Raw genomic sequence first — 288,358 nt, 5'->3', positions numbered from 1 at the left:
CCACAGCTTGTTATATAATTGCAGCCACTGGGGCTGGATGCCTTCAACAATGCCCTTAGTTTTCTTCTCTCTGCTGTTTCTCTAATGATAATACACTTTCCCTTCAAAGTTTCCCAGCATACTGCTTTCTATAACTCACATCTTCCTATAAGAAGCAAGCGTGTTGGCTCATTAATACAAAACTTACAGAGAGGGTTCACTACATATTGATCTAATTAAACATTTTTTAGTCAGAACAACAATAATAATTGAATTAATTATTGTAATTTGTGCAGCCGAAGTATATACGCAAATAGGTAATCTTTATTTTTCAGTATTGCCGGTGGAAAATGAATTTCAGACATTAGGGCCTTGGAGCGCCGGGAGCTACAGCTGCTGAGTGAGTGCCCCTCCCGTGGTTCTGGCCAGCAGCCCCGACATCCTTGCACAAAGTAATCACAGATCACAGCATTTAATCACTGAAAACAAGCACTCCAGAGGACAGCAGTGTCAATATCCCACTCTCTCATTATCTGTTTGGATTGCACATCCACACTGTCAGATAAACAGAGTGGAAAATTAAGATTAAAAATATGGTAATTTCATTTCAGGCAGCAGGCACCACTCACTGCCCCTATTATGCTATTGATTACCTCTGAATTCAATTTTTCTTTCAATGCAAACTTTAATCTGTTTGCTACCCAGCAATTCAACTCCCCAAGGGCTATTTGAGAGTAAGTAACCATTTAATCTGATGCTAACTGAAAAATCACCGTCCTTAATGAATTGTGTAAATCATTCAGCTCTAAAGCACCTTTGACTTCTATTTCATTTTTTATTTTCTACTCAATATAAGGAAGGATCGGCGTGTGAATAATTACAAAGTAGCAAGTATTTTTACATAGAGCAAATATGATAAAAACCCTATTATAGCAGGGCATGTGTAATGAACAGTACTTTTTAATTTCAAAATAGCTATTCATTAAAAAAGAATGGAAGATTAAAAAGAGAGGCTCAAAGCTCAAGGTAAAAGTTGATAGACATTGTAATTACATGGTTAATTTCAAAGATTTATATGCTGTTATGATTTAAAAGGAATTTTTATGACCTGACATTTTCATTTGAGGAGATTTTTTATTTAAAATTAATCTTCGAGCTCCTATTCTTAATTATTTCTTGGCAAGCAATAAATGGGAATACAAAAAAAAAAAAAAAAGTCCTATATCGAATTTTATGCAGAATAAATGCATGCGAATTTTCGAACAGCAACAAAGTGGTTTTTACTTATTTGAATTGCTTTACACTGAAATCCTCGGTTGGAGGCATTTGTGGGAGAGCTGGAAATGACTGGCCCATTTACGGGCGCAGCCATCTAACTGCAGCGCAGCGTTTATGACATTTCAAAATACCAAACTGGAGAGGTGGTTTTGCTGCGGCGATCTGATTGTCTTCCAAGTTGGCGTTGCGCGTTTTCAACAGGTCTCTCTCCCTGCTCATCCCGGACCCCGAAGACATTCTCGGGAGGGCGGCGGGGGAAAGGGTGGTAGGCGCAGCTCGGCCTCCCTCTCCCACCCGCAGCGGGCGCGGAGCCGGAGCCGCGGGCGCCGCAGCCCGGCCGCAGCGCTCACCCAGCCCCGGGGCGCGCGCCGGGGCTGCGGGGCCGGGGCTGCGGGGCCCGGGCTGGGACGCGGGGGCGAGCGCGCTGCCCCTGGGCCGCTGCTCGCACACCGACGGCGTCGCGCTTCCCAGCGGCGAGCCCCGCAAAGTGTGGGGCCGCGGGGACAGCACGCGCGCCGCCTGATCGCCGGACCCAGTGGGCAGAAGGGAGGCGCACGGGGGCCCCGGGGGCAGCGCGCGAGCGGGGTCTCTGCCGCCTCCCCCGCGCTCCCCCCGCGCTCCCTCCGCGAGGCCGCGGCCCGGCTGCCTGCGCGCCCTCGACCTCCCCGCGCAGGGCCCTCGTAGCTGCAGTCCCAAAGTTTTGGGGGCGAAAGGAGACAAGCATTTCAAGCCCCCCCTTTCCTTCCAGGCTCCACGGGGACGGGAGAACTTTGCAGGCCCCGCCGCCCCATCTTCACCACCGCTTGTCTTCCTCTGTAGGGTTTGGGCACGGTCCCTGGCTCCCCCTTCTGCCCTCGTCCTAGCAGCGCGGGGGATCTCTCCCAACTATGGGGGTCCTGGGTTCTTTGGGGGGGGAGGACACGAAGGGGGGCCGCGATTGAAGAGCAGAGGGAAGCTAAGAGTAGGCATCGAGTTAAATTCTCGAGTCCCAGGAGGAACACGTTTTCCCCCTCCCCGGGCGCATGGGGGACCCCTGCGGAAACTCCGGGAGCCGGGCCCAGCAAGCACCGGGCGCGCGGGAGCGGGGCGCGGGCGGCGCCGGGGGCGCGCAGCTCTCTCGGATTCTGACCCCCACGCGGGGACTTTGGTGATTTCACTCGCGTCCCCCGCTCCGCAGCCCCGTGGCCTCTGCGCGGAGCGCACGCCGCCGCAGCCGCCTCCAGACGGCTCCCGTGGCGCCCTCCCCGCTCTCGGGGCGCCCGGAAGCGCCCGCGCCGCAGCCCGCGCACGGGCGTCTGCAAACCTCGGCTCTGCAGCTCCGCTCTCGCCAGCCCCACGTCTTCGCTCCGTTTCCTTCTGAGCATTTCGCTTCCCCGGGGGAGGAAGGCAGAGAGGCAGAAATGAAAGATGCCCTTTTGCTCTGAAGTCCCAGTAACTTAAGAAGAGTCTGCACAAAGCTTTGGGATCAGGGAGGAGTCCTGGGGTGGAATGTACAAAAGTCAGTTGTGCCGGCCAAAAACTGAGGCTGAAATTCTATCTTGCTCCCAGCCCTTGCTCTGAAATTCTGAACTTGACCTGGTGGGTGTGTTTTCAGGTCAGCCTCGGTTCGGAGAAGGCAGGAGGGCGAACTTCTTGCTTGGTGGTGTTTCATCTCTTCAACCTGAAGTACAAACCATTTTAGCCCACAGGACTGCCAGGGCCCCAGATCCAGATATTTTCACTTGCTCTGTGGATTTACCCTTGCTAGGAGGAGTAAAAACTCTGCAGGCTTGATTTTAATTTTCTTTTTTAAACCAAGGGTAGCATAAACTTATTCATTAGATATTTATTGAGCATCTGACACTATGCTAGGCAGAACCACCGGTCATGCTTCAGGCCGTTTTTAAACGCATTTTATTTTTGTTGAAAGCAATGAGTGGCTGCATAACGATACTTAATGTATTTTAAATACATGTATTACTTCTCCAACTGGCACAATAGCTTCCTTAGAACTCATCTGAAGTATTACACTGTCAATGACACTTTAAAGACTTTGAATTCTACAAATTATCAACCCTAGGTAGTGCCCTGGAGATGATGTCAGCTCAGTACTTGGAGCTATGACCTTGTAAATGTATTTAAAACTGTAACCCTTAATAGATCATTATGCTGGGGATTCTGACGAGTCTTTATGTAGAGCATATGTTGCCTACACTTTCATTCTTATATTACACACCTACATTTAAAGAAAAAGTTTTCTTTCATTTGCTTTTTCCAAAATTTCCAAAGGCCAGGATCTCCACGTGTCCATGAGGCAGCACAGTTTTCAATTTTAAAATATTGAATTATATGCAAACCTCAAAGGGAAAGAAAAGAAAAAGCAAAGTCTTCTCTGATCTTTGCTCTAAAAATGCCTGAGCCAATTTAATTTTTAGCTGTTGATTTTTAAAGTAACCCTTTCACCAAGAGGGAGGCGGAATGTCAAGAGGCTGAGCCCATTAAGTTTGCATTTTCTCAATCTGAAAGGGCACCCAAAGCAGCAACACTTATAAGTGCAGACCTATGACAGCATATGTAAGTGAAATACTGAATAAATACAAAACTCCTTTATAATATTAACAGACAATCCGACGTGTGTCATATAATATGATCAAAATGCACGTTTATGTTCTTCAGTCTCTCTTCTCTGACGTCTAGTGAATTGTATTAAAATCTCAAAATGATGAAGATATACTATTAGCACTGAAAAACTGAAGATTTCCTACCATCATTCTATATTTTCTTGATTATTTTGAAATTATGTTTTATTGTTTAAGTGGTCATTTTTTTCTGGTTTGGATATTGGGTGGCAGAAATCAGAGAATTGGTTGTTAGGAACACTAAAACAATAAAGAGGTTGCTAGGTATAAGGTATAATTCCTTTACTAGTGAAGTTTTTCCCCCTCTGTAACTCAAATATGGTTTAAAAACAGCAGTGAACATGAGTACATTTAACATACAAATATCACTTTCTCATTCATTTTAAAATATAACTTTGGGAAACAGGAAGTGACATTAAGGAGCTGTCACTTCCAGTGTAACTGTGAGAGTTAATTTGGAAAACAGGCCTAAATGTTCTCCTGGTGAAGCATTTTTGAATCAAAAGCTGGTCTGACCATTGATCCCACAGCTACTAACTACATTTTTTTTAAAATCACTTTCTGTAACTTTCAGAATAGTTAAGCATTATCTGAGTGTCAAGGAGTATCCTTGGGACAGGAAGGATCTTTGCAATGTAATTAACACGCTCTAGAAAAATACAAATGAATCTTTGGAACATGGGCAAATGATACTGATGTGGGAAGTTTTTCCACTGTGCACTGACTGGTGGAGCAGACAGTGTTGTCACAGCCTTCCCGGAATGAATGCTGAGCTCCTTAAAACTTACTCGGTTGTTGCCTTCTTTCTGAGGAAGTTGGAATCAACCAAACTGAAAGAATCAACTGTGGCCCGGCGGTCGTGGCTCAGAGGTTGAGCACCAACCTATGACCCAGGAGGTCAAGGTTCGATTCCTGGTCAGGGCACAGGCCTGGGCTGCGGGCTCGATCCCTAGTAGGGAGGGGCCGAGCAGGAGGCAGCCGATCAATGACTCTCTCATCATTGATGTTTCTATCTCTCTCTTTCCCTCTCCCTTCCTCTCTCTGAAATCAATAAAGATATATTTAAAAAAAAAATCAACTGTGATGTTCAGTTTATGTAGAATGAACCCTTTGCTAAGGGGAATCAAGTATCTCACAGGTAATTTGAACTTAAGGCAGATGCAATGTAGGATGATTCACATAAGTTTCTAAGACACTAAAGACATAAAGATGCCCTGGCCGGTGTGGCTCAGTTGGTTGGACATTGTCCCATGTACCGAAAGGTTGTTGGTTCAATTCCCGGTCAGGGCACATGCCTGGGTTGTAGGCTTGATCCCTGGCAGGCCGCTGATCAATGTTTCACTCACATCGATATCTCTCTCTCTTCCTCTCTCTCTAAAAATCAATAAAAAATCTTTTTAAAGAAGCGACATAAAGATAAGCGTTAAAAATATTTATTTTCTTCTAAAGCTTCCTTGCCACTTACATTTCCTTCCTGTGTACCTGCTGTATGCAGTTGTGTCCAGAGTGAAAGTGACTTTGCAGGTTGGTTTTTTTCTTTTTTTAATGTTTTAATTTATCTTTACTATTGAAAGTATTACCAATGCCCCCTCCCTCCATCCACCATGCACCCCCCACCCCCCTCCAGGTCTTCACCGCACTGTTGTCCATGAACTTATATATGCGTATAAGCTCTTAGGTTAATCTCTTCCCACCCACCCCGCAACTTCCCACTGAGATTCGCCAGTCATCACTGATGCAGACCTTCACTCGATGTATGCTTCCAAAACCAGTTTTTCTTTTTCAGCATCCATCTGAAGCTAAGAGTCTTCTGTCAACTTAACAGTATGTTTTCATGGAAGCCTTCATTTGTTCAGTGTTTTGCAACTGACCGAGTGCTTCCACAAATATCTAATTTTGGTCTTCATAACACCACTAGGAGGTGGGAAGGACTGCTGGTGTTTTCTTCATTTTGTAAATGGAGACAGAAGACAGCTGAGATGCAGAGAGATGCCCTGCACTCATTCATTCCAAAGCAAGGCAGCCGGGAGTGCTGGAGCCTGGCCCCCCCCCCCCCCCAATGCCACTAGTCTTTCTAACCACCTGCTCTGCCAGGAAACCACTTTGGGTTCCACACTGAGCTGTCAAATTCTCCATTTAAAAGTTCCAAGATCTGCTCTGACATAGAAATGGTAGCATTTTCAAGCTTTATTAACAGAAAGAGGAAAAGTTCAACTCTCCATTCCCCATGAGACCTTTTAAAGTGACCTTTAATTCTTCAAGTTATTTTTTTATTTCTGACCAGATGGCGTAATAGACAATCTGTGCCTGATGGAACCGTGTTTATTCTCAGTCAGCTTAAACTCCTGCTTCTACTCTCTGGGATATTTCAGGTTCATGTTCAAAAGCTGCTAAGCTGTCTGGCTATTGGTCTTTTGGTCAGTGCGGGTGAGTGTATTATGCTAAAATAGTGCCAGCTTAGCTGAATTTTAAGGAGTTATTCACAGGAACAAAATGTTTGGAGCTTGCATTCTACCAGGCATATGTATCTGATGCTAGGTGCTGATTTTTTTTTTTTTTTTTTTACAGTTACTTAAGGAGATTCTCTTTTTTCTTCCCTTAAATATGCATCTTTAGCTGGTCTGTCTCCATCAATTTAACACTTTTGAAGGATCTGCCACATCCCTGCCATAAGATGATGGACACTGCTGATCCTGTATCCAGCCGCATCTGTAGCATCTCGGCCTCCACCTGGGGTGTTAACCAGATTATTTTTCTATCACTCTTGCCCATACTGAATATGCTGAATACTGTATCTCTAAACTGGCTAGCCCACTCTCACAGCCTGAGTCTCTATTATCGGCAGCCGCAGCATGCATATTTTTATTTAGTTTGCAGTCCTTAGGGAATCCTCTCTCTGTGCCCTTCCTTGAGTAACAAAATCTTTGGATTTTCCCCTTTCTGTTACATCTCCGGAAATACTCATCTTTGAATGTGTATTTGGAATGGTCACAGACTGCTTTCCCACAATAGTAACGTGCCCCTGTCTGCTTTAAATTCTGGCGCACGGCGACAATGCGATTATTTTATGCATGCTTGCCTTGTGTCTTCTGGCTGGTTTCAGTCCCCGTGCACCTCGCTGCAGCTTCCATTAGCACAGCAGCTCCCAAGCTCTTCCCAAACGTGCACCCTTCTTCATTCCAGATCCTCGCCCGTTCACTTTGGGTGCACATTTCTACACCAAGCTCCTGGCTAAGGTGCTAGTTGGCTATTCCTAAGCTGCCAATATCGGGCAGTGCTGTAAACCATCCTATACGAGTAGCAGATTTATATTTGCATGCTGAGCCCTTCAGTATAGACAATAAGAGAGGAGCTAAAATGCCACTGAGAATGATGGCCTGGGTGTTGCAGGTGTGCAATAAACAGACTGGCTTTCTACAAACAGCCCACTTCATGGCAGAGACAAACTTGGGGTTAGGAAAGAAGGGAGGGAGTAGGGTTATCTTCCCCAAGCACCCCTAGAATGGCACATCTTTTCCTTCCAATTGAATCTGTAGAAAACAAGTTTATTCCAATGTTGTTCAAAAATAATTTCTTTATTCCTATTTGTTTTTCAGGCTACTATAAAATTGCTAAAGGCACACTCATAATCTATTCTATTTATCCTGATGATTTTTGAAAGAGAGTAGTTGATAAGGTAGGGATCTGATATATGATTTTGTGTACTTTCTAGATAAAGTTTCTGAGGCCCAAACCAGCCTTTTGCCAACTATGATGTACCCAGGAGAAGGCGCGACTAAAAGCATTGCAAGCATGAGCAGCTTTCTCCGCCTGAAAGTGGAAACAGGTTTGCCTTTTCCCCAGAGCAGGCTCACTGCAGTAGCCGGTTTATCGTTACTCTTAATCAGGTATAATTTGCACTTAGACTTGGGAAAGAAAGACGTCAAAGCCCTTAACAAATTATTACCAGGATTCATTCCCATTTTAGAGGCAGAGCAAAAGAGGCACAAAAAGGCCAAGCGATTTGCCCAAGGCCAGACAGGAAGCTATCTTTTTTTCGGAGTGTTCCCTCAGGGCCTGGTATTGCAGGGACGTCAATGTCCCTATTAGCAAAGGAGAGTGGGGAAAGAAGGGGTGTGCTTTAGGACACAGAGAAATTGCCAGGGCAACTTGATACCCAAAGAGGTACTGGTAGAGCCCGCCTTTAAGTGGACCAGTGACCAACCACTCACGTTAACTCATAGAAAGGGAGCAGCACAAATATGCATCCAATTACTGAATATGTTTTCACCATGGAGCCCCTGTGTAAATGGCATTGTCCCAGGCACCCTGTGGGAAAGTACAAAGAAATATTAAATTGATCTTCTAGGAGTTTTCCATATAACTAGGGAAACAGGGCATATAAGTGTAACTGAATACACGCCTAACACCCAGCCAGGAAGTCCCACTATGTAGCGTAATTACTGGAGCATAGTAGATGCTCAATAAATGTTTGTCACACTAATAGTTATTCACTCACTACCAAGCCCAAACTTATGCTCTGCCAGGGTGGTCGTGGGTGCGATCTGACTGCCTAAAGTTTATACAGCAGGTTTTAGGGAGGTAGGACTTAAATTGATTGCTAGAGTAAGTTTGAATAGTATGTTCAACCTCCGATTTTCAAACAAGTTCTGCCTGTCAAAAAAGTTGCAAATACAGTAAGAAAATTCCTGTACACCCTTCACATAGCCATAGAATAATCATCAAAACCAGAAAATTAATGTTGTTACAATACTATTAGCTGGCTAGAGACCTTACTCAAATTTCACCAGTTGTCCCACTAAGGGCCATTTTCTGATCTAGGATCCAATGCAGGATCACAGGTTGTATTTAGTTGACATGTTTCCTTACTCATTTCTAATTTGAATTAGCTCCTCAGTCTGTCTTTGTCTTTCATGACCTTGACACTTTTAAACAGTACTGGCAGTTATTTTGTAGAATATCCCTCAATTCGAATTTGATGTATCACCTTCATTGAATTTGTGTCTTTTTTGTCAAGAATTCAATGGAAGTGCTGTTGTGTCCTCAGGCACATGATGTTACTATGTCTCTCTATAGGATCATTTGCTGATTGTGGTATCCTACAGGTTTCTTCACTAGAAGGTTACTATTTCCCTTTGTGATTAATAACTTCCTTTTGGAAAGACACTTTGAGACTGTGCAAATATCCTATATTTCATACTTTTGCCCACTCATTTTATCATCCACCCATGATCTTTGCCTACAACCATTAATGCTGTAGTGTTTGCCAAATGGTAATTTTTTGTTTTCATCAGTCTCCCACATTTATGAATCAGAATTCTGCTATAAAGAAGAGCTCTTATTTATTTATTTATTTATTGAACTGTTTTTAAAAATAAAGAATCAGATTTCATAAAGGCAGCGTGCTAGGCACTAACTCATAGGGAGGCGTGAGTGAGCACTGCGTGAGAAATGATAACAAGGTTGAGTGAAATAAATACAGAAGCTGGGCCTGCTATCAGAAGCCTCATTGGCTGAGGGTAGAAAATGAAAGTCTTTTAACAGATTCTGAAAAGGCAAGGAAACAAACAAAGGGATAGTCAAAGGCGGATGTTTAGGTAAAACTGATGGCAGGAGGCTGGCAATGAGGCCTAAGGTATTTAAAGACAGGTGGGACCGGTAAGGATGAGTTAATTCATGAAAGGAGAACAGGATGATTCTGCAAACCTTAAGACAAATCAGTGCACGGAGGTGGTACTTCTGGTGGTGGCTGGACAGGTGAAAAGCACTGAGAAATTTTTAGAAAAATACAAACACCCCTTGAGGTAGAATCAGCTCCAACTATGAAGCATCCATAAGATGTCCTGCAATCTGAGAAAGGAAGGAGTGTGAGCAAGTGGTTGTGGAGGGCAGAGCATTCCCACAATCCATCTGGGGAGACACTGAACCTTATTTCTTGATGCCATTTCAGCCAGAGTGAATCACGGTCTCCTGACCAGGCCATGCTGGGTAGGACCAAACCACTCCTGAAAGTATTTAGCTTTTTTAAAATTTTTTTATTTTGACCTAATCACCTACGTTACTTTAAAAAGGGAACATCCAGGGTCTACTGTAATATCTGCTGCTCCCACCTCCCACCCCTAATGAGCCTAGAACACGGTTCTTTGAGATTGCAATCCTCCCCAGCTGTGAGCAGTGAACTTGGTGAGTTGGAGGGCACACAAAAGGTTATTTTCATTCCATCTTCTCCACCAGCCTCTCCCCAGAGAAATCTGGTTTGAGCACCACCTCAGGCCTTGACACTCTCATTGTATCTTGACAGGGCCAGTCCCAGTCCCTCATGTGAATATTTTTGAAATATAGTTTTGGGGACAATGGGGACTTGGACAAATTAAAACTACTTTGTTCTTTCTTTGGCTGGTGACGGCAGTGATCTCTCTGCAAATTCGTCCTTATAACAGCATCAGTCCATTTTCACCGTGAGCTCCTGTAGGGTGGCTAAGCCCGTCTGACAGGTAGCAGTGGCATGGAGTGGCATAGCTCTTTCTCTGTTCCTTAATTAAGGGCTGTCCTTAGCCAAGAGGCAATAGGAGAACCCGTCTTTCAGACTGGCATAGCAGCAGCAAAGAGATACTCTGGGAAAAACTACAGGACAACCTCCCAAACCTTCCTGTTGGGCCACAGAGCTTTGAGTCACTGGCTGTACTTCGTGTGGCAGGAAGGATCAGTGCCTCAGCCTGGGACGTGGAGTAGATGAGAGAGAGGGAGCCCCCGGCCCCCACCAGATCCCCAGCCTTCCAGAGACTGAATTTGCATTTACCTACCGAGGGAGCGTACAGTGCTGCTGGTTAACAGCAAAGCTGATGCAGGCCTTTCTGCGTTCACATCTCAGCTCCACCAGCTACTCTGTGACAAGTCACCTATTCTACACCTGTTTCCTCAACAACAAAATGGCACTTGGGTAGCACTCAATGAATGGCAGCCGTGATTAATATTATTGGTGAAACTGGATGTCCCATCGCCACATTCCCATGCTCCTTGGCTTGTAGTGCAATAATCTATTGTTTTTCCTCACGAGGACTCAGGTTGCCTTTTTCAGCACTGCCATCCGCTTTCATTCTGTTTTTCTTAAGAAACTGGATAATATCTATTAGCCAGCATGTTATGCACACGGGTACAAGATTATTAAGATCCATTTAAAATGTCATAACATTGCATTTAAGTATCAGTGAATGAAAATCAAAGCCACGTTCAACAAACCAAAACCCCTTCTTACAACAGGTGAGTGAAACTGCTCTTGTCAGCTCATTTGACTCATTTTACCCTTTCCTAATTCACAGCGGTGTCTGGAGGAATCATCCCACACACCCACACCACAATATGCACTTTGTTCCTTTATTTTTACAAGTGTAGTTTAGTTTCAATTATTGGTGATAATTTTTAATAGCATACAGTATATTATCCAAGTAATGATGACCTAGTATTATGAGACCTCACTGAAGATCGCTGTTATTAAGTCTTGCTGAGAAGTGGGGCATGACTCCCAAACTTTGTCTAAGAGTTACAAGGCTATGGGGCTCAAAGCAAGGTATGGCAGGACTTGGCACTTCAAGACAAATACATAAGACTGAGAGCCAGTGGAGGCCAGAGGCAGATCTGACTAAGGAGGGAAGTTAGTGGACGGCAAGTATTGTTAAAGGGGCCAGGTGCCAAGGATCTCGTAGAATGTCTGTGAAAGAAGCACTTGCATTCATTATGTACTGTGATCCCCTTACAAACTCTTTGCCTAATCCATATATACTTCTAGATTGAGTGAATGTGTGTGTGTGTGTTTCCTCTAATTACACATAGAAGATCAGAACAAAGATAGAAAGTCAGAGGCACTGAGCCTAAGAACTTGCACCAATAAGACGTGCTTTTAAAAGCCCAGCCATGTGTGTTTAGAATATTGCCCTGAATATTTGTCAGTATTCTATTGAAATGTCCTCATTGTCAGTGAATTTCTCTTACCACCCAGCGAAGGAATTTATAGGCACGGTTTTTAGGCCAGTTAATATCCAGAATGGCTCTGGGTGAAACATGGCATGTGCTCCTTTTTTTCAATTTCTCCCTAAAAAATAATTTGTGGCAATGTACTCCTGCTGAGCTTCTGAATATATGCCCACTAAGCCCTCGGAGAGGAACAACTTATGTCAGGCCAGTAGAAAACAATCTAGTTTTCATTATTTTATTACCTGTGAACCTCCTGGTGGGTGGCAGAGTGATTAAAACTTTCTGTGGCCTGATTTTTTTCTCATACTGATTTTCAAGGCTGCCTTAGCACTTCCACATTCCTTATAACTTGGGATTTATTACCTACTTTACAAGGCGCTTGTGTAATATGATATGAAACTTAAAAGTGGTATTGTATATACAGAAACTCTATTAATAAAAATTACTAAGTAGTGCTATTTGTTTATAGTAAAAAGAGCCTTGCTTATAAGCAAGATGGAAGATTCCTCTGTGCGTAGACTTAATTAGCAATTTGGAGGGTAGTTTTGCTTGTTTAACTCTCTGAGTGACTGATTTCTCAAAAATTCTTTAGATGGACTCATCTCAAGGATTAATCTGTCCCTCCCAAATCAAGGATCTTTTATTTGACTCACCTGCAGGACAGGTGAGTCTCTATATGAGTTTTACAAAATTTGCATTGATATGTTTTGAAATCAATGTCCTGCAGAATGTTGGCCTGGTCGGTGCAAATGTTGTGTTGCCCGTGAGAACCATATGGCAACTGTATCTCTCGCCGCATTGACAAACCGGAGGGATTAAGCTGAGTCTCAGTTGCCTCTCTAATACGGCGCATCCATCTCAAAGCCTCAGGCTCCATCAAAAAGTTTTAACATCCCTGCTGGACCCCAAATTCTGTAAAACAACTGGAACCTAAAGTGATTTCCTTGTTGGACTTTATACACAAGCAATCCCAGTTGCTGTCCTTACTTTCATCGCATTGCCTTTGCAGAAATAAAATTAGCAAGAAATGTTGAGTGGACCCTACAGGAGCCAGTGGAGTGACCAGGAACAGATACAACCTGGATATGAAGTCCAGAAATATTTACTTAGTGCACAGCTTCTCGTCAGCTTCACTGAGTCCTCTTTGCAAAGAAAGGGATCTAAAACAGTGGTTCTCAAAGTCTGGTTCTCAAACCAGCAGCTGCAGCATCATGTGTTAGAAATGCAGATTCCCAGACCCCGCTCAGACCCACAGAATCAGAATCCCTGGGGTTGGGGCCCCTAAGCATCTGTGTAATTCAAATTCACCTCGAAGTTGGAGAACCCCTGATTGAAAGAAATACTCCCCGTATGGTGGCTGGAAGCAAATTGGACGTTTTCTGATGGCTTCTCTTTTAGGGGGTATTTTGCCATCAAAATTTCTTTTTAACTGAAAACTAACCCTGTGTCCAAGAAAACTAAGATCCTAGGATTTTCAAAAAATTTATAAGAGATTTTGTTCACTTGTGCGTGTTTTTTTCTGATACTTGGCTAATTGTGCCTAATTCAAATCCAGAGTGAGTTCGGTTTGGCCAATTTCCATTTTTTTGAGTTTAAATTCCAGAGAAATCTTTACCTAACCTTTTTTTTCTTCTCAGACAATTAAACACTCACCCATTACTCCTCTGACTAATCTAACTCATTTTTCATCCTCAGAAGAAATAAAAGAACAAAATCAAAGAAAAAAAATGACAAGAAAACATCAGAGACCACATACATACTATGCTTAGGCTATGCACTACACAGCCTAAGTATCTGATAGATTTATCTGTGCTCCTCCCTGGGATTTCTTATCATCCTGTCAGTTGTTTTACATGTTTACATGTAATGTATAAAAATCAAGTCTTTAGACCTCACATGGGTCAGCCCTGATCAAAGCGTTAGGGTTATTTGAAGAAACAAAGAATCTCATAAATGAGTATCATAATCCCATTTCTCAGGTGAGGAAACTGAGGCACAGAAAGATTAATTAGATATAAACATTAGCCAAAATTCTATCTTGGTTAGCTCCAAGTGAAAATCTCTTTAAATCATATTTCCAAGTCGTTATAATACATTATATTTCCGTATACATTATAATCAAATAAATTGTACTAGAGAACCTATCTTTTGTATTTATGAATAAAATTCAGATTGCCCTGGCCGTTGTGGCTCAGCTGGTTGGAGCACTGTCCCATGCACTCAAAGGTTGTGGGTTCCATTCCTGGTCAGGGCACATACCTGGGTTTCGGGCTCCATCCCTAGTCGGGGAGGGTATGCGGGAGGCAACCGATCGATGTTTCTCTCTCAAATCAATGTTTCTCTCTCTCTCCCTCTCTCCCTTCCTTCCTCTCTCAAATCAATAAAAAACATGTATCATCAGATGAAGATAAAAAAATTCGGATTATTCACGTGCACAGCTTGAGATTTGAACATAATCATTCTTATCACCAGCACTTATTGAGCAGCTAGACAGGATAAAGCACTTACCTTTACTTTATGGGAGTGGCAAAGGAAGAGTTTTGGTCTGTGATACGGAAGAGACTGCCAGCCAGAGGGAGTGGGGGCAAAGGAAAATTGTATACACACTCACAAGTGATATGCAAAGAAACACATTCCCGAGCTCCCTTTCCGTTAGACTGGCAACACGATTAGTCCTAATGACCTCTGTGCAAAGTCCAAGGCAGTTAAGACCCAGGACGGCTCCTCCATCCCTTCCTTCCCTGCCATGGCAACCTTGGCCACCACATATTCCAAACAGTGTCGCTATAAGAGGAGGGAGGCCTGCCCAATCCACATCAGAGTTGACCCGACAGAGAAATAATGTATTATTGTATTGAGCCTTTGAGAAGTAGGGATATTTCTTTTGTAGCACCTTGTGTTAATTTCCCTGACTGATTCAACCTGGAAATGTGAAGCTCGGCCATGCCCCCGTGTGTCCCCTTCATTCCTCCTCAGGAATGCCCCCCACCTTGTCCATGTTATCGAATCCTCATATTTTACCACAAAAGTCAAGTGCCAAGTCCTTCACTCATTAGATGAATGCTTTTGCATACCTAGTACGTGTCAGGTAGGCATTTATTCTTGAGGATTCAACAAAGACAGGCACACCCATGCCCTAGTTTCATAGAGTTTATATCACAGCCGGGAAGAAAGGAAATCTGTAATTATAACCCAGCCCCCAAAGAGAAGGAATTTCTTCCTCCTCTGAGCTTTGGCAGGCCCTCTTACACACCAAACGCTTTCTGCCCCGCATTGCTCCTCATGTTAGTAACTTCGCCTTCCTTTCTCATCAGGCAGTGAACACTTTGATGGTGGGGAATTTGTCTTATATATCTATGAATCTTCTACAGCTTTTTGTACACAGGAAGCTCTGAGTAATCAATTATTGATGACATACATAGAAGAATATGTTACATGTCTGAAAGCAATTGCTAGAATTATTTCTGAAAATTAAAATTAGGAGGAGGGGGGTATCTAGGAAGGCCTTATGGTGACTTTTCTGGAGCACCAGATTGTGATCTAAGCATCCATAATTACACATTTTCCTCCTGTGTGCCGGCACCTAGGAAGAACTTCATACATATGCTGAGTGAATGAACTGAATGAATGGGTTTCCCACTTTCTTATTGATCAATGACTCTCCCGACTGAATGAATTCCTACCCTAAGGTACCCTCAGTAATTGAATGAGACATGTCATGCATTTTTGTGGCAAATAAAGACATTTCCAAGTCCACAGAGCAGCAGGAATATTTAAATTTCTTTGTCTTTTTTACATCTTGAAAAATCAATGGACTTACATTGTTTCTGGTCATTTAAACCAACTCAAATGTAATTTTCTTTATAAATTAGAACTCAGTTGGCAAAGTTAAGAGGGCTCTTGCCTAAAGTCTAGTGAACTTATATAAAATATGAATTAGTGATCTTTTTAAGATGCTGCCAACTTGAACATTTTTTGAGGGTTGAAAGAAAGTGTATAGACTGTCATAGTCATTTAGCGAGTTCAATTTCCCAAAGCTTCTACCTTTGATAAAAGCAAACTGAAGACTAAAAGAAAATAAGGTGATGGTATTTTTATACTAAATTTAATTCCGTTTTAGAAAGCAGTCTGCTAAAATGGTTCATTAAAAATTGTAAAACAATTGGAGAAAACATATTTTTACTTTGCTTCCCACCATCTCTCCATTTTTTTGTTTTTTTATTGAGGACCACTGAGGACTTGCCATCATTATGTATCTGTTACCTTAGATTCTTTTTTGTTCTGATTGTTCTAGCCACGAGGCGATGTTCTAGGAGGGTTTTAACCACTAGATAGCAACATCACTTTGGAGTATTGGTTAAATTGCCATTAGCATGTGTTGATTTTATATTTTGAAGCACTGAAGTTTTCGCTTTTGAAGCATTACTTACTCTGCATTTTGAATTTCTACAAGTAGTGATTAAATGATGAAGTTTGGATGCATTCTCATATAGAAATAAAGAGATTGCCCTTACTCTATAATATTACCCTTACTCTATTCAGTAGAGAATAGAAGCTGCTGGGTAGGGGGAAAGGGCTCAGAAGCAGCAGGGAGTTTAACCTGGCCTAATGAAGCAAATGTAAATTACATTAAAGAGAAGTACAGAGGAATGGTAGTAACATATGCTAATCGCTTGCACCTTTTAATTAATGGGGTTGTTTATCGGGCTCCAGACATCCAGGCAGGAGTGTCTCCTATTATTTTTGGAGGCGTACAGTCTTGCAAATTTAGAGTTGTTACATACGGAACAAATCCAGTGATCTCCGCGTAATTCAGAGGAGCCTCTCCAAGCCTGAACATTCCTTTTAGCAGCAAAGGTTAATAAGATGTGTATTTTTGTCTGTGTGCTTATCCATCTGGCCTTTTATGTTGCCCGATTTCTATGTCACTGTTGAAATTGAGACTTGTGGTATTGATTTGGGTCATTCTCAACGATCTGACATGAAATGACTTAGAACTATCCTGAGTGAACATGCAGGAAACAAGTCAGATCTTTCAAAACACTTATTTCTGTAAATGAAGGAATTACATTGTTTGTTCTTCCTATTGAGGTGTATTGAAGCGAAGGTCTATTAAAGGTCTGTTGAGCTCAATTGAACGTAAATGACTTTAATTCAATACAATATAAAATATTCACTTCAATTAAAATCAATGTAAAATAGCTCATTAGGCACCTACTATCCTGCAGGTGTACAAAAAATGAATGGATTGGTAAGGAGCCTGGATGGCCCAAACCAGACATTTTGGTTTAGTAGAGTAGATCATAGAATCCCAGAATTTTAAAGGAATCTTAAAAAGCTACATGAATGTATGAATTATGGATGAGCAAGCAAAATGAGGCCATAGTGAAGTAATGACACATGTTCAAAGTCACCAGCTAATCACTCAGCTTAAACCAAAATAAGATCTACTCCAGTCCCGGGATTTTTCACCCATCAAGCCTCCTCCTTCTGTATCTTCAGTGAAAATAAATGTCTTGTGTGAAATCACCATCTAATTATGTTTCACACTCTCTGCAAATAGGGCCATGGTTAACAATGGCATATCCGCTCAATGAAATATTGTGCATCCATTAGAGGCAATATTTATGAAGTCTGTGTAATAACATGGAAAAGTGGCCAGGAGATCATGATAAAGGAAGAAGCAGGAAATAAAGCTGTGTATATAGCATAACTACAATTGTTCTTTAAAAGTCTTTAAATAGAAAAAAGAGTGGAAAGAGTGGCAAGGTTTTTTTCTGGTTTTTTTGCATGTACATTTAAAAGGTGGGACTAGCAAGAAATGCTTTCCCTTATTCCCACTTTCCACTACTTTTCAACTTTCTCTATAAGCATATCCTCTTTTAAAGCAGAAAAGTGAAAACAACTGTTCTACTATGTTCAAAGGTAGCCAAGGCAAAGTCCTTTTGCAGTGAATCTAAAGATGTTTTCTGGAACAGAAGTCACACTCAATCACAGAAAAGAGCAAGCCATCCACTCAAGAAGTTGGAGTGAGGGCAACAGTAGTTCTCCTCCGGGCTTTCTTTCACAGGGAGACCCAGGCCAAAGAGACAGGAAAGCTCTTTGACCCCCTCGCTCAGGCTGAGCCCGGGAAGAGAGGAGTCACTGATAGAGCATGAGAGGGAGTCTCCCTGATAAGACAAACCATGAAGAAGCATCCTGTCTCACACCAGGGAGCAGACTTGAGCAATACCCAGGAAAGCTCCTAACTCTGAGAAGCTGAGAGCCTAACTGAAATGGGGAAAGCTCATGCTGCATCGCATTGCTCACTCATTTAAATCTTTATTATAAAACATGATGGAACATCAGCCTCCGCTATTTCTCTTTTTACACTGAACCAGAACACATTTCCTTTTATCTCTCCTTTCAGTCAATTCTAAATTCTCTCTCCTTTTGGATTCCCACTGGCCTTTCGGTTGGCCTTCTTGCTCTCTTAGAGGAAGGTACTAAATTTCTTTTGTACCAACTTTGCTGAGGCATAGTTTACAAGAAATGAACTGCAGAGTTTTAAAATATGCATTTTGAACAGTTTTGACAGATTTAAATCCCAATGAAATCACAACCACTAATAAGACACCAACATTTCCATTTCTGCAAGACTTTCATTGTGTACCTTTTGCATTTGATCCCTCCAGGCTCCCCCCAAACCCCTTCCCCTGACCCCAGGCAACCACTCATCTGCTTTCTGCCATTACAAAGTAGTTTTCATTTTCTAAAAATGTATATAAATGGGATAATCCAGTATATATTCTTTTGTATCTGATTTAACTCAGAATAATGCTTTGATATTCAAGTTGCCGAGGATATTAGCAGATGGTTCCTTTTTATTGATAATTAGTATTGTATTGTAGGAATGGACAACATTCTGTTTATCTGTTCACCTACTGATGGACATTGGGACTGTTTCCATTTGGGAGATATTCCAATAAAGCCTTGAATGAAAATTCAGTGCAAGTCTTTGTGTGGACATAGGTTTTCATTTCTTTTAGGAAAATACCTGGGAACAGAATGGCTATGTTACGTGTTAGATGTATGGTTACCTTTCTAAGAAAATACTGTTTTCCATTTTATGTACTCACAGCAGTGTATGCGAATCCAGCTGCTCCGCATCCTTGCCGTCACTTGGCAATTCAGTTCTCAGCCACTCTGCTGGTCACACCTCTGCAGACCCTCTGGTCTCCCTGTGAGAGAAAGCCTGGAGACTACTAACTAGTATCCTCACTACTCCAGCTCTTTGAGTGTATGGTTTGCTCTTGTGTATGTTTATTCTGCTCCAGAAACATGTTAGACCCACCATAAAAAAGGCTTGGTCTCTGCCTGAAAGTGATCTTGAGCACTCTCTTCCCAGAGCTCCCTGTTGTCCTGATCATCAGGCCAGCCAGCATTCATTAAATTCCACTGTATTCCTCTGCTGTGACTGACAGGAAGAAATTACTATAAATTTGGTGGCTTGAAACAACAGAAATTTATTGTCTCAGTTCTGGAGGTCCAAAGCCCCAAATCAAGGTGTTGGCAGGGTTGGTTCCTTCTGGAGGCTCTGAGGGAGAGTCTGTTTATTGCCCCTGTAGCTTCTGGTGGCTGCTGCAGTCGTTGGTTCTTGGGCTGTGGCTACATCACTCCAGTCCTGCCTCTGTGTTTACATGGCCCTCTCCTCTTTGGGTCTGTCCACCACCTCCCTCTGCCTTTCTTTTAAGGACACTTGTCGTAGGACTTAAGGTTTACTTGGATAATCCAGGATGATCTCCTCATCTCAAGATCCTGAGTCATATTGGCAAAGAGCCTTTTTTCAGATAAAGTAACAGTCACAGGTTCCAGAAATTTGACATGAATATCTTTTGGGGAGATCGTTTTTCAACTTCTCACACTTGCTAAGAACTAGGTACCATACTAGACACTATGTTGACTGTCTGACCTCCTCATAAAAACCCTGTGTGGTATTAGTCCTATTTTTTCAGGTAATACAGGTTTAAACGAGTATCTTGATGATGTCCAGCATCAGTTAGAGGTAGAATTATTCATCAAACCCATTATTCCTGTCTCCCATATTGCTCTTTTCCTCTCTGTCACAGAGATTTAGAAACTTCCAAAATTCTGAAAGTTCCACTTGAAACACATTCATTAACTGGATTCTTAGAGTTAGACCTACCAATTTCACTGTGTTAATGAATATCCGAAGTGATCTTGAGTCAGTGATTCTTAATCCTGGCTATACATCAGATTTTCTTGGAGAGCTTTTAAAACATGATTGATGCCCAGTTCACCCCTGAACTATTATTGAGCCATATTTGGAAAGGTGTCTAGCTTTTCAAAAAGATCTTCAAGTCATCCTTTTGTAGAGCTAGGATTGAGTAACTCTGGTATTCTCTACCAAACTTGTGGCTCTGTGCCGTTACCATTTTCCTTGGAAGTCCCCTGAAGTAGGTTAATTTCACTTAATAATCAGATCTTTAATTCAAGATCTTCCAGTGCTAAAGCCCAAGTCCCGTTTTATATTTACCCACCGAGACTCTGGAAACTACAAGGTGAGTGCTTTAGATTATCAGCTCACTTGCTCATCAACTTAAGTTTTATATATAGGAATGAATGAATGGATCAATGGACTGTTGGATGGATGAATGAATGAGCTGCTTCTACAGCTCTGCCTACTTTCTCTGGTCCTTTTGGTCACCCAGGTGATGACTGAAGAGACAGATCTTCTAGACTTTTATCTGTAGAAAGTAACATATCAAAAATACATCACCAAAAACTTCACACACAGAAACAAAATGAAGGGACATCATTTCCAATCAAAGGAACATGGAGTCAATTGTAATTTTCCTTCTTTGTATTAAGGCATATTATTCCCTTCCTTTGCATTATTAGAAGTGGATCTCATTTGATGGATTTAATTTTTTTCTCTAGATTCTGCCATAAGATTAAACACAAATGTGAAAAAAATTTATCCCCCAAGTATATACTTGGGAGATAGTTATGATGCCTTAGTGTTTGACCCTTTGAACATAGTAATTAAGGAATTTATATACCAATGCCGATATATTTCAAATGTTCATTTAGAATACCTTATTCAGTGTTTTGTATTTGTCAGTGCATTTCCTACAAACCACGTGCTTTTGAACATGAGTCTATTGGGTTTTCTTGTTCTTGATGTTTCATTATGATTTCTTTCACCTGATACAATTCATCCAAGAAATTCCCAGGTTTCAGGTTTGTCTATGAATAGCTTATTATGTGTAAAGTTTATTGTTTTACTCTCTTGTATTGTATTAGAGTCTGTTTGCATATTTCCTGTAGAGAACTAGAGGCTACTCAAGGCTGTTCTTGGGATTCAGTTTTAATCTGTGCAATATTTACTCTTTAGGAAGACACAGGAAGAGAAATTTGATGTGGTTGCCAAATAATCCCTAAATTTCTTCCAAATCAAAGTCTCTTTTGTAGAATACTCAACTGAATCAAAGGCCTAAGTTTTGGTCCTGCCAAAAGGAAAAAAGGGCCCCCGAGAGGTACTTTCTACAGAATCTGAAAATTTCCTGGGTTAAGAACGCGTCATGGGTCTGTTCTCTTGCCTAGATGCATGGGACAAGGGGTCAAGGGTCCTGCATGGTAATCATACAGCCTTATTCCCTGATGCAGCTCCAGGCAATCTGAGCAGTTTCCTGAAAATAATAGCTCCTTAAGGAACTATTTTCTGAAAGAATTGTGCAACTTCATATTTTCCGTAAAGGACTCAGCAGGGAAATTTTTAAAATTTCCCCTCTGAATGTTCTGAGCGAGGCCAGTCCTTACCTGTTTGAATGATTGGGAAAATAAGTTCCAGAAAGTTTGAATGGAGGCTTACCAAGAAAGTCTGCATTGTAACCCTGTCCTCAAATGCCCAGTGGGTAGAGGGTGTGGCCTAGAAAAAAGTTTACACATCATAATTTTCATTCAGTCATCAATATGTACTGTTCCCATAGTCAGTTGATTCAGGTTGCTTGGACCATTGCAGAACTGACTGGAATGCCACGTACTTGACCTAATTTAGTTATTAAGAAGGCCCAAAGCAGGGGAAACTAACATTTCAGAGAACAGTGATTTTGGCCAAATTTATGACTAAATCAATGTCTGTGAAGGGTTCCAAATGACTGTTAGGATCAGACTTTCTAATGACCAGAAGTCACTGATCAATGGAGCAAATTAGTATACAGTCTTAATTGATCAGAAACTATGACTATTTCTCTACTTTATTTGACTTTCAAGAGTGTTAGCCAACATCTATTGAATACCCATTTGGGGGAAACATGTTGCTTCCAGGGATCAATAAATATTTATAAAACCCGGCCTTTGCCTTTGGGAATTTCACAGTCTTTATGAAGGACACACTGTTAGCTTATTTATTTTTATAATTATTTAAAAATATATCTTATTGACTTCAGAGAGAGGAAGGGAGAGGAAGAGAGAGACAGAAACATCAATGATGAGAAGGTCGGCATTGATCGGCCGCCTCCTGCACGCCCCCGACTGGGGATCGAGCCCGCAACCCTTGCATGTGCCCTGACGGGGAATCAAACCTCGATCTTCTGGATCCTAGGTCGATGCTCAACCACTGAGCCACGCCCGGCCAGGCCACACTGTTACTTTATTGATGGAGCTCAAATATAGAACACATGTAGGACAGGAACATCCTCCTTTGGGGGTCCTGAAGGGAAGCAAAGCACCCGTGCAGAGCAAGCAGGGTGCCCCACTGCGGGGTGTCATTACCAGGTGAGGGGAGCCAGAGCCTCACAGAGGCTGAAAGCAGAAGGGGTAACAACGCGTGGTGGGTGCTAACTGCACGTTTGCCAAAATATCAAAATACTAAGCCACTGTAGTGTGACTCTTTCTGCAAGTGTCAAAATCACCACTCGAAGTTAATTAAACAGAAAAGGGGGGTGGGAACTTTATTAAGGTTCCTGAAAAATTCAGAGCCGTGCACAGGCTTTGCTGGGTACAGGTAGGCAAGCGACATTCTGTCTGCAATCTGTCTGTCCCCTTTGGAAGTCGAATGTGACTTTAATCAGCGTTGGCTGGGTATTCTGTAACATAAGTTCTCAGAGTCAAAAGAGACTTTAGAGTTTATTTGGTGACCACGCCAAATTCCTCTTCAGCCATTTCCCTAAAGAGCGTAAGCTAAGCGTGGCTCATTGAGTCAGCTTTCGGTCATGTCCCCGTTCCTGTTCCAATCATTGCGGCAGGAGAGATGAAACATTTTGATTGGCAGGCCTGATCACATGCTACTCCCCCGTACTCAGGATAGTTATGCATGGAAAATATGGTCTGCATCCAGAAGAAGAGGTAAGGAATGCAAGGCTGCAATAGAAAGTAAATCTCCACTGTAAGTACCGTGCAGCGTAGTTACTATGTGTTAGGAACTATGTGTGCAAACAGCTTCATAAATGGTAAATCATTTTATCTACCTAACAATCCCATGAAGGAGAAATGATAGTCAAAATATTTATACAGGCCCTGGCCAGTGTTGCTCAGTGGTTAAAACATCGGCCCTGCACCAAAGGGTTGCAGGTTCGATTTCCGGTCAAGGGCACATACCTGGGTTGTAGGTTCCATCCCCACTCTGGTCAGGGAGGCAACCAATAGATGTGTCTCTCTCACATTGATGTTTCTCTCTCTCTCTCCCTCTCCCTCCCTTCTTTCCACTCCCTCTGAAAAAAATCAATGGAAAAAATATCCTCAGGTAAGGATTAACAACAACAAAAAATTTTATACAGTTAGTTATGAATCAGAACAAATGTGGGAAGGTCCCTACAGACCTGCAGGATCCTGGAGGCCAGTATTGCACCAGGCATTAACCCCGTATTTACTGGGTCATGAAGACTTCTGGAGAAGGGCTGTATTATGGGAGAGACCAAGGCAACTGAGAGGTGGGCTTGAGGCAGGAGAGCCTTATTAACTGTTTTAGAAGTACTTCATTATTTCCTAACATCTGGCATAGCCATGTCAGTGCATACCAGATAGTTGATAGCCAAAGATACATATTCCATTTAGGGAGTATCTCTAGTTGACAAATGAGAAAACTGCACCTTATAGAGGTAAGTAACTTGGTCACAGTCACACTAGCAAACTGTAAAACTAAAATTCAAAGACAGTTCTATCTGATTCTAAATCCTATGCCCTCCAGAATTAGAGTAATCCAGAGAGCCTCAATAATTTTAATAAGTGTCTATGCAGACCCATATCTTGACCTTGAACGATAAAGAAGAGGCTACCCCAAAGACCTACATGGCCTCAGTACTGCTGGGCTGAATTTTGTCAGTAAGATAGATTCATGAAGATACCCAGGATTCCAAATCTCTACCTTCCCACCACTCACTCCATTACCATGGTTACTATTCCATCAAATGTCACTAGAGTATCTAGATGTCATGTCTGGTTCTGGGAATAACAAGACTTAAAATTAATGGTATAAGTACTGGTCATTTCTTTTCTTTCTTTTTTAATCCTCACTTGAGGATATGTTTTTATTGATTTTAGCAAGAGAGAGGATGGGACAGAGAGAGAAACATTCATAGGTTATCTCCCGTATGCTCCCAAACCAGGGATCAAGCCCATAACTTAGGTATGTGCCCTGATTAGAAATCCAACCTGCAACCTTTTGGTGTAAGGGACAATGCTCCAATCAACTGAGCCACCTGGCCAGGGCAGCACTGACCATTTCTTACATCATTTCATGCACAACCGTAGCTTTGCTGCAAAAATCCAAAGGAAGGAAAGTGTATTATCAGGAAAATTCAAAGTTCTTTGAGCATATTCTAGAAGCAACTGTAATTTTTTAAAAAGTTGATTCTGGAATGTAAGCCACTGCCCCCCCCCCCCCCCATCATTGTAAATTTCTCCTTAGCAAGTATAAGCATTAAGAATACGGAGTTGGCCCGGCCAGGTGTGTCTCAGCGGTTGAGAGTCGACCTAGGATGCAGGTGATCGGGGTTCGATTCCAAGTCAGGGCACATGCCCTGATTGTGGGCTCGATCAATGACTCTCTCATCATTGGTATTTCTATCTCTTTCTCTCCCTCTCCTTTCCTCTCTCTGAAATCAATAAAGATATATTAAAAAAAAAAAAAAAAAGAATACTGAGTTGGCCTTTCTGTGACTTTTGTGATTGAGAATGATTTCATTCCTTCCCAACAATTGTAGTAGTCACCAGAGAAACATGATGAGTAAAATAATGTCCTTAGATTATCGTTGTGTGGTGTAAACATGCACAAGAAACAAAAATTGCAGCAAATTGTTGGTGTTTGATAAATGCGAAGTGGTTTAACATGATGGTCTTAGAAGTCATATCACCTGGGTTAGAATCCCAGCTCCATTACTTAAACACCCTGAGGTTTAGTTTCCTAACCTGTGATATGGGGCTATAATAGTATCCCCCTCATATATTTTTTTGTGAGGATTCATAAAGCAATCCATGTAAAGCACTTACTATAGTACCTGGTATATTTTATACCAAGTGCTCTGAGAATAATCATAGAACAGGGAAATGAAAGCAGACCACAGAACCAGAGAAGGTTCCCTGGAGGAAAATTTTCTTGAATAAATTTTGAAGACTAAATAAGAATTGAATAGATGAAGGAGTGTGAGGTAAGATAGCATCAGTAAAATAAGGTAAGGAACATGAAGTTCAGAAGGCCACAGACTCCACGATGTTATCAGATGCTGGCTAGAAGGAAGGGAGGGATGAGGTAGAGAGACGGACAATGACAGGATGTGTTAGACATGCTTTGTCTTCCACAGGGTCTGTAGCAGTGCCTTGCACAATGTTGTATGTGTGAATCAGTGAGTGAATGGAATGAATGAAAATGTATCTTAGGTTTTCAGAGCTCTGTGGGTTGTGGTTCCAGAGAAATTCTTTGCTGCCAACCTACCCACATTTCCATGATTAAAAAAAAAAAAAAAAAGGCAGATTCAACAAAGATGCTGAAGTGTGGGTAACTCCATGACAGTGAGTCCTAGAGTAGCAACAAGGGAAAACTGTTACAAACTCAGTGCTGATGGGACAGGAGGAGAAGATAGTGTTTGGTGCCCAGTGAGAGTTGGAGTGGGAAGGAGGAGCTGTAGTCACGTGAGGACAAAACTACTACCAGAGATGTTTCCCTGAAGCAGGGAGGGAAAGGGAAGCTATACCTCCACCCCCCGCATTTTTGGCCCATCAGTCTCCTAATGATGCTTTCCATCCATCCAACCAACCAGAGGTCAGTCCTCGAAGTAGCCCAGGTGAGTTTCTTTCCCAGAAGAGAAAATAAGAGTAGGGAATGGATGAGAGCGAAAATGTCAAATGAAGAATAACCACCCAGATGTCAAGATCATTAACAGACCTTATAATGTCAGCCTATTTTGAAGACAGCTCACTGTTACTTACCTCCCTGTGATTTATGTTTCCTATGGCAAATTCAGAAGGTGTTGAGTTTTGGTGGCTGTGATGAGCAAACGGGGTTGCAGACAGCATATAATTGTAGTGGCATCAAAGTGTTTAACCATTGATAATCTGTCATTTATTGAGCAACTACTATAGGCTACCGATATAATCAACAACCTTAGAAATAAAGGTTATCATCCACTGTTAACAAAGGCTGAGTAACCTGCTCAAATTTACAGAATAGGTATGTCCGTGTTGAAAATCAAGCTTTAATTGAAGTCAAAGCTCATGTTCAATTCTCTACCATATTGCTTCCCACTTAAAAATGTTTCTACAAAGGGGTTTGTAGAGGTAAACAGCACTTCCTCCCCATAGTTCACTAGCCATTGGAAGCAGTTTCCTTTCCCACATTTTATGGCAATTTATTCTTTTCAGTGCTGAAAAGATGCACTGTATTCAGCTGCACATCCAAATCAAATTTTTCTAGACTTTGATAAATTTGCTATTAAAAGCTACTTAGTGGAGAGGAAGGAAAGCTAAAGCAAGAGAGAATAAAGAAGTTACATTATATAATTACAGTTTACATTTCACTTACTGTCATCCTAAAAGCAAGGCAAAATATGACATTTTTAGTTATGATTGAACTTGCAAAACTACAATATGGATTTTAAACCTTTTAAACAAATGTTTAGGAGGCAACAAATTTTGGTTTCAACTGATTCAAAAGTTTCTCATCTTCTAGTGAGGACTCTGTATGAAAACATGAACCTGAGGAGATCATGTGATTTACAGAAGGCCCTGAGGGCCATTTGTGCTGGGTAAAGGCATGGAACCCAGATCATCTCTCTCTCAGCTGGCTCGAGTCCAACTAGACCCCACGGTTTGTGCTTTGTATCCAGTGTCAGTGTGTAGGACATACTGTCACACTCTTTTAAAAAAATATATGTTTTTGATCTGTGAAACAAGACGGCGGCGTAGGTCACAGCTGCACCCGCCGCCTCCCGCAACCACATCAAAATCACAACTAAAATACAGAACCACCGTCACTCAGAGCCTCCTGAGATCTGGCTGCACAGAAGCCCCACAACCAGGGAGCTGAAGGAGCACCCAGACCGGGAGGAGGGGCGGGGACGCGGGCGGATCGGGGCTGAATCCCAGAGACGCGGCCGAGGGCCCACACCCGGTGCCTCGGGTTAAACCCGGGAGGGAATCTCAGCGGAGTTTTCCCGGAGGAGTGAGGGGTCCCAGCCCCACAGCAGGCCCCCAGCCCAGGGCTCCAGGGCCGGGAAGAGACGTCCCCACAACTCCGGGCTGTGAAACCAGCGGGGACTGTCCCTGAGGGTGGCAGAGGCTGCGGGAGCCCCAGCAGCTCCTCCTAAAGGGCCCGGCACGGACTCACTCGGACGCTCCCTCTGAGCCCAGCGCCGGGCAGCAGCCGGAAAGGACCTGGGACACTCGGGGAGGAACTAACCTGCCTGAGATCCGGGCGAGAGGCGGAAGGGCGGCTTCCTCCCAGGCAGAAGGGCTGGCGGAGGCCATGGCTCCTTTGGCGAGGCCTCCCCGCACACAGCCGGCAGGCAGGCGCCATATTTGAATCGCCAGCACCTGACTCACCTTTGGCCCCGCCCCGTGATTCCCAGAGGCCCCGCCCCTCCCCACCTGCAGCGCATCCAGGCCATTTCCAGGGGCTTTTCTGTGCAAGTGGCCTCTCGAGCTTCGTGCTTAGGACTTTCCTAAAATCTCTCAAATAAGCAACAGTGGGCCCCATAGGGATTGATAAGTGGCCCCAGGCCTGGCACTAGCGGCAGCTGCACTGGCTCATAGCTTGGCCTCTCCTGGACACCTCCAAGCCCAGCACAAGTAGCAGCCAACTACGGTTTGCTGTGTAGCTCATGCTGGGTGGCCCTGGGCAAGGCACTGGCACAGGCTGACTTTGCACCTCCCGGGAGGCCTCAGAGACAGTGCACCTGGTGGTCAGACTCAACCACACTGGATTACAACCCTACCACATCCACGAGTGACACACTCAAGGGGGAGACTTGGTGAACACCAAAGCCCCACTGAAGTAAATCCTGCTCCATAGGGGTGTCTCCAGCACAGCAGCTCTCTGGCTGTAGTTGCAGCTGGTCCTCACAACTGATTGCCTTGGGGGTCAGTTCCTCCCAGGGACACCAACAGCAACCAAGGCTCAACTACAACAGGACAGTGCATACAGCCCACACAGGGGAGTATCTAGAAGGCCCAGCTCAGGTGACTGGGGAGGCTGAGCCACTGGATCCTACAGGACACCTACTACACAAAGCCACTCTACAAATTCCAGGAGACATAGCAGCTCTACCTAATTCATAGAAACAAACACCTGGAAGCAGCCAAAATGTGGAGGCAAAGAAACATGTCACAAAGGAAAGAACAGAAGAAATCTCTAGAAGAGGAACTAAATGAAATAGATCCAAGCAAGCTAACAGATAGAGAGTTCAGAATTTTAGTTATAAGGATGTTTAAGCAAATGGATAGGGAAATAATTGAGAAAATCGATAACATAATAAAGTACCAATTTGAAATGAAGGCTACAGGAACTGAAATGAAGAATAATTTACAGGGAATCAACAGTAGAGGAGAGGACGCTGAGAATCAAATGAGCAATTTGGAACATGAGGAAACAAAAAACATCCAACCAGAAGAGCAAAAAGAAAAAAGAATCCAGAAATATGAAAATAGTATAAGGAGCCTCTGGGACAGCTTCAAGAGGCCCAACATTCATATTATTGGGGTGCCAGAAGAGGCAGAAAGAGACCAAGGAATTGAAAACCTATTTGAAAAAATAATTACAGAAAACTTCCCCTACCTGGGGAAAGAAATAGACTTACAAGTCCAGGAAGCACAGAGGGTCCCAAACAAGAGGAACCCAAAGAGGCCCACAGCAAGACACATCATAATTAAAATGCCAAAGGTTAAAGACAAAGAGAGAATCTTAAAAGCAGCAAGAGAAAAGCAGTTAGTTACCTACAAGGGAGCACCCATACGACTGTCAGCTGATTTCTCAAAAGAAACCTTGCAGGCCAGAAGGGAGTGGCAAGAAATATTCAAAGTGATGAAAAACATGGAACTACAACCAAGATTGCTCTACCCAGCAAAGCTATCATTTAGAATTGAAGGTCAAATAAAGAGCTTCACAGATAAAAAAAAAAGCTAAAGGAATTCATCACCATCCGACCAGCACTGCAGGAAAAGTTGAAGGATCTTCTTTAAGAAGAAGCTAATAAACAAAAGAATCTGATGAACTAAAGAGATCCAGAGACATTGACGCATGCAACAGACGATCATATTTCAGAGGGAAGAGGGAAGGGGGGTGGAGGGTGGGAAGAGATTAACCAAAGAAGTTATATGCATATATGCATAACCCACGGACACAGTTAATAATGGGGTGAAGGCCTAGGGAGGGGGTGGGAGCGAAGTGGAGGGGGTCAGTTGCGGGGGAAAATGGTATACCTATAATATTCTCAACAATAAAGATAAATTTAAAAAGTAAAAAATATATATATGTTTTTATTGATTTCAGAGGGAGGAAGGGAGAGGGAGAGAGAGAGAAAAACATCAGTGATGAGAGAGAGTCATTGATCGGCTGCCTCCTGCACGCCTCTCATTGGAAATCAAGCTGGCAACCGGGCATGTGCCCTGACCAGGAATTGAACCATAACCTCCAGGTTCATAGGTTGATGCTCAACCACTGGGCCATGCTGGCTAGGCCATACTGTCACACTCTTTAAAAAAAAAAAAAAAAAATGTTTTTTGCTACATAGTCCTTGAACTATGTCTTTTTTTTCTTGCTTGTTACTAGGCTATAGTTTTTAAATTTCCCTATCAGAAGAAAGCTCTATCAGAAAATTTAATAACTCTTGTTTGAGACAATTGAGGGCTGCATGCATTGTTTTTCAAATCCTAACAAACTTTTCAGAATTACGTGGGGAAGGCCCAGTGACGTGTGGCTCGGTGGTTGAGCATTGACCTAGGATCCAGGAGGTCCTGGTTCGATTCCTGGCCAGGTCACATGCCCGGGTTGCGGGCTCCATCCCCAGTCAAGGGCATGCAGGAGGCAGCCGATCAATGCCAACTCTCTCATCATTGATGTTTCTATCTCTCTTTCTCCCTCTCCCTTCCTCTCTGAAATCAATAAAGTTATATTTAAAAAAAAAAAAAAGAATTACATGGGGAGAATGGACAGGCCCTACTCAGATCAATGGAATCAGGACTCTAGTGGAGATTGGGACAGGAACCTGCATCGTAACAAGCCCCTTCCCCAGGTGACTATGACACATGCTAAAGTTTGGATTCAATTGATCTAGTGTTAAACAAAATTTAGTGAAATTCTAAGTGTGAATCTGCTCAGTACAGGTTTCTCAGGCTTTTTCATGACCTTAAGAGGCAATTCTTTTTTTAAAAAAAAGAAATCATATGCAAGGATATGTTGTCTAACATGTATTTTTAAAATATTAAATACATTTATACAGAGGTTTTTAGTTAAATAGGATAATTTCCCTTTTAAAAAGGTATAACACACCGGGGGAGGCCAGGAAGTAAGGTCGCCTGATGCACGAATGTGTGATGGCTATGGCAAGGACATTTGTCAATTCTCTGTGGTGTTTTCTATTCAGCGCTGTCTGTTCAATAACTACCAGCCTATTAGGACTCTTATAATCTCAGCCATGTTTGTGAGAGTATTCAATGTTCATTATACATGAAAACATTTGCTCCACTCAACTTTCCTCATTGCTGTTATCTAAAAGATGACAGTTTTAAACAAAAAGCCAATTTGTTACTCTGAAGAAACAAAAAATTGAAAAATTCAGAGTTAACATGAATAATTTCAGCCTCCAGATCCTGAAAAACTGGAAGTTGAGCTATCCAAGATGAAATAATTAATGATTTTTGGATGAGCCCATTGCAAAGATACCCAAATGTTGCAAAACATGGAACCTGTGTTTTTGTTCCCTTTGCTACAACACCCTCTGTGCTCCAACAAAAACAAAATAAATGAATAGACTTGATGTTGCACCTGATACGAAGTTCTGAGTCAGCCCCATTGTTCCAAATGCTAATACCTGATAAAGAGAGAGATGTAAAATAAAGTTCATTAAAAAACTCATTCAGTATATTGTGTTTCATAACATAAAATGTAAACCAAAAGACTTTATTTTAACTTTATTTTTATATAGTTATATAATTGTTTAATAAAATAGTTGCATTCTTATAAGTTATTGTCAGTTGCAGTGCATGTTAAAAGCATATAAATTATCATTATTAAAAGATTCAATATAAATTGAGTAAAAGATATGAACAGACCACTCATCAAAGAAAACCTACATGGCAAATAAACAGATGCAAAGATGTTCAACATCAATAGCCAGAGAGGACATGCAAATTAAAACCAAATGAGATACTACTACACATCCATTAGAATGGTTAAAAGTTTTAAAATGAACAATGCTAAGTGTTGGTAAGGATGTGGAGAAGCTGGAATTCTTATTTTTCTTAACACAACAGAATTTATTCTCTCACAGCTCTGGAGGCCAGTAGTCCAAAATTAAGGTGCAGGCACGTCAGCACTCCCTCTGGAGGCTCAATCAGAGAATCTTTCCTCTTCCAGCTTCTGGTGGCTGTTGGCATTCCTTGGCTTGTGGCTGCATCTCTGCTCTGCAGTCACATCACCTCTCCTCCAAGTATCTATCTCTAAGCTCCCTCTGCCTCTCCCTTAAGAGGATGCATGTGATAGCACTTAGGACACTTAGATAAGTCAAGATAAATTTCTCTTCTCGATCCTTAACCACATCTTTTGCCACATAAGGTAATTTTCGCAGGTTCCAGGGATTCTGATGCAGATGTATCATCTTCAGCCCACAACACAAGACAAATGTCCAACTGGTAAATGGATAAACAAATTGTGATAAATCCATCCAGTGGTATATCACCCCACCATAAGAAAGAACTAGCTACTGATAAATGCATTTGATGCATTTCAAAAGCACTTTGCTAAGTGAAAGAAACTAGATTCAAACGTTTTCAAGTTGTATGATTCCATTTATATGATATTCTAGAAAAGGCAACACTATAGGAATAGAAACCTGGTTACTGGTTGCCAAGAGCTGCAGGTGCAAGAAGAAAATTGACTTTGAAGGGACACCAGGGAAATTTTAGGGGTGATAGGAATGTTACATATATTGATATGGTATAGATTACATGACTATATATATTTCAAAACTCCTATCAAACTGCACGTTTAAAGTTGGTGAATTTTATTTTACAGAAAGTTTATTTCAATAAACCCACTTTTAAACAAGCACATCAATAAAATTTTGGTAATTTTGTGCATTTAATCTGAGATAAGTTTTTCTGAGCTTCTGATAATGTTCTGTCAATGCATTTTAATTGTTCTGTGGTTTTTAAAAGGTTTGGAGAATTTCCTTCCCTCCTTCTGTCTCTCCTCTTTAGAATACATTATCAGCCACTGTGAGGAAGGTAAAGGAGAATTCTATACCAAGACCACATTTGTCGGAGTGACATGGAAAGTCCTCTACGTTTCTGGAATGTCTTGCAATTCCCCAACCCTACAGAATTTCTTCCCCAGCCCATTGCATCCATCTCCTAATCAGTTTCTGGCCTTCATCTCTCTCCATAGTGACACCAAATTACCTTCCTCAAAACCGAATCTGATCATATACATTTTAGGCTTCAATATTATTTCTGTTCTTTTCCCCATAAGATAAAGTCATCCTCTGTGCCAGTTAGAACTCTTAATAATAAACTCTTAAACCTGTCTTGCAGCCTCATCTGGTGCCACCTTCCATAGTGTGCACTCTGTGTTTTTAGCTTCTGAGCATCTTGCTGTTTCTTAGGTACAGTGCATTTCATACGTTTGTGGTTTTGCTTAGAGTCTTTCTGGTTTCCCATGTCCCTTGCTGCCACTGACTTCACTCAGATGATGATCGGCTTAGCCCTTGGGCCACTGTGAATTTCCGAACCAGGACTGTGGCAAGGGGATGACAGTCCTCTGATAGTTGGACCAGGGATTTCTCAACCCCAGCTGCAGGTTGGAATCACTCCTCACTCCAGAAACCTCAATTCAATTGCCATAGAAGTGGCCCGGCATCAGGGAAGCTCCCCGGGTGATTCCAATGTGCTGTAGCCAGGTTTGTGAACTGTTGGCCGTGGCCAATCCAAGACAAGACAAGAGGTTGCCACTCTTTGGGGGATGGTGTGTAGAAGCTGAGAAGACAACCACACCCCCCTATCAGCACATTTACCGTTTCACTGTTGTGTTTTGTTGATAAGGCAAATGCCCTTTGAGGAGAGCTACCCTGAATTGAGTAACGGTCTAAAACGAAAAATTTTAAAAGTTAATCCTATCCCCTACATAAATTTTAAAAACATCACTACATGTTTGCTAGATATCCTATTTTGTTTAGTCTACAGGTAATGCTTGGTGAGCTTATGGATCCAGGGATTACCTCCCAAGGGTTCTTCGTGGCCTTTGCCCCCTGGATGGGAACCCCTGCATTCACACACCAGATGCCAATTTTCCAACGCCTCCTGCAAGGGTGCTAAGGGACCTGATGGTCATGGTGGGTACATGGGCCATTTAGAGCCGTGAAGTGTTAGGCGCTCCAGCTTCCTTGTGGGGCCCAGGGTCTCACAAGTTCCCTGTAATTGTGCGCGCGTGTGAGCGCCTGCGGTTAGCACGGGAAGGCGGCCCCGGCGCCCACCTACAGCGCGCAGGTGGCGTGGCGGCCAGGTGAGAACTGACTGGGCACCCTCACACCCACTTTTGTGGGCAGGATCGGATCCCTTTAAACTATATCCAAGCCAGCCTTGCCTATTCCACGTGCACTTTTCTTTCTTTTCTTGTGGCCAGGGAATAACATAGTGCAGATTCCTCAAAAAGAAACACACACAAGCGCTAGAAAAGCCCACCCTCGGCGCGCCCTCCTTAGGGATCCGCGCGCGGTGGCTCCCGCGTGCCTACCGCCGGGGCGCGTCTATCCGGGCCCTCCTGGGACCGCTCAGCGCGGGCCTCCCTTTCGGGAGGACTCCCCTCTGCTCCCCGCGCCACGTTCCCACCGGCGGAGGACACCCCGCGGGACGGCCGGGAGGAGCCCTCGCGCAGCCCGGACCTCCCCGTGGGAACGCGCCGGGAGGCTCCCCCGGCTCGCGGGCGCCCCTCCCCCGCCCCGGGCCCGGAGGCGCGGCTGTGATCGCGTTCCAGGGAGCAGGCGGCTCCCGGCCGCCCGGGCGCGCGGGCGCCTGTGATCTGCGGCCAGGGAGCGCGCGCGCCGAGCGTCCCGGGCGCCCGCCTCTGATCCCCCGCCAGCCGCCGCCCGCCCAGCGCCGCTCGCAGCCCGCGCGGGGCTCGCCCGCCGGAAGTGGCCCGGGACAAAGGGGGCGGGAAACCGGGTTCAAGCCAGTGGCCTTGGTCTAGTGCGCCCCCCTGCACCTCGCCAGGGATCCCTAATGTCCACTCGCTTCCGGATAGAGCCGGGGCCGGGGGGCACCCGGCCTAAGCCACAGGATGGGGCCTTGGGCGGCTGGTCATGTGCGTAAGAAAAGAGGCAAAGGTGGGCCCGCGCCTGGCTGAGCTTGCGCCCCGGTAGAGACAGCCCTGCCTGGATGTGGCATTTTAGTTTGACACCGGGTGGTTATCAGAACAGGTGTGAATAGTTTAGCAAGAAAGGAACGTTTCTCCCTCAAATGACTCCCTGTGCAATCTCAAAGCAGACAAAAGCCTCCCATTAGCATAGGTTGTGCAAAGCCACCTGTTCAAATAACTCAGGCAAATAGTGAAAAACAGCCTTGGAAAGAAGCAAAGAACTCGACGCCAGGGCAAATACTTGCGCACAAGGCGCAGGATTAGGCTTCATCGCAACAAGGGGCAGGGAGGGGGAGAGGTGTCTCCCGGTTCTCACACAGACCTGCAGGGGTTATTTTAAGCAGCCGGTGATTCCATGAGATGGTGAGATAGCAGCTTTCATAGCCTTGTCAAAGTAAAACTGTGGGAGAAAACTCCAGCTGGCTCCAACCTAGCAAGCATTTATGTTTGAAAGTCCTGGTTTCAGGTAATGAAAATGGGCGAGCAGATAGGATTTTGTTCACAAACAATAGCGAGGCCCTCGTGAGGCTTTATCTGTGATTGTTGTTACTAGGTGCTTTTACATTCCCAAGAAAACAAAAACACGGTTTCGTCAGCATTAATTTTCAATATTTTTGAAATGTTATTTTTACATTTGTTTTGTGGCGTAAGAAAAATGCGGAGGCAGGAGTGGGAATGACTGCAGAGAAAGGAGCCAAGAGAAACTTGACTTGGGGAGAGTGGGTGAGAGATCAAAGGCTGGCGGTGGCGGCGCTGGTGGGGGAGGACCTGGGCCCTGCAGTGTGGGAACAGAGCCCAATGCTGCAGTGGGGATATGGGCAAAGAAGGGGCCAGAACTGCCCTTAGACCAGGGCAAGGGTCCTCTGCCCTGAGCCTCATACTTTAGAGGACCCCACTCCACCCCTCTGATGTCCTGGCCAGTCCTCATGGGGTAAAAGCATCCGAGAGCCAAGGGGACACACCTATCCAGAGCCCATCTTTCAGGCTCTCACTATGCAAAGTGTGGTCCACGAGCTAACAGCGTCAGCATCACCCAGAGGCATGTTGGAAATGTAGGCACTCAGCCCAGCTCTCTGACCTGTTGCATGTTAACAAGAGACTGCATTTTAATAAGATCCCCAGGTGGTTTCTATGCATGTTAAAGATCCAGAAGCACTGATCTAGACCCCTGAGGGTGCCCTGTATTGGCTTGTCCAAATGTTTCAAGCCCACTTTGCTGGAGCCCATCCTCCTAAGGACGACAGTACCAGGCAACATCGCTGGTGTGAGCAGTCCTTGGCCTGGGAGGGCCCACTTAGGATGTAGGGAGGGGTGACTGAGCTCGCCTGTGCGACCTGGGATGTCCTTACTTGTGCACATGAGGCCCTTTCAGGTGTGGCTAGGGGCATGGGCCAGCTCTCCCCACACCTTCTCCTTTCATCCCAGAACTCCGAGAACCCAACAATTCTAAATTGGAACTAGGCCTTCCAGGTAGTTCTAAAGGATTATCAAGGTGCGAGTATAACACATTTTATTGAATACGTTGTTAGCTTCATTTACAGCTTTACCTACTTAGATATGTGGACCTCCATTTGTGCTCTCGTTGTGGGCCTGAACATATTAGTGGTGGGCTCTGCCCGTAGTAGGTACATTAAAGCTTCCTACATTAAAGCAGAGAGAGAAAAATTGGTATAACATAGCACACTTAGCACATAACTACACTGTCTCCAATCAGTTGCCTAAAAGTTTAAACTACGTCTGAATTTTTTGATGTAGAGATGAAGGTGACATTTGTTTGCCTGAAACAAGGATCAACTTGTTCAACTAATACTCAGTATGAAAGCCATTCATTCTTTCGACCGACACTGATTATTCTGCTATGGTTCAGATGCCATGTTTAGCCAGACTCTGATCAAAGAGACCTCCTGGCTGCCCTCAAAAAAGCCCCTGGCACCTTAAGCAGGCTAACCCTCTCTTTATTAAGCAGGCCTGGTTCTTCAAGTTCCTTCTCCCCAAAATGGTGAACACCAAGTCAAGTCCTACAAGATCCTTCAACCATCTCTGACCCAGAGTAGATCTGAGTGATAATTTGCTTAATAAGCAAGACTGGCAGCTGGGCGCTGCTCAGATTTGTGTATCTGGCTGCCCAAAGTGAAGCCAAATTCAACTGACTGTGTGTTATCAGGATACTGGTGATTTCCTTATTGTGATTTTATATTATTATGCAATCTGGTTGTTGAAATATCTTTACTGGTAAAGTTTCTGTCATGCTTACCAAGGGTGAGTTCTTTTAGATGGGTCACAAGCACCCTCTCCCCCAAATCATTGCTTTTATTAGAGAAAGAAATGTGGTAAGCGCAGCAGTGTTAAAGTGTTAGTGACTTAATGTTTTACACCTTCATACAAATACAGTATCTTGTTTTAAAAGGACCTCAAGGAAGGAGCACGGGGTGTCCACATGAATGAATCACCAGTGATAGCCCTTCAAGCATTAGTGAGGAACATATTTTATAGAGGATTTTCCCAGGGTTCCTTAAATCACAATACATGGGTGGCTACCTGGTCTACCTACTCAAAAACCTAGCCTTGAAAAGAGGCTCCTGGCACTGATGAAACCAAATAGTCGTATCTTTATCAGGCAGGGATAAATATTGCTGACTCCAATATAGAACTTGTTCTCAAAAAGGCTATATACAGTCTCCTTCCCAAAGACTAATAGTCAGTAAATCTTATAAGCTGAAGTCATGCTCTAATTAGGGGGAGAGGGAACAAAGGTGAGAAAGCAAGGAAAAGAACCAAAAGCTACCTACATGTTCAGCCACGGACATTAAGCTGGGCTGGCTTATTGATACCATCTACCTACCTCACCTCTGGAGCCCAGCTGCTTGAGAAAGACTTGAAATTCCAAATTCCATTGAAATAAATAATGTCTGAGGTTCCTAGCTGTCATCTGCATTTCTGCCCCCACATATGTAAATCAGAAGCTTGAACATTATAATAATATGAGGAAGCACTAAGTCTCTCAGGGAAATTTGCCTAAAAATTACCTTGCCCAATAACTGATTTTAGGCACCGCCCCGCAAAACACGTGGCGGCAAATCTAGACCCATTATGTCATTTGGAAGCCAAAGTTTCAGTAAAAACTAGATGTGATATAGAGATCAGTATTGCTGCTGTTTGGTAGGTGCATTGACAAAGCTGATTACGATCCTGTGTTAAGTTGGTTTTCCTTTTAACTCTTTGGCAATCATCTTTACATGTTTGTAAAAAAGATTTCAAAGCTTTAGAAATGACTGATTGCTTATCTGTCCTAAAAGTGTTGTTCAAAAATTGTTTCCAAATACACTTAGCTTTACTAAGTCAGGTATTCACATGGCCTGTATTTTAAGTGGGAATGCACTGGAATTTTCAAACTTGCCAGATATTGCTAGAGAATAGGAACACTGGAAAGATATGTAGCTATGATACAAAACCCTGAAGAACCATATGACTCATGAGTTAATGAGAGGATTTGATGTGAAGATATTGAAGCTAGGAGCTTCTGTGTGGGCAGGTAAGACATTATTTATAAATAAAATGTAAACCCACTAGTTTATCCTACCTGAAAGAGGCACTATGACTTCTCTTTACACATTTTGTGAACCTTAGGATTAACCCATGCTCATTGTAGGTAATTTGGAAAATTCAGAAAACTTATGAAAATAAAAAACAGTGATACTCAAACCAGTCAGAAATAACTATTGTTAACATTTTGATGCTTTAATCTCAGAATTTTAAAAATACAAATACACTTTACAAAATGTTAAAAAAATTTAGGTAATTTTTCTCAATATAAAATGAGTATTTACCCCACATCATTAAATTATCTTTGGAAAGATTATTTTATTGACGGCTTAATTTATGGTACATGCACACCAAATATGGACCCTTTTTGAAATTTAGCTTGTCTGTATTTTTGAATAATAAGTAATATTGCGACAAATATTGAATAAATTTTTTGTTATTATTGGAATTTATAGTTGTATCCTTTGGGTAGATGTGTAGAAGAGAAATTTTTGAGCCAAAATCTAGGGACTTTTTAAGGACCTTGACATGTTACCCTGTGACACTTTAGAAAGTTTGTACAGTTCACTCTTCCACCAGCATGTTTGCAAGTGCTTGGTTTGCTGTATCCTTGCCAACACTAAATATTGTCTGTTTTAACCCTCACAAATTGGAGAACACAATGTACCGTCATTATTTTCACTATATTCACTGTAAAACAACATGAAAGAAAAACTGAAAATATTTAATAAAAGAAATCAGCAAATTTCAGTGAAACTTTAAAGTGACCAGAGATCACTTTAATCTCTGTTTTACACAATCAGACATCTCTATTTCTCAACACTATTTCAAATTGTCAAGATGAACTTTCTTTTTTCTTCTTTTAAAAAAAATTATTTATTGGAGTGACATTGGTTAATAAAATTATATAGGTTTCAGGTGTACAATTCTATAACACATCATCTGTATATTGTATTGTGTGGTCATCATCCCAAGTCAAGTCTCCTTCCATCACCATTTATCCCCCTTTCCCCCACCCCCTTTCCCTCTGGTAATCACTACACTATTGTCTGTCTATAAGGCTTTTGTATTTTGCTTTTATTCCCTTCACTTTTTTAACCCAGCCCTCAACCCCCTCCCCTCTGACAGCTCTCAGCCTATTCTCTGTGTCTATGAGTCTTTTTCTATTTTGTTTGTTATTTTGTTCATTAGATTCCACATAAAAGTGAAATCATATGGTACTTGTCTTTCTCTGACTGGCTTATTTCACTTAGCATAAGCTAATGTCCATCCATGCTGTTGCAAAAGGTAAGATTTCCTTCTTTTTTACGGCTAAGTAGTATTCCACTGTATAAACATACCACAGCTTTTTCATCCACTCATCTACTGATGGGCACTTGGGCTGCTTCCAAATCTTGGCTATAGGGGTGCATATAGTCTTTTGAATTAGTGTTTTGGGTTTCTCCAGATATATTCGCAGAAGTGGAATTGCTGGGTCATAAGGCAGTTCCATTTTTAATTTTTTTTATCCTCACTTGAGGATATGTTTATTAATTTGAGACAGAGAGAGACACACACACAGAGAGAGAAACATTGATACGAGAGAGAAACATCAATCGGTTGCCTTCCTTATGCACCTGGAGCAGGGATCGAATCCAAAACCTAGGTATGTGGCCCTGACTGGGAATCAAACCCACAACCTTTTGGTGTTTGGGACAGTGCTCCAACCAACTGAGCCACCTGGCCAGGGCCAATTTTTAATTTTTTGAGGAAACTCCATACGGCTCTCCACAGTGGCTGCACCCGTCTGCATTCCCACCGACAGTGCACGTGGGCTCCCCTTTCTCCACACCCTCGCCAGCATTTGTTGTCTGCTGATTTGTTGATGGAGCCATTCTGACAGGCGTGAGATGATATCTCATTGTGGTTTTAATTTGCATCTCTATGATAAGTGACATTGAGTTTCTTTTCATATGTCTATTAGCCATCTGTATGTCCTCTTTAGAGAAGTATCTATTCAGGTCCGTTGCCCATTTTTAAATTGGATTGTTTGGGGGTTTTTGGTGTTCAGTTTTATAAGTTCTTTATAAGTTTTGGGTATTAAATCCTTATCGATGTATCATTGGCAAATATGTTCTCCCATTCAGTAGATTATCTTTCCATTTTGTTGGTTTCCTTTGCTGTGCAAAACCTTTCTTAGTTTGGTGTAGTTCCATTTGTTTATTTTTTATTTTGATTGCCTTGCCTGAGGAGATATATCTGAAAAAATATTGCTACGAAAAATGCCTGAGATTTTACTATGTCTTCCCCAAGGTGAACTTGCCTGAATATGGTTCCCTATTTGGAGGAAAGGAATTCCAGCATTAACATCGATCTCCTGTGTGCTTGTGTGTTGGCTTGGCACCACATTTACAAGTAGCATCAAAGCAGCAATGATGCTTTCTTATAAAGTCACCTAGTGGCAGAGTCAGATCAGTTAAATCAGGTCAGTAAGAAAGCTAATGAAAGGAGTCAGTTTATTTTCATATCAAGAAACGCATACCAGAATAAACTTGATTGGCACAATTCCAGAAAGAAATATCTATGTATTTTGGGAAAAAGAGAGCCTTCTGGATAAAATGACATATGAATATGTGTCGTAACAAGAATACTCAGTACAGCCCAGCTGGCGTGGCTCAGCGGTTGAGCATCTACCTATGAACCAGGAGGTCAGGGTTCGATTCCCGGTCAGGGCGCATGCCTGGGTTTCGGGCTCGATCCCCAGGGGGGGCGTGCTGGAAGCAGCCGATCAATGACTCCCTCATCATTGATGTTTCTATCTCTCTCTCCCTTCTCCCTTCCTCTCTCTGAAATCAAGATATATTTTTTAAATTTTTAAAAAATCTTCAATCCCGTTGACTATCCCTTTCTTACATACAACACTTCTAACATGATATAAACTGTCTCATGGAGACTCATTTTGTTTAGGTAGTCTGCAAAATTTAATTTTCAAAGTTTTTCATTCAGTGACCTCCAAAATTAAATATGATTAACTTTTGGATCAAACATTTCTTTGGAATACACAAAGCACCCAGGTACTGGGACAGATAATTGTGAGTTGGCTAGTTTTATGAGCATGGTTGCTGAGTGAAAGACTGAATTTGGTCAGAACCATCCAATGTAAGCTTCCTGTAAAACATTCTTAGTGTATCCAAGTCTTGATCTTGGCTCTTCTTGGGGGGGAAAAAAAGTCATACAATCCCAATGTTGAGCCCAGAGGCAAGTGAGATGGGCCTGGAGTATAGATGGAGGTCTTACAGAGCGGGGGCATGTTATTTCTTTTATTGATGTCATTTTTAAGCTCGAAATTCAAATAAATATATGTTTCTCTCGGCTTTTCAACACATGCTGCTGTTTTAGTTTTTTGGGGGAAAATGAGGTTATTTTCCTTAGAACATTTGATTTAAAAAGCAAAAGCTCAGTTAATCCATATTCCATATTCTTTGTTTTTAAAGGAAAATGACCAGCTTACACATAAAACCTTATGTTTTCCAAAGGGTTTTTTAAGTGACCTAATATATTCCCAAGTACCTTCTCCAACAAGATCATGCTGTAGAGTCAAGAATATAGGGGGTATAAATATATGAACAGTATTGTTTTGTTTTTTAACTACCTTTTTAGACTTAAGGAAAAAAAACACCTCTAACCTTGAGCAGGAGTTTAATTATTTTTAATTTTTTAATGCTATTAAATATTGCTAACTTATAGTCTCTTGAAAGCCTATATGGTCTCATTTTGTACATAAACATCATGGCATAATTTTTGCTTGATATGGTAACAATTTATAAAGAGGCTTATGTTTATTGAGAACTAACTGCAGTCAGCATTGTTCTAAAGCAATGCTTCTCAACTCTCTGGGATTAGAGTCAGCTTTATTTCATTATTTATAATTTTCAATTCATTGCAAACTAATAAACGATTCTGCTGCACGTGGCTAGTGTGCAGCTCAAGGCACCTGCACCCCAATATGCAAGTTCAACACTCGAATTGGTCTACAGGAGCCCACAGATCCTGAGTATGGATGTCATGGCGATGTCAAGGGGCTAAAAAGTTTCTAGCTTTTTTGAGATTCCTAGTTAGAAACAGTTCATGGACCGACACTAGCTGACAGGCCATACACTGTGTCACTGTCCTATTTAATCTTTGCAACAGCCTTCTCAGAAAATTATTAGTCCTATCTCAATTTTATAATGAAGTTGAAGCATGGTGTGCTTCCCAAACCTAAGAGCCCTCAGTTAGCGGGTAATAGAACGTGCTAAATCCAGGCAGCCGATGCACAGAGGAGCCAGTATTTGAACCTGGAAGACTGATTCCAGAGCGTGTGGTCTTCCCCACGTGCTTGTTTCATTTTAACTACATGTGAAGTAAGAACAGTTTGGTTTAGGCCATCAGATGAGGGCCTCCTCAAATATACCTTCTACAATCTACAAACCTACCTTCACCCACCTATCTTGGTGGAAAAGGGGACATTCTTCCTGTCCAAGGTTAATGATTCCATCCTGTTTCTTTGGATGCTCCTAGTCCATCAATCATTCCAACCGAAGCAACTGTGCAAGGGCAGGAACTAAATCCACCTGACAGATGAGGAAGCTGAGGTTCAGAGAGGTTGAGGCACATACCCAAACATGCAACTAAGGCTATAGGCTGAGGGTGACCATATCCCATTTTGTCCAGAATGGTATCAGTTTATTGCCCTGGCACCTTAGACTGATTGGTGCCTTCCTTTCATTCTCATGTCCCACTTTGGACAATATATTGTTTGGTCACCCACCTTGTTAGCAAGTAGCAGAGATGGAATTGTCATGCAGATCTGGGTGACTGACTCCAAAACCAGGACTTTCTATTATCCTAGGCCACCTCTTTAAATTTCAAAATTATAAAGTTCAGAATGAACATATTTTCTTAGTCTTCATTCATTCATTCAGCAAACATTTATGGAGCACCCACTATGTGACAGGCTACTAGAAGATGTAATTTAAAAATGCACAGGGCACAGCTCGAGCCTTTAGAAGCTCATGATTTAGTGGGAAACAGACCACCTATAAATACTCATGATCAGGGTAGGCTACATAATTTACAGGGCCCTGTGCAAAATGGAAAAAGCAGGCCCTTTGTTTAAAAATTAAATATTTCAAGATGGTGACAACAAGATGCTAACTAAGCGTAGTTAAGTTTAACAAATGAGGGGTGGTCAGGGTACTGGAGAAATACACGGGAATTACCTAGGACGGAGACTGATTCAAGATAGCTCTCTAAGAGATGAAAACTGGGCTGACCCTAGAGCATGAAGATGTCTCCCTTACATGGACTTTCTTCTCTGTTTTCCAGACTACAGGGTATTGTGGACAACCGCTTAATCAGTCATTTTGACTTAAACGTCATCACCAAGAATTTCCTGCGGCATACATCCTAATTAGCTCCCTCTGGACCTGTGACACACCGTGGTGGCCACGGAGATGTGCCGCCCAGCTCTCCCTTCAAGGACTTGCTGAGAGGCCGCGGGCATTTGGGAGGGGCAGCCTGGAGGCAAGCGGTCAGGTGGAGGCATGAGGTCCCGGCCCTGCCCTGCCCTGCCCCCCTCGGGACCCCAGACCCGGTGGGCCCAGTGGGACGCCCCAATGAACATCCTGACACTAAACTCCGTCTGAGTCTGGATACCGGGGAACCAAACTACAGCAGCTGTCAAAAGATTCCAGCACTTGCAGGGGATTTTTACCTGAAAATTATTGGTTATATGCATCCTTTATTTCTATCCCAAAACAGAATATAAAATGGTAGAAAGAAGGATTCCGTGTGTGAATGTGGTTACGTTTCGGTTTAAAATCCTCAGTTTGATAAGGGCCAACATGCCCATTAAGACACATACACATCTTGTGGAAATTAATCCATGGATCTATCGCATTTCTTGAGGAAACCTCTGACTATTTTTCAGTCTGTACTTGTGGAATAATGTAGTTCATTACCATTATTTTTGGAATAGAATATAATTTCCTTTTTTTGACACACTGGTTCAATTTTCAGTAAGTGAACTTCTGAAAGCTAGGTCATTTGGTAACTAAACTACATTGACTATAAACGTGGCTTTTAGAACTTTTTGTTTTGTTTTCATTTGAACTTTGTTTTCTTCATTCCAAGTGAAAAGAGTCCTTTCTCCCTCTTTCGTTTTAGTCAAATGTAAGTTTGCCCATCCCCTGAACTCCAACTGTGAAGTGACAAGGAAGGTTTCTTGAGATACGGTGTCCAGAATGTCGTACACTCTCGGTAAAGGTGAATCCTGAAAACACTCCAAAACAGAATTGGTTGTAAGAAGGGACTTACACATTCAGGTGCTAAATCTCACACACTTCAGGGCATCAGATTCTGAACATCATTAAATTTTTCAGAATTAGATATAAAACAAATACTTAGGTTTGAGGAGAGGGGCTTCTAGTATTTCCAAACCATCAAAAAGAAAGCACAGATTCCAGCACTTGCAGGGGATTAACAGAGGCACAAGTTAATCTGTTGATAAATTAACAGTTAACTCATCCAATCACCACAATACTTAGTAATTCTTTTTATTTTTTTTTTAAATGTAACTTTATTGATTTCAGAGAAAGGAAAGGAGAGGAAGAGAGAGAGAAACATCAATGATGAGAGAGTCATTGATCGGCTGCCCCCTGCATGCCCCCCACTGGGGATCCAGCCCGCAACCCGGGCATGTGCCCTGACTGGGAATCGAACCCCGATCACCTGGATCCTAGGTCGATGCTCACCAGCTGAGCCACGCCCGGCCGGGCCTTAGTAATTCTAACAGCCTCATTGAATTGCTTTAAGCTATTTCTTCACAAGTTAAGACCTAACCATTTATGGTGTGATCAAAAGCATTTAGTATTAGATTGGCTTTTGTTTGTATCTCATTCATACTAATGGAAATTATAAGAGTGCAGGAGGATACTTTTGGAGGTGATGGATAAGTTTATTGCACAGACTGTGGTGGTTTCACGGTGTATACTTACCTCTAAATTCATCAAGTTGTATACATTAACTATGTACAGATTTTTGTATGTTAATCATACCTCAATAAAGTAGTTTAAAAAAATAGAACTCAGGAAAATCCTTAGAGTTCCTTGTTTTTGTACTTATCCTGGAATTGGATAGAGGAAGTGCAATTTATTTTATTAATTGGTTAGAGAAAGTAGAGATCCTGAGCTTCAAAGGGAACCATTTGCTATGAACTACAAGACACCCTTAAAAAGACTCATATTTTAAGCAGAAATCATTTCCCAGATGCAGTTTAGTCAATTTTAAATGTTTAAGCTAATGAATTTGAGTAAGATTCTAAAAGAAAAACAGACTGAGAACTCTGTTTTTAGTTAACTCAGTTGTGAAGTATAACATGCAAAGGAAAACTGCAGGAGATAAACCAAGAGCCCAATACGGTTCTAACTACCATTCAGCCCACCAAAAGGAAAACTTTAAGCACCTCAAAAATTCAACTTTTATTTCACTCGATTGCCAACACCTTCCACCTCCCCAAGGTGAAGAATTACTCTCACTTTGAACTGTACGGTTTAGTTGTGACTATGTTTGAACTTTGTATAAATGGAACCATAAATAATTCTTTTGGGTCAGACTTAAGTTTGTGAGATTCACTTGTGTTGTTGATGTAATTAATCGCTGCCATTGCTGTGGAGTTTGTGTTACATCACAGTTTATTTTCCTTCCATTGTTGATGAGCATTTGGATTATTTACAATTTGGGGCTATTAGTTAGGAATTATGTTTCTAGGAACATCCTTGAGCCTATCTCTTGTATATATTCGGAGTAAAATTAGTGGATCACAAGGTGTGCAGCTTGAGTAATTGCTGTCCAACTGTTTAAACTGTGTTTTCAAAATACATTTTTTTATACACACAGTAGTACAGGGGAGTTCCCTCTGCTCCACTGGCCCTCAATCGTTATTCTCAGCCTTTCTAATTTTAGCCATTCTAGAGGGTGTTCAGTGGTATCTCATTGTGGCTTCAATTTGCATTTTCCCGGTAACTACCAAGAGCAAGCACTTTCCCAGGCACTGGCCATTTGGATATTCTCTTTCGTGAAGTGCCTATTCAAGTTTCTGTGTCCATTTCGTGTTTTTCTTAATGAGTTTTCAGAGTTCTTTAGGTTCTAAGTACTGGTTCTCAGATTTTAGACTGCCTCAGAATCACCCGTTTGGGTTTGTTAAGACACAGAATACTGGTCCCCACCACCAGAGCTTCTAACTCAGTAGACATGGAGCAAGAAACACGAATTTGCACTTCTAACGAGTTCCCAGGTGATGCTAATGCTGCTGGGCCAGTGACTACACGTGAGAACCAATGTTCTACAGTGTTTTATTTTTTAAATTATTTTTTTTAATTATATTTTATTTTTATTGTTGACATTATTATAGATGCCCAGTGTTGTACATGTAGCAGCAACAGATTTTTCTTGTTAGTCTAGGGCAAAGTCACCTTTCAAAAAATAAAAACCTCAACAATTGAATACTTGTTCAAGCATAAGGCATAATAAGCTAATACTTTTGCCTTTTTCCTGGAAGTGGTGCAACTGGGTTTGCTTCAATAACAACTATTTCAACCTGTCTGAAACCAATATACCCACTTAGGATATTTGGTACACCCAATTCATCAAGAGAATCAGTCAGTAATGGAAGATAGTTTTTGATCTCAGGAAAACACATTGGCTTTCAACAGCAAGGACATGAGTCAGTAATCTAAGAACAAAAATACAGACCTCTAAATGGAAATGGAAACTGTCATTTATTTCAGTTGAATTTTGTTTCATTAAAAACCCTACGATGACAGTAAAACATCAGAAATAAAGTAGAAACATTTTTTTAACCACCCTTAACCTCTAAAGACAAAATAAACGCACACACATTTCAAATAATTCCACTGTTTTAACAAACCTCATTATTACCATTGTTGTCATTTCAGTCTCCTGATACTAACCTCGACTAAACAACTTACTGGTTTACTGGACTAAACATTAACCATATTATTTCTAGATATAAAATGTTCAACAGCTACAGCACTCGATGTATTTTGTATTTTGGTAGTCTGCTGTGTTTGTATGTTTTTAAGGCTTGAGTCTATAAAACATCTGTTTCTGTTGAAGAGTCCAAAAACCTGCTATATGATGGCATATATGTTAATATATGCAACTTGAAGGTGGTTATACCTTGTTCTGAGAGGTCATGAGAGTCTGCTTAAAACCTTTAGTAACATACCATCGCCATCACCATGAAGAAAAATTAAAGACCCAAAGTTCAAAGAAAGTACTGCAGGCCCTAGGAAGTACTGTGGTTTGTTGACTTACTAATCAGAAAGACCTAAAGAAACTGCTCTTAGTTGTCCAAAGTAAACTAACCTGGGTAGGCCCATAAAAGTGACCCTTTGGGATGCATCCTGAGAATATACTGTATAATTACAGTCAATGTTTGCAATGATTTTCGTTTTTCATACCAACTCGGGAGAGCCTATGCAATTTAGAAGGAATTTCAATAAAGGGTAACCCAAAAGGTTTCTAGTCAACCGAAGGTTAGCCGGCAGTAAACCAGAAACCCCAATAGAGTACTGCTACATATTCAGGAACTCCTGTAGCGGTTTGGCCTTTTTTGAAAATATCACCGCCACGCTGGGTCTAAAACTGCAACAGTTAGCATGTCAACGTCATGCAAATTTAAAATATGATCAATGATCACACCGTGTCCTTCCTTATTGAATCACCTATCAGGGCTCCTATATTGAGAAAGCATTATTTTATCTTCCTTTAGAACATATAATTGAATACTATCTTTCTATATTTTAACTATACTTTTTTGCGGGGGGTAGACTCTCCCTACTATAATGCCACTTACACCAAAGTATATTTTTTGTTTTTCCTATTAGTATTATCTGTACTATTTTAGCCCGAGGCCTGCGGGGGGTAAACGGATCCTAGGTAATGTTAAAGAAAGTGGTAAGACAAAATGGCAACTTCACACAGTTTTCAAGTAAATAGAATCCCTGATAGAACTGCAAAGTCATATGTAGTTTGGGGGGTGGTAAAAAAAAAAATCTCTTAAAACTTTGTCTCACGCTTGACACAAAATGAGCTTTGGCTCTGAGTCTCTTAAGGCACAAAACCTGGTAGACAGTTTTTTTGGTGGCCTGCACTTCTGATTTGAATAAGAAAACACACACACTATAACATATAAATATAAATAAAAATAATAAGTAATTTTGTTAGAGCTTGGAATCATTGGGTGAAGTTGGAGGAAAAATCCAAATAAACAAACATCTTGTACGTGTAAATATTTGCCGCTAGTGTAAAAAAAAAAAAGTGTAGTTCAGACAGTGCAAAACTATCGGAGAATTGCCTTCAGAGCAGGCTTGACATCGTGCTAGAATCACAGCGCTGTCTCAAAAATAGTGAAGGTGGAGGGCTGGCCGTTGGAAGCGTTCACAACCACGTGGCCGTTCTGAGTAATATCTGGGTAATTCCTTTTGAAGTACACCTGTAATAAAAAATAAAGAAAAAAGACAGGCATAAAAAGAACATGTTTCAAGTTTTGAAGTCCTCTCTACAGCAATGTATCTCTATGTCCACTTCTTCACGTGAAGCAAATCATATCACTCGTAGAGGCACAATTTAAAAAAATACAGGGGTGTATTTATTCTACGTAGTCGCCCCATTAAAGCCCTCCATGGGGCTGGGCTGGATGCCAAACAACCTGTAGATCCACTTTAGTTCTGATCATTCCGATTCACAGATATGTTTTATCACTACATTAAACTGATAAGCAAAATCATTTTACTGACTCAAAACCTGGAGATAAATTAAAAACAGGGTGACAAAGCAGCTGGGAAATTGAGCGTCTGCATGAGCGTTTCTCATTTTCACACATAAAATGAGCACAAAAGATTTGGATGTTAATATCGGGCTGTAATCCCAATATTTTATAAGCTCTGATTGACAAGTATTGAGACGCTGGCGTATATGTAAGAAATATACCGGCATTTAATTTGTGCGGCAAGGCAGTTATAGGGCCCATAGAAATGTGATCTGTGGATAGTGAGCCACGATAATGAAAAGAGAAGCAAAAGCTTTAACAATGACTCAACCAAGCAACTTCTCTAAAACGTAAGATGATACCAAATAATAGGACAGTTCTTTGCCAAGCCTTTGAGTTCTTGAATCCTACCAATTTCTGGCTGAACTAGGAGAGATACAGGCTTTCTGATAAATGTATAATCAGAACATAAAGGAAATGAAATGCTGTCAAGTCTCTCTGTTCCGCAATCACCAGTTTTTAGTGGCTGTATCGTATCTCGGTTCCTTGACAGATGCGCATAACAAAATGAAATAATGTCAAGACTTGTGAGCTCTTATCTCAAAATGTGTTTGGGTGAAAAAGGACTTCAAATGTAATTTTTTTTTTTTTCCAAAGACGAATGTGAAAAGTTTTGTTTGAGTCTTTAAAACAGAAAATGTGCCATCTATCTGAGGCTGACACGTGTCATGAGCCAGGTCTGTTAGTCATATGATTCCTGATCTATTTTATAAAACTCGGCTCTAAATATATTTGTGGGTACTGTCAACAAAGTTATCACAGGAGGTAATGGACTTCACATACAAAAATGAAAAGTGCTGAGACAGCCACCTTCATATTACATGTACTTTTCCCTCTTGTTGCTTACATACTTGCTATTCCAAAAACATCGCTGCATATGAAGTACTATATATCGTCACTTAAGGAGAAAAATAAGAAATCCTTCAATAATGCTTAGACCGCACTGGGTGAAATCTGAGGCTATTTCCATTGCAATGCAAGTATTTAAAAATAAGGCCTGGTTTTTGGGGGCTAATTTATATCATCTCCCTCCTCCATTTTATAATGAGCCATATTTTGTGCGGTTATATTTTATGAACTCCAAAAAACCTATGTCTTGGTGAAATTAAAGATAGCCAAAAGAACAAATGGAAATTCGTTTCATGTCCTACTGCTTGATAGTCTTCCCAAAATAAGCCAGTTCCTTTCCCCATAACCTCTTAATGTAACTTTTTAAATAAGAATATGTTATTCTTGCCCTGGCCGGGTAGCTCAGTTGGTTAGAACATCGCCCCAATATCCCACGGCTGCAGTTTGATCCCTGGTCAGGGCACATACAAGAGTCAACCAATTAATGTTGTTCATAAAGAAGTGAACAACAAATCAGTGTTTCTCCCCCCACTTTAAATAAATAATTTAAGAAAAGACAGACTTAAAAAAATGTTATTAGCAGCAACTTTTCACTAAAATGGTCTTAGCTTCATGATCTGAAATACTTGACACTGAATACTGAAAATGTGCTTCCTGTGTATAAAATCCTTGATTTGACCTTTCTTTTTCTCATCTGTTGCCAAGTTTCATAACACACTCTGCCTAACAGCGGAGGTGTAAGAAAGCATCTTTTTCACAGTGCGGGTTATGAAGGGGTTGAGATGACTGAACACTTGGTTAGCAGGGTACTCGTGTATAGGCTAAGCCTATGGAGAGGGCCAATCTCTGCTCTCTGTTCTGGGACTCACTGCTGATACTGGAAAAATCACTTAACCTCTCTCCATACTGGCTGCCTCCTCTGTGAAATGAGACAATGACTTACCTCAGAGGAACTAATTAATGGTTACAAACTACAGGTTGAAAACACACCAAGTTAAGTGTTGGGTGTGGTTATGATGCTGCTCAGAGAAGTGGCCCCTTAGTCCATGGAAAGTAGCAGCATCACCCAGCTTGAATGAAGAAAACAAAACATCTGGGAGGCCCTTTTGTGGATCTTTTGATATTATCTTTACAGAACACCACAGTTGTGTGGAGACACCTTTAATCTCATGAATGTGGTAACTAGAGAGGCAGAAAGGTAGTTTAAAAATTATGGAGGCTGGAGTACTAACTGGTGACTTTGAACAGTTACTTAGGCTCATCTGCCTTAATTTTCTCCATTTGTCAAAAGGATAATGCCAACTCAGAATGGTTTGTGAAGATTAAAGGAGACAAAACCATAAAAATTCAAGTTCAGGGCAAGAAGAATGTAATACCAGTGACCAGTGAGTGTTGGTTTCTTGTCCCTCTTCCTCTCCTTCTCTTGGGTTTAGTTCATCATAATTTCTCTAATATAGATTGAAACTATATTGTTTAAACTCCAAACTGTCAATAAAGCCACCATCATGAATTAGATCTTATTAAGTGCAACAAGGCAATAAAAGCTACCCTGCACGATCCCGGCCAGGTGGCTCAGTTTGCTGGAGTGTCAAATCCTATACACCGAGAGGTTGCAGGTTCGGGAGATTCCAGTTGGGGAGTGTATGAGAGGCAACCAATCAATGTTTCTCTCCCCCTTTCTCTGTCCTTTCCTCTTGATCTTATCCATGGACATGTCCTTGGGTTAGGATTAAAAAGGGGGAACAAAAAAAGCTCCCCTGCATGGATAATGGTGAGCATTTTTTTACACTGTATTTATAAGGCATTATTCATTGTTGAATTCGGCTCAAGGCTCTGTCAGTTCATTCTCCCTGAACTATATGGCCCAAGTTCAATGCCAGTAACTCTCAAACTAATCTTTAAAGCAGGTCTAGCCCAGACGGGAATGGCTCAGTGGTTGAGCATCAAGCTAGGATCCAGGAGATCGGGGTTTGATTCCTGGTCAGGGCACATGCCTGGGTTGCAGGCTCAATCCCCAGATCAATGACTCTCTCATCATTGATGTTTCTATCTCTCTCTCTCCCTCTCCTTTCCTCTCTCTGAAATCAATAAAGATATATTAAAAAAAAAAAAAGCAGGTCTAACTTTGGTGTACATGTTGGCATGCATACTGCCAAAGTTAAAGAGTACTGGGGAGCTGAAGAGGACTTCTCCTTTTAAGATAATGGAAATGGATTTTCTCTCCCTTTATCGTCTCAGAAATCACCCTAAACAACAAGGATATTTTGAGATTTTTTTTTTTAAGCCCACCTTTGATGAAATCAGGAGTCACCTGAAATCCCAAATGGCAAAATACTCAGAAGAGCTGCCATATGCAACTGAATCTAATGGGGCTGTGATAAGACAGAGAGGGAACAGATCTCAGCAATCATGGGAGAGCACAGTTCTTTAACTAACTGACAAATTCTAAGGTGTGTCAACAAAGGATCATATAGAATCACCATCTTTCTCTGAAGCATGCATATTGGTAAGGTCCGAGGAGAAGAGAGATTCTAGAACCTTGCAAGTAGCATTGTAACTGCCCATCTCTGCAGCTAGGGAGGAGTGCAGGCTAAATGAACAAACATTCTCAATTTTTCTCTCACATAAACGCATATACACACATTCTTTTTCTGAATTACACGAAGCTTCCATGTTAAGCAGAGAGAATTCTCTTTAGTCTGAAATAATGCCCTAGCCACAACTATCCTGCAATTATATAGTCTAGGAAAAACTCACTTAATTCAAAAGTCAGTAATAAGACCTTTAATAAAAACAACAGAAAAGAAGTAGTACAAGATCTGTAAAATACACAAAGAGAAAGTGAGGAATAAAAACAAGATAGCACATGACGGATAAGTAAATACTGAACACGTAAAAATTATGAAAAATATAATGCAATACATTCAAAGAAAATGTAGTGGAATAATCAACCTGTGGACAATAGGGATTGGACAGTACAAGAAAACATGGCACAGCAATGGAAGATAATGAAATATGAGTTGAGAAAGGCCAAAGGTGAACTGCAAGAGAAAAATGGAAACATCAAAAAAATGAAAATTCTACTGAAGGCAGCACAAAGCAGATTAGCCACTGCTAGAAAAAAAAACAGGGTGAGATATGGAGGACAGGATTGAGAAAGCAAGCAAAATAACTGGAAACTAATAAAGGATCAAGGAGAAAATAGCTTTATGAAACAGGCAAAGGACAGACAACAAATATATGATACAGAATAACTGAACCAACAAGCAAAATAGAGACAGATTCATAGAGAGCAGGCAGACAACGCTGGTGTGTGGGGGGAGGTGTTGGAGAGACTGAGCAAAAAAATCAGAGAAAGAACTCATGGACATGGCCAAGAAGGTGGTGACTGTGGTGGGAGAGGAGGGTGGATGGAGGTGGAAGATGGTATAGGGGGTGTAAATGGTGATGGAATAAAAAATAAATAAAATAAGGGGGGCAGAGAATCTAATCAAATAAAAATTTCAAAGATATAATTCAAGTAAACTTCCAGAAATAAAAGAAGACTTGAATCTAGAGACCAAAAGTGCACATGATATCTTAGAAGAAACTAATTACCTTAAAAATAAAGAGAAAAAAACTCTCTGGACATCCAGGAAAGACCAAATTATGTCTAACTTGGCCACAGACCTCTCTATATGAATAAACAATGCTAGAAGACGTTAGAGCAAAGATGACTCCAAAATTCTATAACCGGAGAATTTTAATTAGAAATCTAGCAGGCATATGTTAAGTCAAGAATTCTAAAGCCAACGAATCCCCCTTTAAGATGATATAAGACATTGTTTTTCAACCTTTTCGTTTTACTGCCACCTACAATACTAACTACATTTCACTCTACAATGAGATTCAGTACAGATTCACTATCTACATCTGCATTTATCTATACTGAAAGGAGTTCCATGAAATGTTTACTATTACTATAAAAGATATATTGTTATTTTTCTTCCATTCCATTCTTTTCTATTTCATTTCTTAAAACACCCTGGTCATGACTGACTAAATTGATTTCAGTCCCAGTTATGGATCACAACCCAAAGTTTAGCCAACTAAGAGATGAGGGAAGTATTAAAACAAGTAAAATAACAGAGGTGTAAGTATTTTTTAAAGATTTGAAGGTAAACAGTAGAAGGAAAACTTTTTAAACAACTAAAATTTGGTGGTAAAACAAAGAGAAGGAAGATATGTTGTCATTGTTTATCAAGGGAGTTAAATAATGAAATAAAGTATTCCTAAAAGAAATGAAAAAACAACCACCATACATAAAGCAATGAGAGAAAAAAATTACAAGCTACAAATTAATAGGCTAAAAAAACACACAACACTAAAAACTGAAAGTGTAACATACCTATAATCTCAATAAATGTAAATGGACTAAACTTATCTGTTTAAAAAAAAGGCTAAGATTAATTCTCAGAGCTGAGCCTAACTACCTGTCACTAACAGAAGATACATCTATAGTTTGATATTAAAACAATCAAAGACATACCTGGCAAATGAAAACGGAGCACTCAATTTTAGTTCTAAACCAGGTTGGATTCAGGGTCAAGAGCATTAAATGAATCATAGAAAAGCACTTTAAACTAATAGAAAAATAAAAAATATAGTAGAGAATAGAATTCATAGTGAAAACCCAAGACATGAAGATCTGTGGACTGAAAATCACAACATCAAAATTATCAAAACAGAAGTGACAGGAACTATATTGGAACTTGTTACAATTCACCTCTCTAAGTCCAAGTCATATCAAATGGACCTAAATAAATAAATAAGGAGAAGACCTAAATAATTCAATTAATGAAGTAGGTCTAATTAAAAGTTATTAAACTCTCAACCCTAAGCAGACAATAGTCCATTGTTTTAAATGCCCAAACAATAGTCACAAAAATTGCTTATATACTAGAATACAACAGGTATTAATTCTAAATAGAAACAGTACAGATAACATTTTTTGATCACAAGGCAATGAAAATCAACACTGATGGTAAAATAGGAAACAAACATAAAAACTCCTATCACCAGAAAATTTTAAAGACCTCATTCTCAAATAATTCTTGGGCCAAAGAGGAAATAAAAACCAAACTGCAGAATCTCGATCTAAAAACTTAACTCTGACAAAAGCACTAGACACCAGAACCTGTAAGATATAGCTAGAACAATAGCCAAAGAAAAGTTCACAGCTGTAGAATATTTATATTAATAAACAAGAAAGAATGAAAACAAGTGTATTCAAGAAGTAAACAATAAACCAAAGAAGGAAGAAATTAATAAAGATAAAAGCAGAACTGACAAAACTATAAAATATAATACAAAAACAAGTAAATCTGAGTGCACCTTCTTTGGGGGAAAAACATAAAACTCTAACAGTTAAGTAGAAGGAAAAATGGGGAGTAGGCAAGGAGAAAGCATAAATACTGTGTAGCCATTGAAAAAAATAAGATAACTATATGCATTGCTATAATCTGAGATATAATGTTAAATAAAAAAATAAGGAACAGCTATCATTTGTACTTAAAAGCCAGAAAGTCCATACATGAACAAGTTCTGGTTGTTGCAGACTATATCAACAGAACAGTCGATGGTGCCTGGGCTCCATCCTGGGGGCAGAGCTGTGATGACAGGAGTAGTACAGTGACTTACTTTTTCTTTTTAAATTAAAAAAAACCCACACAACTAATTGAAAAGATTTTGAATTTTGTAGCATTAAATGTCTTATTCGTTAAAAACTAATTTTTAAAAATAAATTTTAATTATTTAGAGTCTCTAAAGCTACTCAGAAGAACTTTGGAAACTTCTTGTTATTACTGAGAGGAAAGGGTTCAATCCACCACCTTTTAAAAATGATCCAACTTTTATCATCGACAGGTAGAATTCTTTTGTATTTGTGAAGTACTCTATATTCTTTAAAGCACTTAAGCATGGCCTCTCTCATCTGAGCCTTGTAATAACAGTGTGAAGAAGCTGGGCAGGTGAGGGCTACAGGGGAGGCAGGTAAGGGCTGGTCTGCACTACAGGTAAGGGCTCTGAGGCTCAGAGACCTTGGGTGACATATAAGCCCATTTGACTACTAAGTGCCTCTTTCACCTATTCCAACTGGTCTAGGCTCCTAGAATCTAGGACATTAGGATTTTGTAACTTTTGGGTTGTATCTGGTGATGTCATGAATAGATAAAATAGCACCTCTGTTACATACTGGGAACAAAGGAACTTCACAAACCTCAGCCATAGGTCTGCTTCATCATGGAAGAGAATGAACGATAGGCATTTATCCTGTTATGGGCTGAACTGTGGCCCCTTGAAATTTACACGCTGAAGTCCTAACCCTTCGATACTTCAGAATGTAACTGTATTTGGAGATGGGGTCAATTAAGTTAAAATGAGGTCGTATTGGTGGCCCTAATCTAATAAGAGTGGTGTCCTTATAAGAGGAGGAGATTAGGATACAGACATACGGAGAGGGAAGACCATGTGAAGACACAGAGAGATGTGTTCTCTCAAGCCAAGCAAAGAGGTCTTAGGGAAACCAACCTTGCCGACACCTTGAGCTCAGAATTCCAGCCTCCAGAACCATGAGGAAATAAATTTTGTTGTTCAATTGACTTATTATGTGGTACTTCGTTATGGTAGCCCTAGCAAATTAAGGTACCCTTTAACTTTATCTCTCTAAAAAGTACTTTCTCTACAATTTCACGGTCATCTAAAAGGGTCCACTAGAGAGCGATTCAGCTTGCCCGCACCAATATTTTCAGAAAAGCAACTATGTGGTCAAGAAAACGTGACTTGGAAGTAACTTCTCCCAGATGTTGAGTTTCCTTTTCAAACGATGGAATTCTAATCTGTTAGAGCGAAAAGCTTGCTGATTTAGCGGATCCTCCTGGTGTTACACTTTTGAATGATGCACTGATATTTGATGCTTGCATATTTAAATAGTTGACAGTCAGTCAGTTTGTTCTCCCAAGAGGACCAAATGTATAAAGAAATAATGTCAAGAAGACCTTCAACTGGGATGAGAATCAGGCATGTATTTCCTTACGTCTTTCCATAGGGGTGACCTGAGCCAGTGTAGGACTGAAATCTAAGAGTGATAATCTGCCACCACGGGAGCTGGAGGGACTGGCCCACCTTGAACACATGAATCAAGGCACAGCATTTTCAAACTGGACACAGTACACAGAACCCAGGGCTGCACCCAGCAACTCCCCTGCTGCTCCCCACTGATGGACCAGCTCCGTGACCTTAAGTGAGCCCTTGATCCAATCTCCTATCCATGAAGTGGGATAAAAAAGAACCACCGCGAGGATTAAGTGAAATCATGTATGTGAGAACTATGTAAAATAAACTGTAAAAAACTATACGAATGTAATTTACCATTAGTACTGTCAAATTAGGGGCAAGATTACTGGACCAGGAATGATGAAATTCCTAATTCTATAACCCATGTGCTTTTCTCTATGTATGTTACACTTCAGTTAAAATATTTACTGAAAGAACAGATTTATGATTCTGTGTTTGCTACAAACCAGTGTAACACTAGTTATATATACAGCACCACCTTCCTTCTAAGGGGCCTTAGTTTCCTCATCTGTAAGATGAGAGTGTTAAACTAATATTATCTGGACCGATCTACAATTATATGGTTTTTCTCATTACCAACACCTTGATAATATATAGCACATTTTTTCAATGGAGACTTTGATATGTAGGTGGGAACACACCTCTTTGATGTAAAATGCCTGATGTCAAAGAACCAAAGGGTTTGTCAGATTCCTGGCTGCTTTTGTGACTACAGTACACAGGGGATGCCAAAGGATCCATCAGGTCCTATGAGGGACGCTCTGACTGGGAGACAGTGTATGTAGTAAATGAAAACACTGTGTGAATTTCAGCATAAAAAAGACTAGTGTTCCAAGTGGAGCTTCCCTACATTCACACACAGCATGAGAACTGGGGAAAAGTTCTGAACACAGACTCTGTCATCCCTAGACCTAGGGCTGAACTCCAGCTCTGCCAATGATTCAGCCAGCTATGGGACCCCGGGCAACCTGCCCTCCCTCTCGAAGTCCCAGCCCCTTCACTGGGCACAAGGATGAAAGGACCTGTATCAGTGCCCGGCACACAAGCTTCAGAGCCTCATCCTCCTCGCTCGTCACCATAATTGCTCAACAGAGAACCTGAGTCTCTCTGCTCTTCTCAATCTTTTTGGTTTACACTGTCGATCATCAGGAGCATGCCTACCATTTCCCTGGTAGATCTTTCTAGACCCAATTAACAATATTCCCCCTTTCCCCTTCAATCTCTCAAATTTCCCGATGTACCTTGAAAGCATTTGCATCTCAAATGTGCCAAGCACCAGTCAGAATGAAATGCAATGGATCTGTAAAATGTGAGTATTCTCTGCTGTATGAGGATCTGAGCCCAGAGTCCAAATGTGTGAAAAGCCCAATCTGAAATCTCTCGGGCACACACGCCTGCACATGTGAGCACACACGCATCCCGTACCCACCCCCACCACGCCTGCCGATGCTTCGCAGACCTGACTTCAACCTGGGACGTGTTGTTAAGACCGAGCCGCGAAGCTTTGTCTCTGGAGGCTTATAATTGAAAAGGGCACAGAGTGCTTGTTACCATACCCCTTGGTGCCAGATTGTGAGGAGTGAACGGTTGAGACGGACTCTAATTACCACTCCTCGTGGCGCGCTCACCTGTTTTGCTGTTTCGGTGAGGGCGGCAGCTTCTGCCTTGCCCAGTTGTTGCACCATCTTGTAAAATAGGCTCTCTTTATTTTGCAGCAAAACATAGGGCTCATCATATTCTTTCAGTCTTCCTGAATCCAAAACCTGTTCATCAGCAGAAAGAAACCCATTAGCACACAATGTTTTGCAGCAACATATTATAACTCAGACAATATTTCGGAAAGAGGCAGGAGAGGGAGAATAGAGAGAATCTATTTGGGTGGTAGGCCTGGCGGGTGCTTAAATGGTTTGATTACCCTGTTTTACTAGGCAGACAAAGGCCTAACCCGACCTTTTATTATTATAATGTTATAGGAAAGGAAGAAAACAAGAGTTTTAGACTATGATTATGGACACTCAGCAGTCCTGTGGCATTTTATATTCTGCCAAGGGCATTTTGGGTTGTTTTCATTAGTGCTTTTAGCTCTTAGACTCTGAGCTCGGAGGGCTACTTATACATATATTCAGAGTTGGGAAGTTTCTTGATTTAAGAAAATCAAATTCAGTTTATCTAAAAAGTAGGGTAATGTCACACAAATCAGACAGCAGTGACCTGACAACAAATTAATTGCCGAGCTGATTTGATTGAGCAGTATCTATAACAGAAGTAAACACTTCTGGAGTTCCTTTAGGGTCCTGGAATATGTCACCTGGTAGGAGGGGACAAAATCCTTGCTGCAGAGATTAAGGTGCACCTTGAAGTTGGCTTTGGTTGCGGTTTATTATTCTGAGAGGGAAAGGCCGGCTGAAAGAGCTGCTACCTAAGCAGCTTTAGCATAATTGCTCTGCACAAAAGAAATCTCCAGAAATCCAATTTTCCCTTCGGATAAGACTAAAGAAGCAATTAAGAAACTGAGCTCCAAATTCCAACCATCACAGCCCGCATAGCACACGGGGGCAGCCCCGTCTCAACCGCCGAGGACCTGAGTATCTGTTTTCACAATGATCTTTCCCTGATTCTTCCCTCCTTCAGCTGCCTGCCTTCCAGCCATTTTATCGCTCATTAATATGTCCACGGGAAACTGAAAGGGTGAGGAAGGGGCTCTTTACTCTGCATTTCTACTTATTAGTGGCTTTGGTTAATGGCTTCAGAAAGAGAAAGAAGAGTCTGAAACAACTGGCCCAAATGAGGTACCTTGGAAAACAGTTCTGATTGTAAGTGGCACTTAGTTCTTCATTTAGGTCATATTTAGAGTAAATTTATCTTAAGAGAATATGCTGAAAATCTAAGCGGGACACAGGTTGTTTCTCCACATCTAGGTATTACAGTTAATTCTGTCCCATGGTATTTAATGGGAAACATTTATTAGGTCTCTTATAAAGGGTATTTTCCTGTTAATCTTTTGTTTACTACCATGAACCACTGCTAAGGGCAGCTTTCTCAAAAGAGTTCAAGAATAATTGAATCTGTCACATCCACATAATAATTAAAATGTCCTATAATTTGGCATGAACATTTAATGCCCTGAATGTATAATTTACTTAAGCATAGCCTTATAGAGCATAACCACTCCTGATGAAGGAAAAAAACACAATTTTAAAATACATGTCTCTCTCATGCTAAAGGCTAAGTTAAATAAGTGAATCAAATTACTTCATACAATAAAAACTTTATATTCTGCAAAGGCAACAAGTAAACTTAAGAATCACTACTTCAGAGCTGGTGAAAAAGGAGTTCTCTGGCTACAAAGATGTCACATAATTTTTAATGGAAGCAATGCTAATATTTAGTGCTTGTCAACATCCTCTTTATTCAAATTTGAATGAATAGCAAATCTTTCCATTTTATTGTCTGAAAACACATGAATGCCACTAAGATGAGGAATTCTCAGAATTGCTGCATATCCAAAAAGGCAGAGCCAGGAAAAATGAATGCTCTCAAAAAGCAACAGGATCAACAATATAAATGACAGTGAGATCATTTTGGTCAAAATATTTTGAGCTTTATGAGCATTAGCACTTTAATGGATGTGTATTATATTTTATAAGGGGAGTTCTCAAGTTGGGGGGAGGTGGCTGACAGAACTGTGGTAATTTGTTATAAGCTTGATAATTAGAAGTTAAATTTTAACTTCTGTGAGAAACACTTTTAAAATGAAAAATAAAACAAAATATAGGAATCAAAACAAAATATAGTATCTGATCATGAACAGCATTAATATAGCCCCAAATGGATGAATTCACAAGATCTGAGAGATGAGATGCCGTGGCACATATATGCAATGTAACACAAGTATAAGCTGCCTTAAGATCAATAAAATCACTCCATAATGAAAACAGCGGCCTTTGAATTTGGAAAGGAAAGTAACGATAAGGGCTGAGCATTCACTGTGCCACCTGCTTTAGTCACCACTGTTAATTGTCAAAACAGAGTAGACAAACACAACACAAAATTTCTTCCTTCCTTTCTTCCTTCCTTCCTCCCTCCCTTCCATCCAGTAAGTACTGAATAAGCACCTGATACCACAGCACTGTTTTAGGAATGAGAGTCAAAGATGAGCCAGACATAGTCTGTCAAGAAGCTCATAGCCAGAGATGGAGGCTGAGGAGCAGTTCAGTTAAAGTCCTTGGCCGAGGCTGCAGAATCAGTGGATGGCAGAGCTGGGATTCGAATCTAGGTCTGAACCTGCATTCTTTCCTCACCATGTGAGTACCCAGAGAAAGACAGTTTATTATTAAAAGCAAAATATTTAATTTTATTATCAGAACTAAAATGAGGGAGATGAGAATTTTAACATTCAATTTTCTGATATATCTTTCCACATGGATACTATCTTATGTTAACTTTCTATAATTTAAGAAAATATGCCTATAAACATAAGCATTTCCCCTGCACTTTCCACTGCAATTTTATTATAATCAGGACTCAAATTATTTACTGTGTGCCAGGTATATACTCACAGAAAACCAATTTTATTAAACTATCAGGATTAATAAAGAGCAAGTAACACATGGCCAAAACACATTTGAGGAAAATTTAAGTAAACCTTCATTAATTCTTGTCTTTATTGGGCAAATGGTTATTGCACGCTTAACTGTATGCATGCTACTATGCTAGGCTGCCGTGGAGGGGGCAGAGAGCTATGTGAGTCACAGCCCCTGGCTTTAGGGGCCTACCCTGAAAGGAGAGAGAGAGTAAAATCCTCAAGTGTCTATAATGCAAGAAAAAAAGCACGACAAGGTCAGCAGCAGAAGAGATGATTTCTGGCCAGAGGTCCTGAGGACGAGTTTCAAGAAGAGCAGCGAACTGGACCTGACGGAATGGACAGACTTGAATGTACAGAAATGGGGGCGGGGGGTGGACAATGGTCATTTCAGGGAACAACATTGGCCAAGAGGGCTGGAGGTGAGCATGTCAATTCCTTAAGGGCAGGGGTATGTGGCTTCCCTTGTTCACTGTGGCATCTCCAGGCCCTGGCACTGGACATGACAAGTAACAGGCACCCAATACTTGCTGGCTGAAAGTTAAATGTAAAGGAAACTAAATTCAGGACTTGGCTGAGTGACTGCCCAGTGGTGTAGTGTGGCAAGAATACAGGGTGAGATCAAGGGTGGAATAGTGAAGCTGTCTAAAGCAGCAGGATATAGGCATTACAGGATCAGGGATACAGACCTGGATGACCACATGTCTCAGGCTGACGGCTATGGGTGAGAGGGAAAGGAAAAGTGAGGGAGAGATAGATCAGGGTTGAGGATGGAGGCCTGAAATGCTATCATTTATATCAAATATTGGTAAAGAGAAAGAAGAGAAGGCAGTGCTGCGTAGACTAACACCAGGTGCTAGGGGAGCTGCCATGGGAAACAGGCTGACACAAGGCCAGAAAGAGCATTTTACCCCCTGAGCCTTTACATTTACTAGTTGGATCAAAGATTCTAGGCCTTTTAGAACAAGTAAACATAATGCAACTCCCAATTTTCTTTTTGTACAGATAAAGAGGTATAGCTTTGAATTTTTATTTTAACATCCTTCTTAGCTATCAGAACAGGCTCCTGAAATCTCCCACTGTGTCTCCATTTTCCTGTAACCCAGCTTATACTATAGACTAAACCACACATTCAAGTCAGTGTGATAGCAACCCCTTGGCCCCAGATCTCTCCAGGAACGTCAACCTCAAATTGCTTGCCGCTCTCTAGCAGGTTAAAGAAAAATACATTATGGTGGATGAGTCAGTCAGTTACATAAGCTCAATGAAGATGTGTTTATCAGGCCTGTGTATCTGCAAATATTTTAAGTAGCTGTCCTAGATATAAAAATTAAATGGACCCATTGCAAAATAATTTAATCCATTTTAATTGGCAGGATGCCCTCAGTGATAGTGGGGTGGCTGCGGGAAGAGGCGGGGGGCAGTGCAGGGTGGAGGAAAAGCCTGGTGATGGGAAAGAGATGCCTGGAACAGCTTTCCACAGGTGACCAGCAATAAAGGAGATCCCACTTAGCACCAAGGAGAGTGGGGGTGGGGGATATCTGAGTTTTAGATGCCTGCTTTTGTGGCTGCCAGGTGACAAAGGGGCTCAGGAGCAGTTATCCACCTCGTGAGTTGATTCCCTTGATTGGTAAAATAGGTGCCTGTGATTTTCTCTGTGGCAAGAATTACTCAAAATCCTTTCTTAGGTCTTGAAATGGAAGTCATTCTTCTCACCTGGGGGGATGAAGACTAGGTCACAGGGCCCTCCATAGCTGCTCCCCCAAAGCTCTTCCCCCTTGAAAGTATTTTTTTCCTCCCAGACTGTGCTTTCTGTCTTCACAGTAGTTATTTTTCTCTCTGAAATTGTTAATGAAATCTCTTGGCCTATTTTTGAAGGAGCTTTCCTCTACTGAAATGTCCTTATTTTGGCTATGTAGCCTTTTTTTCAGTTCCATAAAGATCAAAAATAAAATGAGTAAAACTCCAATAAGCTTTGAGCTGTTTCTGTGCTTTTCCAAGTGGGTACGTTAAACAGTTTCTAGTTTTGATTTCTCCGGGAAAAAACTACTAAGGAGAGGTTTGAGTTTGGGAAGAAAGGGTAAAGGTTCTAAAACCATAAGATGGCCTATAAACAGAAGAGGCGGGATCTGAGTTTCTGAGCCCTGGTTTTGGTTCTCCAGAATTCATTCCCAAAGAATTCTCCAACTACTGACAGTGAAAAAGTTGAGCACAGGAGACAATATTGTTAGAGCAGCTACAGATTTTCATGTGCTTCTCTTGCTCACACTACTGGGGAGAATCCGAGGGTGTCACAAAGACTGGAGTGAGGAAAGAGCTGTGCTATTGGCTGAAAACAGGTCACAAGCTGCCAGCTAATCCTAAAACCTACAGGGAAGACGTTGTCTTTAATGCAGAGATAGTGGTGAGTCTTAGAAGAAAGAGGATTTCTAATGTGTCTGTCTTGCTCCACTGTTTTGTGGCAACTGAGCAAATGAGGAAGATTAAATTAGCTGTCATTACAACTACATCATGCTTAATAAAGTTAAAATTGAGAGAATGTCTTTGTAAAATAGAATTCTAAGCCTAACACATTAATGACATTTAATGAACCAAAACTGGGTAAATCCCTTTGGAGAGTCAACACATAAACAAAGCTATTAATTAGGTCGCAGTTGTTTCCCAACAAGGCCTTTTGTTTGATTTACTCACAGTAAACAAAACCATATCCATCTGTCTTTGTGCGGAAGTATTCACCAGTGCAACCAAATGTAATTATTACACCTTAAGCACTTGCAATTACACGACTTTGGGATGACAACACTGTTGGTTATGCCCTTCATTAGCATCTGTCACTTCCCCAGCCACTCCCCAGGCTGGCCACCCGCCCTCTGAAGCATTAGGCTTTGCAGCTGATTGACTTGTCTTTATATTCTTAAACCTTCCAAAATAACAGAACAGGCAAATCACTAGTTTCCTGGAAAGAAAATAGGTATTTCTAAAGAAATAAAAAAAAAAAAACAAATTGCTTCAAAAATCAAAGGTGTGAGAAAGAACATTATGTATAGTGTTTTGCCGAACTGAAAGCCAACTGGGAACCAGAGGCTCTAGAATAAAAAGTAGGGTTTACACCTGGGGTGGATGGAGCAGAGAGAACAATTCCTCAACTCTGAAGCTAGGGAATGCATGTCCCAAGTCCCCTGAGTTCTAATCTTGCCATTCCCTATAAAGGAGTCAGCAAGAGAAACCAGCTCTGACCCAGGTGCAAATAAGTGGCCAAGTTTACATCTCCTAGTGGGACTCACCACCATGCCCCTCTACCCCCCCCCCTGCCCACACACACACAGTAGGACCTGGCTCCATTCTTCATCTTTTATTAGCATATTAAGAAATAGCTTCATTGTGATCCTTCCCCCATAAATATGACCAGCTGCTGGGCAGTGGCCCCTCCTTGGAGTTCTGAGCACTGACTCTTTAGGGGTTCTCCCTCGAGTTCCTAAGTCTGAAGAGCTGTCCTAGGGCATGGTAGCTACTTCCTAAAATTACTACCCCAGTATTTTCTTTCACTTTTCCAGCCCTCCTATTCCATGTATCAAATTTCCTATATTAAATCCTTTCTGTTGAAATACTTTGTTTTTCTGACTAGGCCCTTTCTTCTCAAAGACTCCCCTCTGACAGCACAGCTTGTGAAGGCCCCAACAGCTGAGAAATTCTCAGCCTTATCCAGCAACTGCCTGGCAGTCTAAATGAAAGGCTAAATTTTTTATTAAGGGAATCCAAAAAGCTGAAACAACTGTGACAGAGTGAAAATGACTATATTCTATCACTCAGTAATATGAAGCCATATCTTGGATATTTTCATGGTTGGCCATCTTAAATAAAAATACAATTCAAATAAGCTTTTAGTATGAAAATATTAAATTCATGGACATGTTATTTAATAGCATATTCTGAATGTGTAAAGTATTTGAGTTACTGTCAAAAATGAGAGGAAAAATTAATAGAAAATGAACTTACTGTAGATTTCTATCAAGCTTAACAAGGAAGGGTAAATTGGAAATATGAACATAAATACAAATAACTAGAATTCCACAGGTGAGGATCTTACCATAATCTTGTCACTGTCAATAATGGTGTTCAACCTGTGTGCAATGGTTAGCACAGTGCAATGGGCAAATTTCTCACGGATTTTTTTTTGTATTAACTCATCAGTTCTGGAATCAAAGAAGTTGAATTTAATTTAGTGAAGACAAACTTAAGACTTAAAAAGATCGCATGACATTTTTATAATGTTTTAAAAAATCAATACTTTAAGCATGATCTTGTTCTTTAAAGTCTAAGTAGAAAGTCCATTTAGAAATTTGCCATTTTTCATTAAAAAATGGAAAATATTCTTCCCTCCAAATTGCTTTAAACTATGAGGAGTTGAATTTAGGAATCTATCTCTCTTAGGATGCTTAATAATACCATTAACACCGTATAACATGTTTTGGTTTTTTCCTCTGCTCACTAGAATTAATGTTATCAAGAGATATCTTTGGGGCAAAGAGAACACTTAAAAAAACTCCTCACCATCATTAAATGTTTCTCATTTTACCACATTTAAAATTTGGATTCCAGATTACATGGATCTCAGCTCTGTACCTGAGATCCACATTTGCTGTTGCCTCGTCAATGATCAATATCCGATTTTTCCTGAGAATGGCTCTGGCAAGGCACACCAACTGTCTCTGTCCGACACTGAAGTTCGATCCGGATTCTGCTAATTCGGTATCCATTTTACCAGGAAGGTCTTCAATGGCTTCTTTAAGTTGTACCTGTGGATGTAGAAAGAAGAATGGTGCTTTCCTAAACAAACTACTATTGAAGTAGAAGCCCCCTAGATATCAGAGCTTTGAAATTCTTGGGACTTCTTCCATATCTTATCTTGTATGTATGGCCATGTGACAGGGACAGTTATTTCCAATTAGTGTTCACTGAGAAAGATGGTTGAGTCAACTCAGGACAGAAGTATTCTGACTTAAGGGCACAAATTTAATGGAAGTCAAGATTCTTCTTGGTTGCCATCAGTAAGCACAGTCTGTTCATGTCCTGTCAATTTCTTTTAGACATCTATAGTATGATAAATAAAATTATTCCTAAAGTAAGGTTTAAAAAAATTTTAAATGTTCCTTCTTAATTTTTTAGTTAAAATTTAACCTCAGGAATTTATAGAGACAAAAAGTAGAATAGGAATTGCCTAGATACTGGAGGGGTAACTGTAAGTAAACACAAGGGAACTTCTGGGAGCAAGAGAAACGCTCTAAAACTGGACTGTTGTGATTGTATAACTAGAAATTTAGCAAAATCACTGAATCACACTTACATGGGGGTAATTTTCTGGTATGTAAACCACACCGCAATAAAGTTGGTGAAAAGAAATCATCTTAGTGTCCCCCATCCCGACAAGACATCCACCAGGAACCCAGCCCACGGATTAGTTAAGAAAGTCTCTCAAAAAATAAAGGTATTTCTCCCAATGTAATCTAAACAGAAAAGTTAAAAGGCCTTTATGGTTGAGTCAAATTTCCCAAAATACATTTTGCAAGAGTTAGTACATTAAACAGGAAATTTAAAACCAATTATGTCAGGAAGTATGGCTCTCTAAAGATTATATATATATATATAACCTTATTATATATATATATTTATTATATATATATATATTTATATATATATTTATTATATATATAATCTTATTATATATATATATATATTTCTAAAGATTTTTTATTGATTTTTAGAGATAGAGGAAGGGAGAGGGAGAAAGAGAAGAATTGATGTGAGAGCAGAACATGGACTGGCTGACTCCTGCATGCCCCCTACCTGGGGTTGAGCTGGAAACCCAGGCATGTGCCCTGACCCGGAATCGAACCAACGACCTTTTCAGTGCATGGGACGACACCCAAACAACTGAGCCACACCAGCCAGGGCTAAAGACATAATTTTATCAGTACCTTGCTCTTCTGGAAGGTTTTAAAGTTTAAAAAAATACAAATTCATACACTGGCAAACTGAACTTCATATATTAGTAAATATGGAGTCTATTCTGGTGATGGTTCTTCCCCAAATTTAATCACATATTGCTAGACTAGTCAAGCGCACTTACCTTAATCTCATGAATGTTTTGCAGTGAATGAAAACTTATGAAAACCAGGGCACAACATAACATCTTATTTCCTCCAGACTATGGGGATTGATGGTGTTTAAATTCATCTATCTTCAAAAAATTGTAATTATAAATTAAAAAAAACACCCTCTTATTCACCAAAGATAACCTGAAACATAACAGGATGGTAGGGCTCAGTTCAATGAATATTTGTTTTAGAGAAATTTTATAAAGCAAGAACAAAACACAGGCTGTAGTTGAGAGTTAAAATAATACACTTCAATTTAAAAAATTAACAGACTGAGCCCTGGCTAGGTGGCTTGGTTGGTTGATGTCCTGTACACCAAAAAGGTTGTGGGTTTGATTCCCAGTCAGGACACATACCTAGGTTGCAGGTTCGATCCCCCGTTGGGGCGCATACAGGAGGCAACCCAATCAATGTTTCTCTCTCACATCAATGTTTTTATTTCTCTCTCTCTCTTCCGCTCTCTCTCAAATAAATGAAAACATATCTTCGGATGAGGGTAAAGAAAAAAGAAAGAAACTAACAGATTGATGAGTGATGGCCAATAAACAGGGGCACAGAATTATATTGTCAAATAACAAAACACCAAGGGTAAGTGGGCAGCGTTTTCATGGTATTTCCTAAATACTGAGGCACTTCTATGAACGTGTTCTTGAATTGTGTTCATGATGTAAGTCCACGCCCAGCATACAGAAATTCTGAGTTAAGATTAAATATGATAGTGGTATTTAACATCAGCATGAAAGTATACAAAATGTAAAGTGTAAGATTTGAACTGTGGTGCAATTACTTGTACTAAAAATTATAAAATAAAGATGTCAACTTAGCCAAACCTCCTTCATTACAAGGAAGAGTATGTACTGAGTATTCTTGTTACGATACATATTCATAGGTCTAGAACTGATAGAACTGATAGAAGGTATGCCAGTGGCAAGGCATTTATGAGCTTTTCGTGCTGAGCTGACTTTGGTAACACTTGTGTATGCAAAATGGTCTTTCTTAAGACCGATACCCTGGCTTTGAAGAAATAATCTCAGACTTGCCCGGCTTAGATGACATCTCATCACTAGTCTGTTTTTTTACCATCTTTCAGGTCATCCATATCTGCCTGATGAGAAGTAAGGGTTGTGAGAACAATAGACATGGTTCCAGAAGACACACACTGTGTTCTGAGACTCTGTCTTCATTTACAAATCAGGGATGGTTATGAGAATGACATGAATGTGAAGGCCCTCTGTTAGTATTACCACACATTCATGTTACAATTAAGTCTTAGAACCGAGAAAAAGAAAATTGAGGCACTATAACATGGTAACTACGAGTTACAACTGTTGAATTTGAAAACATTAGATAACAGCATAATTAAAATAAAACATAGGGGCCAAGAGGCCAGGAAGCTTAGGCATGAGTCTCACCTGGCTCTGCCAACTGGGCAAGTTCCTGAACTTTCCCTATCCTACCTTCCTAATTTACAAATTATACTATAATATAATAATAACAAAGGTGTCTACCTCCTAACATCATTAGAGTATAAAATTAGTCAGTATGTGTTGAGTTTACAACAGTGCTTGATACAGAGCAGAGACCAATAGATATTGCCTGTTATTAATAATGCAGTTAGCTGGCCTCTCTCCATGTTCTGCTGCATTTTTCCTCTTTGCTTTTATCAGTACTGAGCCTATCTGCATATATATAATACAGTTTTATATGTTTTGACCTTTCACTGATAAACTGCTTAATCTTTAGCCATTGCTTATATTTATAGAACTGCCATTTCTTTTTAGGTGCCCAAATCAGCACTAATTTCAATTAACTTTCTTCAGTTTATAGCTGGCTATTTTTCAGGACCTATGAAGAAATGTATTTTCAGCCTCACTTAAAAAATAACCCAGATTAGACGGGCAACATCTATAGAACTATCTCCCTTCTGAACATCCATCTCCACTGAGACAGGAGGAGGAGGCAGGATGAAGAGGACTTAAAAAAAAAGGCATTTTTCTCTTTTACATAGGTTTGGGTTCCCATTTCCAGTTTGGCATCATTTATAAACCAGCTGACCAGGGTGTTTAGCTCTCCTAAAATTTGACTTTGTGGCTTTCTATGTTTTTCAATGAAAGATTTGGTAAATTTTCTAAAATATCAGGATACCAACTCTTCCGTTGAAAATAAACACACAAAAGTCATTTAGAAATAAATCCTAGAGTAACACAATGTGGAGTGATTTCTCACACTAAGAGGTATCACTGAGGCAACAAGGGCCATTCCAGAAGCAATACAAGGAAACCACTGTCTTCATTTTGGGAAATAAATTCATGTTTATCTTTATTCACAGGGGGTTCCAAGTGTAGCTTAAATAAAGGCAGATCTTAGTATTATCTACCACTTCCACCATGCCATCATTTTTAGAATTCTGAGAGGCTACTAATTTTTATTTTTATTTTGATTCCTACAGACGAAGTAAGCCACAACGAAGTTCTAAGTTTTTGAAAGGATTTGTCTGCCAATTAACATTTCTTCACTGTCTGTGGAACAATGTGTTTCTAGAATAATTTTCCTATCTGAGAATCTGTGAAGACAGACCTCAAGCTCTAAAATACATAGAAAAATCATTTACCAGTAATTCCTGTTTTTAAAGGTGTGTCACAAATTCACCACTAAATGTGCCCTGAGAGTTCAAGAGCAGGGATCGTCCTACGTTTCTTTTTATTTGATGGTTAATTGCTCTCCCCACCTCTTCTCTTCAAGAATTTCACTGGAGAAAGACTCTCCAATTCAAATGAAATCAGAGGTCCACTGCTTTTCATGGAGAAGGCGAAGTGGTGAGCCCGATTAGGGGAATAAGGTCCCCACAGTTGCTGGAAAGCAGGGTGGGTGTGTGAAGACTCAGTGCCGACATGCCTTCAGAAACCAGAATTACTGGCAGGAAACTGTCGGGCATCCAACTCTGCTTGCTCACAGTCAAAGCTCATCTATAAATTAAAGATTTTAGAACTATCCCTGGAAGGCTGACATGAAATGGCAAATGCAGATTCAAAATAAGAACATGTGAGGTCGTGTGTGTGCAAGAAATGAGCCACACTTCTCTGAAGTGAAGGGAATGTTAATAAACATTCAGAACATGTGTATTAAAGTGCTCACTTTTTAAAAGCAAAAGACTGAGCTAGGTCCTATGAGGGATGAGAAGTCTGTCTATGGTTTACAGGTCTACATGTGGTTCTGCCACCCAGTAGCTCAAAATCAATTTGTAGAACTAGGGTGAATATACAAAATAATTAGTATTAAAAGATGCAACACAACAGGCCTGTGAAAATAGGAATAAATGATTTTTCAATGTTTTAATAATCTTGCATTGGGTTTTATTAAATGCCACTCAGCATCACCAACTTCCCATCCCTTTCCATAAAACTTCACAAGTTTTCACTTCTATGTGATATATAACTAGCATAATTAGAAAAAAAGTGAAGTGCATTTCAAATGTTTAATCTGATATAATTATAGTCAAGAAAAATCTAACCAACAAGCTGAATAAAGATGCTGATAAAAGTTGTATATAAAATTTGAAATTACCTAATGTTTTTTAAATATCTTTCAATGCAAATAAAAATTCTGTGAGCAAAATAGTAAAAAAATAAAAAATACAAATTAATAGCACCTTAACAGTCATAATCTTTTCATGCAAGGAAGAGGAAATTCCAAGAAGTGGTCTAAAGGAAGGCACTATACGAATAATAGAAAATACTCTAGAAATGAACGTATTGGTATAAAAACGTAGCAAAAGCTCCAAGGTTTTCTTATCTGCATTTGCTGTGAAGCATTAAAACATGTTTGCCCATAAATAATTATCACATTCTAACTGAATAATTTACCTTTATAAACACATTTTTATAAAACTTAAAAGTATTTTATTACTATGACCTCATTTATCTTTTAGCTAATACTGAAAAATTATTATTGTCTCCACTTAGTAGATGTTCCCTAAGAGTAAAATGAATGTTAGCTACTAGGCCTCTGGTAGAATTTGAACGCATAATTATAACTTCTAGTTTAGAGCTTTGTGGTGTGTCTAGTTGCTTTGGGTTCTAGGAAAAAAGTTAAAATGAGCATGAGGTGCTGTATTTTTCACTTCCATCATCATCAATATACACATTTTAAATGTATCCATGTCCTCAATGTTCTCCCAGGTGGTGAATATAAAGTCAGGTAAACAAAAAGTTCCCCTCTGCCCTGGCTGGTGTGGCTCAGTTAGTTGGAGTGTCGCTCCATACACAAAAAGTTGGCGGGTTCCATTCCGCAACACACCTAAGTTGCAGGTTTGACCCCTGGTTGAGGAGCATGCAGGAGGCAACCAATCGATATTTCTCCCTGGCGTTGACGTTTCTCTTTCCCTCTCTCTCTCTTTCCCTCTCTCTCTTAGTTCCTCTCTCTCTAAAATCAATGGAAACATGCCCTAGGGGAGGATTATAAAAAAGTTCCCCCTTAATTACCTGCAATGCTATAAATGCACATACACTAATGCTAACAAGTTAATTACGTGTTATAAATTACCTCTTTTAAGGCATTCCACAGCTCCTCATCCGTATGCTCATTAAAGGGATCCAGATTTTTCCTCATCGTTCCAGTGAATAAAACAGGTTCCTAAATACCGAAAAATAGAGAATATTATTACTGTAGCCTCTTTTCTTTTTATTCCAATGCTAACTTTCAGAACAGAATTAAAAATTCAAAAAACCAAAATTCACTATAATCATGAGTTAAAAGGTTGCAAATACTTGTTTACAGAACAATCTCTATTAATTTTCCATTGTACAGCGTGCAGTCCAAAATATCTTCTGGCCCACTGAATACTAACAAAAGAAACTGTTCAAATGTGTCATCTTAAGAAGAAACTGGAAAAGGAAGGTTTGATGTTTAAAAATGCCTTTCTGATAGTGAGTGATCTCTGCTCAAGCAGAAAAAAACAAGGATATAAATTTTTTGAGGTTACATCAAGAGAGCTATAAAAATTAATTGTAAATCTTGGTGTGATGCTGGAAAAATACCAAGAGCATGATTAATTGAAATTTGTGCCTCAAAGCAAAACTTAAATATTTTCACATTTGCACCGAATAATAAACTAGGATATTTTCTCTATTGGTAAAACAATCTTCCAGGATTGGGAATCTCTCCACCTGTCTGAATGGGAAAACCTGGTTTTTGTCCAAAGAGAAGGTAAACTATTGGGGCCAGTGGCACCTCTATTCATGAAGAGAGCCTCTGATTTGCATCAGCTAATCCCCATGTTATCCTGTCTGTGCATCAGGATTTCATGACTCACAGAACTTCATTATTAACTGCAAGGGCTGGATAACCTGAAACCCATTGTGACATGTGTCATAATGAAATTATTTTCATTTAAATAGCTCTTCCTATTCATCTGCTTCGGGAGGAACCACAATTAAATTTCTCTCGAAATATATGCCTCCTTCTGGGTTTCAAGAGAGAATCTTGTACCTGAGCATAAGTAGGCCATTTAAGTTTTCTTTTAAGTGCCTCTAGTAACCCAGGCCCCAAGAATATGGGCAGCAGAAAAGAGCCCAATTGGCCACTTTCAATCAAGGTGGTAGAGCAATGAGATGCACAGCTATGGGAACAAGAGGAGACTGGACTTTTCTACCAGTGCTGGACTCAAGGGAATCACCAGCATCAAGTCTGGCCTGGCCTTGGGGCTAGACCATTCCTCTTCACTTCTCAAAAGCCTGAGAAGAAAGACTGAGAAGGTTGATTTTTCTCTAGCCATGAAGAAGGATGACACTCAGAGAGCCTCCCATACCTCCTTTCCCTATTGTCTCAGTTTCAAGACTGGTGAGGGAAAAATGGATGCAGAAGACAGATGGTGTGCCAGCAAAAGCCATGCATGTATGCCTAAGCAAGATCCTAAATTAAAAAGACGGTAAGCCCTGGCAGGTGTGGCTCAGTTGGTTGGGTGCCATCCCATGCACTGAAAGGTTGCCAGTTTGATTCCTGGTCAGGGTACATGGCTGGGTTACAGGCTTAATCCCTGGCGGGGGGGCGTGCAGGTGGCAACTGATCAATGTTCCGCTCTCACATCGACGTTCCTCTCCCTCTTCCTTCCTCTCTCTCTAAACATCAATAGAAATATTTTTTTTCGAAAGATGTTAAAAGGAACACTTTATTTGAACAAAGTTGACAAAGTGGCTAATATGCCACAAAGCACTAAAAATCACTGGTCATGTAACATTTCTAAATGATTACTGAATAGAACTGAAAAAATTCAGAGACCCAAATTTAACGTCTCCCTTAAAACTACCAAAATTTAGGATCAAGGACTAAACCATCTAAGCAATGGCAACAGCTCCCTGTCAGGGGAATGACCATCATTCTACTTTAGATTTAAAGGAAAAAAGAAGCTTTTCTTATTTTATGTAATTATCAATGGTAAGATTTCAACAACCTGGGCGGTTTCTCGTCCTTCAGTTGTTTCCATGAGGTTTATAGAAACGATGGGCCAGGCGAGGGGAGGCTGGTCCCCATTATTCCCCGTTCTCCTCTGGCTTTCCTCCCACTTACTCCACAGGCTCTAAACTATAAGCGGTGTTCCATTCTGGAGCCCAAACCGAGAGACTCTTTGAGGACTGGCGTTTGAGGAGATAAAAGGGCTGAAAGGGGACAGGGTAAGGAATCCGCTTTGAGCCCACTGGGCAAAGTGACAGGTGGGCTCTTTGCTTACATTAATGACAGGACCGTTTACTTGTCCATCTCAGCTTATAGGACCTGAAAATCTTTTCCTTGGGTTTCCCTCCCAAAGATCAGTCACATCAGGGAGAGGTCTAGTGTTGGATAAAGTGTCTACCTGGCTTTTAAAGTACACTCTACAGAGGCATTACCTAAGCTAACTACAAAAAAATTTGCTTTGTTTCTAAAAGATAGACCTTTCTTCCTTCGTTATGTGAAGACAGGACTCCCAATATTAGCACATTTGGGGGTTCTGGTGCTTCAGAACAGGCACAGGGACACACATGGAAAGTTCAATCATCTGTTTCATAATCAGGGCCTCTCTGTTGTCACTTCCCTCACCGTCTTCTCTTTAGTAAACTCCTTGAAGTGGATGAATCTCTCCAAAGACTGGGGAATTAAAATGGGATTCTTTGGAGAAACAGGAGTTGCCCACTCAGCCCCTGACCAACACCTGCAGCTGCTTTACTCTGAGCTTCAAACAGAATCCTCAGATACTCTGTTGGCCTTAAGGAGGGTCTGCTAATTATCACCAATCGCTGCTGAATGTCATAAAAAGAAAGAAACTAAGTTTAAGCATTTTCCAATGCCAAAGGGTACTGTCAATCTAAAAGAATATATTAGGCAATTACTCGTGTTTACTTAGCGGTACGAGAGAAGAAAATAGTTTTGTAAATAAGAACATTTTCTCTTCATTAAGACATGCCAAATATATTTTTCAAAATGAGGAAAAATTCAATCAAAACTTGTTGAATAAAAAGAATGATTTATTAAAACATTAACTGATTAAAGCTATATTTTTCCCTTAACACCAGCAGGCAATTTGTTAACAATGTCTGCTTTGCTATGCCAGTGTGCTTTGTGCACAGTGTTCGTTTCAGTTTCCACTCATTCTGCTCTCGTCCACTTGCCAAATAAGAAACCAAAAGGTAATGAAAGTGCTCACAACAGACACTACTGCAAGAGCCAATAAGGGTCAAATTAATGATCACTTCTGATAGATATGACTTAAAGTGCCCACCTCCAAGCAATGAAGTTAATAAACCAATCTTATAAATAAGTGTTATAAAAATGTTTGCGGGCAGAACATTTTAGTATGGACGTTTATGGTAGGACACACAACCGGCATGTGAATATATACTAAATTTATTAGCCTAAGCATTGTATTTTTTTCTGAAGGTACACAATTAAACCTTATTTAATCAGAGTCAGCTGGCACAGTACAACTAGAAAAAGAAATGCTCTTGTTCAATGTAATATTTTAAACGCATTAGTATCAAACCTGTTTTTCACCTTGGTTTAAAGGGTACATTTTTTAATTTTTTTTTAAATCTTCTGTGCCACATTCAGTAGTAAATTTTTCCTTTGTTAGTAACATAACACAAGTTCATATTAGGTGTGTGACCCCAAAGTGGCCATCGTGAATCAAAGCACTGAGTGTAGTAAATTGATAATCCCTCCACACAACTGCAAGACGGAAAACTACAGTCTTACCAGACCTTTTGGACACACCACTGGAGGACAAGCCTCTCATTATCCTAAAAAGAAACCCTACCCACTAACCTTCAGATACTTAAAACGACCCGGGACCAAGACAAAACCCGTACAAGTGGTTACAAACTCAGCAGATAAAGCACAACACTTTAAAGCACTCATCGGTTCAGTTCCAAACCAGGAAAGTGCCCTCTACTAAAACACATCCTCAGGAGCGGCTGCTGCCCCTGTTCCTTCAAGTCCCAAGAGCTGCGTTTTCATTTCTAATCTGAGGACCTTTATTAAGGGCAGCTTGGCTCCCTGCTTCAAGACTGAGGGAATCACCTGGAGTTGCTTTATATCTTGGTTTCCTTCTTCTTTTTTTTTTTTAGTCCTGTAGCCTCCGAATGAACCGATCATCATCCATATTCAGAAGAAAAGAACATTGTTCACCAACAAAGGAAAAAGAATTTAAGTCGTGTAAAGTCCTCTTTCCATACAAAAAGGTCAGGAGCTCCGGGGAGCCGTTCCAGGGCCTTAATGAAGACTTCAGTGTCAGAAACAAAGGCCCGACTGCATTAGGCTGGGGTCCAGTTGTATTTCTTTACTAGTAACAGCATACCCACCTCTTCTCTCTTTGAGTTTTGTTCTCAACAAGAAAAAAAAGGGAAAGAAAAGCAGGTAATAAAGAAGTCTTAAAGAGACAGCTCTGGTAAACCTTTTCCAACCTGCTGCAGACGACCCAGGGAATGGAAATACCAAAAGAGCAGAGTGGACTGTTTAAAAATTACCTATGTTTTGCTTTGATTTTAAGAAGTCAAATAAATATAAAAAATGAATATGTTTCATCATATAAAGATAATAGCTGTTGATCTGTGCCAACCCTTGGGGTGCAATCATAAATGCTGCATTTGCATGGAATCCCTCTTCAAATGAAAACATTTTCTTTATGCCCATAGGATAGGGGCTCTAGGTGTAGAGAATCCATCCAAAGGAGTTTTGAAATCCGTTTTTCCAGATCTTTCAGATAAGCAAGCAACTCTCTGAATATAATCTCACGTTGGTGTTCTCTTTGGGGAACATATTTTAACTATTTAGGGTCCTGAGTACAAAGGACGCCTACATTTCAGCTACCTGCTCTGTTTAAGAAAATTTTTTTGGAAGTGTTTTCATTTACTTGCTATTCCTAAAATTCTGAACACAAACTGAGGTGTATATTTTTAAGAATACAGTCTTTGTTTCTGAAAGTTCCCTCCGGGACTAGCCCCACTGTGTATACCACCACTCCCTTGCCTCTGTCCCTATGTAGGTCTTTGCTGCAGTCACATCTCTCCCAATTCTGACTTGATCGTGGTAGGGTTGAGAGTGACAGGGATAAGCCTGGAAGAGGGAGACCACCAGAGCAGCTCCCTGCTGCACCCAGATCAGCAAGTGGGGAGCCAGGGAAGACGATGTGGCCCTAGTTCACCAAATCTGTGAAGGAGTAAAGAGCACTGAGTTCCCCCTTCCCAAAGTCTGCTCTAAACAACTCAGGTTCCCTAAATTGCGGTGTTGAGACACAAGCAACACAGCTTCCTACATTTGTGGGGAAGAGAAATGTAAGTTTCCTGCAGTACAGACAAGTAACCAAGTAGCCAGGCCAACAGACTTCTCCACCTCTGCAGCCCGTGAGACACAGCAGAGAAAGGGTTCTCAGCTCTGGCAAGGTAAGACTCTGAGTGTCTTCTCCAGACACTTACTGGCGCATGACAAATTAGTGAGTAAACCCACTTCTGAATTGATTTTCTTTCAGTGGTGTGACTTGAGTTTGTTGGCAAAAGTAAACAGCTCAGCTTTTCAAAACCACTAAACTGTCCAAATGAGGGACATAGCACAGGAGAAATATCTTTTAATTTTGCTCTACAGTATATTTATTCATTTTTCTTGTTATGGTTTGGGGGAATTTTTTTTTTAGTGGTGTGGTAGGAAAAATGAATAAAATATCTGATTAGAACATTCAGTTCAATGAGCATCTACTGAAAAAAATAGTGAGATTTGGAGTTGGACAGACCTGAGTTCTGATTCTACTGCATATTAGCTGTTTGACCCAGGGTCGGATACTCACCTCCCCACGCCCCAGCTCCTTCCTGGAAGTGGGGCTAACCTTGCAGGAATGCTGCAAGGACCCAGAACATACCTGAAGCTCCTAGTGAGGCATTATCATGTATCTGGAGCCCAATCGAACAGGGGGACAGTGAGAGGCAGTGTTTTTCAAACTGCATGTGAAACCAATGGGTCATGAAATCAATTTTGTGCCTCATGATCACCATTTCGTCTTTTATATAAAGGAGCATAGAGTGAATATAATAGAAAATAGAGTGCAGAGCGCAGAGTAATGTTGTTTTGTGAAGAGTGTGTGTGTGTGTGTGTGTGTGTGTGTGTGTGTGTACGCACAAAATGATACGTCACAGTTCTACTGTGGATCACATTCAATCAACAGCATGTTCGAGTCCCTGGCGGAGTGGTCAGGCCCACAGGCAGGAGTTGGGAAACCCCCGAAATTAAATTTGAATCCTGGCTCTGCTGCTTACTTGGTGAGTAGGTTAAGTTCACTGTGCCTCCGTTTTTCAATCTGTGAGATAAGGAAAGGGGTTAAAACTCTTGTCCACAAATGCTAGGAATTATTATTACTACTTGTGGACCTTGTCAGGAACTGCAACAAGTAGTGTAGCAATGAAAATGAGACACGGCCCACCCTCAAGGAGAGGTAGAAAGTAGATGGGAATGTGGAGAGGGTGGAGAAAAATGTCAGGGCTCTTCATGGGGGACTGTAATGTATTAGTGGGGTTCGGAGCAGTGGTCAGGAAAGAATCCTGGGTGGGAGGGCAGCCAGAAAACAAAGATAAAACCAAGTGATATTCTTGCCTGTGTTGCCTGTGGGACAAGCATTGGATAGGTTTCTCCTTACACTAGAACTCCTTTTCTTTTCTTATTTTTTGCTTCACTCTTTAAATGTACATAAAATTTTTATATAATTTTCCTTTTTTTGCTTTACTCTTTAAACTTATATAAACAATTTGGTTTATGTTATCATCAGTGTAAAGAAAAGTCACCAAGGACCACCAACCCATCAGTAGAAAGTAAGCAGCAAAGTCCATCCAGAGTGTTGTAGTATTTTTACTTAAGTGACAATAATACTAGAAAGGCCAGTGCCCCAATCCTTAATAATCAGTTACTATTTACTGAGTATTCCTAAGAACCAGGCATGGGGCCACAAACATTTTCTCATTGGTTAAATCTTCACAACAAATCTGCAAGGCAGTAATTACTAGACCTGGTTTAAGGACGAGGAACCTGGAGCTTGGAGGCCTTGCGACTTCATCAAGGTCACACACTCCTATGAGGCGGAGCCGGACTGCGCTGATACTGGGTCTCCGAGCTTGAAGATTCTACCCCTGGCTGCCTCCTGAATGATTTTCTGGGGCCCTTGACACACTGAACTGTCTCTCCTGACTCTCTTTAATCAACAAACACTGTGCCTTGGAGACAAAGGCATATAAAGTGAAAAAAATGAAGGTTCTGTGTTTACAATGGTTGGTGATGGTTATCTGCATGGATACAAAGCTCAGCCCTGTTTTGCAAGCACGCTCTCTGGAGTATGTATATAGAGCATGCTCAAAAGCAGGGTGGAAACTGATGGAACAGAACCAAGACCTGGTGATGTCAAGGTATATTTAGTCTTTGCTCAGATGTGCTTCCAAAACATTAGTGGAAGAGCCAAGAATCATCTAACGTTATTTCTTTATTTATACAGTTCTTTTATGTACACAAGCATACAACCATTTCTTATGAAGAAGCATTAAAAGTAACAGAGGACACATTTCTAGGGCCTTTCATCCAAAGATATGAAAGTACTTTACAGACAGACATGCCCATTATTTCTGCTAAGTAAATCTCTTTGGCCCATTTCAGAGATGGGTACAACCAAAATATAAAACTTGGGAATTTAAACTCGTGTTTATACTGTGATCCCTAAGTCATGAATCTAACAGCCAGAGGGAATCTTTCAATACAAGGACTTTGTGTGCTAAAAATTTCTTTCCATTTTTCCTGAAAGGGATATGTTTAAAATAATTAAAAAACATTCTGGTAAATACACATAAAATTTACTGCCTTAACCACTTTTAAGAGTACTGTTCAGAGGGCTTAAGAACACTGTTGAACAACCATCACCAAAACTGAAACTGGACTCATTAAACATCTCCCCATTCTCTTCCGCCTCAAAGCCCCCAGGAAACACCATTCTCTATGAATTTGATTACTTTAGGTACCTCATATAAATGGAATCATACAATATTACCCTTTGGTGACTGGCTTATTTCACTTATAATGTCCTCAAGGTTCATCTATATTGTACCATGTGTACAAAGTTCTTTCCTTTTTAAGGCTGAATTATATTCCACTGTATGGATATCCCACATTTCATTTATCCATTCATCTATCAATGAACACGTGGGGTGCATCTACATTTTTGCTATTTTGAGGAACACGTGGGTGTACAGATATCTCTTCAAGACCCTGCTTTCAATTCTTTTGGGCTTAAATTCAGAAGCAGAATTGCTGGATCATATTATAAGTCTATTTTTAATTTTTTGAGGAACCTCCATCCTGCTTTCCACAGTGGCTGTACCATTTTACATTCCCACCAGCCACGCACAAGGGTTCCAACACTTGTTATTTTCTGTTGTTTTTAAGTACTAGTCAACCTAATTGGTATAAATTGGCATCTGATTGTGGTTCTGAAGAATATCTACATTTCAAAATTACTTAGAGTAATTCCAATCATTTTGGAGGTCAGCAGTAGGTAGCAATGGCTGTGCTCGGTCCTAAGGTCCAAGTCCAAATTCTCCTCCTGGGGTACTGTGTCGTATATGCTTCCTAATAAACAGGCATTTAAGAGGTCTTTATATCCACATACAGGAAGCACATTTGCCTGGCTCTTTTTGTCTCGTCTCTTCTTTGCGTTTCTCACCTCAAGAGGGTATGTGTTTTCTCAGCTTCCTTTGATGACTAGATAATTACATAGAGTGTAAAACAAAACAAAAGGCCCTAAATTTTAAAATAATCAGCAGGTATAAAGCTGAAAATGTGTAAGTGTAAAAGCATAGGGCAGGATGGAAGACGTGAGGCCTCAGGCCAGTGAGTGCAGGGCCTATGTTGCCCTTGGCCATATACCTGGAAGATAGTAATTGCTCAATAAATGTTCTCTAAATTTATGTTGAGTGGATGAACCACAGAAATGACAGGAGCTCTTATTGTGCATATAACCCAATCTCTAGAACGCTTCCTGAGGGTCATACTTCTATTAAGAAGTAGAGTTAAAAAAATAATTAGAGCCCTGGAAGAGGCGGTGAGTTCAACCCTCCACCACTACAGCAGGTGAACCACTCCCCAGGCACTTATTTATTCAGTCCTCACAACAGCTCTGGGAGCTGGTATTGCTGGCTGCCTTGTATTGGAGAGGAAGCTGAGGAGGAGGGAGGTGGAATTCCTCGTCTCGCGTCCTTCCTCACTACTCTGTACTGCCTCCTTGGTCTGTATCATTCACTAATGGGTAGAGTTCTATAAGTCTCCCCAAAGCACCGATGCACTCCAAAATTCCCAAAGCCCCCTGGTTTCAGAGAAAAGCCTCCATGGATATAACATCTTTGAAAAGGTAGCTTTTTTTCCTATAGCAAAATTCTATCTTTAAGTCACTTAAAATCTATGTTTTCCTACAGAAATTCCTCAAGTGCTAAACAAACCATTTACCATTTTGTTCTTAAAATTATGTTGTTATCAGTGGATAAGATTGAATACTTGGGGAAGTTTGAGTCCAGAAATCTATCTAGGTAAATTTTTAAATCTATCTCCCTCCCTCCTTCCCTCCTTCCCTCCCTCCCTCTCACACACACACTCACACACAAAACAAATGAACAAACAAATGAACAAACAAAACCTGGCATCTGATGAAGATATCAGTTGAAAATACCTGCTGTTAAAAATATGCTCTACCAGGGGGAATAGATCACCCCTTTAATTCACTTTTAAAAAGCAATAAAATTAAAAGCAATTAAACTTGGGCACCCTTATAAAAAGAACATGTGAGAATGCTCTGACTTGCATACCTGAGGTATGATTGACATTTTCTTCCTTAAATCGTGAAGTCCAATTTCAGTTGTCAAGATCTTATCAATCCAAATTTTACCTTCAGGTTCTGACAATCTAAAAAGGGCTGAGATGAGGGAACTTTTTCCAGCTCCTGTTCTTCCCACAATGCCAACCTGTAAAGAGATCCAGGCAAGATTAGGAAAAAACAATATGCAACAGACCGAGGAGAAACCCTGGCTGGTGAAGATGAATTAAGGAAGTTTTACACTGAATGTATCTGAAATTCTCAACTTGGACACTGTTGACTTTTTGGGCCATATAACTCTGTTGTGTGTGATGGGGGCTGTCCTGTGCATTGTACAATATTTGCCAGTATCCTGGGGTCTTATCTACCAGATGCCAGTAGCATCCTCCAAATTGAGGCAACCAAAATGTCAGACACTGACAAATGTCTCTTGGGGTGGCAAACTGCCCCTGGTTGAAATTCACTCTATCTAAAGAAAAGTTAAAAATAAGAGACTTGTCCTAGCCAGTTGTGCTCAGTGGTTAGAGCATTGGCCCTCAGACTGAAGGGTCTCAGGTTCGATTCCAGTCAAGGGCACGTACTTCGGTTGCAGGCTTGACCCCCAGCCCAGTCGGGGCCGGTGCTAGAGGCAACCAGTCGATGTGCCTCTCTCACATCGATGTTTCTCTCTCTCTCTCTCTGTCTCTTTCACTCTCTCTGAAAAGTAATGGAAAAGATATCCTTGGGTGAGGATTAAAAGAAGAAAATAAAAAAATTAAAAAATAAGACACTCAATCTCCTAGCAGTGAAAAACCAGCAGTCTTCTAGGTGGTCGATGAGAAGTCAGCTTTGAAATTAGCTTTATTACTGTGCCTGGGTGCTTTGAACCTTGAGAATTTCTTGGGTAATTTTACTGAGATGCCAACAAGTCAAGTCAGAAGTGTTATACATAGACAAGTATTCCTTTCCCAGAGTTCTAGGTTTTAAGAGGAATTGTTGTTTGATAAAGAAACTAAATCACCTCTGGATGTTAAATGTATGGTTATGTTCTGTGTTGAAAGGAAACATCTTAAAATTTTAAAATGCAGGTCTATGTCTTAAAAGACAGTAGCAAGTAACCAAAATACACATAATGAAATCGTCATCAACAACAACAACATAAGTAACATTTGCTATTTATATGAGGCCTTTCATCTCAGCGGTTCAAAAGGCATTTTACAAACCAATTAATAGTTATAAATTGCCCCTTGGGAAAGAAACGTGTCAAGTATCAGTCTAGTTATTAAAACCAAAGCAGAGAGAAATTAAGTGCCCTGACAATAAGATCAAAGAATCAATATAATGCACATAAAATGCTGGTCAGGAATGAAACAGTATTGTAAAAACTGGCTTTTATATGTGTGCATTTAAATCTCTTTGCAGAAACTGGTGTGTTTTGGGGGGAAGGGGGTTGTTTATTTGTTTTTGTTTTTTCTAAATCAATGAGCTTGCCCAACTGAAAATTCCCTGGTGGGAGCCTTCCCAAGAGATGATATCTCTATTTAGGAATCTGGAATCAATGAGGGGCATAAGACATGCTTTCAATTATTTGTAAATTAATTCAGTAGATTTAAAGAACTCATAGCTTTAAACACAGAAGAACTAAATCTTTCTGAGCACTGATTATATGGTGGGAACTATATATATTTTCTCATTTGAATACCTCCAAAGATTTAAAGCTTAATTGTAAAATCAATAATGGCATTTCAAAAAAGAATAAATCATTTTTTATATGCAAGTGAGGCAGTAAGTAAGGAGGGCCGCACACATGTGCACATGTCCTCTGCTCACATGCATGTCTCATTGTCCCATCAGACTTAACACATGTTTGAAGATAAATAAGAATTTCAAGACAGTGTCAGCAGGGCTTTTAACCAGAACACAAGACCATTCAGAGACCAGGACTCTGAATGGCATTCTTGCACACCTGAGAAGTCAGCCCCACCTTTAATTCTTAAATGCGGGTTCCAGGGTTTGAACTCCAGACCCTGATTATAGCATCTAGGCCCTGAACCACTATAACTACACCCTCTCTCTTGACTGCATTGTTTTTCTTACTGTATTAATTTTGGGTTTTTTTGTCTTCGTTGCTGCTTCCATGTCAAAATTACTGGCAATAATCACACGACTAGCTGAATGGGAACATCAGGCTACTGGGCAGACCCTAACCCGCTTTTCTAAACCAGTTTCAAACCTCTTCTGTAGATTTGAGTCTCCTCATTCCCACTGAGCCACAATGTTTCTATGTTGACACATCGTTTTCTTAATTACATATTTTGTCCAAATGATATGTCAGAATTTACTCAGCCATTTACCCACTGCTGGAAGGTGAGTTCTTTTTAATTTTCCTCTAACACTACAACACTGCAAGGATTAGAGTGCATCCCTTACTTAACTGATTTTAGAGAGAGGAAGGGAGAGAGAGAGAGAAACATCAATCGGTTGCCTCCCGCACGAGCCCCAACCCCAACCTGGGAATGAAACCTGCAACCTAGATATGTGCCCTGGCCAGGAACTGAACGCGACACCTTTTGTTGTACAGATGACGCTGCAATTGGCTGAGCCACACTGGCCAGGGGGCATCCCTTTCTCTTCTGAAATGACCTTGTCTCCAATTTTACTGAAGAAAACAGAACATATCAGGTCTGAAATCCTTCCTTCCCAAATTTATATATATCTTCATCTTCGTTCACACTTCCTTCCCTGGCTGGGTTGCCTGGGAAGCTGGCTCAGAGGAGCTTACCATTCAGGAATTCATTAGGGAGCGCTCTCAGGGGGACACTGTGTGGGGAGGCAAGCAATCTTTTTCTCTCAAAAAAACAAATTTATCTTTATGGAGATTAAATGGAAGAAAAATGGCTTTAGCTAATCTTATTATCTTGAGGCCACGTTGTACCTTACGGTAGCCCTCCTTTATATTTTACAGGTTGGGCCATTTTCTGCTTATAGGTGGGTCCCAGTGCATATATGCACGGCCCGGGTGTGTTTCTCTGCATTTCTGGTGATCTCTTAGGTAAATCAACGCACATAAAGACGTGGGCAAGAACCGTGTCTCTGAGAATGTGGATGTTCCTGTGCTATCAGCTCTCCTGAAACGGATCCAGCCGTTCAAACGGGAACATTCGTAGACTTCGGGTAAATGGCCTCAATGTGGCAGAGGGCACCAAGGGCTGCTCATGACCACAGGACTGGGAGCTCCAAACTCAAGTGAGGAAAATGAGAAAAAGGCAACTCAAAGGAAACTGCCTCTGTTTCTCTCTGCTGTTTGGTCATCAAAACTAAGCCTGAGTCTTTCACAGGCCATCAGTGGGTTTTACCTATTGCCCACAGGGAATGTCACCAATATCAGTAAGTTTACATTCATAACACCAAAGAGACGCTTTGAGGTAGTCTTGTTTTAGCTACTTTGCAACTGCCCCTTTATGTTTCCCCAACTAGGCCAAGGTTGGTCTCTGATACCACCACCAACATGCTAGACATTTGCACCTGCATCTCTCTTCATACATCAAATTCAACATGATCAATACCCAATGCCCCACTCACAACAGCAGCTTCTCCTGACTTCCCCACTGGGCTCAGGACATTCAGCTTATTTCTGGCTTTTTCCAATGCCAGCATGGCCCTGAAGATCTTAGTTCTGCAATGTGTCATAACCCCGATCCTCTCATTATAATGTCAATCACCTGTGTGCAAGTTTGCATTACCATTTAAAAAACAAAATAAAACAAAATCTTTTCTTAAACATAATCACTGCGAGTAAATTTGAAAGTAAAGAAATATTAGCAGTAAATCCAGCACCCTGATAAAACCATTCTTAAAATGTTGATGTATTTTCTTTCTGGACTTGTGTGTGTTATCTTAAAGATACTAGCTCATATATTTAAACAAAAATGGGATTAATATGAATATATTATTATAACCTGCTTTTGTTTAATATTTCATAACATTTATTTTAATGGCTACATAATATTGCAGTATGTGATCATTTATTCATCAAATCCCCTATTTGTAGATGTTTTGCTATTATAAATAACTCTGTGTTAAATATCCTTGAAATTAAATCTTTGCAAACAACCTTAATTATTTCCTTAAGATGAATTCTTAGATGTGGAATTGCTGAGAGACAGGTATGAACATTTTCAAAGGAGGCTATTAAGTACTGCCAAACTACCTCCAGAAATATGATACCCATTTCTACTCCTACCCGTTTCCCTGCACATTCACAAACCTGGGTGTTACAACTTTGTTTTAACTGACATGAGTTTCATTCCAAAAAGTGGAATCATGTTCCCCATTACGTTCTGCTAGAAGTACACAATAGACAGTGGCTTCCTGCCCTCCAGTCTTCCCATTATGGTCCATGTGCACTTACTTCTTGGGCTAACCTTCCCAAGGACATCTCTGTGCTTGTCTGTGTACCGGGAGGTCTTCCATACAAAACTGTCCCAACTAACCTCTCCATCCTTAATCTCCACAAGTCAGCTTCCTTGCGATTACTAGGTAGTTGTGAAGGTTAAGAGTGAAAATGAGTGTTATATACCCGGTAGTTCATTTCCCTGCAGACTCTGCAGGTGCCTAGTTCTTCATTCATTGAATCAAGACATGGTGCCTTTGTTTATGCTGGTCCCTTCACCTGGAATGTCTTTCCCATGCATTTCCAGATACTAAAATCCTAACTACATGTCCAGATTCTGTCTCAAGTGCTGAATTCCTCGGAGACGTTCTACCTGTCCCTAACACGTTATATCGTCTTTTTCTAAACTTCCTTAAAAACCGTGACCTCCTTCTATCTCATGTAGCAGCCATGCTTATATTCCCTTGTTTCTCCTACTGGACTGCATGTGTTGACAGCAGGATCTGTATTAGGCTCACCTTTGTACAATTTGTATTACCTGTGGCGTCCTGCACAAAGGAGGCATTTCGTAGAGAGTTGAAGAGTTTAGCTCAGGCTGCTTTTATGGAAAATCTACCACCATATTGTCTAGGTATACAATAAGCTGAACAGAGAAGACAGACACAGCAAATAACCATAAATATGGTCTATAACCATAAATACAACTGCAAATAGCCAATCCTTCACTTTCAAGGAGCAGCCAACCATGTGTGCAGCCAGCGAGGGGTTATCCTCATTTTACACCCTGTGATAACGACAGCGATTCTTGTCCAAGTGTTTACTCTGCGCTGGTCTCGGGGCTAGTAGGTGGTTTACATGTCTTATCTTGTTTAAGTTGTACAACAACCCTAGAGGTTAGGTCCTATTCCATTCTGCAAGAGAGAGATGGAGCCTTAGTAAGGCCAATTAACCTGCCTGAAATAATAGAGCCTAGAAGTGGCAGGACTCAAACCCAGCTCTGTCTGCCTCTTGCCCATTCTGCTCATGGTCTCCGTATCACCCGGATGGCCTGGCACCTTATGATGTCCTTCTGTCTAGCAAGCAGGGAGAAAGTGGGAGAGGTGTAGTTGTGGTTAAAGGAACTGGCCTAACATATGGATCCTGTTGCCAGACAGTTAAAGCATGACGTGGACACGGGTGAGTAGAATGTGGTGGGTGGGACGAAAGAGCAGACATCTCTGGGCAAAGAGGGTCCCTAAGGTTGGGTGGGCTCGTTGTAACAAGGAGAACTGGCACCCTCAGCTGGGGCTGGGAAAGAAAAATCTGGAAAACAGTACCATGTGCACCACTTAGTGCCCTGCTTGGGGCAGTAAGACTAACTTTTGAAAGGGCCTCAAATATATTGCTACACCTGGCTGTCTATGCCTCTGGGCCAGGTGGGGCCCAGGCGGGGCCCAGCCTGTGATGAAACACCTCGGTCTCTGCAGGAGGCTGGTGTGGAAAACGCCAGACAGCAGGATACAAACTGCCTGTGAAGAAGACAGACTTTACTGAAAAGATGCAAATAAATGCATAAACTTGGAATCACACGGAATTCAATTACAATATAAATCCACAATTTGTAGAATACAATTGTAAACAAAAGGGTAGGGTGGCAAGTGACATAGAACTTTCTAGAGCACAGCGCTCAACCATTGGGGTTGGGGTAATTCATGAACTTAATTTCAAACTGTCAAAGGACATTTCTTGGGAATCATGGGCTATTAGTCATCAAAAACTGCCTTAGGGAGAGAACTTGATTGGGGGGGGGGGCTCTTTTTCAAGTGGGATTTTGAGTCAAGAGCTCTGGGTGGGCTTCAGATTCTGCATTTCTAAGAAGCCCAGGTGATGGTGCTGCTGGCCCTTGCAACCAGTCTGAGCAGTAAAGAATCAGAAAGTGGCATGGGAAGTGGGATAATCTGGGAATGAAGGGAGGAGTTTCTGAGAAAGTATTATGTAAAAAAGGAGAAAATGTAGAAAACTAATATTTTTGCACATTATAGCAAGGTCTAGTACACATCTGTAAAATGTATTATCCAAGTAAGAGCTCTGAGCAAAAAAATAATAATGAACCAAAATCAATTTACCTCTAGAGCTGCGAAATGCTTTAAAATGGCCCAGTACTCTCTAAAATGATCAAATCAACCTCAAAATCATCTAAATGAAAAATGCAGCCAGTGTTTAGAGTCTAACCAGGAAGCCTAGGGTACTATTTACCTCATTTTGGTTCTTTTACTTGCTATTTCTTCTGTGAATTAGATTCCTGCTTAGTACCTATTAGACTTTCTTGTTTACTGCAACTTCCAGGAATCTGGACAGCAGAGGAAATAAAGGGAATAAAGCAGCATTTCTGCTGTGCTGACACATTCCCATGTCTTTGGGAACATTCTCTCAGTGAAATGCCAGACAAAAGGGTGTCCCAGAGCAACAGGGGCTGGTACAGGTGTGGAGATGAGATGCGGGATCTTCACAGGCAAAGCAAAATCATTCACAACTACGATGGCTGGGTACGATCTCTAAACACACAAATGGAGCTAAAGGTGATACTGTGGTTGGACAGAGATGAATCAAAAGCCAAGTTACTGCAGTTACCATAACTCAGTCTCCAAATTCAGTTTTCCCTCAAACATTTTAATCTCAGATAATCCTATGACTTGGGGGTTTTTAGACTGAAGAATACAAACCTGTTATGTTTCTAAGTTGTAGGACTGAGTTCCTTAGACAATTTATTCTGTATGGTTTCCTGGGAAATTTAAGTCATGTGCAAATTCACAGAATTGCATCTGGCACTTGAAACCTGATGGACAGTGTCTGCCAGTGAGCGAACCTCCCCGACTGCTCTGAGGGACAGGACTCTACGGAGAGCTGTAGTTAATGTTTTCCCGACACAGCAGTCCTTGCCTTTCTCCTGACCTACAATATAGCTGGAAATAATGAGGAGCCAGCGTGTGCCACGTGACTCACTAAAGCTGCTCCTCGGGTATCATTTGGGCATTAAGTTGAACATTTATTCTTTCATGTCACAGGGGTATCATTCATTAAATTATGGCTATAGTCCACTAAGTGGGTCTGTGGTGGAAGGAGCTTAAAAGAGCAGTGCTTAAGGTATTTAACACATCTAGGTAATGGGTTGTTTACAGGAGCTGTCCTGACTGACTGTTTTTGTTACTGGTCGCCTCATACCTGCATATTACTCACTCTCCCAGCCAGCAGAGCCTTGGCATCCATTGTGTGCCCTGTAGGATGCCATTTTCTAGGGAACAAAGATGAAAATAAGATGCTCCCTGACCTTAAGAAGCCTCCGTGTACTGTGAGGTCAGACCCCTAATTACAAAGCATGGCATAAGTGCTGCCTTTTATTTTTTAATTGTGGTAATATGCACATAACAAAAAGTTTACCAAAACTTAACTGTTTTTTAAGTACACAGTTCAATAGTGTTAAGTACATTCACACTGTTATACAACCAATCTCCAGAATTCTTTTTTGCCTTGCAACACAACTCTGTACCCATTAAACACTAACTTTCCACTTGCCTCTCCTCCCAGCTCCTGGCAACCACGATTCTACTTTCTGTCTCTGTGAATCTGACTACTCTACTAACCTCATAAGTGGAATCATATAGCATATGTCCTTTTGTGCCAAGCTTACTTCATTTAGCATAATATCCTCAAGGTCCATCCATGTGTCAAAATTTCCTTCATTTTTTAAGGCTGAATAATATTCCATTGTATGGATCTACCAGTTTTTTCTTTTTGTTTATCCATTAATCCCTTGATGAACATTCAGGTTGCTTCCAACTTTTGGCTACTGGGACGAATCCTTCTATGAACACGGGTGTACTTAAAAGAACATATAAGATGCTGCAGCAGAATTGAGGGTATCACAGAGGCAGATACATTATAGTTGACTCTGAAAATGAGGAGACTTTCACCAGCCAGGTGACGGAAGGGAAGGGTCTCTGAGGTAAGGGAGCAAGGAGGACTGATGCTTTGGCAAAACCTACACCCTAGCTGAGTGCAGGGGATGTGGGCACGTTAGGAATTGAGGCTGGAGGGGTAGGTGGGAGTAGTTTTCTACAGCCTCGTCTGTTCTGGTTTAACCACTTCTTTAAGTGCCTGCCCTGGTCCCAGCTAAGGCCCCAAGTCCCAATGCTGGTGGACTTAGACACTGGCAGGACCAGGTCACAAACTTCCCGCTGGTCCCCCATGTGTATGATCCCCACCCCCTTGGGCTTCCTTCCATCGATTTTGAGTGAGCCTCTGGGCCCTTTACTGACTCCAGCTGGGGGCTCTGGTTCCTGTGTCCTGACTGGGTCATGGATTCTAGAATCCTCTTTGGTGGCTAAGAGCTGGCCACACACATGGCCCCTGCTGGAGCAGACCTGGGGTCTTGCTATTGTTCCAGCAGTGCCTCACCCAGGCCAGGAGCTAGTGGGGGACCCATAGGGGTCAAATCTATGTCTCAGAGAGAAGCAGTCTGCTGGTGGGAGAGCAAAGGATGGGTTAGAGGAGGACAAGTACATGGGATGGGCCAAGGGACAGAGAAGGGCTGCGACTGAAGGCCATCATGGGGAGAAAGAGGAGTGAGAAATACAAAGAAGTAAGAATCGACAGGAACTAGATATTGGAGAGTTAGTGACAAGTGGCCAGGGTGGACTTCCCAGGCTTAGAAATGAGTAACGAGATGTTGGCTCCATATCCTGGGTCAGGTTAAGTTCCTGCCTTGGGGCCCAGGGCTCACCAATCACCATGAGGCCGCTCACACCACAAGGAGAGAAACACTGGCATTCACACTCACGGTCAGTCTCCAAGAAAGACTGACCAATAACCAATTTGCATCCACAGAAGAACAGACTCATTCACCAGGCAGCCAACAAGCAGACGCAGCAGCTAAACCTTTAGTTGAAATCTTAAAGAGGCAAGGTGGTTTAAACAAACCTTTTCTCTTGATTTAATGAGCGCTGTCAGGTGTTTCAGTACCAGAGGCCCATCTAGACTGTATGTGAAGTTAACGTTGTCAAAGACAATCACTCCTTCGTGGGGCCAGGTGGGTGGAGGGCGTTTTTGGTATTCCCAAGGCGCTTCTTTCTCAAGGTCTGTGTATTCCATCACCCTCTCTACGGAAATCATCTGGAAGACACAGGACATCACGGGGGTTAGGAATGGAGGGTCTTGTTTATGGGTGTTAACAGACTGTAAACGAACCATTCCGGTTTCATGCCCAGTTGGTTAAGGATATCTCAGGTCTCAACACCCCCAAAGGAGAGAAGCAGGGGTTTGATGAAGATTTGGATGATTTAAAAACTTGTTCCTCGTCTTCTGACACTTCTACTTATGGCTACTTCCCTCGACATTATATGAAAACTAAAAGAACTTAGAGAAATGAATGCTAAGATTTCATTTATCTACTTTTCATACCTGAATAAAAAAAGAGGATTTTGTCAAAGAAAAGAATACTTATAGCCACTAATCAGTAATTTATACTACAAAAGGGCCGTCTGTTATAGACAAATTAAACTGGGTAGTCATCAAACCTCATTTTATAGTCACTTTCTACTTTATCAGAAGAGCAAAATGAAAATATTTTATATTGTTTTCCTCCTTTTAGGAGAAGGTGCAAATATTCATAAAAGGAGATACCTTAGCCTGGCCAGTGTGGTTCAGTGGTTGAGCACTGATCTATGAACCAAGAGGTCATGGCTCGATTCCTGGTCAGGGCACATGCCCGGGCCTGGGTTTTGGGCTCTATCCCCAGTAAGGGGCGTGCAGGAGGCAGCCAATCAATGACTCTCTCATCATTGATGTTTCTATCTCTCTCTCCCTTCTCCCTTCCTCTCTCTGAAATCAATATATATTTTTTTTTAAAAAAAGGAAATACCTTACATATTGACAAAGCCCTCCTAAACAATCACAACTCAACACTTTTGACTACACATTCCAAGAGGAAGCTTATCCTACGGAAAGGAGGGATGCCAGCAAACTCAGGTGTTCAATGCTAAAATGCTAAATGCTAAAATTAATAAACAAACAACCTAAAAATAATGAATTTTTCTTTAAGCAGGAACGAGAAAATACACATTAAGGAAAAAAATATATACAGGCCTCTAAGAAATTAGCCTATATGCATTCTGGGATTTCAGAACCTCCCTCCTACAGAGACCTTTATTACATTTGAAGACAGCTTATGAGGAACATAAAACCTGCTGACATAGCATACATGAGACTGAGAAAAAGATGTATATATTTTATTCTACATTAACTTTAAACAGATGGAAGAAGGATCTGAAAAGCTCTGTTAGCTACGATGTAAAAATAACAGTTTTAATATTTTACATAAGAAGTGCTTTTATGCTATTGAATGGCAAAGAGACTTGAAAAGGCTCAGAACATTAAGATAAACATTACCATATTCTCGACTTCGGCGCTCTGCCTGATGCACCACTGGAACATCCCCATGAGGGTGAGGGCGTAGGACAACGCCAGGCCAACCTGCCCGGCATCCAGAGCTGGAAAAGGAAGACGGCGGGGAGTCAAGTCAGCCTCATTCTTAGCCCTGAGTCTGGCTCCTTCTGTCACTTTACCAGGAAGACGCCTTTAAAACATTTAGACGCTTTGCATACAATAATAGTAATAGCTACACTTTTATTATCTTTTGATTGAGACCATGACACAAAAACCTCACTGCGAATTCACAGAGACTATTAAATGAGTTTATTAATTCCAAAAGGACTGCATACACCTGGCAGTATGATACAGGTGAAGAAGTCATCATTTAGACTTTCCTCATTGTGGTTTCAAAGGCCATTATGTGATTTCACTTACTAGGTCCAATGCAACTACAGCTGGAAACACCTAAAAACAAAGCAATGGGTTCTGAGAGCCAGTGCTTTCAAATCTAAACTACTACTCTCATTGTTCTGTTATTTGATGCTGCGATTTGGTGTTGTAACATGGAATAGTTAGGGAGGGCGAATTCAAGCCATGCACGCCAACACTCGCTCATCTGATACCCACGTGGCAGTGAGGATAACATTCTTCCCTGCTGAGTATCTTTCTCCACCCCGTGCACTAGGTACCTACAACCAAGACACTTGAGTGGTCCTAAAGCTAAAATCTAAAGCCCTAAGCTGGACGACAAAATGCTTAAGAGTAAACTTGGTTCTCTACTCACAACTACCAGACACTACCAGGATGCTCAGAGGGTCAGCTTGCTACATTTGTGTAGGTCTCAACCCATCATTCAAAGAAGATAAAAGAAACTCATCCAGACCCCAACGATCCTCTATGTGCGCCACGCTGCGGAATCACACTCAACCTGACACTGCAAACGCTCTAATACAAATCTGCTAGAACCAAACAGTATACAACATCAGACAAGGTGGCAAGAGTTTAATTTAATACTTGTAAATGCAGCTATACATTCTAATCATACCACAAATAGTTACTCCCATCTGTACTTACTTTTGGCCAGAATCAGGGACCCAAAGGCAACAACGATGACAAACATGGCACAGATGGCATCCAGACGCACGGCGAACCATCGGGACGTGGTCAGGAACAAGAACCAAGCCTCTGGGTTTGTGAACCATAGTAAGCACAATGAAAAAAGAGAAAGACCACATTAACTGCTCTGAATGAGGGGGAACATTTTGCTCAGTTGAGCTACAGACTTTTATATAAAGTTGGACGGCAGAGTCACACACCCAAGAGACCTGAAGATTCCAGAAAGCTGGGTGCGATATACTTAGGAATCAGCACAGTGGCTTTGTGGGGAGCATGCACTGAAAAAAATTCAACCCTCAGGTTCTAAACAGAAATGAGATAGTTCTAGAGGACATGGAAAAACAGTCTCATTGGTGCATTTCTTGCGGAGCTGGGCCTTAACGTGAAGCTCAGCCTCTCACATGGTTGATTGTTCCCAGTGCTCCCACAGCAGAGAGTGCACCTCCCAGCTTGTTTCCAGCACCTTTCATACTTACTGCAGGGCCCAGCACACACTGTTCATGCCTTAGGAGCCTGTGTCTAAATGATCATCTCACTAAAGGGATCTGCATATGACGTTCTACGTGCCATTTTATCTTCAGAATATAATAAAGATCGGAAAGATGAACCAGGATTTTATAAACTTAGAGGAAATTCTAAAATTTCTCCATAGAAAAACACTTCACTGATGTAAAGAATATTATATATCGAATGGGTGACAAATCTGACAATTAGGAAACTATCCCACATGTTCTGAAAAAGGGGTTGGCAAACTATGGCCCGTGGGCAAGGAATGGCCCACCACCTGTTTTTGTAAATAAAGTTTTATTGGAACACAGCCACAGTCATTTGCGAATGCATTATCTCTGCCTGTGTTTGTGCTACAACAGCAAAGTTGAGTAGTTGCGACAGACCCGATATGGCACACAGAGCCTAAGATATTTACTATCTGGCACTTTACAAAAAAAAGTTTGCTGACTCCTGCCCCAAAGGGACAGAAAGTCACAGGGTCTGGTGATGAAGGACAACGCAAGCCAGTTGGGGAGGAAAGAAGTGGTGTGACTGGGGAGAGGATTCTGAGAGGAGTCATGCCAAGGGAGAGGAGAGGGCAGAGTTGTGCAGAGACAGGATGTGGGGCTGGTCCGAGGGGGAGGCAGAGAGAAGTGCTAGCCAACAAGGCCACCTGAGAGGAAGGTCAAGCCTCAGGAAGTGGCATGTCCCATCCTTTGAAGTCGTTTCCAGAAACTTACAGACCTGAATGCAAATCCTGATGTGCATCAAAGAGTTCCTGAAACCTCTCTTCGGTTTTGTAGGCCCGGATGGTCCAGAGTCCCTGGAGAGAAGATGATAGGTGGGAAAACACCGGGCTCCGGGCTGGGGAAGCAGAGAAAGACCAACGACAGGGAAAAGTCAGAGAGACTCGATGCAAGGAAACCAACTGCCTCCTGCCCTCTGTTGTCGCGTGTCCCACAACTAGCATAGCCAGAGCTGCCCAGAGGGCAGCCTCGGGCAGAAGGGACTATGCCTCTTCTGGAGAGGACCCTCCAGGTCAACCCTCAAACTCCTGGTCACACCATGCTTCCCTTTAACTACCTGGGAATAAAAGCTTCTCTCTGCCCTACCTTTGGGCAGACCCAAATCATAGCTAGATTTAGATAACTGAGTTCTTTCCTTGCTAACTTGTTCACCAAGGTCCTCCTCAAGCATGGCCTCCCTCCATGTTCTTCCCTGACCTCCCTTCCAGGCGGGGATTACTGTTCACTAATTTCTGAGTCGGTTGTGGTTTTAAATTGAATTTTCTGTTAAAGTACTCACCACACTGAATTAGGATTAGCTACTTATGTGTCTGTCACCACCTTCAATTATTAACCTCTTAACGGCTGGGATAAAGTCAATATATCCCTGAAACTGGAACTGTCCCTAGCACAGGCCGGGTGCATGATACGTAAGGTGACTGGGCAGTCTGCTCTCTTGCTGCATCCTCGTACATTTACTGGCGCCTGCTGGTGCCCTAAGGGTCTCTGTATGGGTCACTGCACACCTGAGTATTACACTTCCCCTGTGCCCACAGCACCTGCATGGCCAAGGTGCCTTTGAAGAGTCTTAATTTCAGCTAAAGGAGCCGTTAGATATTTTTATAACTGTCCTGCTGGACACTTGCCCTGGAGTTTGGAGGTCACTGTGGCATGTGACACTGACATCACACTCCCAGAATTTGTTTGTGGTCATAGCAGCCATTCTCTTTTGAGTAACTGCACGTTGGGTTTGGAGCTTGATGTCACATGACTGGCCAATCGTTTCCTTGCCATCTTCTCTGAAAGCACACTGTGCATGAGCTCCAGGGTCTGGCTCAGATAGTGGCCTCAAACAGAAAATGACTGAGCCTTGCTGTCTACACAAAAGAATGGTTGGAACTTATAGCTTATTCTGCCTTCTCCACGTCCTGTCATTGTAGCAAGTCATATCAGCAAAATGTTACACACCCCTAGACAACACTGCTCCACCATCCCGTTAAAACATCTCAGAAAACCAAACCTCACAGTTGTTTAGCTGGTTTTCTTGATGCCTGAAAAGTTTTCTATAGCTTTTACAAAACTGTTCACCCACTAGTCTTTACGCAAATACTTAGGACAAATGACACCCCCCCCAAAGCTTATTAATAAAAAGGAAACACACATTTGCCACAACAAAAACTCCTTTATCCTGATGAACCTGTATTTTTCCACTTGGTACATACAGAGACCATGGGAATCAGCGTTTCTCTCTTTAGCCTGCTTCCAGGAAGCTAAGTTGGTATTAGTTTGCAGTAACTGCCCACAGTTGAGGTTTCTGATATAAATACCTTCCTTCTTTATGTTTTGGCTATTAACCTTGTAGATTTAAGAAATATATTATTATCTACTTTCCTTACAAATTTTGTTTCAATAATAAAATATGTGCATTAATGAGATAAGCTCAGAACTGGTCCATCCTCTGTGATTACCTGTAGAACAGAATGATAAATCATAAAATGCTTTCCCCATTATTTTGACACTAGGAAGCTGAACAGAGTAATAGACTAAACTGATTCCTCTCCTGTGTCCTCCCGAGGGGATTATTTTCAGGATCCATTTATATGGACAGCCCAGGGAAGAAAAACCACAAACAGTGCGGCAGTACACCAAATACTGGTGACAATAAAAAGCAAAACTGAAAATAACGATGCCTATCGTTTTTAAAACAATTAACAACCACAACTTATTTGCCATTTTTTGAGTATGTGAAAGTAATATATTTTTCAAATGTATCACTTCTGACATGAGTGTATTTCCTGACACCTCCTATCCTTTCCCTCATCTTTTCCTTTCCTTTGTCATTTCTAGTAAGTTCAGGGGGGAAAAATCTGTTTTTCTTCTATATTAGTTAAAACATGATAAAATATTTTATATCTCAGGAAAACGTTTACTGCCTTCCTGCTCTGGATTAGGAAGTATGTCATGCCCAGGACAGAAATGGTCCCCATCTTCACGGTGCTCACATTCCCACAGATTATTATTCCATGCACATACTCCATTCTTTCCTTGTGCTAAACTGAAAGCTGCACCTAGTATGACACTGATCTACCTGCTTTAAAGGCCACACTAATAGCGGTTTTTTTGTGTTTGTTTGTTTTTAAATATATCTTTCTTGATTTCAGAGAGAGGAAAGGAGAGGGAGAAGGAGAGAGAGAAACATCAATGATGAGAGAGTCATTGATCGGCTGCCTCCTGCACGCCCCCGACTGGGGATCGAGCCCACAACCCGGGCATGTGCCCTGACCGGGAATGGAACCTCGATCACCTGGATCCTAGGTGGATGCTTAACCACTAAGCCACGCCCAGCCAGGCACTAATGGCGGTTTTAATATTCAATTATCTAATGTTAACTTTGTGAGAAATTTTGGAATATAGTCCGCAGAATTTCAGGAGTCTCCTGAATTATGGCATGAATGGAAGCTAGCTTGCATCGCCTTCCCAACCTGAGCGCCTTGGTACTCACTTGTAGATTCCAGGCGTTTGACATCTCTTGACGTTTCTAAGAAGTATCTCCGAAGAACAAAGAAAACGATGCCAAGGGGAACCAGAGGTATTGCAATCCAAGGAATCACAGCCACCGCCACGCCTACCACACCAGTCACTTGCAGAAATGTCTGAAATAGTGAAAATAGATACAGAGGTCCCCTGTGATATTGTGATTTATAATAATAAATAAATATTTGGTCTTTGCCCCCACTTCTGGCACAGAGCTCCCAAACCCCACAGAATTTAAGTGTTGAGAGTGATCAAGGTATCCTTTGTTATGTTAATGAAGTAACTTTAGGAAAGCACCTACGGATCAGAACTCATTGCCAATGGAGCCAACCTTCCGTTAGAAGATTGAAACTTTCAGTCCCACACCCTGATATCCGGGGAAGGAGTGAGGGGCTTCAGGTTGAATCAATTGCTAATGGCCAATGACTTAGTCAATCATGACTGCATAATGAAGCCTCCATAAAACCCCCCAAAGACAGTTCCTTGCCCTTTTTTCAGAGAGCTTCCAAGCTGGAAAACCAAAATACTTTGCCACCATGATGAGCCCCAAGCTCCACAAGGACAGAATCTCCTTGGGCTTCATTCAGGACCTTGCCCTATGTGTCTCTTCATCTGGCTGTTGATTCAGATCCTTAGTATTCTTTGTAATCAATCAATAATCTAGTGAGTAAACGGATTTTCTTAAGTTTTATGAGGGGTTCTTACAAATTAACAGAACCCAAGGAGGGGTTGCAAGTGAGTCTGAAGTGAAGCGTGGTCTTGTAGGACTGAGCCCTTTGCCTGTGGAATCTGATTGTATCTCTGGGTAGGTAGTGTTAGGACTGAGTTGAATTCTCAGACACCCTGCTGGCGTCCAAGAGTTGCTTGTTGGTGTGGGAACCTTTTTCACCTCCTTATCAAGAATTCTTTTCAAAAACAGATTTAATGAGTTTTTTGTTAGAATTAAATTTCTCACATCCAAAGAGTTGTTGCAAGGGAAGGAAATATTTTCCCATCCAATGAAGTAAGAAAACCATAGGGATGGTCCTATTGATATTTATCGAATGCTTACTCTATGCCAAACACGACGATAAGAACTTTCTAGGGATTAGCTCTTTTGATACACTCAGTAGCCCCGTGTGACAGGCATTACTATTTTCCTTATAGTAATGAGAAAATCTGAGACTCAGAGGAGGTAAGACTTGAATCCCAAAGTATCATGAGCCAATAGATATCACCAGGGAAATTAGCAAGCAGTTATCACACAGGAGGAATCAGAAGATTCAGCTATAAACACAGAGACAAAGAAGTGGTTAACTGTAAATTCAGTACTCAGAAAAGAAGGGAAAATATATAAATGTTTACCTTTGGAAGGGGGTTCTGCTTTCTTGGTTTTCTACCTACAGTTAACATTTACTGTGTGCTGACTATGTATCTGGCTGCACATTAAATACTTCACATGTATGAACTCATTTAATTCTCACAATAGCCCTATTGAGTAGTAGTTATATTATGTCGTTTTATAGATGGAGACACTGAGGCTCAGGAAGAGGAAAAGCAACTTGACCCAGACTGCAAAGCATATGTCAAGGAGCCCGTGTTGTCAGCAGTTATGATATATTTAAGCTTGCCCCTAATTTGGTCAAGTTTATTACTGTCCAGAAAAAAATTTTTGACTTATTGGAGCCTCCGAATTTGTCTTTAGTTTTCCCTCTAAACACCCTGCCTGCTATGAAAGTGGGGTCGAATGGTGGGACATGCAGATGCATACTGGCATGGGCCAAGGCTCCAAAGTTTATAATCTTTGATGGATACAAATCCATGGCCATCTGCATAAGGCACAGGGTTAGGAAACACAGGGAGGAATACAGGACCCCATTTAGAGGGTTCTAAGAAGAGACTTATAACCAAATTTCACAGGCGACTTTAACAAACAGAATGTCATGAAGAATTTGCAGGTAGTAATCAAAGTTGATGGAACTTTTGACCAAGAAGGAGCCAGGCAGCAAAAACTAACACAAGTTCTTCTGTGTCGTCTCAGCACCAGCATCTGCATTCTCTATCTGCCAGCCCAGGGCCTTGCCCACCCTGCCACCCAGGCCAGTGACCGAGGCTCAGTCTGCAAGGGAAGGATTATCGGAGGTGATGTCTGCGCAGACCTAGGTAGGTTATCATTTCACAGCTCTTCCAAATCAGTTTTCTCAGAGGGTCCTCACAACCACCTTGTGAATGAGAAGAGGAAGAACTGTCATTTCCATTTACAGATAAGGAAAGCTGGGAGGTTAAGTGGCTGTCCCAAGCTCTCCCTGGAAGTTACGACATATTATGGAGAAAGCTAGGAGCACACTGCACTTAGGGATCCATGTCCATAGCTACAGACAAGAGGAATATGAAGGAAGGAGGAAACTTCTAGGCATGACACTTTGTGGCCAGGACCCCTTGTGAATCAAACTGCAATATCTTGATGCAGACCCCTGTGCTTTTACTGTTTCTCCCAGTCTCGACTGTGGTTATCAACACAAAACCCAGAGTCAAGAGAATAGGATTCTGAAGGAACAAAATTTGATAATAAATGGAGGAAAACAGGGCTGTCTGGCTTCTTTCCTGTTCTACCTACAGCTGAACAATTTCTTACAGCTACTGGATTAACTGATGCATCACACCCTGCTATGCCCATTAGGAAGCCAAGCCTCTCCCTTCATGCTCATGGGGAGGGGTCCTTCTGGCTAATTCTATGCCTGGTCTAAGGTAATCATGAGGCTTGCCATCATCAGTTGTCAGGGTGGAATAAGTGACTGTGGCTTTTCTCCGGCTGCTGTATCTAAGGTCTATTTTGTTTGAATATGTACTATTGAAATAAGATGGACAACAAACCTCACGCGTACTACAATTTCTGACCTCTCCATATTTCCCCCTCCAACTCCAGGCCTTCCAAAGATTGATAACCTCAGGAAATTGAAGGCAACTCAACACTCTTTGTGATCTTTACTTATTTCATGCCATGTCCTTTTTCTTCTTAGGGGAAAGCCTTGCTTCTTCTTAGTGAAGACATACTTGCTCTGAAATTGCTGAGCATTCAGGGAGATGTAAGGGAAAAAGGTGGTGGATCTCTGAATCAATAAAACCAAACCAAATGCCTGCTTATCAGATTATTTCATATTTTCAAAAGAGAAGATCAATTTGACATTTTTTATTTTGTGCATCAGGAACTGGTATCAATATCAAGAGAAATACAAAAGCTAGATTTTGCACACCACTGAATCCCGGGAAATTCAACCTTATCCACTCCATCCAGGTTGGCCTTCCTGCTAGCAAGCATCCTGATTTGGACGTCAGGATGACTAAGGTAGAGGACCCCGTCACCACCCCCTACGAAGGGATGTCTACATGTACCCCTTACTCTCAGAAAGCTTGCTGCCCTGTGAGCAGCTGTTTCTGACAAACCACACTGGCATCTAAATGAATATTAAGGAGGTATACAAAAGCAAAAAAGGGAAAAGAGCTTACGAAAGATGTTAATGACTTAGTTTAAAAACCTGCCCAATCAAAAACTTTGAAAAATAAAAACACTGTTTCATTGCTAGTGCCCAATGGCAAATTTCCTCCTAATATTGAAGAAATCCCACAATTCTCTAGATCTAGTTGACAACCAACGAAATGTCAGTTACTCATCCTCTCAAATGCTAATAATGGATAACATTTCATACAGCTTGCCATGTGTCCTCACATCATATCCTAGGAGGCGGGATTATCACCTCCATTTCCAAAGCAGGAAAATGGTGCTCAGAGAGGTTTAGTAATTTACCCCGTCAGATAATTCAGTCACTTTTGACCCCAAGCCTGTTCTTTAAATCTCTGCATAATATTGTATCCCATATACATATAAGATTCATATTTGAAAAAATTAATATCTAGATATGATCCTATTTTATATTATTTTCCCCTTTTTTCTGCATTTTCTAGTTTTGCTGGGTTTCTTGTGGTTGTATCTGGTCTCTCCCATGAGGCAACCAGTCCTAGACTCCCAGCTAATTAGAGAATAACAGCCTGCTCAGTTCACAGAGCACAACTGATCATTAAAAGATCTGTAAAATGCTTGCTAATAGAATACACTAACAGGTGTTGATTTAAGAATTATTGTTTGGCCCGGCTAGGCGTGGCTCAGCCGTTGAGCACTGACCTAGGATCTAGGAGATTGCAGTTTGATTCCCGGTCAGGGCACATGCCCCAGTTGAGGGCTCGATCCCCAGTAGGAGGTGTGTAGGAGGCAGCCGATCAATGACTCATCATTGATGTTTCTATCTCTCTTTCTCTCCCCCTTCCTCTCTCTGAAATCAATAAAGAAATTTTTTTTAAAAAAGAATTATTGTTTAAATTAAAAAAATACAAAACACACACAACACAGTTTCTTAAGATAGATGAGTTCTAAAGCCCAGAAAGCAAAATGACTTGCAGGAAAAAGAGCCAAATTTAATTTTAATAGACACATAAAACCCAAGACCCAAGGATGCAAAATGAGGCTGAGTTTTTTATATGTTCAATGTCTGCATCTGGATGGTGGTAAAAACACTAAAATTTCTCTAGGAAGTCTCTTCCTTTAGAATTAACACTGCATTCTAACATTATAGATTTTAACATATTCCATTCCGAAGGACAATTTTAAATACAAAGACCTGTTTGCCTGTTTGGCATTTAACTACCAAACTGACTACAGTACTGTAAGAGTTCCTAGGTATCTACCCACGATTGACTTTCAACTTAATTCCATGGAATTCTGTTCCTGCCAGTCTTTGTGAAGCTTGTGCCAAAGAACATGTTTTCTATAAACAGCAGTTAAAATGTATTCTTCTTATTCTATGCAAATAAATATGTCACCCATACTTCTGGCTCCCTCCACTACTATTGGAACTCTTCCTGCTCGCATACTTACATCAGGCACAGAGTAAAATATGTATTTAATCATAAGGCCACTTAATCAGTAGACAGTACTTTTATTATTTGTTTACAGTATTAAAAAATAAAACAGGGATCATTAAGATGGCTAACACCTCAAAGGGATTTCAAAGCTTTTAAATCTGCTGTCAGTCAGACTCTAAAGAATTCTGTTCCAAGTTGTGATAAGTGCAAATCATCCAGATTGCCTTAAACTATTACTGATCATGCAAAAGATATGACTTAAGTGCAATAAACAAAGCAAGATTCACTTCTTGGCAAGAAAACATGGCAAGATTTTCTTCTGATTTGGAGAAAGAAAAAAAATGATACCTAGTTTTTTGATCAGTAAGCTCTTTAGTGATGTGGGTGTAGGAGAGATTCTTCTATCTATTTATTTTGGAAACATATAAGAGAAAAAATAACCGTTCCATAAAATGACTATCACATAGATTGTGCTGCTGGCTAGTACAAGATTCTTGTGGAGGCAGTAAAATTTTGAACAGGGCTACTTAAAATTCTAAAAGTATTAAGAAATAAAATGTAATTCCTATCAAATACTACTCATTAGACTTCAATTATAGATAAATAGAAGCAAAGGGAAAACTATGGAAGACTCTTAAATGTAAGCTCCTATACCTTAATACCAACCTAGGGTTAGTATTAAATCTGCAGGTGTAAGTTACCCGCTGATATGGCACCTTGCATGTCTTAGGGAGCTCAAAGGTTAATTCCCTCCTTGACCACCTGTTTCTTTTTACCTCACCCAACTCGGTTTACTCTGTTAAATCAGAACTTTACGAAACTTTGGTGAATGAAGAGGTCTACACAAACTCTAAGATTAAGCTTTCTAAACTTGTCCTTTCCTTGGGATACATCATTCCTTTCATTCCTCATTTGGTCTGGGATCTTTTCATACCCACACCAGCTCTGGGACTTGCGTAACCTTCAGTTAGCTCTTCATCCTGAATCCCAGCTAACTCTACTGAAGAGTGGAATGGTGGGGTATGGCTTATAGTTTCTTAACCAACACAATAGATAACAGGGCAATGTAATGCACTTCTTCCTGCTTTGTGATCAGCATATCTCATTAATCAACAGCTCCCTTTCTACCTTCCTCAGTGTTAGAGCTTATTATGAAATTCAAGGCTGTAGTCTATCTATGTGCTACTTTTACAAGGTACCCCTTAAAATAAGGGCACACAAAGATGGAGGTAAAAAGTTGGAAAAGGGTACCCGATGAAAACACCACCCAAAAGAGAGCTGTTGTCTACCTATACCACTATAAACATAACAGCTTTAAGTTAGGAAGGATTCATAGAAATAAAGAAAAACATTTCATAAAAATAAAGGGTCAATTTATACAGATGATATAAAAACATCTAAATTTATATAAGCTTAATAACTTAGTGACAAAATGTATACAGCAAAATCTGACAGAACCCAGGAGAAACAGACAAATTCATACTCCTAGTGGGTATTTTGAACCCATCTCAATAAGAGATTGAACAAACATAAATATCAGTAGATATAAAGATTTGAAAACATGATTAACAAATTTGACATAATTAAAAATATACAATATTGCAGCCAATAACTTAATACATTCTTTTCAACTTCATATTCACTATGCTATAGAAGCAAGTAGCAACAAACTTCAAAGAACAGAAATTGTATACAATATATTTTGACCTCAGTGGATTTAACAAGATATCAATAACAAAACAGTAACTAGAAAGTCACCAAATGTTTAGAAATTCAGTAATATGCTTCTAAATAACACATGGTTCAAAGAAATTATAATACATTTTGAAAGATTTTTACAGAACATAAAATCTATTAATATTAAAATTTGAGGGCAGCAACTAAAGCTGTATTTAGAGGAAAATGTATAACTTTAAACATATACATATATGTATACACACACACACACACACACACATATATATATATATATATATATATTTTTAAAGAAAGGCTACCAGTAATACACAGGGAATCTCTGTATCTTCCTTAATTTTGCTGTTAACCTAAAACTGGTAAAAAAAAAAAAAAAAGTTTTATTAAAAAAAGGTTAAAAATCAAGGGTTTAAAAATCCATCTTAAGATAGAAAAAGAACAGCATATTAAACTAAAGAATGTAGCAGAATGGAAACCAGAAAAAAGTAGACATTAATGAAACAGAAAACTAACTTCCAGGAGAGAAATCAACAAACCCAAAGCTTGGTTCTTTGAAAACATCAATGAGTAAACTCCTACCAAGACTAATTAAGAAAAAGAGAGGGAAAAATTATCATTATCATGAACTAAAATGGGAGAAAACAAGAGATACCACACACATTAAAAAGAGCATATAATAAACATTGTTTTAATAAATTTAAAACCCTTATTGCAAAGTCAAATTTCTTGAATAAGTACATACCAAAAATGACAAAAGAAAATAGAAAATCAGAATAATTCCTTACCATTTTAAGAATCTGAATCCAAAATTCAAAAATTTCTCACAGAAAAGACTAGAGGCTAAGATGGCTTCACAAGTAGATTGTACAAAAAAAACTTTTTACCAAATTTTTCGACAGAACTTGGCCCCAGCATTATCATGATATAAAAACCAGACAAAGTCCATTAAGAGAAAGCAAAATTGCAAACCTGTCTTAGAATACTAAATAACGTACCAATAAATGGAATCTAACAATAAAAAGGGATAATATTTCACAATTGAACATAGCTAGGGAAGCCCTGAATCTACAAGGCAGGCTGGAACTCTTGGGCAGGAGCTGACACTTATTCAAAAGCATAATTTCTTTTTCTTCAGGAAGTCTTAACTCTTAAGGTCTTTCAACTGACTAAGTCAGGTCCACCTAGATAATCAATTGATTATGGACTTGAATCGCATCTACAAAATACCTACGCAACAACACCTAGATTACTTTTTGATTGACTAACTGGGGAATGTAGCCTAGCCAAGCTGAATGTAGCCTAGCCAAGTTGATAAAACTGCCCATCATCACAAGGAGGAAACACTTCCCATCTCCTTTCAGAAGGCCAGCATAACTCTGATACCAAAAACTGACTAAATATTCTTGATTTTAAAAAGTAAAAACTCTCAGCAAATTAGGAATTAAAGGAAACTTTTTCAATCTTACAACAAATATATACTCTGAAAATTGCAGTTAACATCATTCTTAATAGAAAAATATTGAAAGATTTTTGCCCTATGAGAGTATAAGAAAGTCTTATCTCATGATTTCTATTTAACATTGTCCTGGAAGCTCTAGCCATAGCAGTAAGTCAAGAAAAGGGCATAAAAGTCATAGGTACTGGAGATGAAAAAGTCAAATTGTTACTATTCAAGTACGGCAGGAGAAAAACAAGTACCGCATGATATCATTTACCTAAAAATGAAAAACCAAATATGAGCTCATAGATATAGAGAACTGATTGGTGGTTGCCAGGGGAGTGGGGGTGGGTGAATGGGTGAGGGAGTTAAAAAGTACAAACTTCCAGTTATAAACAAGTCATGGGGATGTAATGTACAGCATGGCGACTATAGTTAATAATACTGTATTGTATACTTGAAAGTTGCTAAGAGAGTACAAATATTGAATCATTATGTTGTATATCTGAAACTTATATGTCCATTATACCTAAATTAAATAAAAATACAAAGCACTTCATTACCATACTATTATGGCACCTCGAAGTCAACAATACTTCCTTAATATCATAAATTACCTATCATGTTCAAACTTCCCTGTCTGATTTTTAAGTAATTAATTTGAATTAAAATGTAGATAAGACAGCACCGCGCCCCCCCCCCCCCCAACACACACATTGCATTTGGTGGGTATATCCCTTAACCCATCGGTTGCTCTTCCTTTTTTTGTCCTTGCAATTCTTTAATTTTTTTATTTTCCAATTATAGTTGACGTACAATATTAGTTTCAGGTATACAACATAGTGATTAGACATTTATATATCTTACAAAGTAATCTTGCCCATAAGTCTAGTATCTTAATCTGACACCATATGTAGTTATTAAAAGATTATTGACTATATTCCCTATACTGTACTTTATATCCCCTTGACTAATTCTATAACTGGCACTTTCTTATTTCTTAATCCCTTCACCTTTTTAACCCATCTCTCCAACACCCTCCCATCTGGCCATCATCAATTAGTTCCCTGTATCTTTGTGTTATTTTTGTTTTGTTTGTTCATTTATTTTGTTTTAGATTCCACATATAAGTGAATTATATTTTACTTGTCTTTCTCTGTCTGACTTATGTCACTTAGCATAATACCCTCTAGGTCCATCAATGTTGTTGCAAATGGCAAGAGTTCATTCTTTTTTGGCCGAGTAATATTCCATTGTATCCATGTACCATCTTTTCTTTAACCATTTGACTATCGATGAAAACCAGACTTTTGATTGAAGAATTTAAACCACTTACATTTAAAGGAATTATTAAGAGGTATGCAAGCCGGGTGTGGGGAGGGTAAACAAAAAAATAATGGCTTCTGCCTGCCCTTCTGTCCGGGAGAAAGCTGCTCCTCTGTCCTCACTCTGAAGCCAGACAGTGCAGTTCCTCCCTGTATGTCCCTGGCACTTTTCAAGCTGCTGCTCCAGCAATGGAGCTCAGAGCAAGTGAGTCTGTTGGTGAGTAAATCCATGCACCAGCCCCTGAAGGGGCACCTGGGACTCCAGCAAGTGGCCTGCTCTTTCACTCAGCCACTATTCCTGCTGGTTTTCACAGCCAGAGTTACGGGGATTTCTCTTCCTGGGAGTAGGACCCTGGGCTGAGGACCATCAAGTGGTACCCCCCTAACTCCTGGAGGGGGTACCACTGCTGCCCGGATATTCCCTACCCCCATTTCTTAACTGTCACACTGTGAGTGTGGGGCCTGTCCCCCCCCCCCCCACCGGCATCTCCAGCCCTCCTACAGTATCAATGTAGCCTCTGAATATCCCTAATTATATAGGACCTTCTGTTCAGCTAGTCTTCAGGCTGTTCTCAAGGGCGGTTGTTCTGTAGTTTAGATGTAATTTTGATGTAGTCACGAGGGGAGGGGAGCATGGTGTTTACCTACTCTGCCATCTTGACAAAGAGTTCTTCCTTGCAATTTATTTGTGAAAAAAAATCTCATCTTTTGTCCTTTAGTTTTGTTTCAGGATTTGCTGACTGCATCCCATGGTGTCATTTCACATATTCCTCTATCGCTTGCATTTCCTATAAACTGTTAGCCACGGGAAGCTTTTAAAAGTGCACACGTCAAGCCAGGCCAGCGTGGCTCAGAGGTTGAGCACTGACCTATGATCCAGGAGATCTCAGTTCAATTCCTTGTCAGGGCACATGCCCCGGTTGTGGGCTCGACCCCCGGGGCGGGGAGCTGTGCAGGAGGCAGCCGATCAATGACTCTCATCATTGATGTTTCTATCTCTCTCTCCCTCTCTCTTCCTCTCTCTGAAATCAATAAAGATATATTTAAAATAAATAAATGTGCACATGTCAAGACCCTCCCCCCCAAAAAATGTGTTCAGAAGGACTGATGTGGGTGCTGGGAATCTCTGACTTTCCTCAGATCCCCAAGTGAGTCCAAGTCTGGCCTCAGGTTTGGCAACTGCCAGCCCATAGGACTCTACCAGTAGCCACAAGTCAGCCTCAGCCACAGCAAGTATCAGGCAGACACTATGGTTCTCATCTCCAGGGCTGGGCCGTGGGGGCGGTCACTGCAGGAAGGTGTCAGCTGTCTTCTATGGGTTAACTGAGACTCACAGTGGGAACTTTCTGGGAGCCCCCGTGCATGTGCCTCCTTCCTCGAACCCAGGTTAGGGAAACTTCTTAAGTGACGAGGACCTGCCCTGGCCTTGAGAGTATGTGTCGGAGGAAGAGCAACACTCTTGCTGCTGTGGTCCCTGAGGATAAGTGTGCTGTGTGTCCACAGGGTGGGTGACTTCACCCAGCCTAAGGGCCACAAGCTGCTGACTGTGCCCCCTTCTATTCTGGGTTGCTGCGCAGGGGGCCTGGGACACAGGACAAAGCCTGTGCTCTTTCTCGTCTGCTGATAGTCCCCCTCCCCCACTCCCCAGGACCAAGTGTCCACTACTAACTGCCAGCACTTCACTGCCATGGTCCACAGCAGTCCCAGTGATCTTCCCATCGCCTTCATGAGATCACTGCACTACCCTGCTCTAAGCCCACCCATGACTCCCATCACCCTGAAGAGGTCCACACTCCTCGCCATGGCTGACGAGGCCCAGCACAGTCTGGCCCACACCTACTTCTCCCATCACGTCTTCATTCTTTCCTCCTTCCTCCTGGGCCACACTGGTCCTGGAAGAGGCTGACCTCATTCCAGCCTCAGGGTCTCTGCATTTGCCATGTCATCTTCCAGGAATACTCTTCCTCCAGGTCTTCACAGGACCCACCACTCACATCTCCACTGAAAATTCACCTCCTCCAAGAAACCTTCCCTGAGCACCTTGTGCAACCTAGCACCTCCCCATCACTCTATCTTATCCTACCTTACTTTTCTTTATAGAATTATCATTATTTGAAATTATATTGTTGATCTGTTTGCTTCTTCCTTTCCTTTGTGAATGTTTTGAGGGGAGGGGCTTTAGTCATCTGTCACCAAAATATCTCAAGCAACAGGCACAGGTGCTCAATAAATATCTGTTGAGTAAATCAATAGAAAGAGGGGTGGATTCATAGATGAACACAGGATTTTCTCAATCCCACCTCTACACACACACACACACGAAAGGACTCATTGGTTTCAGCCTGAGTCCTGCTCCGATTTGCACAGGTGTCATTGCAAAAGCCACTAGAAGCTATACCCGAGGGTCCTTTTTTGGAGGCAGAAGGTCTTACAGGACCAGGTACCCCACATGGGGATGTACTTCACAGGAACAGGGAGGTTTGGGGGCCTCATGTTGGAAAACTGGATTTCAAGTTAAACACTGGCTTTTACAGAAAATTATTGATCAGTAAGGGACCCCACTGAGGACAGATAGGCTTGGAAATAAAAGAGCAGGTAAGCCCTGGGGGAAAGGGGTTGCTGCTCAACATTTTCCAAGGAGAAGGACTTCCTAAGTCTCCCTACTCTGGTCCTGAGACCACAGACTGGAGGCTCCCTGGGTTACCACAGGCTGCTTCTTTCATTTCAAGAAGCCCAGCTCCTCCTAGTTTGTATTGGTGGCTGCTGGCAATTGCTCGGGGCAGGAGCCCATCTGGTAGATGGGGTGGGCCCCCGCTAAGGCCACTCCGCACCCTCTCTTTGCCCTTGGATCCTCCTTGGCTCACAGAGTATAGACTTTTCTTCCTTCTGTCCAAGAAGGGACTCTAGAAGATTGAGCTGATGAACATCAGATTTTCTGCCAGGCCAGCTTCAGCCCTGGGATGTTCAGAGCAGCTTCTCCCTTCAAACCTCAGCTTCGGAGCCTCCTTGCCCATGGCTGTTCAGTATGGAAGGAGGCTCCTGGCTGAGGGAGACTCAGACAGAATGGCTCAGGTTGTAATCACCAGGGGTGGGCAGTGGGGGCCACTGCAGGAAGAGGCATGAGCACAGCTGTCTGAAGCAGTAAAATGTTTGTCCTCTCTGCAGAGTACCTCAGCCAGCAAGCTGCTGTGGGGTCAGCCTCTTGCCACCATGGTCCTATCACCGAATTTTGGGGTTGGAAACAACCAAGGTCTTTGTCCAGCTCTTCCACAGGGTGATGTCTCTTGAGTGCTCTCATCTGGAGACTGGCTTCTCTGATTCTACCTTTGCTGGGGTGGCCAAAGGGGCATCCCCATAGGCCTGGCAGCCACCGACCAGATGGTATTTCTCCCCATGCCAACCCACCTGGGTTTCTCCATACCTTTGGTAGAGGACATGGTAGTGACCAGGACATGGTATAGGAGGGAAGGTGGGAGCCAGTGCTGCTGGAAAAAAACTCACAACTAATCACTTGTGCTATATACTATCCTGCCAGGACATCCCCCCCTCATGTCTCTTCCAGCTTCTTGCTGAAGCCTTCTAGTCTGCTTGGCATCCAAAACATAGCCTTGGCCCATCACTTCTACGATTCCTCTAGAGAAGGGGTGTTGGCTGCGAAAGCAAGTCTGTGGAGCCTGGAGCAGCAGGAGACCAGAAAATCTTCCCCACTCCCAGAGAAAACAGAATCCAAAAATAATTGCAATCATGATCCCCTCCATCTCTCCCACAATAGAGAAAAGATTTCTTACAGCCTGCCACTTCTGAGGCTTTAAGGAAATGCCTTCCAAGTTTTGGAAAATAATCTACTACAAATCGTTTCAGAACCTCCCCCACATGGGCAACTCCTCTCAGGCCCCATTCATGCTGCTTTTTTCAACCACACTGAGCTCCAGCCCTCTGGTACTCTTACCTAGATTAGAAAAATGCCAAATACTGAGGCAGAGTGGCCTGGGGGTCCAGAGCCAGATTCTGGGTCCCAAGCCTAGGCTGACATCAACCCAACCTCCTGGGACACCATTTCCTCACCACTTCATCACTCCCCTTGGTTCTTCTGCTCTTCCCATGGGTTGAGCCCACGCTTTCCCCCAGTACTCAGCAGCTCAGCCCGGGATGCATCTGAGGGGACCTATGTGGATGTCTACATGACAACACACTGAAGGTGATTTAGTTTAAAGTGAGGTTCATGAGTGGAGCTCAACAAATCTTCCTCAGACTTCTCCACTTATCAATTGTCAACAAAATGCACTTGATTTTTGCTAAGAGGCCCACCAGTAAAGGGTCTGAATGGAAGTATCTTATAGCCCAAAGGGGAAGTTACACTGATAAAGATGAACACCTTTCTGAACACTTGCCCAGGACTGACACTGCACCTGTCCTCAGCAGTGAGCAGGAGCACTGTGTGTCTCCAAGAGGGCCCCAGGCCAATGGCATTATGTATATCTAGGGTAGTTCTCAGAAGTGATGGACAAGCTCAAGAGGATCATGTGGCAGCCAGCTAAGGTTGTGTGTACACCAGTCCTGTACAGATGCCCAGCCTAGGCCCACCTGCTGTGCGGCACTCCCAGGGAACAGAGGACAAGTTAGATTCAATGCAGACGATCCTGTCAGTCATCTGTCTCAGGCAACCAAACAGATGGCTATCTGGTAGAGAACTAATGGGGAAGGGTCCCCGGGAACAACACATTTCCACAGTTACCTTGCCATGGAAAGCGGGAGGTCAAATAAGGAATCAGTGACTTCAGGCTCTCAAGGTTTTGTGGAGAGCAGGCTAGAGGCAGAGGCACCCTGCCTGTGCCCTCACACCTATGCCCTAGTCAAACAGCCACTCTGTGGAGCACACCTGCAGGCTGGCATGCTCTAGGGACCACAGCGAGGCAAGGGAACCCCACATTCTGAGAAGAGCAGGAGAAGCAAGATTAACCTAAGCTGAGTTTACAGCACTGACCCTAAGAGATGTGTGTGGACTGGCAAATCAAGGAAGGCTCCTTGGGGGTGGGCCTGAAGGACAAGTGAGATACAGACTCGTGGAGGGGAGAGGGACGGCACTTTAGTCAGGGAGAGCAGAGATAAGCTCTCCTTGACCTTGTTCTGCCTCAAATGTCAATTCATAGAACCCTCATGTTTTTAGAACTGAGGACTCAAAAAAACATGAGGCTAAAGGGGCCAACCCAAGGTTATACAGGGGGTGGAGGCATGTTCTGCTCCATGGTAGGGCTTTTGGACTTACAGCTCAAAGAATGTAAGGACACGCTCATCACATTTCAAAGTGACACTGGGAGAGATGTTAAAGGTGCTACAAGGCAAAGTGAGGATGCTGAGTGACTTCACAGAGTGGGAATGATGGGTCCATTTTAATATGAAATTGAAAACAAATTCATGACAAAATGAAAACCCAATCAGTACACTCCTCTCTCCGCCAAAAGGAAAATAACAGCAATGGCACCACCATGAAAGGGTGAGCTGTGGGCGCAGCAGCCGCCCAGGTGAGAAACAGGCAACACTGAGACAAGGCGGTATCAAAAGACCATCTGGTGCTACTCAGAGGAGGAGGCAGACGACTCTGCCCTTAGCATGGTCAGGCCCACAGAAAGCAATCGTATTTGCGGCACCCTTTGATACAGTGTGGCCCAGAACTTCCTAGTAGTGAGAGAGAACCTTCTTTAGGAGGGGGCCCCTGTGGCTGACCTTTAATAAGCAAAAACAGGACATTTGTTTGCTGGGGCTGTTGCAGAGGAATGTGCTCAGGAGGTCGATTGCCTGGGCTACCTTTTTAGAAGTTGAATAATTGGGTTGAGAACCACAGCACTTTCTTTCACTCCTAAATTGCTTGAATTAGCATGATGCATGCTGGGGAGTGGTAGGAGGTAAAATGTGAAGGAGAGGGCTCTGGAGGAGGTTTGTCCTGACAGGTGGGCCAGCAGGAGACCACTCAGGTTCTCCAAGGCTTCAGAGAGATTACTTGTCTGGGAGCATCCCTTTGATCTGGTGAGGCTACCGGTATCCTCTCAGGACCTGGTTGGGAGTCTGGGGAAGGCAGAATAGCATATACAAATGATTTATCAACTTAACAGGGCTTGAAACTCACCTGAGGATTCCACAGAACAATTTAAAAATACCTGTAAGTGAATTCTTGGGCCAACCCTCAGAAAACATCCAAAACTGGAGTGGGGCTCGGGGCATCTGCACTTTAACTTCCCTAGCTGTTCTGACACTGTGGTCCATGGATAGTGACCAAGTTATTGTCTGAACTGGTGGCTTTTGAGAGTCAAAGTGGGCAATATTAAAAACTGCACCAGGCATAGGTGTGAACAAGGACTATTCAAGGGAAACACAGCTATAGTTGTCCTATGCATGAATCACACTTGACAAAAGCTAGCGTGACAAAAACACAACCCTGTGTACAGTATTCAGGAGGTAGGCTTTGACCTACTTACTATGTGACTCGAAGCAAGTTATTTTATCCCTCGGAACCTCAGTTTCTTCGCATGGAAAAGAGAGCTTCATTGTACATTTAGTACAAAATTCTCTTTTGGCAAAGGCAGCCCTGGGCCCATTTCTGTTCTCTACAACCTGATCCTTTTCAGTGTGCAAGTATGTTTAAATTGTTTTGTGGAGTTTTATATTTGACTCTCAACTATGCATTACTTTAGGCAAAGCTTATATAATGTTCTGAGCCTGGAACCTAGGAGATAGCGGAAGGATGCTATATGCTTGTTTTGCCAGTTTGATAAAATACTGTAATCCTCTCTCCTCTTCCTCTGTCACCAAGAGATGGGAAAAAGGGCAGAGATTGCAAATGCGCACCAAGCAATCCTCCTGTGACAGTGGGCCTCTCATTCTTCCGCCAGTACTTCCCAGAGAGATTTCGTCCAGAGCCATCAAGCATTCCATGGACATTGTTGATGAAGAAAATTTCTCTCTACTGCTAGTCACATCTCCTTTCCCTTCTCATGGGGGCTTAAACGATGTTTTGGGGGCAGGCAATAAAATCTAAATGTTTACAAACTAAACATCAATTGAAAGAGCCTTTGTCCTTGGTGTGGCAGTTTGGAATGTGAGTTTTCTCAACCCAGTGAGTGCTGCAAATCAAAATCACAATGTGGTATCACCTTACTTCTTAGAATGTTAGCTATTACCTCACACCTAGTATCAAAACACAAACAAAAAACAAAAAATAAGTGTTCAAGAGCATGTGAAGAAAGGGAACCCTTGTGCACTGTAGATGGAAAGAGTATAGAGATTCCTCAAAAAATTAATAATAGGACTACCAATTCTACTTCTGGGTATGTATTCAAAGAAAACAAAACACTAACTCGAAAGGACATATGTAACCCCCTGTTCAATATGGCATTATTAACAATAGCCAAGATATGTAAACAACCTATCTGCCCAGCGATGGGTAAATGGATAAAGAAAATCTGTTGTACATATACACAATGGAATATTATTCAGCCATAAAAAAGGAAGGAAATTTTGCCACTTGTGACAACATGTAGAGACCTCACAGACATTATGCTAAGTTAGACAGAGAAAGACAAATACTGTATGATTTCACTTATATGTGGAAATTAAAACAAAACCACAAAGAAACCAAGCTCACAGATACTGAGAAAGATTGGTGGTTGCCAGAGGCAGGGGTAGAAGGTGAGAGAAATGGATGAAAGCGGTCAAAACGTACAAACTTCCAGTTATAAAATAAGTAAGTCATGGGGATGCAATGTATAGCATGGTGATTATAATTAATAATAATATGTTTTATATTTGAAAGTCTATAAGAGAATAGATCTTAAAAGTTCTCATCACAAGAAAAAAAATTTTCTTATAACCATATAAAGTAATGGACGTTAACTAGATTTACTGTGGTGATCATTTTGCAATGTATACAAATATTAAATCATTATGTTGTACTCTTAAAACTAATATAATATGTCAATTATACCTTAATCAAAAAAAGTTTTTTAAGAATATAAAAAAGCAAGCCACAGACTGGAAGAATATATTCACAAAGGACTAGAATTAAACATATATATATATAACTACTATTGCCCAGCTAGCGTGGCTCAGCAGTTGAGCATTGACTTTTGATCCTGGAGAACTCAGTTCGATTCCCAGTCAGGGCACATGTGGGGTTGATCCCCAGTAGGGGGCATGCAGGAGGCAGCCAATCAATGACTCTCTCATCATTGATGTTTCTCCCTCTCCCTCTCCCTTTCCCTCTCCCTCTCCCTTCTTCTCTCTGAAATCAATAAAGACATACTTTTTAAAAACCTATTATTAAATATATATACATATAAACACCTATATATCAACAATAAAAAGAATTTTTTTTAATTTAAAAAAAAATCAGCAAGAGATCTGAAATAGTAATTCACAAAAGAAGATACCTGAGTAGCCAATTAACACACATGAAAAAGAGCTCAGTATCATTAATCATCAGGGAAATGCAAATTAAAACTACAAAGAGACCAGTCACACCCACTAGAAAGGCTAAAATAAAAAAACTGATAATACTAAATGTTCCAAAGATGTGAAGCAATTAGAACTCTCATACATTGCTGGTGGGTGTACAAAATGGTGCAACTATCTTGAAAATTTTTATGGTAATTTTTAAGTTAACATACCTTATGACCCAGCAATTCCCAGCAATTCCACTTCAAAGTATCTGATCCAACAAGAATGAAAACATGTTCACATAAACACTTGTGCAATAAGGTTCACCGCTAAAAAGTGTCCACATCCCAAATGTCCATCAGCTGGACAACAGATAAATTATGGTATCTTCATACCATAGAATATCACCCAGAAAAGTCAGGCAACAACACGGATGGAGCTCAAAGCACATGTTGAGCAAAAGAAGGCAGCCACAGGAAAACATACTGCATCGATTCCTTTTACATTTAAGTAGCCTGAGAACGGAAAACTCATCTATGTTGACAGAAGTCTGGGAGAAGCGTGGAAATGGACTGCTGAGGAGCAAAACAGACTTTCTAAGGTGATGGAAATGCTCTATGTCATGTTTTGTGTGGTAGTCACTGGAAAGGAAACAATTATCAAAACATATCCAACTAAAAAAATGTTTATTTTCTTGTATATAAACTAGACCTCAATAAAAAAATCGATAGGTTAAAAAAATAAAGAGACCATTACCATTAGTTCATGTTCAAGCAGGTGTTGGCAGTGTGTTAAATCACAGTCACAAGGTCACATGGTGATTCTCTAGGGTACACTGGGGATAGGGGAGGATGGGGGAGCATATGGGAGGGCTATAGTAACCAGCCTGTGTGACTCCAACAAAAACTGGCTCCTGCCTCGCGTTTGTCATATCTCCCACTGGGTGCTGGCCCTTTGGTATGATGCTAGAGCTGTACCATCTGCTTGGAGACTCTACGCAGGTGATAATCAGAGAACACGAAATCAACGAACCCAGAGAAAGGCTGCAAGAAACAAATCAGTCGAGAAACTCACAAGCAGAAAACCACCACAAGACAGCAGAAATGACAATCAATCATATCCCATATCAGATTTAAGAAATACAGCCATAGGTAAAATAGCAAGTGCAAGACATTACTAAAACTGAAGCCAAGTTCTCCAGACTGCCCTCCTGTTCATCTTATCAAGAAAACTCAGAGAGTACATAGAACTGAATGAATGTAATCAAGACCAGCACATTGCAGACTCTAAAGGTGCTTAAAATAAGTAAATACAAGGTGGGGCAAAATTTGCTTGTAATACAATAATTAATAGATAATAATATAAGAACAGACTGTGTTTCGTGTACTCACAACTGGAATCCGACTTTTGCCCGTCCTGCATTTAGCCACTCGCCTCTCCCTAGCAACAGCTGTCCATTTTATCATTCCTGAAGACGTAAGATGGCAAGGAGAGAAAGCCCCAAGAGTGGCCACTACTGTTTTGCAATGGACATCCTCCAATAATGCCAGCATGTAACGTCCTATGCTTTGCACAATACCATCAAGCTTGATAAAAATGTGATCCTGATTATTTTTTCCTTTTAGGTCTTAATTAGCTTCTTGTTAAACTATGAGCATTATCGTTGGAGCACACATGCTGGGACAGACAAATTGGAACACTGGTTGCCAGCCTGGGAGGGTCCCCGGTGACTGACTGTCACCATGCTGATGTGGACGGTCCGCTTTCTAAGTGTGCTACCCATCACACTGGGAAAAACCTGACCGGCTCATCTTTCGTTTAAAAAACACAAAGGTAAAGAAATTGTATGAGTGACTGTGTGTGAATCCTATCACCCTGATCTCAAAACCTGAGGGTCAAGAGCTTGTAAATATTTCCAGTAACCCACATCATCAATTCTCCTTCCTATTAACGAGGAAACCCACTTTTAACTTGGCAGTTTGCATGAATCATTATTCCTGGGACTGGCAGAATATTTTCACGGAATATTCCATCCTTGCAAATGCTCTGACTAAAACGCTTTTGTTGATTTTAAAAGCGTGAAAACACTGTGATTCGGTTAAAATGGACGAGTTTACTTTTAAAGAGTCGGTAAAACAGAGATCTTTCAAATGAGGGGAAGGCAGCCTCACTAACAATCTCCTTTGTCCCAGGGGGATTTGAGGGAGGGAGTGGGGGAAGGGGTCAACACACCATAGAAATCTCAAAATGACAAAGTCATTGTTCGGTGAAAGAGGCTGGAATGCTTTCTACACACTTTCTCTGACATCTCCACACAATGAAATGCAAGGGTCAGTGGTACTGAGACAAGTAAAGGCAGTTCCACTCTTTTGCTTCTATAAAAGCAAGTGACCCAACCTATTATACCCAAGTCTTAGGCTTGCTTTGTTCTCAATATCCAGATGCAGCAGCTTTTTCTTTGGCGTTCCCCCTCTGGAAAGAAATAACTGAGGACACCTCCTTCCCATTTTCTTTTTTCTTGGGCATTTTCACTTCATAAAGCTGCAGTCAATGTGTTTTGTGTGTGGTGAGGAGGGAATGACATGTTCCATGGTGGTCCCCATCACTGCTTGCATTGGTGGCTCAAGTAGCCTCAGGATTAGCCCTTTGTGTTCCATGAAAGAATATGAAAAGTCAGTTATTTAAGCTCAGTCAAGCTGTTGATTTTTTTTTTTTTTTTTTTTTGGATGAGGTTGTGTGAGGAAGAAAGGTTTTGCAATTCAGTTTTCCTCAATAAATTACGGCATTTTGCTGAGGGCAGCTGTGTGCGAGTTCACATGCTCAGAGCAGTCCCCAATTTTTTTTAAATGTTTTTTAAATGCCTAAATACAGCTTCCACATTTTAACCTTCATTTTCACTTGTTTTGCTAGTAGGAAGACTTCTTGGAAGTGATGATTTTAATGGCAAGAATTCTAGATAATTAAGACTCCTCGTTCAACGTTATCTGGGACCTTGGAAGTTTCAGAAATTGTATGGAAATTATAAATATTTAGTGCTCAATGGTCTGTTTTGGAAACAACTGATTTTTGATTCAGTGAGTCTACATGGGGAAATGTCCTTTAAAATCTTTAGATAATAAATCTAGAATCTCTGTGATGTAAACTCGTGCTGATATTTATGGATCATAAAGCTATCATATTAGGGACATCTTTGCCTTCACTAGTTTATTCCTTAATTTCTCCTGAAAACAGAAAGCATCACAGAATGAATCAGACCATCACAGACAGTCAGGTTTCCAATAAACCTGGGGGCCCTGGAATTGCACCCCCAACCCTTGGCAGAGTCAAAAGCCCAGCGAAGCCACAGTGAAGCCCAGCAAGGAGCAAGGTGGCCTGCTGCCCAATCCTGAGAGGCTGATGCAGATGCTGCCTGGAACCAGTAAGGGAAGAAGGAGGAAGTTGTCTCCCACAAAGACTTTTTCAGGTGACCACAAATAGGAGAGAAACCTAAATGCACCAAGGCCCTTTTCAGAAGCAAGGGCACTCAGGGGCAACCACCATGTGCCTGCAACACAAACCAGATTATCGGCCTTGCTGATTTTCAGTTCGGTCCACCAACTGGGAATAGTAACATCTTCGGAGAAGACAGACATACACACACATTCTTGTTTTCCCTTAAAATTACATGGTGAGCAGTCACTTACCTGCTTAAAGACCTTGGATGGGGCCCAACTGTATATAGGTTCAACTATAAATTCCTTAGATTAGTTTTTAAGACCCTGTAAAATGTAAACCCTGATTCATCTAGAGTCCTGCACAGACCATATTTTCCAGCATGTGGTTTACAATTTAAGATGGGCATCCAGTCACTTGATCTGAAAGGGTTATATCAACAATTAATTGGCCCCTTGAGAGTATACACTTCTCTCTACACACGTGCACACGCATATACATATAATATTACACTGACAAGCTCTGTTGTTCAAAATCAATTATATCAGAACTCTTATTCTCACTTCACAGAAAAGAAGGGTATTGCCTACAATATAAAATCTTGGAATTGGGAGTTTAGAGCCTTTATTGATAGTTTTTCAGAGTATTCAAATTTTAAACTGCAACTTGGCCATTCCATTTAATAAAATCATAAGGGGTACTTTTTCCATTAAAAAATGATAATTTATTTTATGCAATTTGCACATAATTTCTAATATAGAACAATTTAACTTTAGCATAGTTGTGTAACTTTCTATAAAGAATGTACTTCCAAATAGTATTAGTGCAATGTAGAATCATCCACTGTTCGTAAAGTTTTAATGTAAAGTTATACTAGTATTTTTAAACAAAACCTCCAAAAATGTGCATTTGCTTTCATCACAGCTAACTTTCCTTCCCCATTCACACAGTATTTACTACAGAGCCATACGTCATGCCCCAAGCAAATGTGCAGCAAACTATGTGTAAATATAGTCCTCTACTTTCTGAGCGTTCTGATGCTCATACCCCACAAAAAGTCACAATTTCTCTGCTACTAGGGTTTGAGACCAGGCTTATCACAGAGCCAAAGAAGGAAGTTCTTGAAAATAGTAGCTCTTGGACTAAATTTTACTAATCAGCAAAATTTTCCAAAAGCATTTTTGGAGAAATGAAAAGTAGGTTTGCACACAATGAAGTCTACAGCCAGAAAAAAATAAAAGGCTAGTACCACAATTTCAAAAAGATTTGTATCTCAAATACCATGGGGTCATACTTAATGAGCACTTCTATGGGTCTTGCTGGGGAAGAGGTATAGACATTAGATGACCAATAATTTAAATATTATTAGAGATTCTTTCTGAGACCTCCCTCAATGAGAGCACTCTCATTATGTGATCAAAAACCGGAAAGGAGCAGTTTGCTTCTCCCTCATGTGTATAATGAGTGAAACTCAAAACAGTAAAAATAAAAGTCTCCAGTTTATCACTCACTAGCTGTGTAATCCTAGACAAATTATGTAATTTCTCTGGGCCTCGTTTCCCTCATCTGTGAAACCAGCATGATAACGGTATGGAACTCATGGGGTTGCTGGGAAGATGAAATGAGAGATTATACAAATAAAGGAGTTAAAAAAATGAGCCTTGACACCCAGGATGCAAGCACAAAATGCTAGCTAGGGTTACTGTTACATGTGGGTAATTTGGACTATGAGACTTTAACCTTCTGCACTGACTTAAGAATTCCTAGGTCAGAGCAATTCCACTGTGTTTAGAAAGTCAAGATATCTAAAGAGAAAAACTGAGTAAATTCAGCTTTGTGAAAAAATCCTACATCACCCTTATTTTCATATTACCACAGCCAGGTACAGCCTGGTGCTTGGGAGCCACTGCCCTAAAAAGAACAGGTTGTTGGAGAATAAGACACCCACCCTGACTGCAGAGAACCATTCCCCATCTGCGTACTGAACAGTCTGCATGACCTCAACGACAAAAAGCTAAGTCCTGATCTGCCTCGGCTTTCAAAGCTGTGTTATGGGGAAGAGGAGACCAAGAAAACAGTTCCAGTCTTTCCTTCAAGGGATTATGCACATAATGGCGATGTAAGACACTTAAAAATTCTTTATAAACAACCCTATGAGAAGTATCAACCATGTATTACATATTTCTTCAATCTAAAACATGAACATGATGTTTTTCTTATTAAAAATTATAGTGTTTTCCCATTGCACCCAGGCTAGAGCCCAAACCCCTTAACATTGGTCTGGGTAGCCTACGGGGTCCAGTCCTGTCTCCATCTCAAGCCCCCTCCTCCTCCTCTCCAGCTGGCTCTCTCTCTCCCCGGGAACATGCTACTTTGTTCCCATCTTGAACCCTAGCACCTATTCCTACTCCTAAGACTGCTCCCCAGCACCCGCTACCCACTGCCCCCAAATCTCTCTTGCTGTTTCCTTCTTATTTCTTAGAATCAAATGTCACCTGTTCCCTGACCACCACGTTTGCAGCAGTCCCCACAGTCACTGCAAACACTTGTCTTTTTCCCTTGTGCACTAGCAGTCTATCGGAATGATGACATAAATTTACCTGTTTACTATCTGTTTTCTGCACCGGAATGCAGATTCCTAGAAGCCAGTACCCAGTTCACTGCTCTACACACCACGTCCTAGAAAAGTGCCTGGCACACAGGAAGTGCTCACTAAACACACTGACTGACCGACCGACCGACCGACCGACCGATGGGCTGGCTGTAAGTGAGGCTGAAATGAAATATGCTCAGCACAGAAAGAGGCCCATTGTTAGAGGATCCTTCTTTTTTTGTAGGGCATAGAGCTTGTTTTATTGTAGAATAGAGTGACTAAAAAAAAGCTTCAGTAATGGGGAAGAGACTTGCTGGTCCAGATCCACTGAGGAGGGGCAAAGGACACACACACACACACACACACACATACACACGAGCACATCAATAGTCAGTCTAGCAGGCAAGTAGTTTCTTCCCAGGAGTTGTAGAGAGGTTAAAGGGCTAGGAAATATGAATTTTACTCTCTAGGCCTGGGCTCCTTTGTAACATAAACCACCGCAAACGAAGCAAAACAAATCTACGGAGACGTAGATTCTAAGGCGGTGCTGCACTGTGAGAAAAGGCTGTGAGGCCCTGCTAGGTGTTAGGGGACTGCTCCGCCACCAGTCTCAGGGGAAGGAGGAATCTGATGATCTCTTGAAGGGTCTCACCCATCTATGACATATTAGCCTCTGGTTCAGGGAAGTTAAGTTCCAAAATAAGCAAATATACAGGCATCTGACAGCAAAGAGCAAAGGTATCTGCTGATCTCAGAGGATTATGGGCAGGTTAGTCTGTGTGGCACAGTATGCAAAGGCAGAGGAGACAAAGAACTAATAGAAGGTGGGCCTTATCACTGTAAAATGTTAAATACATTATCTGAGATCTCATTTAAGGGAATGGGAAAGAATAAGCTGAGGAAAAGTATATGAAATAAACACTTCAGAAGTATAACAAAAATTAAAATTAAAATGATCAGGTATCTTTTAAGATTTATTGAATATAACAAGAAAAAGAATCATGAAATATGAGTTTGAGCACACTTGGCATTAACTATATATCCTGTTAAACAAAACTGAACAGCTCCCTTCAAGCTCCTCCCCCTTCCCATCCCCACTCTCAGCTGATGACAGAGAGAAGAGAGTGAATCCCAAGTGGAAACTTGGCATCCGCTATGAACTTTTCCTCTCATCTTGCGGTCACAGGTCACTTCCTAGAGGGTTACCATCCTCCTGGACCAGGCTCCCTAACTGCGTCTAGCCCTGACCCCCAGGACTTACTCTGTGGCACTCTAGCATTCTAAACTCAACAAGGAATTAATTTCTGGATGGTGCTCGCCCCTTGAGAGGCTTGGAGGGGATCCATGACAGGAAGGCTTCATGTCTTACTGACCACTGTGCCTCAGGACCTCAACTCTAATCCTTGTTTATCGAAGGGAGGGCTGGGAGACAGGGATAAGCCACCTACCACCACCATCATACACATAAACTACGAAACCCAAACGACCCAGCAACGCCTCCCCAGACCCTACATCCCACATGGGCCTGACCTCTCCGAGTCAAACTCCTTCAAAGATAGTCTGCCCTTATCTCAGCTTCCTCCACTCCTCTTTGTTTTCAGCCTTTGCAATCTGTCCTTCTATCCTAAACCTGCTCTGGCTGGATCCTAGACACCGCCAATCGCCAAATCCAATCAACAACTTTCTGCTTACCACCTCCTTTGCTTTAGCACACCTGTCCTCCTTTGGTTCCCCCCATACTGATCTTCCGCCTCTCTTCCTTGCTGGTCATTCTTTGTTTCCTCTGCTCAGCCCCTCTCTCTCTGTTTTCCCTGTAAATATTGAGACTCCCATAAAGTTCTACTCCTGACCCCTAAAAATGCTTCACTCTCTCTGGGCAATCCTATCCATCCTCATAGGTTCACCTACTACCCTCTCAGTGAACAATACGCAGGCTCTTCTCTCATCCCAGGTCATTCTTCAACACCAGACCCGTACTTCCAACTACCTACAGGGGGCCCTCCACCTGGAGGTCCCCTAACTTCCTCACAGTAACTAAATGGCAGAGCTGGGCTTGGAAATCAGATGTGTCTCATGCTAAAGCCCTACCCATTCTCCTACTCAGTGTTCCCTCCTATTTTAACTTATCACACAGCATCATAATTACTGACTTTCTGCCTCTCCCAGGAGTGTGCCTCAGGAGAGACCGGAATTAAACTTCATTCAACTCCACCCCCCCAAGCCCAGCACGGTGCCTAATATAAGAGACAATAAATGCTTGTCGGGTGAATGAAGGTAAAGGCTCCATCTCTTTCACCCCTACATCCCAGCACATAATAAGAGTTGAATAAACAATTGGTAGAAAACACAAAAAGGAAAGTGTTATAGAAATGAGAAGTACTGAATTACAAATCCGCATATCATAGATATATAACCGAAATATCAACAGACAGGTGAAGGCCTGGGGTGGAAATGGGTGGAGGGCACAGGGAGGAAAATGGGAGACATCTGTAATATTCTCACCAATAAAATTAAAAAACAAACAAAAGAAATATTGTTTTCCTTTTGGGAAAAATGTCAAGATTTCCCATTGTATTGTCTAGTTGCAAATATATTCACAAAACAACACCTGCCCATCAAATATTACAAATATACCTGCATTATTAAAATTATTAATCAGGAAATTAATTTTAATTAATAAAACTAAATTTAAAACAAATATTACATATGCATGGCACATTTATTAAATTAAATCAATCACTGTTTTTTAAAAACCAAAGAATGGATTTATGCTGCTGTATTTTGTGCTATGGTGGTAAATCAAACACCTAAAAATGCAAATTTTAATTACTGCCTATATGTTTTTGTTTGTTTGTTTACTCAACTACACTGTGGTTGGAAGGCCAAAGTCCTAGTCAAAGAATTCCCCGTCTGCATTATCTCATGGCTGAGTTCTAGCTATACTATCTATATACTATTTGTATTTTAATCCCTATTTTCATAAAGATACTAAGTTTTAACGTGCGAAGAACTATGTATGTTTTAGCTTAAATGACTTGATTTTAAAAAAAATAATACTCAAAGCTGTTATGATTTTTGAAAACGCAAACAAACAAAACATGTTTGAACAACACTTTGATAAGGCAGATGTGTACTGCCAGCTATCAGCTAACTTATCTGATAAGCCCAGGGCAACCCTGAGGTAACCTGCAGACTGTTGTTATTTTGTATTGTATAAATTATTTCTTTCCTATGATATATTCAAAAACTTCCCTACCCTTCCAAAATGCTTTGTAGGTCAAAAATTGTTTTTCTTCATTCACCACATCTGTATCAATGCAGCTGCAAAACCCCACACATTAACTCCACTGTTCTTGCAGCTTCCTCACTGAACACAGGATAAGAGTAAATGATACCAGTTTTCAAAATAAGCTGTGATATAAATAAATAACTATCCCAAACAAAACAAAACAAAACAAAAGATAAACAAAACCCATGAGAGCCACACAAATGGGAATCTTTTGTTGAAGTCCAAGGGGCGAAGTTAGGTTAATATAACCTTTATCTGACCACCACCTCTGCTCACATGTGAAAGAGAATTTTCTTACCTCAGTCATTCTGTCTGTGGAGTAATAAAATCGTTTGCTGATGTGTGACTTGCTCCTACAGAGTACACCAACTCCAGCGATCATGGAGCAAATTGGAGGGTTGTGTCTCTCTCCACAATTCCTCGGCATTAGAAGTTCTAAACACAATGCTGTTCTAATCCAGTGGTCCACACTTCTGAACTCTTACTTACAAAACCACAAAAAGCACCAGTCTTACGGAAAAAGGAATAGAGTGTGTGCTCTGGATTAAAAAGTCCACAAGGGTAGGTGCAATTACATTAGTTCTGTATCTATCTGATTCTAATTCCCCAGAAAAGCATGAGCCTATGCATAGCTTTAGGAAGAAAAAAACCATTCAACAGGACAGCTGTAGTTTGAACATTCTGATAAGTAGAGAGATTAACTCCCTATACATGAAGGTATCCAAGCTCTGGATTTCGGTTTGCTTCCTATTTATTGCTATAAATCCTGCCACACTCTTTCTGGCTTAAGTGCTAGATACATAGCTAGGTAAGGATCACTTCCTGTGCAAGAGAACACCAAGGGTAACTTCTTCACAAGGGAACAATCTCCAGCTGTTTTTATTTCATTTATATATTTATTTATTTATTATTTTTAAATATATCTTTATTGATTTCAGAAAGTGGAAGGGACGGGAGAGAGAGATAGAAACATCAATGAAAGAGAGTCATTAATGGGCTGCCTCCTGCACGCCCCCAACTGGGGATCGAGCCCGCAACCTGGGCATGTGCCCTGACCGGGAATTGAACCACAATCTCCTGGACCCTAGGTTGATGCTCAACAGCTGAGCCACACCCAGGCAGGGTTTTTGTTTGTTTGTTTTAAAAATCTCAGCTGTTTTTAAACTCAATCGTCTCAATTAACTCAGCTGCTAGGTTAGGTTTAGGACTCACATTCTGTGATCTTCTCTGAGCAGAGGAGGAGCTGCTGGTCATGAGGATGGTTACCCAACTTATCTAATAAGAAACATTAAAATTGAAGGCCTCCTGATGTCAGCAGCAGGTTTTGCCAATGACATTGAAAGGCAGACAGGCAATTTTCTACTCTCCCAGTTCTGAAAGGGGCTAACAAAACTCTTTAGAAGGGATGATGAGCTGGACAAGAGCCCTAAAGTCATTTCCACTTGAGTCCCATGCAATTGGGAGGGTGCTGGTGTTCATGCCTGCATGTTTTACCTGACAAGGACTTCAACTTTTAAAATTTATTAGAGGATTGAGTCAAAGTAGATCAAATGTCCTTTAAAACACTATCACACCCTCTCCCCCCAAAACCCCAAACTAGATTACCTTCTGAATCACAGCCATGAGGTGAGTCAAACTGATTGTCATTTTGACCTTGCTTTGCTTTAATCAGGAGCCTATTTAGAAATGTAACGCGCAACACTCTTCATTCGGCTCAGCTAGCAGAGCTAATAGGCTTCTAATTAATTTCCAGAAGATGGCTGTTATAACTAACAGGTTTTAAACATTTGGTTGATTGGGGAAAATGAATTGAATATAATGTATTTGATTTGGAAAATTAGTTTTCATTCTATGTGCTTACCATAATAGTGTTTATTTTAAGTTTACATGATTCCATTAAGAGTCCCAGAACACCACCGGGCTGTTTCTGTCCTCACAGAGTCCTATCCAACTTTAAAAAAACAAAAAAATCCATTTACATTTTGATTTCTGTTGGCCTTTATTTGAGGGTAGGTCAGATTCATTTTTGTGGCCTTAATAAAAATCTTCGCTTGCTAATAAAGCAACAGGCCCAAATACTTCAAAATGATCCCTGTGATACCTCAGTAAAAGGTCCACTCATTGAATGCAAATCCTCTGGAGAAAGGCCTGTGCACAAAGTAAGATGAACCAGTTACTGCACTGTTTATGCAGGTTCACTTGATTCCTCCTGACAACCATTTAAACAATGAATGTTGGGAAATGTCCCTCAAAGAATCAACAACAATAGCAAGGATCAGAGCTTTTATATTTAGCTAATACTATTTTTAAAAGAAGAAAATATTTCTTCCTGAAGGGATTATGGGAAGCCTTATTAAAGACACCTGCAAACAAAACCAGTGACAACAGATCTTTATCATAATTGATAACTGAGTTATCCTTTATACAAAGCTCCTTTCTTGGAGGCAATGACATGGAGATTTACCTTTGCTATTAGATTCACGACATCAGCTAATTGGGACGACTGGTATTCAACAATGATATGATTCACCAAGATTAAGTGAGCGAATAATTTTAAAAAATCCTTGTCTCTCAGGTTAAAGAAAAGCACAGTGAAACTAGAATTTTCTCTCTGCAGGCTGAGAATGTCTTATACTGAAATCAGGTAGCATCTATTCCTGTGTATGACATATTTTAGCTAACTATTATGTGCTAAGCCTGGGTCAGCCAGCTTTGGAAACTCAACCTTGGCCTAGTGTTACAGTGGCAAAGAAAAGGAACCTTTCATACAATCTTCTCAAAGTAATTAACAATCACATCAAAACGTGGCCCCGTTTTGGTGGAAGATTGCTTCTTGGGGATATATTACATAGCTAACCTCAGCAGGACACATTTATAAAGTAAGTATGCAGAAGAGAGGGAAAAAAATCAGACACCTCTGTTTGCAATAAAGTCCTCTGCCTGAGTCTCAGCTTGCTTCCTGCTGGTAAACAGTAGATGCCCCTGCCCATGGGCAGTGCTGTTTGAAGTCAGACAGTCATTGCTGCATTTCTGTGTGACTAACAGGAATGCTTGAAATCATCTCAGGCCTACTACTCATTTTCCTGACATAGCTGATTTTTTAAATTAAGTAATTCTGGCTCCTTTTATAACAGTGGCTCCAGAAGAGACAAGAAGGAGAGGGGACTATCAGGATCAAGCCATAACTGCATACCCCAACTGTGGCACTTCTACTTCCCGGCCTTCAAACCGGTTCATGATTAGACTACTGTACACTGGCACTTAGGGAAAGTGAAAAAGATTCACAAGTATGAGCAACAGCAGCCACGATTTTAGAGTACGTGCTGCCTCTGATTAATGCATTTCATTTCCAAAATAAACACTTGGAAATGAAGAAGAAAGTCCCCCAGCTTGAATCATTGAAAAGGAGGCAGAATGAGACAACAGAAAAAACATCCCACATGAGCAACAGCACTGAAAGAGGAGATGAGAGATGAGACGACCCAACATTATTCTTTAAAACCTCAAGTTCACAGACAAAGCAAATGTTTTACAGAAGGTATTTCTGTGGGATTGTTGGTTTTCCTTAAAAAAGACACCTTAAGACTTAGAGCAATCTACGTGTGAAAGAGAAGCTGCCTAGAAAAACAAAAAAGACATTTTCTGAGATGACTTTGATCCTGTACTCAAATTATTGGCTTAATCGGACTTGCCTTTAAAGGCTTTGCATCTGCAATAACTGCTCTCTACTGCCCTTGTTTAACAAAGTATTATTTTCACTTTATTCTTACTAATCTTTTCTTTGTAAGTAACCACACCTGGTTTTATCCACACAAAAAAAACAAAACGGTGCAGTAAATATTTTTCCTTTGTGGTAATACAATGCATAATTTAGTTAATCTAGGCTATCTTTCCGTGAGAGGTGATTGTTTCTATATTATGAAATGTGCTCATAGTGAAGTGAACCTGGCGCCAGATACCTGGAAGGCAGATGGAGAACCACTTACCAAGCATGTAGCTGCTTTGAACCAACCTCGGCATGACTGTGTAGCCACTCCTACACACGGGGCATTACTCATGTTAACTTAGCCTCCAAATCATCGCCACACCTTTCTTTGACAAACATGGCCTTTTATTAAGATAACATGACACATCTCCAGGCTGAAAGGCCCACCCTTAGCCCCTATGAGAAGGCCTTGAAAAATTAGGAATTTCTTTTTTGTATCTGAGAACTTGACATTACTGTTACGTTACCTGGATGAAATCTAGAAATGTCAGGGGCAGCAAGTCATCCATATGTCCAATGTCTTTGGAGAAACGATTTAAAATTCTTCCTGAAAGAACAGAATATGAGAAATTACTCACTTCCCCTAATAGGCCCTTTAAGAGAAACAATTCACAAAGAAATCAAAACAATATTTTAAATGCATATGTATTTAATACATTACACATGAAATAAGCCAATGTCAGTGGTAAAAATAAAAGGAAATAGGGTGATACCGAAAGAGAAACAAAAATACCACCAAAGGGCAGTGGGCAGGGAGCTGAAATTTGGCCCTGATTTTTAAAAGACTGGAGGAAAAAAAATCCTGTGACAGTATTTGTAAATACTGGTGGATTTGAGAAAGTTTTCTCCTTTTAGATCCCACCTAAAACTTCAATCCAAGTGCTAAGTAGGTAAATAAACAATTGCAAAATACATAGATTAGTCCTAATTGTTACATTAATTTTGCTTCAGTTATCAGAATTAATTTTACTAAGTGGCACTTTTAAAATAAATGTAATTATAACCTCTATCTCCCTCCCACCCCCCAAGATGGTTCACAGCACCTCACGTTTTGGGGTAATTTGGAATCCTGCCATTTTCAAGTTGTGAGTCTATTTCTGGGGTAATAGGTCGTTATTTTCAGAAGTGAACCGAGTGTGACAAATACAGATTTACTCCTAAAACATCCAAGAAAACAAGAGGCATATAGGCAGAAAAACAAAAATATTATGTAATGATCAAAGAGCATTTCTTCTCACTTATTTTATTTCCCCTCTTAGAATCCAAGAAAACAGTACATGCTAAAGGCTTCAGAATCAGATCAGAACTAATTTCTAATATCGAGTCTTTTCAACGATTCAACTCAAAAAAACTGAAGCCCACACACACACACACACACACACACACACACACACGCACGGCCTATTTTGGCGTAGGCAACTCCTGCCGAATGTTTATATAGGCCCTGAACTTCTGTAATTGATGCTTCAAGGAACCAGACTGTAGGTGAGATAGATGCGGGGTCTCTACGAGCTCTTCCCAGCGCTTGTTAGAGGTGACTTTCCCAAGGTCGTTCATGTCAAGCCACAACTGGACCATGAGAGGCAGGAGGCTGGGAGCTGAGCTTCCACTGCCGGAGAAATGCTGCCTCTGCAGTCCTCCCACAGGGCCCCTGGGCTGGGGCAGGAAGCACAGGGTGTGCCCAGGCGAGGAGCTGGAGCAACTGGAGGCTTTCACACTCGGCCAGGCCACGCCATTACAAGCCGGGCCTCAATTTTCCTGTCTCAGGCTTAGGAAACACAGATTCCAGAAACTTTCAGTGACACCTTTGGCAGCCCCAGTGACAACTTTTCTTTAGAGGGTAAATCTGAGGATTAAATGGGCTCATGGATGTGAAAGAACCCAGTCACAGTGCCAGGTACGTAAACAGGTGCTCAAAACAAAAAAACTCAAGGTGAGAACATTACTATTACTCAGGAGTTCTGCAGCATGTCACCTGGGGAAGTCTACTAGGTATCGTCAGATGGTCAACTGATCATGGCCTCGTGGCTATAAAGGTCTCCGAATTGAATCCTTATGATAAAGTCCCTTCACACACAGGCCATGCCTCTTCATCCAAATGGCACGTGGCCCCTGCTATACCCAGGGATGTAGAGAGAAGGGGGGGGCACTGTGAGCAGAGGGACCCAGTCCATTTTCAGACTGTCCTGTTAGACCTTTCTTACATTAAACCAAATCTTGCCTTCCTGGAACAGCCAACCTGTGCTGCTTACTCTGTCCCTATAACCACACAAAGTGGATCTAATTTCTCTTGACATGGCAGTCCTTCAAATACTTGAAGAAAGTTAATCATGTCCTTTCCATACTTCTCACAGTCAACCAGTCCTTGGTGCCTCAATTATCCCTCACAAGGCGTGGTGTCCCAGTTGGCCACTGCCTCCTGCCCAGACTCAGATGGCCCATCTCAGTTAATGCTTTGCACCCAGGATTAAAAATCAATACCCCAGGTACTGTTTGATCACCTCAGGGTAAAGTAGTAACACCATCTCCCTCTTCTGCACAGGATATAGCCAATCACAAAGCCAACAATCTCTGTAAATTGTGGTGGCCAGATCACTTTTTGGACACAAACACCAAGTCTGAAACAAGTCGATAATGTATTACGTATAATTTTAATTTTCCTCTATGCTGCTATTTTTCTATAATGACTATGTATTATTACTTGTATTTAAAAAAAAGCATAGAAAGGGGAAAGAAAGAATGATGGGAGGGGAGGGGAGGGGAGGGGAGGGGAGGGGAGGGGAGGGGAGGGGAGGGGAGGGGAGGGGAGGGGAGGGGAGGGGAGGGGAGGGGAGGGGAGGGGAGGGGAGGGGAGGGGAGGAATGGAGTGAAGGGAGGAGGGGAGGAGAGTAGCAAGGGGAGAGAGAGGAGGAAATGTACAGAAAGAGGGAAGGAGGGAGGGGGAGAGAAAGGGAGAGAGGTACCTCCCTTAAGTCCATACTATCAGAGAACCACTCAGGGTCCTCCTAACTGTTCTGGTTCACAGTGTTCTATCTTGTCCACAAGATAGAGTATCATAAAACATGTCATAGAAATTCTTGTCAAAATACAAACACATAAGTGATCATATTTTAAGAACTGATGCTATAAGCTGGAATCTGTCACCTCTAGAATCCTGACACCTCTCCCATATCCAAGATTCCTCAGTTTACTTATAAACTATAATCTAAAACTTGTAAGTTCCCATGTCTAGTTTAAGCCCTATTCTTTTTTCTTTCCTTTTTTTAAAAGGAGGTGTATGTAATATCAAAATATTGAGGTATATTTTACATCTCATAAAATTTGCCAATTTCAGGTGTACAATTCAATGAATTTTAGTAACCTAAGTAATACGACCATCACCAAAAAACCAGTTTTAAGACATGTTTATCCCCCCATAAGAGCCCCCATTCCATCTGAAGTAGAATCTCAACCCCCCCACCCCAAGCCTTAGGCAACCACTAATCTACTTGCTTTCTCTGTAAATTTGCCTTTTCAGGACATATCACACACATGGAATTGCACGATATGTGGTTTGTGTCTAGCTGCCTTCACTTAGCCTAACGTTTTTGAGGTTCACCCATGACATAACATATGTCAGTAGCTCCTTCCTTCTGAGCCCCATTCTTCAGCGTGAAGGTGGTCTTAGGTACCAGCAAAGCCAATCCCATATCAGGCCGCACCACATCTGATATTGAGAGTTAGGAACTCTTCAATACTGTGAACTTCTTTATATGTGCTCACATTTAGCCTCACCGATGGTTCTAGGTCCCAGCTATCTTGATAAAAATTGGCTGTTGGCTTGACAGCCATGCAGAGCCCGAAGACAGGACATCTGGGTATGAACTGGGCTCTGAGTCTGGGGGAGTGTGCAGGGCTGGGGTGGGGAGGACAAGTGAGAGAACCACTGTCCTGGTGACAGGTGGAATCTAACTCCAAGCAGCCTAACAGTCCCTTAAAGTAGGCAAACAGAAAGACCTGGACCTTCCAGGTCCAATGCTACGTGATGGGGAAAAACTGGTCCAAAGGAGAGGGTGTTAAGTGGAGACTGGAGGTGACCCTTGGGCTGAAAAGGATCTCTATGCACATGAGGGAGTCATTATGGGAGCGGAGCCAGTCTGGACCTCCTGCATCATTCTACACAAACTAATTCTGCTCATATCAGAGTTAAGAACAGGAGCAGGAGCAGTAGAAGTAGGCGAACTCAACATTTCCACCACCTTTGCAGTTAGAGTAGGTCATCAATATGGTGGCCACTAAAGAATGTCACGAAACAGAAGGAGTAGCAGGAATTAGGAAAAGATCACTAGAAAAGCCAGAGTCTTGTCTTCCTCTGGCACTTAGCGGCAACGGGCCTTTAGGCAACTCATCCAACCTCCACTGACACTCAAATCCCTTATCTCTAAAACGGAGATGATAATATTTGCCTAGACTGCTGCACAGGATAAGAGATTATGAGGATAAAAGATATGCTCATGAAGGCACCTTCTAAATTGTAAAAGCACGTGCACACAGTGTCATTCATATGATTACGGGATTTTAGAGCTTTAAGGGGTATGCAAGGTCACTAGGGCTAGTAATTTCCAAACTGTGTCTTGTGAAGATTTGAGATTTTTACAAAGGTGCCTCGAAGAATGAGGCAGAGGCAGAAATGGAAGCCAAGCAAGCCCAGCTCTAGACACCCCTCCCTTCTCCCTTACTGCCCATCCCTTCCCACGAGGCCCCTCCCAAACAGAGCCCATCTGGAGGTTCACACAGAGATGGCCTTTAAGGAAAGGGTTTTGCAGCTAACAGAAATGTTCAAATCCCTTTGTAGACTAAGCTCTTTGTGATAGAGATGAAGAGACAAGATCCAATCTTGCTCAGGGTGAAGCAATAATATTTCATAATTGGGTGGGTGCCACTGCCAAGCCATCCTGGGGCTTCCAACACAGCAGACAGAGAAGACCTGAGGAGCCGCACTTTTTAGGCCAACTTCCTTCAATACCCTTTGATGGCTCTTACATTTTTCTAAGGATAGAGCCATTGGCCACTTTTCTTTTTCTCGTTTTCCACCCAATCTTCCCTCATTTTCACTGCAGTGAACTCCTGTCTGTTTATGCATCCCAAGTCTTACCTACACTCCCAACCTGCCAGGGCTTCCTTGGGCACCTGGCTGTCCTACAGAATATCTTGAGCTCAACACATCTAAGCTGAACAGAATCCTTTGAAGTTGACCCACAACTACCCATGCCCAACTTCTCAACTTTGCCTTAGACCTCTGCCCAAACAGCCAGCAAGAAAACTTTTCAATCACTTTTGACTTATCTTCATGTCACATAATTATCAGCAGGTCTTTTTTTTTGTTTTTTTAAATATATCTTTATTGATTTCAGAGAGAGGGAGAGGGAGAGATATAGAAAATCAATGATGAGAGAGTCATTGATCAGCTGCCTCCTGCACGCCCCCCGCTGGGGATCGAGCCCACAACCCGGGCATGTGCCGTGACTGGGAATCGAACCACGATCTCCTGAATCCTAGGTCAATGCTCAACCGCTGAGCCACGCTGGCCGGGCTATCAGCAGGTCTTAACTTGTCATTTCAAATAATCTCACTTCTATCCTTATTCCTTTGTCAAATCAAATCTATCAAGTTTTTAAGGAAGAGTGAGGATAGAAGAGAAGGAAGAGGTACCTACCTAACCTCTCTTCCATCACTTCTGACCCTGTATCCTTGTTCTGACGGGGGCCTCCTGTCACTTCTATCACCAGCCAGGAGTGTCCTCAGTCCCTGCTCAGCTCTGTCTATCCAGATGCTCAGCCTTAGCCCTTTCTCCTCCGTGAAATGTTGGCTGACAAATGTTGGCTCCCAGGCATCTGCCACTCACTTGAACTTCTCTATCTTTACTAGACAGGCTTGGGATAACTGTGCTGCCCTCTCAGGAGCCCTGCACAGCCCTGGACCCAGCTAACTGGCCAATGGTGCCCAAGGGGAGCTAACCCACTGACTAGCTGCCAAGTCACTCAGATCTCCCCTCTCAAGAACTACGAGGCCATGAGAAAAGCAGCAAAGTGGAGCAGACGCATCATCCCAAGCAAAGGTGAGAGGCAAAGGAGCTTGGGTACATGCACAAGTCCTATGGCAGGGGCTCCAGCTCCAGTTCCCAGGAAAGTTAGCATTGCTTCAGCTCCAAGAATAGGAAATGAAGGCCAAGTTCACCCAGCTCCAGATATCCCACCCTTTCCCTTACTGCCCGTCCCCTCCTACCAGCCCCCTCTCAAAAAGGGCCCCCTATATCCATCTGGACTTCACATAGAGAGGACCTTTCAGTCAAGCCCTCTTCATTTGAACTAACATAGGTAGGTTCTGCCCCCAACAACCCAAAGCCTTGATCAGAACAATTACCATATGTCCAGCAATTGCTGAGTAAAAGTAGATGGAGAAATGGATTTTACAAAGTAAAATTTCCAAATTACTAATTATCCCTTTAAGTAATAAAACTCTATTTGTATTTTAATCATTTTGGCAGAAACTTTCTCGTGTGAATTACAGACTTTTGTTTCTTAAACAAAAGATAGAGCATAAATGCATCCTTTCTGCCCAGAACTAATATTTTGAGTATCAATAGTTTAACAGTTTTTAAACATGGCAATGTCATTTGGGGCTACTTGAGGTTACTTGAGATGCACTCCTATACCCCAAACACTATGGTTTTATATCACTGCACTTTCTGCTGACACATTTTCTGTTGCCTGGAGCCTGCCTTGAACCTCCAGTTTTACTTTTAGCGATGAGGACTGAGGAGACTCTGCAACCACGAAGGGCCTAAAGTAAGACTCAATATACTATCAGCAAAGACATAAGCAACTTTCATGTTTAAAGGCATAGTTTTTCTGACTTTAATAAGAGGCTGTTTCAGCTTGCTTCCTGATTCCCCCTGGAATCTGGGTATATCTCGGAATATATCACAGTATCATCTATTTTGTGGTTTAACTACTTTTCATGCATATTCATCTTGAATTTACATCTAGATTACACACCCTCTGTAAACATGGGCTGCATTTCATATACAATCTATAACAAAGTGCAAAGTGCCTTGGGTGAAGGGGCCTCAGACTGAATTTGCTAAATACCACGAACCCAGTGGCTTTCCAACTTTATTTTTAACATGGGGAGCCTGTGCAGATGGACTCTTACATAGAAACAAACAAATGTGTGAAATAAATATTTCAAAAGCAGCTCTTGCTGAAGACAGACTGAGAGACTTCGAATGCACTCAACGACCATCTTTCTATGTGTCGGGGGACAAAACTGGAAGGACTCATGTGATAATTAAAGATTCCACCAGTGCTTAGTCTTTGACTTACAAGCACGTCAGCAAACTTTCCAGGGCATTGGGGGCTCCTGAGTATCTGAATGGCATCAGACCAGAAACAGCCCAACACTCAAAAGAACAATGTTTCCCAAACTTTAATCTGTACAAAAATCTCCCAGGGATCTTCTTAAAATATTCTCAAGAACTCTGGGGCAGGGGTGGGGCCTGAAATTCTGTGCTTCTAACAGCTCCCCTGGTGGTGGTCATGCTGCTGGTGCAGGGACATCACTGAGCAACAAGGCAGAATCTGGAAATACCTGATGATGTTCCTTTAGTCTTAAGAACCTATCAGTTAACTTTGTCACATTTGTATGTGTAACTACTGCCCTTTTACATTCCTCCCCGCTTTTCTTTTTTGCTTCCAAGAGCTAAAGACCACTTGTCTCCTGTTTTGTTCACATAAATTAAATTAGAATATAGGGGTTATTAGGGCCGGGGGTTCTGTCCGTCTCATTCACTGCTGCTCCCCTAGTGCCTGGACTAACACCTAGTATACAGAAGGCACTAGAGCATATTCTGAATGAATAAATAGAACGAGCCCTTTCTGCTATAAATAACAATGGTTTGTTTTCAAATTTCAGCCTCTGTCTCCAATGCTTGATATTTCCTGCAGTCTTCTTTGGGCGGTTGTTTTCTGATCTGGGAAATTCATGTTGCAACACGAAGTGTCTGGTTTGTCAGACCTGTCGCTTTCCTTGTGTTGTTGTTGAACCGATTTATTTGTCTGCTCCTTCAAAGGGCACTGGAAGTTCCCAGTGCAGAATGAATTAGGGTACAGCCATTAACAGAAGCTGGTGCGGTGGCAGGGAAGCAGGCGTCTAACAGAGGGGAGAGTGGGGCGAGGGGACAGTAGTCCCTAGGTGCTGTCAAGGTGGCAGCTGACAGAGAAGGAAGCAAGGGATGGTGTGGGGCAGATGCAGATCACATGGAATTAGGGAGCTGGCACCAGGGCCAGGTTAAGAAGGATGGAAGGAAATGCAAGGCACCCATACTAATGTTATAGGTAACCAGATACTGAGGGAAAGTTCTGGCCTACCCATGGCCTAGGTTTGTAGAATTCCTCTAAAGCAAGAACTCCTCTGAGACATTAAAGGTCAATCCACATATGAGATGGCATTTGATGTCAATGAGAGTCTTCAAAGGGCACACCTTAACCCAAAGCAGTTTCTTAAGGCACTAAATTCAGTACCAGGCCTGAGAGGGTGAGCTGAGCCCTGTGCTAAGGAACAAACCCACGTGCCCACAGGCAGCCCCGAGAGGGCCCTTCTTCTTTGTCACGGCAGACGTGGGACAGATGTGCTACAGTTGTGGGTTTTCCTCTGGCTACCCCACCTACCTGTTTACACACTGGAGAAAGCCAGAACTGGTCCAGGGGCAGGTCTCGGACACGTCTCCTCCTCGAGCTGCAGGGGCAGCAATGTGATTGGGGGGGGGGGGAGTCACAGGTAGACTGACCTCAGGGACACACCGGTAGAGTGGTCCCAATGGTAGTGGTGGCAGGGGGACCCTAACATTGTGGGATTTTTTATCTCCTAGGAGTTAGGAATCAGGACAGTAGTAAGTCAGCAAGAGATGGTAGACTATCCTCTAGCAATGTGAAGGAATGCCTGTCAAGAATAATTATGCTGTGTTTTCAAAGTCTAGTGCCCTCTTGCCTTTTCACATAATTAAGACATGTTAAAAAGAGTAGTTTCAAGGTTTTATTACATAACAGGACAAATCATAGGAAATGAGTTTCAAAAAGACTCAGGTGCTCTTTCCTTGTCTAACGAGATCTTTCTCACTTTTCCCCACCTGGAAGATGCCGGATGGTACGTACTGCCCAGACAAGATGACTTGTAAAGCCCCACGTCTTCAAGACAGAGGGCAATCCCACAGTCCGTTTCCACATCCAGCTTCAAGGCTTCCTTACTCTAGGTCACGACACATTCTTACTTTGTATCTTTTCTTCCCACTCACCAATCAGGTAAAACATCTTTAACCCCCTGTCAGTGCCTGCTATTTAGATTTAGAATTTGACCTACCTTGTTTGCTGTATACTGGGGCATTTCATAATCTGATGTTGGTGGCCGACTAATAGGAGACATATAAGTGAATACAGTACATGCAGTGACACACAGTCGAACAGAATGCTGAGAGCATACACCTAGGGAGCACCAGACATGCATAAGGCGGGTGCTGATAAGATAGCTAGCCACAGCAACAGTGGGTGTCACCGGGCCGTGTGAGATGCAGGGTTAGGCGGGGGAAGCCTAACAAGTTCTCATGGAGGAAACAGTGCTTGAGAATTTGGAGAGAGGGCAGAGCATGAGTTGATGGAGAGTGGAGAGTTTGTCCAGGTGGGAGGAATGACATCTGTGAAGACTAAGAAGTGGGGAAGGACAAAAGGATGACAAATATTTGCCTAGCTGATGGAAAGAACATGACCTAAGGTGTGCTAAGATTGGAAAGGACTTGGGTGTGGAATGGGAGTGGAAAGGGGCCTCTGCTGAAAACTCTCTTTAGTCAGGAAAAGGTCTGATTTCCCTCTTTTGTCAGTGTCGCTTCAAAGCCACACTTGTAAGGAGAAGTACTGAGGAGGGGCCGAGCGGAGAGAGGACAGAGGCACATCCACACAAGGGCTCTACAGAAGACAGCCAAGGACCAATTCTCTCAGCCTCTGTGTGCCCAGACAGACCCACACAGCGACTCATCACCAGGCCTGCACGACACCCCGGAGATCTGGGCAGAACTTTTTCTCGTGGTTGTTTTGGTTCACGCTTGCTTGATTTCCAGAGCGCCCCCCCCCCCCCCCGCACCACCACCACAGCACCAATCATGCCAGAAACTGTGTTAAGTTCAGCATACACATCGTCTCAAAACTACAAGTGAGATACTGTCCCCATTTTCCAGAAGAGGCAGCTGAGGCTTAGTGATGGTAAGAAATTCACCTAGCATTATAGAGGTTGGAAAAGTTCATGCCCACACATTTAGAGCTACTTTCCCAGACACATCTAAAAACTCTATCAAGTATCAACTAACAAGAAGAGCCAATAAAGTTACAGGCAGGGCTGGTGTTAGCTGGTGTGAATGGCGACGGTCAAACCAGCTACTGACAGCCCAGGCCCCTTCCAATTGGCCAATGCCTGCTCCACTGGGTGCCAAATACTTTGACTGTCACTTCTGGTTAGAAGAGTTCCAGGAATTCCCTCTTGGCTAACCATAATTAAAGTAAAACACTTAAAGTAACTCCACCTCAAAATTAAATTACAGAAGTTACTGTAGGCTGAATGAAGACTAACAAGTGAACAAATGAATGAAAGAATGACTGAGGACATATGATCTATTGATTAGGAAAGTCAGGGGACTTGAGATCACCACATGCTGGGCCTTCGCCTGTGGTATGACCCAGGACAAGTCTAAGCACCTACTGTTAAGTATGGTGAGGGATGAGCCTTGAAGGAATGGATGCACCTCACAAATTGCCCCAGGAAACCACTTTACTTCAGCATAAATGCTATGCTACGGTGAGTGGTCATTATTTTACATTTCCTAAGCGTGGAAAAGAAAACAGTTGGGAAGCTACCCCTGGATCGAAATCATGCAGGAGTGTGGCTCATGGCTCACATGTGGTCAGGGATGTGCACACCGGGGGGCAACAGCGGGTGCGAGAATCTCTAGAAGGACAACTCTGATGAAAGCTATGGAGCGTTTCCACTGGAAAATGCCCACACACACAGTTTGCATACGATGTCAGGGGATTCCCTAAACCTTGAACCACCGGACGTGAAGTGGCCACAGGGTTAAATGGCCCAATTAGGAACCTCTGATTCTAAGAGAGCAGAAAACCACCGATCTCTTGACTTCTTGTACCACAGGAATGCACCACGTTGTCTCCAAGAAAATATGTTTTTCCTTGGCTGCCTTTCAAAGCTAAATACACAGTCTCTATGTCCTATCTCCAGAACCATGAGCACTAGGGGGTTAAAACATCAAGCAGTCTCACCTCGAAATGTGCTCAGAGATGGTGGCAGCAATGACTATTTCTAAAGCATTTGTCTAAGCAAAGAATTCCCACTCCCACAAAGGCAGGTATCAAACTCCGTAATTCAGAAAACCTTCCTTGGAAATCACCATTCGGCATGCAAAATCAACTCTTCCTACCTCCCATATACATACAAGCTACATATAATGCACAAAAATAGGACAGAAAAACATTTGGTGTGAGAACATGACTAAACTTGAAGACAATGGGCCCTCCCACTACCCACCCTATGTAAAGTAACTGAAGGTGTACTGGAGACAGATCAACCAACACCCAAATCTGATCGTCAGTTCTATCTCCAGCATATCATTTTAATATCTGGGAACCGCCAACAGATGTTACACAAAACTAGCTGGGCTGTGTTAAGTGTAAATGCGTGGACCTTTGTTGGGAGAGAAAAAAACACCATTAAAAAGGGAGGGGGAAATCATTTTCACCTACTGTGTTCTTTTAAAAATTCAGATAAAAGTTTTAAGAACTAGAAATATTGCTCTAAGTGTTATAATTCTACTTGTCTGGCCAGTTATAAAAGGTGTAGGATACATATTACCTCTTTGCCAAGCCATCATCTTTTTCTCACATGGAATTCTGGCCTATTCAAATACTCTCCAATCCTTTCCAGTTCAGCTTCTTCACACCACAGTATACTTCAGTCATCTAGTTTCTAAAACCAAAAGCCGGCTTTCCTCCCATCCTCTTTTTTTTTTCTTTTTAATCCTTACCTGAAGATATATTTTAATTGATTTGAGAGAGAGAGAGGGGGAGGGAGAAAGAGAAACATCGGTGTGAGAGAGAACCATTGGTTGCCTCCTGTATGCGCTCTAACCAGGGATCACACCCACCACCTTTTGGTGTATGGGACAACGCTCCAACCAACTGAGCCACCCGGCCAGGGCACATCCCCACTCTTTATGACTTTCTGCAGCAGCTCACACTTCTACTAACATCTTTTTGGAATATTCATGTATGCTGGTTTCTGGGATCTAATTATTTTTTCTTTTAATATCTGTCTCTTCCCATACTTGTATTTCAAGGTTGTAAACTCTCAGAACTCTCTTTCCCCAACAGTCATCTCACCCCTCCTCACATTGCTGGCTATTACGTGAGGACAGACACCCTACCCAGAACCTGTAACCCCGCTCTTTTCTCTCCCTTTACTCTCATTGCCAATGCATTCCACTGGTGGGCCTCTCCCTGGGCACATCTCAGATAGTGTAAATGGGTAACTGTAAACTGAGAAAGCCGGTAACTTAAAATCTTTAAGAGGCCAATAAATAACTTAAAATTTCAACATAAAAGAAAAGCTTCACAGACTTATGCTATAAGTCTAAGTCCCAAAACAATTTTATGTATTTAAAAAAATTTAAATCCAGATTCTCTCCGGGTTTTTGATACTTAGGGACGTCTTGTGCACTTCAAGCAACTATAAAAGCTGGCCTGTCAGGAGCAAGGTGTAGCAAAGGCTGAACTGACTCCCACTGCGCCACACATGTTTTTCTATCAAATAACTTAATCAGAACACAAACTGTTCTTAGATTTCCGCAGAGGTAATTAAATAACAATTCAATGCCAATTAATCACAGTCAAATAAGTGTCTGTGAGAGAAGACTTCCATACAGATTGGAGGCTATTTAATGGTCAAATACTTGGCAGGATCTTAGTTAAACAACGATTAAACCACACAATGGCCAGGCTGAACTCGAAGTGAAAGAATCGAAACTCTTATTCTACCATAAAAAGACATCAAACCTCTGTGCGTGATATTCTTTCCTTGCCCACTTAGCAGGCTGCTCAACTGCACGATTCGGAATGTGCTCAGCTGCTCCTAGGCGCTCGGGCGTGTGCCAGTCCTCCTTGGTTCTCAGCATGGTAGCTAGGCAACTCTTCTCCTCCCAACCGAAAAAGTAAAGAGCGGGACAGTTGGTCCCACCTACTTAGAGTGTTTATTTGTTCCGAGCAGGGAAAAGAATGACAAACTCAGAACCTACCTTCCACCCCGAGGAAGGGCGAGCTAGGGCCACTTCTCTAGCAGCAGCTGCCTACCGACTATAAAATCCCTAGATTCGCACAACTGTCTGTCCAGCAAAAACCCATTCAACGTTTTTGGTTTCCTGCACCTACTTTATCAACTTTGTTCCTTCAAATTAAATGTCCCTTTATAACACAAACCCAATGGAAACCCAGAGGCCCATGTTAAATGCTGCTGCTAATTCCCACAGACTTTCCATCATGTTTCTCAGGACTTTCACCTTCCTGCAAGTTCATTGCTTCCTGTGGAGCGTGTACCAAGGAAAACTACATAGCTCCGTACTTGCTTGGTGGAGGGGTGCTGTTTTTTGCCTACACTAGCACTATAAGCACTCCCATGGTTTCACTAATGTTGCTATTTTTAAAATGCATTATTTTTGCCCTTCACTGCTGATTCAAATCTGAATTAAAGACTGTACAGTTGGCTGAAATGAGCTTTATGGTGTTATATTGCAGATGCTGTCGATGATTTTATTTGCCTCTCTTTAGAAGGGGTTCCCAGCCTGCTATGTTAAATGCTGGGTTGGCACTGGTCTTATCATACATTTTAAAATAAAAATTTTAAAGTAAATGAGTAAAACTAACTGCATTCTTTTCTTAAGAACAAAACATGTACTAGGTAATATTTTAGAAGGGGAAGTCATATTCCACAAAACTTTTTTTAAAGATGAAATTTTATATATATCATCTTCCCCCAAATTAAACTTATTACAATCTATCAAAGCTAAATATATATGACACTGTTTTCATCAAAAAGAAACTTCATGGAAAAAGTATTCCTAAAATGTATTTCAACTTTGCTCATAAATTGGGCAATAGGAAATATTTACTTTTACTGGGTCTCGCTGGATATAAACTATTAAATTCACATGCAGACCATAACAGTGAATGAATGCAGAATACACTATATATTTATTATTTCAAAAAATACATAAACTATGAATCAAAACTGCAGTCTTAACATAATAGCATAAAAATCAAGCATTAAATAACTGACTTTATTATGAATATTCAGTCTATTTCTGTGATTCCCTCAGACATAAAACCCATTTGTTTTGTGCTGCTCCAACATAGTACGTACACAGTGATAACAGCCCTGCGTGCATCTATTTCTCAGCAGACTATGACATATGATGATTCTGAAATGGGGGAAAAGTCACACTGCATCTGTACACAAACATACCATGGCAAAACAAATTTTCCTGCAAATATAAGCAGTTTTACAGTCTATCAAAGTGGTGCCAAAAAGTAGGTTTATTCGCATTAAGTGCTGACAGGAATGAAACATTTCAGTGGTAGATAAAGTACATTGTAACCCAATCATCAAATCAACAAAGTCATTAAAAATAGACTGCATTCTTCAAGGAAATGATGACTTTAAGGGAAATAAAAAATCTTTGGTCACCACAGAGAACATATCTCCAACACAGCTGACAGTAACTGATCTGGTCCCTCTCTCCTCCTGTGTGCTTACAAAGAAACGTCTTTGGGTTTCTTATCTTTCTTCATGTGTATTTAGCCATGTAAACTGCCATATAGCAATTCCAGCTTCCCCACAGGCATCCTATAAATACAAATAAGAAAATATGCCCTGGTTTTTCTCTTCTTCTTCTTCTTCTAGACCCCAAACTGACAGAATATTATCACTTTTGTAGACTCTTGCAAATCGGCCCAGTAGCGTTGGGCAGAAATGTGCTGAGATTATAATATCCATTTATCTAACCTGCCAGCATGTAACAAAATTCAGGTGAGGTGCTTGCCACCTAAATTAATTTACTACTTGAAAAAGACTTCTTATGCCAAGTCTGTCAAAAGGAAAACAGGAAAGGAGTTAAGAAACTGTAAATAAATCTAAACACGGGTTGCGTTTGATCTAATTTTTAAGTATAGGATTAAAAAAGAGGAAGCGTGCCAAGGAAATGCGACAAGAGAAGACTAGCAACAAAGAAACCTGCACTCCGAGCACGGGACCCACATAGCCAACCTTTCAGGGAAGTGTCGCCCAGCTGTTCCAGGGACCTAGCACTTGCTGCCACTAAAGACTGGTACCCAAAGTGACCTCCTGTGACCTACTCAAAATAACAAAGGATTTGACCACCTTGCACCCATTAGGATGGCTACTGTCAAAAATAAACACACACAAAAACAGAAAAAGCAAGTGTTGGTGAGGATGTGGAGAAACTGGAACCCTGTGCACTGTTGGTGGGAATGTAAAACGGTGTAGCCACTATGGAAGGCAGCATGGCAGTTCCTCAGACAAGTAAATATATACTTGCCATGTGATCCAGCAATTCCACTTCTGGGTATATGCTGGAAAAAAAGAAAGCTGGACACCCATGTTCATGGCAACATTATTCATAATTGCCAAAAGGTAGAAGCAACCCCAAGTGTCCATCAGTGGGTTAACAGAAAGAGAAATATATATATACACACACACATGGAATTTTATCCAGCCTCAGGAAAGGAAATTCTGACACATGCTAAGACATGGCTGAACCTTGAGGACATTATGCTAAGTCACAAAAGGACAAATACTAAATGATAAGCCACTCACAAAAGGATAAATACTATATGATTCTACTTATATAAGGTACCTAGACTAGTCAAATTAAAAGAGAGAAAGTAGAATGGTGGTTGCCAAGGCTGGGGGGTAGGCATGAGGAGTTAGTGTTTAATGGGTGCAGAGTCTGTTTGTGAAGATGAAAAATTCTGGAGATGTGTGGTGATGACAGATACACAACAATGTGAATGTACTTAATGCCATTAAATGTATGCTTAAAAATGGTTAAGACAGTAAATTTTGTTATGTGTATTTTACCACAGTTTTTAAAAAGGAAAAGAAAAACTTCAAACTTTATAGCTATCCTCTCAAAATCCATTCTGCCCGTCACACCCACCTGCTCCTGGTGACCTTGTTAGAATGGTTAGCTCCATGTGGTCACTTAGCACCCAGGTGTCAAGGCCAAAGAGAGGTGCCTGTTGTGGCAGCCACCTCTTTGCAATCCTGGGGTGGAAGACAGGAGATTTGTGCACTTATGGGGACCAGGAGGTTCCAGAGCCCCACCCAGCACCCCAGCAGAGGAGAACTTTCTCTCTGTAGGATAAGCAGAGCAGAGTGGAGATGAACACCCATTAGGGGTGGAAATGCGCAAAGGGAGAGGCTGCCTGCTGATGGCAGAAAGCGGTGCCGAAGAGCCGCAAATGCCGCCCGCCAGAGTGAAGTAAAGGAGAGAGGGTAGAATGTGTTAACATTTTAGTCTGCAAAGCATTGGCTGACCTTTAGAAAATGCTATAGCAATTTACCTTTCTCTAAAGTATTTTACACGATCAATATTCCTGACCCTCCTCATGTCTACTCCCCAACACCTTGAAAAAACTTTCAAGTTAAGATGCAGAAGATCAATAAAAGTGGAATTCAGTCCTGACGGATGACGTGGCTAAATCAACTCACCTCGAATTTGTTTAAAGCCTTCCATTCTCTACCATTTCAATTCAAGGACAGCCCCATCAGAACCCAATAAACAGTACCTAGGTTGGCCTTCAACACCCGAAAGCATGAAAGAGCCTTTTGGAAGCACTAACAGCCCTTGCCCTCTGTGAGCACAGATAACCTAAGAACAAAAAGCTAAGGGGAAACACCAAAATAAAACAAAAGTGGGTATGAATGGAAGAAGACAGTGAAATACACATTCTCCTCAACTAAGGATGGTGTCATGTTCCAATAAACCCATCTTAAGTTGAAAATGTGAGTTGAAAATGCATTTCACACACCTAATCTACTGAACATCATCGCTTAGCCTCGCCTACCTGAACCGTGCTCAGAACACTTACATTAGCCTACAGTCGGGCGATTATCCTGAGTCTTATCTCAAAGGTAACTGTCTTCCTCCTCTTCTCACCAGAAGCAGGAGACACAGATGGGCACTTTGTAGACAGGACAGGATGCCAAACACAAAGCATGATACCCCCAAAACACTGGCCACACGGTACACTGTAGAGCGTGGGTAGTTCACCCCCATGATCTCGCGGCTGTCAGGGAGCTGCGCTTGCTGCCACTGTTCAGAGCGTCTTTCCACGTATCACCAGCATGGGGAGGGGCGCAGTTCAAAATTCGCAGTGCAGTTTTTACCGAATGCAGATCACTTTCACACCATCATAAAACTGAAACATTGGAAGTCAAACCACCCTATGTCAAGGAGGGTCTGTATGTACCTTCCTCTGCACTTCCAGGGGATGTGTCTCTTGGAATGAAAAGCAAAGATTAATATATCACTGGATCTAGGGTGTTGGAGATGAGCTAGTCTGAGTTTAAAGAAGGAAAATACCAAGGAATATTCTAGAAAAGATACAAAGAAACATGTATTGAGGGAAGTGTGATCCTGAGGCCCATTTAAGTGATAGCAAAGAAACTTCGAAGCTTGGTGGGCAAGGAGAGAGGAAAGAACCCTTTGAGCAAACATGAGGGTGCAGGTGTGGGTGGTGGGGAAGGGGAGGGGGGAGACAGGGCCGGGTGGACAGGGGACAAGGGGCCAGGGAAGCAACACCAAATGCCAAAGGCAATAATGTCACACAGGGGTTACTCCCAGGACCTTGGAGCCTCTGTTTCAGAATATTTGTAACTAGTCTAGTTAAGTCTATACTTTGGGGGGAGGGGGAAGAAGTGAGGGGGAAGGCCCTAAATGACTATTCAAGAATAAGGAGACTCCCATCCCCGGAGAGCCATTACATGGAAGGTAGCACATGGCATCTGCTTTAATTTATATTTTTAAAGGCAATATATAAAATCATTAGCTAATGTGTTCTTTACCACAATAAAAAAAAAAAAAATTCGCTGTTTTCTCCCTTATGCAGAAACTGCTTGGAAACCTCTGAATACACCTTAGTGGAAGTTAGAGATCTGATCAAGAAAATCATGATTCAGCCACTGACTTCCTTCACCACTCAGCACCCACCAGGAGACACCAGCATGATTCTGAATATGACACTATTGTAAACTGTTTCTATTTTATTCATATGACATTAATTTAGAACATTAGCTAAAGTTCCAACATAAAAGGAGACAGTGGTGTCAAAAAAAGTGAAATGAGGAGCATAGAAATGATAATTTCACAGACTCAGCCCAAGTTTTGTCCCCAAACCCTACCTCAGAGGATCAGGTAAAATCCTAATAATATCCATAATTCTCATATAGAAAATCAAGATGTTGCTAACGTTCTAAATGCCAAAGTCAGAAAAAGAAAATATTTTGACAATTATATTCAATTTAGCTTTTCATTTATTACACATAAGCACTACCTATACTCCTGTGTGTAACTGCAGAAATGAAATGGAGAACAGAAACCTGAAGCCATTTCTTATCTCACAGATATGAAATATAAATATTATATTTCAAAAAATATCCCACTAGTTTCCAGGGCTGAAAGAATTTCAAATATCAGGTCATGAAAGCAGCTTATATCTCTAGTGAAATTTCAACCCGAGTTTTAAAATACATTTAGCAAACTCGAAACACAATGTATTTTTTAAATGTTGCTAAATCGTTTTTTCCCAGGCATAACTTTACATATAATTCATTATGTAGAAAAATTATTCAATAATTTTATAAATAGGTAAGGAATGGCAAGGCTTTTATTATTGGGAAAGGAGATGTCAAATAAAAAACAAACAAACAAAAAGTCTAGGTAACTTTGGTGTGGACAGACAGTGGCATTTCTGAGGGTATTCCCAGCACGAGTGGGCAGTGCAGGAAGCCCAGGCCATGTCACATTCTTAAAGTCACTGACTACAGAGCTGGATTTCTCAGAGGAGAGCCAGTCTCAAACTGAAGGCAAAAGGTCCCACTCTAAGTACACTGACTTGGAGAAGACAGAGAATTCTATAGCCCTTTGAACTAAATTTGCCCAGCTGGAGGGCACCTCCTTTCAAATTCCTCACCTAAGGGTTGTCAACATGCTGGGGAGAACAGAGGGGGTGAAGAGTCAAACACCTTAAAATGTAGTGAGTCACAGGGAGTGCCCCAGAGCAAGCCTGCCACACGCCCGACGTGCAAACACCGTACCAGGTTAGCACTGCACGTCACTAAAATTGTGTGCTGCTGTTGTTTAAGGGTTCCCACATTACTATGGAAAGCACCACATACTTCTGGACGGGTGAACCCCAGCGGTGGGCCAGGGTGAAGGGCACGAAAGCAGGGTCAAGAGTTTACTTTGTATGGTTCCCTCTGTGGAGAAGACCGTGCACCACTCAGGACAGGCACACAGGTAGGTGACAGGGTCTCTTCCTCAAGGCCATCACTTCACACACCTACTGCCCCGTCCTCCCCTTACTCCCTCCATCCAACTCCCAGCCAGAACAGAAAAGGTCTGCAGTAAGGAGTTGAAGCAAGAAAGTATCTACTGATCATTTATCAATGATGTAATAAACCAAACCCACGATCCTGAAAACATTCAGGTAGGAACTTCAAAGAAGGCCAGCTGTGTTTGAGACTCTGACTCAGAACAGAAGAATGTTTATGCGAGGACCTCCTCTGGCTCATTGTCTGTTGGGCCTCCACTGCTGAGGCCACATCCTTTCTCATATATTAGTCCCAGTAGCATTCATGTCCTCTCTGAGATATAGTCACAGTAGCATTCGTTTGTTACTACAAAAAGTCTTGCAGTTTTCCACTTAGATGGTAGCTATTACATTACTTTAAAAGCAACATCAAAATGAAACCCATACTTTTAATGAGCAGTCTTTAAAGTTCTACGTGGTAGAATTAAAGATCTTGAAAAAGGGTAGAGAAATAAAGAATTCCCATGTTTTAAAGGAAGAAATAACAGAAACATCAACAATAAAACATGGAAGGCCCTGGCCAGGTAATTCAGCTGGTTAGAGGCTCATCCCTATACACCAAGGTTGTGGGTTCGGTCTCCAGTCAAGGCACAAACAAGAGTCAACCAATGAATGCACAAATAAGTTGAACAACAAATTGATGTTTTTTGCTCTCTCTTTCTCTCTCCTTTCCTCTCTCTCTAAAATCAATCAATAAAAAAAAACAATAAAATGTAGACATATAAGAGACCAGTGATGTCCCAGCGAGCTGAAGTCCTTGTACCACAGGAGGGTTTCAGATGAACGCCCACACTCAGCAGAGAGGAAGAACTCCAATTCATACAGGTTCTTCACCAGGTTCTTCGGTCCCCATGCAGAACACTCCTCCAAACATGCTGTGGACAGTAAGAGCTCTTGCTCAGTTCTTTTAACATAAATCACTTTAGGGACTGGCTGCAAAGAGTCCATAAGACACAGGTCTTTGATCTTTGTGGCTTTGCCATGTATGTTTTTAAAATTTCTGGAATGCACCCAGGGAGGCAAACTGCTTGACAGAAAACACTATAAATATCCAAATAAATACATACATACAAACATCTGGAACCCTGATTAAGCACCAAAGTTTTTTTTTTTTTTTTTTTCAGAAAAGGAGGGGGAACACCACTGAATAGCGTTTTTATTTTTACAGAAAAATGTCCTATTCTTTCTTTATGATAAACCCCCTCTGACACTAATGAAACTTTCAGAAAGCTCAAGTCTGTAAGTCTCATGGAAAGCGGAGCCTCTGTAGCTGCCTCCTGCAACTTGAATGCCATTCCAGAGCTGAAACATTACTACAATTCACTCTTTAAATAACTAGTGGTAGATGAGCATTCATGAAACTGTTAGCTGTTATGTATAACTACAAAAATAAGTTAATATAAGGCAATATGCTAATCTCTCTTGGAGTTTCCAGTTAAGCTTGCACAAGTACAGATTTTAACTCACATGCAATAATTTTCTAGGTTAAAGGTATAAAATACACTCATTTTTCTCCTTTTTAAAAAATATGTTTTTATTGGTTTCAAAGAGAGGAAAGGAGAGGGAGAGAGAGAGATAGAAACATCAATGATGAGAGAATCACTGACTGGCTGCCTCCTGCACGCTCCCTGCCAGGAATCGAGCCCATAACCCGGGCTTGTGCCCTGATCGGGAATAGAACTGTGATCTCCTGGTTCACGGGTCGACACTCAACCACTGAGCCACGCCGGCCAGGCATGTTTTTCTCTTCTTTGCGAGGCACTTTGAACAGTAATAAACAGAGAGAAAATGGAATTTGCCGCAGTTATACCCAATGCAGTTAAGTTAAAACTGAAGAATCAAGTGACCACAAACCAAGAAGTGTGAACCAGGCGACAGTCACAAAACTTGTGTCATGTTAAAATACCTTCACGTTTAAAAAGAAAATCCTCAAAAATATCCCATTCCACCCAATTACAAGGTTCTTCAATGAGACATGCTTTGGCAATCACAGACAGGCGTGTGGTCAGGCATCTCACCAAACAGAAAGACTTCCTACTCCCCAGGGATAGAGTTAAAAATCCTTCCCAAGCACTGCACGATGCCACCGGGCTGGTTCTGCAGAGCCCCTTCCCGTCTCTCTTGCCCACGTTCACTCCACTCCAGCCAAGCACCCTTCTTTCCCTGGTTTCCAGGCCCAGCATCACCCCAAACACCCATCCCCCCTTCCTGGATAACTGACTCGTTCTCTGGTCAGTTCCACCAGAGAAGCAGAGAAGCTCTAACAGCAGCCCCTCCTCAAACCCTGAGGTTACCTTGAACTTCTCATGGTCCGCTGGGATTCTTCCTCCACAGTACCCACCACAACCACACTTCTATGGGCACTAACGTGTCTAACAGAAGACACATGGGTTTGGATAACACCATGCCTGATGCATGATAAGGGTTCCCTCAATATAGCTCAACAGATGGATAGAAGATTAAGTGAATGTGCTTAGAAACTGGCATTTTCAGTATTTGCCCTGTTTAGAAAACAGACATTATGGGAACTGAGGACAACATTGAGACAGGCTGGCACTGAGCACCCCAAGGACTAATGCAAGAGATCACCAAAGGTTAGTGTCAATAAAAGGTGGGGGGGGGGGGAATAACCACTGGTCAAATTCATAACAAGAGGGAAATGGTTCAGCTTGTTCTTGTGGCAGCTGCAACCCAGAAACTTGGCCCTGAGACAAAAGGATGAGGGCAAGCTGTGTGGGAGGTGGGCAAAAATACCCCCTGCTCCAGGAGCCTCCCCTGCCTGGGCTCTCCCCAGCCCACGCCGAGCAAGCAGGGCTGTGAGCGCTTAGAAGCAACACACACATTTATGCGGTCCTAGCCTGCCTCCACCTTAAGAAGGCAGGGTTTACAGAAATTGCTTAAACTCAAGCAACACAAGAATTCATTTTTCTCTTCATCCTAAGGTCCTTCTGAACAGCTTCAAGACATTTACCCATCCCCACGGGGCAGTCAACTGCGCCTCCCCACTCAGTTCACACCTGTGCAACTGCCCCTCTCGATGCTGGTGCAGAATATCTGGCTGGCTAAAACCAGCTACTCAGCTAGGCGCTGCCACAACTGCCACGGCATCCCTTACGGCGCGAAGCTGGCAACGACACAGATGGAAAACTTTCCATTGGCTCCGTGCTGACCTCCTGGCCATTAGTGCTCATTCCGACCGAGTCCAAGACCCACGGCCAAAATTAGATTCTGTGGGTCGCCTCGACTATCCCCAAGCCCCACCTCTCCCAATGCCACTCAGAACAACCGCACCTCCTCAGCCTAGCCCCAGATTCTCCTTCTGCCCAAGGCTCTCCTCACCGTGACGTTAACCACTAACAATCTGACACATCAGCCGGAGCCCAGTGCCCTCGCACCACCCCGCATGATGGATTCACCCACTAGGCTCTGTATGTCCTCAGCTGTGGAAAGGAGTCGTCTCTATCCTCCAGTCTTCCTCACAGGACCTCCACAGGCTCTAACAACCAAGATGATCTAAAGAAATAACAAGCTGGAGAAGATGTGGAGGAAGGGGAACCCTCACGCACTGCTGGTGGGGCTGTAAACTGGCACAGCCTCTATGGAAAACAGTGTGGAGGTTTCTCAGAAAACACTAACAGGGCTACCACGTAACCCAGCGATCCTTCTTCTGGGTATCTACTCAAAAATGTTGGAAACAGCCCGGCCGGCATCGCTCAGCGATTGAGCATCAACCTAGGATACAGGAGATCGCGGTTCGATTCCCGGTCAGGGCTCATGCCCAGGTTGTGGGCTCGATCCCTAGTCGGGGGCGTGCGGGAGGTAGCCGATCATTGATGAGTCTCCCATCATTGATGTTTCTATCTCTCTTTCTCCCTCTCCCTTCCTCTCTTTGAAATCAGTAAAGATATTTTTTTTTTTAAATGTTGAAAACACTTATTCATAAAGCTATAGGCACCCCTATGTTCACTGCAGCATTATTCACAGTAGCCAATATATGGAAACAACCTAAGTATTATCTGCTGGATGACTGGATAATGAAGATGTGGTACATACATAAAGTGGAATACTACTCAGGCATAGAAAATGATGAAATACTGCCATTTGCAACAACATGAATAGATCCTGAGAGTACCATGCTAAGTGAAATAAGTCAGACAAAAAAGGATAAGAGCCATATGATTTCATTCAAATGTGGGATATACAACAGAAAGCAACAAATGAACAAACAAAAAACCTCACAGACACCAACAACAGTACGGTGCTTACCAGAGGGGAAGAGGGATGGAGGGAAGACGAAGCGGGTCAAGGGGGTTAAGTATATGGTGACAGGAAGAGATAAGACTTTGGGTGGTGAGACACAATGCAATATACAGATGTTGTATTATAACACTGTACGCCTGAAACTTACATATGTTATTAACCAATGTTACACCAATAAATTGAATTTTAAAAAGACAGCCTAATGACAAGCTATACACTGCCCAAGGAATTTGCAGGTGCATTTAAACCTGATGTGGAACCAGAGCTTTTCTTCTTGCACTAGTACACAAAATGAACAGCAAACCTTCCCAGTAATTCAGGTTACCAAAGATTACTCCAAGGTAGTGGCCCTAAGAATCAATATGCATTTTTAATTGGTAGTCAAAATAACTGCCTTTCATGCATTCTTTCACAAATCTAGAAACTAAGAGGAGTGGAGAAGGACTTGAAGAAGGTTTGAAATTTTAATGGAATCATTTAGCTGAATTTTTAAGACAATCAAAATTCTCAATGGGCAGGATCTGCAAAAATATCCGTCCATCACTCCTGGTAAAACCCAGCTGACACATCTGCAAGAATATTCTTGGCCTGTTATTTATGGATTTCCATGGCTAATTTTTACATACTAGTTCGTCCCCCTTTTTCCTCCAAATGCATATTCTGGCGAACATTACCATCACAGGGTATGTCTGCTATAGCAACCCACGCGAACAAATATTCATCTCCTAAGAGCTCTACTGCACAAGCTTTTCATGCATATTAGGGGAAAATCAGGCTTCTGCAGGACATCAAAGTCCTTTCCGACCATGACCTTAACTGTGTTCCTTACCAGCAGTTGAAACTTGGTGGCATTAAATAACACCCATGTAGGCTAGTAATGAAGCACAATCCTGCAGGATCCCAGGAGCTAGGGCAGTCACAGGCTCCACAGGCCTCGGGTGAAAAGTCCTGTGCTCATCACAGAAAGGTTTCCATAGAGCTGAATACACCCACTAGTCACAATTCTGAAATTGCTACTATTTCCTTCAGAAAGGAGTAAGAGAGCTTTAATTCATGGTACTACTTGCAAGCCGCAAGCCAGCTCAAGGCTGAATGGGTCAAGCTCTCAAATGCCCTGAGATGTCATCAAAATGTTAATGGAGAAGAGTCCAACACAGCATTTTTCTTTTCTCAGATCAAAACACAGTATTCCTTATCGTCGGAGTTTTTTGGTTAATTCACTTTTCATCTAGGTCTCACTTTGTTCCTCTTTTTTTTTTCTTTTTTTTTTTTTTTGGTAATCCTCACTCAAGGATATTTCTTCCATTGATTTTTAGAGAAGGTGAACGTGAGGGAGGGAGGGAGGGACAGAGAATGAGAGAGAAAGAGAGAGACATGGATGTGAGAGAAGACACATCAATTGGTTGCCTCCTGCACACACCCAGTGAGGGTCGGGAATCGAACCTGCAACCCAGGTGCATGTCCTTGACTGGAAATCAAACCCGAGGCCAGCGCACTAACCACTGAACAATACTGGCCAGGGCTGTTCCTCTTTTTGTCCAGGAGTATTCTTTATCACCCAGTCATTTTTGCCTAGAATGTGCCCTCAAAACTCAGCAAAGAAAACAAAAAGTCAAAGAATTTAAGACTCCTTTGAGATGCATAGGGATATACCATGAATATAAAGCTCCATATACGATCTCTCTGACTAAACTGCGTATTACACGGTTGGGAGGAATTAATGACATTTTTGATAAACAAAACTTAGTATGTTTTAGCCAATATTTGATGAGAACCTTAGCAGCGAGGCTGGGTAGGTAGAGTAGGGGAGGGAGACCACAAGGCTGCGTTACTTCAACCCAACAAAGGAGAAGCTGGTCCAGTCATCCCGGGAGCCAGCCATGCTCCCAAGACTTTGTTCAGGAAACCTATTTCTATGTCTGACTTTTATAAAGGCCATCAAAACATCAAGGATGATGGAAACAGGTGTTCCCAGGAGCAAAGGAAAGAGTGATACATCTACGTTGTACACCTAAGTATACAGAACAAAAAGATAGCTACAATTAGGATTAAATCTTATCCATATACTGTTTAGGACAAAGCGAATAAGAAAAATAAGTGTCCCGCTATAAAACATGGAAGCTTGTAAAGAAACTAGATTTCCTAGACTATTTTCCTGCAAATTTCCAAATATTATTTGACTTCTATAGAAGACAGTTGAACATGTAAGAAAGCAAAACTCTAATGTTACTGCAAGTAAAAAAAAAATTAAGACACAGGCAGTAAAAGACAATGGAAGAATCTCTATTTGTCCATTACCATCATTTGCAAGTGGGGAAAGGTAAGTAGCTGAAAAGTGAACCATGTACCAAACCTGACACGTACCAAAGCCTGAAAAAATAAATAAGAAAAAGAAATTGTGTTTTCAAGTGGGATTTCATCTGGATTAATATACCTGTGGCTCCGGGCTGCCATTACCATGAACTCCAGGCCTATGGCAAGTTGGGTACTGAATCAGCAGACATTAGTAACATGGTTTATCTCAACTAGACCAACAGAACTAACCCAGTCTTCTACTGCCCCCATTTCTTTAGATCTATACAATAGCTGGATGGGATTCCTACAATACTGAAGGTCATTTTGCTGTTTTCCCAACAAGAGCCTTCTCAGAGCTCCATTCTGTCTACTCCAATTACTGAGATCTCTAACCATTTAAAGTCTATATGAGCCCAATTAAACATTGAACTGCATTTCCAAAATAATCTATATAAAGGTAGTTTTGTCCTTATGCAAATGATTAAAGATATCTTTGAATGATTAACAGCATTTCTAATTGGATAGGGCTTGAGAAATCTCCCTCATCTCCTTCCTCTTTCCCCCTCTCTCCTTAAGTTATAAAGTTCATACTAAGTGCTGAGTTGTTTTCAGTCCTAGAAAGGACTTGAATGTCCAAGAAGAGCTCCCCATGATCCCACATTATCGGTTATAATACTAAATATTATAAATTTCAGAGCTAAGGTTTTCCTAACGTAAGATCAATTATAAAATTACAAAAATTTTACTTAAGAGGTCATGACAATGTACTGGTGAAAACTTTCTTTAAAATATAAGGCCATGAGACAAGGCTAAAGTAGTCACCTGGTTTTCAGAAACAGTAACCTTTCCTACAGGTGAAAGATCTTTGCCCTGTCCTGGGAAAAGTGATAAAGGCAAGAAAGATCATATAAAAGCTGGATAAACAGAATGAGGAAGATGAAGACTAAAGAATCTGAAATATTCTTTCTCACTTGTTTGTAACTCAAATTAAAATTTATGTATCAACATACACATACTTACACATTTGGATACTCATATGCATCCATGACACACACACTGTAACACCTATTTTATGGGATGGACTGTCCAAGTCATGTTAATTTTCCCAATTTTTAAAAATATTTTTAATTAGTATGATGTCCACATTCATTTCATGGGAAATACTATACTAAACATAATTTAACTTTTACCTAAAAAGCCACCATTATTGTGTAAAATATTATAATACACAGGAATGGGTGGCATATCTTTAGCAAATGCCCATGGAGAATTCAGAATACAGTATCTGGTCATCTTGTGCAAAATCCCCAGCACACTGGCAAATGGAAATGTTTATAAGTGCTGAGTTATAAGAAGAACAGGGAACACAGATTAATAATGAGGGGCAATCTGGTTCTCTCATTTTCCTTTTTTAATCCTCACTGGAGGACATGCTTAGAGAGAGGAAGGGAGAGAGAGAAGCACTAATGTGAGAGAGAAACAATGATCTATGGCCTTCCGCACGCACCCCTACCAGGATGGAACCTGCAACCCAAGTACATGCCCCAACCGGGACTCGAATGTGGCTCCAACCATCTGAGCCGCTCGGGCTGGGCTGGTTCTTTCATTTTAAATTACAGACAACATGTCACTATGGTTCCCACACAGAAACCAATGGTGACACTAACCAGGGGGCTGGGCAAGGAGAAGAGGAGCAGGCATCAGCTGTGCACAAGCTCCAGAGAAACGAGAGGCTGCAGCAGATTTCTTATTGCTTTGTTGCTACTGAAGATGAAACAAGACAATGACAATGACAATATTTTGGTAAGTTGAAATTGTCAGATAAGTTTACGATGTTGCTATAAAGTGACAAGACATGGGGAAATATTTCAAATTTATTACACTTCAAGCTGGTCTTCAGTTTGACAGGCAATGAGATTATAACTGCCAACAGATGAAACTTCTGTTATGCAAGAGATCTCTTAAACACTAAAAGGAGCATGAAAACGAATATAATAATCCTCTGACATCTGTACAAACAACAAGTTTTTGGTTTTTCTTTTGCTTTTATCTACCACATTATTTCTAAGCAAGTTCTGTGGGATGATAGAATCACTGAATTTCAGAACAGAGGGTTTCACAGACATTATTAAGGGCGAATACTGACTCAGGACTAGTTCGGTGTTCCCTGCCTAACTACTAGTTAGGTGCTCCCTGCCCAATAACTACGTGGCACGTGTTAAACTAGTAAGCACTCTGTTTTCAACTAGGTCTCTCCACCCAAAACTATGTATTTCTTCATATACCTCAATGCTATTACACCCGGCCAATAATTTATGGCACTTAAATTGTTAGTTTATTAATGCTAATTGAGCAACATATATAGAATTGTATTTGTTCTGTTGAGTTCATTATTCCTTTAACTGCCTTAAAAATATAATCTATAGTTTATAAGAACTAACCACAAATTTCACTTTCTTCCCAGGCAGCTTTTAACCACATTTTGCACGAGATGGAGTTCTGAAGTATCAGAATGTCCATCTGATAAAAATGCACAAGGACAGCCGGAATTAACTGGAGTGAACAAACCACAAAATGTCTCTAAAAACATCCAATGAATAAAATTTGAGGGCTTGACAATCTAAAACTGCCTTAGGTCAACTTTAACTTTCACTTGTGAAATTTGTCATTTTTCATGCTTTTTAAAATAGGTGAATACATAGAAGTTCTACATTTGACCAGTTAGAGCATATTTTTTTAAAAAAAAATAAGAAGTTCTTGCTACTCCTAGGAAGTATATCCACTTCCCTGGAATAATTCCAATGTTCCATTTAAATAGAACTTATTTTATAAAATTTCAAACTGTCTTTCCTTAATTACACAATAGACCTGTAATAAACTTCAGCCGTATCATTTTCAAACAAAAAGTAAACCAGATGTTTGGTACTTACATGCAAAATTGAGCTCTCATTGTGAAACCAAATTAAATTAAAATGAACTCTGGGATGAAGCAAAGCCCCAATGAAAACAAAAACAAAACAAGCAAACATAAAACAAGCTGTTTTGTTTTGTTTCGTGGCTTGTTAGTCTTGGTCATTTATCTATTTTACTTTGTGTCTAAGAAAACACACAGGCCCTTCCCCACTCCCTGCTATTTTATAAAAATTAGCATATTCATTTGTATTTTGAAAAAACAAAAAACAGCAAACCCCAAATACTATCATGTCACTTAGTTAAAAATCAATCAATGTCAGCTATTTGCTAGACATGGTTTTACATGCTTTACATATATTAATTCTCACACATGTAAACATGGTTAGGACTATTCCTGTACTATCAGCCCCCCTGTAGGAGTAGAGTTGAGGCAGAGAGAGAGGTTGAGCAAACTCAGCAAAGGTCTGTCTGTTGTGGCAGGGCTGGAATTCACATTCAGGAGGGCTGATTCCAAAGTCTGCTGTCTTTACTACAGGGCACCACCAATCCCAAATCACACGGCAGTTCAAAACCACTACTGGAAAATAAAGGAAAACCATTCCGCTTTGGTGGTGGGGAGAGTCAAAGGTCACTTTATTTGCCCAGTTAATTTTAAAACTATAAATTTTACAGCTCTTTTTAAAAATCTAATAATGTGAATCTTATTTTGGTGTGACGATCTAATAGAAAGAAATCTCTCACTCTCACACACATTCCCCACCCCACACCTCGTCAATGCTGCTGAAGATGACTGTGCTTCAAGTAAGAGGATGCTGACTGTGCCGGTGATTGACTGGCATGGCTATTCCAAAGTCATGCTCCTAGTGGAACCAGAACTAAGCAACGTTTCAACCAACTTCTCAGTTCCCTACCCAATAATAGTCTCAAAATAATAGTCTACAACCAGTGAGGTGAAAGCCTGGGGAGGCAGAGGGAATAGGGTGGGGGGAAAGGGGGGACAACTGTACTACTTTCGACAATAAAGATAAATTAAAAAATAAAAAATAGAATGTCTACAACCTAAGTTCTCTCTCAGCTGACATCAAATAAAAAATGGACATGAGAATTGAGGGAAGAGAAAAAAAATGAGCTATATTTTTTTTAAATATTCAATGTTTGTCCAAAACATACAAGGTACTTATTTTGTCACCTACAATTTCAAACCCTAGTGTCATCTGGAAAATTGACCTATCTGATGTAGGAAGAACCGAGAGAAGAAGACATACCTGAAGGCCAGGTCAATTAAGCATTAATCTCCTATAGGGTCTCATCTGTGAAAGGAGATGTGAGTGGTTGGGAAATTTGGCATCAAAGGGAATTAAGGTTTCTTAACTCAATTTTTAGAATTCCCTAATGTATGAGTTAATGCCAGTCACCTGGTTTAAGACTTGACGATTCGTGAATAAGCAGCAGTTTATCTGATTATACAATAAATCACCGATTGTCTGGATTACACAGGTGCTCCCTTTTATTACTCTGGCTTTTTATGTCAACAACTATTTATTTAATCTTGAAGTCGAGAAGAATAATTTTCTAGTAACACTGATTACTCATCTTCCTGAAATGTGTTTATTTTCCTTTCACTTACAGGACTATGTCAAGACTAACAGTTAAAAACTGGCACCAATAAGAAACACTTCTGTCGACATGATAGCCTATTGGTGGGATTCATTAAACCACACTGACTCTTTTTGAAGTAAAAGGGAAAATACAGAGAAGATTCATATTAGCATGAGGTATAATTTTAAGATGTTAATGCTATTTTATTCTCCAAACAGGAAAGAAGAATAATGTTATGGTTCCTGTCAGAGAAATACATTTTATAAGCCCAGGCCATTCTGACACCAACAGGGAAAACAACAAAAAAATAAGAAAATCTAACAATAATTATATACAAGAAAGCAACTATTTCCTTAAGTCATTTTTAAATATTTAAAGGTAATCAAAAAATTAATCCATGATTCTGGCAACGTCTCAAAGCACCGCTGCTGATCTAGATATATGGAATTATATATGTGAGGGCAAAATAAATATATTTAAGGACAAATCCGCATACACTTCGGTGTCTGTTCAACTATCTTTGTGTAGAACAAAAGGAACTGGGTGACTCAAACAGAGTGAAGGATGAGATCAGTCACTGAATGGAAAGATCACTTCTAGAAACTTCCACCTGAAGTTCAAAGAGAGATCATTAACTAATTATTGACTTAAACATCCCAAAATCAGGGCCTCAGGCTGAAAATCAACCAGGGCAGAAACACTGGCTTCCACTGATGTTAACAACAGTGTGCTCTGCGGAAACCTCTCCACCAACAGTCGACCTGGAGGCAGGATTCTCCTCTCCTGAGGAGCATGGCTGTGTTTGGAAAATGTCTGGATAAAGAGCCTTAAACACATAACAAGTCTAAAATAGACTTTCCAGGTGTTCAAGAGGTTGAAACATTTCCCTGTGTGATATAATCTATTAAAATGCAAATGCAAAAAAAAAAAAAAAAAAGAAATGAAAGGAAAATATTTCCAGAACAGAGACCTCGACTTTATGATAACTTTCCATTTAACCACAATATTTTAATAAACTTCCACTCAAAGTGTACTTTGAAGCTTGTCGCCCTTTTTTCTATATATTAAAGAGTTTCTTCCCTAAATGAGAAGGGAGTTTCTAAAAGATTAATCCTGGTCACCAAGAGTGAGAAGAGTGCTCAACAGATCATAGTTGATTCGATGATAACACTACTTATGGAGAGAATGTCATTGCATATGTTCTACCTACTGCCAAAGCATTTGTAACATACTTCTAAAAGCCCGAAGAGAACTGCATGTAGACACTTATAAAGGGCAACAACTGGAAGTCCTAGCTGCCCTCTCCTTTCCCTAACACTGGTCAGAGATGAGCTCCAGCATCTGGATAGTCCCTAATGGGTCAGGAAAGTGAGTCTAGTAGAGGCTCTGCTTAGAAACCAGGTTGAGTTTGCTGTCATCTTAGAGATTATGATCTTAAATAAAGAATCGCTTACTTTTTGTTCCCTAAATTCCTCTCACACTCCCACTGGTGTGATTTCATTTTGAAAACAATTCACCCTGAAGTTCCAGAACACTTTTTGGAAATTTTATAAAGTTAGGGCCATGTATGGAATTGATCGTGAAAAAGAAATATGGCATAGGGCTATGTTGGTGAGTGTGTGCATGCTGTGTGCATATCTGAATCGAGATCTCTGTTCTATAGCTACAGTAAATTTTGAATCTGTTATCTTTTCTATATGTAATCAGAATACTGGCACATTTTTAAAAATCCATTGTCTGTGATTATTTAAGTGTGCAAATATCTTGAAGACAGGGACTTTTTGCCCTAATGCTTGGGGCCACAACTGACAACTATCAGAGAACCAATGAATGTTTGATGAGTGAAAAAGTCCCCTTTTTTTACCTGCTTTAAACTTGAGGCCAAGAGAAATGAAGTGACTGGTGCAACTATTCCAAAGCTACGTTCCTAGCAGAACTGGGACACTGCAACTTCTCCACCTACCTCTCAACTCCCCATCCAGTAACAGTTTTAAAAAGTCTACTGGTGTTTTTAAATGGATGTAGTCTCCTGTTTACTTCTTAAGGGTATGTAGTTTATAAGGTAAAACTACAAGGTACTAAATTTCTGTACCCACATAACTGCCAACATTCGTCTTCAAAGCACGACTAAACCCCAAGGAAATGTATTAGGTGTTTGATGGTTTCATTTCCTTGATTGGCAGACAATAGAACTTGGAACCTTGTATAGTCTAGTTCCATGAACCACAGCTTCCAAGAACCAATACATGTTTTTCTTTTCAGGACATCACGTAACAGAAACAAAGTCTACCATAAATAATCTATTACAAATTCTACTTTTGAAAATAAATTCTAGGGAAGAGTTCAATTTCATATGAAAACCAAGTAGAAGACAAAAAGGCCCTAATTCTATTGCAGCACTGTGATGTTCCATTGTTTTTTATGGGCAGGGCACTGAGAGATGCAAGTACACTCCTGAGACTATCCCTTCTTCTATCCAGCCTGCAAATACTTACTAATCAGCTACAACGTGCCCAATCCTGGGCTCAGAGGCTTTCCTAGTAACACAATAGATACACTTAATAAAGAGCCCAAGGCTAAGAGGAGAGACAGGCAGTCAACCCATAATTACCTAAATTACAATTTAACTGTAATTGTGACAAGTACTATAAAGACGTGATTAAAAACACCACCAAATTTTAAACTTCATGTGAAATGAAATGTCAGGCTCAATGTTGTAAATATCTAGGTTCTTTTTTCCCATTTTCTTCATGGCAAAACAAACGATAATGTTTAAAATAAAGGAGGGTGGGGAAGAAATGATAACAGGAGATGGAAGATCTGAGTTATAAAATGAAAATAAAAGGCTGCCCCATGGTCTCATAAGAGAGCTTTGAAATCAAGTCTTACTCTCTGACAACCACGACGAACCAGTGATGAGAGGAGCAAGTCAACGTAGGGTTCACAAAACAAAGTACCTTCTGTTGGTTGCAGGAGGGCATGAGCTTGAACTCTGAGGCCAAAAATGGAAACTATCTGGGTGAAGAATGAAAAAATTAACACAAGTGCTGTTTCGGTGAAAGTGATTCATTTCACCAGCTGTCTGAGACACCAACCCTTTTGCGAGAGCTGCTTACAGGAAACACACCTCAAGGAGGGACCTACCGGGACGCGTGTGTGAGAACAGGCACCAGCCAAGGGGTGCGCATCCGACAGGCTGCCTGCGTACGTCACAGATAACTATTTGTTGGTTTCTCTTCAAAATCTTATCATTTAAAATAAATATATAGCCCGGCCGGGCGTGGCTCAGCGGTTGAGCGTCGACCTGGGATCCAGGTGATCAGGGTTCGATTCCCGGTCAGGGCACATGCCCGGGTTGCGGGCTGCAGCCGATCAATGACTTCTCATCATTGATGTTTCTCTCTCTCTCTCTCTCCCTCTTCTTTCCTCTCTCTGAAATCAATAAAGATATATTTTTTTAAAAAAATGTATAAAATAAATATATAAATGTTGAAAGTACATTAACCAAAAAAAAACAAAAAAACAATCAAATCTTTTAGGGGAAGCATTTGGCACGATAGCAGAACTCTATAGAATTTCAACCCAGCAAATCCTCATCGATTCCCACTTAGTGTTGGAAGACTATGCTTTATACGTATTAGGTTCTCAGTAATATGCTTCTCAATATTTATTCATGTGGAAACTGGTCCCCAAAACTTTTCCAGTTTCTCTGGAAATAGCTGTATAAAAGCAGTGAACTATGCCATAAAGAGACTGATGCATTTTCTATCACAAAAGGCTAAAATGTTGAAGTAATAAGGGAGGGGGGGTGCTTTTAAGTGACTGTACTTAATTACTTATAAAACTTATAAATTATGTATAAAATTATTTGATTTAAAAAATACCATACATCACAAATCCCATGTAATGCCAAATTATTGAGTATACTAACACCAGAAATTGGGATACACAGGGAAGCCTCCTGGAGTACCAAAGACTGCCTCGCTGTGAGTTCTAAGACATCAAACCAATAACAACCTCAGAGCTTGGGGGCATTATCATCATAGCCACAAATATTAAAGTAGTGAACTTAGGAGATATATCACTTAATATATTCATGATTGGAAAACAGAAAACACAAGTAAAATACCATCGATACATTTCCTGAGAGATTACACAATTACAAAACAACCTTGAACAAGACACGAGCTCCCCAAATCTTATCTTTTTAACATTTTATTGGCCAACCACAAACAGTGTTTTTTCTGTTACTAAGTTGTCAGTATTTCCATGTATGATTACTATGGAGAAAAAACATGAATAAAGAGTAATCAGAACATTCTAATAGATTAAAAATGTACACCAAAATGGTGCAATATTTACCCACCGTAGACAAGGACATAATAATCACCTTCATACAGATTACTGACAAAATAACAATAGTAATCAAATATATATAATTATGTAACTATTTAAACTCGTAACAAAGGCTTTTATGATACTATTAGCAGTAAATGAGCAACTCCCATAAAATATGACTTAATATCAGCCTGATAAGAGTTTAAGTACATATAACCATTGTTATATGAAAAAACATTATTTTTAATGTGTGACAACCCGACAGGATTTAATTACCACACCTACTTCAAACTATTAGCTGTTTCATTCAAACCTGAAAAAATAATATTTATGTGGCTATTGAGAATCACTATGATTGATGCAATCTTTTGTGTTACTCCCTTTACAGTCTCTTGCATTTGTTATTACTAACAAGGAAAAATGAAAGGGGAAATGTGTGTTTTTGTTTTGCAACAAAGCTTTTCTGGTGATGACTAACTTCTTCCTTTGAACACAAAAAGCCTGTTTAACTAATGTACTTATAAATATGTTCTTTACAATGTGCACTAAGCAAGAAAAGGAAGGAGAAAACAAAAAGCCTGTAGGACTTAAGCCAGAACTAAAAGCAACCGAGGAAGATGAGTGCATGAAAGCTGTCAGGATGGCTGTTATTCTTATTCTCAATTTCTTACAGCTTATCTGCTCTCAAGGAAGAAAAATCGTAGTTTCTTTTAACTATATCCACAAACACATCTCACTTGAAAGGAAACACAGCGAGTGATTTGGCATGAATGGGCATATTACCAATTTTCCAGCATCACTACTGAATATTTATGTCGGTGACGAATGATGACACTGGTGAAATATTTTAACACGAAGCCTTGCCTTGTAAATCGTCTGAATGATGCTGTGTCAAAACAACACCTACCATAAATCAGAGGTTTTAGGACCAGTATTTCTTGTTCCAACATGCTACCTGCTCAGCAGAATCACTTGTGTGAACAGGCATAGATTAATGTGTGCTAAGCAAAGCCATCTTACCTCCTAACTTATAGAGCTATAATTTAACAGGTCTATTATCGTCAAGGTAATTTTGACAGCGCTGAAATATTATACTTGTTAAAAATATGCATTTAGCACTAACTTCAGTGGTCATTTGAACTAAACAGATCGGGATCCTTACAATTATCTTTCTTCTCTACTGATGCCCCGTCTTTCCTGGCAAGGCAGTGGGATGTTGACAACTGATTTTATAAATAGCATAGCAAGACAGTTTTTCCGATGGTACGAAAAGCTCATGTTGCTTCCAGTTCACTGTGCACTTCTCCACAAGGTATTTATTTAGCAACTTACGGTGGAGGCGAAGGAGCCCATTGCCAGGTAGAAGAAACAGAACAGTAGACATCAGTAGACCAAACCCCACTCCCCACAACCCTCAGCTCCTCCCCGACACACATAGTGACCCAGGGTGTGTTAGATTTGTGAAATCACCTACAGAGCCTCACTTTCCACCCGGGCAAGTTGGAAATCTTAATCCTTGGGGCCATTCCACACTTTTGATTAGGGAACATACAAGAAAATGCCTCGCTCCACTCTAGTGTAAAGACTCCTTTTCCATGCAACTCAACGGGGACAAGTACCTCCCACCAGAAGACTAAAAATGGCAAAAGACATTAGTACGTTTCTTTTCCTCTTTTAATAGTGTTTTAGCCCTAATTAACCTGATCTGTAAGGGAAAACATAACATAAACTTGCACTTTTTTTTACACGGGATGCATAAATAAGCAAACACACACACACACTCGCTGGCTCACTCCACTGCATAAAATCAGTCTTGTAAAATGAACATACTGGCCACAGCCCAAAATAAGAAGATAAACAAACATCATCTACTGACACCAGCAGCTCAGTTTCTTAAAGCCAAATTAACAAATTAAAAGCAAATAAACAAATATTTGCCTGGAATTCATTATAGTCAACACACTCAGCCAAGTTGTCACCATAATTAGGCATGAAAAAAAAAACACAGAAAAAACACACACAAGACAACTATCCACTCATCTTGTCTCCAAAACAAAGGGTGAAATTCTAGAGACCTGACAAGAATAAAATGTCTCTGCTAACTGATGGTGTAGAGGAAACCTGAAGAAACTGTGGTCCTATTTCTCCCTGAACTCACATTTGACTCGGGTCATGCAGATGACTATATTCTACCCTTTAGGAATTAAAATACATCCAGTCAAGATGCCAGCAGCTGCCTATTCCAGTTACTAGGCGAGAAGGTGTCAATTAAGAAATACAAGTAACCTTGTTTGAAATACTAGATATTCTGGAACAACACTGTGAGTAATTTTTTTATAACCATAAAGAGTTTAATGTTTCAAACATAATAAACCACGGCAATGCTTTTAAAATCTCATATCAACACTACAGACTACAAAGGCCTAAGCCATAAAAAATGGAATTTCCAAGAAAGCTTTCAAAGAAAAACCAGGTTTTGCAGTAAGGTGCTCTCACGCTCTACCCTGAGATAACGTAGGTCAGGCTGCCCTCTAGTGCCGGATGTAAGAAAATGAATTCTGCCCATCAAGGGAGACATGGTTTACATTTAAAATAGAAGTCATCTTTTAATTTCTGAATGACTTACTACTGACCTGGGATTTACGTTACCCGTGTATTAAGATCGGATAGAACTGAAAAGGGGCTACGGTGATTGACGACAAAGGTCAACTAGGAAGGGGCAGACACGGCGAACGACACAGGGACACGGATCACATCTATAAGACCCTGTTCAACTCAAGTTGCAATCAAAATAAGTAGGGAATGTCAGTGCAGCTGAAAATGTGCAGTTCTTTAATACATTCAATACGGTTCCCAAAATACACCTTAGGAGGAAAGAATAAAAAACAGAGATGGCTGAGAGGAAGGAAGGTAAAAAGACAAAAAAGAAAACTGGCTTTTGCCACTGTAAGGCCTTACACTAGTTGATTCAAATTTTACCCAAACAGCTAATTTATCGGGTTATGAAAGATCAGTAGACAATAAAGAATCGCATTATATAGACAACTAAACTAGGTAAACTTCAGGCAACCCCACACGGGTTCAAAATGGAGAGCAATCTAGTCCTGCAGTGTGGAGCAATGAAACCTTCTTGCAAATCAGGTCTCTGGAATGGATCAACTGCAGAGAAACTTTGCTATTGAGAGGAAACCTGCACTTCCTAGATTTCCTTTGCCCTTCTCCTTAAATCCAAGTAAGGGAACTTGAGACTTTAGCAGGGCAGCCGGTGGGTGTTTCAGGACCATGCCCTGAAGGCCTGGTTCTCTGCATTAAGTGCAAAGCATCCCCTACTGATGAACAAAAGGCATGAGGATCTGGGAGGAAAAATTAGGAGGAAGACATCACATCAGGGTGGGTGCACCCATGAATGACTGCTGTACCCAGATCGGGGGCACTGAGAATATTCTGCAGAGGCAGGAACTGAAGATGGGCATGGAAGGGGACTCTGGCGAGTCCTCCACAGACGCAAGGCGGGTTGTGGTTCGGGCAGATCTGGTGGGCTTCTGCCTGGAGCTTCTGGTATCTGTACCAGTCACCACCCAAGTCTAGCTCGGTGGAAACTCAAGACAGTCCCAAACTTACAATGGTTGGACTTAACGACTTTTCGACTTGCTATAGTTTTCAACTTTACGATGGTGAGAAAGCTGTACAATTCAGTAGCATCCATACTCCAAATACTGAATTTTGATTTTTTTCCCCTAGGCTAGCGATATACAATACTCTTTCGTGATGCTGGGCAGCAGCAGTGAGATGATTTTGCACAACTGCAGGCTAACGTGAGTGTTCTGAGCACGTTTAAGGTGGGCCAGGCTAAGCTCTGATGTTTGGCAGGTTAGTTATATTAAATGCATTTTCGACTTACGATAGTTTCAACTTACATGGGTTTATTGAAGGTAACCCTGTAAGTGGAGGAGCATCTGTACACACTGACAAAAGGCCTAACTGTCCCCTCAGGTTTCTAAAATCAGGGAGGTCATCAGGATGCTGAGCTCACAGGAAACTTACTGACCCCTGGGTCTCCCTGACAGTGTGCTCTGAATGACAAAGTGCTGAGAAGAGAAAGCTATGCCTCCCATCTCCAGGCCGCTCAGAGGACACACTGTAACGCAGGGGGAGCAACACTATGCTGGGCACTTGCATACCTTTAACGGAACTTAAAAATTGAGCATGTCTACCTCTCTACTCTAGACAGGAATTTTTTAAAATATTATATAACCACTGAAGTACACAGAGTGAATCACATCAGCTATGAGGCATAATTCACAGTCTTGGCTTGTTCTTCCTATTGTAAGAAGTAGAAAAATTTTACCCAAATGGAAATTTTAAATCTACCATGTAAAAACATTTCTTTAATTAAAAGTACCTTTTAATCTACCACTACAAGAGTAAATAATTCATGGCCCCTCAACATTATGGGCAAGCTAGGCCTATCTTTGGAGTATTTACTGGGGCTTCTATTTTCTTGAAGGACTGAAGTCCTGCCCACAGATATAGGAGGGGGAGGCAAGATAAGCGCCTCTGTGCTGCTCTGAGATTAGCGACCTCGCAGATTGAGAACTCGGTCCCAAATCCGTGAATAATAAGGAAACCAGCACATGGAGCACCACAGGTCTCGAATGTGAAGAGTCTGGTTAACTGCGGTCGCAAGCATTCAGAGGCTGTGATAACAGAAATGCAGTCCCACTTAATGCTCCAAACTTCATGACTGTAGTTTTCAAATTAACTGGCAAAGTAGAGCGACTCTACGGCTGTAATAGTACATAAATAGCCCAATCACTTTCTAACTACAGCTATAATGAGACTGTAGATGTGTGTGGGCCTCTGCAGTTTACAATTCCTTGTGCTTTCGCAGTGCCTGCACTAAACATTTGTTGACTAAATCCACACAAGATGCTTTCCTGAAGAGTTTTATTTAATCCTCACAACAATCCTGTGAAGCAGGGAGGGCAGCCGTAGTTAGACCCATTTTACAGGTGAGGAAGTCCTAAGATGTTGTCATATCCTGAGCACTGTGAATGTATCAACCTGTTTAATTCCCACAATATCTTAACAAGGTAGGTGTGACCAGCATCCTCATTTCACAGAGGAGAAAACCCACAGAGAAATTAAGTAACTAGCACATAAGTGTTACTGTAACTATAACCAGCTCTTACTTAGTAACGAATACCAGGACTGAAGCCAGGCAGCTGGCTCCAGTGTCCATACTTTTAGCTATGACGACATCCTGCCCAATAGCATCCACGTGCTCTGGCCTGGGTAACATAGCAAGTTGATGGCCAGACCAAAATGACTCCTGTGCTCCTTCCACCCCACCTTCCTGCCTCCACAGGTTCTGTCGATTAATACTGTATCTGCAAAGACAAAGCCACCGAGGATCTCACCACAAGTCTAACCAACTGAACAGAGTGGGGATGTCTGTTGATGATCTATCTCTTCATAGGTACCCAGGTCAGGAGGCTACCATCAGAAACAAGACAAGTCAAAGGCCTCTGGGCAGAGGCATCCACCACTTGGAAACCACCAGGTACCGTCCTATCAAGACACTTACTAGTGATAACCCACCTGGCAGGTACAGCCAAGCCTCGAATATGTAACCAAAAGTCTACTTTAAAACTATAGAGTTAATAACTTTCATTGAAGAGGCTGTTTGCATTTTATCCACTTTGCATTTTAATTTATTTTTCATGACCATTCTAGGTAAACGCCATAGAGCACGTGCAAGGGCTCTGGTTTAGAAATGGATGGGCAGCGAAGGATACATACAGCCTGTCTCATGTGGAGCGATTTGCAAGAAGGTCCTTCCTAAAGGATGGCCCAGCTTCACACTATGCAATACAGCCAATGTTTAGGCAGCTGGTCAACTATATTTAAATATGCTTGCACTGAATGTCCAACGTTTCCTACACCACACAACAAATGGCTTCCTAAGTCATTCCTAAACATTCATTTATCTTTCCACAGACACACAGTGGAATGAAAGCTTGTATGCCCCTCTGCACAGATTTTCTCTGGGAGGAAAGCTCCTGTCAGTGACGCTTTTTGTAGAAAACGAATCAACACGCAGAGTGATCTCATTTCAAGCGCAGCCTCCACGTTCAAACACTGGCACGCAATCAGACATTAAATGAGTTAATAAGACATATTTACCAAGAAACTCGGTGTCTGACTTACCTACTGGGTTTCTATCAAAGAACAGTACCGGAGCTTTCAAAATGGACTCAAACATTTTGTTGTGTAAACTTTGTGAAGACTTAACGAGGACGTGGAATACCAACAGAGATCTTGCTATGCCGAAAACGACGGTAGCTGCAGTTAAACCTGAAATGAAGAAACATCGCTCAGCACAGGGTCTCTGCACTTTTTTTTAAAAAAAAAAAAAGAACTTTAAAATATGTTTTTATTGATTTTTTTAGAGAGAGAGAGGAAGGAGAGGGATAGAGATAGAAATATCATCGATTGGCTGCCTCCTGCACGCCCCTTACTGGGGATCAATCCCGCAACCCAGGCAGGTGCCCTGGACCAGGAATTGAACCCGAGGCCCTCCGGTGCTCGAGCTAACACTCTAACCACTGAGCCATACAGGCCAGGGCTAAATTATATCTTTTATTAATGACATAAATGAATACCCGCTGTGCACACAAAAGTTAAAACAGGTCCCCTAACATCTCAACTCACAATGCTAAATAAAGTGGGGATAACTTCTTTTATTTTAAATCCTCACCGGAGGATATTTTTTCCATTGCTTTTCAAAGAGAGTGGAAGGGAGAGAGAGACAAAGAGAAACATCGATGTGAAAGAGACACATCAATTGGTTGCCTTCTGCACACACCCAACAGGGATCGAGCCTGCAACCGAGGTACATGCCCTTGGCCGGAACTGAACCCCGGACCCTTCAGTCCGAGGGCTGACGCTCTAACCACTGAGCAAAACCAGCCAGGGCTGGGGATAACTTCTGTAATAAATATTCTATAAAGTACTTTTACCCCCTTCAGATAACACCACTTTTTTAAACTCTGAAAGCTGGTCGAATTCCTAAATTCCACCAAAAGGCATTTTCCATAGCCCAGCACCCCACATGAATATATGGTAGAACCATTTCCCTTCTTCCTTTAGGTCACCCACTGTCTACCAATTCAGAAAGTAAACAGCTAATGGGTTTAGATTTCTTAGCAAGTGATCAATGAAATAAATACCACATTTCAACGAGTGAGTTCTTAAAAACAGAACTCATTCTATGTTTGAGGAAAGCTTTGTATGAGTGTTTCCTATGGGGATACTTAAAATTTTAGACGAGCATTTCCTTTAGAAAGTATGGAATGCTACATATATTCTAAGCACTCTTGTGAAAACAGAGCGCTGTGTTATATCAGTCTGGCGAGCCGAATGCTAAATTACTCACACAGTTGGGAAGGCGATAACATTGTGATCTCAAGGTAAGAAAGAGAAGGCAGCCTAATTCCCAGACACTGGGCTTCTCCCTGCTTAGCTTCCCTCTTAAGTAATTAGTGAAGCCCAGGAGATGAGCAGCGTGGTGAAGGGAGCTTTGCATACCTGCGAGGGAATAATGCTTTTATTTGGGGGGCCTTGCTGCCAGAGGATTTCATCCAAGTTCAACAAAAGCCAGGGCTTATTCACACAGAATTGGAACAATCCGAACCAGAGGGTGGGGATCCGTTTCTAATCCCCTTGCCCATCCATATAATAATATAAGATTTACTGAAAGTAACCTATTAGAATAGACAATAGCCACATATTTCCAGTGGCTGATTTTCTGAATGCTCAATCCCAGTTTAACTTTCAAAATCCAGTACAGAGCAAATTAAGAGTCTTCACTGAACCTCTTTCTTCTAGATTTTTAAAAATAATTATTCTAATTAATTCACAGAGTAAATGCGACTCAGACCCTTAATCTGTTAAGGCATTACTGAATTACTCCTGGAAGCCTAGTTACTCACACAGGCTCATTGGAAGCACCTCAGACTCTCCTAGAACAGATCAAATGATTACACTTTACCTGAGTAAATTCCCAAGTACCAGTTAAGATCGAGCTTCTCAGTTACATTTCCTTTTCCATTTACGGTGACGTTCAGGGCGCTCTGTTCATTTGCCCTATGGAACAGGGAAGAAAACATTAAGCTATAGATAAAACTTAGATAAATACAAAAAACAACCACTTATCCTCGACTCGGGAGGCATGTTTTATGCTGGAAGATGACTCCTGGCTCACAGGGTGCTGTGGACATATGTCTACCTTTTAAAAATTATACTTGAATCGTAACTTTGAGTTCTCAAAATTGTCTTTGAAGATGCTGCTGAGGATCAGATATGGGTAGAGACCAGGGGAGGGAGACACTCTACCAGCAAGAATGTTCATTTTTCTTCAGGGAAACTATGTGAGGATTAGAAATGGACAAGCAAACCCCTCTGCTCCCCCAACTCTGCGGGAAAGTGAGGCTTCAGGTCAATTTTTTTTTTTTTTTGGTTAATCTTCACCCAAGGATATTTTTTCAATTGATTTTTAGAGAGTGGGAGGGTGGGAGGGAGTGGGAAAGAGAGAGAAACATTGATGTGAGAGAGAGACATCAATTGGTTGCTTCCCACACACATCCTGACAAGGGCTGGGGATCCAACCTGCAACCCAGGTATGTGCTCCAGACTGGGAAGCGAACCCACAACCCTTTGGTACATGGCCGATGATCTAACCACTGAGCACACGGGCCAGAGTTTCATGTTGATTTTAGAGCACCTTACGGCCAGACCAGAAATAACTCACCAGTATGACAGCCACCAATCCTGAAGAACGTAGGAAACCTAGGGCAGGGAAACAAACACACTCAAAGATCAAACGCTAACATTACTTACCAACTCAGAAACTCTCACTCTCTAAAATGGATAACTGAAAGGCCCCAGGAAACGGAAATGGTCCTTTCAGCTCAGGTCAAGGTTGTGCCAAGCCCAAAATCCCAGATAACAATAGGTCAAATATGTGCATATTACATTTTTAAATCTTTAAAAGACATCCTAGAAGTTCCTTGTAATGTACACGCAACACCAGTAAGCATCACTTATTTTGATCCCCACAAACAGCACGTTTCAATGCAAATCCAAGTGGACTGCGAAATACAGTAATACAGTATAAATAAATACAGTATAAACAAAAATGTTACTGTAACTATCAAGCTGAGAGCACAAAACAAAACAAATATCCCTATTTACCTGGGCCACAATGTTTACTAGAATAAGGAAAATGATGATAAACCAGTGAGCACCGGCTATAAAGTAGTTCTTGTAGGCCTTAAGGCCAACTTTTCCTTCAGAACGGCTCTCCTCGCTTACTGCAACCTGCACATTCTCAACCTGGAAGGAAAAAAGGGAGTGAGAGACAAAACCTTAAGTAACCCCAAAATTTCAAACGTTCAACAATGCACTCCACTGGCAAAGTCGAGGGAAAACACGCACATCTCACATACCGGTAGAAGCGCAAAATGGTAAACTCCTACCGATACCAAAGATCTAGCCATACCACACATGCACTTGCCCTTGGCCCCAGGAATCCCACTTCCAGGAATCTTTAGAAATGAAGGAGTGTCATTTACACGAGGTTATTTTATCATTGCTATGTGGCTTTTGCCTAACCTCGTGATTTCCAGCATGTGTACAACGCACCCAGTTCAAGTATAAAGGCAGAAGCATGTTCCAAAATAATACACAAAATGATAGGGAGCCAATGTATCACTCTAGACCATTTGTGACACTCAACAATGGAAACATAAAACATAGTAGGCACTCAAAATATTAGTCAAACACAGTAAACTGCGTCCAAACAGTGAGATGGAACAATGAGAGTCTGAATAACAAGGGAGAGCATATGATCCAAATCACACTGGTTCCTGAATTTGAGAGAGGGATTCCTGAGTATCACACGTGAGAGACTAATCTGAATACTTGAATCATGCAGGCTCCTAGACTTGGATCAGGGGGTTCGGATATCGAGGAATACCAGTGTATATGTTTAAGGGAGATCTGGTGCATTTCTGCATTTCTGTCTGGAAGACCTAGAACGTGTTATAGATTCACATGAGCCAAAGATGTCCTTGGTTGAGCTGGCCTCTGGGGATTCAGAGATGGATGAGATGTGGTTCTAGGTCTTGAAGGGTAAGAAAGGAAGATGGGAGGTTACTTTAAAGGGTCCACTGTGTGCTGGGTCCTTTTGCGCATGCTCCTTCTGGCTTATCACAAACCATCTGACAATGGGGCAAAATAATACCATCGAGTCACCTATGGTGCCAGAACATTCCAACATATAAGAAAAGTAGCTGATTTAGAGTGAGCCAAGGCAGGATGCAGTCTGAGGGGGTCTTCAAATTAAGCCTCTGGGTGCTAGAAGCCTGGGACCACCCAAGCAAGTAGGATGTACTTGTGATAAATTCAAGAGTTCTAATATCAATCGGTATGCGCCACACATACCTAGGAATTTATACCAGTACGTGTGCTACTGATGTCCGCAAGATTCTCCACCCCATACCCAGAGGAGAACCCCAATCGGGCTTACTCCCTTCATTCTGTTTTAATTCTACAAAGTCCGTGGATTAAGGTCTTGGGACCTCAGGATCTGCTTTGCGACAAATGAAGGAGTCATGAACAGAGCAGAATGAAGATCCATGAGGCCACTAGGAGCAGACAGGACCAGGGCATGCTGCGAGATGAGGAGCTCACCGGTTGGCTCTCTGGGGCGCCATCTTTCAACGAAGCTCTAGAAGACTGCTGAGACCAAATGGAAGACTCCGAGAAGGTCCGGTGCCTCAGCTTGGGACTTCCCGAGATGGAAGCCTGCTCCACCTCATCATTGTCCTTCTTCAAAAGGGAACCAAAATCCACCCCCGATTTCAGAAACTCAGTGTAAGTCCCCTTTTGCACCATTTTACCCTACAATAAAAATAATAATAATAATGTGAGATTAATACATTTGCATTTGGTAATACTAATGTAATACTAATCGAGGAAAGTTAACTGGTCTTAAATTATGATTTCCATAAGAAAACTATCCTTTGGTCTGGAATGCTGGTTGGCAAATCTAATTCGAGTCAACGCAACACAGAACTGAGCATTCTGTTCTCTGCTGAACCCCGTGTTCAGTGCTGGGCGATATAAAGGGAATGGGTAAATCAGGGGGGAAAAATGGAGGTCACTGACATAACTACCACGGTCATATAAGGAAGCCAAAAGTATAGATGCTGGTGGGAATATCCGTAGTCTTTTTAGATAATGTGGAAATTGAGATAAGTCTCATGTAATAAGCAGAATTTAAAAGAATATAGTCAACTGGGGAGGATATTCCAGGAAAACAAAACAAAACAAAACAAAACTTAAGATTGACACCGGTGTGAACAAGCACTCCTGCATAGGTAAATGTCACTCATCAAATCTTTGGGGACGACTATCATAGTGCCATGTGCCCCGCTGGGATGAGGCCTATGGGAACTAGCCCTGCACACGGAACCTACAGGCTGAATCTTCATGGTCTTTACTCTAAAACTGCCCCCCAAAACTCAGGAAGTCCCCAACTAAAAGTTCAATATTCCATGTGTTAAAGTAATTAAACAAAGAGGCCATTAGCCTGGGGTGGCTCTAATGCCTTAGTAGCCTATGCAAGGAAACCAAAACCCAACCCAGGCTCAACGCACTCCAACCCGAGAGGGTGAAACAAGAACGAACACAGGCAGCCAACTAGGCTTTCCCAAATCAGGCAACTGCTCGAGTTAGAGCCAATCAAATAATGTTTTTTGAACACTTGTGATACCTCATTACATAGTTTCCCACCCTTACAAAGTTACATAAAATAACATGTGGATGTGAAACTATTTTCTCACCCTGTGGAACAAGTCTCAGCTGATTTACTCAATGGTAAACAAAATATTAGGCAAAATTCCAGGACGCAAAGCCAATCGAATGAGAGCAGCCCTGGTTAAGGCAGCTTGGAGGGAAAATGGCCCAGCCCTCCTGGTACCCCTCTCATCCCACCCCCCTCCACAGGGGGTCCACTGAGAAAAACCCAGCAAAGCTTTGGAGAACCATCTGACACTGCAGAATTAGAAAATTGTTCATGATATACCATGTCTTGTTCCACTTGGGAGGCAAAATCCATACATCTTATTTAATGAAATTACTGCTTTCTACTTAGTACTTTGTGAGATGCACAGGGAAACAGCTAGTGGGAGAGAGAGAGAGATTTTACTCAGCAGCCAAGCACTGGCAATTCCAAGAGGGGGCAAGAGGGCAGCCAGCCCCTGTGCTGCGAAAGGAACCAAATGAGCTATCAGGACGAACCCATCTCATCCAGGGGTGCTTACCAGTGGACAAATGTTTTAGTAGTATTAATGCTGAGGGTGATGTCCTCAAAAGAAGCAATAAGGGAAGCCCCAGAACATCCAGGGACTAATTCAAAAGGTCTTCTCTTACCCCAATTCTCTGCTCACAACACTGCCACACTGTGGTTATAGACACTAGTTTCACCCTCCTGCCTACGAACTCAATTGTTCTCAAGTTGGAGGAGTCTGAGCTCCTTATCCCTGGAGGAGTGCTGAAGAGTCAACACATGGAACTAGCTTTCTATCATCTTTCTTAGGGCAGAAATCCCAAGGGCCTGTTGGCACAGAAGAGGGTTAACGCTGAAGGTGCTGAGGCACAGAGGCCAACCAGCCAAGGAATGATGTGTTGACCACTAAGCCTTAAAAACTCTCACCCACGTCCACCCCACCAACCATGCTAGCTGTTGTGGGTTAAATGGTGGTCCTTAAAAGATAAGTTCAAGTCCTAAACATGATACCTGTGAATGTGACCTCATTTGGAAACAGAGTCTTTATAGATGTAATCAAGTTATGAGGTCATACTGGAAAAAGATGGGTCCTAAATCCAATATGACTGATGTCCGTATAAAGAGAAGAGAAAGAAGAGACTCAGAGAGACACAGGGACGACACCATGTGACAATGGAGGCAGAGACTGAAATGCTATTATCTGCAAGCCAGCAACCGCCAAGGATGGCCAGTAAAGCTTCAGAAGCCGAAAGAGGCAGGAAGGATCCTCCCTAGAGCCTTCAGGGATAGCACAGCCCCGCCAGCACCTTGACTTCAAACTGCAGCCTCCAGGATGGTGAAATTTAATTTGTTTTAAGCCATCCACTTTGTGTACTTTGTTGTGGAGGTCTAGAAACTAATACAACACTAGCCTAAGCCCACCATTCTGTCTTCTGAACTTCACTAAGACTTATTGTTTCTGTTGGTGCCCCTCCAGTGAACATCAAGAGGGATCTTTTAAAGTCACACATCAGACCACATGCTCCTCTGCTCTGGACCAATGGCTTCCATCGCACTCCGGGCCTGCTGTCTGCCACTCTTAGCCCATGTCCATGCTCACTTAGCCTCAGCCACACTGGCCTTCCTGCTCTTCCTTCCAGGTCAGTTCCTTCCTCAGGACCCTGTCACTGGATCTCCCATCTCAGATGCCCCTCCCCCAGGTGACTACACGGTCAACACCTTCATGTCACTCAGGTCCCATGAGGCACCACCTCCTTGGGGAAGGCAGTCATGATATCAGTCCCCATCCTCTATCGCTTTCATCACATCTATCCCCATAAGGATGGAAGCCCCATGATGGCAGGGACCTACTTGTCTTGCAGCTGCACAGGTTCTACATGTATCAGGCATGCAGAAAGCCCTGTGCTGTGAGACTAGCAACCAACCAGGAGCATGGGTGTCTCTAACCAGGGGGTGCTTGGCTACTCAATCACACTTCCATTATTAATGGAAGACACTCGTTTAGGGAAACTGCATATAACAATCAAATTAGTGCTATCTAATTTCCAAATAACATACTTTAACTTAAATTGTGGAAGAGGAAAACAATAAGTTCTAAATAAAAGTAGCATCATTATCCTTAACAATTTCATTAAAACAGTTATAATTTAGTAAGTGAGGTAGAAATTTTATATACCTTAGGGTACATGGCTTAGGATTAATAGTGACATTTCTACGTGTCTTTGGATTCATCCTCAAAGGCATGGGCAGAAGCTCTGAGAAGAAAGTGACGGAAAACTGAGGAGGAAGAGGCAGTTTACCAGGAACGCAAAGACAGCAACCTGCTGGGAGGCTCTGCCTTCAACACACCTGAGAGTTAGCAAGCTCCACAGACTTCCAGAAATTACTTACATCTTTCAATATCAGAATCTGACTCGCAGCTTTTAGGTACTGCAACTGGTGAGTCACTAAGATTGTGATCTTCTCGTGCAAGGTTTGACAAATACACCTACAAATGTAAGAGGTACAGTATGCAAAAACACATTAATGGGTGCTTCAAATTGAAAAATATACATTTTGAAAACATAAGGAGACAAAGACAACACAGTAGTCAAAGATTTATGGTTTAAATACTAATATAAATACAAATTAAATAAAAACATAAATCAATGAAGCCAACCGGGTTCTCAAATTCACCAGCAGCAAACCTGAGTCTAGCTCCGCAAAGAAATTCTAAAAAGCAGTCCGATGTAGGAGGGAGCTACTGCTAAATGTTGTTGTTCCCCCCTCCCCGAGCAAAAAACTCAGCTTAACAATTATTTACATATTTCACATTGAAAAACAACTGAGTAATACCAAGATTCCAAAACCTGACTGAACTGAAATACTAATTATTTTATCACTGTGTAGGAGTAGGAGGAAGAGAGAGCTATGTCATATAAAAAATGTGCACATTTTTCTTAGTTTTCTGGGTGATTATTTATGATTTGTGGTGTACATAGTAAGCAGAAGAAAAAAGTCATAGAGTCTCATTAACCTTTGCCAGAGTGTATTTTTTAGACACTTCTTCCTAAATAATACTAGAGAGAAAGTAAATGCTAGTGCATCCTCGATCAGTCCCTACAATATTCCCAGGCCCGTCTGGGAAGCACATCTTTTGTTAGGGCTGAAAACCTGCTGAACATGAAAATGGAAGAACAGAACCCGAATGGCCCAAATCACAGTGGAAATTACCCAGCAGCTCAAAGGACACACCAATTCTCTTGGTGAAGGGCCTCAGTCTTCTACCTTGGAGTTGTTTTTGTTTTGGTTGTGTGTGTGTGTGTGTGTGTGTGTGTGTGTGTGTGTGTGTGTGTTTACAGTAAGCCCTCAAAGTGCTCCTACATGTAAATGCAGACCCCCTAGGAACTCAGCCCTGGCTGCAACCTACAATGGTCGCAACCCCTCCAGGTAAGCGAGTAGCTGGTGCCAGGTCCCAGTGACCACAGGCAGGGCTCTGGGGACACATTCTGGTTGCCTGAGTGACACACTGAGCAAATCTCAGGAATGTGGCCACAATTCAACCTCCTGAGGTGGGTCAGATCAAGAGCTTGGAGGCACCGGACTGGAGTTCAAATCCCTGCCCTGCGCTACCTTTTATTAACCCAACAACGTCAGGAGAGCTGCTAAACCTTTCTGAACCTCAGTTTCTTCACCTCAAAATAAGGCTAATGTCAACTCATAAACATGGTCTGATCCTCTTAGTAAATGTTAGCTCCATTCTCCCCTCCTCCTGTACCTAAGTGGCCATCCGCTTTGGAGTCAGGATAGAGAAGTCCTAAGGGGACATTTGAGACTGGGCCTGTGACCAAAAGCAAGACTCCAGGTTGTAGATGCATATACTGCCATTTCATTCTCCAGGTCCAAAAGGGTTACTGTTTCCCTTTTGATATGTCTTCGTTTGGCTCTTTTCAAGCTTAGTACTAAAGCTTTTAATGGAATTACTTCGCCTTAATTCAAAACTACCTGCCATTAATCCCTGAAGGCACATGTTAATCAAATCTGAAGGGATGCTATGTCCGAGATGGGTCAACTTAGAAGATTTAAAATCTTTTCCTCCTACCATTTCATCATCGATGAGGTAATATAATTACAATGATATTATCAGTTGATGGCTTAAAATTTTTCCTAAATTCTGCTTTTTATTAAAAAAAGTAAAAATCTCCAACTCAGGCCTCCAACTAAGAAAATGACTGATTTAGCAATGAGCTGTTTAACTCTTATCCAATGTAAAGACTGTGTTAAGAGGTATCACATATCACGGTGGAGGTGATACAAATAAGACAGCCACAACCTTCATTCATTCAATCGACAAACATTTGTTGAGAGGCCAGGCACTGTTCTAAGTGCTAAGGATACATGCACTAGTCAAAAAAGCAGAACATACTCTGAATCACATAGAGGGAGACACTAAATGAGAGTAGAAATGCACGACAGGGTCGCGATGCGTGCTTCAGAGAAGCAGGTGAGGGTTGCTATCTTAGTTGGAGGTGACACGTGAGGCATGAAAATATCTGGGAAACATCCTGGAAGAAGGTACATCAGGGGCAGTGGTTCTGGGACAGAAACAGGCTGTGTAAAAGTGCCGTCACATAGTCACAGTTCAGTGGGGGTTGGGGGATGTGAAATGGTCAAGTACAACCCACTGAGGGCCGTGGGAAGATGGGAAGCACACAGTTCCCCTGGAGGGACAGGAGGGACGGGAAGGCGGTGGCGGTGTCCTTCATCTTTCTTCTTTGGCCTGCACACTGTCCCCTGGCTCTTGGACAGAAGGAACAGTATCTGTACAGACAGATATGAGAAAGGGCTACATGCAGGGCACTCCACAAACGCCGGCGTGGCTGGGATATGTCCTGAGGTTGTGCGAGGAAATGCTGGAAAGGCGAATGGGGGCAGAACGCAAAGAACCTGGTTCTCCATTTCAGGACGTTGATCTGCATCCTGAATGTGAGGGCCGGCCAGTGAGGGCCTAAGCAGGGAGGGTGACCTGAGAGGGCAGCCGTGGGGAGATCTGATGAGGACAGGCCTGAAGAACTCATCACGCAGGAGGTGGGGGTCTGGTGACATGGGGCTTTCGAAAACACAACAGGGATCCGTGGCTAGAAACAGGTCTGACTGACATCTGTTAATCTAAGGGTCCCTAACCTTCTGTATGTGACAGAATCCACTTAATGTTTACAACATATAGCTGTAAAACTCACAGACCTTAATAACCCTGGGTATATATTCATGACTGAAGTAAACTGTTAATGGCAAGTAAAAGTGTAATTCATTCACTTTTAATACAAAACCCTTCACATTACCAAGCTTCAACATAACCGCCATCTTTCATAGCATATTGTTCAATCCAATTTTCTAACTCATTGAGAACATTCTCCAGCTGCTGCTGAGTGATTTTCTAAATTGCATTCGTGCTCCCTGCCCTAAGTTTCCTTAAAGAACGTGGTTCTGATTAGCAAACAACAATTTAACAAGCTTGCTTCTATCGAGAGAATATCCAAAGTCATTAAACCCGAAAGGTGCGAGGGGACTTTATAAATACCTGTGTTTGAAGAACCTGGGAGAGCTCTTGTGATAAGCACATTGATACCTGGCAATTAAAAGCCCTCCTCTTTCTGCCTAGTGACAGAAATGCAAGGGCCAGCAGAAACTATTCTTGAAGTGATGGAGAACTTGTGCAGGCACACAAGTCAGGGTGACAGACATGTGGGAGTTCAAGGTGGGGTCCTGGGAAGAGGGAGGCTGGGCTACCGTACATGCGACTGAGGATGGCGGAGTGGGGAAACTCGGTATAAGCCACAAGGCACTTCTCTGCCTAAGGGAAAATTCATCAAGTCACAATCTGGAAGGCATGGGAGAGAGGTGAGATCAGACAGCTGGAGCCCATGTCAAGGTCAGATGGCCCTGCTCTCTGCAGTCTGAAAAATTCAATGTAATATGCACTTTTTTTCATTGTGATAAAATTTATATAAAAGAAAATTTAACATTTTAACCATCACCACCATCCATCTCCAGAACTCTTCCTCACACCAGTAAATAAGCACATTTTACATGCACACTCTGTGCAGAAATGTTAGGGGACCTGTCCAGCAACCCATGCTTAGTGGGTGACCTCAAATCCCAGCTCCAAGTGTCCAGGCTCAGAGGTGTCTCACAGTCTCACTCTCACACTGCTGACTCTGCTCAAATCTCTTTACTTCACTATATAGGACCTGTTGTAAATTAATTGTCATTCCACTGCCCCCCTCCCCCAAATTCTCATGTTGATGCCTTCACTTCCTCTACCTTACAATCTGGTGATAGGACCTTTAAAGTGGTGATAAAGTTAAAATGAGGCCATGAGGGTGGGCCCTAATCCAATCTGGTTTCCTTAGAAGAAGAGCAGGTTAGGATATAAGAGAGCCTTGGGGCGGGGAGAGAGCGGGGCAGGTGAACAGATGAAAGATCACAAGAGGACAAAGCAGGAAGACAGCCATCCACAAGCTAAGGAGAGAGGCCTCAGGAGAAACCAACCCTGCCGACACTTTGACCTTGGACTTCTAGCCTCCAGAACTGTAAGAAAATAAGTTTCTGTTGTTTAAGCCCCCAGTCTGTGATACTTTGTTCTGGCAGCCTGCTATAGACCGAATGTTTGTGCCCTCCGATAATTCATACACTGAAACCTAATCCCTACTGGGATGGTATTTGGAAGTGAGGCCTTTGGGAGGTGATCTCTTCTGTGCCCTTACAGAAGAGATCAGAGACAGCTGCCTTTCCCCTTCCACCATGTGAGGACACAGCAAGATGGTGAACCCAGTAGCAGGCTGTCACCAGACACCAAACCTGCCTTGATCTTCCAGCCCTCAGATCTGAGAGAAACACATTTCTGTCCTTTATAAGCCGCCCAGTCAATGGTATTGTTATAGCAGCCTGAAGAGACACAGCCCTAGCAAACTAACACAGGACCTAATTTCCAAATAGCTTTCCCTTTGCTGCATGACCTGGATCCTCCACTGGAGGAGGGCGGGCTGCTGTTCCTTTCACACATCTTGCTTCTTCCCACCTCTACGCCTTTGCTTCTGCTGGTCCCTTTAACAAAAGGAACTGAATCCTGTTCTCAGTCTCCACACACCCATCCCAGCCTGCAGGACCCGGCACTTCCTGCCAAGCCCAGTCCACAGAGAGCTTTCCAATCTAAGCTGAACGCCTAGAGCTGCCGCTTCTATTTCCTTTTAGCATTTGTCATTCTTTATCAAAGCTGTTTAAGCCTTGAGGGTGAACTTTTCCCATGCATTTGTCTTTTGAAAAACTCTAAGTAGAAATAAATTCCTTAGGGGCCAAAACGAGATCGAAACTTCTTCATCTCCCTTTATCTGCCCAGTGTGGGTACTTACCCTCTCTGGCTTACTTTCCTCCTTTGTAAACTAAGATGTTTCATACAATGACATTTGTAAGAGCCTCTATCTCAGTGCACACAGTAGGGCTTCAATAAGTACAACTGAAAGGGCTCACTGGCTTTAGCAGGGTAAACAGCAGCAAGGTAACTGTGGAGCAGATGTGGAGGGTGCTTTAGCAAGAGAAAGTTCCCGCTTTCGCAAAGGCCAGCCCAGCCTGCACAAGAAGCGCCATTCAGTGCACATTAGCTTACAGTATACACGAAAAAGAGTCAGACTGCTCTAGTTCCGTGGCTCAGCAGCTAAGCAAAAGCCAAAGAAAACAAATTCCAGAAACACAAAGCGAGAGGCAGGAGTTAAGCCAGATTCTAGATTCCTACTTTCAAATTCAAGTTAACCTTACATTTGTGGGTATTAATTCATGGACCAATGTTAAATGATTGAAGCTATACTCTGCTCTGAAGCAAATCATTTGTAAATTCTAGACTTTACCAACTATTTCCAACCTAAACAATTATAGGCATGAGGCAAGGAGGTCTTTCCATGGACCTCATCTCTGAATCACAACAGTGTTCAACGATTCAGATGATGTTCACTCCAAGAGCCAATGAAATGTCCCAGGAACAGTGCTTCACACAGTGCCCCGTTGGTGCTGAAAACGTCACTTCTAATATGCCAAAACCAGTGATGGGGGGAAAGGACTGGAAACCAAGTACCAAGTCACTGAGTCCAACCTTAGATTTAAAATCTGTACATCGTCATTCTTACTCCGGGATCCGACCCATCAACAGTGTCTTGGCTATCAAATGCGTGTGTGGGGGCACATGGTGGGGAGGGAACTTGCAAAATTTGCCATTTATTTCTTAACTCCCTAAAGCATGTACTCCACTTGCCTCCACAAACTATAAGCACCTTCTGTCTTTTCACATCTTAACTTCATGTTTGTGCAAAATTTCTCTAAAATGTATCTGCTGTGGAGGGAAAGGAAGGGAAAGAGGGACCTCAAAGCAGAAAGAGCTCACATAGGCTTCCCTCCACAGGGTTCTTAAAAAACGGAAATGACACAAAACACAAGCAAACTCACAGCTGGAACAAGTGCCTGCCAACTTCTGCATCTACGGCGCTGAGGGGATCGTCCAGAAGGTAAATGTCTGCATCCTGATACACTGCTCTAGAAAACGTAAAGAGATATCAGACAGAAGGCTTCACGCTCCCTGGACCTCATCTCTGAATCATGACAGTGTTCAACGATTCAGATGATGTTCATTCCAAGGACATGACCCAGGACAAGTGCGTCACACAGCGCCCACAGCGGGTCTGCGTGGTCACCATCCCCAGAAGCAGCCCAAGAAGAACATGCTGAATGACAGCCAAAGTGGGATTTACCTGGCGAGGTTAATGCGGGCTTTCTGCCCTCCGCTCAGCGTGGCTCCCCGATCTCCTATCACCGTTAGGTCTCCATCTTCCAAAAGATCCAAATCCTATGTAGAAATAGGGGAAACAAAAAAAAGACTTAAAATGTGTTCTCCCACTGTCATCCTAAACTTTTAGCATTAGTTCTTCATACACCAAGTTGAGCAACAGCGATGGATATATTTCAAAGTGACTAAATTATAACCTTGCACCTTTCAAAAAAACCTCTCAGGACATTGTGTTTGTTTTCATCCTGTAGCTATTCAATGTTTATGCATTTAACCCATTTAACATATTTACTGAACACCAACTATATGCCAGGCATTGTTGTGGGCACAATGAACTCAGCACAGTGAAGAAAACAGTCCCTAAGTTTCCATAATGAGAGACTGACATGAAAAATTAACATGGGCGCAAGTACTAAGTATTAAGAACAAAAAGGACATTCAGCTGGGAGGGAAAGAGAGTGAAGGAGGGAAAGTCCATCTTGTATGGGGTTCCAGAAGGGATCTGAACAGAGGGCATTTAAGGAGGTAGATACCTGTCAGGGGGCAGAGCAAGCCTGCACAGATCTGGATAAAACGTATTCTATGTGGAGAAATGGCCAAGTGCAAAGGCCGTGGGGCAGATGCACATCCACGGTGTGCGGAGACTAGCAAAGAGGCCAGGAGCAGAGCGAGTGGGGGGGGGGGGGCGCAGAGACATAAGCAGGTGGGGCCATGGTTTCACTCTGAGTGAAATGGGAAGGGGGTCTGGGAGAGGCATGACATGATCTGCATTAAGCTTTTTAAAAATGTTTTTGATTTTTTTTTTTCTTTAGAGAGAGAGGAAGAGATTGGGGGAGAAACATGGATGAGAGAGAGTCACTGATCGGCTGCCTCTTGCATGCCCCCTACCAGGGATCGAGCCCACAACCCGAGCATGTGCCCTGACAGGAAAGCAAACCAGTGGCCTCTTGGTCCACAAGACAATGCTTAACCAGCTGAGCCACACCAGCCAGGGCTGTATTAGAATTTTTTTAAAAAATCACTTCTGCCTCTGTGGAAAACAGACTGCAGGTAAAGGGGCGGGGAGAAGGCAGGACACGGGTTACGAGGCCGTCGCAATAATTTAGGTGACAGACGACAGTGGCAGAGACCAAAGTGGGACAGTGACAATGAAGAGCTCTCACATTCTGACCAATTTCGAAGGTCAAGCCTGCAGGATATGCTGAATGGAATGGGTGTGGGCTGCCAAAGAAGAGCTGGAGAAAAGCAAGGACTGCACTGTTTTTGGCATGAAAAGGGGGAAGAACAGGGTCCCCCTGTCCTGAGTTGAAAAAGATGATAAATGCAGGTTTAGGGGATAAAGTCGAGATGTTGGTCATGGACAAGCTGAGATACCCGTTGGAGGTGACAGGCTGCAGCTGGATATGCAAGTCTGAAGGTCAGTGCTGGAGGCACAAGCGTGGGAGCTCGGGGCACACACGTGGCTTATAGAGGCACAGGCCTTATTTTATCAAGAAATAAGTGTGTCTTAACTGGCCATTTTGCTGACCTCCGGCTCAGCTTCCCACTTTCCGAGAAAGGATGACACCTGACCCACGTCTACACAGTGACATTTAGGGCACAGTGACAGACCAGATGTACACAAGAAATAAAAGCAGAAGGAGCAGTCTGGGCAGGAAAAACCAAAGTGTGTTCTGAGGACACTGAGCAGATCATCTGGGCCAAGTAGGTGCTTATTCCATGCACGCCAGGAACACTCAAAGCTAAGAAAAGTAAGTTTTGATTTGAGAATCTGGGAATCTATCAAAAGTTATATTTGAGTAGAACTTAAGAAATAATGGACAGATCACAGTACCTAGAAAAAAGAAAGAAAGAACATCCTCAAAATGACAGGATAACAATCAGGCTTAAATTACAATTATATTAGAAATTTTTAATTAGGTTACCTATAATTATCACTAGGTAGACCCTGGCATACGCAAACAGAGTTGGGAGAAGCTCACTGGTTCTCTACTAAACCTCTCAAGCATCGACCTAGGATACACAGCAATCCCTTTCTGAAAATGCAGCCTTCATTTCTTTGTCTCTATTTTGGCAAATTTGGGAGAGAAAGCCAGCGGCATATTGGGATCTCCACGATGAACAAGTCCTTTATCTCACCACGTCTCATTTCCTCTCCTACAAAATGTGCTGCAGAAACAAGAATTGCTAAACTCAAGGATGCTGTGAGAATCAAGAGTAAGTGTATGAACAGCTTCTACAAATGGAGAAAGGACATGAATTAATTTTCGCTATTGGTGGCTGACACATATTTTCTGACCAAACCAACAGTGGGACCTCATTCACATTCTGATTCCGTGTGAATCATAACAGGCAAAGCACACCACCAAAAGAAGAAGAGAAAAAGAGTGTCTCCGTTATAACCCATTGCCTGACAGCCCACAGAGACACGCGGGCACACCCAGTTCCCTGCATGCTCAAAGCTCACCTGGATGACATCAAAGGAAAGACAGCAATTGCTTTATCATGAAAATTCATTATCATTTCATATTATTTCTTTGTTGAGCTAAGAAGTTAGTACCATCACTTGCTTTGGGCTTTCATAAAATAACAATGAGCCACTTTAAGTTAAGGTCCCAGCCTTGTGGGAATGAACACACACACACACACACACACGCGCATGCATGCACACACGCATGCACGCACGCACGCAGCTTACTGGGCCTGTTTCACTGCTGACAATCCTTGCCAAGTGTTCTCAGTTTTTATGCCTTGATTCCACATTGCTTTGCTTTCCTTCTCAGAATACCACCAGGTTGTAGCACAGCAATCTTAGACTTTTTCTAGAAAGGGCACTTAAAACCCACTCTTTCATTTACCACAGTTAGGAAATAAGAAATGGGCTCTCTCTGAGCCTGTAGAAGGACTTGGAGTGTGTTTGTTGACTCGGCAAACTATTTATAGACAAGCCTCAGATGGGAAAAACATTTCAAAGGATCTGAAGGAACACCCGAGCCAGACTAATTTCCTAACCGTGATTTGTCTGATTTGGTTAGAGCAACCGGTGTGCCGCAATAATTTTTAAAACATACAGTACCTGACCATTTAGTCAGGGGCACTGACCTCTTTTCCCTCAGGTTGTCAAGTAGAAAAATGGCAACAGCCAAAGCGACAATAGCTGTTGGTGTGAATGAATCAAAATCATACGTTTTTTTTGTCAGGTCGGCAAAATATATATTTTTTGGTGTGCAGCAGAATTTTAGTGATTAGTTTATGTGCCATGAGATGAAAAAGGTTCCAAACTGCTGGGTCAGAGGGAAAAGCCTGAGCTGAGCATATATTATGATTCCTCCCAATGAAAGGAAGGTATTCTTTCGTTACCTCTAAGTTAAATTTAACCAATTATTTCATCCACAGTGGCTTTCACTGAAAATCAGACACACAGACCAGAGGAAAACCAGGAAACAGCTATGCTGGTTTGGTGTCACAGGGGCAGAAACACATCCAGTGCCTCTCAGCGATGACAGAGACTTACAGCAGAAATATCACTGAGCGGACTACTGAAATAGTTATGAGGGCCAAAGTGAGGCCCTGGCAATGGAGAGCGGATTTGGGGTCAAACAGCAGGAAATCCATTGATCCAATTGGGATATAGTTATCCCAATTGAGAGATGAAAAAATATATAACAATAATTATTCTAATTATTAAAGCAATCTGAAATGAAAATGTCCAAGCTGGCAGGAATGTGGGCACCCCAGAGGCATTTGTAAAGGCAAGTGATTCTATGTGGGAAAATATCAAATAGAATTTATCAATGCTATACCTCTGAATATGTATTGCCTAAGAGGTTTTCAAAAGTCTTCAAGTGATAAAAGACTATATGCAGACAAATGTCACATAATTTATTGCTTATGGTGCAGTAACATACTTCTTGTTGATTTATGTAGTGTACTGTGTGTAGAACACCTATATAATATCAACTCAAATAATATAAGTTAAATACTTAGATACCTTCTTTTCTAATGTCACATTTTACGATACGAATTTACCCAGAAATAGCTGCTTTTATCATTAAGAGCCGATTCTTTTCAACACTTTTACATTTATAATGTGTTTGTTACATGCCTAGCAATTAGGCGCTTTAAAATCATTACTGCATTTCATCCTGCAACAACCTTATGAGGTTGATAGTACTATTACCTCCACTCTACAGATGAAGAAACTGAGGCTCTGTACAGTTCAGACAGCCAAATCGCACACCTAACAAATAGAGGAACTGAGACTCGATCCCAGAGCTGTCTGATTCCAGGGCCCCGTGGATTCCAGCCCCCAACCCTGCAGCACATAATATGATTCTGCTGCTTCCTAAATCATGTTCTATAACTCACTGCAATGTCCCTGAATACGTCATCTGCCTCATGATGTTGCCAGATGTAATTACTTCATCTCTCTCTATTATAGAAATGTTTTCAGGTCAATAAACTTAAGTTTATTTCAATTAGATCTAGTATAATACATCTAGTTGTTATTAATATTATGTAATGCAATAAATGGTTTTTTACCTCCAGGACTTGGGGGCAACCCTAAGGAGGAATCACTGTCATTTATATGGATGTATGGATGTATATAGAGATAAGGGCTACAATAGTAATAATAGCTACTCTTTACTAAAAACCTGGCGTTTGCATTTTACAGGTATTATCTGCAGTCTTTAAAATAATCCCACACCTCTCCCATTTAACAAGACAGGAAATGGAGACAAAAATCTGGATTAACTACCCAGGAATGTTTCTCTCCAAAGGCCAAATCTTTACTATTACACATGCAATCTCCGTATCTACAGGCCGAAGCAATTCCAGAATGCCTCCGATTATCTGTAGCTGTCTCATGCCCACCCACTGACACATGGATTTCAACAGCAGATGAGCAAAGGACCTCATAACTCATTCAGTGATTTCCTGATGTCCTAAAGACCATGTGACCCCCCCACTAACTAGAGTCACAGATGGCATTTCAGAATGGCAGCAAAACCTCTTAGAAACCTTCTGACCCAATGTCCTCATTTTGTAACAGAAACATCAGAGGCCCATACAGGTAAAAGGACAGGTTCAAAGTGACAGTGGGCAAGTGACGAAGCCAGGGCCAGGACACCGCTCTTTACCAGTTCTCCACCCTGGGCCTCCCTTCTGGCCGAGGCCCTGACTCCTTGTTCCCATGTCATGCAGAACACGGTAAGAGTCCATGTTTGTGTGTCAACTGACGTACAGAGAATCACTGTGCAGCCCAACCCTGCAGGGGCCTCCTTCCCACCGGAGTCTGTGTGCCACACAGACACCTGACAGTGAGCAAAGCCCAGGACACTGCCCCGTTCCTGCTCCAGTCATTGCATGTGGCTGTGACAAAGGCATGGGTCCCTGGAGAAAATGCTGAGTGGCAGCCACTGTCCCAACATCTGCTTTTCTCCAAAGATGCTCAAACACAGGCAGGCATAGAAAGATGGGCCAACCTGTGACCAGAAAGGCAAGGTCCTGCAAAGAAAGAGCCAGATACTGGCCTAGGTCTTAGAGTCTGATCTGGCCATAAGGAGTTGAACTTGACTGAGGTAAAGAGAAAATGCCCGAGATCTGTTTATTCCACATCCCACATTTATCAACCACCCAATTTCTAAAACAGTTCTTCCTTATATATACTTTCTCAATTAAGAGGCACCGTGGCACCGTGGGAAAGCACAGAATCTAGTTGTGCAGAAACAGATCTGAACCTGAGCTGCAAATGTTGAGGTGAGTCGCTTCATCTCTCTAAGCCTCAGTTTTACCAACTATAAAATGAGGGTGACATCAAAGATACAGGTAAAATATTCAATACTCATATACCTTTGTGTGTGCACACATGTGAGAGAGAGAAATGATTAGCATGTGGACTCGGAAAATGGGAGCTATTATTATTACTGCTTTACATTTGTTTTCCCTCTTTTTTTACATAGTATGTAAACTGTTTAATAAAAATCTAGCTCGCGGTGCTAACTTGATGTAATTTCTAAAAACAATATAATCTCGCATTAACAACAGCCCAGGAAAAAGAAATAAAAGCCCACTAAACAAGCAATTATGTTTTATCCTCATCATCATAAAATGCTACTCACCTGACACCATCTACGATGTTCAAGCCATTGTTCAAGCAAAATTACAAAATTCCTCACAAAGCTGGTTTGGAGCCTTCAATACCAAACCTCTGAACACCCGTCCCCGCCTTTTCCATGCAGCATAAAAGAACAGTCGGGTGTCCAGGCTGCACTGAACAGACCCGAGGGAGAGCCCTTAAATACTGCTATTCACTGATTTCTACAACCCAAAGTGAGTAACATAGCAGTTATCAGTACCTTTCTTTTTCTTTTTGCTCAATTATATACTCCTATCAGGTATGAGTTCAGTTCTCATCAGTTGATCCCTAATTTTATTTAAATTTCAATGTACAACGAAACATCTCATCCTGCCCTTTTCTGCAAAGCTCAATGTCATTTCTGAAAGCAGTCTCTCCCCCTAGTGAAATGATGCAGTATTAAAAAGGAAATTTTAAATAATTCTCTTTTCTTTAAGTAAATTACAAGTCAAAAACAAAGTGGAGCCCGGACGGCCTTGGCTCAGCGGTTGAGCATCGACCTAGGATCCAGGCGATCGGGGTTCGATTCCCAGTCAGGGCACATGCCCGGGTTGGGGGCTCCATCCCCAGTCTGGGGCGTGCAGGAGGCAGCCGATCAATGACTCTCTCATCATTGATGTTTCTATCTCTCTCTCTCCCTCTCCTTTCCTCTCTGAAATCAATAAAGATATATTTTTAAAAATCAAAGTGGAGAGGAAAACCCATAGAACAAAAGGGACCTAGGAGACCCATCAACCACGTGCACAGGGCAGGCCCTACGAGGAATCTGACTCAAACCAACGGCTAACAAGACTTCTTACTAAGACAACGAAATGTAAGCACAAACTAGAACAGTGACGATACTCAGGAATTCCGGGCACTTTTTAGGTGTGATAACGTGATGGTGTTTTTTCAAAGTCTCTCTTATATTTTAGAGATAACATGAAATATTTAACAGATGAACTAATATGAGGTCTAGAATCTGCTTCAGAATCTGTTTCTGGGTTGGAGGTGGGATTAGCAATAGAAATGAAACAAAACTGGCTGTCAGTTGATCGTGGCTGATGCTGGGGAATGGGTACAGGAGGGTTCATTACATTATTCTCTCTACTTCTACAAAACTTTACAACTTTAAAAAGGTTAAAAGTGAATAAAACTTCACAAAACTGAAGGGAAAAAAGCAATCTATGAATGTCATCATCAGATCAGGATTAAAACAGTAGCATATGTGCATATGTATTTACCCTGAAGACCAGCTAAAAGTATTAAATAGCATTCAAATATCTTCCACATTAAAAATAAAACTTTTAACAAACCTTGTAGACTAAACCAACACTATTATTATTATTTGAAATTCAAAGCAGATGCAACTCAAAAGTCATTACTCACTTTTTTCAAAGCACAGGCCTTTATTACTTTTTCATATCGTTCCTTTTCATATTTCTTCCCAAATAAAATATTGCTCCTCACAGTTCCTGAAAACACCCAGGGCTGCTGAGAAGCATATGCGATCTTTCCATGCACAGTGACCAGCCCCTGGCTCGGGGCCAATTCTCCCAGCACAGCACTTAACAGTGACGACTGAAACAGATCACAAACAAACATGTGTCACAGGCAACACTCAGATAGAGCAAGCCACTGCAGTACAGCTTCCCCAGCCCTGTCACTGAAAATAGGACAAAGTACAGCCCTGGAAGCTGCAATGAAAACAAATTTTAATAACACTATTGGTCAGTGTAAACTAACTGTTGATAAAGGCTATTAATAGAGTATAAAAAACTCACTCTGCCCAAAACTTCACCCCCAAATGAAATGCTACACTCAACAAAGACTAATTCAGGATGTTTAACATTCTTAACTAACAGAGTGACCTGGCATGAAATACATTTCGTATGCCTGATGTTTAATGCAGTTGTCCCAGAAACCAGATATCCTTTACTTGACAAATATTCATTCCTGCAAAGCTATGTGTACATAATATAGTCAATGCATCACAAAAGATTATTTAACGGAACTCTGAAGCGAGTCATATTTCCAAAGAGCAAAAATCCATCATAAGAGAAATAATCCCCGTCATTTTTATGGCCTATGTTTAGATTTCTGTATTTTGTTGTTTCGGAACACACAAGACTAACTGTGCACACACATTTCCTTCAAATCTGTTCCTGCATACAGATGTGACATGCCTGTGTCTACATGATCAGCATGCTTATAACACGGAGCTGAAATAATCTGTTTACATATCGTTCTCACCCCACGACCCGGTTGCTTCCAGAGGGCAAAGCGTCTGGGTCTTACCATACCTTCTGCTCCCTGCACAGCACCACACACGTGGCTGCACATTTACTAAATGCACTGAAGTGACTTGGATAAATCAGATGAGGAAATGTTTACAGCTTTCTAGAAGAGCCTTTACAACCTCCAGACTTCCTGGAAGGTCTGCTCTGACAAAAAGAAGTCCCATTTTCTCAGTCATTCCATCCTAAACAGCTGTCACTTAAATAATTTCCTCCACTGAGATGGCCAGCTTCCAGACAGGCAGTTCCCAACTGTGCTACTTGAATGACCAAGAAGAAAAACATAATATGCTTTATCCAGATTTATTTGGCCATGCAACCTCGCAAAATGAACATTCTATGGGATACACTTTGAGAAATGCTGTTCTAAATATACCCAATTCATATCTGTGTTACACATAGCTGTAGGCTCGACCCCAAGATTTTAATATGGGATGTGATGTTACATCAAGCAGCCAAAAGACATTACAACTTACCTTTCCTGCTCCCACAGGTCCAACCACAGCTAACAGTTCACCGGGTCTGACAGTGAAGGAAAGGTCTTGCAGGGTTGGGATTTCTGATACCTACAATTGAAAGTTTACAGAAAAGTGTCCATTTCAATAAAGTAATACACGTCACTTAAAAAAGTTGAGAAAGTTGTATAACAGTCATTGATACGTGAAGATAACCCACATCTTTCTCCTTCCTATTTTAAGATACTGCGTCCTGGAGTCCTTTACATCCAATCATATCTCTTTCGGGGTTTGAACAAGCTTCAGCTGCCTTTAGGAAGGCCCATTCTTTTAACATATTTCCATATGGGCATGGCTCTAGGCACAGAATGTAAGCAGTAGAAATGACAAGGCACCCTCTTGAAATGAAAACTTCTTGACGCACACTAACTTATTAAAAATAATATACTTAATAGAGCATTCAGTGTGGAAGGTTTTCATTATCTGTAAGTTGTCATAACCCTTGGTTTTACTCTTATTTCATTCATCTCCACAAGGTGGCAGCATAAGTACATGGTAAGCCTGTACTTCACTAAGACACCATTTGAAATCTCCACTAATCTCTCCATCTTCATTTGATAAAGACCAAGGCCATTCATTTCATGAATGATGCCAGTCAGTGAAACCTGCCCCCACCTACCTCGGGCTGTCTAGTGGAGCTGGTCATGGAGGCCATGTCTTTCTCCTACACTACAACCCAGCACGGGTACTTCATCTCTGCCCCACCCCCACCCAGACACTCCCTAATTACCCCCTAGAAGGGGGCATAATCCATCCACAGGCAATGCCAGCACAACGGAACAGGCTAATCTGTACTACAATGCAGCTGCAGAAAGTCTGAGAACATGTCGTTAAGGTTCTTGGAAGGACAGAACAGCTCATTTCACAATGTTGCATAGTTTGATACAAAAGAAACTTGGTCACGGATCATACAAAATGTGTGTTAGCTACCTCAGTGCTTCATCTAACTCAATGCATTAATAGAGTACATCTTTATAATGAGTTTTAATGGTGCTTTCTATAAATGCTTCACAATGTATTATAGTGAGCAATACACAGCAGGAGGTAAATCTACTGTATTAGGCATGGCAGGTTAGGTAAGGCAGCTTATGTAAGCTTCCATGTGCAAAGGGTGCAATGATGTGGCTTTATACATTTGGGTATTGTTTTGATGGAGATGGCAGATGTTAAATTAAAAGTAGTTGACCACGATGCAGGTGGCACAATTATTTAGAGTCACAGGCATGAAAACACAGTGTACAGAGTTTGGCCAACTGGACCACTGAAGAAGGGAGAGCCAATGCGGAGGTGGAAAGGAGTGCTGGGTAAATGAACAAGTCACGTTTGATACCATGTGTAAAATCCCAAAATTCTCTATTAAATCTAAGCCACCAGTTGTCTTTTAGCAGTTACAACCTTGTAATAAAGGATTTCTTACCTTATCCCAAAAAGCAGTAAAATCTTGAACTTGCACTATCCCTTTACCATCTGGAGGCAGCTCAGGGCTGCCCTGTTTTATCTCATCAAGCAACAGAAAGTTCTACAAAAAAAGGGAAAAACACAGATTGTTTAAACTGCAGGAATAATATCACAAAAATAATTGCTTTCCTGGAATTTTCAATAGAAAACTTTATATGGAATACATGCCATTTTACCAAGTGCATTTACAGTGTTAGCTTACATCAGGTCATACTATATAATATATAGTACAGCTGACCCTTGAACAACTTGGGTTTGAACTGCGTGGGTCCATGGATTTTTTTCAATAAATAATGTAACATCATCTTTTCTCTACCTCATTTTAGTTCAAGAATACACTATATAATACATATAACATATTATGTTATTGGTAAGGCTTCCAGTCAACAGCAGGCTGTTAGTAAAGTTTTCAAGGAGTCAAAAGTTATACACAGATTTTCGATGTGCGAGGGGTCGGCACCTCTAACCCCTATGTTGTTCAAGGGTCAATTGTATATATTATAGCATAAATTTTATATATTTATATTTTATAGCATATAGTATATATAATTATATAATACACTGCATTTAACCTGTATGTGTAGTATTACATATAATACATAATAGTATTACTATTATTATATATCATATATATTAGCATACATAATATAATATAAATTACATATTAGCAATATATATTAGCGTTCATGGCCACAAGGCTATCTTTGTAACTTTCTCAACAAGTGTACTAGTTCCCCTGAAGAGAAAATATGGCTCCCAACATGAACACATTTAGAACCTGGGCATTTTTATTGCTTTACTTTTGCGTTACTAACAATAAACACAGGAGTTGGTAGGAAATGATTCCATAAATATTAACCGAATCCCACCCAAGCACCAGGCAACATGCTAAGAACATAAAGACGAAGGCCATTCCCAGGCCTTTAGGGAATCAGGCTGACGCAGGAGCATGGCCGAGACCCCGCAGGGCAGCCGGCTCTACTGCGTATCTGCTGTGACCTTCACCTGAGCCCTCAGGTATACTCCGCTTTCTCCTCCTGCGTGTCAAATCAATATAGCACTGCTTGTCACTAACTATCACTTAAGTCGTGGTTCTAAAAAGGAAACACGCTTACTAAGTTTCTGTCTCTTAGAAAACATTTTGTAAGCATCTTTTCACAATCACTTGTCTTTTCTCCTTAGTAAATGCTCTCTCCTTGGTGGCAGGAATGGCCGTACCTTCCTCCTCTTTGCTACTTTCTATACTAGTTAGCTATTCAATACTATGTAGCTGAATAAAACAGTCCTGATAGCCACTGCACATCTAACATAATGATATAAAGGAAAACTTCCTCTTGCTCTGCAAATGCTACATATGAGAAAAGCTACAATGGTGCAGAAACTGAATAAACAACTGAGACAACCCCCATCCCCCCAAAAATCTTTGAACATGCGGCAGCCTGTGGGCTGTCCTCAAAATCTGCTCTTTCTTCTGTGGCAACAAAGCCCCGATTTTCAGCTGGCACTTGGCAGCCTAGAGGAGGACCTCGCTCCCCAGCCTCCCATGCGGCTAAGTGTAACCATGTAACAAAATTCAGGCCAGTGTGAAGTGACAATGTTCAGGAACCTTTCTCTACCCCCACAGCCTGGGACATGGAGGCTGCCAGCTTGCTTAAGGCCACACACTGTGGAATAACAAGAAAGAGTCCGGGTCCCTGGCACCATGAAGGATCATACTAGCCAGGGACTTGTCATGGAGTGAATTCTGTCCCCCAAAAACGTCCTAACCCGTTACCTCAAAATGTGATTTTATCTTAAAACAGTCATTGCAGAAGTAATTAATCAGGGTGTGGTCATGCTGGAGTACGGTGGACCCTAAATCCAACATGACTGGGATCCTTATAAGAAAAAAAGACAGATGCAGAGACAGTGGAAGTAAATCTACTGAGCATTTATTTGTCCGTAAAGAGGTCTGAGTGGAGAAAGAATTCACAATCTTCCAGCTTGCAAAGGTGCCAGAAGTGCTAGGTGGATTCTTTTCTAGTACTGGGGCAGAAGAAAAAGCTGAAATTAAATTGCCATTAAAGTTACAAAATGCAAACCCAGAACAGGTCATGTGAGAAAGTATCAGAAGCTGGAACTCCAGCCAAAAAGATTTGACTTCAGAATGGTCGGTAGGCAAAAACCTAAGCTGCTTAGGAAACAATATAACCTCAGAGACAAATTTTACTGCTTGTAGAAGTCGCTGAAGACTTTCAGGGCTTTGAAGTTAAGACAAGATCTTTTATAATCCTATTGGACTCATTCAGTGCCAAGACCAACAGTCTTCTCTCCTCACTAGAAGAAAAATTGAGAAAATTCTTGAGCCTGTAACTTCATTATAAATCCTTCATTTTCTGTACATGCAAGAGGAAATTGAAAACGTGTATAAAAATAGGTCACTACACTGTAAAGCCCCCGTGTAGATCTTTCCAGTGGGCATGGGTCACAGCACCATCTCAACAGTGGAAAACTGTGGTGGAGTTTCTTCCAGACATGATCTTAACACAAGTCACTCAATGTGGCCCAGCTGACTGAATCCCAGGCTGCAGACGACAGCGTCACAGTAAGCTTTGCGTCACAGTAAGCTTTAAGAAGATAGTGTTTTCGCCCTAGCCAGTTTGGCTCAGTGGTTAGAGCGTCGGCCCGTGGACCAAAGGGTCCCAGGTTCGATTCCAGCCAAGGGCATGTACCTCAGCTGCAGGCTTTGCCCTGGTGTGGCCTCAAGCGGGAGGCAACCACTCAATGTGTCTCTCTCACACCAAGGTTTCTCTCTCTCTCTCCCCCTTCCACTCTCTGAAAAAATAAAATCTAAAAAAAAAAAAAAAAAAGACAATGTTTTCTAAATTCTATGTGCCCACCAAGCTCCTGGCGCATTGATGGTCAAACCTCACCTAGCTCTGACGACCTATCAGTACACTCAGCAGGTCTTTCTTCCTCTCCTGCTCCCGTTCTCACCTTCTGATTGCATATCAACCCATCTAAGTGAGAGGCAGGGGAAGGAAGAAAAGTAAACACTGGATCGGCTAATTATACAGTCGTCTCCCCTTACCCAAGGTTTCATTTTCCATGGTTTCAGCGACCAGTGGCCAAACGTGGACCAAAAATATTATGTAGAAAATTCCAGAAATAAACAACTCGTAAGTTTTAAACTATGCTCCATCCTGCCCAGGACTTGAATCATCCCTTTGTCCAGCGCAGTATCCACCTCACTCTATCTCATCGCGTAGGCACTGCCCCATCTCCCATGATCACAAAAAGAAGAAGTGGGAGTACAGTACAAGTAAGGTATTTTGAGAGAGAGACCACATTCATGTAACTTTGTTACAGTATATTGGTATAACTGCTTTACTTTATTATAAGTTATTATCATTAACCTCTTATGTGCCTAATTTATAAATCAAACTTTATTACAGGTATGTGTAGGAGAAAACTTAGTATACAAGGGATTCAGTAGTATCCACAATTTCAGGCACCCACTAGGGGTCTTGGAAAGTATACCCCCCAGATTAGGGGGGGGGGCACTGTATTTATTGCCTATTACCTCTGTCAGATATTTAGAAAAGGAGACTAAATCGGACATATGGTCCGTCAGTGGGTCTTAAAGCAAGCACCTGGGTATTTGAAAAACATCTTTAAAACCACATTCATGCTCTCCTCCTTCCCAAATCTATAGTTCTAGTAGTTCATATTCCAATGAATCTGGGTGATTTTGCAGCAAAAAAAAAAAAAAAAAAAACACCAAACACAGTGCAGCCTGTGATCCCTCCTTCTGCCGAACCTCTCCCCTCCCACCACACCCAACTCAAGCTTGCTCCTAAGTAGATCCCAAATCTGGCCAAGTCTCTATTCCACCCTAATCCAAATGACATCAACGCATTCCCGGACTACCTACGCCTCTTTACCTATATCCCTGCCTTACTCTGGATCCCCACCCCTACCTCCCTGACTGGGTCCCCCCGCTGCAACCAGGGTGAGATCTGAAAAAGCTGAAAATCTTCATGCCTTCGGCAGGGTCCCATGTGGTCTCCTGCTCGGGACTCCAGCACTCTCTTCTCTGCGGCCTCACACTTTCTCAAATCTCCTCCTTGTGCACTAAGAGTTTTCCTCGCATAACCATCCCCATGAAAATGCAACGCATCAGCCTCCTGCCTCCTCCACTGGCCTGCCCCGCCCCACCCTCACACACGCGATTGCCCAGGGAACTTCTTCAGCCTTCCAGGGAGCACTGCACCCAAATTTACACCAGTGTCTCCAACAAGGCCCCTCCCTTAGGCTCTCCCTTCCAAGAACTAGGGATACACAAACACACATCGACAGCGAGTTTTATTCTTTGCTTCTTAATGACTCTCCCGCCCCACTTGATGATACAAAAATTCCAAGCAGGAAGGACTTCTGTGCGCTCCCTCGCCATTGTATATACGCATCTAAGCACAGCGCCAGGCTTGCGTACGTGCTCAATTATACCGTGAACTAAGTGACTGAATGAAGGAATAAATTCCAAATCTGTCTCCCAGCCTAGCATTAAGCAAGACAGGGCTTTGTTTTTCCTCTCACCTGACTAGTTTTAACATGACCCTGATGTCTTTTTATATTTGCTAAGAACATTTTGACTATGTGTGCTTTTATCCACAACTAAGGCAATTTTACCCCAAATGTGGCCTATTTCCAGGTATTCCGGGCATTTGCTAAAGACATAGATACCTTGGGCCTGAGCCAAAATCTAGCGAACTGGAAGCTCACCAAGGTATAATAATTTTGTTTTAACAAGAGTCCCATGTGATTCTGATGAACTACAGAACTCAGTTTTTAGAGAGTCATAGGAACCACATAGACTGAAAAAGAGTCTAAGCTCTAAAAGAAAAACACATTCAGCCCAGCCGGGTGTGGCTCAGCAGTTGAGCATTGACCTAAGATCGGGGCGATTGGGGTTCGATTCTTGGTCAGGGCACATGCCCGGGTTGTGGGCTCGATCCCCAGTCAGGGGCATGCAGGAGGCAGCCAATCAATGACTCTCTCATCATTGATGTTTCTATCTCTCTCTCCCCCTCTCCTTTCCTCTCTCTGAAATCAATAAAGATATATTTTTAAAAATTAAATAAAGAAAACACATTCAGTCATTATTCAACGCGACCACGAGGCAGTTTGCATGCTAACAACCCTTTCTCATTACTTTTACTCTCTGCCATTTGTCCTGTCTTTGCTGAAAACCACTGCTGAGCAGATCTGTAAACTCCTAGGCCCACCTGCCCGCCAGAAACTATGTACATGAGGGACAATCGAGGTTTCCTGCTCAAATCGAAGGTGTTTCCTTTATCGGACACAAGCTAGCTTGACAAAGAGAGCCCCAAGAAAAGTCAAAGTCTTCCGCGGGTCATAATTCTAACGTTACTGCACACATCTGCATGGGAAGGAATTTCAAGCTTCAGATACAGTTCGGTAGCATTTTGGTGGAAAAGAAATAAAAAATCCTATGGAAATATTTGGCAATTCCCTGAAAACCTTCTGCAGGATCCCTTTCATGCATGCAGTGCTCCTTGATGCACTACATAGTCCATCAGAGAGTGAAAGTCATCACTTTCCCCTAATCAGTGCTCAACTGTTCGGCATTCGCAGAGTCCCACAGATGTGACAGTGGCACATTTTCTGAGCACCTGCCCTCTGTGAGGGGGAAAAAGATGAATGTGACGCTGTATCTGCCCTTTACAAGTCTGGAATCCAGAGAGGGGAAGAAATCCATACAGAAGGCTTCAATTCGTGGGGTGAGGGCAGAGTCACATCCAGGGAGCTCAAAGGAAGAGACGGGGATTCAAGAGGATATGATGGTTAGCTCTGTGTCCACCTGTCTAGCCATAGTCCCCAAATATTTATTTGCTCGAACATATCAGGATATTGCAGTGAAAGTAATTTTTTAGATGAGATTAACACTGAAATCTGCAGACTCTGAGTAAAGCAGATTGTCCTCCAAATGTTGATGGGCCTCATCTTATCAGTTGAAGGCCTTAAGAGAAAAAAGACTTGAGCTCCTCTGAAGAGGGAATTCTATCCCCAGACTGCCTCTGGACTTGAGGTGCATTTTAGCACAAAGCCCCACGGTTTTAATCTTCTTTTTATCTCATGACAGCCAGTAAGACTGTCAGGTTAATTCTGTTAACCAAGGAAGAATGAATGTTTCTATTTACCTATAAGGCCAAAAAAAACAAAAACACCTGGCTGTCTACAGAGACCAGGAGCCAGGCCAGCAGTGTCTACATTAGCATCAGGTTGTGTGTGGGGCACAGCTCCTCTCTAGAGAGCAGGACCACCAAGTCCAGACAGGCTGGTGGACACACAGAACAAGGAAAAGACTCAGATCCATCCCCACTCTAGACAAGGTCCCGCACCCTAGGTTGAGATCCACAAGGCCCAGTGTTCCAGGAATGCCCAACTCACACCTGCTCCCTCCTGCGCATTTCTCCGGCTCCAAGCACAGGCTGGGCCACCCTGGGCCTCTGCTGACTGCCAGTTTTGTCCTGTGACTGTTGTTTCAGTCAACCCAGTATTTATTTGATGCCCTTTACGTGTTCAACATGGGGCTGAGCACTACGCAAAAGAACTACAAGAGATGGTCTGCAGCTGAGTGGCTCAGAGCACTCCTGGGGAGTCACAATCACCCCCTGAAATGATGCTGAGCGGTGCTGTGCTGGCCATGCAGGTACATGAAAGCCTGAAATCGGCATGAACAAAAGTGCTGGGACAGGGTGTGAGAGCTAGACAGAGGGCTCAGCAGGGCTCAGCAGCATTTGCTCAAGTCAAGGATGAAAAAGAAAGGCAGGCTGGGGGGCTGAACAGAGCGAACAAAAGCCCAAAAGTGGGGGTGAATGTTGCACGTAACAGAAACAAGCCTCTGCTGGAGCGGAGGGAATGTGCTGGGAAACAACACTGCAGCCAGCTAAGCTTAAAGCTAGAGTCTAACACTTTGATTCCATAGAAACAGGAAACCTCTGGAGGTCTTCGGAGGAAGACTGAATGATTAGAACAACACTTCAGGGAATAGTCCACATGCCAGAAGGTGCTAAGAAGGTGATGTTACAAGGGCTAAGAAACCAGGGTTCGGGGCAGAATCCTAGTTCTACTCCTTACAAGCTATGTGGGGTTGGGCACTCTATTTCTCCTGTTACAGAACCCGTTTCTTTATCAGTAAAGTGGGCACACTAATGCTCATCTCGTTCAACCATTGTCAGGATTAAATGATGCTGGGTAAGGGCTTCAAGAGTGTCTGGCCCGCAGGCAGCACAGCAGCGTGAACCACATTCGGCAGCACAGCAGCGTGAACCACATTCGGCAGCACAGTATGTATGTGCCCAAAGCCACCACCTGGAGAAGCTACAGTGCACACTTAACCCGTCACTGTGGTCCATGTATATCCCTAGATGTCTTCTTTCAAATGAAAAAGCTGCATAAAAGAACTTTTACTGAACAGCATGGACCATCCCTTAACAAAGTTGCTAGAAACCCGTCAGAAAGGGAAAAAAAAGATAAACACGGGGGACCAGAACTAACCCCCATATTAATCTGTTTTATGGGTAATGCTTTTTAGTATTGAAACTTAATCATAAAAAAATCTGTTTTTATGACAAGAACTTCCCCCCACCGAAAAAGTGCTACCTGACTTGACTAAAGATCTATTACTGGGCATCTGTCACTGTGGAAAAACAGCAACAAAACCAACTAGATTTCTGGTCAGGCACAGACACTCAGGTTCCTGCCCAGGCCCTCACATACAAATTCTTGACCACCTACTGTGGGCTGGGCCCTTAACCTGGTAATGTAAATTATTTGCCCCTAGCAATTTAGGGACAGTTAGTCAGGCAACAGTGGGTATGGTGGAAATTTAAAAAAAAAACACAAAAACACAACTTTGAAAGGAAGAGGCCTGCTAGAGATAGGCTAGAGAGAAAGAAAAAGCGAAAAGAGGACAGGCACAAAAAGCCGGAGGTCCAAAAGGCATGCTGGGCAATCACAGGCAAAGCATCTGTGGAGGAAAGAACCCATTTTTAAACAGAGAGAGCTAAGTGAGATAGAGGCCATTCTTCCTGTCCTAGGAGCAAGTACCTTCCAGCAACCCTTTCCTTCCCGGCCTGGAGAAGAATCCCTCTCACCCAGGACTGCGTGCAGGCCCCAACTAGTCAATCCAGTTAGCACAGGAAATGAAGTCTGTTTTCCTCTCCGGCTTTTACACATTTTAATCACCCTGCAGTTATGACTTGGACAGCAAGAGCCCTGTGCCGCTAGTTATAAATAACACTGCCCATAAGTGACCAGCGATTCTCCCGCTACCTGTGATGCACTGCACCTAAGCAAATGCAGAAGAGCACCTAAGACATTTTGGAATGACTGCAGATTTGGCCCTGACAGTTACACCCCACCCAACAGGAACACAGTAACGCTAAGTAAAACGAGGCATGATTTTACTTAAAACCGGCCTACAACTTTAAAATGTTATTTGTAACCAAACCTTGATCCTTCGGATGCTGACGATGGCCTCTGACACCTTCTCGATGGCCGAGGGGAAGAAGAGAGTGACGGTCAACCGCACGGCCCCATAGAGCGTCACCGCCACAAACACATGGCTGGCTCTGATCACATTGCCAAGGAGCACATAGGTAGTGAAGGTCACGAAAACGATGATTTTGCTTGCAACGAAAAATGATGCCAAATTCATTCCTCTAAGGTAGGAACTTTTCAGAATATTGGAAATTTCCTTCCTAGGAAAGAGTAGGATATAGGTTTTGGGGGTTTTTTCCAAAAGATTTTTTATTGATTTTTAGAGAAAGAGGAAAGGAGAGGGAGGGAGAGGGAGAGAAATGTCAATGTGAGAGGGGAACATTGATCAGCTGCCTCTTGCATGTCCCCTATTGGGGATTGAGCCTGCAACCCAGGCATGTGCGCTGGCTGGGAATCGAACCAGCAACCTTTTGGTGCATGGGATGACGCCCAACCAACTGAGCAACACCGCCCAGGGCAGGATATAGATTTTAAGGCAAGCACTGACAGCAAAGTCATGAAATGAATTCAAGTACCTTTCGCATGAGGCCCCCTTTCTGAGGGCCATATGTCCCCATCCTTTAAGATAAACAACCATTCTACAGTTCCAGCCCTGGGGCTGGTTCCCACATGAGGCCCATGTGCTCAATACCCACTTCACTCATCCAACTATGTGAAGGCTCAGTGTGCACTTTAACATTTTGGGTCAATCGGTCTGGGTTGGAACATTCATTCATGAACACTGGTCATGTGCCAGGCACCTCGCTGATGACAAAGATACAGCCTGTCCCCTCCAGGAGCACATGCACTCACTGGAAAAGAGAATAAGCACCCCCAAACTTGTGGGACAAGACATTAGACAGAAGCAGCCAGCACAGGCCCCTGGGGGACACGGAGAAGAGGCATCTGACTGGGACCAGTGGAGTCAGGGTGAGTTGCACACACGGAACCTGAGAGGCAGAGCCTCAGTTAGTCGAGGGTCAGAGAAGAATCAGAATGAGAGTGCTTTCAGTGTTTTAAAATATGAAAAATATAGTGTGATATATACAAAAACTTACCTCCTCAAACTGGTAATAAGCTCTGCAAATGGCTTTTCCCAAGCATACATTTTTATTATTCTTATGCCAGTGATAACTTCATTCATGGTTCTGATCCTGACATCTGTGAATGTTGCGGTCTTACTCCTAAGGGGACAGATGTGAGAGGTGAGCCATGACGACCACAACCCAATTTCCCTCATCAGCAGAGGGAACATCAGAGACTAGGGAACAAATGGTTCCATTCAGCTCTTCTGCACCGACAACTCAAAACACAAATGGGGAAAAACTGCTATTAGAAAGTCAACGATTCAGCCCAGTTCAAGAAGTACTTTAGAGAACTTACAATATCTGCTGAGGAAAATGTGAAAGGACTCAGAGACAAACCGTCTGCTCAAGAAGGTCATGGTTGGGCAGGGAAGGAAGAAAAGCACCCAAATCTAACGAGAACATAAGAGATTGTGCTGTAATAAATTAAGAATGAAGGACTGGGAGCAGAAAAGAGAGGGCTAGTTATTCTACTGGGAAAGAAAAGACCAAAAAGCTTCAGAATTCTGGTGGCATTGGAATGGGCCTCGAAGGATCAGGAACATTTCTCCATGGCAAAGAAAGGAAAGGAAATTTCAAGTAGAGAAAAATATGAGGTTTTGAGGCACAAAGGAAAGAGCTCAATGTGCTTCAAACAATATATCTCCATCCATCTGACAACTTGGCTATGACCCACTTCCAACCCTCTGGGATCTGCTTCAGGTCTAATTCATCACCATTAGGCTCTTCATTACCACCCACTTTTCTATCACAAATGCTGTTAGGACTGCGGAACATTATGAAGACATAATTACGATCAACCTTATCCTTGGGGAGCTCATAACTTAATGGAAACAGTGAATTATAAAAACAACACACACTGCAAATGGCATTAACACAAGTATAATAAAAGTATATGCAGCTAGAACGGGGCCCATAAAATATCTAAGTGTATTACTATTTAATAATGTTTAAATAACTTCGATGCATGTAAATTCTGCTTAAGTACACTCTACCTATTGAGGTAAGGTGACTGAAAAGCTAGCCAGGAGGAGCCAGCAAATGCCCTCCCCTTCCCTGCTACAAGATTAGCTTTCAGCTTAAGGCTGGAGCCCCACCCACTAAGCCCGAAGAGTCTACAACACAGGCAAAGAAGGGACCACAGAAGGCATTTGTTTTGTCTTTGAACAAAAGCATCGGGCAGACTGTGCATGTTATCAAACACCTATTGCTATAGTACAACAGTACCTACATATGTTTCTCTTACCGGAGTGATGAGAACAACTTTCCAAAGCAGCTTTGCAAAGGCAGAAGAATAATTAGCACTGCCATCCCGGCAAGACACGAGATTCCTATTTCCATCCACAGCAGGGCGGTCACTGCGATGGCCTGCAGTGGGCCTGCCCACAGAAAGTGCAAGAATATTGTTACCTTAGAAGAAAAAGACAAAGCCTTTTTAAGACTATTTAAAAACAAAACCAATGAAAGATACAGTATAGAAACCATCTGCTCTGAAAGAACAGAGCAGATGAGAACCTAAACGGAAGTGACCACAGTGGGTTTAACCCTGCTACAGCAGAAAATATCTGCCACTCCGGCAACACAGGGCAGGCTACAGGTGCATCCAGGGAGAACCTGACCAGCAGCATTAAAAGGAAGAGCTCAGCTTTGTCTTCTCAACAGATGAGCTCAGGGCTTCCCCAAACTCTGCCATAAAATTTAGCCCCACCTCCTCTACACTCTCCACCATCCAGGAAAGCCTATATTACAGTCCACACGCTCCAGTAATTCCTTGTGTATTTATCTCCCTGATAGACTGTGGGTCTCCAGGGTAAAAGTCTTACTCATCCCTAAAACTGAATAGGAACCTCAGTTCATTTTCGAGGAATGAATGATTAAAAGAGGAGTGATCTAGTACAATACAGATCTGACCAGCGGCCATGGTGCCCTGGATGATGGGATATATTCACAAGGTAAATGAAAAAGGAGAGTATGGGGGGTTACAGGAGAGTAGGCCGTTTCTGGTTAGAGACCACCCATTTGTCATTATTTACTGAAGGCTTCCTACACAGAAGGCACTCTACAGGACACGGGGAAAAATCATCCCTACCCACCAGAAGTTCATCTAGGGGAAGAAAAAGATGACTCAGCCAGCAATCCCAACACAAGGTGCTAAGAAAGGCCACGCCAGGAAGGCTACTAGGTACCTTTAACCAAGCTGGGCCAGAACACTGCTGTCTGCCTATTTACCACTGAATTATGTTGTAGGCAACATTAGAGAAACAAAACTCTCATCTACAGAACAATGCATGTTACATCTAAGCAGCACACAGAAGAAATGAGAGTTAAATTAAAAAGTTAAAAAAAACCTTACATCCTCAACAGAGTCCTGGCCTGTGGTAAACTAGGTAAGAAGGGTGGGAAATGAAAAAGGACGGCTCTGGTGCAGCTTACCTGATCAAACTTGTTCACATCATTGGACAGCAAATTGACGATCTGGCCTGTGGTGGTCTTGCCCATGGCCACGTTACTAAGGCGAAGTGCCTGAAAATAAGAGAGGGAACAAGAATTCTATTACAACGGTAATATCAAGCCACACTTAGAAAACAGCAAAACGGAGCACTTTGCATTGGATCTTGTCTGATGTCAAGACGAGCAGGATGACCCATGACAGCGAGGCTCTAGGGACCTGGGTTTAGCCTTCTACTCCTCAGGGTGGCGGCAGCCACAGCTCACAAGGACAGCAAAGGGAGGAGTAGGAGGTAGAGCAAAATCCCCCACTTCATTTTTTTATAAATGTGGACAAGCGCAAAGTATAAAAAAATAAGTTTATACTGAGAAGACAACGAAAGTCATTTTGAGCCAAATTAGATGAGAGTGGAGAAGCTACCTAAAGAAAAAATTTAGAGGACTTGGACTGTAAATCTGGAATCCGTCATTAATTCTGGGTGTGATGTCATTTAAACACTTCAGGTCTTGGTTTCCGCATTCTGTGAATGTAAATAACCCCTCACACCCCCTCTAGATCAGAGGTTTCCCAACAGTGAAATGGCTAGTATTTCTTGTCTACTATGTGTAGGACACCACGGGACAAGATACGTACAAGTACCTGTAATTCAAATGTGAACTGGATTAATAACCACAATAGCACGGGGAACTGGGAAAGGTTTCATGAGTGACACCGGGGACCTGGGATGATGAAGAGGAGAGAAGAGAAGGTCACCGTGGGTGAAAGGAACAGCATGCATGGAAGTCAGGGAGAGGAAAATGTGGAGGCAGCTGAAAGAAGAATACCCAAAATCTGGCGTGAAAGGTGGGTTGGGAAGCCACTAAAGAGTTTAGAAGGCAACATGGAACAGTGAAATTTTTTTTTTACATTAGAATGAGAAACTCAACTTTAGGAAGATTAAACTGTGAAAGTGATTGGCCAGGAGATTCCAACAGGAAGGGAGAATTACTCTAGTCAAGAGGTAACAAGACAGGGCACCGGGATTGTGTGAGTGGAAAGGAAGGGCCAGACATAATGAGAAGACTTTGAAAAGTAAAAAATGCTGTGCAAATATAAGTGAATCAGTCACAAAATAGGAAGGAAGGGAGGGAGGAAGGCCTTTACAGGAAAGAAATAGAACTTATTATGCCTTAATTACTAAAAGTTATCTTCAAATATTTTTAAAGCAAATTTGACATATAAATACATGTTCATTCCTCATGCAAAAAAAATACATTACATATTTTAAAAGAGTAGCTATTTGATACCTAATTTTAACAATTAAAATAAGGCAGAATGGCACACCAAACTCTTATTGTAAACTGATCATTTTCAAAAAAATCTCAAGACAACTATATCCAACTAGAATTGTCATTTACAGACATCACTGACGCTGACAATGAGAACTACAGGGTAAGATGGTACAGATGACAATTTGTGCAAAAGACAAAGTTTCTCTGGGTGCTTCATTAAGGCTACTTGTAACTCAGCAGTGTCTGTGACCAGGTATAGTGACAGATGAAAAGTTAACATAAGTTAATGATAACACTACAGCCAACACAGAAACTAAGAATCCGTCAAATAAAATCAGTCATATTCCAAATAGAATAAAAAAAATAGTAGCGTGTCATTAATATTATTGAGGAAGACTTAGCTTTCAAGCAAACAGCCACCAGGCTTCTGCTTCCATACATGAAAGAATGCCCTCCGTTATAAAACATGCCCTTCGTTATAAAACTATAAAACTGGACAAAACACATAAAGCAGCTGTTTTCAGGCACTGAGCCACAGGCAGTGCAGGACTGTGAGCCTTGAGAGCAGGGAAACACAGGAGCTGAGCCCTGGGCCTGGCCTGGCTTTCAGCCAGGGGGTGGGGGGATTTTCTGCCCAAGTAGAACTGCAGTTTCACTGAGCTGAAGAAGAGGAGGTGGCTGTTCTGAATGGCAGAAATACCTGGAATTTGCAGGCCAGAGTAGCAAAGGGTAGGCCCCAAAAGTTTTTGTGGGTATTTTCCAAAGCTACTTCTCCAGGACTTCACTGTCCATGGCCAGGGCAAGACTTCATGGGGCCCAGAGAGTGGCAGCTGTGAGGCTGAGTGCTGAAAGGAGACTCCCGAGGTCATGCAGCGCCAAAGACAATAGAGGGTCTGCCCAACTAGAATAAAGAGATCTTCATAAGCACCTAAGACAGTCAGCTTGCACACCAAGAAGGCCAAGCCTTAGTAATAAAACATACTCTAGAGTAGGAGTCATGCATTTGGACTAAGTTCAATGTCTACCCTAGAGCGAGGAGATATGTAGATAGATAGGCAGGCAGACAGACACAGATTAAAAACAACCACCACCACTAATTTTAACAGGACCAACTGTGCCAGGAACTGCCTATCAAAACAATTATCCATATCCTTTAATACAGACTCCCTATAATGTATCCCTCATAACATCCAACAGAGTAAAACAATTAGACAGGCAAAGAAAATATGACCCATAATCAAGAGGAAAAAATACAGGCAACAGAAATAGATCCTGAGATGATCCAGGGATTAGGAGATGAGAAATATAAAACAACTACAGTAAGTCCTTACTTAATGTCATCCATAGGTTCTGTGAGTTTAAGAAAAGTACCACATAATGAAAATAAGAGTTAAGTTCCTATGTTATAAAGAAATGACGTTGAATGAAATGACATTATTCGAGGACCTGCTGTACTGCATATACATTCAAGGAGTTAAAGGAAAATATGGTTATAACAAGTAACAGGTGAGTAATTCCAGGAGAGGGACACTACCAAAAAGAACCAAATGTAAATTCTAGAACCAAAGGATACAATATGGGAAATTCACTAGATAACTTTAATAGCAGAAAATTTCCATTGCCCCATTCCAATTTACTAACCCTTTCTTCTATAGTTTACATCTGCAGAACAAACAGAAAAATAAAAAAAGTGATTGAAGAAAGAAAGCCTGAGGGTTCAGTTGGACCATATCAAGCAATGAAACACATGTGTAATTGCAGATCTGGAAGAAGACAACATAAAGGGAAGAAAAAATACTTTAAGAAATAAAGGCTGAAATGTTTCCAAGTTTAGTTAAAAATATATTAATTTACATACCTAGGAATCTTAGCAAACCCCAAGAAGGATCAAAATAAAGAGAACTATGCCTAGGCACATTATAGTCAAACTGCTAAAAACCAAAAGTAAGAGAAAGTCTTAAAAGCAGCCCAAGAAAAATGATACATTACATACAAAGGAACTACAATACAACTTAAAGCTGATTTATCAGAAACAGTGGAGACAAGAGCGTCTAGCGTAATCAGTTATACATTTGTTGCCATCAGGAGCTACCAGTTCATTGAGTGCTCAGACCCTGGCATATGCAGTATGTCATCATGATCATAAAAACAGCTACCATTTATTGAGCACCTACTATCAGCCAGACACTGAATATGAAACAGTCCTACAAAGTAAGAACTATTCCTATTTTACAGATGAGAAAATAAGCTGAAAGTATTTCATGCCTGAAAGAGAACACTCAGTCTTTTTTCTAATGCAGCAAAGTTAGCATCGTTCCTCATTAATGCAGAAAATTTTAGTTTGGTTGTAATGAAGTGTATATGTTATAGTTAAAAAAAAAAAAGTTCACATCCAGTGAAGAGAAAAACAATGTACGAATTTAATGTATCATCTTCCTGCTAATGTTCTGGTTTTACATTTCCTTAAACTGACATAACAAATACTGTTTGGTTAAATGGGTTTTCCTGGTAAAAGCAAAACAGTTCCACCACGAGAACAATAAAAGGCAACAACATAAACTGGAATCAATACTTGCACTACATATGCCAGACCCAGGATTAATATCTTTAATAAATCAAGAGCACCTAAAAGTCAATTAAAATTATAAAAGCTTAAAAAGAGAGGTGGGCCCTGGCCCACTGAGCAGTGGCTAGAGCATCAGCCTGCATACAAAAGGGTCACAGGTTCCATTCCCTGTCAAAGACACATTCCTGGGTCGCAGGTTCAATTCCGGCCCCAGTCAGGGCACCTGCAGGAGGCAACCAATTGATGTGTCTCTCTCACATTGATGTTTCTCATTCCCTGTTTCTCTCCCCTTCCCTCTCCCCTCCAGACTCCCCTTCTACTCTCTCTAAAAATCAATGGGAAAAAAATCTTCAGGTGAGGTTAACAACAGCAACAAGAGAGAGAGGTGGGCTGCACACAAAGCACACATGCAGGAAATTCACTAAGAGAAACACAAATGGCTAATGAAAATTTGCAAATCTCAAGTTCATTATTACTCAAAGACATGTAAATTAAAATAAGCAGTATTTTCACCCAGACTTTAGTGAAACTGGCAGAGCTTTAAAAAAATACAACATCCGATCTTAACACAAATGTGGGCCATCTCATTTCATTGGAAAGAATGTAAATAGTTAACTCTTTGGGAGGAAATCTGGAGTGTCAAAACACCTTGAAATGTATGTGCTCTTTGAAATTAAGGATGTCTGCAAAGTTTTAGCTTTAATCATGTTCACTGCACTGCTGTTTGTTAATATATAAAAACTGGAAAATAATCTAAATGATGAAATTAATAAAAACTTGAAAGCAATCTAAATACCTAATTATTAGTTATACTAGAATCCCTGTGGCCACTGAGAACAAGACTGTGAATTGTGGAATGCAAACCCCATCAGAGCAGGGATCCATTTATGGTGGGTTCCTTCTGTGGGTGGGTATGAAAATACACCTGGAGTTATAAGGAAACTGTATAATCTAGGTCACACATTCATTTTGTACAATTTTTAAAAAATAAGTGCAAGTAATAACTGTCACTCATTTAAAAAATAAACCGTTTCTCCTTTCTCAATTATTTAATCAGTAGAAGTGAAACACAAGATCCAAGTGTGAGCACATAAATATCACCACCGAAGGAACAGGTAAGAGTTTTCCAGGCTGGTGAGATGTATTGTCTCTTTAAGAATACAATCTTGAGTCATTAAAAAAAAATCCTCCCAAACCCTTCTCTAATAGTCCTTTAAAACAGAAGACACAAACTGTGGTTCATCATCTTCATGACGCAGGCTCCTCATCAACATGACTGACCCAATGTCAAGGACCCTCAGTGTGTGTAAACACTCCTCCCACAGAGTGCCCCAAATGGCCATGCTTTTGAATACTGCACACGTTAAATATCCACTTTGTCCTTGCTGTCAGGCTATCCCTTCGAAAGGCTAGCTCACCCTTACCTGCCACTATCCCCTCCTCAGACTATGTCACCACCATTACATACCACTGCTTCTGAACTAGGATACGCTTCATGACATTCTAAGGAAAGTCAGAATAAATAGGCTCTGAGTAAGAACCTAAAGGACTTTCAGAACAAAACACAAGCATTTGTGTCACCTATTTTGCATGTTTGGCTTACCTCCTGATCCCCGGCCCCACCCAGCCCCACCCCAGAGCTGTCTGTCAAACAAAGCGATTCCCAGGTACACTGCAACAAGCAACCATGATGAGTATGCTTAGCTCACTTGAAGCAAAAAATCTCCTGTATTTTTCAAATACTGCTGTCCAGAGTTGCCTAGTAATGCTGCCATGCCTACTTTCATGATTGTGTAATCGAAAGCCATTAATCTCTGTTTCTGAGGGAAGGGCACAAGGACTGTCTAATATCCTCCGTCCCTAAGAACATGATGGGTGACAACTCCATAAAGTTAATCAGATCCCCTCTATGGTTCTCTGTAAAAGAGATTCAAGGAAATAAAAAAGAGTTCATACAAAATCAACCACCTAATGCTCTCTATAACCTGACAGCTCCACTGCCTGTTTTTTCTTTTTGCTGGCCCTCTACAGAAAGCTCTCTGCAAGCTTCGACAGATTTGGCATTTACCTCCTGGGGGTACCATTAGCTTTCTTTTAACTCCGTTGGCCACCTTTTACCCTTATACCACTATGACGTACTGAAGTCAAGAGGCCAGAAAGATGCATGCAGAGTTCACAAGTGAGCCTCCAAGCATGAGAGGATAATGTGGACCCCAAGAACCACTGGGGGGGTAGGGACTGGGAAGTTATACTTGCTCTGAGGTCAGACTCGAGACTTGAATCCCTCAGGGGGAGTTTCTCCAGGTTCTCTGATATCATCACCTCCGAGAGCCACGAGTCCCTGAGGTGGGCTCTCTGATGCCCTGGGAACCCTAGGGCCCCACAGCCCCTGCAGGATAAAGCAGGGGCTGACCAGGCCCCATTCTGTAGACTGCTACACAGTGTTCGACAGTTTGCTGCTGACCATGCTACACGTAAAACACTTGCTCTCCACCGTGGGGGACCTGACATGCCCCAGATCCTTGGGAACATTTCAGAAAATCTAATTATTGAACTGAAAATAGGCACCTTGATGAGTGAGGAGGTCTTCAACATATGTTGTTTCAGGAAAATGACTACAATTTAATTAATGCAAAGAATATGTAAGGCAATCTGATGGTAGTATGTTCAAAGTGAGATCCCATCCCCAGATAATGAAAGACTCCTACCTCCAGACCCTCCCATCACCAATTTCTTTGTTTGAAAGACAAGTCCTATCTCACCAGTTTACCAAACAAGAGGAGAGAACAGAGACATGAGCAACACAGAACAGCTGTGGCAAAGGTGAGCTGGTCAGGCAACAGGAAGAAGGAAAAGTGCGAGCATGAAAGGCCCCATTCAGGGAGAGAAAATAAATGAAGTATGCCCCCAAGAGAAGGGGAAGACAAACTTCTATCAACTTTTAAAATATATATTTTTTGATCATGAATTTTTGTTTTCTGTTTCTAAATAAAACATTATAAAAAAACAAGTAAGTGTTTACAATCTATTATCTCAAAAATGGCATGCTTAGTCGTAAAAATTTATATGTGAGGCCTTATGCTGGTCTTTTATAGAAACTATACTTAGAACTATTTTCTCTCTAAAGAAGTTTCTAATTAATTTGCTTATGATGTGTTTCCCTTCAGACTAGGCGTATAAGAGGGACCCAATATGCCCTCTACAAACTTACCCATTGCAAGTAATTTTACAGGGAATTAGTCAAACTGAGAGTGTTTTACAAATGTGATTTTGCTTTTTCCTAAGGCTTTATATTTATCAAAGTATTAAACTTGAGGAAGTTGGGAATGCAGCAAACCTAAAGTAATGAGTTGCATTACTCACTGCCTTACAAACACCATCTCTGAAGCGTTCAGAAAATGGAGATATCTGTGCAGAAGGAAAAAAAAAATGACACAGGTAAGGGAATGCTGTCTAAATGATGATTTATTCACAACATACATTTTTAGAGCCAACCTTACCGAAAGCAGCAATGCCTTCCTTTCTATCACTAGTGTGTATAAAGAAATTAGGAAAAAAGTGTACAAAACAATGAGGAAAACTACTTCCCATACAGTGACCTGTCACACTCTTTACCAAATTCCATTTTTTTTAATCCTACATTCTCCTATTCAGTGGAGCAGAGAGGCCCAAAACGCAGCTGGGTCCCAGCAGCTGTTAAGACACAGAGATACTGAACAAAGAAAATGTTGGCTAATGGGTCCCAGAGGGAAGAGATGGAGACTTGAAAACATAACCAAGGCAGAGCTGCTTGCTCAGAGCAGGGAGCCAGCGAGGGTCGGGTCCTCTCTGAAACGCCTCCCTTTCCCTCCACACTGACTGGAAGTTCATCACCACAGTTGGGGGTTGGGGTGAACGATGACTTTTTCTATGAATAATGAGTGAATGTACAACCTATGCCTATTCGGAAAATTAAATGAACCTTGAGGACATTATGCTAAGTGAAATAAGCCAGTCACACAAAGACAAATTCTGTATGGCTCCACTTACGTGCAATACCTAGAATAGGCCTATTCAGAGACAAGAAGTGTAATGGAGGCCGGCGGGGGGCTGGGGAACCATAGTCTCATGGGCACGGTTTCAGTTTACAAGAGGAAGAGAGTTCTGGAGGTGGGCGGTGGTGATGACTGCACAAAGACGCGAATGTTCGTAATGCCACTAAGCCGTACACTCAGAAACTGGCAGACGTGGTCAGTTTTATACTATGTGTATTTTACCATAATTAAAAAATTTAAAATGTGTTCATTTAAAGAACAAAATGATTACCTTTGAAGACCTGAAAGAAAATAACCACCAAAAATTCTAAACCTAGAGAAGTATCTTAAAAGAACAATGGAGAAATAAAAACACATTTTCAGACGAACAAGAAAAAAAATTTAATTAAACTAATTAGAATTTTAAAAAATAAACATCAGTCATGGTTTCAGTATAAATCCCAGGAAAAGGAATAGAGGTGCTCAGGCTGCCCTTTCACTTTCCCCGGCCCTGTCTGCTGTTCCCTTGCCCACTCTCTAGTACATTTCCTCAGCTGTCCTGACGATAAGAATCCCGAGGGCACAGATTAAATATACAGACTTCCAGGCCTCTTCCTTAGAAATTCTGAGGAGAGAGTCTGGGTTTGGTTTGGTTTTGTAATTTGTTAATCCTCACTTGAGGATATTTTTGCCACTGATTTTTAGAGTGGAAGGGAGGGAGGATGGGGTGAGAGAGAGAGAAACATTGATGTGAGAGAGACACATTGACTGGTTATCTCCCGAATACACCCCCAACTGGGGCAGCCAGGGGTTGAACCTGCAACCAAGGTACGTGCCCTTGACCAGGAACCAAACCCGAGACCCTTCAGTGCACGGTCCAATGTTCTAACCACTGAGCCACACCAGCCGGGGCAGAGTCTAGGTTTTTAATAAGCACGAAGATGACTCATGACAAAAGCTGGTGAATCTCAGCCTAGTATATGCCCTCATCCTTGATCTGTTTGGCAGGGAAGTTGAGCAGGTATGTCCTACAGCTAATATTACCACACCCAGTACTGTATACACAGAGCTCCCCACTGCAGGGCCCATAAACATCTGGCTGACAAAAGCAGTGAAGAGACTGCCGCTCTGCTAAATGGCTGCGTAACTGATAGAGGACCAGCCCCCGCCACCACCTCTGCCATAAGCAACTATATAATTGGACAAAAGTATGTTTTCAGGCATCAGATAACAGACAGTGCAAGTGATCCTTGAGAAGGGACACTCACAAGGTGACCACCACCACTGCCCTGGTTCTCTGCCAGGAGACCATTTTCCAACAGTGGCAGTGAGCTGGAGTCCACAAAACACAGCAGCCCTGAGCAGAGGAGGCAGAGGTTGGACATTTGAGTCAGTAGAAGCAGCTGGCAACTTCGAGGCAAGACCACTGGGCAGTAAAGAGGTTATAGAAAGGGAGGGCCTCCAAAGTCTTGGCGGGGGTGGGAGGTACCTGCGGCAAGGCCTTAGCTGAGGAGGGAGCTACGGGTCAAGGCCCAGGTCAAGACTGCTCAAGACTTGCCAGACAGCTGGTTCACAGAGCAGCAAGCAGAGCGCAGACACTGAAGTTAATGTTAAGCAGGGTGGGGACACTGGAGTTCTTGAACAGCCAGAGTTGAGAAACCTTATTAATGCACCATGAACAAGCCTGGCGTACAGTTGAGACACCCCCGAAAGACCACATCTGAGAATTCAAGGCCACTCTCTAGGGCACTGATTCTCACTGGGGTGATTTTGCCCCACCCTACCCCCACCCCACATCATTAGTCATCACTGAAGTAAAAGTCAAACCATAATGAAATACTACTTTATACCCTTATGAATAACTAAAATTAAAAACACTGACAATACCAAGTCTTGGTGTGGATGCAAAGCCACTGGAACTCATATTATTGGTGGAAACCTAATATAGTACAATCACTTTGAAAAATCATTGAGCAATTTCTTCTAAAGTTAGTTGCCAGATGGCAGAATGCAATGGACACTCATAACTCTCCAGCAGCAGCAACTTCCTCTTTGAAGAAAGCTAAACCAAACAGCTTCTCCCTTCCTAACCTTCTGAGTTAGCTCCAACTCCTAAGTGCAAATCACTAAACCTGCTCTCAAAGGCTCCTCTCAGCTCCTCCTGGAGAAGCAAAAGCATTGACAAATTGCCCGTTCATGAAATTAACTTTTCACCAACTGCACAGTTCCAATTCAAGTTGATGTCAGAAGTAAAACAGAAAAACGAAGGAAAAAGATGTGTTTCAAAGAAAGATTTTAAAGTGTTGAACAGCGTAAGAAGCATTACTATACTAGTTCATTTGAATCTGGTCAGAAGGTTAGAAAATACCATTAGAAGAGAAAGTCTAACCAAAGTATCACAGGGTTCCAGGGAGACACTATTTCCGTAAAGCCCACCCAGTTTCACTGTGACAGTATTCTGAAGAAGCTAGTTCCGCTGAGCCAGTATGGATTATGTGGTTGAAAATCAGCCCATGAACCAGGAGGTTACGGTTCAATTCCTGGTCAGGGCACATGCCCAGGTTTCAAGCTCAATCCCCAGTGAGGAGTGTGCAGGAGGCAGCCAATCGATGATTCTCTCTCACCACTGATGTTTCTCTCTCCCTCCCTCTCCCTTCTTCTCTCTGAAATCAATAAAAACATATTTTTTAAAAATACATATCCTCAGGTAAGGATTAACAACAACAACAAAAATACACTTACCTAAGGTGAGTAAAAATATTTCTCTAAATAGTATACCAATCTATAGAAATCATCCCCTGGAGATGTATCAGATAAGTATTAGCAGCCGATTCTCATTATTCACAATAGTTATGTTCTATAAAGTCACTGTGAACATGACTAGTGAATACTAATTGCTCCTAGGGGAAATACAGGGTTAGGTTTCTGCCAGCCTTTGGTAACATTTTCATCAACTGATCAATGCACACATAACCTTGTTTCTGTTTAAAGACAACTTAATTTAATATCTAATATTGCTTCATTAACGCTGGACTTGTGGCCAAAGCACGATAACTCACACCTGAATCAAGCTTATCTGATATGAGTATTTTCTCCACAAGGCACGTCACAGTCTTCTTGTGTTTAGGACCACTAGACAGCACTGGAGCAGTCTGTGTGGGACCATATTAAACAGCAACCCCAGCCCCCACCCCCCCACAAAAGCACTAAACTGCAGAAAACAGACACTAAATAGACCATGAAAACAACACCTGTTTTCAATATGAGAACTGCAACAAGAAGGCAGAGGGCAGAGTGCCATCTTGTTCAGCCCCAGCTGGGAATAAACAAGGGTTGATGTACATGAATTCTTGTGAGGCAGGTCTACAATAAAGAATACAGGGAAACGAGAGTGACTGCAGGGAATCAACTCGTCTTAGAAGTTGAAATAAAGGACAAATACTCTCCCACAAACTATCCTTTAGGTAACTCTGAAAACAGTGAAGATAGGATTTTAGCCAGAATAAGAAGTCTGGCCAAACTGATTCAATTCTGCAAGGAAATCTGCACCAGGAAACACGTAGCAGAGAGCAGCAGCAGTGAGCTCAGCGACTGACTGCTCTGGCTTTACCTGGCATTCAGAGCAAACCAACCCATCACGAGGACCCACTGTGGGAACCACTACAGTTCTGCAATCTGGACACAACATCAGGAAACCTAAGAGCCAATTAAGCTAAAGATCTGAAAAAAAAAAAATCTCTGTACTGTAAGCATTTTATACTGCAAACAAATCTCTGTGAAATATGGCAAGACCATCCTGATTATTGAGATTGTCATTCTGCCTGCCCCGGGTCTAGAGACCTGTAACATTCAGGCTCACTTGCACCCAGACCCAAGGCCAAGGTCAGGGCTGGCAGATGAGGGATACATTCCCACTAGGGACAGGGACTGAAATTGTCAGCTGTCTCCAATCCAGGCTCACATTGCCTGAAGCCACTGTCTTCCCCCAGCCTGGCCCCACCTCCTGTGCCCTAAGCTGGGGAAGTAGCCCTTTGAGATTTGAAGCTGGACATGTCCTCCTTCTTCTGTGTTCAGCCAAGAACAAAGACAGGAAGTGAGCCACTGTTCCCACCACAGGGGTGACAGCAACCCAGGCTGACAATATAACCAGTGGCTGGTGGTGACTTTTGAAAAAGAGCAAGTACAATGTTCAAAACACTACTGTGTAAGGAACTTGTTTTCTTAACACCAATCTCTTTTTTACAAAAAAACAACAACAAAACTGCCTGCACTACACAATCCGTTTCTTTGGCAAAATGTTCTGAAACATGCCCTAAAGTTTTGAGGAACTGAAGAGACCACCATGAGCTGTTTCAACAGACAGCCAACTGGAACTACTGATCCAAACAAAACTTCATCAAAACTTCGCTTCATTTAGTATCAACTTAAACAGAAAAATCAATGATCAAGTGGTGATGTAAAATAATGTAGCCACTATGGAGGACAGTATGGTAGTTCCTCAAAAAGTTAAACAAAATAATACCATATAGTCCAACAATTCCACTTCTGGGGTGTACCCAAAAGAACTGAAAGCACGGACTTGAAAGGATATTTGTACCCTCATGTTCACAGCAGTATTATTGGCTATAGCGAAAAGGTGGAAACCACCCAGTGTCCCCGAGAGCTGACTGGGTGAACAACAGATGGCATATGCCTATAAAGAACTATTAGCCTTAAAAAGGAGATAAATTCTGACGCATGCTACAACATGGATGAACCCTGAAGGCATTATGCTACATGACATAAGCCAGGTACAAAATGACAAATAATGTGCGATTCCACTTATATTAGGTGCCTGTAATAGGCAAATTCATATAGATAGTAAGTAGAATGCTGACGCCTGTGCGGAGGAGGTTGGGGAGTTAGTGTTTAATGGGTACAGAGTTTCACTTTGGGAAGATAAAAAAGTTCTGGAGATGAATAGTGGTAATGGCTGCACACGAATGTGAATGTTGTCAATGCCACTAAATGTTATACTTAAAACGAGTTAAAACAAGCCCGGCCAGCATGGCTCAGTGGTTGAGAGTCAACCTATGAACCAGGAGGTCATAGTTCGATTCCTGGTCAGGGCACATGCCCGATTTTGGCTCCATCCTCAGTAGGGGGCGTGCAGGAAGCAGGTGATCAATGACTCTCATCATTGATGTTTCTATCTCTCTCTCCCTCTCCATTCTTCTAAGATCAATAAAAACATTTTTTTTAAAAAGTAAAGAGTGAAAATGGTTTTACCACAATAAAAAAAAAATCAGTGATCAAAAACCAAAAGTAATCTTACCAAAGCTGTGCAAAGGTAAACAAATGACAAGTCATTTTTATATATGATACATCCCACAAAGTCATTCAGTATTAGAAACTACGACTATGAGTTTAACAGCCATTCCATTTATAACGCCCAACCTGATTTTCTCCTAGGGTGGGAGATTAGGAGGTAAGGTCTGAGCATAAACTGCAAATGTTCACAGAAGGGACATGCAGAGCTGCACTGCAGCATCAGCTTTTGCCCTAAATAATCAGCCCACCTGTGATGAAGTATCTTATTTCTTCTCAGATCAGCAGGATTCTACATACAAGGCAGTGCATGAGAAAATCTCTTTCTCACATTTCTGGAATTTCAGGTTATGTCTATGGTTTAACCCAAGCAATTCTTAACTTAGTAAAGGGTCAATTCTTTAAGGCTAATCAAGCAAGCAAATTTATACCCATGGGAGATGTCTGAATGAGCTAAGTCAGATCGGATTTCCCAAAGGCGACGTTCCAAAGCGTTAGGGAGGAGAGGAAGAAAAACAGGTGGACAACAACTCACTTGCGCTGCAGAGCTTTGTTAGAACCATCACCTCAAACCTGATTTCAGTGTTTAAGGTTTACAGAGTGGAGTGCTAGTGAAATTTCCTGTTTATTTATGGGGGCTAAACATGACCTGGAAATACAAAATATAGCTAATTTACAGAGAAATCTGAGTATGTTCCTAAAGAGCAGAAAGAAGTGCAACAGAATAACAAAGATGATGATGACAACGACAATGGAGACCCCTTGAGTCAAGAGTACCAGCATCACTTCCATTTCCATGTGACAGAAGAGGAAACCGGGCTGACACACTGTGGCCTACCAGGCAATGAAATGCCAGGCTTCCAGGATTCACACAATTCCAAGATCAGTAAGATTCAGCCCAAAGGAAGATGTGGAGAAGACATCTTCCATTTTACAAGAAAAGTATTCACAAGAAACAGAAGCTCTAGATAAGTGGCAACTAGGTAAAAGAAGCAACACTTATATACCAGGTTTTATCTTTCAATGAGGATTTCTTTTAAATAAAAATTGTATACATTTAAGGTACACAACATGATCTTTTGATACACATATACACTGGGGAATGATTACTACAGTTAAACTAATTAGAATATCCATCACCTTATAAAATTCTCTGGTGGGGAGGTGGGGGGAGCGCTGTGAGAACAGTTTAAGATCTACTCCCTTAGCATATTTCAAATATAAAATACTATAAAACTGGGGTGTGATTTTTTTTTTTTAAAGCAAACAGCCCTCAGCAAAGAGATATCCAGGATCATGTTTATGAAGAGCTCTTCAGCTCCTGACACTGGGGTATCTGTGGCAACTCCTTTGTCAAGACACCTGAAATCCTTACTCCTTTTACAAAAGTTAAGACCAGGGTAAATAATGGGATAATTTCATGGCAGTTCTCAATACAAAAGCAGTGAACACATCAAATGGGGTCCTATCACTAAAACTGCTACCATGCACACTGAAGGAAAAGAAAGTACTATACACAATAATAACTTGAATGAAAAGCAGCATAAAATAGATGAAACCATTCCTTCTCTCCAAAACTACTAAGAACAATATCAAATTTAAAGTTTTATCCCAAACATCCAATTTTTTCTTTAATACTGCTAAAAACTACCATAATTATAGAAAATAGCAAGTGAGTCTATACTTGGCTTAAATTTACACTTTTCTTTAGTTAACACAATTATATTGAACATAATTAAATGGTTCATTTAAAAATATATTATCATTTCCTTTCTCAAATACATCTTTTGTCCTAGATTTCATTTTATAGATCCAATTTCACTGACAGTCACTTTTAAATACAACGTTGATGTAAATGAAGGTTTTAATGAACAACAATAAAATTTCTATAAATACAACTATGAGATTTAAGCATGAAAATAGTGAAAATTTTTCATGCCTAAATTAATCTGATACTTATTTTTTTATTAGATTCTATTACAAATTTAGTATTTTGCAACAGCCTGTGGCGAAATGTTATCAAAGGCAGCCCAGACTTGATCTCAATAGAAAACTCATTACATATTAGTAAAGTTTGCTTTAAAAAATATATATATATATAGCCTGATGCAAATATCAAGCTTCTCTAAGTAAGGTTTAAATGGTTCTCTTTACGAAATTTTTAGTTTAGGTAGAACTTTTCCAAAATGCTTCTGATGCTTCAGATGAGGTGCACATTTTGATACCAAATGACACTTACCTTCCGATAAATCATATGGCACATGGCTACTCTTAACCTCATGCCAGCACACTGAACGTGATAAAAGTACAGGTGATGCAGTATGGCCAAAAGAAGCGTGCAGGTAGTCAGCACCGTGGCGTAGGCGTAGGCTTCACGCAAAGCTGCAGAATCGGTGGGATCATAGTTTTCAAAATAACTAATAATTTTCCCCAAAAATAGGGGCTGGACTACTTTGGTGCCTTCCTAAAAGGGAAAAGAAAAATTTAAAAAGCCTTAATTAGAAATATAAGCCATACCAGTTTTTCTTATCATAGCTCTACTTTTATTATCAGCATATTAAAAAAGGCTACATTCACCACTAATCTAAAAGAAAAATAGAACTACTTCCTTCTTTACTACTAGCAGTCGTTTCAAACTTAAACCAAAATTTTAAGTTCAAAGGCAATAAAGCTTTAGTACACTGCGCCTGGTACACTGTAGATGCTCAATAAATATTACAATCAGTGCTTTAGAATGCATTTGGCAAAATGTCAAATAAGTCCTGGCCTCAGATGAACAAGGAAAAAAGTGACAAAAGAAGGGTAAGAAATTTGCTTACATAGGGACAGCCTGTTTCCTCTGTACTCTCAGTGTCCCAGCCCAAAGGAAAGTCAAGAATCATATTCAAGAGTCATATTCTTGCCACCTCCTTGTACTATCAAGAGCCTTATGAACTGAGATATTGGCTCAAACACAGATCAGAAAAGAGAAACTTTCAATCTTTCCCAACCCAAGTTCAACATGCAGGTAGATCAAGAGAATGAAGTCCAGCTGCTGTTGGAATATTAAAAAGGAAATTTTATTAAAGTATTAAAGAACCAGGCTTGGGAGGTTCCCAGGGTATCTGGCCCATGGGGTGTCGCCTTAATAGGTCTCTACCCCCTAGAAGCTGGGATGTGCCCAGAAGTACTGCCTCCTTGGAGTCAAAAATTAAACATGGTAGAAGCCAAGCTAAAAATAATGTCATCAGTGGTTTTCTGTAAGCCATACATTGCAAGTACTGGTTTTGGAAAATATTAACAACCATCTATTCCCGAAGGCAAAAATTAAAATTCTACACCAATGAGTTGGGAGTCACTGGCCTTACCTCCTGTATAAGATTTAGGGGAAGTACTTTTCTTCCCCAAGACTAAAAGCAAAGAAACAGCAAAACTGCCCCTCCCTGCCAAACAGCCACTCCACCCCACAAACTACTTCTTCCCGTGTAAGGTACACTTCTCCCCATCAAAGGGAACCAAACACTCAGTGCAAATCCAAGTCACCAAAAGTAAACACACAGGCCTTTGACATCATTTCCTCCACAGATTTTGCAAAAGACAAAATGCCAAAAGTTTGGAAACCTTTCAAGAACTGGACTGTGAAACAAGCATTTCCTTTTAATCAATCCCTCCTTATTAACAGGGACATGTAAACAATGGGCAGGTTTACCTTTGATAGCTCTTTCCTATCTGCCCCAAGTGAGAAAGCTATGCACAAAAGGAAGGAAGAATCCAAACAACTAAACATGAAACAAAACTAATGTGCATTTTCTTCTCAACCAACTAGTAGTACCCTATCGGGATATTTACAGAGATGCCCCTGTCCCTCAAACAGATATGACACTAAAACTCCAACAACACCCTGTCCTATGTATGTACAAGTACACACATGTTGACGGGCTTCACCTTCTAACAGGTCATGGAAGTTTCCATCCACTATACAGAAGTAAGGGAACACTGTTTAGCTGAAGAATTATGAGTAAGATAATCAGATCTCAAGAAAACAAAGACTCACTGTTACATTTTCCAGCACGCCCTTCTATTCACCCCAAGAGGCACGGATAATTTACAAAAGAACCCTAATGCAGTGGGTCGTAAAACAAACTTTAATAAGAGTTTACTGAGATGAAAAGCTGGAGGCTTACGAAGCAAGAATGTCAAACTGTACACCTGGGCAGTCCCAACCCAGGTATAGCCAAGGGCACACAACCCTGGGGCTATCCACCTGAAGCCCAGAGGTAACACCTGCCATCCCAAACTTCCATAAAACTACAACTCTCTGCGAGTCAGTGTGGCCTATTACTCAGCTCCCACTTAAGCCTAACATCAGTATAATTATATGAGAACGTTCAAGTATCGTCACCCATCAGAGAGAATACTGATAGATGCAACAAACCCATTGCAAAAAGTTACCACCTAAGCAACTGGACTCTTCTGCTCAGAGACAATATTTAACAATCCAGTAAAGCAAACAAGCTCACTAATGAGTAATGCCAGTTCATGGCCCATACCTTCCCACTCATCTGTCTACTCTAGATCTTAAGAGTAAGAAATAAAACAACTGGGAAAATATGTGTCATCAAACTTGAAAGTAACCAAATTAAAACCTTCTGCATGACTACAGTTAACAGTGCTGTGTGACGACAGAAAAGTTAAGAGACTGAATCCTAAGGATAAATTATTTTTTCCTGTTTTCGTTCTTTCCTTTTTATTGTATCTATATGAGAAGATGGGTATCAGCTGAAGATGTTGTGGCAGTCATTTCACAATATATGTAAATCAAGCCTTCATGCTGTATGCCTTAAGCTTATACAGTGATATATGTCAATTATTTTTCAATAAAACTGGAGGGGGGAAAATTTTTTTAAACTTTCTTATAGCAGAAACAAGGTCAAAAGTCACTCACACAATCTCTTCATCTTCAAAACCAATCTATGACCGGGTGAAAATTCTTCCCACAAACCAACTGGAATACAGTCCTTATTTCTTCACAAAAATCCCATTAAAGGGATTTTTAAAAGAGCCCAATACGATACCACAATGCCCCGTGGTTCAAGATTCTAATAGAGTCTCTGAGACTATGAAGCAGATATTTCTTAATGGAATATTTGGTATCCAGCCTCTTTAAGGAACCTGATAGGTGAGCCCCATCCCTTGCTTCTCAGGCTAACTTATTACATGGTTGTATGCTAAATTGTCCCCAGAGGGCACAGTTCCTCCACCATGTTCCCCCCATTTACTTGAAAGGTTTCTTGTCCAACTCTATTTACTACAACTGATTTATGAGAAAAAATAAAGTAAAATACAGGAAACAGAAAGCTATCAGACAGGAAAAAATGCTCAAGTGAAACATTTAAGTAGAAAAGAATAAGCTTGTGGGTGAAAAAAATGTAGAGGTAGTTAATTTTTAGAAATGTAGGAACAAGTGGCAAAGGCAGAGTTGAGAAAGATTAGAGACAAGGAAGGAAAGCAGGGTGTCCGGCGAAATACCATCAAGATTCTAGATACACGTTAAGTTCTCTTTCTATCAGTGATCTTCACCCTCACTGCATGTCAGCCTCACCTGGGAGGTGTAAAAGCACTCTGATGCCAAGCCCAGCCTCCAGGGACTGGTTTAGGGTCAACTGATTAGGGATTAAGCCTGAAGTCCCTTCTCCCTGGAAGATTCTACAGTGCAGAGACTAACCCCACGTAAGCACATGCTGGCCTCTCCTGCACCATCATGGCATCTTACAAGTGACACAAGGAATTTAATCAGGGTTACAGGTCACATACCACACTTCCAAATAAACCCTTATGAACCCAAAGCCCTGAAGTTCCAAGGATGAAACTAAGACCGTCCATTCTGCACAGCTGGAAAAATTAAGTGTATTTACAAAATGAAAAAAATGAAACATATTTTATTTTTAAAGCTACCTCCAAAAGGAGAGAGGGAATACAGTGGAAGGCACTAGAATAACAGCCTTCTTTAAAAACAGCCTCTTCTGTTCATTTGACTTTGGAACCAAGAAAACATTACACCAAAATATAAAACAAATAAATTTTTAAAAGTCAGTTCCTAAAATTTCAGAGTAAAATAAAGCAAATGTACCTAAATATATGTCCATCCAGTTATTGGTATAACCACACAAAAAGAGAATGATTAACAGTGGTTTTAAGCAAAATAATTTGAAAACACATTCCCTTTGTGATATGTGGGGCAGCATGAACAGCAAGAAAATTTTAAATTTTTTTCAGAAGTCACATTATGGGTGACAGTGTTGATAACATATGATAAAACAAATAAATGTTTTCAATGATAACTGGGATTAGGCACAGGAGAAAGAAGAAGAGATGATGGGAGAAAAAAGATACAGATGTAAGAGATAAAGATGCAAGAAAAATGAGATTAAGTAAAAACACTAGTGTCCTCAATATGATTTGGACTGTAAATACCCAAAAAGCACTCACAATATGTTTACCTTTAAAAAAAAAAAAAGGTATTCTAGCTTGGTCCAATCAAAGTTGAGAAACAATAACCAATCCAGCAGCAATGAGCGCCTCTGGTGCCTAGACTATAGTCTCTAAACACCATTTCCCACTAAAAGGAGCCAGGGCTACTTAGAGAAATGGCTGATTCCAGGGTTGGGGAAAAACTCTACAAGAAGAGCCAGAAACATCCTGTCACTCCAGAAAGCATGGAAACTAGCAAAGACTATTTGAGTATGTGCAAGAGACTTAGGACCCAACCTGAATAGACTCCAATTGGCCAAAGATGACCAAAGTTTGGCATAAGAAAAATAATTGTAATGCACTGAAGCACATGAAAAACGCTTAAATCCATGAGCTCATGCTGATACTCATAAAAGCAAACAACAAAAACTCATTAGCCCCAGAGAAGAATGGTGGAGAACCATTATTTGAAACAAAGTTAAAAAAATTAAGAATGTCCACTGCCCTTCCTAGACATACTGTACCTCAGAGTAACCAAAGTGTTGATAACAGCAAAGTTTCTCTTTATGAAAATATTTCAGCTAATAAATGAAGAAGGGAAGAATTCGAACATCACCATTTGCAACCCCTAAAGAGTTAATAATGGATCTTAAGCAATGATCATGAATAACTCCTAACATCACACACACAGAAAGACAACAACATGTTATATACCTCTTATGTACCTCATAAGGGAAGTAACACAACCCTACCTATGAAGTGATCCTGCCAAAGAGAGGAGATCAAGCTTCTGGATCTAACCACCAACTTAAGGTGCCAGAGAACGTGTGGTAGGAGTGGGGTGGGGGGTGGGAAAAAATCTTCTAAATCCAGACTGTAGAAATTCCTACAATACAAACAACCTGGTTTCTTCCATTAAGATAGATAGATGATAAAACCCAGCCAGAGTGTCTTAATTGGTTAAGCATCATCCTGTGCACTGCAAGGTTGCAGGTTCAATCCCTGGCATGTACAGAAGACATCCGATCAATGTTTCTCTCTCTCTCTTCCTCTCTCTAAGCATGAGGATAAAAAATAGATGATAGATACATAAATACATACATACATAGCAGAGAGAGAAAGAGAGAGAGGAGAGGGTGGGAAAACAGAAAAGGAGGCCATATGATAACATTGCAATTAACTAGTTATTAATAATAGGAAAGGCGCAAAGAGAAGGCCAGACAATATAGGCATGTCATTTGGGCAGCTTCAACAGGAAGCTGCAACTTTGCACTCCCCAGGGAACCACAGGCCTATTCCCTGCAAAACACTGGGGGAAGGGATCCAACAAGGGGAAGATAGAACCATGCCCAGTAAAGTTGGGGTGACATAGGGAAGATACTTGCCTCTCTGTCACACCTGGGAAAACAAGTCATTGGCCAAAATGGGCATGGCCACTACAAGTGCCCAAAAATTTGGGAATACATAATCTCCTAAACAAAGGAGTTCTCTCTCTTGTTGCTCTTGTGCTCTTGGTTCATGATGCTCTCTTGTTTTGCTCCTGCCTGTTTCTTTCATAGCCTGCAGACCCCACACACAGTGGACTAATGGATTGTAGTGGGAAACACAAGCTAAGCTAACTTGATGCTGAACTGGAGTGTGCAAATATGGAATGAAAACTCTGGACACTGGCTTTGATTTTAGCTCTACTGAAGCCCCAGCTATACTTCTTCTGTGGCGGGACAAAGGGAAATGGGACTTTGGATACTCGGGTATTTAATTCCATGGGAATAAAGCTTTCTACGATATCACATCCTCCCACGCAAGTCTCAGAAAATTATTTTTCTCAGGATGTCACAAGAAATCCACCCCCACTAGCAACCAGAGGAGATGAGGACCTCTCCTATCCAATAACACATACAACCTAGATCAACTAAATTCACCTTATTTGGATATGTCTTCAAACTGCAAGGAAAAAAGACAAAGAAATGTGAATGCTGTCTAGATAGTAATGATATTAAAGTATTAGTGTTAATGTTTATGCATTATAATAATATTAGGATTATATAAGGGGAAGATTCCACATCTCTTAAAGATACATTCTAAAATATTTATAGATAAAATGATGTGATGTCTACAAAATGCTTCAAAATAATCTTGGGACATTAAATGAGTAGGGGTTCAGATGAATCAAGACTGGTCATGAGTTGATAACTACCGAAGCTGGCTTAGGCCTACATGCGCGTTTATTATCCTATAGGGGAGAAAAGGAATTTTCCCTATACCTTTCTAAGTTCTTGGCTGAGACCCCCCTGTAATAAAAGACAAAATAACAAGAGAAAAACAAATAGAAGCTTATTGATATGCACACCTCCTCTATACATGGAAGATGCCCAGAAAAACTGAGTAACTCCAAGCTACCACCTTAAATACCATCTTCAGCTAAAGACAAAAGAATAATGGGCAGTTGTAAGGGGTTAATAGGAAAAACATGGTAAACAAGCGTAGAGTTGGGTTTGTGGTGCAGCTTTAAGTCTTCTTAAAGACTTCTCCACTGATAAGATTCTCTAGTGATTTAGAACCATCATATGGAGACTTCCTTTATAAATGTAAATGTCCCATAGAGAAGGGTAACTCCTACTCTGTTTCCAGAGCTTCTCCCATATCTGCTGTTTCTCAAAAATAATCAACTCAAATCATCTTTATGCCAAAGGGGCATGTCCTGGGGTGACATATTCTGCTAACTTTCAATCCTATTCTACTTTTGTATTTTTGAATGTCCTTAAAAACTTACAGGAAAGAAAAACACACACAAAACATTGTATGAAGCAGCTGACAGAGGAGCACACAGCTGCTGTCAGAAAACAAATACCTACTCTTGGCTCTCTGACCCTTGGGTGGGGAAGTAGAAGGAGAGAAAGCATCAGGATAGAAAGCAAAGGGCACTGGCCTAGGAATCAGAACAGTTGCTTCAGAAACCAGATCAGCCACTTGTAAGTCACGGGACTCTAGGCCTGTCACATGCCCTCCATGTCTTCATCTACAGAAATACCTGCCTTGTCTACCTTAAGAGAAATCCTGGGACAACTACATGAGCTAAGACAGTAAAATGTGCTCGGAAACCAGCATAAGAATAAGTGTAAGCTATGACCACTTTTATTATACAGAAACCCTGGGGAGAGACATAATCCATTCTTAGTGGCAGAGGCTAGCAGAAGCTCTTTTCACAAAGGGCTTGGAAAACACATTGCTGTTCACAAGCAATCATGGCAGAAAGAGAAATCTGATGAAAGTCATTCCTAAAGGCCAACTTTTCTAGACAGTAATTAAAAATTTCACTTCTACGCAGATTTTTTTAAAAATTTTAACCATTATGAATGCAATCCTTTTCAAATGAGTCACCTATGACCTGGCCAGTGTGGCTCAGTTAGTTGAATGTTGTCCCATGCACCAAAAGGCTGCTGGTTCAATTCTCAATCGGGGCACATGCCCAGATTGTAGGCTCAATCCCTGGTGGGCGGGAGGTGCATGAGGCAGCCAATCGATGTTTCTCTCACATCGATGTTTTTCTCTCTCTTTCTCCCTTCCTCTCTCTCTCCTTCTCTCTTCCTCTCTCTCTAAAATCAATAAAATCATATTTAAAAAACAAAAATCAGTCACCTACTTTCCTGACTTCTTAAAGAAAAGGGACTGAGAAGCACTACCCTTGTAAAATGACTCAGGGTCATCACTATGGATATTTCTACACTAATGCTATGTGCCTAGAACCAGCAGGGTGTACACAGCAGGTCTGGTCTGCAGGTCTCCTGCTAGCTTTTCTGGATGCTTCCTCCTTCACTCCTTTGCTGTGTAGCTCTCAATGGTTGCTCCGGGCCCACAGTTTCTTCAGCAGCCACTCCTCAGCCTCCTGGCTTGAGCAGAGGTGAGGGATACTTGGGAGAAAGAGCTGGGAAATATATACGAAGGCCCAGTACAGCTCTCTGAGAATCAACCCTAAGTCAAGGTATAAATTCTACTCAGAGAGTTTTGTTTGTCTGTTTACCTTTTGCCCAGCATCTGAGTTCCAACACAAAGATTTGCACAAACGTTTACTGTCCTACAGCCTCCACCTGGGCCAAAGACAATCTGCAAAAGTGGCCTCTGACAAAGGCCAAGTCTGGACAAGGCCAGCAGCTGCCTGGGTCCATTTCCAAGGATCACTGGAATAGTTCACTCTTCCCCTCTCAGGGGAATGGGACTGGAGAACCCACAACGGCTCTTTGAGGCCACTTCATAAACATACCAGCAGGCAGAGACCTCATCTCTCAAAGAAAAGGCCCAGGATTGGTGAGATGGCCTGTGGCCCTAGAAAAGGCTTCAGGCTCCTCCTCTCTACCCTGAGGGCTCTGGGCAGGCACAGACTTGCTCCTTCCCCACTGCAGTCCCCATGGAGGTACACACAGGGGCCAGGTGTGCAGAGAACTCACTGGCTGATCCCTTCTCATTAGTGTTGGCCTGTAAGAACACCACGTTCATCATCAGCCTGGTACTGTTTTTCCAAGCATTACAATCATTCCTCAATTCTCGAAGGACAGAGGTTTTCACTACCTTGAAATCCCTACCTAAAAAGTCTTGCCTTGGACTAGCATCACCCAGCCTCTTCCCATGGGTGTTGCCAGCAGTGCCCAGGGAAGGCCCTGCCCACACTTTGGTTGGTAACAGTACACTGCTTGGAAAGCATGGATAATTCAAATGTCTTGAGCTGTTCAAAGAATCCCAGGTGGAATTTAGATCTTCCACTATCTAAAATACAAAGACCAACAAGGAGCATAGACACAAGACCACAAAATGGGAAGCTGCTTCAAGAAATCAATCATTAAACTAAAGTTCATCCCCTCTAACTCAGTAACTAGTTTTAATCACTGAAAACCTAAAATCAGCACTTGAAAATGATTTTTGAAATATAATAGATCCTTACTAGTTTCACCCTAAGAAATCATTTCAAAGTTCTCCAAAACACCAGAGTATCAACAGACAAGTCTAGGAAAACAAGAGTATTTGTGTTGGATTTCAGGCTTCTTTTGGCTGCCAGAAAAATAATTCAAAGTTTACTTCTAGTTGAGCTCTAATGACCCTTAGTGGTCCCTGAACTTCACCGCTGCCAGTTATTATCTTACACACACAAAGTTAGAACGAACAGCATATGCTAGTCACTATGCTCATCTAGGGAATCCAGGGCATTGTCTAATTTTATACCATAAACCACCAAGATACTGGCTTGAACATAGCATGAATAAGCAAGCACCCTCCTGGGAGAAAGCCCAGTGCCACCTGACCTCTGATTTATTTGCTATCAGCTCTGCCTGGTTCCATCCAGCTGCCACCATTAATACCCTAGGCTAGTGGGCAACCCATGATGTGGAAGTGTGTTCAGACACTAGAATGGAACTGCCCCCATACTAGTGACTGACCTGGGTGCTCATACTTGCTGAGCACATGCACATCCACTCTGAGGTTCACAGAGGCACCAGCTCTCAGCAGGAAACCAGGTGCTCTTGCTAAGTAACAACACAGAGAAATCACAATCTGAGTCCCGTCTAAGGCCACTACCTCCCACTGGTCCATCCCAAGGAGCCTACCTAGAATGGAGCCTTAGGAGTATGAGTGAATGTTTGAGGACTTAAGACACCAGGGCAACCACAACTGCACCCACTTGAGGATGGAAATGAGTGGAAGGTAGAGCTTCCTACCAGCCCCTCGTCCATCTGAATGCACCATGTTGCTGCTGCTAGTGTCGACATCCTAGCCACGTCCAGCACCTGGGGGGGGGGGGGGCACCCTGACTTCCTGCTCCAGGGAGTTTTTAGCATCTTATCATAGCTAGGCCAAATCCAAGATGCAAGCGTCTGAAACTCTGAGGACACTGGGCAGGCTATCAGTCACAGATATGGTCAGACTCGTAAGTCAGAGCACCCAAGACAGAATCATGGCTCTGCCACGTTATGCTTTGTGTGACCCTGGGTACAGCATGTTAACTACTTGGAACTGTGTGTCCTCTTTTCTAAAATAGGGCTGTAAGAATACTTTCCACCTCATTTGAGTTGGCCAAAGGAATAATGTAATATTATATGTAAAGTGCTCAAAGCAGTTCCTGATACACATTTGTCAAGTTCTTACTGTTATTACCACACTAATAATACTGCTGCTGCCGCCACCAACACTGAGTAAGCCCCTGCTGAAACTGCTACTAGTACTAATACCACTCAATATGAACCACTGCTGCTACTATTACTACTGACAAGTATTAGCACTACCACTGCTGAGTATGAGCCTCTACTACGGCTGCTACCCAGACTAATATTAATACTAATACTACTGGATATGTGCCCCCATGTTGGCCAGGCACTCTATTCCCCACTTTTCTGCCATGACTAACCAATCTCCTGAAAGAGAGCCCAGCTACCAGCTGCTACACCTGCACTCAGCCCCCCAGTCCTCGGTGTCCTGGGTCTCCCAACAGTTTATTACTGGGGGAATAATCCCAGCACCACAGTGGGGCCTATCCCCTCTCAGGAGGAACCCTAGCTTTTGCAGCTCTACCTCCGTGTCTACATCTCCCAAATTCTGTCCAGTAAAGACCCGAAGCTCATTTTGAGATAGGATCTATTCACCATCTGGGTCTGAGAGACCCCATCCCAAGGGGTCTCATGGAGCCAGCAGCCCATGACAGTGAGGAAAACCAGAAGCTCAGTTCAAACCCAGTGACAGGGGCTACCCTTTGAGATCTGTCTTTAACTTCTGCAGCACCTGGTAGCATAGGGAAACTAGAGAACCGAGGGCAGCAGAGGGAGCCTGCTCCAGGATACAATCTCACACTAACCCGAGGCCACTTAGTGTGGGACACAGGTACATCCTGAGGCTCTGAGGACTCCTGGGGCAAGCAGAATTCATGAGAGCTCTGCTCTGTGAGGTGAGCAGGTACATTTGGTCGGGAAATGCTACCTACACAGGCCACAATGACACCAGCTTACCACCTGCTCATTTCAAACTGAGACATTATAACAATGTAGAAACACCATCACTTGGCACACATGTGCACAGGTCTAAGAGATGCTGGACAGCCTGGGGGGCTCCTGCATCCTCTAATACCCCCAAGTCAGTCACACTGGTTTGCATCTCCACTCTGCCCTTCACAAGGCCACAGCAGTACCCAGCTGGTGGTTGGCTCCCTCTCAAAGGAGGCACTCTGCCCCATATACCTGTTCCTACCCTCTGCTGCACTGGCCAACCCACACTGGTCATCAACAAAAACTTCAATCTCCCAGAACCATCTAGTCACCTGTACCTATTAGCTGACAGATTTTCTGGTTTTCTCCAGCTATGTAGGGCAGAGTTTGCCTACTGAGCTACCCACTGCCCACAGTGCCCTTCATTACAACAGAATCTTTTAAACAGGAGCTACGCCTCCCACATACAAATCAACTGACCCACCCATCTTACTCCCAACAAAATGCACTTATGACAACTCACCACCCTTCTGCAGCTAAAACAACCCTTTCATAGCAACTGCAACTTCTGTCTCTACCAATCTCATGCACACGCAGGGCCATCAATGTCCCTAAGGCAGTACTAAGGTACCACAGAGAGCATGAGCTATGCAGGTAGATTTTCAGCATACCTACCCAGAACAGGCAGGCTTCCTGGCACTCTCCCCACAGGTAGAACAATGTCTAAGTTGAGGATCTTCACCAAGGCCTTCAGGGTAATGGAGGTCACTGACCTCATGGCTTTCTGCCTCTGGTTCTCCACTGCACATTCCCTGTACACACTGCAATGCCAGGCTACCAAGACTCCTTCCAACCAGCAATCTACCCCAACAACCAAGAATAAGAAACCAGAGTACGCAGTGCACAAGTTCTCCAGAATTCATGATGAAGCCAGAGCTTCTCCAAAGAGAGAGCTTTGGCGCATTGTACCCGGCCCACTGCAAAGGCCTGGAAACATGTCTGCTCTTGGGAGCTCTGGCTGGCTCCAGCCCAGATGCAGGGCCTCGGGGTTTTATCTTCCTGGAAGGTGACAATGCCTGTTTGGAAGAACATTTATCAAATTTGGCCTGGTCAAGTTAACTATTATTTGGTGAGCACCTGTAAAATGTCTCATGTTATTCTGGGCGCCAGTCCAAATTTACTTCCTCCAGACCACATATTCCTTGAGGTAGTAGGATCTTCTTTTGGCCAAAGATCACTCAGTGTTTATAACATTTACTGAGCACCAACAGTGTCCTGACATGGTATGAAATGTATCTTCCTTACAGTGATGTCCTTCTACAACACTCTATTTTAACTGGTAAAAAAAAAAAATAGTAACCTCCCTGAGGTCCAGTCATTTAAGTAACTGCCCAATCTAACAATGAACGCAACCACTGAGCTACATCATGTTCCCTACACACGTTTTATCCTTAGGCCTTAAACTTCTCGCCTCTTCCGGCAATAGTCCCATCGATTTAAATAGCAATCCACACATACTGAAAAACAGTTCACCACAGGTAAAAGTTTTTACCTCAATTAATGTAAAAATTCCCAAAATTGCATAGGATTTCCAGTAACATTTGATGATTGCTTTTGTTAAAGATGGCTTCCGAGAGTCACTCTTGGCTTTCAAGACTTCTTTATCCCAGTACCTACGATGAGAAACAGAGCATGGTAAAGAACAGCATGCCCAGCCACAGGGCAAACCGGGGGAGGCAGCCAGTGAAAGCTAAGTGTCTATTGCAGGGCACTTCACCGCTGTCCCATAAATGCTGCCTAACTGTCTGCAGGGCTCCTGCAAGATGGGGGGTGCAGGAAAAGTCCCAGTCTCAGGAAACAAGTTATTGCCAAGCTCTGTGGGATTTCCAGCTAGCTCCCCAAGAGGGCAGACAGGAGTACAGATAACTTCCTCCAGGGAAACTTCCTCCCAGGACAGTTCTCTGCATCCAGAGCCTTTGCTGGAGGTTCCCTCCACTTCCACAAATGCACAGGAAACACAGGCTTCACCCACCCTCCAAAGCAGGCTAAGCCCAGGGACAGCCTGAGGGGAGGGAATGTGTCATGTTAGGGGTTAGGGGTTAGGGGACATAGGCTCCAGAAGGGCCCAAAGGAAGGCAGCACCCCCTGCAAACAATTAGCCACATACACACCTAGGGGTTCTCCTTCCTTACCCTTCTCCTTACTGCCTGTTGCTTACCCTTGCAACTCTTCTCCAAGGTGCTTTGAGCGATCTTGTGGAAGCACTGAGTACATATCATCTTCTTCTATTCTCCGTTTGTGACCGATTTTAAACAAGGGGTTTAGCCACCTGTTTAAGATGAAGAGAAAAGGAATGACAGTTATCCAAAAATACACACCTGCGTCTAATCAGAATCCTACATCCATGAGTTTTGTTTTAAAAAGTCTACATTTTAAATATACATATATTTGGAGGGGTTCATATATTAGATATGTGCTTACATACCCACAAACCCCCTCGCTCTGTCTGCTGAGAGGGCCTGGAAACGACACAAAATGTCAAAGAACACTTGGCGCTCAAGTCTAGGTTTTTAATACCCTTCCTTCCATAAAGGAACCTGGGCACCTTGAAGAACTGACTGGCTCCACGGCCAGGACAGCATACTGTAAGCACCTGACAATTAGCTTTTTTGACTATAGTATGAGTGTCTGGCATCAAGCTTTTGGTAGCTGGGGCATCCACTTCGAAGACATTCAACTCCAACACATTACCAGCTACATGACCAGACAAAAAGCCAGGCCACCCATGAACTTCCCTTCGTCTTGTACAGAAAACTCTGCTTGACCTAGGTAACTGATCATTTGACTGACCACTAGTTTTTTCCTACCTGCGCTTTAATTCCCACTCTGATGTTTTAAATTAATCAACAGTGAACCCACAAAACTGTAGGCACCCCATCCTCAGCCCCAACAAAGGCAGAACCACCCTCGTGATCTCTCTGTCTGTCTCTCTCTCTCCCTTTTTCTCTCTGTCTCTCCACCACCCCAGGACCTTGCTATGTGGCCCTAGGCATGCCGTGTACCCTGCAGGACTTGTGAGTCAACACCCTGTCTTTTTTCAAAGTTCCCTGATGATCACTGTGGAGGTGCAGCTGGCAAGCTTAAGAACCACAAGGGCTGGTAGAGTCACAACACTGGCTCCTAAGGGAGAATGTCTGTGAGGACTCACCATTAATAGAGGCCCGGGTGAGTAGTGCCCGAGCCTTCCCAGCAATGGAATCACTACCCAGTGATGAGACCAACATAGAGCAAGCAGAGAAAGCACAAGATGGGCCCAAAACATCTTAAGCCGTAAAATAAGAAAGAGCCCAAGGAATCATGAGGATGTGTCCAAAGGACAGAGGAGCCAGCCTGAAGAGCTCTCACTAGACAAATCTGGAATATACTGAATATGAAAACAAATACATGGCAGTGAATCATAACTCATTACAGAACAGGAGCCCACGAATCCTTACTCCTATGCAAACGGGAGAGAAGGGAAAGCTCTTACATTCTTGAATGCAAATAAATGTTGAGGGAACAAAGGAGTTAGAAATTATCAAAGGAAGTTAAATCCAGTGAAAGTTTGATGTGGAAGAGAATATTCACGTAATCTCAAATCATATCACTACTAATTACCTTTTAATTATGAAAGGAAAACAGTAACTTTATAAAGGACGCCGAGAAAAACCCTTTTCAAATAAACTGTCATTATCCGTTACGCATTATTTAAGTGATAATAATTAATATGCAGAGCTCAACCAAAGATTAACACCATTCTACTGATTTTGCCAGGGTAGGGAACCTTCTGAAGCCAGACAACCACCCATGGAAGCAGAGATCATGTTTCTCTCCTTTACTGCTTCATCCCCAGGCACAGCACTGGGTGCAGAGGAGGTGCTCAAGAATTATTTGTTGAATAAATGAACATCTGTGAATCACTAAGGAAGCAGTAAGAGAAACTGAGCTCCAGATTTTGCTAACCCTGGTGGCCTGGGACCTCTAAAGAGCCCTGGAACAGGAACAGGAAGACTGGATTCTAGTCTCGGCAAGAACACTGAGAACACCAGGGTTCCCACAGCCTCGACTTTCCCCCTCTTCCCCACCTTCATTTCTAAAAGGTCCAAATTTGTGTAACTCCCATGGCTTTTTGCCAGTCATTTAACATCTCTAGGTCTCAATTTCCTTCCAAAGCAATAGTATAAATCTGTGAGCTTTACCACGAAACAGGTTTGAAACGAGTTGGGCCATTTCTATTACAGCTGTTCCCTGCAGAAAATGCTCAGGCAGTTAGCCCTGGAATTTACCCAGATGATGATACCCGGCCCTGAAAGGCCCTCTTTAAAATTGTGCTTGCCAGTTTACAATAGCTAAGATCTGGAAACAACCCAAGTGCCCATCAGTAGATGAGTGGATAAAAAAGCTATGGGACATTTACACCATGGAATACTACGCAGCTGTAAAGAAGAAGAATCTCGTACCTTTTGAGACAGTATGGATGGACTTGGAGAATATTATGCTAAGTGAAATAAGCCAGGCAGCGAAAGACAAATATCACATGATCTCGCCTATACGGGGAATCTAAAGAACTTAATAAACTGATGAACAGAATAGATTCAATGACATGGAAGCATAGATGAGACTGATGAAGGTCAGAGGGATGGAGGAGGGCGGGTGGGTGGAGGGGGAGAGAGTAACCAAAGAATTTATATGCATATATGCACAACCCAAGGACACGGACAATGGCGGGGAGAGGGACTGGGGAGGGGGAAGGGACGGGGTGGAGCGGGTCACTGGGGAGAAAAAGGGACATCTGTAATATTTTAAACAAAAATAAAATTTTAAAATAAAATAAAATTTTTAAAAAATAAAATAAAATTGTGCTTGCCCAGGAAAAGATGCTCAACATCACTAATCATTAGGGAAACGCAGATCAAAACCACAATGAGATAGCGCCTCACACATATTAGAATAGAAACGCGTTAGCAAGGTTGTGGAGAAACTGGAACTCTTGCACAATGCTGGCGGGAATGTAAAATGGTGCAGACACAAAAGGACCAACACTGTAGGAATCCACTTGCAGGAGGTACTTGGAGTGGTCAAATTCAGAGAGACAGAAAGCAGAAGGGTAGTTGCCAGGGGCTGGAAGGAAGGGGAAGTGAGAAGTCAGTGTTTTATAAAACACTAATACAACACGAAAAGAACTGTGAAATTGGTTGCACAATGTAAATGTGCTTAACACTATTGAACTGTACACTTCAAATAGATAAGATGATAATTTTATGTTACGTGCATTTTAACAAAATTTTTAAAAATTAAATGAGTAAAAAATAATTATGCTGAGTTAGAGTCTAGGACTTTGCCACATCCTGTTTGCGTGACCTTGAACTAGCCTCATCATTTCTCAGATTGGCCTCCTGCAAATGAGAAGGACACCTGGAGAAAGCACCTCCCAGAGCTGTTGAGAGGTCATCCGGGGCTGCTTTGAAGAAAACTAGAAAATCCCACCAGACAAATACCAGCCATTACCACAACAGAGCTCTTAAGTAATTACATTCGGGCCCCATTAGAAAGACTCTAATATCTCTAATAGATGAAATTACTCAGTTAGGCAAATTTCTTTCCCAGTGGCTCCTGACTTAAGGACCCTCCCAATTCCCTTCATTGTGCAAATCAAAAAGCCAGCTGGGCCCTACGGGTGCCAACAAAGGTTGAAGGTTTTCATTTCCATTTGATGGCAGGGCTGCTTTCATAGGAGCCTAAATTATCTCTCACCACCTAAGTAAGGAATCAGAGATGGACAACTGAGTCAACTGACACCTGGATTCCTACTTATTCCTGAGGGAGTTTACTTAACAATTCCAGGCCACTGCCAAAGGAGCCATCCCTCAGCCCAGCTATGCCCCAGTGGTCCCTCTCTCCACGGTGACACTCTCTCCTTCCCATCTTCTTCCACAACACTTGATACAGCACCAGCATTCCCTCCCGTTTCACCACGGAGTTTAACTCCAGGGCAATGACTACTCACAAACTACTTGGAAGGTCTGTGATCGAAGACAGTGTCCGGTACGTCTCGGCACCTGGTCACAGATGTCACTGGAATCCATCCAGGGTGAGACTGGAACGCCCACACCTCAGGTAAGCTGTCTCAAAACAGGTTACCACCCCAGCATTCCTGGAGCGGCCCACAGCCAAGTCGAATTAAATTCAACAGCCAATCTCAAGTTAAAATCGTCTTTCCTCATTCCTCTGTGACTTTCCCCCTTTCCTAAAATGTGCTCAAAATTCATTTCCACATCCTTTCTCCCTTCATCTAACACCCGTTCTTTCCAGGTTACAATAAGCCACGCGGCAGTGCAGGCTGCGACCCCCTCCCTCTTCAGTGTTCCCCAGGCCCCTGCACTCCCTCTGCCCTGGGGTACTCGTGGGTCCTCCCAGGCTGTGGGCACTGCAGAAATCTCTGGTTCATCCCTCACCTTCTTGTCTCCCTTCCGTTAACCCATGCATTTATGGCTTTATAGTACCTCTGTCTTATTACCACACATCTCACCACTTTTCCTACAACCAGCACCCAGAACCTACTACTACTGTGCATGGATAACTCCCCTAAACCCTTTTTTTAAAAAAAAAAAAAAAAGCATTTGCACACAATTTAGTAACCTTGAAAACAAAATGAGTCATGAGTAAGATACTAGTTCTGCTGCTCAACCCACATGGCTGTGAGGGGATTAAAGCAGCATTGATTGAACTAGCAAGTGAAGGATCTTAAAACCAGCAGGTGATACCCTAGTCTAGTTAGCACAGCCCAAGTAGCCACCACTAGGTTAAGAACTCAATCACTGACAAAGAGCCCGTGAGCGCCTAAGTGCTGGCTCTGCTCCGAAAATGTGGACAATAGCTCCTGTTTCAATCAAACACTTTCTTCCAAACTGTTAAACTTCATCCTCTATAAGGGATTACAAAGATCTTGCTTCTAAACTCAGAAGGTAAGGATGGACCTTGAGGGCATTACTGCCTAACAAAGTAAGCCTTTGGTGTCACTCATTGGGATTAGGGCTCCACAAAGCACAGAAAACACTTTCCTTGGGTCAAAGAATTGCGCTTAATCACATGCACGTGAACATGTAATTCACACTCTTAATTAAAAGGATACCTACTCTGGTGAAGGCCGGGGGGGGGGGGGGGGGGGGTAGGGAAGCAGGGTGGAGGGGGTCAATGGGGGGGAAAAGGGGGATACCTGTAATACTTTCAACAATAAAGAATTTTTTATTCTTATTTTTTTTAAAAAGGAAACCTACTCACAGCTAAAGAACTGATATAGTTTAGTCAGTTATCGTAATGCTTTCACACACTGCTCAGTTAATCAGTCCATGGGAGATAAACATCTGGGCAGTTAGGTTAACTCAGGGGATATGTTATCTCATGTCGCTTGCACAGCCGTGCCTCAGTACAAGCATCGCCTGTGTGAGTGTCCACATACCTGCAGTAGCCCCAGGCTGCCTTTCCAGTCACATATCCCATTGTCCCAACAGGAGCCCTTTTTCACAGCCGGACCACTTGCCCATTTATCCCCTGAACACACACTGACACCTCCACCTCAATCCCCACAACCTGGAAGGCCTTTGTTCTTTTTTTTTTTAACTTATACTTTATATTTTTCCAGTAGTTTCAGGTTCACAACGAAGCTGAGCAGAAAGAACAGAGTTCTGTATCACCCCCTGCCCCACACTCTCCCACAGCCTCCCCCATTATCAAAATCTCCCACCAGAGCGGTACGTGTACAATGGGTGCACCTATATTGACACATCATTATCAACCAAACTTCACAGTTTATATTAAGGTTCACTATTGGTGGTCTACATGCTATGGGTTTTGACAGACATATAATGACATGTATCCACTATTACTGCATCATACAGAATAGTTTCACTGCCCTAAAAATCCTCTGTGTTTCACCTATTCATCCTTCCCTCCTCCCAAGCCTTGGCAACCACTGATCTTTTCAATGTCTCCACGGTTCCTCCTTTTCCAGAATGCAATACAGTTGGAATGACACAGTAAATATTTAGCCTTTTCAGACTGGTTTCTTTCAGTTAATAATATGCACTTAAGGTTCCTTCATGTCTTTTCATACCTTGACAGCCCATTTCTTTTTAGTGTTGAACAAGAATCCATTATCTGGATGGACCACAGTTTATTTATCCATTACCCAACTAAAGGACATGTTGGTTGCTTCCAAGTTTTGGCAATTATAAATAAAGCTGATATAAACAACCAAGAACAGGTTTTTGTGTGAACCTAAGTTTTCAAATCCTTTTGGTAAATGACAAAGGGTTTGACCACTGGATCATACGGTAAGAGAAAATTTAGTTTTGTAAGAAACTTCCAAACTGTCTTTGAAACTGGCTGCATTATTTTGCATTCTCATCAGCAATGAATAAGAGCTCCTGTACCCTTTTCTTTTTAATCTGACTTAATCCCAGCTTCAAGTTCAAGCTCCCTCACTTGGCCCTCTCAGATCTTTCTCTCGAGCAAAATTCTCCTTCCTTGGATCCATGGAAACTTACCTGGCACTTACCAAAAAACCCTTAAAAAAACCCTTATACATAATCTCTCATGCTTGAGGGTCACCCCTTAGAGGCCCACACAAAGATCCCAGCAACAAACATGTTTGGTGTGGCACACATTATTATTTTTAAAAAATGAGATTTCCCATAAAAATCTAGATTCTGAGGCACTCTTAAACACCCAGGAGGTCTGCCTATGCTGTGTCCACATTTACCCATGCTACTCTGATATTTTCTATTCTACCCTACTCCATTAAAAAGAAATGCCAGTCATTGTACACCCATGATCACAGCTAAAAGCGGGAAGCAACCCAAGTGTCCATCTATGGATGAATGAGTAAACATAGCATCGTATGTACTTACAATGGAATAGTATTCAGTCTTAAAAAGGAATAAAATTCTTACACATGCTACAACATGGATGAACCTGGAGGATATTACGCTTAGTGAAATAAGCCAGTCACAAAAGGCCAGCCACTGAACGGCACGCTTAAAAATGGTTAAGATGGTAAGTTTTAGTATATATACACACAAAAATATTCAGCCATAAAAAATAATGAAATCTTGCCATTTGCAACAACATGAATTGACCCTGAGGGCATTATGCTAAGTGAAGTAAGTCAGACAGAAAAGACAAATGCTGTATGATCTCACTTATATGTGAAAACTTAAAAAAAGAGCTCATAGATAACAGGACAGATCAGTGGTTGACAGAGGGGAGGGGGGAGGAAGTGGGCAAAATGGGTGAAGAGGGTCAAAGGGTGCAAACTTCCCGTTATAAAATAAGTCATGAGGATGCAATACACAGTGTGGTGGCTCTGGCTCACTATACTGTCTTGCATATATGAAAGTTGCTGAGAGTAAATCTTAAAAGTTCTCATCACAGGAGAAAAATTCTGTTAACTATGTGGGGTGATGAATGTTAATTAGACTTACTGTGGTGGTCACTTCAAAATATATACAAATATCACATCATTTTATACATCCGAAATTAATGTCAATCATACCTCAATTAAAAAAAAAAAAAAAGTAGGTTTTACCATAATTTTTTTTTTTTTTTAAAAAAAAGAAATGCCAGTTGAAATCCACTAAATTGACTTCCTAACACACTGACTGAGTCCACTGTGTGTACAACGCCCTTAGCACCATCACCTCCACATCAGCAGAGGTCCCTCGAGGGCAGGATGGCCTCTCAGGAATCTGTGCAAACTCCATTCCCAGCCCAGTGGAGTTCCCGGCACAGTGGAGGCTCCATGAACATTCGAGCTGCAGGGAAATGACCCAGAGGATGAGCTGGCATTTAGGGCTGCAATGAAAAGACCCAAAGGATAAGGTGCAGGAAAATGACCCAAAGGATAAGCTGGCATTTAGGGCCGCAATGAGGCTTCTGTGGAGCATTTCTTCCTTGCACAACTCACACTTGGCTGTCACTCCTGCATCATTTCTTGTTTCCCACACTGTAAGAAGGAAGTGAAATGTAAAATGCCCCAAATACAAGCAGTTCCTCTTGCTGAAAAGGCCAAGGATCCCCACAGAAGAGTGTGCCCAACTGAAGGGGCCCACGCCCCAAGGAGTGTTCCCGAATCCTAGGAGTACACAAAGCCACAGAAACTAGGCACATCTTCCTGAAGTCTTAGTAAACTGCAAGTTTGAACAATATCAACACTGAATAAATGGAAACACTGGCCAAGAAATGCCATGCTTGCAGGTAGCTGCCCCGGCAAACACACTTCCACACTTCCTAGGGGTGCTTCTTCATCCCCCCTCTCACCTCAGGGGTCCTTGGGGAACAGAATTGAAAAGCAACATTCACCGTTATACTTTGCGAACAGCAGTGAGTACAGCTTCCCATCAATGGAGCCCAGTGATGCGCCTGGTTATCCTGTCCCCACTTCCAAGCTTTAGCCACATGCCCCCACACGCTGTGGCCCAAGGGGATGTTCTCTATGAAATCCCCTGAACTAGACCACCCTCAGCTCCTTGCTCTTAGCAGGGGCCTGCCTGGCCCCTAGGGACATGACTTCCCTGCAGCCTCAGAATAACCTCCCACCATTTCCCCAATTCTACTTTCCAGCTCCACTTTCCAGGTCCCTCCTAGCTGTAAACAACCCCGGCACCTCCAAAAGCCATGCAGGCTGCTACTCACTGCTGCATCTAGAAAATTCTGTCACTGTCTCTGTCTCTTCAGCAACCCCAGCAGCTGGATCAGGCTGCTCCTTTACCCTAACTCCCAGCGTCACTATGAGTGACTTCCACACCCCACACAAAGGGCACCCCAAACCCCAGCTGCTCACTTTCTTATTCTCATCTCTTCTGCAACCTTCCTTCCCCTTTATTCCATTGCACTTATTAAGGATGGGCTTTTAGACCTCCACGATGTCTGATGACTGTGACCTTACATCCGCGATCCTCACATTTACTTGGTTGGTCTGGCCCCTGCAGGCCACTGACTTGAGCCTCACACTGTCCCTAGGGAACACCTGTCCATCCTCTGCCATCAAATACCATCTAAATGCTGAGAGCCAGGCCTCTCCCCCCAAATCCAGATTTCTGTGGCTAAGTGCCTACTTGTCATCTCCTCGCAGCCAATAGGCTTTGAGGTCCCCACCAAAACTGCTCTTGCCCATCTCCGTAAATGTCAACCACAAGGAGCCCACTACTCACACCAGAAACCTGGTAGTCACCCTTGTTGCCTCCCTTCCCCTCACCCCCACTGCTGCTACCTCCACAGTGCAGCCTGACCCCATCCATGTCCCTGCGCCTCTGCCTTCCCCCTCAAGCCCGAGCTGCCATTGGTTCTCGGTGCTCCAACAGCCTGCTATCTGATCTGCCTGCTTTCATTCTTGATTTCCCTACGTCTACAGAGAAAAGCCAGAATGGTTTCTTAAAATTACAAGGCCATGCTCTCATCCTGCAGCAGAACAACACCCAAACTCTGATGGGGTGTCATATGTGACCAGGTCCCCTCCTGACTCTCTACCCAACTCTTACTCCCCCCCCCCATTCAGTGTTCCACCCACACTGGCATGCTGTCGTCCCAAGCTCCTGTTTCCTATTCCCTTTGCTGGGAACAAATACTCTGCCCTGTATCCTCCCACAATTGCACCGTCTCTCCTCCAGGTCTCAATGGAATTGTCACCTCCACAGCAAGGCCTGGGCCTTACCTAAAAAAATCAAACATACCCTGATTTTACACCTTATTTCCCTCTCCTACCTTTCTTGACCTATTTACTACAATCTATTCTTTGGGAGAATAAACAATCCCCTTCTTTATTTTGTCCATTACCCCTCTAAAATGAGAGCTCCATGACAATAGGACCCGGTCTTTCTGTGGGGTTCACTGGACCTGGCACAGGGCAAGTCACTCAATACTTGGCTGAGTTAATAAATGAATGACTCTCCCCTGGTTGAGAAACAGCAGCAGAGAACACTCACTCACACAAGCCTCTCTACCTCCTGAAGGAGAAGGGGAAGATGCAGGTCAGTTCAGGTCAGTCAATCATTCAGCAAATGCCCTAGCCCCACTCAAATAAGTCATTTATTATTGAAAGGATAATGTAGTTTAAAGCACTTCTAGCTGTGGCAAAATATTAATCTTTGGTTAATTCTCCCTGGAGATTTTGCTAACTCTGCTCACTGGAAGCTCCATCAGGACAGGTCTGGGCGTAGGGGTCTGGGGGGGAAAGGGGGCAGAGGTAGGTGGGGTACTCTGGGTCAGAGAATCTAAGAACAAGGACTGGAGTGAGGGACAACTGTGAGGCACACAGGACAGATCTCACAGTAAGACCAACCAACCTCATCAGAACCTCTTTCCCCAAGGAGCTCAGCACAACTAACATTTTAGGCTGCATGCTTCTCTGCTGTGGGGGGCTGTCCTGGGCACTGCAGATGGTTAGCAGGATCCCTAAATTCCATTTTCAAGATGACAGTACCATCTCCCAACCCCAAGTTGTGACAACCAAAAATGTCCCCAGACACTGCCTGGGTGGGGAAAATCTCCTGGATCAGAACCATGGCCCCAATCTTTTCATCCTTCTGGAAAAGCTGTAGGACTTTACTTCAAATGTTGGCCCCAGAGAGTAGCCACAGGGCACTGGCAGGAGTCTCTTAGCCACCAGAGCAAGAATGGTATAAACCCATTACTATAGTCTCTGGTTCAACTGCCCTCCAAGGGTTCACAGTCCAGTGGGCAAGGGATCTATGCAAAGAATTACAGTATGTGGCAAATGTGGTTGTGAACTATGCACAGGCCCTGCTTCTTGGCTTTCTTCAGGTCTCTGTAGGGGTAAAGGATCAATACCCCAGCCTGCCAACGACCCATCTACTATACAGCAGAGGTTCTCAAAGTGTGGTCCCCAGACCAGCAACAGCACTATCCCCTAACTTGTTAGAAATGCAAATTCTCAGGCCCCACCCAGACCTATGAAATCAGAAACTCTGAGAGTGGAGCCCAACAATCCGTATCTCACCAAGTCATCTAGGTGAGGCTGATGCAGGCTCAAGTCTGAGAACCTGCGGCAGAGTGCACTTTGGCTGCCTCATCTTGTATTTACACCAATAGTCCCAACCCTGGATAAACATCAAGATCCCAACCTCAACCCAGGGAGTCCTAAAACAAAGACCAACACATATCCAGGGCCCCATCCCAAATGAGTCACAGTAAGCCAAGATGGAACCCAACCGGTGGCCTTTAGAACACACATCCCCACCCCCAATCAACTGAGTCATCAGCCAGGTCTGGGGTCCATTTGTACACCAAGGAGAAAACCTGTGCAGCTGCCTGGGAAGCCTCCAAGGGGCTTAGTGAGTCAAGTCCAGGGGAATCATTTAGCATTCACTGAGGAGACCAGGGAGGAAAAAGAGGGCCTTCCACAAAAACAGAACCACACATGCAAGCACATATTGCCTGGGGACAGCAGGTTCAAAATTGCACAGGGTTTGATGCAGTAATGGGGTTAGCAAAGGTCTTGTATTCTAAACTCAGGAATTTGGACTTTATCCTAAAGTTAAAAGGGAAACAAGTGAAAGTGTTTAAGCTGTGTTGTAGATTATGGACTGTGGAAGGCAATGAAACAGTCAAAAAATGAATTAGAAAGAAGCATTTAAGAAAGTGTAACCAGGACAATTAACCACATTCCTTCATACAAGTAAACCAGATCCAGTTCCGTCTCAGACTTATTCCCTCTTAGTCATGCAAATCTTACCCTGTGTTGGTCCTAACTCTGGGACCATGAAGATAAGCCAAGTGAACCAGAAATCAGAGTTTAAAATTCAACATCCTATTATGAATTTACTCTACGGAGTCCAAACAAGAAAAAACACCGCAACTCAAAAAATCCTTTAAGAAAATATTTTTATATCCTATTTAATATAAACTAAAGAAGCAACTCTATATCAAATCCATTCCTTAATCTCTTAAATTAGCATAGCAGTAATATATATTAAAAATGCTATCTTTTATATATACTAAATATATAAAAAACTACACTCATGAGCAATTTTGCTTACCAGCAAAATGCACATTAAACTTATTCCCATTAAAATAAGATACTAGATATAGATGACAATGACATGTTAGTAATGATGAAAACAGCTATCAAAGGAGGGGGAAAAGCTAAGATACAGGACGTAATAAAATTTGTATGCAGGTAGTTTTAGAAAATTAGAAAGTCCAACTCAAAATTACTAAGGGCAATAAACTAGTACATCAAAGTTGTAAGATGAATAATAAATAGAAAAAATCAACTGCATTACTCTATCCTAATGATACTGAGGAGGGGGGTGGCTTCTGTTGATAAATTACAGGCATACCTCAGAGATGTTGTGGGTTAGGTTCCAGACCACCACAATAAAGAGAGTGTTGTGATAAAGTGAGTGTTATCATTTTGCTAGTGGATGGTTTCCCCTTCAATTTGTAAAAAACACATCTATAAAGCAGGATAAAGCAAAGCACAATGAAACGAGGTATGTGTGTACTTAAGATATTAACTTCAAAGAGTCAAAAAGTTTTTTTAGCCTGGTCAGGCTTGGCTCAGCAGTTGAGCATTGACCTAGGACCCAGGAGATCGTAGTTCAAGTCCTGGTCGGGGCACATGCCCGGGTTGCGGGCTCGATCCCCAGTCAGGGGTGTGCAAGAGGCAGCTGATCAATGACTCTCTCATCATTGCTGTTTCAACTCTCTCTCTCTCTCCCTTCCTCTCTCTGAAATCAATAAAAGATACTTTTTTTTTTTTAAGTTTTTTTAATTCAATTATTAACTTGAGAATGGACAAACCTGGCAGACTTCACTGTAACCAACTGGTAAAAGTTACCATCACCAGTAATGAGACAAAGTGGACATCAGTTGAGTATGATGCACTGAGCATTTACTTCTTGGTATTCCCACTATAAGGAAACATCAGATGAACCCAAATGGAAGAACATTCTCCAGGATACATTTTTTGTTAGGCCACAGAACAAGTCTTAATAAACTTAAGATTAAATTCATATCAAATATCTTGTCCAACAACAATAGTATGAAACTAGAAATCAATGACAAAAAGAAAATGACAAAATTCACAAATATGTGGAGATTAAATAACATGCTCCTGAACAACCAATGGGTTAAAAAAGAATTTTTTTTAAAAATCAAAAAAATATCGAGACAAATAGGAAACATAATTATCATAACCAACAGAATGCAGCAAAAGCAGTTCTAAGAGGGCAGTTCATAGTGATAAACACCTACATTAAGAAAAAAGAAATCTGGCCCTACTGGCGTGGCTCAGCAGTTGAACATCTACCTATGATCCAGGAGACCACAGTTCGATTCCCAGTCAGGGCACATGCCCAAGTTTTGGGCTCAATCCCCAATAGGGGGCGTGCTAGAGGCAGACAATCAATGACTCTCATCACTGATGTTTCAACTCTTTCTCTCCCTCTCTCTTCCTCTCTGTGAAATCAATAAAGACATGTTTTTTTTAAAGAAAAGAAAGAAAAAAGAAATCTCAAGTAAACAATCTAACTTTACACCTCAAGGAACCAGAAATTAGAAAAGAATAAACTAAGCCAAAATTTAATAAAAGCAAGGAAATAACAATGACCAGAGCAGAAATAAATTAAACAGAAACTAAAAAGACAATAGAAAAGATCAATAACACCAACAAAATAGACTTTGAAAACACCAACAAAATAGACAAACCTTTAGTTGGATTTACCAAGGAAAAACTCAAATAAAACAAGAAGACTCAAATAAAATTATAAATTAAAAACGTTACAACCATTACCACACAAATACAAAGAATCGTAAAAGAACATTATGAACAATTATATACAAAAAAAAGACAACAAAAATAAATGGAGAGATTCCTAGAAACATATAACCTACCAGGTTTGAATCATGAAGAAATAGAAAATCTAAACAGACCAATTACTAGTAAAAAGATTGAATCAGAAATCAAAAGCCTCCCAACAAACAAAAGTCTAGGACCAGATGGCTTCACTGATAAATTCTACTAAACATTCGAAGAATTAATACCATTCCTTCTCAAACTCTTCCAAAAAAAAAAAAAAAGAAGAGAAGGGAACGCTTCCAAACTCATATATGAGTATGCAACCAAACCAGATTTTCTATTTTGCCAATTTTATATGTACAGCCACTACAAAGAACAGTATGTAAGTTTCTCAAAAAAGTAAAGACCTATCATATGGTCCACCAATCCCAATTCTGGATATATATCCCAAGGAAATAAAATCATTACTATGTTCACTGCAGCATTATTCACAATAATCAAAGTAAGGAAACAATCTATATATCCATCAACAAATAGATAAAGAAAATGTGAGATATACATACACACATACATACATATAAAACACAGAATGGAATATTATTCAACCTTTAAAAAAGACAGAAATCCTGTCACTTGGAACATAAGTGAACCTGGAAGGCATTATGCTATGTGAAATAAGCCAGACAAATACTGTATGCTATCAGTTAAAAGTAGAAGCTTTAAAAATAAAAATTAAAAAGTCATATTCATAGAAAGAACAGGAAAGTGGTTACCAAGGCTTGAGGGGAGGGGAGGAAGTTTGGTAAAAGGGTACATACTTTCAGCTATAAAATAAATACGTTTAAGGATTTAATGTATTACAGGACTACAAGGTGTGACTACAGTTGATAATACTGTATTGTGTAACTGAAATCTGCTGAGAATAGAACGTAAATATTCTCGTCCTAAAAAGGGTAAATATGTGAAGTGGTAGATGCGCTAATTAGCTTGATGGGGGAATCCTTTCACTATGTATACATATATCAAATCATCACATTGTACACTTTAAATATTTTACAATTTTGTCAACTGTACCTCAATACAGCTGGGGGGAAAACACTTTGGCTGGTATTTGTCTCTAGTTCCTGGGCTTTGTCCCAGTGCCTCTAAATCCATGGAATTTCCCAAATGACCGTGGGCCCTGATGGTTTATGCTAACAAGGTGACTCATGGTGTCCCCTAGAGTTTATAGTAACAGATGCCTCAGGATGGGGCTGGCCCCACCAGAAAAACCAATCACATGGTTAAGAGGGCTGGGCTTTTGAACCATGTGATATCAGTCCAATTTCACTGAAGCAGGGATGGAGATGGAGATCAATCATATGGCTAATGAATCAATCAATAACACCTATATAATGAAACCCCAATAGAAGCTCTGGACCTCACCCTGTGTGACTCCCTCCCCTTGACTGATTCCAATTTGTATGTGTTTGCTAATATAAAACTGTAATTGTGTTTGGTGCATCATTCTAGTGAATTAAACCTGAGGGGGTTTGGGAACCCCCGAATCTGTAGCCTGCCTGACTTCACCTCAGTTAACATGAAACTACAGTCTTAGACCTGGAGCTCACCAGCCCATCACTATCACTATGAACACTGCTGCCAGCACTGAAGGAAAAGACTGGGAATGTCTTCAAAGCTCCCTCCTCACCTTGTGGCCACACGCTTTAACTATAGGATGTAATTCTCACATTTTAATCTGCAATAAAATCACCTGAGAAGCTCATTAAAAATAAATCCAGACAAAGAATCTGCATTTTAAATAAGCACTCCTCGTGGATTTGACACCACATGCAGAATCAGGCTTCTAGAAAAGACAGTCATACCAATATGGGTGGTAAATGATTATTCAAAGGAAGTTAGAACTAGAACATACCTTGGAAAATCTAGTACAGCCCATGAGCCCCAGGAAGAAAAACTGGCCTAAGATGTCAAGGTCAGTTAAATGACTAAACTAGAGCCAAAAACCCAGGCTATCTGGTCTGAGGCAGATTGAAAAGGGTAGGTCAAAGATCCCTCCCTCCCCCTAGAATTTAGCTATAGTAGATGCCTGAGGACGGGCAGGGAAGCAGAGATTTAGGACACTGCCTAGCTGACCAGCTGCTGAACAGGAACACAGGCCCCAGTCACTGGTGTCCCCTCATGCCCGCCAGTCCAACCAACCACTGACTGGCTCAGAGGAAGTGGAAGGAGCAGGGCTAAGGCTCCAGACAGCCGTGGAAATCGACAAATAAGAAATAGAAGAGCTCTCGATGGAGGGAATGTGAGTGCCTGGGGTGACCCTAGTGAAGAAGGCAGGATTCAAGTCAGGGACACCTGTAAGGCGAGTACTTGGACCTGCCTCACTGGTTAAATGGCCGTTGGAGATAAACAGCCGACATACTCAGAAAATCCAATAGTAAATCGTGCTGGGAAACAATCGGCCTTACTGGGAATCAGAGTAACTCGAAGGTACCATGGCAGCCCCAATAGTTTGCATGTATGGGGGGGGAGGGTCATTTCAATATTGGCCTGGCTAGGAGTTAAGACAGATACATTTACAAGATAGGCATATTTCATTAAACCACAAAGTCGGCATATCCTTTGCCTCGGAAATTTAACTTGTAGAAATTTACTCCACAGAACCACGCTTTAAATCTTGTGAAAGAAGACACCACTTTCTCTCCCCAGTGCCTTGGCTACTACCTGGGGTAGAGAAGGTGCTGAATGATTCTTAGGATGAATGATTACTACATGGTTCAGAACTGAAGAATTAATCAGTCCAGGCAATGATACTCAAAATACTACTTTAAAATGTAGCCAAACTTTTATATAAATGGCTGAAATTATTAACATGATGGAATATTTTAGAGCTGTTTTAAAAGACAAACATAGGACCTGGATTACCAAAAGGTATTGTTTATATTAATAATATTGCATTTTAAAAAGCAAATCGTGAACCCATCAAGAGTATGCACAGACTAATTAAAACTACCAAAAATAAAATATACTATAAGTATACCGATGAAGATTTAAAAAAATATAAACCATGAAGAGTTTGAAGTTGAGTTTTAGTTCTTTTGGGGACAGGACACTCTGCAGTAGGGAGCTGGTAAAATCTTATATAGTGGCCTGGGTGGTGGCTACAAGGGTGCTAACCTTATACTAATTCTCTAAGCTATGCCTTTGTTTTATATAATATTCTATGACTGTTTTATAACAAAAAAGTTAAAAAAAATTGCAACATTAAGTGAGATGTACAACTGATAATTTAACTGTGTGTGTGTGTGTGTGCATGCAGTCATATGTTAACCGTTTCTTAGAAATACTTGTGAAAATTACATAACAAATGTGTACGGTGACTTAACAAAAGTGCATTTTGCTATACTCCCTTGAAAAAAACAGCAATGAACTACCATTTGTATTTCTTTGTTAGAGCTGCCATCATAAAATTCCATAGTTCTGGAAGCTGGAAGTCCAAGATCAAGGTGTCAGCAGTGTTGGTTTCCCCTGAGGACCCTCTCTCAGGCTTGCAGATGGCCTGTCCTCTGTGTTCATGTACTCCTGGTGTCTGTGTGTCCAAATTGGACACCAGTCAAACTGGATTACGGGCCATCCTAAGGTCCTCATTTTAATGCGATCACCTCTTTAAAGGCCCTATTTCCAAATACAGTCACATTTTGAGATACCAGGCACTGGAGTGTAATCATGGCTTTTGGGGGACATCATCCCATGGTACTAGTCTTCTTGCATCACCAGACTTGCAAAAAAATGTACATTTCCTATCCAGGACAGGAAGTGAGTAGTTAAGGCAGGACTGGCCATGAGTTGGTAATTGTTGACACAGATGAGTTATCAGGTGTTTATTATACTTTATGTATAATATGTATATTTACATTTACTTGTCATTTTCCATCATAAAGGGAAAGGGGGAAGGAGAAAGGCTGGGGTGAAATCCATACCTGTAAAGGTCTCAGATGTTAGGTATTTGATAAGAATGTTGGGTATATTCTCTATAAGAGTGACAGTCACCCAACTATTAATATTGGCGTTATCCATCATTAGAAATAAAATTAGCAACTTTTTCTCTAATCAGCAATGAGTATACTTTTTTAATCTTTTAATTTTATAGTTATTAAGAAAAAAACACTGAAAAGGTATAGGGAAAGGAAAGGTAGACAATACTGACTGATGAACCACACCCACAGCTTAGCTCACTTAATCCATTCCTTGGCCCATTTGTGCATCTGGTCCTTCCTTCGCCCTTATTCCTCCTCACACATGGTTTGACTCTATTACTCAGCCCTCCTTGCAGTTAGTTGAGGCCACACTGCAGTGAAGGGGAAAAGATGTGTGCCACTCACATGAAAGGCCCAGGCCTTAGAACCATGAGCACACCTCCCCCACACTCTCTGCTTCCCAACGTTAGAACCTAAAAGGGGCAGCAACCCAGCTTCAACCAAGCAGACCACAATAGGAGTCTGGCCTAGGTCCTTGCATACAAATCACCTGGAGATCTTGTTAAACTGCAAATCCTGATTCACTAAGTCTGGGACAGGCCTGAGACTCTGCATGACTCCCACACTCTAGGCGATGGCAATGTGCCTGGTCTGCAGACCACACTTGGGGTAGCAAGTCTCTAGGTAGAGCCACCCACCAAAGAGGTTCTCATTCCTGATGCTCAGAGACGGTGGTCATATGATGAGCAGGGGAAGAAACACCAAAAAAGACCCAAGCAGAAATAGCCAGCTGGCCTTTCTCTCTTGACCTATAACAAAGTGTAACTCAGACCTATGATTAACTCCAGTTTTAAAGTGCAGCTAGCAAATGAATGCAGAGACAGCTGCAGAAAGATTACATAAGTGTGTGCAATGTGATAGGAGCTGGCTGGGTTCTATCAGAAACAGTATCTGCCACCCTGAGTCAGAGACGGAGTGTAAACAGTGAGATCTCCAAAGGCAGTCACTGCCACAGCACGGGAACAGTGACCACTGGCCCAGGAGGAGAGGACAAGAAGGTCACATGTGGGCCTTGGGTTCACACAGGCCCCACCTGCCATGCTGTTCTTCCACAGAAGCCCATAAGGAAGTTGTTTACTCTCCAAGACCACAGTTATGATTAACAGGTTATTAGCCTATAAAACCTCAGCAACTATTTCCATCACCTCAGCCCTCAATATCCCAGCGGTCTGGTGTTTATAAAACCTGCATACAAATAGTACCGTGTTTGTCCCAAATTTGCAAGAAGCAGATGAGAACTTGGTGGTAACCCCAAGGACACTTTGAGCCGCTCTGGTATGCAGGGGAACTTACTTGAGTTTAAAGTTTAAGTTTACTTAATTGTATGTTCCTCTTTTATTTACATAACAGACATGGGGCCTAACAGAAACAGAGCACACAGAGTGACATGGCTTCGGCTTTGCATGAAATGGACGATGGAACTGCATTCCCTCAGGCTTCAGTTACCATTAGTCAAAAGCCTGAGAAATGGGTTAAACATCCAAGAAGCTCCCACCCACTCAAGATCTCTGTTTGCAAGCACTGGCCCACAAACTCTAAGAAAAAGCCACTTGAATTTGAATTCATGAGAAATCTAAATTGTTGGATGTACTCACAGAGGTGCAGGAAGATAAATCTCAAGTACCTGAGATGAAAAACCTTTTCAAAGGCAGAGAAAAAAGCATTTTCCAGCAGAGCCTCTGCTGAAATATCCACAAATTTCATAGTCAGATGTGAAATCTATATCAATCCCCTCTACTTTCAGTGGACTATAAGCCCCACAAGGCCACAGGCTGTTTTCACTTACTGCATTTCCCTAAAGTGCCTAGTATAATAAAAATGTATGTGCTTGGCAAACCTAAATGCTTGCTACTTGACACAAAAATAATAAATACACCAAATATGTGACTGCACTTATTTTAGGTCCTCAAAAGACAAGACAAACAGGTATTTAGCCATAAAAATTCAGGAAGATGAATCTACTGCAATCAATTTATTCATAACAAGATCCCTACTCATTTGGAATTTCCTCAAAACTTCCAAACCTTTATTTCCAGTCTCCTTGTGCTCGCTTCAGCAGCACATATATTTCCGGTCTCCAAGCAGAGAGCATATGTGCTAAAATTCTTGGACATTTTCTTTTCCTGATGATTCTTCCAACTTTGACAATCTAGGTCCTCCTGCAAGGCAGGAGCGAATTTCAGGATACTATTCCACCTTGCCCAGCCTCATTGCAGCTGTCAGCTTGGCTCAGGTGTGAAGTCCTGAATAACATCCTCTGTTATTGCTTCCTTCGGTTCCTGGTCCCTTCCCTTGGGGTCATGACTCTTCATGACCACCTGTCATAGTCAAGTGGTGCCTTCAACTCCCTGCAGGAGTAGGTCATTGAAAGTACAGAAAGTTAAAATTAAAGGCAACACTCCCACTGGTGCAGTTCCTTGTGGTCCACGGAAAGTTGAGGATCCCAAGACTTTGGTTTAGCACCATGGAACTTCTTGCTCTCTCCAATGCCTCTTCCAACTGGCTCCATGTTTTTCTCAACAAGCCTGCTTCAGCTTCTCATTTTCTGCCCAACCTCCTTTCTCCTCTGGCCTAGCCATCAGATTTCTCTCTAGATCAGCATACAGCAAGGTGATCCCTTGTAGTGTCTACCATAACTTTCAATATTTAAGGCCCCACAGGAACATTCTGACAGAGATTTCAGCCCCTGGCCTAGGTGGCCCTACACACCAATGTTATTTTTTGGCAAATGGTATGAGGCTGGAGACGGTTACACCGCTGTGGTTTAGTAAATAACTATTAAATTTGTTGAGGCTGGTTACTGATTTAATTTTAATAATGTCACCACCCTACATTCTTAGAAGAAATGGCAAAAGGGTTACATTAATAAGCACTGGTTTGAGTTCACATTTCCGGTAAATATCCACCCATGAGCTAATAACTGAGATTGCTTAAGCTCTATGAAGAAAACACACCAAGGCCTTGCAGCCCTGAGGCAGAAGTGAAAGTGTAACAGAAAAATCCCCAGTACCCCTGCTGGCTTCAAAAACATGAAACCACTCATCCACACCAAATCAGTCCTCTTTATGACTGACTATACAGTCCATCTCTCTTCCAGGCAACTGTTAGAGCTCTCGGCAATGACTGAAGACTTGGAATACAGAACTTGTGGGCCACATTCTGACAAGCAAAAACAATTTGTACCAAAAAATATAAGACCAGGGCACCAAATTTTACACACAATATTGAGAAGAGCTTTCTAAAACGGTTAACACCAATTTAAAATGTAATTACTTTTCTGCCTGCTATCCAGAGTTAAGGAGGAAAAGCTAATGCTAAGTCATACACTTTTCTATTTGGGCAATACTATGTCAATGGGACAAATTTTAGGAAAATTCCGGCTGAACCATTTCATTCTTCGAAGCATTAGGTCAATTATGGTCATACCAACCCTCAGCTTGAACAGCTGTATACTCAGAAAGAACAAATACGTTCTTTGAAAAGCCTCTGTACAGAGTCTATTAAAGGGCTTTTTTGGTCAGAAGTAAATCAAGAAGGAAAACTCCATAGTGAATCATAGCACCTGCTAAAACAGCTTTCCTAATAATCTTGGTATCTTCTCCACTGGCTTTAAAAAATATTTCCCTCTAATCACGAAAGCATGCAGAGGTGAAGAAAAAAGCAACTGAAAACAACACAAACAGGTTTTGTCAGTGAAGAGAATGCTATGTGGTGATATTTTACAGGCAGCCTGTCATTCCAGCTCCATGCCTGTCCTGTCTCCCCAGAGTCCTAAACCAACCCCAGGGCCCTGACCGCCGTTTTCACGCTAATCCAATTCCCTCCCAGAAAAACCTCTCTGTTCCTCCCCCCTCGGCGGAGGTCACCTCCTCAGAAGTGGCGGATGAAGGGAAGACAGACCACCCCACTCCCGCATACCCCAAAAGGGTTAAGAATGGTGAAGAGCAACCCCCCATACCCAGCTGTAACCCAAGAGCCACCTCCTTGTTCTCCCTCCAAAAGGGAAAAGCCAAATGAGGTCTTCCTCCCTCATCCCCACAAAGCGGCCCTCAGACCACAGCATGTGCATTATTAGCACCTTGATTTTTTTTTAAAAAAAAAAAAAGGATGCAACCCACAGCTCACTTTTTTCTTTTTTTGTAACGAGGAATCTTAACAATAGGACTGTAAAAACAGGAACTATAACATTCACTAATTCAAATCAACTCATAAGCACTTGCCCACCAGGTAATGGCACTCTTTGTAGGTTCTGAGCCACAGACAGGGTCTCCCTAACGGGCCTCACACTCAGGAAGGGAAGGGAGAAGACAAGCAAATAAAAAGGCAGGTTCAAAACAATGATATCAACCACAGAAAATATAACACAGAGGTGTGGCACCCTGGCCAGGGGGCTCAGCTGTTGCAGCGTTGTCCTGTACACCAAAAGATGGTGGGTTCAGTTCCCGGTCAGGGCACATACCTAGGTTGTGGGTTCATTCCCTGATTGTGGTGGGGCAGGAGGCAACCAATCAATGTCTCTCTTTCTGTCTCTCTCTCTCTCTCTCCTCCCCACTTCCTCTCTCTCTAAAATTAATAAACATATCCTTGGGTGAGGAGAGAGATGATAGATGATAGATAGACAGACAGACAGATAGATGATAGACAGATGATAGATAGCAGATAGATGATTGATGACAGATGATGATAGATAGATGATAGATGATAGATAGATGATAGATAGATAGATAGATAGATAGATAGATAGATAGATAGATAGATAGATAGATAGATAGATGATAGATAGATAGATAGATGATAGATAGATGATAATAGATAGACAGATAGACAGATAGACAGATAGACAGATAGACAGATAGACAGATAGATGATAGATAGATAGATAGATAGATAGATAGATAGATAGATAGATAGATGATAGATAGATAGATGATAGATAGATAGATAGATAGATAGATAGATAGATAGATAGATAGATAGATAGATGATAGATAGATAGATAGGTAGATAGAGACATGGCTGAGGGTGGGGCCAGCTATTTTAGATGGGGTGATGAGGCAGAGCTCCCGGAGGAGGCCAGGTGTGGCCCAAGATTCAAAAGTCAAGAGCAGAGTCAGTGTGTTTCAAGCAGAGATGTATCAGCAAGTGCAGAAGCCCTAGGGCTAAAGCACTTACACAAAAAGCTTGCAATAGGAAGTATTCCCCTGTAAATCAGCAGAGATCATGAAAGAATGTCCTGTAGAAGGGAGTGAACCAGGGAACCTGGGAGAGAGGTGTCTGGGCTTCAGGTCCTGGAGCAAAAGAACAAATGCGTCTAATATCTTCCACCCTCCTCACAGGGTGAACAATAAAAAACTGACGAATAAAAAAACTGGCTCAGATTGGAACTGGACCAAGATCACACAGCTGTTCATCAGCCGAGAGTCACCTAGAGTGCAAACTCACCCAAGGGACTGGCTTCCTCGGCCTCTGCCCATCTCAGCAGACCCCAAGGGTACGGAGGAGCTACCCAGTCCCCTCAGAGTCCTCAGCCCACCCCAAAAGCACTGGGATGAGCTTATCATCTGAGCTAGCCAATACAGTGAGGATCTGTGTCATCTCAGGGGCATTCCAGCTTCTGCACCCAGGACTTCCCTGGTCCCCGGAAAGCTGACTGAGGCCCCCTCATCTTGCTCTCCCTGCCTCATACCTCTGAAGCTAAGTGCTTACTGACAGCTGCTTTCTCTAGACTCACACATCTCTTCAGGAGCCCCTTTAGGTATGGTTCCTCCGGCCACACGAACTGGGCCAGAAATGAGAGACATTCCCAGTAACTGTCAACGTTCCCCCAGCTCCAGCAGCCTGGTAGACCAACCACCTCAGGCTCCTACTGCCTGGCTTGCCAGGAGCCACCCTAAGAACCATACACTCTCCCTGGAGCTTTCACATACAAAGCACAGGTCGAGGGTTGTGTTCTAAGAATACACCCTCACGTACGGATAGTAATAGGTATTCACTACCCATTACTCTTGATAAAATTTTAGCAGATATTGACATCACCTTGTGCACAATTCCTGCGCATGCTCCATGGCTGGGGGAAGTGACATATTTTATGGAATATGAACTTGAACTCAGAGTGATAATGTTACGTTATATATTATTCAACCTAAGACACTCTTAGGAATAAAATGGAGTGACATTAATAATTACAATGTGATAAGAGGTGAAGTTAGAGCCACCTGGTACAGGTTAAAAAAAAAAAGTGTGTGTGTGTGTGTGTGTGTGTTTTAACTGAGAAGATCTCTATGACCTTGGGCAATAAAAATTTTTACTATTATTCTGATTGCATATCAAATCAAGGTATGGTTTTTTCCTTCCTTTTTGAGGGGAGTGGTGGGAGGGAGGGTGCTACACGAAATCATTTCCTTCCCAAATAAAAAGATGAGTACAACACAGAGAACCTGCTAGGAGACCCAGATATAATGAACACAAGCCCCTTTCTCTACAATCTAACCAAATGCTACAATCTGTCAGGAACCAGGGGACACTTCAGAAATAAAGACTGGGCCTGCACAGACACCAGATTGCTAAACCTAGAAAAAGAAATCATCCATAGTGAGATTTGCTCTTAGAGGTAACAATTCCTGAGGGGTTTAAGGACAGGAGAATTTCTGCACAAACTAAAATACAATGGAGTTTTACAAGCACCACCTGTTCCACGCAGCCTTTCCTGGATCACACCGCCTCCTCCAGCAAACGCATCTGAATGTAACTCCCTCCTCCGCCTTCGCAGGGGACTTTCAACATTTGAAGCTGGGAATCAGATAGCCCGGCCTTCCTCCATTTTTACTAAGTAATTTCGCTTTGGAATGAAATTTAACCTCTGCACCTCAATTCCCTTAGCTGGAGGCAATAACTTCTCTGCATCTCAGTTCCCTCAGCTGGAGGGAATGAAAGTGGCCACAGTGGACAAATGGTTTATAAATGTTAACCATAGATACAATAGCATTCTTCCTTGCTTATAGGAATTTGCATAATACGGTAGAAAACTGTTCATGAAAGTCTCAGCAGGTCCTGGAATGGTCAGAATGGCTGTAGCCAAGATGAGGGGGACACTGCCTCTGGCTTCAGAGAGGGAGGGGAGCTGAGAGAGAAAGATAGAGGAGCGGGGACAAGATCCTCCTCCTGATAATAAACCAAAATCTTCAAAAATCACCAAACGTCACTGTGCGTGGATTTTTGCAGAAACCAGTAAATGGGGCTCACTTTCTGAGGGGGGAGTGGGGAGAGAAGAGAGAGTTCAAGAGAACCTAGGAGACAGCAGGAGCATGAGGCAGAAAGAGGGCTGAGGAAGTGAGTACAGAACCGGCAGGAAGTGTGGTGGGACCTCAGTCCAAACTCCCCAGCTCCCCAAAGCCACCAGGGCCCAGCTAAGGCCACTGCCTGGTTTCCTGCCCCGTGGCCACCACCCTGGAAAGACACACTAGCCTCACTCATGCCTACATTCTGAACATGCTTGGCACAGTCAGTCCTTCAGCATACAAGGTGTTCACGCCCACCTCTTACTTCCTAAAAGAGCTTGCCAGGAATCCAATCTAAATATGCGAGAGAGAGGAAACCACGTAGCTTAGGCTTTGAACCAGACCTTTGTGCGGCCCTGGCTAGTTTACTTCAACCTGCCTGAGCCTCTGTTTCCCGCCTGTCACCAACTTCTTAAAGCAAAGCTTTCCAAGAGCATCAACCTGAGCTGACGGGGAAACTGGATGGCTGAGCCTGCCCCTCGCTGGCCTCACACCGCCTCTCCCAGGATCCTAGACACTCAGCAGTAGCCAGTGTTGACACCCCTCTGTCCTCCATAGAAACGCCAATTCCCAAAATCAAAGGGGATTAAAGTCCCTTTCCCATGTTTGTGAGCAGGCTGCTCTCACAGCAGCATTCCTTCCTGCTGCACCTCATCCTTCCTGGAAGGGTTTCTTAGAAAATGTGCCTCCGTTACAGGAAAGGAATCCCTCCCAAGGAACAGGGACAAGGACGACCGGGAGGAAAGACGGCCTGCGGAATTTCCCTTCCAGACCTTCAGTTCACTCGGAGTGGCTCCCAGCAGAGACGGGCCAAGTCCACTCAAGGGAGGGAGGGGGAGAGAAGGGAAGGAGGGAGATCCTAACTTGGCTTACTCAAAGGGACTAAGTTTCTTTTTAAAAGTTTTGTCTTAAGGAAAAATTTGGACTACATTATATTCTAAAGTGGGAGACAAAAGGAGATTTTGAGTTTGCCTGGGAGAACAATAAAGCCATCTTTTTTTTTTGGCTATTAATCCAGGATACACTAAGGGCTTGCATGGGTTTTTCCCAAAAGCAAAATAGTTTGGTAAATTTGCATGTATACTGATAAAGAAAAAGTTCAAAGCATGAGTTTGAGTTACCTCATAGCCTCAAAGAACAGAACAGCTTACCCTGGACAGCCTTAGGCCAAGCTGCACCTACCTGGGGCTGGGAACCAACAGCAACAATGAGTGATCCATTTTCAATAGCAAGAATTATACTTGGAATGCCCCGACTGCCCATTCAAGGACAGAATGCTCTCCTCCTAGGGAAAGCACTCTGAAGGGTTTATGAGGATTAGCTCTATCTCTGAAGAGTTTTACGGACTTTCCTGAAGTCAATTCAAAAAATATGAGGAGGCGTGTCTATAATGAGCAGGTCAACTAGAGGGTAAGGCTGTGGGGTCAGAATCCTTGGTGAGTTCAGTCTAATAAAGGGCAACTACAGTACAAAGCAGCTCTGAGCAATGACAACCAGCGACACCAACTTCAACAAATACTTCCAAGGGGCCAAGTGGTTGTTTTAGCTGCTCGGGCTACCCTAATAAAGTGCTACAGAGGGGGGCGCTTAAACAACAGAAATCCATTCTCACAGCTGTCCAGGTCAGAAGTGTGAGATCTAGGAAGGAGGGAAGCTGCCGGGAGGAGCTGACTTGAGCAGCTTCAGCCAGTGCTCCTCGGTGAAACTGCTTCCCAGGTGACTCCTGGCAGACGTACTAATACCACCTTACAATTTCCAAAGTGCTTCCACCAATAGTGACCCAGTTCTTAGTTCTTACATTTCTCTTTGTTGCTTTTTTTTTTTTTAATAGATCTTAATTTCTTTGGGACAGTTACTAACAGGTCACTTCTCCATTTATCAGAGATGGGTATTACATACTGCACTATTTCCACATTACTACCTGCTGACTTGCTCTGCTTGGCTGTAAGTGGAGGAGGAAAATAAGTGTATAGAACTTTATTTGCTTATTACACTTAAAATATAATTTTTGGAATACACCGTGAGTAGGTTTAATTTTCCCAACTTGCAGAAGAGGATACCAAAGCCCAGAGAGGTTAAGTGTCTTGCCTGAGGTCGCGGCAAATAAGTGCAAGACCTGGATCTTCTGACTCCGGTCTGACACTCTCTCCATAATACCCAGCTTGCTCCTACCTAAGGTTCAAGTGTCAGCAATTCCAAATTAGAAAAGGGGTCACTAAAAGGGTCCAAAGATGAGTATCTCCAAGATCTGTGCACAAACAAGCCCCCTTCCTCATCAAGCATTTGCTGAGTCCCCACAGGGATGAATAAGCCCCACTGTGCCAGCCGTTCTCATGCTTTGAGAGGAACCTGAAAAGACTAACGCAGTAACTTAAAGTCATTGAATACACCTATTACGTTTGAGATGCTCAGCTAGGTGCTGAGAGATAAAGATGTAAGACACTGGTTTCTGCCTTCAAAGAGCAACCAATTTAGTTTTTTTAAAAGTCACATGAATGAAGACTCAACACTTGATCATTTAAAACAAAACAAAAAACGTAATAAAATAGTGAATTTTGCAGTAATCCCCACTGTACTCATTTACTGAGGGCTGAATATGTAGCAGTCACTTATAGGGACTATACCAGGTAACATCTATTAAGAATGCATTATCTGTTCTACAGGTGAACAAACTGTGTTGCTCAACGAATACTCAGAATTCGTATAAATGCCACATTCAGATTCTGTCACAGTAAGACCTCTCCAGGCCCAGCCTAAAGTTTTAGGCCACTTATAAGTCTCCCTTTTACTAATTTAAAACAGGACAGCACCTTTCCTTTCATACCGTCAAAAGAGAGAGGTGGGGAAGGAGGGGGGGGGAGGGCAGGGAGGAGAGGGAGGAGAGGGAAGGAGAGAAGGGTGTACATTGCCCAGCTGGTGAAGGATCACTTCAACAGGAGACATTAAAAGTAGCCAATTGGATTTATGACATAATCTGTCACATCCTAACCAATAAAACACACTAAAAGTCTGCAAATAAAAAGTTTATTAGGTGAGCAATTTTAGATTCATGAGCTTTTAATTGACACGTGTGAGATTTCCACTCAATTACCCTCATAAACTCAGTGAATCTAAGCATCCTTGTCTGACCAGGTAAGGACATAAAACACAGTGACATGGAAGCTGAAGCTCATGCTCTACAATTTGTCAGACCTGACTCAATTCAGGGCTCCATTATGTCCTACTGGGGTAACTGAGGACAAAGCCAGCTGCCACAACAGGTTACCATATGGATTCCAGCACCAAGTATCTTTAGGATATCTGCACACAGCAAGCCCCCTTCCTTCCCACTAGGGATGAATAAGCCATATGCTTTCAGAGAAACCTGAAAAGGGGTGAGGATGGCAGCAGTTCAGAACCCTTGGCCAGAAAAATGGAAATATGCAAAGAAATGCGTGAGACCTTTATTCAGTGGTTCTTATTCTTCATTGTGCACCTCATAGGAAACTTTTTAAAAATACTGATGCCGGTGTTCCACCCCCAGAGATGATTCAAACTACAGAGGGACCAGGTGCTTATATTTTATGGCTGCCCTGGTAAAATTCAATCATAGTGAGGGCTGAGAAACTGCTAAGTATTAACTAATTAGAACTTAGACAAAACAGAGCTAGCAAGCATAATAGAAATCATACACATCAGTCGTTTGAAAGAGGCAATTTGCGAGTATATTTAGGAACGACAAGAGCCAGCTTGTGTTCATTAGGAGGAAATCATGCCAAACTTACCTCAGTTCTTTTCTTTGTAGGGTTTCAGAATGGCTGCCCGGAAGGTAGAACACCTCTGGTCTCCCATAAGACACAATGGCACGACCTCTCCCAATACCTACAGACAAGTTAATCTACTGCCCACACGGTGTTCATTAGCAGACTGGCCACAACCTGGAAGAGAGCTCCAGGACCTGCCCTTTCTAGTGCTACAAAAGCTTTCAAATAACTTTCAATAGGCAACAATGAGATACTAAGCTTTGACATAAACAAAATGAACTTAAATAGGGATAAAGAGTAGTTTGGGCATACACCCCCATAGACTGTGAGGTCAGTTGACTGTGTGTCCAATATATCTCAACTGTATGCATTGCTGCTGATGCCCAAATTTCATCTCCAGCCCAGACTTCTTCCCTGTGCCAATTCATGATCAACTGCCTACTCAACCTCTCCACTTGAATGTGTAGCAGGCATCTCAAACTTAACATGGTTAAAACCAAACTCCTGGTCTTCTCCAACCCATTCCTCCTGCAGGCTTCAGCATCTCACCGAATGGTGACTCCATCCTTTCAGGAACTGAGGCCAAACCCATGGAGACAACCCTCTCTTCCCCTCAAGTCCCACACCCCATCTAGCATCGAAGACCCTCAGCTTCACTTTCAAATAAGCTCTTCCCTGAATCCAACTACTCACCACAGCCCCTCTCCCACCATTGTGGTCAAAGCCACTACCATCAACTGCCTGAAATACTGTGAAATCTCCTGCTAGTCTCCCTGCATCTATCTGCCCATGACTTTCTTTAGTCTATCCCTCTATCCTCAGCACAGCAACCAGACTGATCTTATTAAATACTTAGCAGACCATGTCACAGCTCTTCTCAAAGCTTTTCAGTGCTCCCACTTCATTCCAATAAAGCCGAAGTCCTCCAATGGCCAACAGAGTCCTCAAGATCTCTTCTCTTACACTGGCCATTCCTTACCTTCTCACTCACCTCTATGAAGCTCTCCCTGGCCACCCTGTTTAAAACTGTCATCTCCCTTCCCCATACACACACTCACTCCTAACCTCTTTACCTGCCTTATTTTTCCTCCTTAGCACTCATAACTAACATACTACATTTTACTTATTTATCTCGCTTATTATTTGTTCTCTCACTAGAATTTAAGTTCCCTGAAGGGAGGGACTATTATCTCTTTTACTTACTGCTGTATCCCAAACGTCTAGAAGAGAGGTGGGCAAACATTTGAAGAGTTAGGGCATAAATATTTTAGGCTTTGCAGGTCATAGTCTCTTGCAACTACTCACCTCTGCCTATAGACAATATATAAATGAATAAGCAAGGCTGTGTTCTAATAAAACTTGATTCACAAAAACAGACAGTAGTCTGGATTTGACCAGTGGGTCAGTTTACCAACTCCTGGTCTAGAACATTACCTGGAATGCAGCAAGCACTCAAAACTATTTGTTACATTGTCAAAGTCATAATTAAAACATTATCTCTGGCCAGATCAAGCCTGAAATACTATGCCCAGTTATAGATGCCACATTAGAATAAATACATGATAAAGAGCATTCAGCTCAAACAAATGGAAGATGGTCTGAAAACTCTGCCATTTAAAGGCAGCATGGAACTGAAGACCACTCTCTGAAAGACAAGGTTTAATGGGTCCATGACAGTTGTTTTTGATACCAGGCCACCCATATGAAGTGGGAGAGTCAACTTGCTGTGCGTTGACAAAAAAAAAATTAAAAAGGAGATACAGATGAGTAGAAAATGCCCAGAGAGAAAACTGTGGCTCAATACAAAATACTTCTGGCATTTTAATATAAAGGCATAAAGCAGTAAATTTTCCCGTTATACAATGTCTGGAAGGGATTCCGGTATTGAGTATGAACTAAAAGATCTCTCCCTTCTGACCTATAAATTCATGACACTGACCACAGGGCAGACAGGAACTGCCCTGAAAGAAAAGAGCAGATGGGGACTAGCCCCACAAAGAGGCCAGCACAGACCTGGCCATGAAACCAGGAGACAAATAAGGAGCAACCCAGAAACCAGAGGGGTTACAGGTGTTCAAGTACAGGTCCGGGGAGAAGGGAGAAGTGAAGTCTGAAAGTGAGCATTTAGATTTATATGAAATAAGGGAGGAGTGCGACCTTAAATGACTGTATGAAACTGGCAGGGAGGGGCAGTTTCAGAGGCATCCACAACACTTCTGTTCTCAGGACATGCCAGCCCTTTTCTACAGTTTTGCATCCTGTACATGTCATCCCTTCCCTGGGATGATTCTCCACCTTCTCGGTTCAACTGCTCCTCGAAACCCTCCACTGGTGCACACCTTACTTACGCCTCTACTATAGCACACACCGCAGTGTGTTGTGATCAATTCCTGCAGCAGACCGCTGGCCATAAGGGCCACATTTTCTAGCCCCCAGTATGGTCAGAGGTGACCAAGAGCTGGCCGACAGGATGTGAGGGTAAATGATGTGTGTCATGCAAGACTGGAACATATACAACCCCTTTCCAGCAGAATAGAGAGAACTCAACAGACATGACCCAAGCACCAAACCATAAGATACATAAAGCCCAGCTACTGAGTGTTTGGTGTGGTTCCCCACTCTGGCCGACCCAAAACGGACTATAACACGTGCATAAAGGTGTGTTCTTGTTGCTGTTGTTGTTTTAAACTAAACCACTAAGATTTGGGGCTTGCTTTTTTCCAGCAGCTAGCGTTATTTACATAACTAAGACAGTGAGCGCCTCCCCTACTAGACTATGAGCTCTTCCAGAGATTGCTATTTTTATGAATTTAAACCAGGCAACAAAGGCGGCACAGGAATGCTTGCTGAATGAATAATCTAAACCACAGAGAGGTTGAAAGAGTTCCCTTGGCCTCCTATTGTGCTGTCAAGTAGAAATGGACTTTGAGGGCGAAGACGTGAGAAAAGTGGTTCCCAACCCTCCGTACCTGAATCACCCAGGAAGCTTGTTTAAAATTTCAGATTTCACGATGCCACCTCCTCCCCCCGCCCCAGCCCCGAGATTATGATGTTATGGGTAAGGAATGAGACTCAGAAATTTACATTTTTAACCTATCTGGAAAATGGACTACTGCTAAGTAACAAAAGGCAGGTGGCACAGCTTTCTTTTCATATTTATTTACTGCTTACTATCTGCCAGACACTATTCTAAATGTCTTACCAGTGTGTGGTTCATTTAATGCTCTCAACAACCCTATAAGATGGGTATTGTGATTATTCTCATTTTCCAGATGAGGAAACTTGCCCATGGTCAGGTAAGTAGCAGATCTCAGATTTACACCCAGGCAAGCTAGCTTCAGATGGAGCACGGCTCCTCTACACCCAACATGGACTAGGGCACAGTGTGGTAGAAATGTGCCTGTGGCAATGGAGCTGGGAGGCCAAACGGGCATCAGCCACTCTGTCACACTTACTCCCATGACCCCGGTAACCCAGCGGCTCACAGGCAGCTGCCTCGTATCAGTCAGCATCCCAATCCTGGCTGTGATGGCCCTGAAAAGGCAGAATACTTACAAGAGCTGCCTCACCTCATCAAAAAATCCAGTTGGGTGAGAAATGATGGAAGATGAGGCTCAGAAAGCAACTTCTGCAGGATCCTGAATGCCATGCTAAAGAATTACTCTTGAGAACAGCAAGAAGTTTTTAAGCAGGAGATGGCACGAACTTTTAAGAGGAACAATGATAGCCGTAAGACCCACTGGAAGGAAGGGAAGCCAAGAGTGTAAGCTGAGGTGGGAGCAGAGGTGGGCAGGGATACAAGCCCCAGGAAAGCAGGCATCTTAGTGTGTTTCCTTCCATGTGGATTCCACACACTTGTGGTCAGGAAATCTTTGCTGAATAAATGAATAACTCACTCCAAGGGCATGTTTAAAGCTGAATTAATAGGATTTGATGTCAGCAGATGAGGGTGAACAACTGACAGGTTCACATCCTAAAAACTGGATGGATAGAGATGCCAAAAACTCACATAGCAATTCAGGAGGCAGCATAATGAAACACAGGAAAACACGCTTCAGATGCATGCATATGTAAAGAGCATGTTCATTCACTAACATGACTTTGAAATGTCTGCTGGATAAAGTCAGCATATTCACTTTTTTATTTGGTCAACCAACATTTACCTGTCAGAGCTGGAGTCAGGCAGACAGGAGCCCGAGAGTACTGCCGGCTTCCAGATGTGCTAAGGATGTGAGCGGAATCCCAGCTGGGCCCTGTGACCTGCTAGGTATGAGGCTCCTGACAAGTTGCCCAGCCTCTCTAGACCTGGATTTCTTCATTTGTGAAATAAGTATTCACAAGATGCCCGCCTCATACCATTGTTTGAGGATTAAAAGAGATATTATTAAATGTAAAACAGTGAGCAAAATTCTAAACCCATACTAAGCAGTTAATAGATGTTAGTGATTATCAGCACTGTTATCTAAATGGATCCATTCCTGAGGACTGCCTGCATAAGTGCCCTTAAGTAACTTAAAACACATGTCTCCACATTCCACCCAGACCTACCACAACCAAAACATCTGGGGGGATGGACGAAGAGCAGTCTGCATCTGCATTTTTAACGGCATATCAGAAAATACTGCTGAAGTAGGTAAACGTGAGTTTGAATATCTGAAGAAAGTATTAAGTTTATCCCCTGCTGACTTCCATTTTCAGTTATTTCTATGTATGTACATAATACAAGCATACCCAGAGATATTGTGGGTTTGGTTCCAAACCACTATGATAAAGTGGGCCATAATCATTTGCTGGTGGAGGGTTGTCTTCAATTTATAAAAAACGCAACATCTGTGAAGAATAAAGGGAAGCCAAATAAAACAGGGTATGCCTGTATAGATAAAGAGATATGAGGATTCATCTTTAAATGGATCTAACACTCACCTTTCTGACTTCAGACATCCCCTGGCCATATGAGGCCTTGACTCTGGACTGGATGAGTTGCATTTACCATCACCTCCAGTCTCCCAATTTCAAGGCTCAGAGATCACTTGCATGTAGCCACACAGAATTTACAGGGCCGAAGATAAAACCTGCGGTCCACCCTGTTCCAAAGCTCAGACTTACCCGAACTGCCACTATTGGCATCTACCTGTAATACTATGCTATTCATCAACACAGAAACACAAAATACCTGCAGGGGCTTAGAGCTTACACAAAGAGGAAACCCACAGGAGCATCCTCATGGTAAGAGGGACAGGGCTCCCAGGTCCCAATGAAAACTGACAGGTGAGACTTAGAATAAAGGCTCACACTATACAAGAAGCCTCTGCGCTCCACACCCCACAGAGCAGATATCCCCTAGGAGATACACAAGGAGACAGCGGAGTCCCCTGGAGGGGTCAGAAAAACAAATTACCACTTGATACATCTGAATGGACACTAGTTAACACCTCCCAGGCTGACCAGATAGATGCAGGACTGTAAGGATAAAGACCAAAGAATATATATATATATATCTCTATATCAAGATTAAACAATAGGAGATAAACTTGTAAAATGTGTTACATTGTTTATTTCACTGCAGGGACTTAGTAGGGACGTAGTAAATTTTAATACACCTTTGGGGTGTCCTACAAAATGCTTGGGTTGGAGTTATTATATAAAATTGCCAAAACTCATCAAATTAAACCTTAAGCTGAGGCCAGGGAAAGAGCCCTGGAAAGCTCCCCCAGCTTCCACCTACATTTGGATTTCCAACTGTTATAAACAAGGAGATTAACATGAGGTATTCTGAAAATGGGGCCAAAATCCTAGTTTAAAATTAAACATTTCTATGCATTCACAATCAATATATAGAGCGCCGATTACAACCAACCTCTCTAAGCCATCCTAGCACTCAGCCTTCTGCATTTCCCCCTCACGTCATCAGCTTTCTCTGCGAAGTCTCCAGAGAGTGTGTTCTGATGCCAGTGGCAGTCTCCACAGCAGCATTCGCTTTTCTGAGCCAGTGTCAGGGGATGGAAGATTTAACCACTCCCCGGTCGGCCAGGGGCATCTGGCCCAGGCCCTCCAATCCCCGTCTCTGGGAACAGGTCCTGTGCTGCTACCCCGAACCTGCTGACCTCTGGGACAAGGGTGGGCAGGGGAATACAGAGCAGAGAATACATCACACACACACACACACCCTGTCCATTAGGGGAGAGGACCGTCACCAGGGAGTCTCAGGGGAATGGGCAATCTAGTGCCCAGCTGGACAAAATTCACAAGCTTTGCCACTTATTTCCAATAATAGGGAAGAGGAAGAATTATTCAATAAACCATGATGGGGAAATGGGCTGTTTAGGGGGAAAAAAATTGGGGCCTATCTTATATCAAATAGTAAAAGAAATCCCAGGTGCCATTGTTAGAAAAGAAACAAGAAAGCTAAAATGCTTATGGAGATTTAGAGTGGCCTGGGATTTTAAGAAAACATTACAAAATCTCAGTATAATGAATGGTACATAAATTTTAAAACCTCTAAACTAAATTAAGAGACAAAAAGAAATCTGGAAAAATATCCTAAGCCCCATTACAAGTTATCTCAAATATATAAGGGCCTCACAGGAAAAAACAACAATAAATGGTCAATAAACATTAAAAAGTTCCTTCACTATGATTCAAATAAATTCAAATTAAAACTGGTATTATTTTTAAAGTCTTAGAAAAAAAAATTGGAATTTGCTGGGGCGACATTGGTTAATAAAATTATATATTCTGTAGCACATCATCTGTATATTGTATTGTGTGTTCAACATCTGAAGTCAAGTTTCCTTCCATCATTTATTCCCCCCCTCCCCCCCCGCCCTTACCCTCTTTTACCTTCCCCCATTCGCCTTTCCCTCTGGTAATCACCACACTGTTGTCTGTGACTATGACATTTCTTGTTTTGTTTTGGTTTGGTTTGGTTTGGTTTGGTTTGGTTTTTGTTTTGCTTAATGCCTTCACCTTTTCACCCAGCCCCACAACCCCCTCCCTCCTGACAGCTGTCAGTCTGTTCTCTATGAGTCCATAAAAAAATTTTTTTTTTACTCAGGTACTCAAAGTTGACGATGAAGTAAGCACATACACTGCTATTGAGAGGTCAAACCTGTTGGAAAACAATTTGGCTTTTCACCAGTTACTCTACTTCTAGGAATATTGAAAAAGAAAAGATGCATGAAAATATATGAACATGGATGTGCATTACAACATAATACACAGAAACAAACTGTGTTCAATAAAAGTAAGAGACTGCAGTTATTAAATAGCACGTTTGAAGATTAATGCCATAAAGAAATGTTACCCACAGGAAATCAGGGATCAGGATCAAAACTAGTTTTATAGAAAAGATGTGTGTGTGCATGTACAGGTGTGCATAGGTTTAGAGGAAAGACTAAGAGACCACCAACACATCAGCAGGTGTACTTGGCTAAGAGAAATAAGTCATCCTTACTTCCTTTCTTCTTTTTCTATAATTTTAAATGTCTCACAGAAATAGAAAATATCTATATATTCTTTTCGAAAATCCACAACAATTACCAATAGCCTATGATGTACAACTCCTCTTAGATCCCAAGTCCAAATGTGCTATGAAAACACCAAAACCCTGGAGGTCATATGTATACAAGACAGTGAACTAGTTATTGGCATCTTTAAGAGAAGTAGCTACCAGCTCACAAGTCTAGAAAGCAGATGAAATTTGAGAAGTTGAAAACTTGGTTGTTCTCTACAAGGTGGGCCTTGTCTCCAGGCAGCACTTCCTCCTGGCTGGGCTCATTTCAGCTTTCTGCCTGCAGCCAGTGGGGTACACAAGAAAAATCATTAAGGTACCTCAGACTTTAAAATTCATCAAACTGCTGAAGGTAAATAAATACAAGATGGCAATTGTGGTCAACAACTGACTTCACAAAGACTTACCCCTTTTTTAAAACTATAATACTGGAATGACAATGGGAGGAGTAGCTTAAAGAAGCAATTCAGTCTCAACCTTCCAAGAGAATTACCTGTAGCACTGGTTTAAACCCCACCCCACCCCATTCCCTAGAGTTTCCAGAGTTTCCACTTTTACAGAACTGATGTGGAATGGGTTCGGGAGAACTTGCATATCTAACAAGCTCCCTGGTGATGTGGATGATACAGGTGTGGGTGCCATACTTTGAGAACAGTTACCCTAAAGCAGGATAATAGATGTTTCCTGTGAATCATCTCCAACAGCAATAACTTTAAGAAACTCCAGTCTACAAGAACAAAGGTGAATTTAGAACAGCCTTCTCCACATATTTATGAACAAGTGTCCCGATAGAAGCAGCTCAGTACAGTGATTTGGAACAGAAGTTGAGACACCAGACTGCCTGCGTGGGATGCTGCTCCACCACTTACTAGCTGTGTCATCCTTGGCAACTCACTCAATCTCTCTCTGCTTCAGTGCCTTCAGGGGTAGAACAGGGGTAACTGTCCCTTCCCCTTCAGCAGGGAAACCAGAAATGGATGCCTACTCAAGTCACTAATGAGAAGTGCTCACCTTCCCATTTCCACGTACAAACATTTCCAAAATCCACAAATAGGAAGTGCTTCCAAAGTGTCTTGCCCTGCCTGAAGTTAAGATGTTTGCCTACTTCACTGTAATTTATAGTAACCACAGACATATTCCTTCTCTACTTCTCCCTTTCATTAAGAGAAGGGTGACCAAACAGCCAAGAGATATTCCCATACACACTGAACACATCACAACCAAAACAAGTGTAGAAGAGTCCCCTTGAAATCCCTTAGGTTTTCCCACTGGGGGGGGAAAAAAAAAAGAGGAAGTATCAGAATATGTGGGAAAGATGAAAGGGCAGTTAGGGTTGAGAAACAAAAGATCTAACAATCAATAAGGTGTGATTAAAGTCCAAAGATCAGGCCCATCTCCCATCTAGTTCGTAGTCCCAGCTGCTAGAAGGAAAACTTAGGAGCCTCACCTCTGTGGGCCGCTTTTCACCTGCGTGTTCCCTCCCAGCTCAGCGACCCGCCGGTGGTTCTAAGACCATAGGACTCCCAGGCAGAGCCACTTGCATCAAGACCCTGGACTGTTTCTCTAGGCTAGAGGTCCCGGTACGCCCCGGAGCAGTCCGCAGAGGTGGAAGAAAGATTCGCAGTCGGAAAGGAGCAGGTCAAAGACGCACTCCAGTCACGGCTATGTGTGTCCCAGGGACACGCAAACCGTGTTCAAGTGTCTCCATTCATTAAATAAATGATAAGGTGTGTTTATGCACATGAAAGCTGCCACAGCTAGGTACTAGGCACACAGTGAGAACCACACACGAGAAGAGAGCGAGGTGAGACAGAGGCACGGTCACCGACACAGGGTGAGCCGGGCGGAGCTGGAACTTGGCTGTCACAAGTAAGGAATATCGGAAGACGCGGGGACATTATGGGGACATGGCCAAGGTCCAGGGCACTAATTTTGCGCTGGCTGAAATTAGATCAAGGAAGCTGTTCACAGAAAGAAAGAAAAGGGTGCAGCTTTAGCTCAGAGTCGTGGGGGGGAAGCCCGCTAAGGTGGGGGGGGGGGGTCAGTCCGTTTTTCCGCTAGGCGACCTCGGTTCTCCTCCCAGGCTCGGGAGGCTGGCGGGGCCGCGAGCGGCAGCAGCGGGAGGCGCAGGGGCGCCGCCGCCAGGACCCCGGGCCGCGCTCCCGGGCCTGCTCCCGCCCGCCCCGCGCAGGCGGAAACCACGCTGCGGAGGCGCGGGGCCCCACACCAGCAAGCAGCGGGGGCGGAAGCGCCCCCTCGCCGAGACCCTCGGCCCCCACCCCCGCAGGCGCCGGCGCGCGCGGCGGCGGGGAGTCCCCGCTCCGGGGAGGCGCTCACCAGAAGAACACGCGCGAGCAGAGGTTGGCGCCCTGCAGCGGGTTGGGCTTCACCTCCGGGTACACCGGCAACATCTTGCCAGCCGGGCGGCCGAGAGCTGGGGCGGCGCTGCTCGGGCGGCGGCGCCGTTCCCGCTGCTCCTGGAGGCGCGGGCGGGGATGCTAGCGCTCTGGCCGCCACGCCGGTCGGCGCCGCTCCGCTGGAGCCAGAGGAACACCCGCTTCCGGGAGCGCGGCGCCGGCGGCCCGCCCCCTCCCCGCCTCCGCTGCCCGGCAGCGCCGCCGCCGCCGCCTGGAGCGGGCAGTCGGGAGCCGCGAGGCGGCGGGGTCCGCGGGGGGCGTGGGGGCCGGGCCGACGCTGCCGCGAGCCGCGCGCAGGTGCGAGGCGCAGCCCCGGGGCGGTTGGATGAGACGGAGAGGCGGGCGGCGGGCACGCAGGACCCAGAGCCGCGGCGCCCACGTGCCCGCACCTGACCGCTAACTCGACCGGAGTTCGTGCCCCGAGCCCAGGCTCCGACCCAGAGGCAGGGAGGGGCGGCGCCGGCTGCGAAACCTGGGCCGCGGCCTCGGCCGACGGAGAGAGCCGCCGGTGGCCTCGGCCGGCCGAGCGAGGGTGCGGGGGAGGTCCTCACCCTGAGGGCAGCGCGTGACCTCGACACCCGCAGGGCTGCGCACAGATGATTGTGTGGAGCCGCGGCACGGAAAGCAAGGTGACAAGGGTACACGAAGGCGAGGATTTGGAAGATGAAGCTCGCCGCCTGTGGGGCAGGCTCCGACGGCTCGCTGCTGCGCCGTCCCGAGCGAGGACCTGGGGCGCTCTTTGCGGCCCTGAGACCGCGACGGGAAAGTGGGGGAGGGGCCGCCTTCCGATTTCCCCCGTCGTGCTCTCGGAACCCAGCGCAACAGCAGTAGCAGATGGAACACAAGTTTCAAAACACCGGTTATGTGCACTCCTTGGGGACCTTACCTCATTTTTAGCTGTAATAATGCCCGAATCAAGAAGGAATTATCCCTACTTTATAGATGAGAAATGAGGCTCAAGAACAAAACTCTTCCAAGGTCTTAGAGTCAGTAAATGACGAAACCCACCCCACTGAGACTCCAGAAAGCCCGAGGCCAGCGCGGTCTGTCCCGCCTGTGGACGGTCAGTGCGCATGAAAAGTGCCTAGAACCCCCTGGCTGAATGATCCTAGGACTGAATGAACATTATCTTGGACTCCCCACTTCTAAGTCTTCAGTTACTTTGTGTCCTCGGCAGCTTCTCTTCCCTTCAACCCTAAAGGAAAGATCAAGGGATACAAGGTCGTGATGTTTACAACAAGATGATTATTCTTTGATAATTACCCACGTGCCTTGGCTAAAATGGTTTCAGTTATGCAGGATGAGTAAGTTCTACACAACTGGTTTGCAGCAATGTGCATACAGTTGACAATGGTGTGTATTTGAAGTTTGCTGAAAGTGTAAGTTTTGAGTGTTCTCAACATAAAAAAGGGAAATGGTTAGGATGCTAAGTGGTGGATATGTTTACTAGCTTGGTTGTGAATAGTTCACATTGTATATGTACAGTGAGTCATGAGGTTGTGCATCATAAATACATTCAATTTTTAATTGTCAATTATACCTCAATAAAACTGCAGGGGAAATGATTTTTAAAGAAAGCCTGACTGTATTCAAACATTTTTTATAAGTCAAACGTATAAGGATGGCAAATTGTTGGTAATTTTTAAGTGATGGGTGATGGAGGTTTATTATACTATTTTCTCTGTTTTAATTTTTATTGTTGACATTATTACAGATGCCCCCCCCCCTTGCTGCCCTCTACCCAGGCCCTGCCCTCCCCTCCCTCTGGCCCTAACCACACTGTTGTCTGTGTTCATGGCCTATGCATATAATGTTCTATGGCTATTCTCTTCATCTTCTTTCATTCTGCTCTCCCACCTCCCCTGTTATACTATTTTCTTGATATTTCATGTATGTTTGAGAATTTCTATTACAAAAAGGAAGACAATTAGAACTGAATATTGTAAGAAAACTATGATTATTCAATTACCTATTTTATGTTAGCTCTTTCTCAGATAATGCAATCTATAAACCTAAATAATCAGCCCTTCCCTGATTCAAAGTTCTCTTTGAATCTCCCTAAATTTTCCAGCCCTGTAAATGTTCAGCTACCAGTTCTACTTCAAAGATGAAGAAGTTGCTTACTAAAGTTAGAAGTCTAGTGCCTTTGTTTGTCAGACTGCCCCAGACCACTCTCTCTAGTCCCTGTAATTTCTCAGAATCATAGTTAGCACTCTCCCAACTGTTCAAAGATTTACAGAGAACCAGTGTTGACTTAGAGAGAAGACTGCATTTGGTCGAGCCAGGTGACCAGGAATCTAGACTTTTCACATAGTACCTAACTAACCTTTCTGACCCTTATTTTTCTCAGTTCCAAAATGAGAATCAGAATTCCTCACTCTTCCTACTTCCTATAGGGTTATTGTGAGCCTTACAAGTTGTGAGTGCACTTTTAAAACCTAAGGCAACATACAAATTAAAGAGTAGGGGCATTTTTCATTCATTCAACACATTTACTGAATGTCTTCTATGTGCATGACCACTAGACCAGGCACAGAACTTGTAAAGCTCTAACTGCGTTTGTTTACTGATCTTAAAGTGGGATATTACTTGACATTTTATAAAAAGGAATAAAATACCAGTGCATGTTATAACATAGATGAACATTGAAAATATTATGCCCAGTGAATGAAGCCAGTCATTGACACTAATAAGGGTGACTAGAGAATATCTAGGAAGAGATCCAGTCTTGTTGTACTTGACAATTCATTCCCAAACAAACCTCATGGGCACATGATACAAATCTGTGCCTTTGCAAAGTATAAATTTCTAGATGACTGTAGGATTCCTATCAAATAATCAAAGCGTAAAGTGTTTAATCAGTAAGTATAAGAGCTAATAATTCGGTTGTTAGCTCTAAATGATTCAGCTAAGACAGTGCTGTTCCTCAAGCATTAATTCTACCAAGAAAAATAAGGCAAATGGCGTTCACAATTTAAACATACTTCGGTGGGTATCCTCAGTTCCAAATATGGTGATGATTATTCTGTCACTCTACTTTCTAGTAATAGTCTTCACATCTCTCACCTCAGAATGGGCACCAGACTTAAATCTAGCCAATCAAAAGATGCCATGGCGTGTCCAAAGGTATTGACCCATGCCAAGCTCATGGCCCAAGTCAGGCCAACTGGCTTTCTTCCTTGGGAATTTTTTTCTTTTTCTGGAGCTAGAAAAGGAAAACTTCACGTTCCTTTCTTATAAGGCTATGACCCATAACTGCTAGTAGCTGTGTCACCCATGTACATGGAGAGGCCTGAAAGAATAAAGCAGGTACCCAAAGGAAAGTCATACAGTCGATATCTATTTATTAAACACCTATGTGTGCCAAAAACTCCAGGAGGAGCTAGGTATATAGAAATGAATAAGATGGATAGTAGAGAGGAGAGTCTTGGTGGCATTAAGTCTCTGAGGTTCCTGAAGCTAAAGGTGTCTCTGCTTGGATTGTGTGACCTGCTGTAGCTGAAGCTGTCACTTTCCAGTTCATATCCCTGGGCAGCACTCCAAGTCTAAGGCAGCTTACTGCTTATCTGTAACTCTGCATAAGGGCCTTTTTCTGGCTATAGAAGCACATTGGGCCCATATGCAAGGTGAGCCAAAACTCTGCAATCAACCCTTGACCAATGATGGATAGGGAGTTGGTAGATAAATACCCCAGTCCCCTTGCCTGTCATTTGAAATAATTCTCTCTCCCAGTGTTACCCAGCAGAATGGAACCCAGTTGCCTAAGCAGTAACTTGCTTGCTATTACACCCTCTATTGCCTGCCTTCCTTTCTCTGTCTTACTCCTCCACTTCCGACAAGTGTTTTCCTGGGGTCACCTCCAAAATAAACTACTTCCAAATCCTTGTCTCAGGGTCTGCTGCTGTGGGAAGCCAAACTCAGATACTTACCAGAAACATTCTTCCAAGTACAGAAAAATAGTGGCCATAGAAGTAACACTATTCATTGCCTTGGACTCATAAAAGTCCTAACATTCTGTAAACCCTGGGTTGTCCAATACAGTAGGATTCTGAGAACTTGAAGTGCATGTGGTCTGAATTGAGATATGCTGTAAGTGTAAAATTCACAATGGATTTCAAAGACAATACAAAAAAAAATTTTTAATGTCTCATGATTTTTTACATTGCTTACATGTTGAAATGATAGTATTTGGGACACATTCGTTTAAAAAAATATTCCTAATTTCAATTTCACTTGTTCTTTTTTACTTTTTGACATGGCTACTACAAAACTTAAAATTGCAGATATAGATCACTTTATATTTCTGTGGCCAACACTACTGTAACCAATGGATAAGCTCTAACACCACTAATTTCTCTTCCATTCAAGAAAGCAAATGAATAAGGTTCATGTTATTATACAAAAAATTGTTCATGTGCTCGGATTCATGAAAAGAAGTCACCGTCAGGTTTCAGGACTTTGTTGTTAGTAAATGAATTACTTGCATCACTTCCCATTTAGACCTTAGCCATACCTGTGTTATAATACTATCATAGAGAGTCACTAGTATGAAAATTTAAGGAAAACTGTTTACAAAGCCCATTAGGGTCAATATATTTTATATGGTAATTTTTTAAAGGCATGATAATACATCGGAAGCTTGAGCTTTTTTGTTTTCAAGCTTTTGGAAAACTAGTCCATTATTGAGATGAGTTGTCTAGAAACTGCTAAAATGTGATAAAGACATCCTCAGAAATGGCTACACCTAAAAAGATGAAATTCCTGCTTTCAGTAGGCTCATAATCCAGAAAAAAAGAATTTACAGCAAAAAAATACAAATAATAAAGTACATATACAAATATATTCATTCTCACCTATCAAATTAGTAAAGATTTTTAAAAAACAAAATACCCCATGCCAATAAAGGCAAACTGTGATAGGCTCTGCAATATACCATCAGTAAAATATAAATTAGAATAGCCTTTACAGAACACAATTTGGCAATATTTATTAAGAGCCTTAAAAATATTCATCCTCTTTGATTCAATATTGTAGAAATTCCACTTACAAGTTTATCAAGCAAAAAAGTGAGCATAGACAATAATTTATGTACAGATATGTTTACCAGAGTAGTGCTTATTATAATAGATTTAGAAACAACTAAAAGTTCAGCCATAGCAGAATGATTAAATAAATCACGAATCATTTTTAAACAAGTACTTTTTGAACACCTCCCATACATCATAAATTCAAAGCACTGAGAATCAATGGTAAACAAGGAATATTAGATTTACTTTCTCACTGTGTTTACATTCAAGTAGTAGGAGATAGACAATACCTAAGTAAATAAATGACGATTAAGTTCAAGTTTGATGAGAGTAATAGAAAAAATAAATAGGCAGAGAACAAGTGCTTAGAGGTGGCCTGTGAGCCCTGATTTAAATTGGCTAGTTAGGAAGACTATACATTAGAATATATTCTTGGGCTGAAATATGAAAACCAAGAAGGAGCCACCTTTGTGCAAATCTGGGAGCAAAAACAACAACAACAAAATCCATGGCATTGGATAATTTCGGGAGAGAGTATAGGTTTCAAAAAGAAGAGAAAACTCTTCTTGGATTTGTAAGTAAGGGGAGGACACAGGGAAAACCACTCCCAAGATCAGGGAGAAAAGCAGGTGAATACAAGAGTCCCAGCTTCTTGGAGCAGAGACCACCCCAGAAACCTGTGCATGGGAGGAAAACTTGAACTGTAATCAATAAACTGCTGGAGGCTCAGTGTGGACAAGTCTCAGAATTTAAAACTCCACGGGGACCCAGTCATACGGAGGACCCCACAATATTGTGAGATTTACCTCCAGGAGCTCCATTAGGTTCTAATAATAAATATCAGAGAAAATTTTCCTCAGTCTTCCTGCAGGGGGAGGGGAAAAGAAACCATTTAGAAGTATAGCAGGTCCTTGAATAATTGTTAGGGGCAGAAATATTAATCATGCTCTGTAGAACAATGATTGTTCTATTCTGATTAGAGAAAGCACATTCTTACCTGGCTGAGAGTTATGTGCCCCAGGACATTTTAAATTCGATCCATTCTCTTTAACTGCCTATCATCATGGAAAGATTAACAACCTTGTTGCCGAAACAAAGGGGTCCTGGAGGCACCCTACCCTTTTGCAAACCCCCAGCCTGCATTTCCTGTAACATGTAAACCATTTTACCCATTCTTATTCCTTTTGCCCACTTCCCCATATAATCTTTTTCCCTTCCACCCAATATAAGCAGCTGGCTTATGGGGGGGAGGGGAGTAGAGCAGATTTCATGTGAATGACCCTCCTGTTCTCTCATACTGTGGGCATTATTGGAATAAACACTCAGATATGATTCAACCTGTCTCTGCTTAGATGGCTGAAGTAGTGACAGGAAGCCCAGACCCACTGTACCCAGTTTCATAATGTCATTTCATTATAATGTTGATAAGATGCTGTAGGAATCTAACTCCTGTTTATATTAATTAATTAGCCTAAAATAAAATTGGTTTCACCATATGACACATTTTGCCTAAAGTTGTAGAAGCTATTCAAGACGTTAAGTGAGGACTTAACTTTATAGTTCTTCAACCAGGCCTGCCCTCAGGGGAAACTAGTTAAGCCAAGCCTAACCCGTTGTAGTATTATCTGTGCCTAACTAACCTGGGGAAAGAAAATACCCAACTCCAGCTGACATTAGACATTCTGTCCCACAAATGGGGGTGGGGAAAGAAGAACGAGAAACACTTGCGAAGTTCACAGTTCAGAGGCATGGGCTCACTAACAGACTGAGACCTAGTGGTAGAACTAGAGGACTGCCTCCCCGACACCTCACCAGCACACGACTAAATGCCTATTTTACAGCAGTCCCTTTTATACAGTACACCATGTCCTGTTATCAAGAAAAAAATTACACAGCATACCAAAAGCCAAAAACACAAGTTAAAGAGACAGAGCAAAACACGGCAGGCAGAGATGTTGGAATTATCAGACCAGGAATTTAAAACAACTCTGATTAATAAACTAAGGGCTCTTTTGGATAGAGTAGATAGCATGTAAGAACAGATGGGCAATATAAGCAGAAATGAAAACCCTAAGAAAGAACCAAAAAGAAATGCCAGAGATAAAAACAGTATAATAGAAACGAAGAATGCCACTGATGGGCTTATTGGTAGACTAGACACAAGAAGGCACCTCTGAGCTTGAGGATATATTGATAGAATCCTCAAAAAACAAAAAGTAGAGAACAACGACTGAAAAAACAGAAGAGAATATCCAAGGGCTGTGGGACAACTACTAAAAGTGTAACGTATGCATAATGGGAACACCGGAAAGAGAAGAAAGAGGGAAAGGGAACACAAGACGTATTTGAAACAATAATGGTAGAATTTCTCCAAATTGATGTCAAACACCAAATCATAGATCCAGAAAGCTCAGAGAATACCAAGCAGGATAAATGCAAAAAAAACAAAAACCTATACCTAAGTATATCATTTTCAAACTACAGAAAAACACCTTGCCTATAGATAGAGGAACAAAGATAAGATGAACATCATCTCCTCAGAAGCCAGGCAAGCACTAAGAGAATAAAGTGAAAATTTAAAGTGTTGAGAGAAAGAAACTACGGGCCTAGAATTCTGTATTCTGTGAAATGATCTTTCAACAATGGAGGAGAGATACTTTCTCAGACACACAAAAATTGAGGGAATTTCTTGCCAGTATGCCTGCCTTGCACAAACTATTTCCTTGCAAAAGTGTAAAAGACATTTTTTAGAGAGAAGGAAAACAATATAGGTCAGAAACTCAAATCTATATAACGTAAGGAAGAAGCGAAGGGGCAGTTGTGCAAGAGGAACGGATGAAACACAAGGCAAGCTTTGAACAGTGGCCAGAATGGAAGCAGAATTTAAGTAAGTCCTTTCTCAGGAGCGTAGTGACGTAAACAACAGAGAAATTGTGAGGTATTCCAGCAGAGAGAGTAGCAGATCCTGCCTGCCATTTCTGTTCCTTCACTTGTTTTTCATGACAACCACATGTTGTCTGGCACCTCACATGTGGACTGAGGATCAGCCAGCTATTTGACTTGTATATTGACTCACTTTTACTACACTGATGGCTAATACCTTTTATTGACTCAACTGCAGGCTCCTTCTTGATTCCTGACATTTGACGATGCGTCAGCTCTGGTAGTTAAGTATATAGCTTTTTATTGCCTGCATTAAGTTTCTCTGGATTCTGCCTGGTGATGATATTTTACTACTGACCACAGTCTACCAGACAGAGGAACCAAGATAAGGTGGTAGTTTTATATAAGAAGCAGTTGGGAAAGTGCAGCTGGCCTTTGGCCCAAAGCCGGTAGTTTGGTCAGAAAGCATAATGTGAGCCCTGGCCGGGTACGTCAGTTGGTTAGAGCATCGTCTGATATGCCACGGTTGTGGGTTCGATCCCTTGGTCAGGGCACATACAAGAAGCAACCAATGAATACATAAATAAGTGGAACAACAAAATCAATGTTTTTCTCTCTCTCTTCCTCTCTCTAAAACCAATCAATAAATTTAAAAAATGTAAAACAAAGAGAATGAAAGCATCATGTGTCACCTCTTCAAATGAGCTAGTCTGTAAGGATACATGTAATCCCATGTTATGTATCTATGCAAAGTTCAGAATTAAACTATGTGGTGTAGCCTGTGAGTACCCAGTGAGAGATGCCTCTCTCTCTAAATTTAGACCAAATTCTGGACCCGAAGTTTCCACACCTTTCACCAACTGGTGTGTATGTGTGTGTGCTTTTTCATTTTTCAAAACAGCCAGGCAGGCTATGTCTAGTACATACAGGGTGGGCAAAAGTAGGTTTATAGTTGTGAGTAAGCGAAAGACAGTGTTTCTTCTTGTATTATTATTTATTAATTATTGCATTATTTTCCATACAAACAACTATGTTTGCCCCACCCTGTGCCTGTGTGTTCTGTGGGACCTCAACCTATACTCTGCTATCCCCAAACCACTTTCCTTAGTTCAAATTTAGACTTTCATCTGGCAACTGAAAATCAAGCATTGCCATCCATCTCTGCCTACCAGTCAACTTATTCGGTTTTTATAAAACAACCATTTATGTACTACATTGGCACTTGTTTGTAGATTCATTTAAGTGTTTTATTACATTTTCCTGCATTGTTTAAAATGAATAAGTGAAAGATAAAGAAAATTAATATGCTAATATTAACAATAATGCAATCAATGCAAAGGCGAAAAGAGCATGAAGTAGACCAAAAGAGGTACCTCTTCAGTCTGGTTTGAATGCATGTTGTAAGTGAGCTAGTTCAGTATATGTTTAATTCTGAAGGAAAAGAATTTTTTTAAAAAAAATCTTTGAAATGCTTATAGCATCTTTATTCATAATTGCCAAAACTTGGAAGTAACAAAGATATGTTTCAGTAGGGGTATGGGCAAATAAACTGTGGTACATTCAGACAATGGAATATTATTCAACACTAAAATTTAAGAGCTTCCAAGCCATGAAGTGACATGGAGGAAACCTAAATGCATATTATTAAGTGCAAGAAGCCAATCTGAAAAGGCTACATACTGTATGGTTCTAACTATAAGACATTTTCAAAAAGGCAAAACTATGGAGATAGTAAAAAGATCAGTGGTTGCCAGATGGTAGAGGTGGGAGGTGAGGGATGAATAGGTGAAATACAGAGGAGTTTCAGGACAATGAAAATACTCTGTATAATATCATAATGGTGGAAATATCATTATACATTTGTCCAAACCCAGAGAATGCACAACATCAAGACTAGACCCTAATATAAACTGTGGGCTTTGGGTCACCATGATGTGTCAATATAGGTTCATCAGTTGTAACAAATGCACCACTGCGGTGCAGGACATTGACAGTGGGGCAGGCTATGCACATGCCAGGGCAGAGAGTATATGGGAAATCTCCATTCCTTCCCCTCAAAAAAGAAAAATAAAATGTCTATGAAATACTATTTTTCATATATTTTTATTTCTTCTCTTCCCTTTTCTAATAATATTTAACTTTTCACTACTTTTAAAGAGGCTTGTTAAGTAATATTTAATAGACGTTAAGTAAGGATCTGAGAATCTTTGCTAAGAATAATAATTATGAATTTGTATGTTTAATTTTGTCAACTTAGATCCCTCTTGGTCTCAGTTGTCTTGTGTGAGATTGAAATTGTCCAAAGAAGGGAATGTTATCATAATGTGCTTTGGTTCACTAATGGCTTTAAAAGGCCTGAGTGTGGGGAGATGGGGGGTGGAGGGGATCAATGGGGAGGGGGGGAAGGAGAACATCTGTAATACTTTCAAAGATAAAGATAAATTCTTAAAAATAGGATTTAAAAAAGTGTTCCTAAATGCTAAGTAAATTTTCTCTCTTGTTTTAATATGAAATATTTCAAGAATGTGAAAAATACCCCCCAAATTTTATTTTTTAAATGTACATATATCCCAAACAAACTATATAAAATGCTGACATTTTCCTATGTTTACTTAAGAATTTTCACTAAAGAAATAAGATGTATGGAAACAAACAAGAGAAGAGAGAGAGAGGTATGTGTGGGAGAAAATATGGAGTCACAGAAATGAAGAGAGTGTTTCTAAAAGAAAATGCTAGCCCTAGCCAGTTTGGATCAGTGGTTAGAGCTTTGGCCCACAGACTGAAGGGTCCCAGGTTCAATTCTGGCCAAGGGCATGTACTTTGAAGTTGCTGGCTCCATTCCTGGCCCTGGTTGGGGTACATGTGGGAGGCAACTAATTGATGTGTCTCTCTCACATCAATGTTTCTCTCTCTCCCTCCCACTCTCTCTGAAAAGCAATGGAAAAAATATCTTTGGGTGGAAATTAAAAGGAAGAAAGGAAGGAAAAGAAAAGAGAAAAGAAAAGGCTGAAGCCTGTTTCTGAGAGGCTAGCAAGTTGAAGACAGAAGAGTAATGATTGGATTTGGAAAAGTGAGATATTTGGTGAATAAAAGCAGTATTTTAAAGAGAGAGAGCTAGAAAACCTGTAAAAATGTGTTGAGGAGAGAATGGTATGCAAAGGTGTACAATGATTATACACAACTTTTTAAAGCAATTTTGTTTTAAAGAGGAACAGAAAAAGAAATAGTTGTAGGAGCGTAATCCTTGAGAAGATATTCATCCACACTGTAAACTATTCTATAGCCAATTTTTCCCCCGAAAACAGTTTATTCACAAAGGAGTATACGATTTAGTTACAAAAGAAAGGAAAGAAAAGAAATTCCATCCTGAGAAGATAAGAACATGAGAATGTCTACATATGAAAAATCAATGAAAGATTTGATCAATCATTTTGGTGTCTAACCCACAAACATTGGTATTAATGTAAAACATGGGGTCTTTGAGAACTGAGTTAGCCGATTCTGGGCTAAGTCAGTCTGATCAGCTATTGGTTGTACATTTCACTATCCTCCTTGAGTTTAATTCATGGTGGCAGGTAAAACTCTCCTTTGCAAAGTGGCCAGCTAGGGAAATCACTCTGGAAGGGAGGCAACTACAAACTTTTTGGAGAAGGCTAAGAAAAACAAACCTGGGGATGACATTGAAGGCTTTGAGAAATGGATAAATTATTGGTTCAAGAACACTGGCAATGCTATTCAAATGAGACCACTTGGGTTTGCACATGGAGATTACTGACAGACAAGACATTTCTTCATGTGCTAAAAAATAGCATCATCTACTCAAGAAAAAGAAAAAACAAAACAAAACAGAATGTCCTCATTTTACAGACAGTTCGTCCACCAGATTATCTGCTTTCTGCACATAGCAAACTAAATGTGTGCAGCTGTTTTCCCTTTTCTAACAGATACATAAGTTTTTGTTTTGTTTTGTTTTGTTTTGTTTTGTCATAGCCAATTTTTAATAACATGGGTGTAATAGATGTCGTCAGTGCCTGCCCATAGCCCTGGAGCCTTACCATTTCACACTACTAGCCTGACTGCCTGCAACTCTGCCTGAGGGCTCTCTCCACCACCAGAGCCAGCTCTGCCCAAGTACAAGACAGGCCAGAAGTACCAGGAAATTAATGTTTCCCTCTGTCTCCTCCCCAGCAGCCTTCAGTCAATAGACTAACAGTAACTGGTGTATAAATACACCAAATTCACTCATTCCTCAGGCCAGTTAACTGTGAGGTTTGTGTCCCACACTATTACCTAAGTTTCCCCAGCAGGATTATGCTCCAAATCCATACTGGGAACGTGTTTGAAAATGTATCCTTTACTGGCTTCATTTCCTTTCCTGTCTCACTTCCCCACTCTATTGCCAGTATTTCCTGGGATCACCTCCCAAATAACCTATTGGCATAGGTTATTTTTGTCTTTAGGTTTAGTTTCAGGGGACACAAACTAAAACAACAGAAAATATTCATATAATGTCAAGAAACCATTATACCAATTATGTATAATAACTCATGAAACTGCCTTGGCCTGTATGGTTCAGTTGGTTGGGCATTGTCCCATTCAACAAAAGGTTGCTGCTTCGATTTCCAATCAGGACACATGCCCAGCTTGTGGGCTCGATCCCTGGCAGGGGGGTGCAAGGGGCAACTGATCCATGTTTTATTCTCACATTGATGTTTTTCTCTCTCTCCCTCTCCCCTCCTCTTTCTCTAAAAATCAATTATTAAAAAAAAAAAAAAAAAGAATGCATGAAACTAGGAAACATTGGAAGAAAATAAATATTCCAAAATAGTAACAGTGATTATTAGTTTCTGTATTGTGGGATTATGGGTGATTAAAAACCAAAACAAAACTTTTTTTTACTACAAGGGAAAAAAAGTTTTTAAATAAGAGTGTTTTAAAAAGAATATGTATTACAATATACAGATTAAAGCGGTTCTGTGAATTTCAGAAGTCAGAATTGAAAGAACAAAAACTTATTAAATGAAACACCATTGCTGATGTTAGCTTTCTCAGCAACATATAACAAATGAAGTACCAATATTCACATAAAAATATACCAAAAAAATCCAACCTTACAAAAAAGATTAGAATCGGTCTAGAATTATACTTCAGACCAAATGTTAAGTCATTTAAGGCAATTTTTGGCAAAACATGACATAGTTTTCATTCAGTAACAACAGTTATCCTTAAATTAATGTGTAAATGTACAATTTTATCATTTCACAAAATCCATGAAATACTACTGTTATAGATGTATTATCTTTTTACAGGTAATAAAGTTTAGAGAGGTTTAGAGCAAGGCAAAGGAATTATACAAAATGGAAAGACAAACAAACAAGATTTGAACCTGGATATTGCTCCCAAAGCCCATGAACTTTCTGCCGCTTTGGGCTGCCTCTCTCTCCATCTTCAGGTTTTTTGGGGTTTTTTTGAGTCACCAACAGAAAGTCAAGGAATAGATACTGCACTCACATTTCTAACGTGCCTGATGTAATTTAGAATCATAAGTCTTGACCTATTGTATACAGACAGATTGCCA

The 288,358-nt window shown here is 41.9% G+C and overlaps 1 protein-coding gene and 1 pseudogene across 1 annotated transcript; both read right to left on the bottom strand.

The window, feature by feature from the left end:
• Positions 1-47,711: 47,711 nt before the first annotated feature.
• Positions 47,712-274,864, bottom strand: ABCC4 (ATP binding cassette subfamily C member 4 (PEL blood group)). The gene is made up of 31 exons (XM_087814273.1): positions 274,791-274,864; positions 236,249-236,359; positions 235,583-235,703; positions 222,855-223,079; positions 207,443-207,532; positions 206,256-206,419; positions 204,983-205,108; positions 203,896-204,145; positions 195,340-195,441; positions 193,884-193,973; positions 192,500-192,691; positions 184,958-185,052; positions 184,656-184,742; positions 178,572-178,668; positions 175,082-175,291; positions 173,582-173,722; positions 173,139-173,176; positions 172,380-172,474; positions 170,537-170,683; positions 129,632-129,711; positions 98,269-98,419; positions 95,506-95,625; positions 94,231-94,341; positions 93,175-93,275; positions 91,708-91,899; positions 82,372-82,527; positions 72,566-72,655; positions 66,492-66,664; positions 65,956-66,061; positions 58,915-59,049; positions 47,712-48,988 (listed from the first exon to the last, which is right to left on the bottom strand). The coding sequence occupies exons 1-31, from the start codon at positions 274,862-274,864 to the stop codon at positions 48,881-48,883; spliced, it is 3,978 nt and encodes a 1,325-aa protein (XP_087670399.1). The 3' UTR covers positions 47,712-48,880.
• LOC148093672 (DPEP2 neighbor protein-like) lies at positions 110,826-112,305 on the bottom strand (annotated as a pseudogene).
• Positions 274,865-288,358: the final 13,494 nt, after the last annotated feature.

Source organism: Miniopterus natalensis, chromosome 2 (assembly GCF_054644295.1).
Source record: "Miniopterus natalensis isolate mMinNat1 chromosome 2, mMinNat1.hap1, whole genome shotgun sequence".
Lineage (NCBI taxonomy): Eukaryota > Metazoa > Chordata > Mammalia > Chiroptera > Miniopteridae > Miniopterus > Miniopterus natalensis.
This window is presented reverse-complemented; position numbering and strand designations above follow the sequence as displayed.

Excerpts from the sequence above, each read along its gene's own strand:
- ABCC4 (XM_087814273.1), bottom strand. The coding sequence starts at position 274,864 with ATGTTGCCGGTGTACCCGGAGGTGAAGCCCAACCCGCTGCAGGGCGCC. Across the intron at positions 223,080-235,582 it reads GAATTTTTACATTAATTGAG|GAAGGCACCAAAGTAGTCCA; the intron begins GTAAAAACTTTT and ends TTTCCCTTTTAG. Across the intron at positions 173,723-175,081 it reads GCGCCCCAGAGAGCCAACCG|GTTGAGAATGTGCAGGTTGC; the intron begins GTGAGCTCCTCA and ends TTTTCCTTCCAG.